The sequence below is a fragment of the Pan troglodytes genome, chromosome 17 (assembly GCF_028858775.2).
Source record: "Pan troglodytes isolate AG18354 chromosome 17, NHGRI_mPanTro3-v2.0_pri, whole genome shotgun sequence".
NCBI classification, from domain to species: domain Eukaryota; kingdom Metazoa; phylum Chordata; class Mammalia; order Primates; family Hominidae; genus Pan; species Pan troglodytes.
In genome coordinates this window covers 37,791,990-38,080,347 of record NC_072415.2, presented here as the reverse complement: position 1 = coordinate 38,080,347, position 288,358 = coordinate 37,791,990, and the positions used below count along the sequence as shown (strand labels likewise).

Sequence of the window (288,358 nt, the reverse complement as noted above, 5' to 3'; positions counted from 1 at the left end):
CATATCAAGATAGTAACAGCTAAAGTTAAATCAACAAAAGTCTGCAATTTGTATCAAGGGCACTGATAATAGCAGTCTTAGCTTCCAAATGAAGTCTTCTAGAAAGTAAGAAATCTAGAAAGATTACTCATCCCTTATCACGCATTATCCACATTTAAAAGATCAGCCTTGACAGCCACTCAATCACTGAGAGCAATTTTATTTAATTTGTAGTAATAAAGAGCATTAACTGATGAAGACACTAAACAATTGATCTAATAGGAATATATGATTCTAGCAACTAAAATTAAATTTGCATAAAATATTTTATTACTGTATAAAATGAAGTCTCATTGTATTAAATGATAACAACCTGACTCAAAGCAATTGATGACAGCAGTAGGAATAATACCTACATTTATCTGGTCATTGTTATGGGCCGAGCACTATGGTACGTATGTTATCTGATTTATTTTTTAAAGTAGCCCTACTCTTATGAGGAAAATAATGCTCAAAGAAGTTAAACAACTTTGCCAAAGTCACATGTCTGTTAAATGATGACTGAAATAGATGAATGCATGTAAAATTGGGACAGTTCTGCAGAAACTGGGATATGGTGGTTGTCCTAGGAAAAAGGCCACATAACAAATTTTCTTTCCAAGGGATAGTGTGAGAAATCAAATTATACCAACTTAGGCCCTTTGACTTTTTATAACCAATAAGATTTTAAGAAAACAAAAGATTACTAAAATGATAGGGGTTTTTTTGCTCAACAAAGTCATTATATATGATCACCGTAAGTCTAACACTTTAATTGGCTTACAATGATACAGAAAATTCTTTCTTAAAAGACCACAAAACCTTCAATGACTGCTACTGTGTCTGGGTCCATTCCTTTCCCAAACACCTGCAACAGCCTCAGCCCACAACATCTACCCACCATTGTCCCCTCTTCTCCTTCCTTAACTTCCACCTACAGGCATGTCTGATAGCCTTTTCTCACCAACAGGAAAATGAATAACCAAAGAAAGAATAGGACTCATAGCATGTTATATCCCCAGAGACCCAAAATAGTAAATCCTTAATAAATAAGTTTTAAAGACAACCAAAAGAAAAAGTAATGCAAAGAGAAATAAGTGAGATGGGAAGAAGATTGAGAAGGAAAGAAAGAGGGAAGGAAAGAAAGAGGGAAGGAAGGAAAAAAGGCAAGCACTACATTTTCCATTAAAAATAAAAACGCATCTTAAATTGTTAAAACAGCTCTTTAAGGTAACTTTTCTATGCATATTTCTAAGGGCAAATATCAATAAAATCAATTCATATCTAAAGTTAATAAATAATAAAAATATTAATTTGTAACATAGTTTATATTATAAAGATTTCATTCAAAATCTAAAGAAATGTAAAGATTTAATGCAGAATGCAGAATGACATCAAATCTAATGGGAGATATTATAATATTTGTAAAAAAAAATTGTGGTTTTTTTCGTGGTTTTTTTTTTTTTTTTTTTTAGACAGAGCCTCGCTCTGTAGCCCAGGCTGGAGTGCAGTGGCGCGATCTCGGCTCACTGCTACCTTCACCTCCCAGGTCCCGGTTCAAGCAATTGTCCTGCCTCAACCTCCCAAGTAGCTGGGATTACAGGCATGCACCGCCATGCCTAGCTAATTTTATTTTATTTTATTTTTTAGTAGAGACAGGGTTTCACCATGTTGGCCAGCCTGCTCTTGACTGACCTCGTGATCCAACTGCTTCGGCCTCCCAAAGTGCTGGGATTATAGGCATGAGCCACCATGCCTGGCCTTGTTTTGTAATTTTAAACTGATTTGTGTGACCTTGGCAGCTTTGACTAAATATATTCTCATTTGAATTAACAATTGTCTTTTAATGATATGTGGAACTTTACATAGTATTAAAAGATTCTTTAAAAGTGAGTCTTTGTGTATCTGGTTTTAGCTTGATAGCATGCAAAACATGAAATACAATGATCGATCTTTATAACAAGGAGTTATAAATAGAAAACTGTTCTTAATTAGCATGTAAAATTTGATTAAATTTAAATTAAAATTTAATGTTTAAATTATACACAGCCATTCTGCTTAGATTATGAATTATACGAACTTAATAAAGACAATATTATATTAGGTTGGTGCAAACATAATTGCGGTTTTTGCATTGTTGAAATTTGCCATTTGGTATTGGAATACATTCTTAAATAAATGTGGTTATATTATACATCATTTTAATACATATTTCTCACTTTATGGCTTTTTTGATAATGACTTGTTATTTGCTATTTATTTTGTGTTTATTTTACACTATGGAAATAATGTTAGACAAAAAGCAAATTCGAGTGATTGGTGTTCAAAATGGGTCATAAAGCAGCGGAGACAACTCACAATATCAACAACGTGTTTGGCCCAGGAACTGCTAATGAATGTACAGTGCAGTGGTTATTCAAGAAGTTTTGCAAAGGAGACAAAAGCCTTGAAGATGAGGAGCATAATAGCCAGCCATCGGAAGTTGACAACGACCAATTGAGAGCAATCATCAAAGCTGATCCTCTTACAACTACATGAGCAGTTGCCGAAGAAGTCAATGTTGACCATTCCACAGTAGTTCGCCATTTGAAGCAAATTGGAAAGGTGAAAAAGCTCAATAAGTGGGTGCCTTATGAGCTGAGGGAAAATCCAAAAAAATCTTCTTTTTGAAGTGTCGTCTTCTCTTATTCTATGCAACAATAATGAACCATTTCTCAATTGGATTGTGACATGCCATGAAAAGTGGATTTTATATGACAACCCGCTCAGTTGTTAGACCAAGAAGAAGCTCCAAAGCCCTTCCCAAAGCCAAACTTGCATCAAAAAAAAAGTCACAGTCACTTTTTGGTAGTCTGCTGCTAGTCTGATCCACTACAGCTTTCTGAATCCTGGAGAAACTATTACATCTGAGAAGTATGCTCAGCAAATCAATGAGATGCACTGAAAACTGCAATGCCTGCAGCTGGCATTGGTCAACAGAAAGGGCCCAATTCTTCACAAAGCCTGACCACATGTCAAGCAACCAATGCTTCAAAAGTTGAATGAATTGGGCTACGAAGTTTTGCCTCATTTGCCATATCCACCTAACCTCTTGCCAACTAACTACCACTTCTTCAAGCATCTCGACAACTTTTTGCAGGGCAAACACTTCCACAACGAGCAGGATACAGAAAATGCTTTCTGAGTATTCGTCGAATCCTGAGGCACAGATTTTTACCCTACCGGGATAAAGAAACTTATTTCTTGTTGGCAAAAATGTGTTGATTGTAATGGCTCCTATTTTGATTTTGATTAATAAAGATGTGTTTCAGCCTAGTTATAATGATTTAAAATTCACAGTCCAAAACTGCAATTACTTTTGCACCAACCTAATATGTTTAATTTTAACAGTTTTATCATAGAATAATAAATACCATAAAAGACTACATGTCTAAAGTACACAATTTTATAAGCTTTGACCTATGTATACAGCCATAAAATCATCACCATAATCAAATAAATGAATATATGTATCATACCCCAAAGTTTCCACACTTTCCTTGAAATCCCTCTTTCCCACCACTCTTCTTTATCCCCTCATTATCATTGATCTGCTATCATCATAGATTTTTTTGCATTTTCTGGAGTTTTATATAAATGAAATCATACAATAAGGGCTTTTTTCCTAGCATTTTTCATTCAGCTTAATCAATGTGAAGTGTGTCCATGTTATTGCACATCAATAGTTCACCTTTCAAATTGCTAAATATTATTTCATTGTATGGATATGCCACAATTTGCTTATGCATCCACTTGTTGATAAACATTTTGTTTCTAATTTTAGTGTAATAAAAATAAAGCTGCTATGAGCATCCTTGTACAAACCCTTATGTTCATATGCGTTTTTTAAAAACTTTGGTTACTACATAGCAAAGACATGGCAAAAACATATGAAAGGTGCATGATTAACTTCTTAAGAAACTGCAAAGCCTTTTTCCAAAATGCTTGTACCATTGTACACTCCCACCAGCAGTGTATGAGAGATCCAATTGCTCTAACATCATCACTAACATTTGGTATGGTGAATCCTTAGAGATTCTAATAGGGATGTAATGTCATCTCATTGTGGTTTTCGTTTGCAATCCCCTAATGGCTAATGAGCATCTCTTTATGCCATCCCTTTATGTGTTTGTCTGCCACCCATTGTCTTCTTTGTGTCTGAATAAAGTTCTACCCATCTTTCCTTATTATTGAGTTTTAAGAGTTATTTATATATTCTTTATAGAAACCCTTTGTCAGTTATATGTCTTGCAAATATTTTCTGCCAATCTGTGGCTTTTCTTTTCATCTTAAGTGTCTTTAAAAAACAGATATTTTTAGTTTTAATGAAGCCTAGTTTATCAATTTTGTTTTCTTTCACAGCTTGCACTTTTGGTGTTATAGCTAGAAATTTTTAGTTTATTTTGTAATAAAAAAAGATTGAAGTTCATTTTTTGCATTCTTTCAACATCATTTGTTGATATCTTTAATGTATTTCATATTACAGATCATTATGATGAGTTCAGGTTAATAAGGAAAACTTCTAGCAATTTTTTAAATTAAATATAGATATACACACATATATATACACACACACACACACACATATATATACACACATAGCTACAGAATAACATTTACCTGGTATTTTTTCTCTTATTCCATATATTCTTCCCTGAAAGTTCATTTGAAAATAGACAGTAATAAAGTAATAAAGTTAGATAAATGTTTTATGTAAATATATCCCAAAATATTTAAATAATTATATAGCTCATTATTTTATGGCCCAGATTTAATTATTAAAAGTAACGTATTAAGTCCAGAGTGTACAAATTAGAAAAGTTAAGAATCAATTGTTGACTTTTTAATAGTGCAAACCAACTTGGCCAACTTTCAGGGCATATTTCTATTTCAAAGTTGCTCTTTCCTTTTACCCTTTCTGATGGCAAACAGAGAAATGGAAACTACATGCAGGGATGGGTTCCTGGGTGATCTTAAGGGGCAGAGCTCCCTATCTGCTTTCATGCCCTCCTGTGCATGAACCAGTACGTAAGATAAATATTTGTCCCATCTCATTTGAGACCTTTAATCTCTATTAGAGCATCTTGCTCTATTCTCCATCATGAAAATTGATACTGGATATTTGGCACTTCCCTAAATAAAACAAAATATATGGCAACAGTGTAATAGTGTGGGCAGGAAGCTGGTTACTTCATTATGGTCATGCTATAATGAAAATTTGCAAAACTACTACATTGAAAACTTAGAAGATAGGCCTGATACACTAAGGCCATAGCCCTAGCAACATAGTTTAACAATGTCTGGGTATTGGTGCATGCTGTTCACTGTCTATGCCATGTAACAAGTGCTGAAAAAGAGAGAAGTAGATAATAACAGCTTCACATTTCCCAAGCAGAGAACCAAAGAAAGGAACTTTGGCTAGGGGGAGTTCTCTGTCAATTTGCTGAGTGGTTTCAAATGTGAGCCAGTCAGGGGCAAAAGCAGTTTAAGAGTTGTCTGCTCACCAATGCCTAAAGTTTCAAATGTCCTCAAAGTAGCGAGGGTTAAATTAAGGAAAACAGAGATGGTCAAGAACAGCAACCGATGAATAAATGAGAGTCTATATACCAAGAAACCTAGATAGGAAGAATTTTTGACCATGTTATTCTCAAATTAAACTAACTGGAAGCACTTCACTAAAAGCCTGTATGTTGGAGACAAGTCAGTACTAAAGAGCATGTCTTTCTGGGCCCAAGTCAGTATCACAGCCTGCTTCCCTAGGGGCAGAGGCTAGAAGCCCTGGTGAATGACTTAGGGGTCAATAAATCACCCCCTAACACTTTGGCCACACATGCTTGTGGCTTCTCTTCTTTAGCAATGAAAGTACCTCAAAATCTTGGTAAGAAAAATCTCCCAAAAACAAACCTGGGAGTCAAAGAGAATAATAAACAAGGCAATTCCTCAGAGAGTGGATCCAGGGTAAGAACAAGGAATTTTCTTTTTTTTTTAAATTTTATTATTATTATACTTTAAGTTTTAGGGTACATGTGCACAATGTGCAGGTTAGATACATATGTATACATGTGCCATGCTGGTGTGCTGCACCCATTAACTCGTCATTTAGCATTAGGTATATCTCCTAAAGCTATCCCTCCCCCCTCCCCCCTCCTCCCACCCCACAACAGTCCCCAGAGTGTGATGTTCCCCTTCCTGTGTCCATGTGTTCTCATTAGAACAAGGAATTTTCTACATGGTCACAACAAAATCTTTACAATGTCTGACCTACAGAACTCCACTATTGCAATAGACCAGTGTATTAATCCATTCTCACACTGCTATAAAGAACTGCCCAAGACTGGATAATTTATAAATAAAATAGGTTTAATTAACTCACAGCCCCACATGGCTGGTGAGGCCTCAGGAAACTTACAATCATGGTGAAAGGGGAACAGGCACATCTTTCTTACATGGCAGCAGGTGAGAGAGAGTGAGTGTGTGAAGGAGGAGCAATCAGACATTTATAAAAACATCATATCTCATGAGAACTCACTTAATATTACAAGAACAGCATGGGGGACACCGCCTTCATCATCTCATCACCTCCCACCTGTCTCTCAACAAGTGGGGAAGATGAGATTTGGTTGGAAACACAAAGCCTAACAATATCAACCAGCGACTTCTGTGTCTTTCCCCATCTTCCATTTGCCAAATAAAAAAATTTATTGAGACTATTTTGATCATATTTGACTGTTCTTTATGTGATGTGGCCCAAGAGGTCAAAAAATGATTTTCTTATAGATCACTGGACATCAAGGACCCACTTGTGAACATGGTGGAATGCACAGCACATGACTCACAGATCCTGCACTTTGGGTCGGATACAGTAACTCCATGGGACTTTGGTCTTTCTTGCTTGGGGTTCAGGTTAGTGTGTCTTCTGTGAGAAGAAGGATGCACAACACAGATTGGGCCACAGCTGTGGACTTGGGCAACAGCAGTTGTTTGTTAAATTCTATTCTTCTTTTCTTCCTTTAACAGAACTATCCCTTGAGTTGTAGTTGGGCAAGTGGCTGGATTTTCCAGCCTAACTTATATCAATTTCCTTTATTCCTATAAATGTCAAGTTTATTTATTGCACTTAAATAAACATTAAGATACCATTCTCAAAGGACCACCAAAGCAGAAATGGTTGATATATGAAGCTGTTTGCCAGTATGGTAGAATGAAAAGTAGAAAAATTATTTGGGTCAGGCTGAAATAATAACATGTAAAAAAAGACAACTGTTTATCTGACAGTATTCAACAAATAATTCTCCATTTAATTTCTCTTTGAAACAATCACCTTAATAATATTATTGCATTGGCCTTGATAAGTGTGAGCACTGGTCGTATTTGTGTAAATAATGGTCACTTAGAGATCTGAAAAAATGTGGCTTTCCCAACATATCTAAATATATGTTAGATCTGGTTTAATGTGTGTATATGTATGCATATATATATATTAGAGTTATATACATTAAAAGTGGGTATGTATACTAGAGTTGGAATTGTTGTTTGAAAACTAACAAAATTTTAACTAGAAAAAGATAGTTAATATCTAATCATAGTTGACATGTCAATTAAAATAAGTAGTTATTATGAAAGTGGAAAAAGGTGATTTCAAGTTGATTCATAAGAACTTGCCCAGCAACTAAGATTGTATGATTTCCTCTTTTGAAAAAACATTGAGGTTCCAAGATGGCCGAATAGGAACAGCTCTGGTCTGCAGCTCCCAGCGTGATCGACACAGAAGACAGGTGACTTCTGCATTTCCAGCCTGGTTCATCTCATTGGGACTGGTTGGACAGTAGGTGCAGCCCACAGAGGGTGAGCTGAAGCAGGGTGGGGCATCACCTCACTAGGAAGCACAAGGGGTCGGGGGATTTCCCTTTCCTAGCCAAGGGGACCCGTGACAGACCGTACCTGGAAAAACAGGGCACTCCCGCCCAAATACAGTGCTTTTCTAATGGACTTAGCAAATGGCACACCAGGAGATTATATCCCACACATGGCTCGCTGGGTCCCAGGCCCACAGAGCCTTACTCACTGCTAGCGTAGCCATCTGAGATCGACCTTAGAGGCAGCAGCCTGGCGGGGGAGGGGCGTCTGCCATTGCTGAGGCATGAGTAGGTAAACAAAGTGGACAGGGATGCTCGAACTGGGCAGAGCCCAAAGCAGCTCAGCAAAGCCTGCTGCCTCTGTAGACTCCACCTCTGGGGGCATGGCATAGCTGAAAAAAAGGCAGCAGAAACTTCTGCAGACTTAAACGTCCCTGTCTGACAGCTCTGAAGAGAGCATTGATTCTCCCAGCATGGTGTTTGAGCTTGGAGAATGGACAGACTGCCTCCTCAAGTGGGTCCCTGACCCCCATGTAGCCTAACTGGGAGACACCTCCCAGTAGGGGCCAACTGACAACTCATACAGGTGGGTGCCTCTCTAAGACGAAGGATACAGAGGAATGATCAGGCAGCAATATTTGCTGTTCTGCAATATTTGCTGTTCTGCAGCCTCCACTGGTGATACCCAGGCAAACAGCATCTGGAGTGGACCTCCAGCAAATTCCAACCGACCTGCAGCTGAGGGACCTGACTGCTAGAAGGAAAACTAACAAACAGAAAGGAGTAGCATCAACATTGCTGGTCTGCAATATTTGCTGTTCTGCAGCCTCCACTAAAAACCTTGAAAAAAGATTAGATGAATGGCTAACTAAAATAAACAGTGTAGAGAAGACCTTAAATGACTTGATGGAGCTGAAAACCATAGCACGAGAACTACGTGACACATGCACAAGCTTCAATAGCTGATTCAATCAAGTGAAATAAAGGGTATCAGTGACTGAAGATCAAACTAATGAAATAAAGCAAGAAGGCAAGTTTAGAGAAAAAAGAGTAAAAGGAAATGAACAAAGCCTCCAAGAAATATGGGACTATGTGAAAAGACCAAATCTACATTTGATTGAAGTACCTGAAAGTGACAGGGAGAATGGAATCAAGTTAGAAAACACTCTTCAGGATATTATCCAGGAGAACTTCCCCAATCTAGGAAGGCAGTCCAACATTCAAATTCAGGAAATACGAAGAACACCACAAAGATACTCCTCACGAAGAGCAACCCCAATACACATAATTGTCAGATCCACCAAGGTTGAAATGAAGGAAAAAATGTTAAGGGCAGCCAGAGAGAAAGGTCAGGTTACCCACAAAGGGAAGCCCATCGGACTAACAGCACATCTCTCAACAGAAACTCTACAAGCCAGAAGAGAGTGGGGGCCAATATTCAACATTCTTAAAGAAAAGAATTTTCAACCCAGAATTTCATATCCAGCCAAACTAAGTTTCATAAATGAAGGAGAAATAAAATCCTTTACAGACAAGCAAATGCTAAGAGATTTTGCCACCACCAAGCCTGCCTTACAGGAGCTCCTGAAGGAAGCACTAAACATGGAAAGGAACAACTGGTACCAGCCACTGCAAAAACATGCCAAATTGTAAAGAACATCGATGCTAGAAAGAAACTGCATCAACTAATGGGCAAAATAACCAGCTAAAATCATATTGACAGGATCAAATTCACACATAACAATATTAACCTTAAATGTAAATGGGCTAAATGCCCCAATTAAAATACATCAACTGGATGAACACTCAAGACCCATCAGTGTCCTGTATTCAGGAGACCCATCTCATGTGCAGAAACACACATAGGCTCAAAACAAAGGGATGGAGGAAGATCTACCAAGCAAGTGGAAAGAAAAAAAAGCAGGGGTTGTAATCCTAGTCTCTGATAAAACAGAATTTAAAGCAACAAAGATCAAAAGAGACAAAGAAAGTCATTACATAATGGTAAAGGGATCAATTCAACAAGAAGAGCTAACTATCCTAAATATATATGCACCCAATACAGGAGCACTTAGATTCATAAAGCAAGTCCTTAGAGACCTACAAAGAGACTTAGACTCCCACACAACAATAATGGGAGATTTAACACCCTACTGTCAATATTAAACAGATGAAAGAGACAGAAGGTTAACAAGTACATCCAGGACTTGAAGTCAGCTCTGCACCAAGCAGACCTCATCAACATCTACAGACCTCTCCACCCGAAATCAACAGAATATATATTCTTGTCAGCAACACATTGCACTTATTCCAAAATTGACCACTCAGTTAGAAGTAAAGCACTCCTCAGCAAATGTAAAAGAACAGAAATCACAACAAACTGTCCCTCAGACAGACCACAGTGCAATCAAATTAGAACTCAGGATTAAAAAACTCACTCAAAACTGCACAACTACATGGAAACTGAACAATCTGCTCCTGAAAGACTAACTGGATAAATAATGAAATGAAGGCACAAATAAAGATGTTCTTTGAAACCATTGAGAACAAAGACATACGTACCAGAATCTCTGGGACACATTTAAAGCAGTGTGTAGAGGGAAATTTATATCACTAAATGCCCACAAGAAAAATTAATAAATGGTACTGGGAAAACTGGCTAGCCATATGTAGAAAGCTGAAACTGGATCCCTTCCTTACACCTTATACAAAAATCAATTCAAGATGGATTAAAGACTTAAACTTTAGACCTAAAACCATAAAATCCCTAGAAGAAAACCTAGGCATCACCATTCAGGACATAGGCATGGGCAAGGACTTCATGTCTAAAACACCAAAAGCAATGGCAACAAAAGCCAAAATTGACAAACGGGATCTAATTAAACTAAAGAGCTTCTGCACAGCAAAAGAAACTACCATCAGAGTGAACAGGCAACCTACAAAATGGGAGAAAATTTTTGCAACCTACTCATCTGACAAAAGGGCTAATATCCAGAATCTACAATGAATTCAAACAAATTTACAAGAAAAAAAAAACAACCCCATCGAAAAGTGGGCGAAGGACATGAACAGACACTTCTCAAAAGAAGACATTTATGCAGCCAAAAAACACATGAAAAAATGCTCATCATCACTGGCCATCAGAGAAATGCAAATCGAAACCACAATGAGATACCATCTCACACCAGTTAGAATGGCGATCATTAAAAAGTCAGGAAACGACAGGTGCTGGAGAGGATGTGGAGAAATAGGAACACTTTTACACTGTTGGTGGGACTGTAAACTAGTGCAACCATTGTGGAAATCAGTGTGGCGATTCCTCAGGGATCTAGAACTAGAAATACCATTTGACCCAGCAATCCCATTACTGGGTATATACCCAAAGGACTATTAATCATGCTTCTATAAAGACACATGCACACGTATGTTTATTGCGGCACTATTCACAATAGCAAAGACTTGGAACCAACCCAAATGTCCAACAATGATAGACTGGATTAAGAAAATGTGGCACATATACACCATGGAATACTATGCAGCCATAAAAATTGATGAGTTCATGTCCTTTGTAGGGACATGGATGAAATTGGAAATCATCATTCTCAGTAAACTATTGCAAGAACAAAAAACCAAACACAGCATATTCTCACTCATAGGTGGGAATTGAACAATGAGAACACATGGACACAGGAAGGGGAACATCACACTCTGTGGACTGTTGTGGGGTGGGGGGAGGGGGGAGAGATAGCATTAGGAGATATACCTAATGCTAAATGACGAATTAACGGGTGCAGCACACCAGCATGGCACATGTATACATATGTAACTAACCTGCACATTGTGCACATGTACCCTAAAACTTAAAGTATAATAATAATAAAATTTAAAAAAAGCAGGAAAGATCTAAAATGAACACCCTAACATCACAATTAAAAGAACTAGAGAAGCAAGAGCAAACAAATTCAAAAGCTAGCAGAAGGTAAGAAATGACTAAGATCAGAGCAGAACTGAAGGAGATAGAGACACAAAAAAACCCTTAAAAAATCAATGAATCCAGGAGCTGGTTTTCTGAAAAGATCAACAAAATTGATAGACTACTAGCAAAACTAATAAAGAAGAAAAGAGAGAAGAATGAAACAGACATAATAAGAAATGATAAAGGGGATATCACCACCGATCCCACAGAAATACAAACTACCATCAGGGAATACTAAAAACACCTCTATGCAAATAAACTAGAAAATCTAGAAGAAATGGATAAATTCCTCAACACATACACCCTCCCAAGACTAAACCAGGAAGAAGTTGAATCTCTGAATAGACCAATAACAGGCCCTGAAACTGAGGCACTAATTAATAGCCTACCAACCAAAAAAAGTCCAGAATCAGATGGATTCACAGCCGAATTCTACCAGAGGTACAAAGAGGAGCTGGTACCATTCCTTCTGAAACTATTCCAATCAATAGAAAAAGAAGGAATTCTCCCTAACTCAATTTATGAGGCCAGCATCATGCTGATACCAAAGCCTGGCACAGGCACAACAAAAAAATAACATTTTATACCAATATCCATGATGAACATCTACGCAAAAATCCTCAGTAAGTAATGGCAAACCGAATCCAGCAGCACATCAAAAAGCTTATCCACCATGATCAAGTTGACTTCATCCCTGGGTTACAAGGCTGGTTCAACACATGCAAATCAATAAACATAATCTCTCACATAAACAGGACCAATGACAAAAACCACATGATTATCTCAATAGATGCAGAAATGGCCTTCGACAAAATTCAACAGCCCTTCATCCTAAAAACTCTCAATAAACTAGGTATTCATGGAATGTATCTCAAAATAATAAGAGCTATTTATGACAAATCCACACCAGTATCATACCAAATGGGCAAAAATTGGAAGCATTCCCTTTGAAAACTGGCACAAGACAGGGATGCCCTCTCTCACCACTTCCACTCAACATAGTGTTGGAAGTTCTGGCCAGGGCAGTCAGACAGGAGAAAGAAATAAAGGGTATTCAATTAGGAAAAGAGGAAGTCAAATTGTCTCTCTTTGCAGATGGCATGATTGTATATTTAGAAAACCCCATCGTCTCAGCCTCAAATCTCCTTAAGCTGATAAGCAACTTCAGCAAAGTCTCAGGATACAAAATCAATGTGCAAAAATTACAAGCTTTTCTATACACCAATAACAGACAAACAGAGAGCCAAATCATGGGTGAACTCCCATTCACAATTGCTACAAGGAGAAGAAAATACCTAGGAATCCAACTTACAAGGGATGTGAAGGACCTCTTCAAGGAGAACTTCAAACCACTGCTCAATGAAAAGAGTACACAAACAAATGGAAGAACATTCCATGCTCATGGATAGGAAGAATCAATATCATGAAAATGGCCATACTGCCCAAGGCAATTTATAGATTCAATGCCATCCCCATCAAGCTACCAATGACTTTCTTCACAGAATTGGAAAAAAATACTTTAAATTTCATATGGAACCAAAAAAGAGCCCGCATTGCCAAGACAATCCTAAGCAAAAAGAACAAAGCTGGAGGCATCATGCTACCTTACTTCAAACTATACTACAAGGCTACAGTAACCAAAACAGCATGGTACTGGTAACAAAACAGAGATATAGACCAATGGAACAGAACAGAGCCCTCAGAAATAACACCACACATCTACAACCCTCTGATCTTTGACAAACCTGATAAAAACAAGAAATGGGGAATGGATTCCCTATTTAATAAATGGTGCTGGGAAAACTGACTAGCCATATGTAGAAAGCTGAAACTGGATCCCTTCCTTACACCTTATACAAAAATTAATTCAAGATGGATTAAAGACTTAAATATTAGACCTAAAACCATAAGAACCCTAGAAGACAACCTAGGCAATACCATTTAGGACATAGGCATGGACAAGGACTTCATGACTAACACACCAAAAGCATGGCAACAAAAGCTAAAATAGACAAATGAGATGTAGTTAAACTAAAGGGCTTCTGCACAGCAAAAGAAACTACCATCAGAGTGAAAAGGCAACCTACAGAATGGGAGAAAAATTTTGTAATCTACCCATCTGACAAAGGGATAATATCCAGAATCTACCATTTACTGAAACAAATTAACAAGAAAAAAACAACCCCATCAAAAATTGGGCAAAGAATATGAACAGACACTTCTCAAAAGAAGACATTTATGCAGCCAACAGACACATGAAAAAATGCTCATCATCACTGATCATCAGAGAAATGCAAGTCAAAACCACAATGAAATACCATCTCACACCAGTTAGAATGGCGATCATTAAAAAGTCAGGAAACAACAGGTGCTGGAGAGGATGTGGAGAAATAGGAATGCTTTTACCCTGTTGGTCGGAGTATAAATTAGTTCAACCATTGTGGAAGACAGTGTGGCGATTCCTCAGATCTAGAACTAGAAATATCATTTGACCCAGCCATCCCATTACTGAGTATATACCCAAAGGGTTATAAATCATGCTACTATAAAGACACATGCACACATGTTTATTGTGGCACTATTCACAATAGCAAAGACTTGGAACCAACCCAAATGTCCATCAATGATAGACTGGATTAAGAAAATGTGGCACATATACACCATGGAATACTATGCAGCCATAAAAAAGGATGAGTTCGTGTCCTTTGCAGGGACATGGATGCAATTGGAAACCGTCATTCTGAGCAAATTATCGCAAGGCCAGAAAACCAAACACCACATGTTCTCACTTATAGGTAGGAATTGAACAATGAGAACACTTGGACACAGAGCAGGGAACATCACACCGCGGGGCCTGTTGTGGGGTGTGGGGCAGGGGGAGGGATAGCATTAGGAGAAATACCTAATGTAAATGATGACTTCATGGGTGCAGCAAACCAACACGGCACATGTATACCTATGTAACAAACCTGCACATTGTGCACATGTACCCTAGAACTTAAAGTATAATAATAATAAAAAAGAAACATTGAGTGGATATGTGTCATGTCACAATTAAATACAGAAATTAAAACTAACAATTGATGTTACCATTAAAGCAACATTAAATAGTTTGAGGGGAGAATAAAGAAGCTAAGAAGATGGCATCTGCACAGTTAAGATGCTCATGTAATTTGATGTATTTAAACTGCAGAGTAGCCTGAAACCCATGCCTGCACAATGCTGAAAGAGCTAACCAGTGTTATATATTCAGTCTTAGATGAAATTATGCATTTATTTTTTAAACACTGGTGTGCATTGTTTTAAAAATGTATAAAATAACAGTTAAGAATTTAAGAATCATAAGAATGAGGCTAAATAGGAAAAAAATTTGCAATGCCATAACTTTTATGATGAAACAAATATATTTTTATCATATTTTATGCATAATATGTACTAATACTTTTTGAATTAAATGAAATGTGGAAGAGTTTTGTGATTCTGATCTTACTAAAGCAATTGTTTCATAAACAAATAAAACAATTCAGGATTGCAAAGATGGTAAACTATTAAAAAGGTCTGTCGTTTAAAGTTTCATTTTATTAAATATCACATTATATTTATTTCTTTCAAGAAATTCTAGATAGGGTATGAGGGACATTTCTAATACTGATTGGGTATTAAATAATTCAACACCCAAGAGTTGTGATCAAACAGATCTGTAGGCATATGTAAGTACCACTGAGATGAAAGTGCCAACCAAAGCAATTAGATTGAAAATTAATGTCTGGAGGTAATCAATGGAAGAAGTGGCTGTGGACCTTCCCATCTGCATCATCTTTGTTTATTGCTGTAGCTGGGTATCACAGAAAAACCAACTCATTTCTCAAAGACAAACAAAGGATGCTTCCTTCAATGTAGGCATTTCTAAATTAAATTGGAATCTATAAGAAGTAATTCCATGCTCAGATCTTAAGCTGATTTTTATTAATGTTGCTGGCCAGTAATGAAGATAAACAGTAGGCACATCCACTGAAGCCAGGAACTGCAAATGCAAGGTTGGGAGACTTGGGAGTGGTTAATTATAGTCTCTCTGCAAGGGTTCAAGGGGGTCTGGGGTTACCTTTTTCTCTAATGATGTCCTTTACTCTGACATTAGCATCATTGATGTAGGATTTGGATATTTGACACTCTTTTTTTTTTTTTTTTGAAATGGAGTCTCGCTTTGATGCCCAAGCTGGAGTGCAATGGTGAGATCTCGACTCACTGCAATCTCTGCCTCCTGGGTTCAAGCGATTTTCCTTCGTCAGCCTCCTGAGTAGCTGGGATTACAGGTGCGCACCACAATGCCTGGCTAAATTTTTTGTATTTTTAGTAGAGATGGGGTTTCACTGTGTTGGCCAGGCTGGTCTTGAACTCCTGACCTCAGGTGATCTACTTTCTCTTAAGTGTCCAATTGTGACTTAGAGGCATCATAATAAATGCTTCAAGGTGAGCCCATCTTGGGCATGTTCTTTACATTTTACAATGTATACTATACCAGCTAATACAAATCTCAACAGGACCCATTTTAGATGGTATTTTATGTAAGGGAACCTCTGGTAACTTCTCATAAATAGAATTTTCTGGATAACTGGTAATTTAAGTAGAAAAAAATTGTTTTGTTTCAACCTAAGTGGCTGGAAAAGATCTTTGCAAAATGTATTAGTCCACTTCACAGCCTTGCTAAGTACAGTATACTAAAGCTAATTTAATATTTCTTTTATGATTGATGACTCTGCAGTGCTTCAGGGCCACTATGAATTGTTGTTGAGGTAATAAGCTGTAGTATATTGAACACTGAATCTAAACTGACCAGATATTGGCTTATTTCATTGTGCCTTGATTCTTTCTCTCTAAAGCAGAGAACAGAAAAGAAATTTACTGGTGTTATGGTCCCAGTTAGAGCTGTTACTGTGTATGTGTGTCATACATTGTGGTTCTTAGGACAAGTGTGGGATGTAAAACATCAAAAGTTTTCAATGGTCCTGACACATAGTCTTTGATGGACACTTCCACAAACCTGTTCCTGAATGCGATCAACCGCTACCAGCCCCAGTCAATTTACAGGTACCCCAGTGCTTACACGTCTTCTGAAGTTGCCATGATACCAATCAGTAAAGAAATAAGCACAAAAGTAATTGGACTGTCAGTATTGCTAACTGCTTCATGGTGAAATTGGCAGGCATGACACTTGTGCTCTGAATCCTGATCTTTTAATAAAGAGAAAATAATAAAAATTTATTTTTTTTTTACAAATTACACCATCACTATAAAATTACATTCCATATAACTTGCCTACATGCAAGTCTACAGAACTTCACAAGATTTCTCATTCTATTTGTGGAATATTATAGAAACACAGCACCCAGGACTTTTCCTAGAACTTCTCTTCAGGAGGTTAAGGGAATCTGGCCCCATCACTCTGTTTCTGTTTTTGTTTTAGGATCTTTTCACTTTGTTCAGACAAAGAAACCATAATTCTGAAACACCCTTGGGTAACAAATATAGAAACTGTGTAATGGGATAAGACTCTTCGGGAATACTATTTGTAAGAGCTGAAAGACTAGGTCTTGCTGTACCATTGAAAATATAAGACTGGAGATGCCCATGGGAAATTAAAGAATACTGCATGGTAATGGTGATGGGAGATGGGTGAAGGTTATTCCCAATGTCCCCATAAGTTTTCTAACCTAAAGACCCAAAATCCTTAAGTTTCATTTTGCTAAAGTTTCCACAACAGCACAACACACTCAAGAACTGGAGAACTTTTGGAAATATCTCTTTTGAAAGAACAAGGAAATTGCTCCTTTGTTATATCAAGGAATGAGATGTAAAAAAAAGGGTGGGAGGAATAAAGGATAAAATCATTTATGGAGCACCTACACTGTGAAGATGCTTACGTAAGAGCTTCATATATATAATTTAATCCACTTTTTACTCATATGCATAAATCAATGTTGGTCCCATTTATAGATGGAAAAATTGAGATGTAATGCTATTAAATAATGGGCCACAGGAATAATAACATTTACAATGGCAACAATAATAATTACCAATAGTTAATACTTATGGAAAGTCTAGTATATCTCAGGCATTGTTCTAGATTTTTTACATACATTAAGTAACTTAATTTTCACCAAAACCACATACAGTAAGTGTTACTTACTTTTTGCAGAAGCAGAAATGGGGGCTCAAAGAGTACCAACTGACTCCCAATGTCAAAGTAAAAGGCAGTTGGGATTTAAATTTAGGCCTGTCTGGGTCCAAAACCTATGTTCTTTCCACTATACCCAACTTAAATAGGGAGATCAATGCACCCTGCTTCCCACACTTATTGGGTAATGGTTACAGATCCAATTAGGGTGGGCACAAATGGGAAGTTTGTTCATCAACTAAACAAATGAGATTTTCAGAATATGTAAGGCAAAATTTTAGGCATTAAAAGGGTTTCTAAAATGCAAACAATATAATCTGTCTTCTAGGAATTTATAATCTGTAAAATACCCAAAAAAGAAACTAAAATGGCAGTTTATGATATATATCAAGTGGCTTCTAATAATGGCAAATATTTATGAGCACTGAGGTGCCAGACATTTATTATAAGCTTCATATGTATTAGCAACTTTGTCTTATAAGTGATACATGTAGGTAATATCATTACCTCCCATTTTATATAAGAGGAAACCTTACAACATAACCTATAAAGATATCCTAAGGAAGAGAGATCAGTTTCTCCTGGAGGCATTGGTAAATATTTTTTAGAAGCCATAAAGGAGATGGGTAGGGCTCTGTTAAGGTTTCAAAATGGATACTGTTTTACACAGCAATAAAAATTGCATTGATTTTAATATCTTGTTAAGCCCTTCAGTAACAGTGGGGATTTACATAATGGAATATTTCTGATATCTTTATATAGAAATGGACAATAACAAGGAAGCAACAAGAATAGACAGTTTATATTTTAATCACTCAAACTTCTACATATATATTTATGTAAAGAACATAGACAAAAAATGTTCCATTTTTATTTCAATTTTAAAGGAATTATGGAAAAAGCCTTAATAAAAAAAGACTGAACTTTTGGTTAACTGAAAAAAAGGTAGGAGGAAGGGAATATAAATAACTTGAGATCATAATAAAATTAACATCATTTAAAAATTATCCAAAGGCAGATTTAAAGAAGAAATAGAAATGTTATTGTTAGAACTGGGCCATGGGGGAGGGTAAGGAATGACAGTGGCAATGGGAGATGGAACTCCCAAACACCACCCTGCTTTAAATAGAGTACCTATTCCCATCCCAGTTTGTTAGATAGCCTGGAGCAAAGCTAGGAATGAACAGGATTACTCTGCTTTGCCTAATTTTACAGAGTTTCACTGAAGAGCCAAGAACCACATTTCATCTAATATAAAAAGCCATCCATTGAAAACACATCATTAGTTTAAACGTCATGAAGAAAGAAAAATTAAACTATCATAATCAACCTATGACAAATACTTTCTTATCATTCATTATAAGACAATCTTCATTTCAAAGATGTTAAATGTGAACAAATGAGTATAATATAATCAATGAAATATTACACAATCCAATTCTCAGATTTTAACCTTAGTATACAAATCTATTCTGGATGAGTAAAAATCTGATTCTATGACTAGGCATAAATTAAGGCTGGAAAAGTTGAATTGATAATCTACTTTTAAGGCATAATATAACTGGAAAGAAATAGCAAATTGTTATAGAAAGCTCATGGGTTTTTAAATTAAGGATACTTGAGTTTTAACCCTGTCTCCATGCCATAGATATATATCATGAGAAAAAAATATTTAATCTTTAATCTTCAATTGTCTAGTCTATACAGGGGATAACATCTCCTGGGTGTTCTTGTGAGGGTTAAATAAGGGTGTGTGTGTGTGTAACACATACTACAATTTCAGGCACAGGGAACAATTCACTGAACAGACCTTCAGCTGAATAAGTGATTTGTAGGCTATTGAATCACACAACCAGGTGTGTTATTAATATTAATATTAAAGGCACAAGATTCTTTTCAATCTCATGAGTAAATTCACTGCCTCTTCCTTTCTCACTGATATTATCATATATTTCTCTAGTAATAACCTACCAAGATATGGAATCAATGGAAATAAACATTGAACAAGATAATAAATTAATTTTAAGCTAATTTCTAGATTGACTTCTTTAAATGTATGTATTATAACACAAATGAAAGCAAAACTGGGGTGTAAAATATTATTATAATTGATTAAATGAATCAAAGTTTCATTGATAATATGTGGTGTCACATTCAAGGGGAAAGGGAATATCGGTGGCCACAAATTTTAACGTATTGGTTTTTCTAAGGAATAATTTGTTGTAAAAATGGATTTTGTTTGTTTTCTAGTTTTAATTTTTTCTTTATGTCTCTTACGTTATAATTATCTTTAGACTTAGATTTTGTTTCTCCCTAAGGTTATGATAAATTAAACTTTCCTATACTGTGGCTGATTACATTTCCCTACATTAAACTCATCTGATCTCTGTTGTATGTGGTTGTAGCTTAGAAATGCTCTAGTGGACTTAGTTTTTTTCCCTTTTTCCTTCAGTAATATGTGCTTCTATTGACTTGTAGCCACTGTGAAGAATAAGTTCAGAAAAATCAGACCAATAACATTCTGGGTTGTCTAAAGGACATTAATCAAGCAAATTTCCTCTCAAAGAAAAAGATTTTTTGAGAATTTGTTGAAACCAGGATTAAAAAAAAAAACAGCCCTGACAATTTTAAAGAAATGCCTTATTTTCAATTATACCATTGAAGCAAGAGTCAAGAATAATATTTTATATCATTAAAATTAACAGCTAGCTAGAAATCTGAATATATATTTAAGGTTCTAATATTCACAGGGAAAAGCTTACATTGCCGTGTTTAGAAATCTTAATAGTAATTTTGTTTGCATAAAGTGAGATCAGGGCTAGGCATAATGGCTATCTCAAGTTCCTATTTAAACCAGACAATTAATTAAAACCAAGTCAATCTAAGCCAAGTAAAGTAGATTACTTAAACTAGCAGGCAGTATGATCTAAATAGCAATTCTTTATAGCCACATCCAGAGCCTTTGCAAGAAGTGTATGAATTAAAATTAAGGTAACTACAATCAGGCAGAAATCACCAAAGGATTTCATTGCTTATGGTTTTTATTGCAATCATTAAATATTTGACATGTGTAAATAAAACCGATTTAAGATCATGATTAAACTCTGAATTTTGGATGTGATATGTTGATCAAAGCAGTGCTTTTGAAAGGAACAAAGAAACGTCATAAAACCACAGAGAAAATTCCAGTCCAAGCCCTTGTAGGCCAAATGTGTGTATATGAGCTTCGTGCCCACAGGTACATGAGGAAATGAAGATCAGTTAGTGAAGATCTCTTAAACAAGAGGTAACATGAGTTTCTGTGAGAGGATTCTTAAGGACTTTGAGGAAATATAGTACACAGTTTCTTACTTTATTTTTCAAAGTTCCTCCATGATTGAAAATTATCAAGCAAGGAGGTTGCCTCTCCCTTCTCTGTTGCGGGATGTAGCCACGAGATTTTGCTGGAATTACTACCTGGAATGGGCCTGGAACTAGTCTTCCCAATTAGGATAATCTGTATCTCTCACAGCCATATGGATGGGTGAATATGTGTCCTAAAATTGTCCCTGTTAGGTATTTTCTTCTATGGACATGATCAAGGAAACCTATAGCCTTCGTTGGTGCTAGCGGTGCTATCATTCATGATAAAAGCCACCTGAGGACAAAGCCAACTCACAGCCAAAGAAAGATCTAAAAGTGTCAGAGAGAAGTAAGAACATGCTTGAATTCTCTTCCATCCCTGAACGTTTTAGTTACATGGCTCAATAAATCCTCTTTATTATTTAAGCCAATGCACTTTCAATCAATGCATCCTAACTGAAGCAGTGAAATGGGCTGATCTGTTCATGCAGAACCTGGCTAGAGTCAGTGGACATATTTTCTATTTCCCAAGAGATAAGAATTAGTGACCCAGAATGTGTTGTGCCTTGACAGAAGCAAACATTCTGGTTTGTCGTTCTACTAGAAAATGTAGACAACAGCTACCTATTTGTGTCCTCCCAGCTTCAGTCGCCTAAGCAGACATCAGCTTTAGGTTGTCCCATAAAGCTATGGCAGTAAACCAATGTCCCTTCATATCTGAACAAATCAAGATATGTTGCATATTGGAGTTTTAAATTTTATGTGAGATAATGACATTATAGTTTCAGACTTGGGTAATTGAGAGGCACTTGAAGACTTTTTTTTTTTTTTTAACCTAAAAGCAATCAAAAACCCTATGGAAATGACCAAGTTTCCAATTGGAACACTGGGGAGGTAAAAACTTCCCTTTCTGAATACAACTTTAAAAGGGATAATGGAGGCCAATATAAAGTTATTTAATAATTTCATTAAATTGGTTATCGAGGACTTTAAAATATATTCACATGACGAGATCCTTGCAAACAGGAAAGATTTTTCTGTTGGGAACATCTTGGCAATACAAAGAGGTGATGAAGTAATAGAGAAAAGGCACTTGGAAGGGAAAGGTTGTTCTTTATCTGATGGGTAAAAAAGCTTCCCACTCTGGAACAGAGAAATCATTCTTAGAGGAGACAGTACAATCTGTATATGGGCGGGATGCAAAGATCCGGAAGCTTTGTTGAATACATGAACGGTCTTTTATGTATAATGTCCATGCCTTTGAAATTTGTTATAGCCTAAATGTTTCCTAATAGTAGTATAATTGGATATAGTTAACAGTGAAACCTCACTAATGTATAAAGGAAATGTGTGTTTGTTTACTACTAAAAAATCCAATATTTTTATCAATATTCATTGTAACTCTATAGCTCATGTTTCCTCCAAAGAACTCAAACCAAAGCAATTACCTCAGGTGCCTCTGTGACATAGCCAAGATAGCTCATTATTGTGATGATTTTCCCAAATTCCCACAATGAAATGACCCATGGCAGCTAAAACTAACTGCCTTTATATTGATTTCTAGTTCAGCGTTCAAGAGCATTAGCATGACTGCTTACGATTTTCTTGTTAAAATCTTAAAAATCAAATCAAATCACAATGAGATACCATCTCACACCAGTTAGAATGGTGACCATTAAAAAGTCAGGAAACAACAGATACTGGAGAGGATGTGAAGAAATAGGAATGCTTTTACACTGTTGGTGGGAGTGTAAACTAGTTCAACCACTGTGGAAGACAGTGGTGATTCCTCAAGGATCTAGAACTAGAAATACCATTTGACCCAGCAATCCCATTACTGGGTATATACCCAAAGGATTATAAATCATTCTATTATAAAGACACATGCACACATATGTTTATTGTGGCACTGTTCACAATAGCAAAGACTTGGAACCAACCCACATGCTCATCAATGATAGACTGGATTAAGAAAATGTGGCACATATACACCATGGAATACTATGCAGCCATAAAAAAGGATGAGTTCATGTCCATTGCAGGGACATGGATGAAGCTGGAAACCATCATTCTCAGCAAACTAACACAAGAACAGAAAACCATACACTGCATGTTCTCACTCATAAGTGGGAGTTGAACAATGAGAACACATGGACACAGGGAGGGGAACATCAGACACTGGGGCCTGTCGGGGTGGGGGCTACAGGAGGGATAGCATTAGGAGAAATACCTAATGTAGATGATGGGTTGATGGGTGCAGCAAACCACCATGGCACATGTATACCTATGTAACAAACCTGCACGTTCTGCACATGTACCCCTGAACTTAAAGTATAATAAAAATAAATAAATAAATAAATAAATAAAGGATAGTCTGAATTTGTATTCATTAAGTCAACAAATATTTATTTGGTACCTACTTTTCCAGATGTCACACAGTTTTAATTATTATAAACTGGCAAAACAGCCATATATACTAGGAATATTAATAATTATGAAAGATATAAGTAAGTGATTTAATTTTGTTACTAACACAAATATTTCAATTTTGCTTTTCCTAGCAAAGGAAAAAGAAAAAATTTAGTCATCCAAGATTTTGACTGAGTCACTTTCAAGTTACATCCAGCCAACAGAGACTTTATCTCACTAATTGGAAACAACAACAACAACAACAACAACAAAAATTTTATTTTGGATATTAAGGGCTTATTCTGTTTTCAAATATTCAAATATTTAATTCTTCATTTACTTGTTACTTTTGCTTTTTGTTATTGTTTGTAATACACTATTCTTTTTTTTTTTGTATTACTGTAAGAAGCCAAGATATGACTCTTTCTATGCTTTTTTTTTCTTACCACAAAAGTATGTTAGCAAAAATCAGTCTTAGAATGGATGCATGCAGGTTCTGGTGGCTCTTGTTCGGCATTAGTTGAAACAGAAACTTTTTATCAACATCTACTGTGTAGCTTATCAATAAAGATATAAATACATAAATATCTGTTGTTCTTATAGAAGTACAGAATAGAACACTGGTTATCAGAGATGAGAGGAATGGTGAGAGATTGATCAATGGGTACAAAGCTAGTGAGATAGGAAGAATAAATTCTGGTGTTCTATTGCACAGTAGTTTGCCTAGAGTTAGCAATATTATATTGCATATTTTGAAATAGTTAAAAGAGGCTTCTGAGCACTCTCATTATAAAGAAATGACAAATGTTTAAGATAATGGATATGCTAATCACTCTGATTTGATTATTGCACAATGTATATATGTATTGAAATACCACATTGAAACCTATAAATACATATGCTAATTATGTCAATTATAAATAAAAATAAATAAAAACATAAATACCTACAATCATTCCCTTTTATACCAAGCCATTTAAAAAATCAAATCAAATCAAATTCACAATCTATGTTAGATTCCCAAAACCTCTTTGCCTTTACGTGAGAAAACACTGACACCCACCTTTCACATCAGCTCACCTGGTGCCTCAAGGTTTCAGAGACAGCCCCCACCTTTTTGGGCAGGCCCTTGCTCATGACCTCTGTACCTTATCCCTAAAACCGTCCACTCTCCTTTAATATGTTACTGATCTGCTCCTGTGTAGCCCCTCTCAAAGAGACTGCAACCTCCATACTATCTCTCTTTTAAACTTCTTGGCAGAACAGGGGTACCGGGTCTCCCCTAAGAAAGCACAAATATGCACCCCCTCAGTCACCTATCTAGGCCTAGCTCTTACCTCGTGAACCTGAGGGCTCACAACCAACCGCATATCCCTCCTCCTGTACCTCCTGCCTCCGCAAACTAAGAAAGAAGTTCTCTCTTTTCTAGGACTAGCAAGATATTTTAGGCTCTATGTTCCCTCCTTCGCTCTACTTGCCAAACCGTTATACCAAACCACAAAAGGCCCTCTCCATGAGCCTTTAAACCCTGCACAGCTGATTACCCAACCTTTCTGTCTACTCCAGAAGGCTCTCACCTCAGCCCCTGACCTCACTCTCCCAGACCTCACCAAACCTTACTCCCTCCATACCAAGGAACGGCATAGAGTTACACTAGGTGTTCTACCCAGTCTAAGGGACCCACCTTCCGGGTTGTTGCCTACCTCTCTAAACAGCTTGAAGCCACAGTTCTCAGATGGCCTGCCTGCCTCCGAGCATTGGTGGCAGCTGCTGTCCTCACCCTTGAAAGTCTAAAACTATGTCTCCATGCCAACTTAACAGTTTATTCAACCCATAACATCAAAGACATGCTAGCTCACCACAGTGTACTAAGTCTCATCTCTGCCCCATGGCTCCTCCAACTGTATGCTCTATTCATAGAAACTCCCCACATCATCATGCTAACCAGCTCCCGTCTGAACCTGGCCATGCGCTTACCTGAAGCTACAACCGCCCAAGACCCTACATATTTCAGTGTGAACACTGTTCAAACCTTTCTTATACCTTTTCCAAACCTAACAGACCAACCCCTTCCAGACAATACCTATCCTCCAAAGTCTCCATAATTCTTTCCGTGCCAGTTACAAACCTCTCTTATAACTTCTCTGCCCTGTTCTCACTTGTCCTCACCTTTCCAGCTGTGCTCGAGAAATCACCCAGTCTTGCTCTATCTGCCACTCAGTGTCACCCCAGGGCTCCTTCCGGCCGCTGCCTTTTCCTTCCCACCAAGCCTGGGGCCAGGTACCTGGGCAAGATTGGCAAGTAGACTTCACTCACATGCCGCCTGATAAATGGCTCTGCTATCTTCTAGTCTTTGTCTGTACTTTCCCCAGGTGGGTAGAAGCATTCCCAACCACTTCAGAAGGTGCAAATGTCATCACACAAACTCTCATCATGCATATAATTCCCCATTTCGGACTCCCAACATCCATCCAGTCCAATAACAGGCCCACCTTCATCAGCTAAATTAACCAAGGCATCTCTACATCCTTAGGTATAAAATGGGTTCTCCACACACCCTACAGGCCTCAATCTTCAGGCAAAGTTGAAAAAATTAACTCTGTCCTTAAAGCCCAACTCACGAAGCACACTCTAGAAACCCACCAGTCGTGGACAAAAAGTCTCCCTTTTGCCCTCATAAGACTCCGCACAACACCAAGCACCCTCTTTTTACAGTCCCTTCGAAAACATGTATGGCCGAACTTTTGTCTTAGGGCCTCCACCCTTACCAGTCTCTGAGCCACTTGGGAATTACCTCCCCTCCTTAATCCAGACAGTCTTTCATTCTTGAAACAGCAAATGAGGCCATGCCCCTCCCTGTCAACACCTCCTTGTCCTCTCAACATAACTGTCTTGCAGACACAGACATGTTTATCTGCCAACTCAACCCTCACAAAAACCTATAACCAAAGCAAACAGGCCCCTACACTGTGATACTAAGCATGCCAACTGCAGTGAGAGTCCAAGGACTCCCCCATTGGATCCATCGCACCAGGGTCAAGCTCACCCCCAAGGCTACTCCTTCCTCCAAAACTTTAACAGCAGGCAACACCCTCAGAGTCCCTGTATATAATAACCTAAACAACAACAAATAAACGATCCTTAAAGGTAGGAAGAAGGCAAAGATGGCCACAGGACAATGGCCTCTGCAACAGATCATCAAATATTACGGTCCTGCCACTTGGGCTGAGGATGGTTCATGGGGTTATTGCACTCCCATATATACGCTAAATAGAGTAATTAGACTACAGGCGATTCTAGAGATAATCACTAACCAAACCGCCTCAGCCCTGGAAATGCTCACCCAACAACAAAACCAAATGCGTGCGGCAATTTATCAAAACAGGCTAGCGCTAAACTACTTATTAGCAGAAAAAGGTGGGGTCTGTGAAAAGTGTAATATCTCTAATTGCTGTCTTAACATAGATGATAACGGAAAGGTGGTTCTAGAAATCGCTTCAAACATCAGTACCAGCCCATGTACCAGTCCAAACCTGGAAGGGATGGGACCCAACAAACCTTCTAGGAGGGTAGTTCTCTAATTTAGGAGGATTTAAAATGCTGTTAGGGAATGTAATCTTCATCAGTGGGTTCATCCTGTTTCTCCCTTGTATTATCCCACTAATAATAAAAGCCATTAAAACTCTTGTTGAAACTACAGTTAGCCACCAGACAATCGAGACGATGCTCCTGCTCCAATGACAGGATGAATACCAACCCATCTCTCAAGAATACCCCAAAAATTAAGTTTTTCTTTTTCCAAGGTGCCCACTCCACCCCCTATGTCATACCTGAAGTAGTTGTTGAGAAAGTCATCCCTTTTCCCTTTTTATGACCAAATAGACAGGAATGAAAGATTCTCCCCGCTGCCCGAAAGCTTAAGGGAATGAATTACTCCTCCCTTCTCAGGCCCAGTCCCAAGGTGCAAGACCACTTGTGCCAGCAGCGTGTGTCAGTAAGATAGCAGAAGCAGGAAGAGAGCTGGCTGGAAGACACACACCCCCTGAAGACCGAAAGAGAGGCTGTCTGGGTACACATAGCAGTTACATCAGACTGAGACACCTCCTGTTTACAGGAGACTATAAAACCCCTGCCCCATTCTCATTTGGTGCTGATGCCATTTAGGGCCTCAGCCCGCCTGCACCCAGGTGTTCATTAAAACAGCATGTTGCTCCACACTTCCTCGTGTTGTTTGTTGGCACGCTCTCAGGGTTCGAAGCGATACAAGAGCCTTGCAGGTGCAACAGCCAGCATTTACCCATGCAAGCTTCCAGCTTGCTTGTCTGTCTGCAGCTCAATTTTACAGTCTGCTCTTTGTTAGAAAACCAAATGATTTGGGGGCTATTTTTCATTAAAAGGAAAACCTTACTGAGGACTTCCTTACCCTCACTACCTGCCTAAATAATTCCTTTTTAACTCCTATATCAATAACAAGAGTGACTTTTGCTCCAGTTCCCAATAACTTTCTCATTTCCATCTGAAATCTTGTTGGCCTGACTTTCACTGTCCTTATTTGTCCTGCATTTTGGTCACAACCACTCAACAAGTCTCTAAGAATATCCAAATCCCCCGTCTTCCTGTCTTCTTCTAAGAACTCCAACCTCTGCCTATTACTCAGTTCCAAAACCACTTCCACTTTTTCAGATGTCTTGACAGCAATGTCCCCACTCCTCAGTACCAATTTTCTGCACTAGGCCATTTTTGTGTTGCTATAAAGAAGTACCTGAGACTGGATAGTGTATAAGGAAAAGAGGTTTAATTGATTCACAGTTCTGCAGTATGTGGCATCGCACCAACATGTTCTTGGCTTCTGATAAAGGCCTCAGGAAGGTTACAATCATAGTGGAAGGCAAAAGAGAGCAGGCACTCTACATGGTGAGGCACTCTACATGGGAGCCAGAGAGAGAGAGAGAGAAGGGGGAGGTCCTAGACTCTTTTAGACAACCAGATCTTGCATAAACTGAGCAAGAACTCACTCGTCACCCAGGGGATAGTACTGAGCCATTCATGAGGGGTCTGCTCCCATGATCTAATCATCTCCCACCAGGCTCCATGTCCAACATTGGGAACCACATTTCAACATAAGATTAAGAGGGGACAAATATCCAAACTATATCAATCACCTACTTTTGTTCTGTAGATAGTTGTGATCACTACCGGTAGCTTTCTGTGGCTTTAGAAATTCCCTGCCCTAAAGACAAGAAATAACAAAAATCAGAGCTGAACTGAAGGAGACACAAAAAATCATTCAAAAGATCAAAGAAATAGGAGTTTGCTTTTTGAAAGAATTAATAAAATAGACTGCTAGCTAGACTAATAAAGAAGAAAAGAGAGAAAATCCAAATAAACACAGAAACAATAAGGGGGATGTTACCACTGACCCCACAGAAATACAAGTAACCATCAGGTAATATTATGAACACCTCTATGCCCACAGGCTAGAAAATCTAAAAGAGATAGATAAATTCCTGGACACACAGACCCTCCCAAGACTGATCCAGGAAGAAATTGAATCCTTGAACAGACCAATAGCAGCTCTAAAATTGACTCAGTAATAGCTTATCAACCAAAAAAAAAAAAAAAAGATTATTACCAGATGGATTCACAGCAAAATTCTACCAGATCTACAAAGAAGAACTGGTACTGTTCCTACTGAAACTATTCCAAAAAATTGAGGAAGAGGGACTCCTGTATAACTCACTCTATGAGGCCAGCAAGAATTTGTAAACAAATTTACAAGAAAAAAATAAATGACTTCATTAAAAAGTGGGCAAAGGACATGAACAGACACTTTTCAAAAGAAGACACACATGTAGTCAATAAGCACATGAAAAAAAGCTCAACATCACTGATCATTAGAGAAATGCCAATCAAAACAACAATGAGATACCATCTCACACCTGTCAGAATGGCTAATATTGGCTATTACTAAAAAGTCAAAAAAAAAAAAAACAGATGCTGGTGAGGTTGCAGACAAAAGGAAACACTTACACACTGTTGGTGGGAGTGTAAATTAGTTCAAGCATTGTGGAAAACATTGTGGCAATTCCTCAAAGACTTTAAAACATAACCTACCATTCAACCTAGCAATCTCATTATGGGGTACATATCCAGAGAGATATATCATTCTGTCATAAAGACACATGCACGCATATGTTCATTGGACCACTATTCAGAATAGCAAAGACATGGAATAAACCTAAATGCCCATCAATGGCAGACTGGATAAAGAAACTGTGATACATATACACCATAGAATTCTATGCATCCATAAAAAAGAACGAGATCATGTCGTTTGCAAGAACAAGGATGGAACTGGAGGCCATCATCTTTAGCAAACAGGAACAGAAAATCAAATGCAACATGTTCTCACTTATAAGTGGGAGCTAAATGATGAGAACACATGGACACAGAAAGGAGAACAACAGACACTGGGGCTTATCAGAGGGTGGAGAGTGGGAAGAGGGAGAGGATCAGGAAAAAATAACCAGTGGGTACTAGGCTTAACACCTGGGTGATGAAATAATCTGTACAGCACATGCCCATGACACAAGTTTAACAAACCTGCACGTGTACCTATGAACTTAAGATAAAAGAAAAAAGAAATTTCCTACCCCTTAGTAAGATAGTGGTAAATTTAAGAGTTAACAGAGATCTTCAATGAATGACCTTTGCTTCTCCGGGCATTCTAGAAATGAAGAAAGAATCTAATACCTTCTATTAAGTCATCTCCTGTCTGATAAGCAGTTGTGCTTATCCAGGTACGATTTTCTGAGCAAGTATTTGGCACTAAATGTGGTCCTAAGAAACAGTTTTTGAAAATGAGGAGGATCTGGGGTAGATTATCTGCTTAGTTAAGATTAGAGATGGCCGGGCATGGTGGCTCCTGCCTGTAATCCCAGCACTTTGGGAGGCCAAGGCAGGTGTATCACCTGAGATCAGGAGTTTGAGACCAGCCTGCAGCCTGGCCAACATGGTGAAACCCCATCTGTACTAAAAATACAAAAATTAGCTGGGCATGATGGTGGGTGCCTGTAATCCCAGCTACTTGGGAGGCTGAGGGAGGAGAATTGCTTGAACTTGGGAGGTGGAGGTTACAGTGAGCTGAGATCATGCCATTGCACTCCAGCCTGGGCGACAGAGCAAGACTCCATCTCAAAAAAAAAAAAAAAAAAAGATTGAGATAAAAGATTAATATCAGTACCAGTAAAGAATGGAATATCCATATACCTGCGACGTTCAAAGATTTTTTAAAAATATTTAATTATTAATGTAAATACATAATTTAATACAATTATTAAATAACCTATTAAAGACAAGGATTTGGGAAATAAAGAGGCTGCTATATTAAAACATTCTATTATAAATAACCACGAGGACTTTGAGGTAGACTATTTCTAACTGCACCACTTCTTTCTAATAAAGACAACTTAAAGAGCTCAGGATTCTAAATGTTGAGCTCAAGACATGATAAGAAAGCAAAAGAGCTTCTTAAAATGTAACTTACTTTCATAGCCAAATATGAGACAAATGTATTTGAAAACTAGACTCAAAGTCTGATGCTTCATATTGCAGAATTACAAAACTTGGTATCTCACGTAAAAGTTGAGGCATTTATTGAGAGAGTGGGGACTTTTCGGTGGATCCTGATGGATCCGAACCTCCAAATTTCACTGAACCTCCTTGTAAGTAGAAGAAACCTTTCCTAATCCATCTGAAGCAGCTGTAAGGGCCATACTTCAGGCATTTACCTTCCTTGGTGTTACTGATTCTCCACAAGATTTGCCCCATCACCTTGTCTTGCTTCCAGACCCATTCCTAGAATCAAATTACAGGAGGACGGGTACAAAGGCCGACTTGGGAGGAGATAGTTTACACATGGAAAGAATTGAAAGGTTTTGCTAGTTTATATTGGCAGAAACTTGGCAAGGAATGGTAGGAATGGATTTTAGGGACCTAGACCAGGGAGAAAAAAAAAGAGAGGCTTGTGTTAAGACACATTTATTAATGTAATTGCACTTTTCAGATATTCTGGATTCAAAATGTATGATACTTGAGTATACGCTTGTGGCTCACCAGATTAGGTGTTCAGTAGACTGAAACCTGGACTCCATGGTGGTCAAGGCTAAATGAAATTGAGGTGTCAGAACTTCCAGGAAATAATGTAGAGGAAGGTACACGAAAAAAGACAGAAGTCTAGTGTTGATGTATCATGTGTGACCTGCTTTATATCCCCTCACTATGTTATCTGGGAAGGCCCAGAGGACCTCCCTTCACCAAAGCACTAGGAAGTAACACTGAGGTGGTAACTACAGGTAGTTACCCCCATTGAAATGGGCTTTCAAAATTCAGTGAGGATAATGGGATCGTGGAGAGTGGCAGAAACCAAGTGACTGCACTTTAGTGTGAAAGCCAGAAACAAGGTGGGTATCATTCCCAATGTGGGCAGCAGGTTAAAGCAGGGATCAAAATGGCTTACACCTCAGGAGTCATTGGTGATGGCTAATAGATCATAGCATCCCCTGTACTGAAAGGAACTGCTGCCTATTAGCTACTTGGTTTTCATAATTTAAAACATCATAGGTCTCATTATTAGAGTTTTGGCACAATAAAGAATTACGGCCTCTTACTAATCTCCAGATTCAGAGCCCTGGAATGAAAAGTATGCTAGATTCCTTTGAGGAAGTGCCTTGGGTCTTTGCCAAAATAATAAATTCTAAATAACCCTAGAGATTCTGCAAAGGAACCTGCGGTCATTGACCAGGGTGACTGTGCATTTTATAAAATGAGGTGATTTCCTCACTTTTTGAATGTACACGGTGGGCAAAAATATACTCTGCTGATGCCAGAATACCCATATTAGTTCTTAAACCCATGAGATATTAGGAAGGGATGCTTCTTAGCCCTTTGAATTGCCTTTTTCCTTCAAATAGTGAACTGAATTGGGAATGACACAAATTAGTGCCACCAAAAAAAGACTAGAGGTGTGCAGATGTAAGATTCTTCTCATATCCACATTTAACTAATTATTTAACCAGGCTGAGAATAGATGGCCTTAAAGAAAGATGGTGGATTATTACAAACATAATCAGGAAGTAAGTCTAATTGCAGCCACTTTGCAGATGTGGTTTCTTGTTTTGAAACTAGTCAACATATCTCTGAGGTCTGTTATATAGATATTGATCAGAGGCCGGGCTCAGTGGCTCACACCTGTAATCTCATCATTTTGGGAGGCTGAGGCGGGAGGTTCACCTGAGGTCGGGAGTTCGAGACCAGCCTGACCAACATGGAGAAACCCTGTCTCTACTAAAAATACAAAATTAGCCGGGCGTGGTGGCACATGCCTGTAATCCCAGCTACTCAGGAGGCTGAGGCAGGAGAATCACTTGAACCCAAGAGGCAGAGGTTGTGGTGAGCTGAGATTGCACCATTGCACTCCAGCTTGGGCAACAAGAGCAAAACTTCATCTCAAAAAAAAAAAGATATTGATCAGGCAAATGCTTTTTCTATATGCTATTAGGAAAAAAATAATACAGTAAAGATCTTTGATTTCCCCTTATGAGGACAACAGTATATCTTCACTTTACTTCACCTCAGGACTGGGTCAACTGTCTGCCCCTCTGTCATAATCTAATCCACAGGGATTGATTATTTAGCCATCTCATAGGATATTTTGCTGATCTGCTGCATTGATGACTGTGGCAGATTTCATTTTCCAAGATGGATGATGGTCTGCGTAGGTTTCTTTTAATCTGTGATGAATCCTATCCAAGACATGTGTCTCTTTTGTTTGAGAAAACACTGAAATGGGACTTTTCGATATGAAACATAAGGTGCTGAGTATTAAGAGGAGACAAAGTAAGCTAAATTATTCTGGTCCTTTAAAAATCAATTTCCCATTTTATTTTGGTAGCTCAAGGGAGAAAAGTTGTAGAAAAGTCCCTCGACTTGGAGGAAAGAGATGCCAGAGAAAGACCTCAATAGAGACAGTGAGAGCAGGAGTCAATCCCAAGGCACAAAGCTAGGCCCTCAGAAGACAGGCAGTTCCCATGAAGGGAATCTCCGTGGCTCAGAAATCATGACATCTGATACTGACAGGCAGGAGCAAGTGGCTTATTGCTTCCAGCTGCAACCCTAGTTCATTAGTCCCCTACGTTTTAGAAAACCTCCATACACTGTAGAAATTACAACAGTAAACTAAGCTGATTTTTTTCAGTGCTGTTTTGTAAAACTTCAGCTGCCACATATTAGTGCTCAATAGGAAAACAAATGGATAAATTGAATGGGTTAATAATGGTTTTAAAAATGTCTACAAGATGTTCTGTCTGTGCTTTGAATGAAGTGTGAGGAGTACACAATGGTAGTGCACAGATAAAACAACAACATGTGTGTGGGGGCTGTGAGTTGGAGTTCAGAGTAAGAAGTGTGGACAATACCACGTATTAGGCATATATACTCTGCACCCACTGAAGAATCCCTAGAATAGTGAGGAAGTCATTGGTTTTCCATCAGTTACTCGGAATGGAGGCTCATGTATCAAAGAAACAGTTGACTTCAAGAGGCTGAAAGATGTGGGGACATTAGATAACACATAATAGATTCATTTCAGCTAAATCTCATAAATGTGCACTCAGCTTTGGTGAGAGTTATAAATTACTGACATAGATCTTGTCAGCATAGAGAAAATGCAAAAAGCAAAGATGCACAATTCAATTTTGGGCCAAACCAGTGCAAAACTGAAGAGCCAAACCCTACCAGCTGTCTAAGTAAAGATGCCATCTGACGGGCTCTTACTTTTTACACTGGACCCTTGAAAAGAGAGAATCCCACTTCACTGGAGACTGAACATTGTTATTTGCTGTTGGTGCGTGAGGCCCCTGAGCAAATCATAAAAGGGGCACCAAGTCTGTTCGTGCAGGGGCCCAGATGGAGAACTGGGAATGTGGGAGTAGTGTTCCAAGCACACAGATGTTCTGCCTTCTCATAGTTCTCAGAAGGGCTATCCACTCAGACATAGCTCCTGTTTTCTCTGTTCTTTGAAGAGGCCCAGAGGATGAGTAGTATAATGGTGGTGCTGCGGCTATAGAAACATCTTTTACTTCTAGGCAGGTTAAAAAGCACAATGCTGCCAGGTGCATTGGCTCACGTCTGTAATCCCAGCACTTTGAGAGGCTGAGGTGGGAGGATCTCTTGAGGCCAGAAGTTCGAAACCAGTCTGAGCAACACAGCAGGACCCTGTCTCTACAAAAAACTAAAAAGTTCAAACTATTTAGAAGAAAGATTTAGTGTAACAAAGCACAAAAACATCCTTTCAGGATGTTTCCTTTCCCGGAGTCCTAAACTTGTATTTAAAATTTAGTTCAGCATTTGTTCTAATATTGAGTACAAACTGTGCTAAATTTAGTACAGACTGGATACTAATTTTCATAGTAATAAATTAGACTTAGGTGCGCACCTGGTCAATTTCTTTCTCTTCAACTGGACTGAATTTAGCCCTCAAGCCCTAATTTCTGCTGTTGGTAAATTTTTGTGGCAGTCAAGGTTCCTTCACTCAAACTGGTGATTACTTAGCACTTTTGGGTGTAAACACCGTCTATTTTGGGTGACTTCTCAGGCTATCAGGATGTGTTTTCTCTTCCTCTCTCACTTCTCCCCAGGGGCCATTTAAGTTCTGGGTATGTGTGCAGAAGGGTGGCAAGCAGGGTGTGGGTACCATCTTAGACTATTTGGTCTAGGACAGTGCTTTTCAAAGTGAGGTCCGTGGCCAGCAACGTCAGAACTGCCCAAGAAATTGTTAGAAATGCAAATCCTCAGGCTCCACCCCAGACCCACTGAATCAGAAACTCTGGCTGAGGGGCCGAGTCATCTGTGCTTTAACAAGGCCTCCAGGTGATTATGCCTTTGAGAAGCACTGGTCTGAAGGCATCAGCAACCACCCACCTTGGTTTCTGAGGAGATGTACTGGCATTACTGAGCTTTGGTTTTGTGGCTCCCAACTCATCCTGTCCATGGCTGGAATGTCTTCTCCTGCTCACCAGCCATCTCTGTGGTCATCCTGCTCCCTCCTTAGCCTGACCACAGTGCCTGGTTTCCCACCCTCTTGTGCCTGCTCAGAGCTTGGGATACTCTGGATGCTCTTTTCTAGCCACTTCAACTTTACTGCCTACGTTCCACGGCCAACACAGTTTCCCTAAAGGCTTGGATTCTTTCTACTATTGACTGGAACCTGGGTAATGCATCTTTTCTCTCAATTCCCCCCAACTACATGGAGTTTCAATTATCTTTACTTACCAGAAATTCATCTTAGGAGTGGACAGGGTGGTAGGTCAAGTTTTCAGGCCCCTGAGCCATTACTTATTACACATAGACTTTTTTTTGAGATAGAGTTCTTGCTCTGTCGCCCAGGCTGGAGTGCAGTGGCACGACCTCAGCTCACTGCCACCTCTGCCTCCCGAGTTCAAGTGATTCGCCTGCCTCAGCCTCCGTAGTATCTGGGATTACAGGTGCCTGCCACCATGCCCAGCTAATTTTTGTATTTTTAGTAGAGATGTGGTTTCACCATGTTAATCAGGCTGGTCTCGAACTCCTGAGCTCAAGTGATCCACCTGCCTCAGTTTCCCAAAGTGCTGAAATTATAGGCGTGAGCCACCACACCTGGCCTACACATAGACTTCTAAACCTACCATTTTTGAAAAGACCCCTGCTTTTTTGTACAAATTATTTTTTTCTCTAAGAATGACCATGCTTGTCATTAAAGCCCCCTTAACTTGCAAGACTATTGACTCTTAACAAGTTTCAAAATCTGTTTTACATCTCAAAAACTTAACATTTATGGTTCTTTGCAAACCTGCCTTAGTCATTCTCATTTTCCTTAAAACCTCTGACTGAATAGAGGAAAATGAAGTAGAAGGATGTGTAGAAAAGCAAACACAGTTAAAATTTCAAGATATTATCATGCCACACCTGAATTGGAAACACTGTAACAGTTTCCCAAGTGTACTCCGATTCTAATCACCAAAATCATTCTACTACTAAAAAATTCTCATAAACTGTCCCTCTAACATGATTTTCCTCTTTGGGTTCTTTCAATAGGTGTCTCTTTTCAACTTCACGTGTAGATAATTCTTTAAAATTCGCATTTTCATACACATGTAAAATGCTTGAAAATGAATGAATGAATTCCAAACCATCCCTGACCTGGTCTTGCCTCTTGTATTAAATCTTATTTCTAACATATTACTTACTCCACTTACACTCAGCCTAACTGACATCATAAAGAGACACATATTAAAACTGTAGAACATTTGTTATAGAATTCCATCTTCTGGCGATGTATTCCCATTGGATCCCCATTTGTGGGCTCAGCCAGGCTCCAGGATCTAGCATCAATTTTCTCTTTGACAAGGAATATTTAAGCAACATCAGATCAAATGTCTGGACTCAGAACCAAATTACCCTGTGTCTCACCTGGCCCTGTTATAAATAAGGTTTCGACTTTACTCCCAGGAATCGCCCCTTGCCATATTCTCAGTTATTACTTGTTTAGTTTTCTTTTTAACTGAAATTTAACAGATAACAGTACATATTTTAAACTGTCTTAATTCATTGAGATTGTTTTCATTTTCATGGGTTCTATGAAAGGATTTCCATTGCCATTTGCAAAATCAAAACTTCCTTCCACTTACTGCAGTATTACTACTATGCTATGACTCAGAATGTATTCCATTCATGAGGATTTCACAGGCCTGAAAGATTGAGCCTGCTTTAATAATTTATTCTGACACATTGGATTCAATAAAATAGTCATATCTAAATTCAGAGTAACTAATAATAATTTATGCACTTGTATAATGTAATATTTGGCTGAAAGGTTTTTTTCATTAAATGTGATATATAAAAGTTGAAATGACAGTTTCTACTTTATATTTCTAGTCTTATATTTCTAATATTTCATATTTCACTGTGACGTGAATATCTGAAACATAATGAAGGGAGCTATAATAATTCTTTAAATATTCCTCACCAGCAGACATAGTCATACTTCCTACAGCTTTGGTGTTCTGTTTGAAGACAAAATCATTTCCAACTCTTTTCCCAGGTATTATAGAGTATTTTATTGCAATGATGTGTCCTCTCTGCTCCATATCACCACCTCTCAATGCACTTCTGTAAGGAGATTGTGGCAATACAGAAGTGCTTCGTGATTATTTTGTGGTTCTCTATGACTCCTTTTGAAACCCTCTTTTTCTCACTCCCTCTTTGTCCTGGCAGCCTTTCAGGTTGGAGAAAGATCCACTTGTTCAAAATTACCCATATAGCCATGCGTTGAATTAGTTATAGAGAAAGGATCTCTGTTAAAATTGAAGGGCTCCATGATAGCCACATTCTGGTCTCCCAGAGAGCTGCGTAGAAAACGAAAGACACAGACTTGCCAGGATTCTTTTAAAATAAAATTTATGAAATGCACATTCAACTATGCTTACCTAATATATTTCTATTATGGGCACCTAATTCTACTGAGTTGTTTTTTTAAAATTTGAAATAAAAATATTACAATATCTAAAATATAAACAACTCAGATTTCATGTCGCAGAATAACTATTTTGAGTGTACATATTATTGAGTATTTGTATCATTGGATTTTGAAAAGAATCAAGTCTTTTTTAAAGTATGTAAAATATTATACCTATAGGGAAGCTAATGTGAGTCCATTTTTAACCTACAATGATTTTTACAGCCAAATAATAGAGCTTTGAATAACAGAACTACTATAATTAACTCAGTTGTCAATGAAGGCAGTTTTTCCAGGGCGTCCATTCATAGTTTTAAATATTTCTAAATACTCTAGACTTTTGTCATTACTATAGCATTATAGAAAAGAACACTTGCCTAGGCCTGAATCTTTTTGTTAATCCTCCATTTAAAAAACAATTAAAATTGTTTCTCTGATGGGTTTTAAGAAAATAGCAACATGTAACTAATATCGTGACAAGAACTTCTGGAGAAATTGGTGGCTCTTTATTTGCAAAACCAAAGCAAAATTATAACTCTTCTATGTCAACAAAAACCATTTCATTGTGTAGCATAAATTGCTGTCTGAGTCAGAGCAGCGTCTGACCCAAAGGCCTTTATATTTATTATTTCTGCTTTAAGAAAAAAAAATACTACAGCAAAATAATTTACTTAAATTTAAAAGCAGCAATCACCACATTCAGTAGATTCACCAGTTCTAGAAAAACTCATTTAATCTTGTTAATTATAAATTACACTACACACAGGATTATTTGATAAGTCTTAGACTAATAGATTGATTTAATAAAAATGTCTGTATAAGGTAGACAAATACATCTTTCCCTTTCTTAGTTATTTTCTTTAATTGTCTTGAAAAAGCAAATTGAGGTATTTATAGAAGTAAAGGGAAATATAAAAGTACAAAAGTATACAGATGCTCCTTGACTTATGGTGGGGTTACATCCCAATAAACCCATTCTAAGTAGAAAATATTGTAAGTCAAAAATGCACTTATTACATCTAACCTTTTGAACATCATAACTTATCCTAGCCTACCTTAAAAGTGTTCAGAACACTTACATTAGTGAGCGGTTGGATAAAATCATCTAACACAAAGCTAATTTATTATAAAATAACATTGAATACTTTATGTAATTTATTAAATACTGTACTGAAAGTGAAAAACAGGATGATTGTGTGGATATTGGAAGTATGGTTTCTACTAAATGCATATCACTTTTGCACCATTGTAAAGTCAAGAAACATCTAAGTCAAACTATCCTAAACCAGGGACTGTCTGTATTCTAAAAAGATTGTGATAATTTATATGAAAACTACCTAAGTCTTCAAGTCTTCTTCTTTTTTTTTCTTGCTATGTTGCCCAGGCTGGCCTTGAATTCTTGGGCTCAAGCGATCCTCCTGCCTGAGCCTCCCAAAGTGCTGGAATTACAGGCATGAGCCACAGTGCTAGGCCTCAAGCCCACAAAGAAAACAAACAAAACAAAACCTAGCAGGCCTTGGTAAGATAAAGCCTTCTTCAGACTCTGCTGGCGAGAAAAACCTTGGCTGTTTTTAGCCTTACATTGCTCAGAAATGGAGCCGGAAAGGATTAGGTAAGGGAGATCCCAAAGTAAGAATGTGCAGAAGGGGCCGGATGCAGTGGCTAACACCTGTAATCCCAGCATTTCGGGAGGCTGAGGCGGGTGGATCACGAGGTCAGGAGATCGAGACCATCCTGGCTAACACGGTGAAACCCCGTCTCTACTAAAAATACAAAAAATTAGCCGGGCGTGGTCGTGGGTGCCTGTAGTCCCAGCTGCTTAGGAGGCTGAGGCAGGAGAATGTCGTGAACCCGGGAGGCAAAGCTTGCAGTGAGCAGAGATCATGCCACTGCACTCCAGCCTGGGCAACAGAGCGAGACTCCATCTCAAAAAAAAAAAAAAAAAAAAAAAGAATGTGCAGAGGGCAGAGCAGGAGCTTAGGATGCTAGTGCTGTGCCTCCTGACATACCACAACTCCGCTGTTTGACTCACAATACTGGGGAAGAGATCTGGTGACCACAGAATTGGTGGAAACCTGGGACAGGTGAGGAGAGCTTTCCAGGGAAGCTTCAGCAGGAGCCAGGAAAGCAGGAATGCACTCCCGACAAGGCAGAGAAGGTGGTGCTAAATGGAACAATACCACGAGCCTCTAATGGGGAAATAAGCAAGCAATTCAAAACAAAGCAAGCAGTCCAGACTTCAAAAATAAATCTCTGCACACCAACTAAAAAAGCATTTCTGTTAAGTGAATGCAAGAAAGTTTCACTTCACCCCAAATGTTTAGCGTCTTGTGAAAATCTGTTGATCAAAGGTCATGATCAGAAAAGAGCATGTAGTTTGGGTTCAGTATGTTCTTGAAAGAGAGAAAAGAGTCTGGTTCAAAGATTTGACCCTCAAAATTTTCCCCTTTCCTCTGATGTATGTGAATAGCAGGCTAAACAATGGTGGAAATAATTAGGTTGGTGGCAATTTTTCCATCTTTATGTTCTTAAAGGGCACATCAAATCTTTTTGATCATACTAGACTTAAAAATATATTATTTTCTAACCAAATTCAAGGGTCACTGATCCTCATTTAATCTTTAAAGGACATGCTTACCACCATGAGGTCTTGTCTTTACTGCAAAGAGATTTTATGAAAAAAGACTGCATGGGGAGATTAATATTACTCCCTAAAGACCCCTGACAATTTTGCTATACTGATTTCTACCACATTATGAAGTCTATGTCTTCTGTGCAAGTTAGCTATGTAGCAGAATTTCCCAGATGTCAGATGGCAAATGAGTTCCCTTTGTGGCAAATTTTTACTAATTCACAAAATGTGCATTTCTGAAAAAGGCTTCGGCCGAAATCAACTGGTGCAAACTTGTGAGTCCCCTGCCAGTGGCCCCAAAAGCCCTAGTGGTCTTGCAATAAGATCCAGATCTCTGGCACCAAAGACTCAGGGCGCTGCCCCTCCCCACTACCACTCCCTCCCTCCTCAACAACCATTCCTCCTCCTGTCTGCCTAAGATTTCCAGGAGCCTCATTCAACATGGATGGTCTAATTTCTGTGCTTTAAGTTTATCCAATATTGGTCACAGGCTTATTCTGAGCCAGTTACTGCCCAAGGCACTAAGAGTCTCAAAGTAAGTAAGAAACCAGCTCTGCTCTCGAAGAACTTAGGGTAAATAGAGGTAGTCAAACACTAACAGATGAGGGAAAGCTCTTCACAGGCAGGAAGGTGCCATGCAGCTCCAGAGCTTGTAGCTTCACCTAAGGATTCAATCAAGGCTTCCTGGTAGGGATGACCCTTCAACTAGTCTTGACAGATGAAGGCAAGTTGTCTATTTAAGGAAAAGTGGGAAGGGCTTTTCGGCCTAGGTTATAGTATGAATGAAGTCCTCAAGGGTTATAGCACTGCAATGTATGCCTCCAAAATTCCCATGTTGAAGCCTAAATCCCAATGTGACTGTATTTGGACACAGTGTTTTTAGGGGGTAAGTATTTGTAAATTAGGTCATAAGGGTGGAGTCCTAATCCAATAGAATTTTAACTTTATAAGAAGAGACAGAGATCTACACCAATATATCATGATAAGGCCATGGAAGCACACAGAACAAAGGTCGCCATCTGTAAGCCAGCAGGAGGGCCCCCACCAGAACTCCATCGTGCTGGCACCCCATTCTCAGACTTCTAGCCTTCAGAACTGTGAGAAAAGAAATTTCTGTTGTTTAAGTCACCCAGTCAATGACAGTTTGCTCTGGCAGCCCATGAAGACTTAGATAAGTATCCTCATGCATTTTGGGTTACTTTAAAAACTACACTTGTTAGACTGTAAAGTTTGAGGCCTGCGGTGGGTAAAACAGTACTGGAGATTCAAGGAAGTAGGATAGGGGAAAAGAAGGGAACAGGGAATAGAAACATACACCGCTCCCAATAGAAGCTTTGGATAAGGGGAAAAGAAAAGCTTATTCCTAGGATTCTTGGAAGTATGTCATGAATTTCACATTTGCAGAGCCTGGGAGGTCAAGCCTGCAGTGAGCAGTGATCCTGCCACTGCACTTCAGCCTGGGCAACAGAAAGAGACCCTTTTAGCCATTCTTTTTTTTTTTTTTTTTTGAGAGGGAGTCTCACTCTGTCGCCCAGGCTGGAGTGCGGAGTGCAGTGGTACAATCTCAGCTCCCTGCAACATCCACCTCCCAGGCTCAAGGGATTCTCCTATTCTCCTGCCTCAACCTCCTGAGTAGCTGTGATTACAGGCATGTGCCACAACACCTGGCTAATTTTTGTATTTTTATTAGAGATGGGGTTTCGCCACGTTGGCCAGGCTGGTCTCGAACCCCTGACCTCAAGTGATCCACTGACCTTGGCCTCCCAAAGTGCTGGGATTACAGGTGTGAGCCACTGCACTCAGCCCTTTTTCCTCATCATTCTGCCTACTGTGTATGGAGGGGTTAATTTTACTCCCTTTGGCTGGCTGCCCACATTTAGTGGAATTCTGATTCACTTCTACCTTAGCTCTAAAGCACAAAGAAACGAGAATTTAGGAACAATTCTCTTGGCCTTCAACTTGTGACAGTAGTGTTCCTACAGCCACTGCAAACAATGACTACAGAGAACAAAACTAATGCTGAAAACTCAAAATAATTGGCATTATTAGGGTAATACAAATGCAACCACTTAAAAACTCCAATTTCTTGAAAAGAGAAATATGTATAGATGTATTAATGACAAAGTTTATGTAACCAGATTAATTATTAAAGACTAAGAGATGGTAAAGGAAGTACAATTAATAAACAGGAGTCTTCTTATTGCTATTTTGATTAATAAACAAATAGTTATGAATATATCTTAATAATTATGAGATAACCACAAACAGAATTAAACACTGGATGTCTGTGTTCTGAAGTAATGAGAAGACAAAGTAAACAAAACAGCCTACGGAAGAGAGGCCAAATGGTGAGCAAACAAAAAAGCAGACAACAGGCTGGGCACGGTGGCTCATGGCTGTAATCCCAGCACTTTGAGAGGCTGAGGTAGGTGAATAGATCGAGCCGAGGAGTTCAAGCCTAGCTTCAGCACCATGGCAAAACCCTGTCTCTACAAAGAATACAAAAATTAACCAGGCATGGTGGTGCCCACTTGTAGTCCCACCTACTCAGGAAGCTGAGGTGGGAGGATTGCTTAAGCCTGGGAGGTCAAGGCTGCAGTGAGCAGTGATCCTGCCACTGCACTTCAGCCTGGGCAACAGAAAGAGACCCTGTCTCAAAAAAAAAAAAAAAAAAGATATGTCAGGCCAACATAATTAATGAATATATTTCATACTCTTCTATTAAAAAGGTGAAATGGGCTGGGCGTGGTGGCTCACGCCTGTAATCCCAGCACTTTGGGAGGCCGAGTCGGGCGGATCACGAGGTCAGGAGTTCAAGGCCAGCCTGATCAATATGGTGAAACCCCATCTCTACTAAAAATACAAAAATTAGCTGGGTGTGGTGGTGCACATCTGTAGTCCCAGTTACTGGGGAGGCTGAGGCAGGAGAATAGCTTGAACTCAGGAGGCGAAGGTCACAGTGAGCCAAGATCGCACCACTCTACTCCAGCCTGGGCAACAAAGTGAGACTCCGTCTCAAAAAAAAAAAAAAAAAAAGTGAAATGTATCAGATTGAATGAAAATAATCCAATAATTTATATTTTTAAGAAACAGATTTAAATAACAATAAACAGATGTGAAAATTTACACAAATGGGACTAAAAAGGGTTATTATATATTGACACAATTATATAAACAGTAAAAGAAATAATACTGAATTTCTAAAGTTGAATAGTTTAAAATACATAAAATTATTAAGAACATAGGGAATAACATTTTAAACCTATAACCTTATCATTTATCTATCATCTGTCTATCATCTATATATACTGTTAAACATAGCAACATTCTCTGTATCTATAGAGATAGCTAGATGGAGACAGAGATAAAGAGATAGTTACACATGGCAAACATCTCTGTTTCTACATCTATGGCTATACTGAGTTGACAAAAACAATTTTGAAGAATTTGATCAAGGTAGAACTAATATAGATAAAAATTTATCCTCTACTCATATCTCAGGAGAAAATTATCCATGGGTGTCTTGCATTTCTGCACATCTTGCAAATACAGCCAATAGATGCCCTTGTTCCAGAATGTATTTTCTAGGATGTTTGTATAGACAATTACCTTGGAGTAAAGAGATAATGTGTCCCTCTGAAGGAAAGAGCTGGTTTGCTTATAGTCCAGGAAGATGGAGAGAGTGTCTCCCTCCAAAGCAAAGGTCAGACATGCTTGCAGCCCAGCACAATGAAGATATCTCCTTCCAGGAAAAAAGGGAGGCATGCCTACTGCCTTTTATAAAAGAATCAGATGCCCTAAGTTTAGGATTCCTCTCTTGTAATGCATCCATTCTGTGTGTTGGTGTCATCTCGCCCTCTTCACCCATCCTGTGTGAGTTGGGGTATGGGGAACTGACACAAAAATGATGATACTCTAGGTACTGCTATTACTGTGAATAATAAAATACATTGTCTCTGACAATGTATTGTTTGTCTTCCATACAACCATGAAAGGTAACTTTTTAAGTAGGGTAAAATATCAATCTGTCATAGTTCTTGACATAACCAGTAACTTCCTTCATGTAAAATATGCAAGAAGCATGAATGAAAATTGGTATCAGACCCAAAACAGTCAGTAATCCAAATAAACTGAAATCATACACCATATTAACTGACAACAATTGAATGTAAAATATAAAGTTTTCTGTCACTGGAAACAAGACTTTACCACCTGAGAATGAAAACAAACCTGTTAAAGTGACTATTGGACTAAGGAAGAGATAAAAATAAACAAAACCATCAAAGCAAAATTGGTGCATAAAAGTTAATTCATAAGTACAAATATTTTTCTATATGTTTTAAAGAATGCAAACATACTAAATTTTAGAAAAAGAAAGTAAGACCCACATGGATTAAAAGAAGAATTAGATAACAAAATTAGTTAATAGGAAATTGTTTAAATTACCAAGTATTTAAAAAAGTAGAATAAAAGCAAATGTCTAATAACATTATTAGCAAATATGAAATAAAAATATGTGATAAATACAATTAACAAGGCTTTTAGAAATAGATGAAATGACAAATTCTTCCAAGGATATCAATTTTTTAAAAATGCCAACTCATTTCCAAACGATTTTTTTATATAGTGCTAAGCTCTATTTGTAAGATTTCCTTTGTGATTTTAAACATTTATATTCATCAAGTAGGATTTATTTCAGGAATGCAGAAAGAATCAATATTATATAGTTTATTATTATAATACCTTAAATTATTAGGTTAATTAAGAAAACATGATCATAATTTTTGAAATAAAGCCATCAGATAAAATTCAACAGTCACAATTTTGGGAAATACCAGTGGGTACAGAATCAACATGATTAAATTATTATTAATAATCAAGTTATTAATAATTAAAACATTTATTATTGATAATTAAAATATTTATTCACAATTACTTAAAATCAATATGATTTTAAAAATTCCTAATGATAAAACCCATGAGACCCTACCATTAAGTCTAGAAAAAGCTATTGCTTTTTCTAAATAGCATTTAACGTTCTTTTTCTGTTTTTTTTTTTTTTTTTTTTTTTTTGAGACGGAGTCTCGCTCAGTCGCCCAGGCTGGAGTGCAGTGGCGCGATCTCGGCTCACTGCAAGCTCCGCCTCCCGGGTTCACGCCATTCTCCTGCCTCAGCCTCCCGAGTAGCTGGGACTACAGGCGCCCGCTACCACGCCCGGCTAATTTTTTGTATTTTTAGTAGAGACGGGGTTTCACCGTGTTAGCCAGGATGGTCTCGATCTCCTGACCTTGTGATCCGCCCGCCTCGGCCTCCCAAAGTGCTGGGATTACAGGCGTGAGCCACCGCGCCCGGCCATTCTGTTGTTTTTTTTGAGATGAGTTCTCACTCTGGCACCCAAGCAGTGGCACGATCTCGGCTCAATGCAACCTCTGCTTCCTGGGTTCAAGCAATTCTTCTGCCTCACTCTCCCAAGTAGCTGGGATTGCAGGTGTGCACCACGCTAATTTTTGTATTTTTAGTTGAAATGGGTTTTCACCATGTTGGCCAGGCTGGTCTCGATCTCCTGACCTCAAGTGATCCACCCACCTCAGCCTCCCAAAGTGCTGGGATTACAGGCTCAAGCCACCATGCCCAGCCTCTAACATTCTTACTAGAAGGTTTTAGCCAATGTTTTAAGACATACAGAACTAACAGATATAAATACAAGACGAAAAATAGTAACTCATTTAGAGAAAATGCAAAATGTCATCCTATGGAAAATGCATACAATTATTTTATTTTTTACAAGAGGAAGATACAAAAGCAGTAGCATACTCATATGCAGATACTATAGCAAATGTGAAAATAAAATTATGTAAAAAACTCTTAGGGGTTATAACAAAATATAACATTCCAAGGATAAATTTTTATAAAAACACATTTAAGATGAATAAAATTACAAATATGTTGGATAGAAAATATTTAGATGAGAAGACTCAATGTTATTAATTATTATAGAATTAATTTGTAGTTTCATGCCATTTAAATAAAATCAAATGTCATTTGTGATAATTTAACAAAATAATGCTAAACTTTTCCTGGAAGAATAATCAGGTGAGAATTACAAAATTTTTTAAAAAACATATCAGTAAGAGGAAAAAGAGGAAGTAAGTGAAAGTCTTCTCATACAGTAAATGCATCATGAAGCTGTAACAATTAAAATAGCTTGGAAGTGATACAAACACAGAAAGACTGATCCATGACAGAAAAAGATGTTCCAAAATAGAGACTTAGTACATGACCACATCACAAATCAATGGCTAAGGGGAGAAATATTCAATGATTTTCCTTGGGACTCTTTGCTAGTAATTAACGGTGGGGTTGGAGGCAGAATTGACATTTAATCTTCACTTCACATCTTTCATTATTAATAAACTGAGATTGACAGGTAGTGTGTGTAAGAATGAAACCTTTGTCAGAGTTTTAGGGAGTTTTTTTGGCACAGCATAATTTAGCTTATATGAACTGATAATCATATTCCAATAAGACTTTTCTAGTGAAATTTAACTTAATTCATAAAATAAAAGTACAGATTTCAAATATCTTTATTTTAGATAGGTAACAAAGGGCTTCAGTGTCTTATGGAACTAGGGTGCAAAATCCTGTCCTGCCAGTAGGTGTCATCATCAACATTATGCAGTGCACGCCTAATGCCTCTCTTAAGTCCTAGCAAATGCTTGGACTTAAGACATTATGAGTTGGGTGCCAAAGAAATGAAAAGAAATAAGATAAGCGTTCCCATTTGCTAGGAGTTGACTCCAAGTAATAATAATTATTTTAAAGTTAGGCCAGGTGCAGCGGCTCACGCTGTAATCCCAGCACTTTGGGAGGCCGAGGTGGGTGGATCATTTAAGGTCAGGAGTTTGCAACCAATCTGATCAACATGGTGAAACCCCGTCTCTACTGAAAATAGAAAAACATTAGCCGAGCGTAGTGGCACATGCCTGTAGTCCCAGCTACTCGGGAGGCTGAGGCAGGAGAATCGTTTGAACCCGGGTGGCAGAGGTTGCAGTGAGCCGAGATTGCACCACTGCACTCCAGCCTGGGCGACAAAGCAAGACTCCGTCTCAAAAAATAAATAAAATAAAATAAAATAAAGTTTGCTTCCTGTTTTCTCAGGCATATAATTTTGAAATTTTGTGCATTGATTTCCTTTAATATGGAAAATTTTAAATTAAAATTTAATGTCAATATTTGATTGTCACACTGAACTTGATAAATGACACAAGATTATGGAAGCCATCATTAAATCAGTTAAGTAATTCATGCATAGCATTTCATGCTTGTACTATCTGTACAAACACCTATAACCCCTTAACAATAACTTCTATTATAAATAAGTAGGCTAACATTGTTTACTCTCCTCCAAACAGTGCTTTAGGGGCCAATGAAAACCCACCAAAAGATGGCGCATACTTGTCCTTCAGCCTTCTTTGCTCCAAACATATCCACACTTGTGCCAAAGGCTCGTCAAGTTGCCAATCTGGGTCTGTTGTAGCAAATAAAAAGCAATAATGGTAAAACAAAAATGAAAAAGTAACGGTGTGAATGTGTCTATAACAAACAGCTGTGAGAGTGGGGCGTGGTGACACGAGCCTGTAATCTCAGCTACTCAGAATGCCTGAGGCAGGAGAATCACTTGAACCTGGGAGGCGAAGGTTGCAGTGAGCCGAGATAGCGCCACTGCACTCCAGCCTCGGTGACAGAGCAAGGCTGCGTCTCAAAAAAAAATAAAAGAAAAGAAAGTACACTCTACCCTGTAGGCATATTTCAGAATACAAATATGCCCTTTACTTTACAAAATTAGATATAGCCCTTGGAAACATTTACTGAAGACCACTGCCTTACACCAGTTAATATCAACCATTTCTCTCTGAAAGCAAAATAGCCAAGAAGGCTTTCCTTCTCAAATACATGTTTTTCTTTTAACCTGATGTGGTTGTCTGAGGGCCTATTGGTGTTCTGTGGTGATAGATGCCATAAAACATTTGTTTTTTGGACTAATTGGATGACTTTGGTTCCCAGAGCTGTCAGCTACACAATTTTTACAAGTGGTATGTTCAAGTGAAAGAAAATTTCTAAAATTAAAGTTCTACAGAACAGAAAAACTAGACAAGTCTTAAAGGTCTGAAGAGTTTGTTCTAAACTGTGAGCACCTCCTAATGGCTGGTTCAAAGAGCAGGATTCCACCATACCCCCTTTAAGATTAGACATTTAAACAAAGCATAGAAAAAATCAACAGTTCATAACTGAATTTTTTTTGTTTCTTCCTCCCCTCTACTCCCTCATTTTTTCTTTCCTTGCTTATTTTTAAGACATTGTAAGCTGACTCAAAATAAATAGACCTTTTAAAAACTGCACCAAGTAAAGAGAACTAAGAAATTATATTAGCTAAGGGTTTCAAATCAAAGGAGGACAAAGATGAAAACTGTTTAGTGAAGAAGATTGTGGTCAAAAGCAAATATTTCTAAATGAAAACAGAAGTTAAGAAAATAATAGCTAGGGATACAAAGTATTTTTATGTTCAAAACTTTGTATAAAGATTTAAGTATTTCTGGAAAAAATATTAATTATGATATTGGTTATTTAAACACATGTGGGGGCACATATGTATTTTATTACCTAGATGGTAAAGATAATTAAACTTGTATTTTTAAAATATTAGCTTTTAAAAACTAAAAAACAGCAAATATATTATTTTGCCTTTGGTAATAATCCAATTATGCTGTATTGATTATAGGAGATGCTGTCAGTAATCCAAACTGCAGAACTTAGAGGGTGCAAAGGGATCTCTTAGAGGTTTGCAATGTGCAAGGAACTGGATTGACTTTGTGATTCTTAGAAATAAACAAACAAAAACATGTTCTACCAGGGAACATCTTTAAGATTTTAGTCGGCATCTTGAGTTAACTTTTCTAGGATCTTCTGAACCAAATGAAGGATTTTTTGTTTATTGAGATCTTAGGATGTTGCTTTTCTTCAAGGAGAAGATTAACATCTCTTCACTGCTAGCGTTTGCCGGACACACAGAGTTTAAGAATCTCATTGGAGCCTTCATGTGTCCAAGCTCCTGCTCACTATAGTGCTCCTTCCCTTCCACACTGTTGGTGACCCCATCGTTTCTTTTCTCATGCACTCTGTAGTCTGTGCCATAGCTGTGCTAAAACCAGCTTGTCCTCCGTATGGCTAAGGGTGAAAGAAAAAGATAGGCAGTATTGGTCTTGTACTTTTTTGTTATTCTCAGGTAAGTTCTCTAATTTGGACACAATCTTTAAAAAGTTACCTCTTTTTAAGAGAAGGTATTTGCTATGTAAATAAAAGTAGGCTTTTTTCCTCTGGTATGTTTACAAATGTGTTACTAGTAGGTGGTCAGCCTACCCAATTTTACTGTAAGGCAAAACTGGATATTCTAAGCAGTAGAGATGCATTTAATAAAACTAAGTATTTGGATGTAACTTCGGGTGAAATGGTGACTGATTTCTATGCATCTGTTCAATAGACCCTAATATCCTAATCTATTGAGTGAATCGTAGTATTTCAACTCCAAGCTTGAGAGCATCATGTGAATAAAATCTTCACAAATACCTATAAGGTGAAGTGATGGCACACCACTGAATAGCAAGATAACATTCAACCTCATGAGACTTCAAATGAATACAGAAGATTTATACTAAATGAGTGAAGAGCAATTAAATATTAAATTGCGATTTTCAACAGGAGGAGTGTTAGCAGGAAAAGTAGCAATGACCTTCCCTAAGAGGAACATGTCACAATATTTGGGATAAAGTATAATAAAAGCACTTATTGATCAACGTATATTTATAAAGTACACCTTCCAAATGAAAGATGCTATTTCTAGGACATGTTAGCAAATACATTATGACAACAACAACAACAAAATTGAAGATAATTCTACTAAATGCTTTAGTTACTGACGTGTTTCTATCCTATTTACTATAAATAGCAGGGTTGCACTACCAATATTATAAATTTATATTTCTTATTGTCTATTGAACACATACATTTTTTCATATTATGGAAATGGCTACTTCACTCTGGATAGATTCCGTTAGTGTGAATGGAGTGAACGCATTAGGGTGAAGGTACCTCCATGGACTGCTTCCACATAAAACCTTGGAAATCTGGTTTCACATAACTGGTTTTTTTTTCTTTTTTTTTTTGAGATGGAGACTTGCTCTGTCGCCAGACCGGAGTGCAGTGGCATGATCTCGGCTCACTGCAACCTTTGCCTCTTGGGTTCAAGCGATTCTCGCGCCTCAGCCTCTCGAGTAGCTGGCATTACAGGCACGCACAACCACACCCAGCGAATTTGTGTATTTTTAGTAGAGACGGGGTTTCACCATGTTGGCCAGGATGGTCCTGATCTCCTGACCTCGTGATCCACCCATCTCGGTCTCCCAAAGTGCTGGGATTACAGGCATGAGCCACCGTGCCCAGCCCATGTAACTGTTATTATGTTATGCTGAGGATAAAGCATTTAGAATTTTTTTTTAAGCTGAAAACTATAGGGGCCCATACAAATAATTTGGGGTGAAGTAATTTGTGGAGACGACACTACTTCTCACAGGACATGAAGCACGGGAGGCCCATCATTAACTTCAGAAAGGGCCATGTCACAAAAGGAGTCCTAAGCTGAAAGCCTCTGATGATACTGATGTGTATCTCATCCTTGGGAAGAGGTAGATGACCAACTCAGACAAGAGAAAAGCGTTAGCAATCATGCAGAAAATAATTTAGGGCTCCTGCTTCCCTTTTTATCAAGGAATAAATCACAGGTGACATCTTGTCACAGATAAGGTCAAGCCCCCCGCGGAGCACAGTGTGACTTGAGCCAGTCTCACCTGGGGAGGTTCTTTAAACACCTTTACAGGACAGGAACTAGTCCCATGGTGCAGATGGGAATGAGGCATCTGGTGTAAGTGAGGGAGTAACAACCCCTGTTTCCTCAGAATGGGAGGAGACAGTGGTTAGAAGAAGTGTGGAGGAGAAGGTTCCTGGGAAGAAGCCTTAGGGACAATCTGTGACCTCTTGCTTCAAGCAAAAATGAGGCAGGGTAGGGTGCCTCATTAAAACCTGGTAGGAGTAGGGCCGGGAGCGGTGGCTCACGCCTGTAATCCCAGCACTTCGGGAGGCCGAGGCGGGCCGATCACGAGGTCAGGAGGCTGAGGCCACGGTGAAACCCCGTCTCTACTAAAAATACAAAAAAATTAGCTGGGCACGGTGGTGGGCACCTGTAGTCCCAGCTACTTGGGAGGCTGAGGCAGGAGAATGGCGTGAACCCGGAAAGGGGAGCTTGCAGTGAGCCGAGATCGCGCCACTGCACTCCAGCCTGGGCGACAGAGCGAGACTCCTTTTCGAAAATAAAATAAAATAAAAATAAATAAATAAATAAAACCTGGTAGGACTAAATGAAATTCTGCATACTAAATAATATCCTCAAGAAAATCTCAAACATGAGACAAAAACAAACACTGCAAAAAAAAAAAAAAAAAAAAAAGAGAGAGAAAGAGAAGAAACTCAGATAAAGCAGAAGCAGAAGAAAACTTTGAACAATATGTAGAGTTAGGAGAAGCTCTTACATTTATTAAATGAGAGCAAAGTTCTATAAAAAATAAATCAGAGAACATTAAAACCTCTTGGAAATCAAAAATATCATCTCAACAGAAAGGTAGGAAAAAAAGGTAAAGAAACTCTCCAATTTTTTTTTATTTTAGAGAAAAAGGGAAAGAGAGGGAGAAAGGGAGAGAAGAAGAGAAAGAGGGAGGAAGAGAAAAAAGAAAGAGAGATCAAAAAATTAAAAATCAATACTCCGGAAAGTTCTGCATCCAAAAAAACGGGTTCAGAAAATGAGGCAATAAAATTAAGAAAGCCAACTTACATCTTCTTCAGTTAAAGCTTATACTATCCCATTTATTTTCAGTCAAATAGTGCTTATTTTTGACTGAAAAAGACTGTAAAGTACAAAAACCATTTCATATCATTTCCATCCTTATAAAAACAAGTTGAGAAGTATAAATAGGTATTTCTCATTTGTTGAAGTAGCAATTTTAGAACTGAGGATAACCCCACACATCCCCAGCAAGTATCTCATGAGAAGCCGCTCTCCCTCATCAAGAACTGTGCAAATCTAGGGACAGTACAGGGTGAACTGGCCTGGATGAACTGTTACATATCAGGTACTCCCTTTGTGTGGAGCTTCCTATCAGTTCTGGATACCGAAAGACTTGTCCCCATCCTCCTGTCCAAATCCATGTCCTATTTTCCTGTATGACTCACTCCTAAATCTGGGCAAGTATTTATTGAGCAATTGCTACGATTATGACCTTCCCCAGATCCTATCGTTTGACCATAGTCCACACTGTATCCACATCATGAGCCCCTTCTGCTGACAGAATACAAACCTCAAGTGCTTTAGTCCTTCCTGATGTCCACTTGTGACCTTTATCCCTGCCTCTCACCTCCTTTCCCTCACAGCACTGACCAGCAGGCTCCTCAAAGCCCTCTTCCCTCAATTTGAGACAGCCTGTGTCCTGGCCTGCAAGACTTGGAAATTTCACATGGCTTGGATAAATTGGTCTTGGAATGCAAATGCACTTTTATTATTGGCTCTAGTAACTACTTTAGAAATGAGACTATCCCCATCTCTTGCAGACAGGTCTTTAAAAACCATTCTCAAGGATGAGTCAAAATAATAGACCTCCCAGAGATCATGCTTATCTGTGATAATCACTCAGCTCTTTTTAGTTACTATGTAAAAAATGGGTCAGAGTGACATACATTGTAAATTCTGTAATAAATAGGAATATTGTTGATATTTTACATTCCCTGTTTAAAAGGAAAACTCAGACCATATCTGCCCAGCTGGTACTGGAATATAAGGATGGGTAAGCATAATCTATGAATGTTTATGATGCATTTAACAATATAATTTTCTCAAATATCTGTGAATATTGCCTTCGTAATGAGAAAGATAACTTATTTTTAAAATTTATGAATAAGTGGGAAAAAGGAGAAAAAATTAATAAGCACTTAGCTTGTTGATTATACCACATCATTAAAATGTGACTTAACATTAGACACCAATCATTCCTCTTACAGTTGAATCCACAGCCTTAAAGAATAACATGTACTTATGTAGAACCTCTCTATGAAGAACTAAGTGGATTTTACTGACATTGTTTTCTTAGTCCTCTCAGCATTCTTATGAGAATAGTGACATTATTTCTGTTCTATGGATTAGAAAACATTTAGAGAAATTAAGTGTCACACGTAAGATTATTCAGCCAGCCATAGACCTGGGAAGAGAAAACTGGTCTCCTGAACCCAAGCCAATACTTTATCCACTGCCTCAATTTTCACTGGAGGAAAGGGCACAATCAAATACAAGTTCAGATAGTAAATATGTTTTGCTATCCTCTAAATACTGACAGTTGTGTTTCAGAACTTTCCTGAAGACAGATCGTTGCTTTTAAAAGGACATGAAGGCAAAAGTGTGGCACCACTAAGAGTTACCAAAGTCTTCAGCATGATTTGTTTTATTTTCTCAAGATTTGTTTATCTTGTGAAATAGGCTTTCTGTCTTTTAAGTGATCCAAAGTGCTGGTATTCCCCTGTAAGTATCCATGCTTCTGGTGCAGAAGGTAGATTTCTTGGATATCATGGAAATCTTATTTTCTCAAATATAGCTGATCTTTAAACAAGACTCATGAAATCAACTATGCAAACCCGACTCTGGGAGCACACAGGCAGAAAGCATTCAAGAAACCATAAAAGCCAGGTTAGCAAAAGAAAGGTCCTAAGCAAAATGGAGTTTTAGCCCTGGTCTCGGTATTATCAATTTATGAGTTAATTCAAATATGAATTCATTCTCCTATACCAAATCAATACATTAATACTGATTATATTGTTTCCTGTGAATACTTTGTCTAGACTTATTTTTCTGCACATTACAAAGCCACCAAATTTTTCTTTCTTTTACCAGTCTGTAGATTATTTACTTAGCCATTGCTTTTTTACATTAGAGGTTTTGTGTTGTTTTGTAAAATTTGAACCTCCCAAATAAAATTTTGATTAAAAGCACTTTTTTAAATTGCAGACAGCAACTGGGAGAGGTGAAAGGGTGTTCACTCAGATTCTTAAGTAACTGTGCTCTGAATCCTCTGTGGAAATCAGCATACCTAATACACTATAGATAAAATGCTAAGGCCCTACTGTGCTCTATTGTGTTCCCATCAGACTTTACAAAGAAATACTGCATTTTCGACATAAAAGAGCCTCAGACATGTTAAGAAATTTACTCAAGGTCACAGAGCTAGGTCTACTTGAATTTATAGCCATATCTGTTTATTATACTATACCCCTCTACATTCCAGAGTCAGAATGGGATTCTTTTTCTGTTTGTTTGTTTGGTGGGGTTCCTTGTAATTCAGGGCCTGCTTATGAATTACTCCCCTCTGTTGAGTTGCTCATCTGGCAACTTTATAACTGACTTATGTGACCATACATACTTCAAGTTACTTCTTTGGTTATATTTTCCATGAAAATGTTGATTTTGATTTTCAAATACTGAAAAACAATAGGTAAATAATATCTTCAAACAAGAGTAGATTTTTTTAAAATAACCAGATTTTTCTTGTAATATTGGATCAGATCACTACTTCTCTGAGCACCAGATGAATGGCTATCTTGTGTTTAGCAGCCAGGTTGTATCAAATATATGGATCTTTAAATGCCAAAATCATAATAAATAACACAAGATAATCACACTAAGAAAAGCATATGAAAACTGAGAGCAGTGAAGAGTTATGTCCTCAATTTCACACATACTTTGAAGAACAAAAAACTTGAGAAAAATAGTAGACGAATCCCTAGCATCATTATATTTTCTTCTTTAAAAAGAAAAATCTCCCTTTCATCCCATATAGTTGAATTTTTCAATGTTAAAGGAACTTCCCAGAATAAGATAGAGAGCATAGGTAAGAGTGGGAGTAAGGGGACCTGGGTCCCATTCTGCATTCCCTACTTTCCAGCTAGTGGCCTTGTGTACCTTTTTAAGTCTCAGGGTGTCCCATCTGTAAAATGAAGGGGTTGCAGAGATCATCTTTAATGTTTCATTTAGAACATTCTATGACTCTATGAAAGGGATATTACCCAGGGAAAGTCAGCTTTAATGTACACTAAAGCTAATTATGGAGAAAATGTAATTTGAGGGGTACTTTCTAAGGGAGAGGGACAATCCTAGTTTGCTCTGAAGACGGGGAGAGAAGGAGGAAGAGCGGAGAAGGGGGTCTTCATTCAACATTGGGAAGGACACTGCGCTAGGTGTCAGAGACAAAGACAAGTGTGGGGCCTGTCTTCGAGGTGTGTATCTATAGGGGGTAGGGAAGGGGAGGTGGGGGAGAGGAGGCTCCAGATTAGACTACTACTGTTGAGCATTTATGTCCAAAGCAAGAACCCTTGTACACAAACACCCACATGGTGAATTTGTACATTTAGCATCTCCTGTCTGACAAAACACACCAGAACAAAAATTATTACGATTTTCGAAATGAATGCTTAGAAACAAATCATGATCTCTACACACATATAAAAACTACACATATATAAAAATGAATGCTTAGAAATGAATCATTGTGACCTCTACATATATATAAAAACGGGCCATGTGTTCAGAGCACATCATTTAATCAGATTTCCATAACGGTTTGCAGACCTCTTATAGTCAACAGGCATCACTCCATAGGTCAGAAATGAAGGATTAGGTTGATTTTTGATGTGTGAATGCAGTCATGTTTTATATTATTCTATATTTTTTTTCTTGTCTCCGTCCATCCAACCCCTAATAACACCTGGTTGTTTCTCTGGGTCACTGACAATCCCCTACAACCCTGGAGTTCTACAGGCTGATGGAAAACCAGTCTTCAGACAAGTAATGCTTTGAGCAGGGGCTAAAAATCTGCGAGTTTGGTCATCACTTGCCCAGGACAGTGAATGGCCCCGTTAGCTAATCTTAGGTATGGTATTACTGAGGTAAAGCTGTGTTTGGATATCATAGTCAACACCAGATCTACTTTCATTAACATCAAATGGATGCACAAAGTCTCCAACAGCATGATTTTAGACTAGACTATTCCTTCTTGTAATCAGAGGCCTATTATTATTAGCAAGATTTGGCTGACCAGGTGATCAACTTAAAGTGAGGCAAGATTCTAAAACAATTCGCAACCACTGAAGAGTGAGAGGCACGCAAATTGGACTTTTAAAAAATGCTGCAAGTGCTTACTTAAAGGATCAAAAACTGTTGGAATCAGAGAATTCCTTGACTGACAGCCATTCCAAAGATTTTGAAATCATAAGTGTTTAATTTATAAAGGACATGATGTTTAAAGCTTCAAGTAAATACTACTAACAAGAAATAGAGTTATTCATGTTGAAATCTGTTCCACCTTTAAATTAATCAGAATGGCAATAAACATCAATGGGTACTGCTAGGAGTGATGAGGATACAGTCGAAACCCCACGTCGAGGGTCGAACCTTAAATCTTAGCCATGGAGATGAGATCTCTATATCTCACTTTGGAATACAACAAACATATCCCCATATCTCAACTGAATTTTTACTATTATTTTGCATGACTCCCAGAAAGCATAATTTATAAATACTCTATTGCAAAGATAACTTTTAGGCGGACTAGCAATAGTGTGACAATAATATCTAGCAAAAAAAGAAGAGAAAGGGTAAGAACAAGCACTTCTGATTACTATATTAAGTGTTTCATCTCATCTTTTAAATTTAATTAACATAACCTTTCTTATTCTTTTGAAAAGAAAGAAAATCCAGGAAAAATTTTGTTTCATAAAAAGCTTACAATATTATGTTTTAATTAAAATTGAATAAGCCTCCCTATGAATATTAAATTTTTAAAAGCCTAGCCAGCAACAGTACATTATTAAAAGCTGTATCAGTTATGTCAAGAAATTAGTAGCTGGTTTTTAAAGGTTCATCATCAGATTCTTAAATGATCGTTATCTTGAAACTCAAATAATGTTAATATTTCAGTCACCCAAAGCAGAAAAGCAAGCAATAAAGGCAGAAAATATTCATTAACTGCAATGAAGTTCACCGATCTCCCAAGTGTTGAAAAGCTTACATAAAACGGATATTTCTATTTACTTGTAAACCTTTTTAAAAAAAAAGGTTCCGGAAAATTTATTACCTCACCAGAATTAGAAAAAACAAAAACTGCTCCCCACCCCCTGCTCCATTCCACAAATGCTTGTGACTCAAACTTGTAAAGTCTCTCACTGTGTTGCACTTGAAGTTCATGCCTTAAAGGAAGCCAGCAGAAATCCTTTACATGGTGAGAATTCTGTATCAGTCATTTTATCTTTTATATAATCCTATTTTCACAAGTTCCAGCTTTTAGTTTCTCTCTTTTTTAAAAATTGTTGTTAGGGGTGGTAGGAGAGGGTAAAAGTACCCTGAAACTGTTGACCCCAAACGTGAGCAGTACCACTAACGGGTAGTAATAGAAATAGAAAACGGGAGATTTCAAATAAAATAACAAACATGCACTCTCAAACTCCCAGAGGGGACAAAAGAAAACAAAACAAGAACACAAAAACTTGGGCTGTTCCAGTACATCCGCAAGGGTGGGAGCTGAAGGTGCGAGCTCCAGAGAGGAGCCGCGGCCTCCGCCCTCCCCCGCCCGCAGGTGGCTCCCGGCGAGCGCCTCAGACAACAATAGCTAGGATGAGCTTGGTCTGCGTCCTTAGTTTGCTGTGTCTGCCCCTGCCAGGAAAGATTACCCATCTCCAAAGAATGACAAAATAAAGAAGCGTACGTTAGGCTCCCAAGGAGACACCGCCCCCCCCTTCCCCACCATTCTTCATCTCCATTAGATTCCCTACCGCGGACCAAAGATGAACCTGCTACCAATCAAGTTCCTGCCCAAGTTATTTTATTTCCCGCAGCCCCTCCACCTGCCGGGGCGGTGCTCGGCGCACTCTAGGCTTCCCTCCGGCGACCCCCCGCGGGCTGCAGCAAAATACGGGGTGCTTCGGCGGGGCGGGGGCGGGCGGCTGCCGCGGATCCGGCCGGCTACAGCCGCAGCTTGGTGGCCTCCGATTGGCCACGACGCGGGCGGGGAGGGTCGGCGGAGGAGGGAGGCGGGGGCGAGGGCGGCGGCGGCGGCGGCGGCGGCGGGAGGAATAGGAGAGGGGAGCGGGCCGCGCAGCCAGGCAGCGCGTGGGGCGAGCGCGGGGAGAGCGGCGGCGGCTCGCCCAGGTCGCGCAGCGGAGGCCGAGCGGGGTGCGCGGTCGGCGACGGAGGGCGGCGCGCGCGAGTGAGCGGCGCAGGGCGAGGACCGGCGGGCGGGTGCCGGTGCGCGGGCAGCAGGGGCGGCTGCGGCAGCAGCTGCGCGGGACGGAGCAGCGGCGAGAGAGACCGCGCCGGCCCCTCGCCTCACCCCCTTGCGGCCGAGGCCGGAGAACAGTCTCCAACTCGCCGGGGGACCGGAAAGAGGAGCCGAGAAGCGCCCCTCGGCCCCCACGCAGCGGAGGCGCGGGGTGGCGGGACTGCTGCTCTTTGTGGGTGCAGCACGCACGACCCGGAGCGCCCTCCCCGCGGCGCTGTCCCCGGCGTCTTCGTCGCGCCGAGCGGCCCTGGAGCGGGGACCCGGAGGAAGCAAAACCACGAGCCCGAAACCTCGCGTGGCGGAGCTCTTGGGGAGCGCCATCCGCTCCACTTCCACCTCCACATCCTCCACCGGCCAAGGTCCCCGCCGCTGCATCCCTCGCGGCTTCCGCTGCGCTCCGGGCCGGAGCCGAGCCGCCTGCGCTGCCACAGCAGCCGCCTCCACACACTCGCAGACGCTCACACGCTCTCCCGCCCTGTTCCCCCGCCCTGTTCCCCCGCCCCCTCCCCAGCTCCTTGATCTCTGGGTCTGTTTTATTACTCCTGGTGCGAGTCCCGCGGACTCCGCGGCCCGCTATTTGTCATCAGCTCGCTCTCCATTGGCGGGGAGCGGAGAGCAGCGAAGAAGGGGGTGGGGAGGGGAGGGGAAGGGAAGGGGGTGGAAACTGCCTGGAGCCGTTTCTCCGCGCCGCTGTTGGTGCTGCCGCTGCCTCCTCCTCCTCCTCCTCCGCCGCCGCCGCCGCCGCCGCCTCCGGCTCTTCGCTCGGCCCCTCTCCGCCTCCATGTGCCGGATAGCGGGAGCGCTGCGGACCCTGCTGCCGCTGCTGGCGGCCCTGTTTCAGGTACGCGGCGGTCCCCGCGGGCCGGGCCACGGGCGGGGTGGGGCGGGCGGCGCCGGGTGCCTTTGTTCCCCGCGCCGCTGCGGGGCCGGGCTGCGCACCCGGGAAGGGAGGTGCCACGCCGCGCCGCGCCGCGCGGCCGGGAGCTGCGCAGGCATCAGGCTCCGTCCGGGCGCCGGGGCAGGGCTGCCGGAGCCAGCAGGTCTCTCGCGCCTTTCCTGGCGGGGCTCTAGGGGCCGGATTGCGGGTCCCCTCTGCTCCTTCTTCGGGGCCGAGCAAGCTCGCGGGGGGTGTCCCCAGGCAGCAAGAGGGTGAGGCAGGATAACTCCCAGGTTTTGCAGTTTTCTGTGCCTTTCGCCCCTCGCATAGTACTTTGCTCCAATTTTTTTGTTTATTTCTGCAGGAATGGGTCGCGAGTTTACAGTAGGAATTCTCACTCTGGTGTCTTAGTTACGGGACTTGCCTCCACCTTACCCCCACCCTGCACCCGTGCGCCTCCCGGTGCTCAAGGGCTCCACTGTCCTATTGTCTTTATCCCAGTCTGGAGTTGCCTCCTTTTCTTCTTCTCTTGCCCTCACAATATTCTGTGTTGGTCCCACCTGGAAAGAAAATCTGGCCCTCTTGCCCGGAGGAGTCTCTGCCGGTCAGCGCCTGCCTGTAGAACGAGTCTGGCCTCTCACGCCCAGTATCTCCCCCGGGCGAGAAGTTCCGTTACGCGGCTGCTCCTCTCTCTGTCCGGCTGCCTGTGCCCTATATGCGCCCCGGGGGCGCCTTTGCCTGGAGCCTTCCGTACTTTTCATACTCTCGGGAGAGCGCCAGCGAGCCTTTTCATTTAATCTCTACTAAGAGGCTCCTCCGCGGCAGGAAGCACCTGCTCCAGTCCGGGCGCAGGTTCCCTCGCCACTGCACGCAGCGGGTTCCCAGCCCGGGGGCAGCCCAACTTTCCGCCGCTTCCAACCCGAGGATGCCCCCAGGCTCCTCCCGACCAGCCAGCCCAGGCCTGGAGGCCACTTCACACAGCCTCGGCCGGGACCCTCTAGCTGGGCGGGTGCAGTGCCCTGGTCCCAAGTCGGTCTCCGCCTGCCGTGGGGTCCCTCGAAGGTTGCGGGAAAGGGGCGTGCCCACCCTCGCCGCGGGGCAGGAAAATCCACGGAGGGTCCCCCTGCGTGTCGCCCTCGGGGCAGGGGGAGAGGTGCTCTACTGCCAGCTGGCAGCCCCGAAAAGTGCGGACGCAGCTCGGAAGTGCCTGCTCCGGGGGTGGAGACAGGTGGTGTGGATTACCCCGCTCCGTGGTCTTCACGGGTCAGGGCCTGGCGCGCTCCGGCCCGCGGGGGGGTGAGTGCTGCTGGGGCGGGGGCAGGGGCTGGACGGGGCTGGCCTCCGCAGTCTCTCGCGCTTTCTCCCGCAACCCCGTAGACGGGTGTGGGCCGCCGCCGCGCGGAGCCCTGTCCATGGTGCGCCATGGTGCGGCACGCCTGTCCCTGCCGGGCTCCACGCTCTCCTCCCGGGTCGTGCTCTCTCACTTTGTCTCTCCCCACCCCTGCCTCCCAGGCCAGGGTCCCAGCGTTCCTTTTCCCTTTCTTGGATTTCTTCTTTTGTTCTTTAGTCTCCTACCGGTCTTTCTCCCCTTCCCCCACTCGCCATCCCCCACTCGGCTCTCTCCTGACTCGGGGATTTCAGAACTATTAGACTAGACATTTTTGGCCTTTGCAGTTTTGGAGAGTGGATGGAATTCCTTCTAACTTGGGGGAGGAGACCTGCCAGTCACTTGCTAACAAAAGTACCTCCTGTTATAAAACCGCCCTTTATTCTCCCAGCGCACACTCCTCATTCTTTGACCTCCTGTCACTTCATTTATTGTTTCTTCTTTAAAAATGGGGTTTATTAAAGAGGTTAGGCTGAAGGAGGAAGAAGGAAAAAAGTCCTGCTTCTAAAGTATTTGAAGTTAAATGGAAGGCAAGACAAACTTAAAGACTCCTGTGTATTAGGATTTTTTTTTTTTAACAAAGGAGATGTGATACATTTTTTACAAATCTTACTTTAAAAACACTAATTTTTGGACAGCATTGGGTCGTCTTATTTACAGACAGTAAATCCTCAGTGTGAATCCAGCAGCAGATGGTTATTTTCACAAACTTTTTCATCTAAAAGTGAGTTTTAATTGAATACTGTGCAGCGAAGTTAGGACACGAAGAGACATTTGTTGGTCATGAATACTGTGGGAAATCTATGTGTGTTACAAGTGGAGCACTCTCATTTTCTGTTTTAGTCATCTGCCTTGAAGTCAGGTGTGAATTTTCTGTCAGTTTTTTCTTAAGCGTTTCAAAAAATATCGTTTATAAGCATTAAATAATGTGCTTTTCCATTGTATTTTCTTTCTCAGTTTCTTCTATACCAATGTTGACTTTTTTAAACCTTCAGGAAAGGAGAAATTATAACTTTCTCATCAAGTTATTTGGCAGTCCTCTAATTCATGAGTACAAGTCAAGCAGTAACATTGAATGATTTGAAAGGTCATTAGGAGTGGAAGCAGAGCAGTTTACGCAACATGAGTTTTAGGGTTAAGTGCACCATGTGGATTGTACAACTGAGATTAGAAATGACTTTGTGCTAATGGTCTGCTTTACACGCCCGAACAACAAAGCTCTATCTGCAAGGTGAAAGTGGCTGCTCTGCAGTCAGCCGCTATTAACAGTCTAGGTTTTTTTTTTCTTTTATTTTTTAAATTCCAGACTAAGCAGCCGATAGTTTTAGAAAAGAGAATATGTAGCTTATTAGTGCAGATACGGAGCACCCTTGTTTTTTTTACAAGCTAAATATAATTGAATATTCAAAGGACTCTGTGCCTTGAATTGTTAACTGAAGTGTCTGTGTACCTTATTTTACTTAGAGAAATTACTAGTTTAGTTAGTCTTGTTATGTAGATTTACATAATTCTAGTCAATCTTGCATATTATGATGTTCAACATCAAGATTTTCTTTAGTCTTTCTCATTTTAAGATGTTAGCCTTTTTTATATTAAAAAATCCGAATTTGAGCATTCAGCTTACCTGATAAAAGTATAAAATATTATATCACAGTTATAACTAGCTTTCCTTTTAAATAATACAAGTGACTTTCAAATCTTTACATAGGTTTATTGTTAAGAAAAAAATCAATGTTGCTTTTACCATTGACCTAGTTAATTAATATATTAGAAACCTGTGTTGTTTTTCTAGTTCACATCTTAATTGCATAACCCCATTGTTCTAATTTAAATACGTTTGTATGGGTTATGGGGCATCTAGGACAGTATTTTAATGTTCATAGAAATTCAGTTCTAAGACTTAACAGATCCTGGTTTCAACCCTGCGTGAGGACCTTGGAAAAAAGATGGATAAACCTTATGTGTTTTTCACCTATTAGGTACAGATTTTAAAGAGATTAATATTCAACATATGAAGTATACATAAAAAGAAGCAGCTTTGTTCTAGAATGTGGCAAGGATTCAGCAGTGATTTTAAGTGTAAATCGTGTTTATTCTCAGTATTTATTTGATTTTCATGTGCTTCTGAAACATAAGTTCTTGTGAAAATAAGAGTTAACTTGGTGTTCAGAGTTTACTTACTAGACACAGTTATGTATATTTCTTTGCTTTTCTTAACTTGAGGCATGCGGTCATTACTAATAGGTGGAAGGTGACAAACATACTAGGTGTAATTTGAAAAACAGTATTTTATGTATCCTCACTTGTTTTTAAAACACTATATAGTAAACCTTAGGTACTTTCTGACTTTTATACTTTCATCAAAATCTGCCCTAACCTTCTAGAAGTTCAGACTGAGATTTTACAAGGAAATACTTTTTAGATATTTCTTGCTTTTTACATGTAGAGACTAAAATCTTTCTGGAGCAGATTATTTTCATGATGGTATAGAGCACCAAACTGTCCTTAATTTTCTTTTTCATTAACAATTTCAATTCTTAAATCTGTTGTGCCTCATTAAGCTTTAGGGTTATTAATAGGGAAATGTCAAGACTTAAAGCAACAGTTAATCTTGCTTTAAATCCTATTTTTTTTAATCCTAAGTGATTAAAATCCCCATCTTGTTTTCAGGGGGTTGTTTTGAAGTTAGAAGAGTGATTTTTAAAAATCAGAGCTGTTATTTAAGAAGTGTTGTGTTCGTATATACACTACCATTTTTCCCAGGTTAACATTCAGATTTGTTCTTTTGGCTCAAATACAAAAAAGTAACCAAGTTTAGGCACTGCTTAGATTTGGTGGTGGGTTTTGTCAGCCATTTAAAAATGTGATAGATTTTTAAATTTGGATTTTGTCATCTGAATAAGTATTTCGCTCTGACAGCAGTATACTTGCTAGAACCTAAGTATTTTCAAGTTAAGAGTTTTAAGTTGAAACATAATTGGTACCAACAAATCACTGTGTCTCACATTTCTGTTTTTTTCTACTAAAATTTTATTTTTATTTTAATTTTTCAGAAAAAGACATCAGTTAATTTGAGCAGATGCTAGTCTTTGTATTTAACTAAATACATGTAAGTTTTAATTAAACAACCTTATCCATGCCAAGGAAGAGGTATATACATATTAATGTTTTAGTAAGAGCTATATCTTCTGCATGTATGAAGTGATAGGTCTAAAGTAGGCAGAACAAGGTGAATTCACAAGCTAAATGGGACTTTTTGAAAGATGTAGATTTAAACATTATGATTTATGTTATAATAGTCTCTTTAAGGAAAATTTAGATTAAATTCTGCTTAGATTTTTATTCCTTGTCGCTCACTCTTTGGTACTCAGTGCGCTTCCTCATCTGCTTCCAACTGTACTTACAGCACCCAAGCCCTTGGATTGCATACACACACACGCGCGCGCACACACACACACACACACCCCAAATGTATGTTGAGGACTGCTATATACATATGAGTCTCCTGCAACACTGAGTACAGTCTGATATGAAGTGTCAATCAATAATTGATTGATTACTTTATGTCATGAAAGGTGGTTTAGGCACCAACAGTATAATAACTGATCTGTGCAAGTGAATGCCCTTGTGTAGTGTCAAGGGCAAGAGCTAGTGTCCAGGGCAGGAAGCATGGGGTTCTGATTTCGTCCAGATGTAGTCTACTCTCTTTAACTCCCGTGACCTCATTTTCCTCAACAATAAAATCTTGGGCCTAGTTGGATTAGTTGATCTCTAAGAGACTGTCCAGTTGCATGATTCCTGGGGCTACTTAAAAAATATCTCAAACACATCTCCTTTTCGAAGGTTGTGGACAGGCTTTTTTCAGCCTAAAATGTAAGAATTTTCAGATACTTGGAGTGATAGAATGTGAGTTTTGAAGATTTATTAACCGTAGTTTATCGTGATAGGTTTGAAGTCATCTATATTTTTTTGTATGCCTGAATTTTAAACTTAAAATTTTCTTCATTGGCTGTGCTACCTTTGCCAGTAAAAGTAAACAATTTTGGGGAGGGGTTTAGGCTTAAAGGAAGGTAAGTGTAATATTACTGAGAATAAAAATTATTTTTAGGCTTAAAATGAAGGTAAGTGTAATATTACTGAGAAAATTTTTTTTATTTTATGAGCTCATGTTTCTTTGAGAGAAGATAGCCTTCAGGAGAGCCATTGAATTGAGTGATAGGGGGTCAACATTAAAAATATAAGTGGGTCAGCATTAAAAATACAGCCCTAGCCCTTTGTCAAGTTTTCCTCTAGCTTTTTTTTTTTTTTTTAAAGACAAAGTCTCGCTCTGTCAGGCTGGAGTGCAGTGGCACAGTCTTGGCTCAACTACATCCTCCGTCTCCTGGGCTCAAGGAATTCTCCTGCCTCAGCCTCCTGTGTAGCTGGGATTACGTGTGCCACCATGCCCAGCTAATTTTTGTATATTTAGTAGAGATGAGGTTTCACCATGTTGGCAAGGCTGGTCTCGACTCGGAACTCCTGACCTCAGGGAATCCGCCTGCCTCGGCCTCCCAAAGTGCTCGGATTACAGACACGAGCCACTGCTCCTGGCCTCCTCTAGTTTTTTTTTTTTTTTTTGGTACAGGTATGCATGTATTTATGACAAACACATGGTATAGATACATATACGAAGATATTTATTGAAGCATTGCTTATGATTATGAAAGATTGGATTATTTGATCTCTAAAAGTCCATGAGTAAGAAATGATTTGAGAAATTATGGCATAATGTTAAGCTAAATTTAATAACCCCTGCTGTAGGGAACAAAACATTTTCTACTAGTTCAGGTTCAAGAAAGCGATTGTTAAGCCACCTCATGTTTTGGGAATAGTCATGAACCTAAAAAAGCTACAGAGGGCCAGGCATGGTGGCTGATGCCTGTAATCCCAGCACTTTGGGAGGCCCAGGCGGGTGGTCACGAGGTTAGGAGATCAAGACCATCCTGCCTAACACGGTGAAACCCTGTCTCTACTAAAAATACAAAAAATTAGCTGGGCGTGATGGTAGGCACCCGTAATCTCAGGTGCTTGGAAGGCTGAGGCAGGAGAATCACTTGAACCCGGGAGGCGGAGGTTGCAGTGAGCCGAGATCATGCCACTGCACTCCAGCCTGGGCAACAGAGCGAGACTCCATCTCAAAATAAAATTTAAAAAAGCTACAGAGAAGGACAACCAAAATAAATGAGGATTTCAGGCTTCTGAATGAGGATTAATTTGACACAGACCACAATATAAGCTATAACTGAGAAATATACAATCAAACAGTAGATTTAAGAATGAAGATAACCTAAACTAACACTAGGACAATCCAAGTTAGGTTTAGAACAACCTATAGCAGCCTGAGCTATAAGTAGATCCAAAGGAAGATTGGCTGAATTAATGGATAGCTAAATAATGGATACGTTTCCATGCTGACATCATGGAATAACCACTTTATGCTGAGTTCTCAGTGCCTGAGAGATTATAATAGTTGGGTAAACCGTGGTAATATTTCACATTCTCCTGACTGATTGAATGTTTAACTTTTGATCTGTTCCAATAGTGGAAGTGTAATTGAAAGTGGACCTTACTAGTATCTGGAACTGGAGATACAGAAGAACATTTAGTATATGAATGAGAGTTCTAGTGTACCCACTGCCTTGATTAAGCAGTTTAACTTGGGTTTTTCAAAGTAGCATTGGGAGAATTAGTTGTATAGTGCTTTAAAGCAGCTTGAGCTATTTAAAAAGAGTTGCTATTATAAATATGGTATGGGAATTATAATGCAGAGATGTTTGATCCATGATCTGTTCTTAGATTTTCTTTCATAAAATATACCTAGCTATAATTTAAAAATTAGATAGTGTACTTACCTACTCCCATATATTGTAGTTTTAATTTTAATACTGATTTTTGTGTAATTAAAAACATTAATTGGCCATTATAATTTAAAACATGTATGCCCAGATTTTCTTTCCATTCTGATATGTTGCTTAATGTTTGGGTGGATTAAATAATTAGTTTTAAAAAGTAAATTAAAAGGTGCATAGTTTGGAGTTTTTATTATTCCAGAAATCACTGGCACTAAAAATGTAAAATGACTCTTTTCTCCCTTCATTACTAAAATACACTTTGAGTTTTCTTAACTTTCTTCTGTTGCACTAAATATTGGACTTTGATGTTACTGCTTTCGTTAAAGGTTGTAAGGATTGCCCTTTTAGTTTTTTCCCACATCTGCAGTTTTAAGACATTCCTCAATTTATTTTATATTTGGTAATTGTCAGTACGTCATTCACAGAACTCAGTAGAGCAGATACAGCAGAGAAAACCCTTGAAACTAGGTATTTGCTGCTGCCTCTTTAAAGAGTTTTTCAAGCCAATGTCTGGTAGTATTAAACCTCAGAAATTAAGTATTTTTAATTTCAGGGAAGGAAACTATTATGTTTCAGTTCATTGTTTCTGTAACTCTATGAGATAGGTGGTTTTGCTCTCATTTTAGAGATGGTAAAACTGGAACTCAAACATTCTGAATATGAGAATCCAGAATAAAACCATATTTGTCATATTCAAGTTGGGCTTGACTACAAAGCATACGGGTTTCTCCCTTTATCAGACTGCAGCCCTTTTTGTATAATACCCAGAGAATGACTGTCACAATAAAGAAGAGTTTCAGTTTCTCTCTACTTAGTTGATTTTTTTTCTTTAAATAATTAACTTTTGAATTACACTCTCTGTTTAATCTTGGCCTTGAATATTTTGCTTTCTTTTGGCATCTGAAGCCAAAACATAATGCTTGGTTAAGATTTTCATTCATTTTTCATGTGGTCTTTAGGAGAGAAAAAACATTTTAGAAGCATTCATAATCAGTTTTTAAAAGTTCTTCTAATTGTTTTGATCAACAAATAATATGCTGATAAGTACTCAAAAATAATTTTTTTTAATGAATCTTGGAACTTAAAATACTTTCTGAAAGCCTATAAACTCTCAGGCCACAAGACTACACATTTTTTTTTGAAACTCTTTTTTCCATATTCTTCAGGGTGAAAGTAAATGCAAGATATTCCACCACCAATTTTTGAAAAGTTTTAATGTTTAATGTTCAAACATTTTCCATATTTGAACACTTTGCATTACTTTTTCGCACACTAATAATGTTATTTGGCATATTTTAATATACATGTCCACATCTTGAAATGACCCACTGCAGACAAGTTCCGGTGAATATTCTGTAGAGTAACTGAGTACAGATACTGATTTGTTTGCTGCTGGGAAAAACCTAGAACTATTTTACTTGTAACTTGACCTGTTGTTGGTGGGTGGATACACTTGGCTTGACTGTAATCTTGCACAAAATGTCTTGTTTGTTGGTTGGGAAACTATTAAGTGGAACCTGAAATAAAGGACTAAAAAAAATTACATTTACTAAATTGAAAGGGGATGTAATCCCCCCGCTCCCGCTTAACATAAATCTTTAATAAACTCGAAACTGTGACCACTTTGTTATTATTTTTCCTTTTGTTGTCTTAATTGGTTAACACAGACATTCAAAGTCTGAAGTTCATTCTTTATGGCTCTCGGGTTGAGTAAATAAAGAAAAGTCTGTTTTTGCAGCGAAAATATTGGCCTTTGGCACCCACTCTCTTGGTAAAGTCTATTTGGTGTCAACACCTTTACGATTGAGTTCTAATATCCTGCTACCTGATATGATATTTTAGAGAACTCAAAATTCAGATTATGTACATATAATACACACATATACATTTACTTTATGGAAGTGTCAAATGCATACAGGAAAATATACATAGAAGTGGACAGCCTGCTAAATGTTCCTAAATGGAACATACTAGTTAATCAGCACTGAATCAAGACAGAGTTTTACCAGTACCTCCTTCCAATTTTAACCGTCCCTCAGTGGTAACTATTTATTTGACTTCCAACAGCATGATTTTTTTGCTCATTTATACTTTGTGAAACCATATTCTCTTTTGTGTCTGGCATCTTCCACTCAGTACGCAGAATCTTTCTTATATTTATATCGTATGTATTTGTAATTGTCACAAAATTAGGAAAGACGGACACTATAGAAATATATTGGAGGTAAGGAGGGTGAAATTGGTTTAAAATGGAAAGATTAATCGTTTTTTGCAGCTAAAGGCCACTCACACATTTATGGTGTCAAGCCACTAAATACCTTTTGTGGGTTTTCTTACAGTATCTTTTGCCATAGTTCTGGTAGTTTGGCAATATCACTTCAGCCAAATGCCAAATACATTTGGAATTCTGTTAAGTTATAGTCTCTCTTGTCCTTCCTTTTATTAGAATGAGAGTGGAGACAAAGAACTAAATATCTTTCTGACCTGAAGTTTTTAATCAGAAGATTTAGGTGTTAACAGACTCTAATCTTTTCAGCGATGCTTCTTAATACCTTCTCTGAGCTTACTAGTGACCCAGTTTTCAACAAGGCTTTACCCAGTTTTTTTGTTTTTAATTTTGGAAAGGTTACATTGAGGGGTTTCTACTTCCACACACTGTGTGTATCCGGGTACCATTTACATTTTTTTATATTTGTATATCTTTTTTAAAGATCTGAGAGTCTGCCAGGAGGGATGCAGATTGTCCACATTTGTCCCAGCATCTTTCTTTCTGGAGGCCTTTTCTGTTTATAATGGTTTAGTAGCTCTAGATTGTTGGTAGAGGCTTCCATGCATAATGATGAAGACTTAAGGAATCAAATTCCATAGGTAATTGCCCACCAAGGATTTGTTGGCTTCAAAGCTTCTCTTATTTATCTTCTTACACTTGTGGACTTAATTTTACCATATTTTAAAGATTGTGCTTTTGGTGTGGCCTTAGCTTATTGATAGGTAATTTGTATTTCACTTGCTTTTGCCTCTACACATTGTTTTGCTGCCATAAAAGTAATTGTGTACATACCATGTTTGTGTTTGAGGACTTCACTTCTTATTCACAGTTCTGTCTTTTTTTGTTTGACAGATAAGAACATTTGGGGAGAATATCATAACCATTGATTTAATTTACAAATTGATTTAGAATTAAGTACCTTGTAAATGTAACTGAGTTAAATTCATGATTTGGTTTATGATCCTTCTCTTTATTTGAGGCCTTCTTGGTGAAGCTGTGTTTTAAAGGGAGATAGTGGTGTACTCAAACGTCGATAACAGTGGATTATTTTGCAGATTGCTTATAACATTTTAGGGTGCAAAATAAAGCATTTGGAAAGACAGGTTACTTTTTTTAGTATTTGCATATATAATAGATACTGTCAAGATTGTGATTCCTTATTTTCATAAGTCTTGGTTCTTCATAATTAAAATACAGACATATATATATATATATATATATATATATATATATGAGTGTGTCTGAATTACTTCTCTTTGGTAGGTAAGCAGTCATATAAATTGAGACCTGTCCACCTCCAAAGACAGCTTCCTCAAACCTCACACTATGTCAGATATTACTTATCTGTTTGTGTTTTCACATATAGATATTTTACTTACCTGAAATTTACTTTTCTATGTGTTTTGTGGAAAGAGGTCTTGCTTTATTTTGTCCCCTGGATTTTGTATATGTGGTGACATATATACACACAATAATACATTTGGCATTTGTTAAAGTTTCTGTTTTTCTGAACTGAAATGCTTCTTTTTTCAAGTACATCATTTCTGTAGATTTCTAAATCTTTTTCTTTCTTTTCTCTTACGTTACACTGACTTAGTAGCCTGAAGAAGCAGTGTGACACAGTGGTTAAGATTGGGGACTCTGAAAAAAATAAAAAAGAAAAAAAAAAAAGACTGGGGACTCTGAAGCCAGATTTGCATTGGTTCCCTGGCTCTCACACTTGTTTTTTGTGTGGACTTGGACAACACATTTGATATTTCTCTCTCAGTATGCCCATCTGTAAAATAGGGATAATAAATAGTATCTATCATAAGGTTGTTATGAAGAATAAATGGGTTAGTGTGTGTTTGTGCGTGTGCATATATAAATCACTTAGAAAAGTGCTTTCAGGCTGAGTGTGATGGCTCACAGTTGTAATTCCAATACTTTGGGAGGCTGAGGCCAGAGGACAGCTTGACCCCAGGACTTTGAGAACAACCTGGGCAACACAGTGAGACCTCCCTCTCTACAAAAAATAACTAGCTGGGTTTGGTAGCTGGGTGTGGGAGCACACACCTATAGTCCCAGCTATTCCAGAGGCTGAGGCAGGAGGATCACTTGAGTTCAGTAGTTCAAGGTTACAGTGAGCTATGATCACACCACTGCACTCCAGCCTGGGCAACAGAGCAAGAGTGTGTCTCTAATAATAGTAATAATAATAGAAAGAGAAGTGCTTTCATATAGTGAGCAAGATGTTGGATATTTATTTGAAGATTTTGGGACCTGGTCATTACCATTGTTTTACACAAACACAATCAATGGATAATGTAATTGTTTGAATAAGTTTGAGCACTTAATGCATGCAAGACTTTGTTCTATATTCAGTGTGACAACCAGATAAATTATAGCTCAGCAGGGACTACCTACCACCAGTGTTCCATCGACCACACTTGGAAACCACAATTGAAGGGCAAATATTTTAACAATCCTCCTTAAATTTTAACAGATGTTATCTAGGCTGATATAATTCCACTGTCTTTATAATTAGGGGAAGGAATTAGTGTATGTAGAGTGTTAATTCTGCCAGTGATTTGATTTGGAAACAACGGGTATATCAGATAGGAGCTTTTCTGTTGTCTCCTCCTAGATCTGTCTCTTGCTTCTGTAATTTAATTGTTTCATATGCTAGTAAGGACCCATGTGTGTGCACATGTGGGAGTATGTGTGTGTGTGTGTCTGTGTGTGTGTGTTTTGAGACTAGGCTAGAATCAAACTTACTCAGCCTCTGAATGCTTTTAACATGATGATGACAACCCTGTAGAGGAGAGGGTTGAGTGTAATGGTACCATATTGGTTGACGCCAGCACAGCATCTGGGAAAACAGGGAAGGTGGATTCATAGTTCTCATAGGTGCTGATGGTTTATTGACGATTAGATGCAGGAAGTGTTGCCTTTAACTTAGTATCTTTCTATTCTAATAGTAGCTTTTCATTTTTTAGTAATTACTATGTACCACACGTGATTCAAAGCACTTTACATGTATTAACTCATTAAATTCCTCCCCAAATATACCCAATTTACATATTAGGACACCAAAGCATGGTGAGGTTATCTGAGCTGCACAAGGTTATTTTGTTAAATGTTGGAGCTGGGGTTTAAATGCAAGTAGCCTGATGTCAGGGCCTGTGTATCTAGGTTTGATATGTATTTGAATCTAGGCAGAAAAACACCGAAAGCAGATTGACATCCATTTGTATTTTATATATATATGAAGGTCACTTTTGAAAAATAATTTTTTATTGTGAAATGTGATATGATAGAGGAGTCTATAAAGTGTATGTGTACTATTTAAAGGACAATTAAAGCATATAAAGTACATCCATGTAACTACCAGCCTGGTTAGGAAAACAGAATATTCCTACTTCCTTGGACATCCCCAGAGTACTGCATCCATTCCCCTCTCTCCACCCAGAGTTAACTACTATCTGGCAGAGATAACTACTATCTGGGTTTTTCTAACATTTATTCATTGCTTTCCTTTGTAGTTTTATCATCTATATAGACATTTTTATATATGCATATACATCATGCATAGATGTATACATGTATCATGCATGTGTATATATAATGTATTTTTCTGTGATTTGCTTTTTCTACTCAGCATTATGTTTATAAGATTCAGCTGAGTTGTATAGCTGTAATTTATTCATTTTCACTGCTGTAGAGCATTGCATGCTATGAATATGGTACAATTTACTTATTTGGTTTATTGTTGATGGACTTGCATGTGTGGTTTCAGTTTTTTGCTGCTGTCAACATTCTTATGCATGCCACCTGGGTATAAATGCCAGGGATACTCTAGGGCTGTGTTCCCCAAACTTTATATGAGAATCACCAGAAAGCTTGTTTAAATGTGGATCCCTGGCCCTAGCCCTGATAGTCTGATTCAGTAAGCCTACAGTAGAGCCTGAGAATTTGCCTGTCTGGCAGACTCCCAGGTGATGGAACACTGTTCTGCTCTTGGATGTGTACCAAGGAGTAGAATTGCTAGATTGCAAGGTATGCATGTTTTCATCATTACCAGCTAATGCAAGATTGTGTTTTCCATACTGGTCTGCCAGCAGTATGTGCATAGTTTCTCCCTAATTTTAGGATACTTGTTGTAGTCAAACCTCAACATTTAAAAAAATCTGGTGGACTGCATAATAATGTCTCATTTTGGCTTAAATTTGAAATCTGGTTTCTGATGAGAGTTTTTCTATGTATTTTGACCTTTTGGTTTGCCTTGAAGTGTCTGTATGAACACTAGCCTGTTGGATGAAGTTTGTAACTTGTCTGTAGCTTGGCCTTGCTGTGTGTTTCTCATTCTCTTCACCTAACATTTTCAGTCATGGCTTGTGTAGGTGTGTTTTGAAGCACTGAGAACCTTCTAGATAGCCGACACAGGGGATTAATATTTACTGAGTGCTTACTATGAGCCAGGCCAAGCACTTGACCTGCATTTTCATATAATCCTCACATCAATCCTCTGCAATAGGTAGACGTTATTATCATTATCCATCTTACAGATGTCTGAACAGAGATTGGCTGAAACCACTCACCTGAAGGCACACTGTTGTGAGGTGGCTGGCCAGGGCTTTAACAGTGCTTTACTTTCCTGATAACAACTCGGCCAGTTCCTTGAAAGTCTGCAAAAGAATGGACCCAGTGGGAGCAAGATTAGTCTATTCTGGACTTTGAAGGATTGTTGCCTAAAGGAGGATTTGGACTTTAGAATGAGAATTTAAAAGATCTCAGTTTCATGGAGCAAACTCGGCTTAAGAATGGGAAAATCTAACAGATTGAGCCAGATGCAGGATAGGCTACCAAAGAAGCAGGCAGTTTCTGCCGCTGGCCATGCAGCTTCTTGGTGGTGACTCGGAGATGCAAGTGTCTCATGAGCTGTTGATAGTTCCTTCTGTGAATCACTCTCTTTCTCCTGACCTCACCCCACCTTGGCCCAGTTCTGTACTCACCCAGCAATCTAAGGGCACATGTGGCTTTCTGTTCCAAGCATTTGTGCTCCCCTAAGTACATGAGGGGTCTTGGTTGAGTGCCTCAAACTCAGCACAGAGACATCCTAGTGGGCCTGAGGCCCTGCTGGCACTTCAACAATGTTATTTGGACCAACTTCTTTTTGATCGTTTAGCCTTGGCCTTTGAGTATTCAGTAAGATTGAGACTTTGTAGATAATTTTGTTGTCTTTGAAGGGACCTAAGCAATAATGCTCCTTATCTATTTCAGTTCTGGACAAATAAGACAAAAGAATCAGTACATAGAGAACCAAAATTACAACATTTATTACTGATAAAGACAAGGTTAGAGAATGTGGCTTTAATCTTTCACATCTCAGATTTAGTTACCCTTGGCGTCCCATCTTTGACAGTGCTCCCATCTGTTGAAGCTTACGGACCTATAGCTTAACAATATTTGCATGACATAGGTGGCGTGGCTCTGACAGGAAGAAAAGGTGATGAAGAGCCTGGGTTCTGTATGCCCACTCGTTTTATCTAAGTTGGCCAAAGGTCAAGAATGTTATTACTAGTGCAGCTCCCACTACATGGAAGTAGAGGATGAGGGTTACACTCTGACGGTCCCCAAATTTTGGATTGACTGTTGAGCTCATGTTCTTAGTCATCAAGTGTGTGCTTATTCCAAAATGTGGCAACTCCCCTCAGAGGGCGAGATGGCCATCTGTCAGGACAGACTTATTCCCAACTTCTTGAAGTCTTGGAAGATCTATAACTTTGCTTTTTTTTTTTTTTTTTTTTTTTTTTCCGAGACAGGGTTTCACTCTGTCACCCAGGCTGGAGTGCAGTGATGCAGTCTCGGCTCACTGCATTCTCCTCCTCCCGGGTTCAAGCTATTTTCCTGCCTCAGCCTCCCAAGTAGCTGGGACTACAGGTGTGCGCCAACATGCCCAGCTAATTTTTGTATTTTTTGGTAGAGATGGGGTTTCACTGTGTTGGCCAGGCTGGTCTCAAACTCCTGACCTTAGGTGATATGCCCGCCTTGGCCTACCAAAGTGCTGGGATTACAGGCGTGACCACTGTGCCCGGCCAGCTTTACTTTTTAAAGAGTTCCCAAACCAAATGATGACCACAGCAACAGTCTTAACAGTTTTCAAAGTTAGAAAGCAAACCAGGCTCTGCTCTGGAAGAGTCATCCAGGTGAAATTGTTTCTCAGTGTTCCAAAGAGCACAGTAGAGAGCTCGTGGTATGTGAGGGATGGACTGATAGTGGGCAGAGAAAACATTCTTCATTTTAACCTTTCCTGGATGCTGGTCAGTCTAAGCCTCTTGTCTGTAATCTGCAAGCTTTGAACTAAACAAAGTTGAAAGGGGGAAGTGGAAACATAAAGATACTGAATATGCTAGATGAGAAAAAAGGCATCTCAAGAAGGACAAGGACCATTGGACATTTCTGAACCTTGTGCTAGGTGACAGTATCTTAGATGCCAGCTTTCTGAAAGAAAACCCGGTATGCATGAGGTACCCCAAATGGTAAATAGGAAGTGCTAAACAACCTCCCACTGGGAGCCTCTCCCCAGTTGGGTTTTGGTTTGCAGTCAGCCTGTTCAAACCTCCTTTCCCTTTGAGACTTTCCCTTCATCTCCCTTGGATCTGACAGCCCAGTGTTATCACCATGTTGGGTTCGGTCTGGTGGTTGACTGGTGGAACAGGTGTTTTCAGTCTCGGGCCCCACTGGCTCTTTCTCTGCCATTTACTATGGAGTTGCTTTGGCCAAAGACGGCTGCCTCAAGGGAAGATTTCTTGTTCACTTGTAAAGGCCATCCAGACCACTTGGTGGAGGCTGACCCTTGAGCCAGTGGTCAAGCTGTCAGAATCCATGCTGTCCCCACCTTGCCCAAGTGAGACCCTTGCTAGTGTTCTTGAACTCAGTGTTATTAAAAAATAACAAACACTGCTCATTGACTAGTCTTTAGGCAGTAGATGTTGAAATAATCCTCTTTTTATGCCCCTCAGCACGTTCAAGCTGAGGCCCCTCAGCACTTCCAGAGTCCTGAGCTACCTTAGACCATTGCCAAGGCCAAATTGCGGCAGCTTTCACCCAGATTGTGGCATCCCTCACCCAAATTGTTCACCACTGGGCTAAGGTCGCTGTGCATCCTGCCTCTTTTCTATTCTAGGATCCTTGGCCTATAGTCTTTCCTGAGGTCCTGCTGGTTTTTTTTTATTTTTTTCTCGAGGCGCTACCTCTTAAACAGCTATCATTTTCCTGGAGATAAGCTACCCTAAGTGGTGGTCAAGCATCAAGGTCAAAATACTCTGTGGTTTAGAAATTTAAGCCTTTTGATGTTAAAAGCCACCTCTCCAACTATAAAAACCAGCCACCCTACACAATCAAGGCTATAAACCACCAAGTTAAAAAAAAGTGCCGGGGGCCAGGCGCGGTGGCTCACGCCTGTAATCCCAGCACTTTGGGAGGCTGAGGTGGGTGGATCACCAGAGGTCAGGAGTTCGAGACCAGCCTGGCCAACATGGCGAAACCCTGTCTCTACTAAAAATACAAAAATTAGCTGGGCGTGGTATAGGACACATGTAGTCCCAGCTATTCAGGAGGCTGAGGCAGGAGAATTGCTTGAGCTGGGGAGGCGAAGGTTGCAGTGAGCTGAGATTACGCCACTTCACTCCAGCCTGGGTGACAGAGTGAGACTCCCTTTCAAAAAAAAAAAAAAAAATTGCAGATCCTGAGTAAAGCACCCTTTTCCCACTGCCAGAAGCCCAAGTTCCTCCATGAGTACTTTCTTCCCCTACATTGGACTCCTTTTTTATTTCTCAAGATCCCCAGATAGTTCACCAAGTGCTGAAGTCTTTGAAAGGGCCCAGTAAATAGGACCTGTCCTCCCTGTCTTGAATTCTGAACCGAGGGAAATGTAAGCCATCAGAATCAGAAAATACGAAAGGAAAATATCACCGTAGTCCTGATAAGCACTAGGCTGGCAGGCATGGCCTTCATCTATTGGCAAGTCCCCCTTACACTGAATCCCAGAATCCCAGCATTTCAAAGACATGCCCACTTCCTTCCACTGCCAGATTGCTGCAGGGAATCTGTGAACTCCCAGCATGGAAAATGAGATCACCAAGCTTCTTTTCTGTGGACCTGTGACTCCCAGATGGGCGGAGTAGGGGACAGGGTTGGGCACCAGCTGCTCAGATTATTCTTTCAAATGCAGGCTTCAGGTAAGTTTGGTCCATCCCTCTTTGTTTAGCATAACACTTTACAAACTTTTTAGTCTCAGGACTCTTTTACGTGCTTAAAAAATTATTGAGTTCTTCAGTGAGCTTTTCTATTGTAGATAATATCTATTGCTGTTTACCATAGAGAATTTAAACTGAAAAAATTATATATTCAATTCACTTAAAATATTAAACCAGTTGTATGCGTAACATAAATAACAATTTGTATGAAAAATTACTATATTTTCCAAAAGAGAAAAACAAGATTAGTGGGAAGAGTAGCATTGTGCCTTTACATTTTGCAGTGTCTTTAATGTCTGGCTTAATAAGAAGATAGCTGGCTTTTCATATCTCCTTCTGAATTTTCTCTGTTAAGGTATCACACATAACATAGCCTCTGGAAAACTTTACTTTACACTTGTGAGATAATGAGAGTGAAAAGGGCAAATATGTTGTAATATTATGGAAGTGGCTTTGATTTTGTAGATTCCCTGAGAGGGTCATGGGAACTCCTAGGAGTCCACTCCTCGGACCATACTTTAAGAATTGCCATTCAGGGTAAGACTGACTGGGCAGTGGAAAGCACTGGGACAGTGAGAGTTAGCAGAGCGCCTTCCCATGGAATGAAGCATCAGGAAGGGAAGAAGCATTTCCTCTATGGGTTACACTGTGAAACTATCCAGATGCCAAACATCAGTCACCCAAGATATCCATGGGTGGACAATGCTTGTCCTTCACCCTTGAGTTGAAACTGGAACTGACGATATTAGCTCTGCAACCTCTCAGCCTGCAGGGCTTGGAGATTTATGTCTTTATTGCTTGATCTATTAGAACACCACTGGATGGGGTGCTGCTTCCAGAATAAGTTCAGGAAAGGCTTTGAACTCTGGCGTTATGCCTCCTTTCGCTGCAATGCATTTCTGGAAGCTGTGCCTTGAATGTTGTTTTCTCACAAGAATAATGCTATAATTGGGTTGTGTTTATCTTATCAGGGACTCAGAATTACATAAATCATCACTATGGCCAGCTACTCAAATTAAATCAGAGTTACGGGGACTGTAAACATCTGTAACCATTTTTAAAAAGTGAAACCATGCTCCAGGTTTTATGAAATGGGCCTAATTGTACATGAATACAGGGGACTCCAGAGCAAATAAAGTGTATAAAGAGTTCATTATAGACTATAATTATTCCTTCATCAGTATCACCTCTGAAAATTAACATACTAGCCATGATAGCTATTGACTGATAACTTTCCATGTATACTTTTAGAAGAGTTTGGGCTGGGGGGGGGTGTGAGGCTTTGATTTGGAGGAGTTAAAACAAAATGTTTAAAAAAGTTTTACCTGAAGTCTTTTTTTTCCTAATTTTTTCCGTAGTGAACAGAAACATTGAAATTGTTTTATTAGCATATATCACATATGATATGTGAGAATCATATTTTAGGAGAAAGTTTATTATGGCAGCAGGCAGATTTTTCACTTAGTCTCAATTCATATAGGACAATTTCCAGCCCTTAGCCAGTTAGGTACTATGTGTCAATGTATGTGAATGCTTCCTAATGGAAGTTGTAGTGGTTGGGTTAAGGGTAATCCCTAAGGCCTTTTGATGCCGGTTTGAGTAGTGTCCCTAAATTGACTAACTAGATGACTTAGGGCAGTTTTTTTTAAGTTAGTTTCCTTGCCTGCAAATTGGCGGTACTAACAGCATCTACCTCATAGGGTTATTGTGAGGACTATTTAAGATATATTGCATGGAAAGCATTGTAGCATGCTTTTTGGCACATATTAAGCACTCAGTAAATATTTGCAGTCACTGATATTGAGTGTCTTTAGTTGAATGAATTTCCAAGTTCATTATAAACAGTCTAATGCCAAGTGCTATACTATTTGATAACATTTTGAGTATAAACGTGTTGCAGTCTCTGCTGAGTGTAATGAGTTGACAGGACAGAATCAATCTGAGCCATGATTGGCCATCTCTCCTGGAATGCCACGGGTACTTCTGGAACTTTTTCTGACTGTTTAATTGCACAGCTGCCTGGGCCATTATCTAATGATAGTATTAGCCTTTTACCTGCCAATTAAATCTGTAAGTACATTGTTACTACCTGTTACATTAAGCATCCACTTCATGGTAAGCTCCTGTCTATCTTTTGAGACTTTACTCAAGGAAGCCTGGAAGCCTAGGAAGCCTCTTCTCACTTTGGCAGAGGAGATTTGGGATTGCACAGAGGTCTATGTGGATGTCACTCGATGTATGTTTTCATATTGTCCTAAGCCTTGATAGGTTCTACTCCTGGGAAGGTGACATTCTATACCACATTTTGTATGCAGACCCAGATTTTGACCCAGATTTTTGTCCATCAAACTCTTGTATTGTGGTGCTGCCTTTTAGCTAAGAGTTCAGTTTCAACAGTTTGCAGTTTCCTGTGCCAGCATCAATGCTATTTTTGCCTATTCTCTTTGTCCTTACTTGATTAAAAGAAATGACAATGAGAAAACTAAAAGTACTGATACTAGAGATACTCAAGGACACATCCTAATAAGATAATTAAAATAAAGATGAAAATTACTAGGCGGTCAGATGGGGCAAATGTGTGGCCTCAGTGTGGTATTCATTGAACCTAAGCTGGTCTAGATCACATCATGAAGGCAAGAAAGAGTTAAAAAACCCATGCAAGACACGATAATCTCCTTCCAGGATGGTACTTGACAAAACAAAAATATTGCAGCTGTTCAGGGTTAAACTTCTGCACGTTTTAAGCATTTTTGCAGGGATGTGAAATTCAAAGTGCCATCGGTGGCATTACTGACACAGAGAAAATCTTGAAGAGTGGCAGTAGCTCTTGAATAGTCTTCTTAACATAGCCTCCAACATCATGGATGGAATCCTGTGAGATGTCGAGAATCTGGCAACTGTAATTGTATGGTGAGAAATTGGATTAAAAAATAAAAAAATTAGTCATGCCGAATGTTCTCGAACAGTTTCATTACTCTATCACCATGTACTCAACTAACCACGTTAACAGTGTCTTCATTAACTGTTTATGTTCGCTTATGTCATTTGGAAGACATAACCGCATAATAAAAGTATTACCATAGTTGTCACCCTCCCTGTACTGCGGCTCCATCCCCCAACCCACAAATCACGTATCATGAAGGGAATTCCACTTGTGCGTCTTTTGTCCTTGTTTGTGAGTGAATTTCCGTTTTTTTGCAGGCTTGATTTCTTTAAGGTATTGCTTCTTCACAAAATAATTTTAAAATATTTCTCAGTTACTTACAGAACAAAGAGATAAAAGTCTCCACAATCAAAACAATACCAGCATCATAATAGTTAACCCTTGTCCTGTGGTGAATCACGTATTGTTTTTTAAGCCCTTTGTATTCTTCACAACAATCCTAAAGACCTGTACTTTAGCTATTATTATTATTATTATTACAGAGGAGGAAGCTGAAGCACAGATGAGGTTACATGGCTTGCCAAGGTCACACAGGTAGTAGATGGTGGAGGCTGGATTTAAACCTGAGCAGGTTTGCTGCAGAGTTCTCAGTCTTAACCCAGTCCTACCCATTATTGCCCTTATTTCCACAAGGAATCAGGGGAGCAAACATAATGCAAAAGAAGGCCTCAGCTTTGTTGACTGCATTTGGTAATCTCCCAAACAATAATGTAATTGTTACAAGATTGTGACCATGGAATCTCTGATAGGGAAAAAGTAAGAGATCAGTGTTTTAATCCGACATCCAATGGATTACATTTAAGAGTTTATGATAACTAACTTAGTCTAGGTTTTGGTTAGGCAGTCTTCAGAGCCAGAAAGAAAAGTTATGATTTCCTTAGGTTTAGGCTGCTTTCAGAGGTGAAATTTTTAGCCAATAATCATAAATGATCTTAATGAGGAAGAGAGTGAGGAGACAAGGCAACTGAAGTCTGTCCATGGTGATTCCACATGGAATATTTAAGAGCTTGGATTTAGGAGTGACTTGGAGGAAATTGGAAAGCAGATTGAGTGACCAAGGATGACTATGAAAAAGAATAATGAGAACGGGAACCGAAAAGAGTAGTGGACTCGGCTTTAAAGCTCACAGCATTGAGACCGTGGAAAAATTTGAACAAGAACAAAAACAATGTCCCTGCGAGTGCAGAACCAGAACAGAGAGACTGATACTCACAGGCAAGCAGAACTACTCAACTCCTATTACACTTCTGTCCTCTCTAGACAAGGAGGTCGATCTTCAGCCTGGGAAGAGTAGAGTAAATACTTGTAAGAGGAAATTGAAACTCAAGATAGGTGAGCTGATTGTGCGAGAGCACAGAGCGGCACTAAATGAGTTCAGATCCTCTGACCAGCGTGAATTTCACGCTGGTGGGCCGAGAGGGCTTGTTGACTGCTTGTCATCCTTGAGGAATTGTGCAGACGAGGAGAATTGCTAAAGGACTGGAGATGGGGTAATGCTCTGTTCAAAGCAAAAGAAATTCAAAATCAAGAAGGTGTAGTTTTCAGAATAAAGAGAGCATGGGATTAAGAACAGAAAAACCATGGTTTCTGTATTCCTTTTTGTTGTTGCTAAGCTATTGGGTTTGAAGACTAGGGTCAAAAGGTAGCTGTGCTGTTTTGAGAACGTTCAGAAAGGTTTCCAGAGGTAAAGATAAGGGCTGGATGTGTGGCCACCACTTGCAGCACAGGCACTTGTTAAATACATAGATTTATCCATCATGCCTCTTGAGAGTCTGTTTTAATGAGTCTTGGGCTAGGACCCAAGAATCTGTATTTTAAACAAATGTCCCAGATTGCTTGCTGTGTTGAGTAAGTTTGAGACCTACCGGCCTGTATGGCAGATGTACCATGAGTTGGATTCGTGTTGCCCCAATAGTATTAATACTGTGATGACAAATAGCTAAGACATTGAATAACCATGTGCCAGACACTATCCTAAGTGCTTTACACATATTAACTCATTTAATCCTCTCATCTGCCCTATGAGTTGGTGCTATCTTTAGTACTCTTGTTATACAGATGGGGAACTGTTTCTTCTCAGAGGTCTGGCAGATAGTATCCATGGGACTGGGATTTAAAGCCAGGCAGTCTGACCTGTTGGAAGTTCATGCTGCAGTCACTCTGCTCTTCTTAAGAGCCCAGGGCTTAGGGCCCCGGGGGGTTGGGGGGTGTTGCCCCTGGGCAAATTTCCCCAAACCATGTCTGGGCATGTGACGTACCCTGTTTTTAGCATCTAAGTAGCATCTACATGAAGACTTTGGGGTATCTCATTAGACTTTCTTGATACATAAAGCTGGAAGGAATGACTAAAGCCAGCTGGAATTATTAATTTATTGAGACCAAATTTTGGAGGGTTAAATATAAATTGCTCCCCCTAAGGACCCAAAATCAGCAGCAAAGATAATAGAGGAGGAAGCCATAACTTAACAGTTGCCTGGAAAAAAAAAAGATCAGGATGGTTTTGGTGGACTACAAGCTCAACATAAATCACCAGGGGCTTTGTTCTGCTGTACCTTTTGCCTGGAATGCCCTTTTCCACTTCCCCCTCTTTCTCCTGGCAAATTTTTAATCATCTTTAAAGTCAGAGCCTAAATGTCACTTCAGCTATGGAGTCTTCCTTGACTTCCACGGACAGATTTATCATCCCATTCTTTCTGCTTCTTTAGCACTTTGTTCCTGACATTATAGTTTTGCAATTATTTTTCCTACTTGCGGCACCCGTGTTCACAGCCACTCAGCTGGAAACCTGAGGGAAGGCATCATTTCCTCCCTCCCTCCCCCAGTGAGTCCCTGCCTCAGAAGGCCCTATCGATCTTAACTATCTTGGTATTGACAAAATCTGCCCCTTTTTCATTCCTTGCAGCCCCTGCCCTGACTCAGGTCTGTGTCCTAGCTTGTCTCCCAGTTGTCACTTGTCATCCCCTATCACACACACACTTTCCCACAAAACTCAGAGAATTCTCTGTCAGATGCATTCGGTCTGTGCTTAAAATCTGTCCCTGGCTGCCCCAGCCAACAGGATAACCCCAAGCCCCCAACCATTTGTGATCTAACCCTGTCTAACTCTCCAGCCTCAACTTTTGACATCCTGCCTTGCTTCTTGGACTCCAGCGACACTGAACTCATTGTTATTCCCCAGGCACTATGCTGTTTCTTGCTGCCTTGTTTTAGTTCAAGCAGTGACTGCCTAGGATGGCTTTCCTGCCACTCTCTAGCGCCTTGCTACTCCAGCTCTCTGCTTGGGAAGCCCCCAGATTCCCTGCCCTGGGCTTTGCTCATATCCTCTGCATATCTTAACCTCCCACATTAAATCTTGAGCTCCTTAAAGGCAGGGGCTATATCTTGTTTTCTGTTTCTAGTGGCAAATGAACACTCAGTACATGTTTCTTGAAAGATTGTATTGTAATTATTTGTTGTACTTGGAAAGACTACAGAGTTTGAATCCTGCCTCTTTCTCTCTTGGATGTGAGGTCTTGGGTATTTCACTGTACCTCTGTGTGAGAATCTATTTGCTCATTAGCAAAATGCAGATAGTTTAACCCCCTCTTAAGGGGCCTATTGTAAGAATGAAGTGAGATAACAATGTGATACGAAACTTAACACACTATTCGAGGGATCTGCAAACTACACTCCTGCTGCCATTATTTTTGTCTGGCCAAGAATATTTTTTACATTTTCAAATGCTTTTAAGCAAGAAAAAGAAGAAGAATATCTTTCAAGACTTGAAAATGGAATGAAATTCAAATTTCAGGGTACATGAAGTTTTATTAGAATGAACACAGCCATGTTCATTCATATACTGATTGTCTATGACTGCTTTTGCACAACAGCAGCAGATTGAGTAGTTTCAGCAGAGATCCTATGGACTACAAAGCCTGAAATACTTAGTTTACCCTTTACAGAAAAAGCTTGCCAACCCATGCACCATTCAAATATTAGGGAAATGTATGTTATTCACAACCTCCTCCTCATACCCACAGATAACTTGTTGAGGGTAGGATGCCTCTTTCTCCTCTTGGAAGTTCCAGAATTTCATCCTAGGCCTGGCAGAGTGATGACTTTATGTGGGAGTAAGCCTCAGGGGCTGGGTTTTGGCTTTCTGGGATGCAGGATGTTCCAAGAGTGATGAGGCTACTTGAGCAGACAGTGATCCTGATACCGATAGCAGTGTTAATGGGTAGGTAGATACCTCTTTTTCATGTGTTGCTGTAGAACAGGTTTTCTTAACCTTGGCTCTGTTGACATTTTGAGCTTGGCACTCCTTTGTTAGGGATGCTGTGCTGTGTGTTGTATAATGGTTAGCAAATTCCCTGCTCTACGTATTTTATAATGAAAAAGAGAAAATACCAGAAACCAACTGAGAGCCAGTAGCCACTAGTAGCCAGTAGCACCCCCTCGCAGTTGTGACAGCTAAAAATGTGTCTGCACATTGACAGATGTCCCCTGGGGAGCAAAACTGTCCCTGATTGAGAGCTACTGTTGTAGAACATTCAGGCATTAGCTATGGGTTAGACCAGAGAACCTCCAATGCCCAACAAGGATTACCACCACAGTGCAGTCAGCCCCCCAAGGGGATTCTGCTCATCAGCTCTTGGTCTCCTGCAGTCTCATACCTGGTATCAGCCACAGCCTTGTAGGGTTGCAGGGAGAATTGAATGAGATACTGATTTACCAACACAGTGCTTGGTGCAAAGTAAGCCTCCACTATGTCCAGCTGGGAGCTTGTATTCATTTGAGTGCTTCCTGTTTGTTTTTTGAACTTGGTAACTTTGCTATTTTTTGACTGAAAGTTCAGAGAGGAAATAAATAGGGAGAATATATATTTTAACAATTTTATGGAGATTGTTTTTAAGAAAATACATTATAGATTAGTATTGTGGATCCAGGATTATATTATTTTGTGGATCCGTTTTGTCTTGAGGAAGAAGAATTTAGGAAAGTTTCAGCTATTTAAGATGAATATGAAATTATTCAAAGTATGACATGACTTCCATGGATATTTAATATTAGTAGTCAGTATTCATTAGAGATGTGCTTTAAGAGCATTTTTTCAATAATTCTCATGGCCAACCTGGCTGGTTGGTACCCTTTTTTACATGAGGAAAATGAGCATGGAGAGGTTTAGTAAGGGGCAGCACATTGAGGACAGAAGGTCCCTTTTCTGAAATAAGGCAGAGAACAAAACACAGAGGTGAACATTCACTGTCTTCCTGACAGCTTCGACATGGCCCTGAAGTCCTATTTCTGTGGGTTTGGACCAGGAACTTGGTGCCGCTGATTCTCCTGCCTTAGGGCAGATCCACTGGGAAACAAGATTGAATAAAAGCTTACGGTTTTCCTCTAGTCTTGAGACTTTCTTGATCTCTGAGTTCTTACCCACAAACCCGCATACTCTACTACCCTGAACGCCCCCATTTGAAACGTGACCCCCATCTGCTCCGTGCCTTCCATCGCTGGCTTCTGGCCACTGCGTTTCTGGGCTCCAGCCTGACCTGTCCTGGGCTAGCACCTGCCATGCTTCACTGCTCTTAGAAGCCTGGGCTAGAAGGGTGAAGAGGCAGACTCGTAACATGTTGGTGGGACACAGGTTTACAACACATTTGTCCATTTTATATGGCAAACTGGGGAGTTCCCTGTGTTCGTTTGGGTTAGCTAAAAGCAAAAGCTTTCCTTCACTCAGTGCCTGCACTGTGCCAGGCATGGACAGTACCTGGATGTTTACACGTGTCAAGTATCAGACTGTCTCCCAGTGTCCCAAATTTGATGGGTGTTGGAAGCCTCACTTCTTATTTCTCAATTGGTTTCTGATATTTTCTCTTTTTCATTATGAAATATGTAGAGCAGATAGTTTGTGAGGTGAATACTGTAATTTGTACCTATGTGTCTATGCAGATCTTTACATTTTACCTGGTTTCCTTCAGTCTTTTTGAAAGAAAGTAATTATTACAGATAAAATTGAAGCCACTTGTACAATCTTTCCTGATGCCTTTCCTAGTTTTCCTTCCCTTGGGGTAACCATTATCCTAAATTTCATGTTTATCACTATGTTGTTTTCCTTTTCTTCTTACGTAAGTATGTGTTCAAAACATTATGTTAACTTTTGTGTTTAAATTTTATATAAGCGGAATCATCAGTCATGATTTCTACTTTTTTTTGCAAGATTTCATACTGCAGTGTGCCTTGTCTTCAGTCTGAATTTGGGATGTCGCACAAATGGGTTTCTGAACTTACTAAATAGTCATCTGTAGGTTGATTTATAATTAAATTTATATCTTAATCATACGTGGAACTTAAAGAAACTGACTTTTTGTTTTGTTTTAGTTTGCCTCTGAGATGTAGCCATTTGGATAAATGTAGTTCCAGTTCTTTCATTTTAATGTTGTTTTCTTCTTTTGGCTTTGTGATGATGTATTAGTCCATTCTCCTTCTGATGGACATGTACAGAATCTCTGCTATTACAGTCATGTTTCAGTGGACATTCCTGCACATGTCAACTGGAGCACTCATGTGGGGTAATATTTCCGTAGGAATATGGAGGATATATCCACATTCATCTTTACTAGAGTTTGCCAAAATATATGCCAAGGTAACTGTACCAGCTTCCACTCACACCTTTTTAGGGGACTGGTTCTTCTTTATTCTTCACTTGATACAGCCCTTTCTTGCATATAACAGACTTAAAACTACTTACTCATTCGACGGGCCTGAACTAGTATCTCACTGTTGCTCCTAAAAATTTTTTGAGAATAAATACTGTGATATTTAATACTGTTCAAATTTAATTTATTTCTTATTTTCTTGGATTTGAAAAGAACAGTTTATTAGATTGGTCTAGATTTTTGCAACATTAGTATTTGCAAAATTTCACATGCATAATTCAGGTAGTCATTTAATTATGAAGCTGCCCTGCATTGCTTCATCCAGACAGTTGTTCTGAGATCTCTCTGTTTCTGGGACTTCCCTTCTCCTTCCTCTCAATTTCTGGTTCTCTCTAGGGTGGACTGTCCCTAATGCTGTCCCTATGGCCACTGGAATCCCTTCATTGGGTAGCCTCATTCTACTCGTCCTTCCTCTGTATTTGAATCCCCATTAGTAGATGGTAGAGTTTCCTATAATTAATGCAGATGCTACAGGAGCTCTGCTGAGGGCTGACTGTCCTCCAATTGTGTCAGTAGGGCTGAAAGAAGTAGGGCAACTAACTTGGAGGGTTAGCTAGACAGTAGTAGGTATGACTGAGTTTTAAGCACACTGAGTAAATTAACTGTGCATATGATGATATAGAAAATGACAGATACTTGGTTACTTTCTAATTTTAAGTGTAAAAAACATAGTTGTATTAATCTTTACTTAAATTTTTAATGTATCACTGTCCTTCAAATTATAGAAATAAATATATAGTTTTGATTGGTTTTACTTGGTATAAAATATTATCTGTCCCACTGTTGTAAGTATATTATAATTTTATTTTTAAATGAACGTGGCATCTTGAAACCAGTTTTATAGAAAATTAGCTAAAAATATAAAAATCTGTGTACTTGAATGTATACATTTTTCATGAAAACTTAAGTTACTGATGGTGATTTGTGGAGCCCAAAGACTATTTGGCTGTCCCCCAAACCCCACGCCCACTTGGTGGTTCTTCAGTCACAATGAGCATTTTAATGGAAATGTTCAGTCCTTAGAAGAACCTAGAATGTGTATTATTTCGCTTTTACTGGACTAGACAAGTGGGATTTGTTTCTTCTACTCCAGTTATCAAAATGATTAACCCTTTGCCCTCTACATTCTAATTGTAAGCACTTGGAAACAAAGGGGTTGTTTGTACAAGATAGTTGAAAAAATGAGGCTTTATGCCAAGTGGAATGTTTCTCAGTTGAAGGAGGTAGCAATCATTGCACACTTTTTTTTTTTTCTTGTGTTGCAGGCGTCTGTAGAGGCTTCTGGTGAAATCGCATTATGCAAGACTGGATTTCCTGAAGATGTTTACAGTGCAGTCTTATCGAAGGATGTGCATGAAGGACAGCCTCTTCTCAATGGTACTATCTCAAAAGATATATTTGTACATGCAGTGTCCATGCTCATGAAACAAATCAGCCGTTAAAAAAGCCTAAATCATTTCTACTGTATAACAAGTATGAATTTTTCACAATCACTATGATGAGACTGTAGGGACTTTATTTTAGGATTACAGAAGAGCTCATGAATCTCTTAGATACATAATTAGAAGGCTCCTGATCTCTTGAAATCGTCAGATTTCTTCCATTTTTAATTTACAGAGAAACCGTTATGTAACTGATTATTACCATTTTTGTGTATACATTTTATTTAAAGAATAATATTTTGAAGAATATGAAACGTCTAGTTCTAATGGCTTTAAAATTTATTTACAGCAAAAAATTACTTAGTATTTTGAATTAAAGAAAGGAAATTATTATAATATTTTATTAGATAAAACGTGAAGCTTTAATATATAGCTGAATTACATTGAATGGATTTAACATGTAAAGTCTCAGTGCAAGAGTATGAAATTCATATTTTTGTTATGACATTGTTTATAGCAATTACTAGAAAGCTAATTTAGTTGTAGCATATGTGAATTTTAAATATAGTCTCATTTCCCATTTAAATATGGATCAAGTTCATTATAGTTATCATATGGAAACTCTTGCCAATAAGTCTAGATAAAATCTGAAATAAAACCTAAGTATCAAAAGGAAAACTGAAAGCCCTTTCCTTTAGCTCTAATTGAAAGCAAATAAAATTTTGGTTAGTAGTATTTTCATGGACTTATTTATTATTACGCAAAATGTCATTGAAATGTGAAAGCAAGAAGAATTGATTAGTAAGTTGTATTTAAATTTTAATTCCCCACAAATCTTGCATATCTCTGAGGCTGTTTTAGAGAGCTGCTTTTAGAAAATCTGTGTAACCTCAACTAATTAATTTACACAGAGCTCTACCACACAGCCTTAATTGAAGTGTCTCCACAGTACCGACAAACCTTAGTGGTATAGTACTTAAGAATACCATAGACAGAGGACTTTGAAATGTAAATGGCCTCTTAGCTACTATCGTTCTTGGGTGCAGGTTACATTTTATTTTAATTTCTATTTAAATTAGGATTTGCTCTCACCTATGCTGTCTTTCTGAAGTTGATTTTTAATTTTTTTAAGGCATTCTCTTGCCCCTGCCTCATTACATGGTATTTTAATGGGTGAATGTTTGAGTTAGTCTGTCTCAACACTGAATTGCTATCTCATCTGGTGGGTAATGGAGGTTTAATTTAAATCCGTGTACAGCCTTTCTTTAACTTAATATGACTTTTGGAGTTCTTCTGTGTGTATCCCATTTTCTTTAAATCTTTAAATTATTACTTGGCACCCTAGAACTTGTATGACCTGTAAATGTGTATAAAATATATTGATATGATTCTGTAGAATAATTCAGACAGATAATAAAAAGTGGAATTTGTTGCATTTCTGCAGCATATTTTTGAGATTCATTTTTAAATGGGTAATTTCATTTTCTAAAAGCTTGTAATTTGTTGTTTAAAGTAAACACATGGTGTGTCACTAGCAGCCATTGATTTAAGATTAATTACTTTGGCGCGTTGAATAGTTTTGAAAATGATAGCTTGTTTTCACATTATTAGATAATGCTGGTGACAGGAGAAATTGGACATAGCTTTTTGCCAGTGTCTTTTTAGGATAACTAGAAACAGGATTTTTGCTAAAGTTGTAAATGTGAAAGATTGAAAATATTTTTTACTTTGTGCTCTAGCCATCAGTGAGAAAAGTATGTATAATGGTCTCTGGTAGATTTTTACAGTTTTGGTATATCCACTTGTTCCCAATTTTAGGTTGTAGCCATTTTTTTTAAACAGTTTTTCACATGACACCATTACTTTTTTCTTTATCATTCTCAGAATATGTTAAAGGATACCAGCATCTTAAAGCTTGAAACATACTGTTTAAAATATTGATTAGTAGAAAAAAACAACTTTTTGGAAGGAAGAAAATTTACACAGGCTTTTGTGGAACATCAGCATTTCTATTCAACACAAGCATGTTATCTCCAGTTAATGTTTCTTCTGGAGAATTGCTACTTAGGATAATTCTGGGTTTTTACCTTTTACATCTTTTTGGAGTTTTTATTAGAAGGATAATCCAATGCTATAGCTATACACTGAAGCCAAATACCACACCATAATTATATCTATGAATTCTGTGTACTGCAGTAAATCCATGTACTGTATATTTGCCACAGCTGAAAGGGATATATTACGAGGCCAACCAGAGTGATGACTTTTGCCATGATTTTGTCGCCTATAGTGTTTAAGGAAAGCAGTAATTGTACATAAGAGGTATGTGACAGTTTTCTAAGGCATTCACCTCATAGCATGTTCTACCATATATTGGCTGACTTTAGAGTCCAAGACCCTGTTGGAATCGTAACTCCTAACTCTGGATGCTTCCTTTAATTTCCCGTTGATGGCATCTGGGGACAGGATGACAATGGCTCACCAGTATGTACAATATACATTCTTAGGATACATCTGACACACTAGACTTTGTATAAAAGTTTAATATGTTGGTGTATTGGTACCATGAACGCTGATGATTTTTCCAACAATTAACATAATCTTTGCAAAAATGCTTGAGGAACATTGAATGTAAGGTAGAGACATAAGTTGGTATTTGTCATGTTAGAAAATTATATAGAAGAAGCATGAAATGTACAAACTGGACTGTGGTTTAAAGAGCATTCTTTCCTCCCCATTTCCCTTTATTTTTTGCTAGTGTAATGAATTTTATCAAAATAACAAACTCAAAGAACTAACTGTACAGCTTCCATTTATCTTCTAGTTTTTAACCGTGTGTTTTTTGTGAAATCATAAAAAGGGTGTTCTGTGATCAACCTTAACATTTTATGTAATATCACATGAATACATCCACTCTTTGAAGATAGTTCTGTATTTTAAAAAATGGCTATATAGGCCTTTGTCCCATTTTGTTAGCAAAACCAGATTCTGCTTAACTGTGCCTCTATTTTTGAACATACAGGTTGTTTCTAATTTTCCTCTCTTATATGTAGTGCTGCTATGGAGATTGTTTTTAGAGATCTTTGATTTTTCTTTAGGGATTTTTTTGGGGGAATTTGTGTTCAAAAATAGAATTACTAGGTCAAAGGGAATGTAGAGTTTGACAGTATCTTTTTTCTTTGCATTTTGTAGCATGCTTCATTACAAGGCTTGTGTGTTAGTTCTTTTCAATATCCTCATCACCATTTAATTTCATAATATATTGTCATTTTGCTCTTTCCCCTCTGGTGAAAATCATTCCTTTTTTATCCCGTGGCATATATATGGTTGCCTTTATAAATTAGGATCAATTTTTGTATGTTTAGGCAGTCATTTTTACTTTGCGTTTTTCTATTCTGTTTTAAAAGCATTTATGGCCAAACTCTTCATTTTAAAAATAAGCAAATTAGAGCTCAGAGATCATAGGCTTTTCCCGTGATTATATAGCTCTTTTTTTTTTTTAATTTTACTTTAAGTTCTGGGACACATGTGCAGAACGTGCAGGTTTGTTACATAGGTATACATGTGCCATGGTGGTTTGCTGCATCTATCAACCTGTCATCTATGTTTTAAGTCCTGTATGCATAAGGTATTTGTCGTAATACTCTCCCTCCCCTTGCCCTCCACCCGCCGACAGTTCCTGGTGTGTGTTATTCCCCTCCCTGTGTCCATGTGTTCTCATATTTCAACTCCCATTTATGAGTGACGACATTCAGTGTTTGGTTTTCTTTTCCTGTGTTAGTTTGCTGAGAATAATGGCTTCCAGCTTCACCCATGTCCCTGCAAAGGAAATGATCTCATTCTTTTTTTATGGCTGCATAGTATTTCATGGTGTATATGTGATTATATAGTTCTTTAGATTGTTAGCAGCAGATCTGGAATTAGAACCCAGGTTTCCTGATTTCTAATTTAGTTCTGATGATGGTGATGATAAAAAACTATTATGGTATAACACAGAGAAAGGATCCAGCCTAAATATCCAGGTGTCTTGTGGCCACTTTATTTTAGAGCAGGTCTTTATTCCCCATTTACCACCATGACTTGTGTGTTAACTAGATATGTTTGCGAATTGGGGAATATGTTAAGCAACTCCTTATAATTAAAAAGCATCTTTCAATTATTGTCACTGTTAGTATTTTGTACACACCTGTTTACAAGCAGAAGAACCTGGGGCTTTTGAAGATAATATGTAGTCCTTAATATAACTTAACACTCCACTGACTAGGAAAAAAAATCTCTTGTGGTAGCATATTTCTTGAAAATAAAATAACTGCAATCATAAATTTTCATTTTGTCACTAACAGTGTATCTAACACTATGAAATAACAACCACACTGTGACATTGCAGAGAGGATCCTGGGCTGTTTTTAGTGTGGATGTCAGGAGTGATATTCTGTGTGTTTTGCATTGGTGGTCTGCATGCTTAGATATTTCTCTAAGTAAACTCCTCTGAATCTGGTCAACAGAAATAGCAACCTGCAATTACCATGAATATTTTCAGTAATCCATTCATGCTCACCATCTCTGGGCAGCACATGATGATTATTTTCAACTAGATGGAATTTGATTTAGATTAGTGTGCTTACTGATTGAGGCTTGTCTACATTAACATGGTCAGAAGAAGCTGCGGTATGGTATCTTAAGATAACAGAACTGAAGTACTTTTTATTAGTTTAGTAGGACTATACAATTGTACAACTCTTCTATTTTTTAATAATATGAGTACTTTTGTATGATGTATTACTAAATTGGGAAAGAGACTTGAATTATCTGTTAATGAGTGCATGGCTTTTGTTTTTATGTATATTTTTATTTTGATACATCTTTTTATCAAATGTGTAAATGTTTTAAAATATTCGTAAGGCAGGTTTATAAACATCTTGTTAATAAAGCCAGCCAGGCCCTTGCACTTTACGATTTCCAACTGATTGTGGAAAATGGTTCCAAGACAGAGATTGTTCTCTGATATTGATGATTAAGGAGGAAAAAATGAAATGTCATCCTGTACATTCTCAGGGGCGGAGGACATTTTTTTAAACCTTGGGGTATTTTTTGTTTGTTTTTAAAAAATAATTGAATATATGATAAGATCAATAAAAGAACCAAGAACTTTCCATCCTTCTTGTTTTTTTTTTTTCTATTTCAATCCTTATTTTCATAGCAATCATTTAGGCTTATTTAATACTTGGAATTTTTTATATCCCTTTCGATGTATTTTAGGTCTAGTTTTCTTAATGCAGTGCAGCAAACTAAGATAAGCCAGTTTGGGTGGTCACTTTTCTATAAAGTCCTTTTGTAGTTCTTCATAGCCTTCAGTAATTTGGACTAGCTGAGATCTCTTCCCTCACAAACTTAGAACGAGGAGATATGTGTTAAAGAAAGCAAGTCACAACTCCACATCTATCATGCATGCATACAGACATATTAGCAAGCAGACACCCAAATGGTTTAAAACCTGTCCTTTTAAGATCACAGAGGCCGTTACTCTTTATCCTTTTAGGCTTTCTCTAGTAAACGTCTAGTAGGAAGTAGAAAAGAAACTCAATAAATAAGTAAAATATACTGAATGATAGATGGTGATAAATGCTATGGAGAAAAATAAAGCAGAGAAGGGAAATAGGGAGAATGTGTGCCTTTGCATTTAAATAGGATGGTCTGAGCAAATGTCATTGCATAGCATACCATTGAGTAAGAACTGATGTTGGTGATGGTTCAAGGATGTTGGTGATGGTTCAAGGGCCTTACATATTAAGGGGAGAAGCATTACAAAGAGAGCTAACAGCAAATGCAAGAGTCCTGAGGCAGAAGTGTGTCTGAGGTCAGATGAGGTCAGATAAGTCATGGGCCACTTTGTGTGGGGCTTTGACTATGAGGAGCTAATGATCTATTGGAAGGCTTTCAGTAGAGGTAAAACATGATCTGACTTTCAAAACAGGATCATTCTGGCTGTTGTGTTGAGGAAAGAGCAAAATGACAAGAGGGGAAGGGGAGACCAGGTAGGAGGCTAGTAATAATCTGATGAGAGAAGGTGGTGTGGATCAAAGTGGTAGTGGTGGAATTAGAAGAAGGGATTAGATTCTGAACTTTAAAAAATAATAATTTATTGAAGTGAAATTCAGGTAACATAAAAATAACCATTTTAATATGAACAGTATAGTGGCACTTAGTACATTCACAGTGTTGAGCAACCATACCTCTATCTAGTTCTAAAATGCTTCCATCACTTCAAAGTAAAGAGAAAACACTCTAGTCATTAAGCATTTTCCTTCTGATTTCCCATCCCTGTAGCCTCATACACCTTTTGCGACTGACTTCTTTCATTTAGCATAATATTTTGGAGTTTGTTCATATACTAGCTTGTATTATTACCCTGTTCTTTTGCACTGCTAAATGTATTCCATTGTGTATATATCTGTATACTTTTCTGAGTTCCTGTTTTCTTTGGAGTATATACCTGGGAGTAGAATTGAGGGATTGTATATTAATTTTTTCTTTAACTTTTTGAGCAGCTGTCAAATTGTTTTCCACAGCAGGTGAACCATTTTGCATTCCCACTAGCAGTGTACAAGGATTCCAATTTCTCCACATACTCATCAACACTTGTTATCTTATTTTACATTTATTTTGATTGTATCCTAGTAGGTGTGAAATGGTACCTCATTGTGGTTTGATTTGCATTAATGACTAACGATGTTTCATACCTATATATATATAGGTATATATATATATATATCTTGTTTCGAGAAATGTCTATTCAAATTGTTTGTTAGCTTTTTAAATTGAGTTGTTTACCTTTGTGTTTTTGAGTCGTAAGACTTCTTTGTATATTCTGGATACTAGATCGTTGTCAGATATATGATTTACAAATATTTTCTCCCATTTCACAGGTGATTGTTTTAGTCTTTTTGAACTACTATAACAAAATCCATAAATTGGGTAGCTTATAAACAATAGAAACTTATTTCTCACAGTTCTACAGGCTGAGGAATCCAAGATCAGAGTGCTTGCAGATTCAGTGTCTGGTGAGGGCCTGCTTCCTTATAGATGGCCATGTTCACATTGTAACCTCACATGGTAGAAGAGGCAAGGAATGTCTCTGGGTCCTCTTCTGTAAGGGCACTAATCTCATTCATAAGCACAGAGCCATCATGACCTAATCACCTCCCACAAATTCCACCTCCTAATACTATCACATTGTTGATGAGGATTTCAACATGTGAAATTTAGGGGGATACAACCATTCAGACCATTGTACTTGTCTCTTCACTTTCTTGGTAATTTCCTTTGATGCACAAATGTTTTTAATTTTAATGAAGTTCAACCTACCTGTTTTTTGTCTGGTTACTCTTGCTTTTGATATTGTATCTAAGAATCCATTGCAAAATCCAAGGTCATGAAGATTTACCCCTATATTTTTTTCTAAGAGTTGTATGGTTTTAAAACACTCATATTTAGATAATTGATCTATTTTTAAAATTGTTGTATATAGTGTTAGGAAGAGGCCTAATTTCATTCTCTGAATATGTTTGAAGATAGAGTTGACAGGATATGATGGACTGAATGTGTACATGGGAGAGAGGAAGGGTTCAGGGATGACTACATGTGGTGTTTGAGCACTGCGAAGGATGTGACTGACTGTGATAGAGAAGATCAGGAGCTTGGTTTGAATCTGTTGAGATGAAGATCAGAGATGTCAAGAAGACATTTGGATATGAGTCTGGGGTTCTGTGGAAAGGGCTTGGCTACAGAGTTGGGAGTACTCAGGTGTACAAACAGTAAGTAAAACCTTGACACAGGGTAATAAAATCACTGTGGAGCTGAATGTGAGGACGAGAAGCCTAAGAAAGAAAAAACAGTTTAAATATCAAGCCTTTGAGAACTGTAGTGTTAGGAAGTTAGAGTTAAGGGGAGAAATGGAGACTGAGTAAGAGTGATCAGTGAGGTAAGAGAGGACTCAGTAGGCTGTGATGTCTTAGAAGGTAAGTGAGGGAGTGTTTCAAAGGAAAGGAGTGATCATCTGTGCCAAATGCTATGGAAGAGTCCACTCAGATGAGGACTGAGAAGTCACCATTGGATTTAGCAACATGGAGGCAACTGGTGTTTTAGATAAAAACTCTTCAGGACAAGGATCAGAAGCTTGATTTGAGTGTGTTCAACAGTCAGGTGGAGTCTGGAAACTCAGTTTGGATACAGATTGAGTTCTTCATTAAAAGAAAAAGAAGAAATTGGGTGGTTGTTGGTAAGAGAAGTGGGGTCAACTGAGGCCATTTGTTTTTGAAGATGGGAGTTACAATATGTTTGTGTAATGAGGTCAAAGAATCCAGTGGGGAGGGAAAAAGTGATGGTGCAGAAGAGGGGAGACAGTTGCTAAGACAATATCAGCGACTAGGCTAGAGAAATAAGATCAAGGAGGTTTTAAAAATCTGCGTTTTTTAACACATCCTGCAGATGTTTTTATGTACCTGCATTTTTAGAACCACTCTAACACATTTTGTTGAGTCACTCCTAAAATGGTTAAAAACTCTTCATTTTGTCTTGATGATTTTATGTCAGCAGAAGGTTTTCTTCACAGAAATGGCAGAGAGGATAAAAATGAAAGCCTTGTGGTGTTCAATGATGTAAACAGCATTTTCATTGCTGTAGCATCCTTGACAGATGGTTTTCCAGTTTCTGCAAGAATACTACTGTCACTCCCTTCCCCCAAATGAGGAGGAGATCACTCTCTTACCAAGTCTTCCCCATCTTTGGAGCGCTCTCACCGTTAAAAAGTGATTCAAGTTTAACTGAAGCATAACGTTTCTAAAATTTTTACCCACTGGTGACTTTGGCGTCAGTCACACAGAGCAAGTATATCCTTTTTTGCTCGGAGGGCATTCATTTTATTATTTCTTCATTTGACAAGTCATGTTGAACGGTGATCATGTGCCAGGCCTTTCTCAAGGAACTGCGCAATAGTGGTCAACAGACAAGCAAAATCCCTGTAGTAGGAACTTATGTTCTAGAGATTCTTCAAATACCTGAACATAATCACCTTGGCTCCTTAAATCTCCTCTGCTGCAGGCTAAACATCAAACAATTTCTTCAGTGATGTTTGAGGATTCTTGTTTACTCTTCTCTTTCAAATAGGGGAAACTGAGGTTCCCTCCACAACTGAGCTCAATACTTCGTGGGTCTCGATACATGGTACTGAGGCATTCTTCTTGCCTTTGATGTAGATGTGGGACTTCTAGTACAGCCCAGAATGGATTTGGCATTATTTATGGCTGCATCATTCTGTTGGCTCCTGTTAAGTCTGTGGTTAACTAAAACTCCTGGGTGTTTTTTTCAGACAAACTGCTTACCATCTTACACTTGTAAAATTGATTTTTGAACATAAATGTTAGACCTTTTGGTTGATTTTTTTTAAGGTCCTAGCTTCAACGTTATCTGGAGACCCCACTGACAACCCAATCACGTAATGGCCCAAGGAATTAATGCCAGTACTTATTTTAAATCCTCTTTTGAAGAAAGGGGTATACAATAAAATCGACAAGTTTTAGATGACATAAGCTGTCAAATTGATGGAGTAAAACCTTCACACACACACACATCCAGACACACACACATTCTTTAAATAATTAAATGAACAAAAATTAGTCCATGAATTTCAGCCTACAGCAACTTTAAGACACATGTTAAGACTATATTTTAATTCTTGGCCTGTGATTTTCTTAAAATAGAATTCTTAATGCCAGGCAATGGAAAAAAGGCCTACTGCAGATATATGAAAGTAACGGGATTTAGATCATTCCAGTTATGACTGCTTTAGATCTCTCCTGAAAAAAGCATCTTATTCTTTTTAACAAAAAAATAAAAATTATATATTTCTAAGAATGTATTTATCTTATTAAAGAACATCTATAGTTGTTAAGGAGTGTCCATTTCATCTTGAGGACTTTTATATCAATAAAGGGTTGTCTCCTAAACTTATAGAACATAGAACAAAGATCCCTTATGGTGTTCGGACATTTGAGCACAGTTTTTTGTTTTTGTTTTTTTTGTTTTGTTTTTTTTTTTTTTGCCTTTAATACCTTCATGTTTTGAACTGTGTCTCTGCAAGAGTCTAAAGTTTGCTTTTTTAATTGTTCATTGTTAAATCTTTTATAGATCACTCTGGTTGGGATTTGCTCACTTATAAGGAGAAAGTCACCAACAGCTTGATCTATTATTTTTCCCTCTTCAATGTGGATTAAGGTCTTTTTATGGATGCTTTCCTGTCATTGAAAAATATATATCCTTTAGACTTCTTTCCAAATGGAATCATCTTTGATGCTAATATTCATACTCTGTGTTGTATGAAGAATAAAACTAAGAGCCCCAGCCACTTTTGAAGATGTGTGTCTTTACACCAGGGCCAGTCTCTGCTGCGCCTCCCTGAGAGCCAGTCATTCTTTGTAACAATGCATTATTTCACCTGAATTGAAGGTTTTCATTAGTGTGAGGAAGTAGCGCTTCAACATATGGACTCATCAGATTTTAATTGTACTAACTTTTAAATTGACTCCTACCTTATTCTGTGCTGTTTATATGCCTTTATTTTTCCAGTTCAACTTTTTTTTCTAGTGTTCTGTATTAAAAAGTGTAGGAAATAACTCAAAGTCCTCATGTTTTAACTCTTCTAACCCAATAGCATTGGTTTTCAAATTTTAGATTTCTTAAGAGTTATTCTGGGGAAGCTTGTTAAAATGCAGATTCCTGGGCCCCAATCCAGAGTTTGAGATCTGGGTCCTAAGAAATGTATTTTCTCAAGTGAATTCTGAGTGATTCTGGTAGATTATTTTCTACTATACTTAGATATTTGGCCTTAGCTTGTATTTCCACAACAGAAATACAGATTATCTTCAGTTATGTTCACTCTGTTTTTAGATAGTCTAGATGGATTTTTGGAGGTGTTGTACTTTGGAGGTTATAAATTAAGTCTTCTTTCTTGTCTTTTATATAGAAGTCTACTTTATGTCCTTGGGTAGACATTACCATCATCTAAAACAGATACTGAAGAAACCTTTATTCATGTTAACAATTGATCAGAACATGTCTGTATACATTATTAGTACATTTTTGTTTGTTTTTAAATATTTGAATATTTATTTCACCAGATGCTCAAATAAGGAGATGAGTAAACTCTGATAAATGTGTTTAATGACAAATTGTGACGAAGATTCTTCATTTTACTTGATGGTAAAAAAAAAAAAAAAAAAGATTACAGCAAAGAACGTGGCCCATAAACTACTTCTCAGTTCATTCCTAGACCTGAAAGCTCCTCCTTCCTTCCTAACCACTTCATTAAACTGCTGATGTTATCATCTGACCACAGACATTTTTGGCAAAGAGGAAACACCTGATAATACTGCCTTTGATTTTCTTCTGACATCAGCTGGCCTTCCTGATGTTCTTGACTTTAGTTAGCAACTTGTTGGATTATATTTTGAAACCCTATAAGTCAGGGCCAGTTCATTATTACTTTGTCTTTCATTTCAGAAGTTAACTTTAAATTAAGTATTCTCAGATTTGGCATGTATTGTGCATTTGAGAAAATGTTGATAAGGAAATTCTCAGGTTCTGGGAAGTCTTTATATTCTGTACATTCATTCAACAGATACTTGTTTTATGTTTTGTGTAAGGAAGTCACTATGTATTACCTTGGAAAATGCCAGTGCCCAGCTAACAATTACTAGTTGTGGTAGTGGAAAAATATGCATAATTTGTGGCAATCATTTAAATTTAAATGTCTCTTTGTAGAATTTCTGCATGGTTTGCAAGGCTTAAAAAATAATGGACCACCTTAATGAAATGACCAGAGAAAAATCTCAACACAGATGAATATTTGTCCTCCTAATTTCTTTGTGAGATTAAATCTTTCAGATTTTCACCTTATGCATATATGCAATTATTCCTTCAGTTCAGTCACTGAGATCTGGTATGGCATCTTTGTTGACTTGTCATCTATATTCTATTGACGCAGAAGACAAATTTATTAAAGCATCTCTTTGCATTTATATTGTAGGAAAATTGTCCCTTATGGGATAATCTCACACTAACTACTCAAACTGATAAACCTAAGGTATGGTATTTTCACTCCACTAATGATTAACAGATTAGTAGAGAGTGTGAATTCTCAATCATATTGGTACCCCATTGTCCAAGTTTCAGTAGTTTTATATTTAAATGTCCTAAGGGTTTAACCCATCTCAAACAAGAATTATAATTTATTATTTCCTAAGCAATAATTAAAAAATAGGAAATGAAGAAAAGATTCTTCATTTGGCTGCCTATTGGTAGATCATCTGTCTGGTCACATGTGGACATTTCAGCAATGATACACTGATATTTGTAAGACACACTTTACCTTTGCCATTTAGATTGGTTATTTATAAATGTATTACATTTGCATAGCATTTTTTACTTCTTGAGCAATTTCATAAATTCTATTTAGCTGTCCCACACCATATGAGTCAGGTAGAACAGGGGGCATTTCTATTTTCACATAATGCTGAGTCCACGGAGCTGAAGTGATTCACTTAGAATCATGAGATGAATACGTATCTGTACGCAGTCTGGATTATTGTGTTCTCACTTCTGTCCACTGTGGAGGGCCCTTTCCCTCCAGCCCATGACGTCAGTGCTTCTCAGAACGGCTGCTTCTGATTGAGCCTTTTGAGCACCTTCCACTTTCCCATCCCCTACATGCCAGTACTCACTTGCTTATCTGGGTTTTTAAAGTCCATGTTGCTAGTCAGGGTACACATCAATTTTCCCATCCTCTTTTCAAGAATGATCACACAGCTTTGCTTGGTTTCTCTGAGGTGTCAGTAAGTGCACACAGGATTCTTCTCAAGTTTTGGTTGTGCTGCTGAACATTTTGTTTGTTTGTTTTTTTGAGACAAGATTTTGCTCTGTTCCCCAAGCTGCAGTGCAGTGGTACAATCATGGCTTACTGCAACCTGAACCTCTTGGGCTCATTCCGTTCTCTCATCTCAGCCTCCCAAGTTTGCTGGGACTACAGGCATGCACCACCATGCCCAGCTAATTTTTTAATTTTTTGTAGAGACAGGGTTTATGCCATGTTGCCCAGATTGGTCTTGAACTCCTGAGCTGAGCAATCTTCCCACCTTGGCCTCCCAAAGTGCGGGGATTACAGGCGTGAGACAACTAGTCTAGCTGCTCAACATTTTTTTTTAACCCTGACGGGTTCTGAGCAATTTTTAGTTCTTTTTTGTGGGGGAAAGGCTGGGGGAAGGGGACAGGTAGTTGGTATCATCAACCATCTTCCCAGCATACTTTAAGCCACGAATGTCTTCTGTTTAAGAAATATAAATTCTTTTTATCTTTTTTCTGATCTGTCACTGCTGGAGTGCAGTGGCACAGTCTTGGCTCACTGAAACCTCCGCCTCCTGGGTTCAAGTGATTCTTCCGCCTCAGCCTCCCAAGTCTTTTTTTTTTTTTTTTTTTTTTTGTAAATTTAGTCAGAACTGTAGTAACACCATTATTGTTCATGGCAGCCTCAAGCTGAAGGGATTCTTTTACTTTAGCTGCCTGAGTAGCTGGGACTATAGGCGTGACTCACCATGCCTTGCTAATTTTTAAATATTTGTTTTAGAGATGAGGTCTTGCTATGTTGCCCAGGCTGGTCTCAAACTGCTGGGCCCCAGCCATCCTCCTGCTTCGGCCTCCCAGAGTGTTGGGATTACAGACGTGAACCACTGTGCCTGGCCCAGAAATACATTCCTATGGATGGTGATAGAAGACAAATGTAGCCATCATGAAGCAGCATCACGGTTTTGCAGTTTACAGTGGCCAGCAGTTGATTAGGCACAAATACAGATATAAAGATATAAATCTTCTTGTTTGCCCCAGAATACTTGTTGTTAAGAGCTAGCATATGAAAGCACTGGAAAGCAACAAAAACTGCATGCAAACAAGAGATTTCATGGCTCTGTAATGACAATAGATTTTATTTATTAAGCAACTTATATATGCCAAGTTCTTTTTTTTTTTTTTTTTTTGAGACGGAGTCTCGCTCTGTCACCTAGGCTGGAGTGCAGTGGCGCAATCTCGGCTCACTGCAACCTCTGCCTCCCAGGTTCAAGCGATTCTCCTGCCTCAGCCTCCTGAGTAGCTGGGACCGCAGGCACCCACCACCACACCCGGCTAATTTTTTGTATTTTTAGTAGAGACGGAGTTTCACTGTGTTAGCCAGGATGGTCTCGATCTCCTGACCTCACGATCCACCCGCCTCGGCCTCCCAAAGTGCTCGGATTACAGGCATGAGCCATCACGCCCGGCCGGCCAAGTTCTTTCTATAAATTTTCTTTAGTTTTTAGCCCTGCAAAAGTGGTAATCCTGTGTTACAGATATGGAAATTCAGATGTAAACAGTTTTAAAGTGATTTACTGAAAGCATATCATTAGCAAATGGCCTGTGGGATTTCCTCTTGTGTTCTTTTTGTGACATACCATGCTATCTCCATAGGATTTGCCTGAAAAGTCAAAGTAAGTGAGGAACCAAATCAGACAGGTATTGCTGATTTCAAGAAGGGCAGTTTGAATGGATAAGGAAGAGATATAGATAAGGAGAATGTGTGTGAGATTGGTTTGACATGGGAGGAAGATTTTAATTGGAGAATACTCCCCCCAAATCTGTACTATTTGGTGAGACTAAGTCTTGAGGATGCTTGAGTTGAGTGCCAGAGGGAGAATTAGGATTGGCTGATAGGGTGCGAGTCATCTAGACCTATGCAGGAGAATTAAGCAGTTATGGACTTGGGAGAGGACGATAAGGATGAAGCTGACTGTAAAGGCCATAAGCAGTCTGTGAATAACATTTTGTGTGAAATCAGTTGCATAGGGGACACTATGGTGGCCTCCCCTGAGATTCGTTTTTTAAATTAATGTTTGGGTATCTGCTCCCTGCTGCTCCTGTGCCATCCATAGCTTTAGGAGGGGTTAAGTCCACCTCTGGTTCTAGGGATGAAGCATCAAAGTCCTGTTCCTCTGACTGCAGTGGAACCCCTTTGGATCAGTGAGATCACATTTAGGGAATAGTTGCTCCCTCCCACCCTTTGCCTCTGTCTTTTACCCCCTTCCGTCCTTCTCTCCTCACCTCCTTCCCTTTCCCTCAGTGGTTCTCTCCCTCCTTGACTGGAGAAAGGGAAGCCAGTAATCTCAAGAATCCCTGTCAATCATCCACTTCCAGGCAGAGTGGAGAGAAGGAAAGAAACTGGCCCTTAATGAAATCATTGAGCTGCTGAATTAATATAATCCAGAAGCTTTTCCTATCCCTGGGCCTCCAGTCACGTTAGCTGATAAGCACCATTGATTGTGTAAGGCAGTGTGAGATGAGTTTCTGTTCCGTGCAGTGAGTTGCATCCTAACTGATAGTGGGTTTCACTGAAGGTCTCAGCAAGGATGTGAGTGCAGACTGCATAACTTTGGGGGAATGAGAGGCTGGTGTACATGGCGAAGGCCAGAAAGGGGAAGTATCACCTTAGAGAGAAATAAAAGGTGTTTCTTTTTGATCAAGGGGTCCATACTGCTGTGCTTTTTCACTGAGCCTGAGAGGAGGTCACCTTTGTAAGGCAGGGACCTTGTCACATTTGCCCGGTATTCCCAATGCCTAGCACAATGCCTGACGAGTCCTGGCCTTTTGATACTCATTGATAGATTAAATGAGTGTGAACACAAGTTTGGATGTTTATTGAGAAATAAGAAAATAAGGTGAAGGGGAGTAATATCTATTGCAGAGAATAGTATGGAAATATTTTTAATGACATCGTTAAGTAATTTAGAAAGATGGAAATGGGATGCTAGCTTGCAGATTAGTGGAAAATAGTAGGTAAGATGAAATTTTAACTGAGCTGTAGGATCACACTATTTCAGGCCACACACACACACACACACACACACACACACACACACACACACACCACAATGCTTTTTGAACAGTATCTTCTCTCTTTTATCCTTAATTTTCTCCCTCTCTCAAAATGGACCAATTTTCTTCTAAATGTCTTCCATAATATTTTGGTTTTCTCATAAAAACATAAGATGGAGAGTACAGGAAAAAAATCAAGGGCTTTTTCTAGGTCAGATCTTAATATAAAATCACCACTGCAGTGATTGATGTTCTGTGTGCAGATTCTGTCAAATGTTCTGTAACTTGCCCAGATGTGAGGGAAGGTGGTGTCAATTAAAACCCATGATGAGCTTGCACTGAGATCTCGCTACCTCTTTACTCCTGTGGCCTCTTTTTCCCACAAAGTTGGGGTATAACAATTACTCAGAGTGTTAGATTATTGAAAACTGACAGAATATTTACTATCTGAGAATTTTTTTTTAGTTCCTAGCAGTTGTATGTTTTAGTATTTTTGAAAAAAAAACAAGATGATATAATTCTAAATTTGTGAATAGACCAGATGAAACTTCTAAGGGAATTATAACTTTCAAATACTGAAGAACTTAAAATATCTTTTTTGTCCTTTTTGGTGTAAGTTATTTTACGAACAAATTATGTGGTATTTATTGGTCCTACATGGCATTTACTCTCTGGGATTTTTGGAACTGTTTATTGGTTATGTCTGGTTAGCCGAGGAAACGGTGTAAGGAGCTGTTTTTATTAATAAAAATAAAGATTCCATTGAATGGATTAGCGTGCGTGTCCATGCATGTGGTGTCTGATTCTAAATTTTTAATTAACTTTTGCTTTTTCAAGGGTACCTCATCAAAACTTGGGATTGCCAAAACTTAATAAGTCTCACCCTCCTATAGAAATTTAGTCATTTTACTATTCTAGACCACTTTGAAAGAGGGTTTATTGCTCTCACAGTCTAATTCCACTTCAGAAAGTCTTGGCAGCATTACAGCCCTCTGTGCCCCTAAGGAGGTAACACAATTTTCAACTTCAGTCACTGGGGACAGAGCCCAAATCCTCTCCCGCAGGGCTCCCTGGAAGAGGCCTGCTCAGCAGCCATGCGCACATCTGGATGCGCTCCATTTTCTCAGGACTTGTGCCAGTGAATTCTGTCTTCTACATCTCAGCTAGGCTTGGTGCCATGGTTTCACAGGTGTCTCTGATTTGGAGTAGATATATACCTATGTCTTTCAGAGCAGTAGTTGTCAGAATGTTATGTCGGAAATACATTTTACATCACGATACTGCACTTACATGTGTATTTCACAAGATGTGAGACTTACTTTTGACTGTGATATACTCCGTTTTCCGTTCCATTCCTTTCTAAATTATAGCAATAATGCGTTGCTGTCTGCACTTTGAAAAGCATTTCCTCCTCCTTGCTTTCTTGGGTGGAGGGAGTACTTAGCCCCTGAGTCTCTCAGAAGTGTTTCTGTCTTTCCTGCAGCAGTGTGGACATCTGATGACCAGCCAGAACTTGCTCATGCCTACAGTCCTTCAGTTAGTCCTGAGCCAACTACAAAATGATCACGATGCTTCTGACTAATATTTATTGAAACCTGTATCCTAGACATGAAAATGTTTTACGTGAATTAGTTTCTTTATGCTCTACAATCATCTGTGAGGTACAGGCATGGTGATTGTGTATCTGTTTTACAAATGGAAACGGAAGACAAGAGAGGTTCATTATTCTGCTAAGGAAGTAGCAGAGCAGGGACACTGTGCTTAATGTCACATTATTGCAACAATTCTGCTTTGGTGGCCTAATAACGCTTTTCTTATGTAGTTCTAGATGTCCTAAAAATGAATAATAAGAAAGATCTATAAATTATGTTTACTGGGACATAGACAGTAGAGTCATTTAGTTTTTTAAAATTTAATTTATTAATTAATTGATTTTTGGAGATAAATGTACGATCCCAGCTCACTGCAGCTGCAGCCTCCTGAGCTCAAGTGATCTTCCTGCTTCAGCCTCCTGAGTAGCTGAGACTACAGACATGCAACCACCACACCCAACTAATTTTTTAATTTTTTGTAGAGACAGAAGCTCACTATGTTGTCCAGGCTGTTCTCAAACTCCTGGCCTCGAGCAATCCTCCCACCTTGGCCTGCCAGAGTTCTTGGATTACCAGTGTGAGCCACACAGACCCAATTTTTATAAGTTATTTATTTGTATTTTCCAAGTTGTAGCTAGGCCTAGAGTCTAACTGATATTCATCTGTTTTGGAAATCGTAAGCTGGGCTTTCATTAAGGAAAATAAAGTTTTGATATTTTGGTTCATGTTTACCTAATATATCAAGGCAAACTCCTTTCAAATATTTTTTAACAGCACAATTAAAGTGTGATGGCTTATATTATAGATAGGTTTTTATATGCAGGTGGTTATGTTTTGTGAGTTTAAAATTTTACAGCTGTGATTTAAAAATACCAGAATGATGGAAGTAAATTTTTTCAGAGAAAAATAATTTAGCATTAGCAATGCATCACCTTTTGACTCAATGGTATTTTGAAAGACAGATTATAATTTTCAGTGGAGTAGCTATTAACCAGAAGATCACACAAAGCAATTCTAAGGCCTGTTTGCATATATCAGGGGTAAAAATTACTTAACGTACGATGCCTAATTCTTTTGAGTGGACTGGGATATATCTGAAAACTATATAGGAAGGTTTGATGTACTTAGATCTTATGGGTGTGGCCTGTTGTTGGTTGCATCTGAAAGTAGTTTACATATTGACTTTCAAATGTAAGCAAAAAAGCAATTCAAATAGGCCTTTGGTTTGTACCACTGGCATATCTACCAGAAAAGAATAAATAGGATGCCTGTTGCCTGTGTGGCCGAGTGCATCCTGTTTGTGTTTTTTGTGTCCTGTGGAAGGTAGCCTCATTAATCATGGGGTTAATGCTAAACCCAGCATTCACTTAGCTCCTTAATTCATGAATGCCACTGAAGCACGTTGAAACAAAACTTTAGGTATTACAGTTGAATAGTCAGACTTTTTTTTTTTTTTTTTTGAGACGGGGTCGTGCCCTGTTTCCCAGGCTGGAGTGCAATGGCATGATCACGGCTGTCTGCAGCCTTGACCTTCTGAGCTCAATCAGCTCTCCTATCTCAGCCTCCCAAGTAGCTGGGACTACAGGCATGCCCAGCTAATTGTTTGTTTGTTATTTGTTTTTTTGTAGAGACAGGGTTTCGCCATGTTGTGCAGATTGGTCTTGAACTTCTGAGATCCGCCTGCTGAGGCTTCCCAAGTGCTGGGATTAAGGTGTGAGTCACCGTGCCCTGTCAGCAGTCACTAGTTTTTGAACAGTAGCCACATCATTAGAAATAAATACACGTACATCTGATATTTTAGGTGCACAGACAATATTATATTGTACACCTAGAGTTATTGATGCAGAATCTGTGACTTTATGTAAGTGATGAGATTATGAGACTTAGCCAAATTGAAAAAGTTTTTCAGAACATAATTATGTATTCTGATGTGACCTATTTCACTTTTACTACACACTTGAAAAACTGACAGGGAGTTTTATGATACACTTTTAAAAAGTGTGATCATGAGTTGCCTTAGACTCCATTTTGTTGTTAGTGGTATACTGACCATATTTTAACCACTTCCTTTAATCAAATGTCCTGGGAATGTGGGAGGTGTCCCAGGATGACAGCCAACCTGTCATGATCAATGGATCATCTGTTTATCTTTTTATTGTTATCTAAACTGTTTGCCACTGAGCATTCTTTTAGGATTTCTGGTTAATATTTGATAGGTTAGCTTTGCAAAATATTTGACCACTGCCATTCTTGGCCAGTATTACCCATGTACTTTGATACCTGCGCACATAAAGCTTCACAATATGTTAACCATACAATTAGCCGAGTTTATGTGTGTATATAAAATGCAAGAAATGTCACACATTTGTGTCCCTTTATGAAAGAGTTTTCTATTTGAATTCGTCTTGAAATAGCCTTGAAGGACTTGTAGGCACCCGTACCTCCAGCTGTAATAAACTCTGTTTTTTTCTGATGTAGTTGTATTCATAAGTATTTGCAGGTTTTTTTTGGTCATGGCTTAAATTGCTATATTGTAATCAGCCTTGGTGCTCAGTTAATAGATTTTCTTGTTAAAAAGTGAAATGAGCATTATTTTAGGAACATTAAATAAAATCTTAAATGTATTTTTGCCTAGGAAAATTGGCTTGACCATTGCGCCACGATAAGGAAAGTATTTTCCCTTTGCCGCAGGGCCTTGCGCTTATGGCTGCGTCCCAATTTCAGATAGGGCTGGAACAGCCTGTCACTATGGCTAACAGAATTGGAAAATTTGCTATTATTAGGGGGAAGCTTATAAATTCCCAAGCCACTCAGAAGTTGAATCCATCCACTGAATCCGTAACTGCTCCTGTGGGAACTAGGAGAAAAGCCAGGTAGATTTTAGTATTATTTCCCCTATATCAGGTTGGTGGATAGGATGATTTGACAATTAGTTTTTTTTTCTACAAAAGAAAGTGATTTCATAAATAACACAATACTCATCATTTTTAAAAATTAATACAGTTTTCCTCCAAGCTGTCTTCCATTTGGTTTCTTTATACACAGCAGGTAGCATGTCTTTCTCCTGCTGAAGAACTCATGCGTGGGTCCACAGTGCCTTGAGGAGGAAGTCCACCTGCCTGGCCAAGTGGGACCTTTGGGTCTGGCTCTGGAGCACCCCTCCAGCATCTCTGCCTCATCATCCCTCTGGACATTCTAGGGTCACATGGAACGCTTCCTTATTGATGCGTCCCGGCTGCACCATGTGATCACATTGTCATATCTTTTCATGTTCCGATCTGTTTCTCTGGAGACTACTTGTCCCCTCTGTCCACCTTTCAATTTTAGGAAGTCACTTTTCCCCACCAGACTGCTAGTTCTGCCAGGATGGCCTATGTCTCAGTCACATCTCTATCTTCTGTGTCAAGCACAGCACCCTCAATGAATGTTTGAAACAAAAAACGGATAGCAGGCACTCATTCTCTTTATTTAATAGAAAATTGGAGCAATTTACCCCAATTATTTTTTTCAAAGTTAATTATTTGTAGATGAGAGATTAGAAGCCCCCAACCTTATTTTATTATACTTATGTAAGTATATCAAATTTGCATGAATTCCAGATAATGTCTCGGGGTTTTAGATGTATTACTTAGCTTAATTAGCATCACAGCCAGTTGGAGTGGATTTTATGTATATTTTAAAGGGATTCAGTAAACAGATTGAGAAAAGCTAGGGAGTTTGCGCAAGCACCCAATGAGTAAATAGAAGATTATGTATTTTTTCAAAGGCCATATGCCATCTTTCTTAAGCTAGGTTATGTTATGTGCTATGTTTTAAATAAATAGTTCACTTTGATTTTTGGAAGTTTTATGATGTAGCCATATTAACTGTCCCCCACCCTGCCCCATTAATCTGTTTAAGTGTTATTCCATATATCCATTTGGTAATAATATATAGCGAACAGTCATGCATATCTGTAGTTCATTTTTCTCATAATGATAGCAGTCTTCAAAATAAGAACATTTGATTTTAAAGCATATACATCTGGATATTTCCTATAGAATAAATAATCTATAAACTTTTAACAATCTCATTTTTATTAAATATCATGTTTTTCTTTAAATGTGAACCCTTGTCCAGCAGTTCAAAGTATTAGATAATGCAATTGACCATAGACTCTTTTCCTGTAAAAATACTATACTTGAGGTAAGCTTTCATATTTCTAAATTTTTATACTATTTTCAGTTCAAAATTAAGGAAAATGATGAAACCACCTTGTGTATTTTCTACACCCTAAAATATTTCTTAAATGTAAACTTAACGCATTTTGTAATCAGGAGTACTGATCTCTGGATTGTAAATGAAACCTGAGATTAACCCCTTCAGTTTCTTTATTGAAAACTGAGGGTACTAATGCTGACTGTCTTACGTGCCTGTTAGAGTGCATACATGAATTAATATTATAAAGTGCTTAGAACAAGCTCAGCACATAGTAAATGCTAAGTAAATGCTCAGTAAATGCTCATTATGATGATTTAGGGGTTTTTAACCCAATTTTTTCAAAATGAAGCATTTTCTTAAATCAAGTGAATTTACACTTAATGTTTACATGTAAAACATGAATATGTTAGGGTGGATAAGTCCATTCTCATAGAACACATTTTTTGGATTAGGTTTGCCATTTTTTCCCTCCCCAATACATTTCCACTTCATCCTGGCTTCCTTTTTTAAAAGAAAGTGAATTTTGAAAAAAAAAGTTTTTTTTACTCCATTCCATCTCCTATCTGCCTTTGGAATCACTGCCAGCAGATATTAGTTTTTACATTAGGTGTTGCTGTATTAAGCAGCAACATTGCTTAATGTATTATTCATCCTAGTTACTTTGTAAATATTGGGTAAGTTATTTAATGACTGTGTAATAATGTACAGGCAGTCCTGGCTTACAATGGTTCAATTTACAGTTCTTGACTTTACAGTGAGTTTCATTGGAATGTAATCTCACCAGAAGTTGAGGACCATCTGTCATGAGTTTCTGTCTTCTTGACCTTTAGAGGAAGGAGCTTAAAAGTTTTCTAATGTCTCACATACTGGAACGTAAATTGTAAAGTAGAAGTCTCTCCCCTTTCCCTGCTCAACTAAAAAGTACGTAAGGTCTTTGTGACAGCTGTAGTCTTCTCTGATAAAGTGGACATAAAGATGTTAGCATTTAAATCCCACACAGTTTAAAAAATAACTCATACTTGTGTCTAATGCTGTTTTCAAATAATTATCGTAAAATGTGAGAACCAACCCAGTGAACAGGCAGCATGTACTCCATATCTTGAAGCTGAGAGGCATAGCAACTTGCTGAAGATACCACACTGTACAGCTATTTAGTGGCCAAACCCGTATTTGGATTGCATTCAAGCTTGAATTCAGTTCCTGGGCTAGAGTTTTCTCCCTCTTGACTGGAAACAATTACTTTATTTGTTTTAAGTTGAAAAGAGTTAAGAAATAGAAAAATTAATGCAGTGGTTGAATACAAAATCATTGTTTTCTTCTCTTTTAAATACCAAGATATCGAAGTAGTAGATCAGAGTACTTAAGTCCTTGAATGTGAAAGACTAGGTGGAAAGCCTTTTGGGAGATGTTCCAGTGGCCAATATTTAGAAAAAACAACTAGGCTTTCTTTTTGTTTGTTTTAAAATTGAGAACGCTTTGAATGTGTAAAGATGGGTGCTAACAGAAATTGGGAAACACATGCTTGGCCTGTGTTCTGAAAACCAGGATAAAGGGGTGTGGTTTTCCTTTTTCTGAGATAAAAGCCTGCTGTAAATTTTGGCAGCAATATTTTATTATAATAAGATCAATTCGCAGCACATTCAGGCTTATTTTGAATGAGAATTGAGTTTGACTAAAGAAAATAATGTCCTTCCAAATGAAAATGAAAATGAGCAGATGTACAAAATGAACCTTAAAATTAATCTTGGATTTACCCCTCCCTGTATGCATCATTTAGCAGTCAGTGAAAGTGATGAGGGTGGGGAAGAAACTGCTGTGTAGCCTCAAAAAAAAAAAATCACTACAGGCATATTTTCGGGGTTTGAAGGAAACAACTGTATTAGAGACTGAGTTGCTTTTCTGCTTAGAAACATGCAAATAAAATATTCCTCTTTTAAAGATAGTTTTACCTTTCACTTGTTACTACATCATTCTTAAAATTGAGAAATCTTTGAATTTAACATAAGTTTTATCTCCCCCACCTCCCGCCATCCTGTAACTGAATGCTGTCTATTATTTTAATCATGTTAATCTACTACTTAGTGTAAATTGCTGCTCTGTGGCTGCCTGAGAACAAAAGTGCTTTCAGTTCTTCCTTCTTCAGTGAACCAGGGCTTCACATCATGCATGGTCTTGCAAACAGTTAGGGGTTTAGTCTGAGCTGATCAATAAATTCAGAACCCTTTATTTAGTGAGATCGATACAGTGTAATGAAGCCTGTGCTTCAATTCCCTTCCAAGCATCACTGCCAGGGTAGGAAGATGTCTGTTTTTCTTTCTAAAGCACGATCAAAATTATGTTTGAGGTTTTTTCTTATTAGCCAGGATGGAGCAATGCATTTGAACCCCCTCCAAACAAGCCTGAAAAGAGCTTGCTCCTGGGTTCATCCAAAAACCTATCCTCTCTCTAGTAATGAAGAATGAGTGAACAGAAATCATTTGATTCAAGAAAGAAAAATTGAGTATTAGCAAAATAATGCTTCAGTTAATATCTGTGACTTAATCACATAAGATGATTGCTGCTAAATGATTTTGAATAAAATTCTTCATTTTATGAAACTATGCCTGCAGGTTAGCAGCATGCTTATCAAAAATATATGGATCATCATAGCATCTGAGAGGTGATCTGTCAACTCTTATTTTACTACAGATACATTTGTATGCAGCATGAATAAAACACTTTGGAATATATTGTACTCTCTTTCTGAATTGTTATGCTTAGTTCAGGATTTGCTTTTAGTGAGACTTTTAAGCAGTTTTTATCTTTAAAAATATTTATATATTTGGAGTAGTATTTTAGACTATTTGGGATGTCAGCTTTCTAACACTTGTATCAAGATAGGCAGAACTGAGGCCTGAAAATTGATCTCTTATATAAAAAGTGTTAAAACACAATTTGTCACCTTGTTGGCTACCATATCTTAACATTTTTCACAAACTTTCATCATGATCTAAAATTGTCTCGAGATTGTTTTTTACTAAAAACATCTATCTTGATAAAGGTTGTCCTATTAATTAGAAATTACTCATTTTAAATACATGACTGTTAAATAATTCATATGAGGCCCACTGGAGAATTTCTTTTAGTTACTAAGTGTTTTAAGAAAATGTTTATAGTCATAGGCAATAAGTGTTTATATTCTTAGGCATTAAGAGTGAAGCACCTCTAGTCTGCTAAAAGAGTTGTGTTTAAGAAAGTTTGATGGAATCACCTTATAAGGTCGTGATTTAAAGAGTTTATTTCTTAGTGTTTTATAATTAGAAATCTTCGTGCTAACTTGTTTTTCCGTTAACCATATTTTGTATGATCAAAGACTAATAGAATTCTAGACTTGGAAGGAATTTTTCAGATTACATAGCACCACCCCACTCTTTACCATGGAGTCCAATAATTGATAAAATGAAAAACCCAACTTAGCTAACTTAATTTATGTTGACTTTGCTAATAGCGTAAAATGAGATTTTTGAAATACCGAAGATTACAAAAGCCAGTATGTAATAATGAGTAGGGAAAACAAAAAGAAAACTCCTAGGAGAAAAAAGGCAGCACCTGCTGTGCACAAATACCATAGTACAACACTGAATAGAAATAGTCTTGCTTTCCATAAGCTTTTCATTAAAAAGGGGGGTTGTTTGATACAAATACAGACAATATTAGTAGATCCTTGAAAGAGTGACTACTTTTTGCTGTGGTGGAGGTTGAAAAAGGTTTCCTGGAGACATGGCATCTGAGCTAAGCCTTAAAACATAGGTATAAATTAGATGAAGCCAATTGAGATGTTTTGCTTGGCATTTTTTTGGGCATATGGTACCAGGAAGAGAAAGGAGCCTAAAACTTTCAAGGTTTTGAATATAAGTAATTAGAAGAATGCGAGTACCACCAAATGAAATCCAGAGGCACCAACACCATGTGTCAAGAGGGAGAAGGGAAGACCACCCTCATTTTCTATCACCTTTAGTTCTTTCTCTACCGGAGGAAATCATTGCAGTTCCCAAACTCTCTGGGCTGTACAGCTTTGTATGAATCATTTACTCATCTCACCTCCACCCTCCCGTTCTGCCCTGCTCACTTCACTGCTTGGGATTTTTACAAAACCCAGGCAAAGTATCACAGCTTTGTGCACAGCCACTGAGACAGGTGCTTCTATGCTACTGGTTCAGACTTTTATCATCTATCGCACCAATGTGAGTGTGGTTTTAGTTTATGGGACTACAGTGTCTGTTTTTTTTGGTAACCCTAATCCCCAGCACACAGTCAATACTTAGTAGATGAGTGTTGAATTGATGAAAGTGATAAAGAATTTGAATTGTTGGAAAGGTAGCTACAGGAAGGACATCCAGAGCTGGAGATTGGGCCTAGCTTTGTGGAAGAAGTTAGGGAATCTAATGCATGAGAGTTGGTGCAGAATATAGAGAAGAGTAAAGAAAGCTGAGGCCTGAATTGTGGGACCCAAATGTAGAGGTTAGGGGAGAAGTCAGTACCACATAAGCTAAAGACAAAGAAAATTCCAAGAATTAAGGAATGACCAAGGGGTTAGAATACTGCAGGGAGGCCAAGAAAAATGAGACATAATGAAAAGGTTGCATTCAGTGAATGGGCAGTTTTGAGGCCCTTTGAGAGTAGTTTAAATAGAGTGGTTGTGATGAAAATGCGTGTTCCTTTAAGAAAACAATCACATGTTTTCTCATGTCATTTGTAATGATCTCTTGGACAATTTAGTTTATTTAGGTGTTTTCTATTGACCCTAAACCCCTGGGTAACCAGAAGGTTGAGGATTTCTTGTGGTCATTTTTAGTTGATTGAAAGCTGGTTACTGGGTAAAACATATTCTAAGCACTGGATACTTAATGTAAAACCGCACAGAATAACATTAGTGTTTCACTGTGGTTTCCATGGATTTCTGTATTTGTCCTTGACTTGGAAGGAGCCTATCAAATATCAGCTTTTACAGTGCCTGTGAGTAGAGTCAGATTCCCTAAGTAAAATCTTACACCTATGGCCAAAGGGGCTTTCTCTTGAGTAGGGCTGAAACCCTTACCTAAGAGTTTAAGATCATTTTCAAAGGAAATAAAAACAAACAACTTAATAGTGTGGGTGATATCTGTGTCTAGGGGTGACCCATGTGTGTTGTGACTGAGTATTTCTTCAATACTGTTCTTTCATTCATAGGTTTACAATGTAGAATAGGATAGATGGGGTCGATGAAGTTCCATAGGTTTTCTCTCTGACTTGGGCGTAAATCATGCCTCCCTTTTATATCTGTGTGTTTTATAGTACTGTTCATCTGTCTTCTTTATTATAGGTATGACATATCTTCTAAATGCATACAGCCTGTTCGGCCATGTACCATTACAGGAAATATCAATTCTGGTCATGAATAGACATATATTTGTTTTATATCTATGACTATGTAATAGCAAAGTTTTTGGAGAAAACTAAGTGATGTATATATTTTATATATCAAAATATATGGATATATTATTGAACATCCTGTGATTTCTTTAGTCAAGTTCTCAGTTGGTCATATTTTAAAACATCTGGTTGAATGACTTGAGAGGAAGTTGAGGAAGTATCTTGGACCTATCAGCATGATGAAATGATATGCCATCTGAAAATGGGGCCTATATGCATACATACAAAATATATATATGACACACATTATGACCCATATGAGTGTGCCTGTGTGTATAGTTTCAGTCATGATGTGTGTATGTGTGTATGATAGAATTTAGTCAGAGTACTTAGGGATAATTTAGACATAGTGGTTTTTGTTCACTTGGTTTATTATGAGTTAGGCAAAATGCAGTTTTGGCTGTGTGAAACAGGAAATAGAAAAAACAATAACTTAAACAAGGAAGACGTTTATTTCTCTCACATGTAACCATTTGGAAGCTGGCATTCCAGGAAAGATACGATGACTTTGTTCCATGAAGTCATCCAGGGATCCAGGCTCCTTCATTGTCATTATAGTATTGCCCTCATTTGCAGTCTGAGATGGCCAACAGTCAAGTTCACTGTCCAAGCAGCAGGCAGGCAGAGAATGCCCTCTTCTTTTTAAAGGCATGACCTGGAAGGTACACATATCACTTACCCATGTATCCCATTGGTCAGAGGTTTCTTAAAAGGCACAGCAACCTCATGGGAGACAGAGAAATGCACTTTTTATTGTGAGTGGCAGTATGCCCAGCTAAAACATCTATTACTGTGGAAGAAGATGAGAATGAATATTGGGTTACAGTTTCAGTCCTAGGGCACAATAGAGGTGGCGTATATAAATAGCAGACATATATTTTCTATATTTGCATTATTATTGATCAGTTGTAGAATGTCCACTCAATATTGCTCAATATTAAGGCATTATTGAATGCTTTATAAATTATGCATAAAACATCTTCTAAATTTGCAAAACCTGATGATCTCAAATTCTAGAATTTTAATCTTTAAGGATCTGATTGTGTGTAGATGACAATTACTGATGGAGATCTGTTTGTTTTCTAGCAGGTTGTGGTGGTCTGTGTCTGATTGCTTCTTGAACATTATTCTATTCACGCATTCATTTTGGCTCTTTATTAAGCTCCCCATATGGTGGTCCTTTGCCAGGCTGTGCATGGGATATACCTGAATGGGACACAGGCCCTAGCATTAAGGCATTTACAGTTATGTTTACATGCCTATGAAAAGCAGTCCTGACAGTAGTGGCTGTACCTGGTCCGAGTCACAGGAAAAGTTTCCCAAAGGATTCTTCCTCCCTGTTCAAGAGTCTGCTTTGCACCATTTTCCCTGAACATAACCCACTTTGGACTTGGTTGCTGCTGTGGGGAGCATTTTTTGAAGATTCAAGTTCTTTATGTTCCCTGGATTGTTCTTTTGGTTTTGAACTTTCCAATGGATTATATAGTAACCTTTTCTGTGGTATATAGGACATGTCAGGGAGCAAGGAAAATAACTTTATTTATATCTATTTAATTAGAGATTTTTCAGGATTTGGAAAGTTATTTTTTAACATAACAAAGTATACTTTTGGCTAGTAATTATATATGTTGTTTCCTTTCATAAGCAATTCAGAGTTCATATTTTCCCATTTAATTAGACTGTAATTTTGGGACTTTTTAGAATGAACAATCTTAATAAAAGGCTGGTTTTGATATAAAATTAGTGGAATATATCAATAACTACTGAGGTATATGGCCTAAGTCTTCCTTCCTTAGGTGCACTGTTTTGTTTTTATTCTTAAAATCCAAAACAGTAAATTTTGCTATGATTCCCATACTGCTCACAACCTAAAGTCAGCACACACACACACACACACACACACACACACACTGAACTAAATTTAAAAACAGACTAATTAAACTGTAAATGCATTATAAAACAACAACAACAACAAAGAACACTTGGCTCACCCAGTTTTGTCTTGCTTTGTGTCATTCTTTTTAATGAGAACTGTGGAATTTGTTCTTTTTAACAGTATTCTTTGAAAATAGGTTGATTATTTTCTTTGATTATTTAATTACATTAAAATAGTGAGGATCAATATTGATGTTACTAAAAGTCATACATAATAGAAGATGGAGCACTTTGGCTGTAAATGTGCAGCAGTGCATTTGTGGCAAAATCAGCATTTGTTCCTAATTCCTTTTTTCCTGTTGCATTTCTGTCCCCTCACTTCTTACTCTTCTTTCCATCTCAAACTGCTCTCTGTTCTTTAACACAGGTGTATGTGAATATTAATTATCATAGAGACAACTTTTGAAGGATTCGGTTTTATTGTATGGATAGAACATCATTGGGGATATATTTAAAAAAAAAAAAACAGAACTCAGCAGAAAAAAAGGAAAGTGTGTGTGTTGCCCTAAACTTGATGGGAGGGTAGATAATATTTAAATAAGGATGCAGATGGAACATCACTGCTCTTTGCTTTTATTTTTAATAAATTAAGTCAGATGAAGCCCTTAAGTTCTGATATATGAAAACTCTTAATATTTTTCCCAGGGTGGTGCATGTCATTTAGATGACAGGTGGCCTAACATAGTAGAAAGAGTAATAGTCTAGGAGTCAGGCAACTCGGGATTGGGGTTTGGCTCAGCTACTAACTTAATTGTAAACTTACCTGGTGTGTACGACCTCTGGGTGTCATTTTCTCGTCTGTAAATTGCAGGCTTTGCACTATGTGGTTACTGAAATTACTCTTAGATCTGTGATTATCATTTTACTGGACACTTTTGTCTTAAAACCAATATAAAATAAAACAAAAAATGAGCTTTTTTCAAAAGCCGCCTTCTGCAAAGTGGGATTTGTGCACACATCTGTATAATTCATCTTCCTTTGAGGCTATGAACTTTTCTTGATAGTTTAAACTCTTCGTGAATCTATTGTGTGACCTAGTGATCCTAGGCTCTGGTGTCTGTGGTACAGCATGGAGCCTCTTTCTACTGTATTGTAGGAGCACTTAAAATCTCTGAACCAGCTCACAAGTGAAGCTGTTGGTGTGTGCTTGGTGTAAGCAGCCCTAACCCTAGTGTATATGCCACAGCGTGGGCCAGGTGGCCAGCCTGGAAGGGATATCTGTGTCCTGCTAGTTGTGAACATTTATCCAAGTCATATATTTTTCCTTTAGCCATATTCCCCTGCAATCACATGTCTGGCCATATGGATTTAGTTTATTTAATTTGAGATTGGTATATCCAGTCTCAGTTAATCTTATTTAGAACAATTTGTTTTTTTACAAGTATGTGAGTGGATGCCTTTTTGTGTGCCATTGCATCCCCTTTTTGTGGCAGCAATTTTAATTTAAAGAGAATATTAAATAGCAGCATAAAAATGAGTAAGATAAAGCAAGCCACTTCTCAAACTTCAAAAATTAGAAGATTTATCTCAAATACATTGTAATTTGTGAGGGAGGAAGAGTACAAAAATCAGATTGTGGGCACATCTGTAGGAGATGAGGCTGCTTAATGAACCCTACTCCGCCTACAAAATTTGAGTAATCTAGTTTTTTAAAAGATAAAATACTGATTCTTCTCCCTTCATTTCTGAGACAGGTACTTATTACATAAACAAGCAGCTGTTCCTTTAGAGTATGCCAGTGTTAATTCTTTCAGGTAGCACCGGTATCTTTAGTAAAGCTGGGTCAGTTCTCTAAGTCAGGAGTTCACACTTTGAGGCACTCAGACCTTGAGCATTCATTGTATTACACTGATTCTGTGCTCAAGATCAAAGACAAACAGGGAAATGACAATCATTAACTGGTTTTATATAAAAACCTTGAATGTCAGTGACCTTTGGTATCATCTGGCTTAGTCTACCCTTTTGGGAGTTGTTTCTAAAATAGGCACATCCATGGTCATTCACTCTCCACTGAAAATCTTGCAGTGATAACTGACTTCCTATTGAAATAGTGATTTCCTCAAGAAACTTTGCTTTGTTCTAAGCTAAAATTCATGTGGCTTGACTCAACATAGTTTATAAAAGGACACTCAAAATAATACCTAGAGTCTGATGAGAAAATGTGCTAAAACAGTAAAATTTAAAACATGATTCAAAAATATCACATTATTATTTTCGTTGTTATAGATGCTTGGGTTTCAAAGCCCAGAAATTGTTTGATTATTAAACTATCTTACCTAGTGGTCTCTCCCTAACAAGTTGCCTTTTTTATATGCCAGGCCGTATGGATTGAAAAGTAAAATTTCAAAAAAAAAATACACCTACCGAAGACATTAAGCCAGGGTTTTTCAACCTCAGCACTATTGGCATTTTGAACCAGATAATTCTTTGATGTATAGGGTTGTTCTGTGAATTATAGATTGTTTAGCAGCATTCCTGACCTCTACCCATTAGAATTCACAGGTGTGACAACCGAAGTTTCTCCAAAGATTGCCAGATTTTACCAGAAGCCAAAATCACCCCTGGTTGAGAACCACTTCATTAAATAAACAAACGATTATTATCACTATTTAACAGAAAAATGTTTGAATGAATGCTTTTCCAAGAAAGAATAACGTGGCAAACTTCAGGTGACCTAATAAAAATGCAGTGTAAAAACTTCATGAGATTTACTGAATTTACTTGTTTTCTTGATAGCTGTTTGAAAAATTCAGAACAGCATGAGATGAAGTAGAGTGCGGATATCCCACGTGTTCTGTCACTTAAAAAAAAGTGTTGTAAAATTCACATAGACATGTTTGTATAAATGGAAGTCATCATTTTAATTCAGTTTCCTGACTTTGGAATAATCTTGGAAAATTGGAAAGCTGGCCCATAATAAATTGGTTGTGGTGGTTCCTGTGTGGTTCTGGATGAGGGCCGCAGCCATCTTCTGTCTATCCTCAGGATTGTGTAGCTGGGGGCCCTGGTATCAGGAATTTCTCTGAGCAAGATACCAGGAACCAGTGGAAGCTTTGTCACCAGCCAGTAGGAGACAGTTGCCCTGGCCCATGTTTGATAATCCTTAGGGTTGACTGGTTTCACTTCTGCTAAGTCACTGGTGGATGTTGTGGTGGTCAGCACCAGGACAGCACAGTGATTCACACTGGGATATTCCTGCATCTTCCAGTTTGGAGGGTCTGGAGAACAGGGGAGTAACTAAAACAGTATGACTCATGCCCCCCTTCCCACAAGGCATTTTTTGTGGAAGTAATTGCTATGGGCAATCCCCTGTGGGCAGAGGAATCTTTGTCAGGAATCTCTTTCATAAAAAGCTGCAGCCTCAACACCTACCCCAGGAGCTAGCGCTCTGAGTAACGCCAGGTCTTTCCGGATATCAGTTTGTTTCCCAGGCTTAAAGGACAGGTTGAAGACTCCTGGCACTCCAAGGTTCTCAGCCCACTGAATTTCTGTAGGCAAGAAACGTTCTCCTCCCCCTTGGAGATCACTGGAACATAACTTAGGAACCCCTGTTACACTTAGCTGGACTGGGCAAGAAAACGGTTGAGAACAACAAGGAACCTAACAATTTTTGACAAACTGAATTTAAACCTTAAAGCTATTCATTGTAAGACTTTTTTTATAATTTTTTTTTTTTGCATTCTGTAGGCAGCCTACAATTTAGATGGAGAAGAATACATTCATTTTTTTTTAAGAAGATGGACAGGTTGAGTCTAAGGTTGTAGTGTGCCTAAGGTCATGGCATATTAATAACAGATTCTGGATGTGAAAATTTAGAAGCCCTATAACTAAAATCTCTCATGACTTAGTAACTTAAGTATTTTACTGACACCGGGTCCAGACAACGTCAACTTTGAACTACAGCTTGATATGTGAGTCATTATTAAAAACCACCTTTGACTGCTCCATCGCAAAGGAATTTAAAGGAGAAGAACATAATTTAAATGAAACTAAAGCCCATTTTATTGCTCATCAATTGTCAGGCCAATTTAGGAAAAATTCAAGTATAAGTTTAAGTAATCCAGATATAAAATATTGAATCACTTTTTTTTTCCGATTGGATATATGTTTCTGTTTACATACTGTTTATATGAGGACCAATAGAAAAAATAGTGTACTGTGTGCATAGAGGCTTGGAATCAATTGGAAGTACTTTAAGATCCAGTTCTCTTGCCCCATCTAACATCTTTTTTCTTTGACCAATAATGGTTGTACATATTCATGGGCTACATAGAGATATTTCTATACATATAACGTATATTGATCAGATCAAAGTAATTAGCATATTCATTAGCACAAACATTTGTCATTTGTTTTGTTGGGAATGTTCAGTGTCTTCTAGCTATTTGAAACTATGAAATATTGTTAGTGTCACTAGAATTTATTCCTCCTATATAGTGGTAATTTTGTATCCTTTAACAAATCTCTCTCTATCCCTCCCTCCCCAGCCTCTAGTATCCTCTCCCACCTAACATCTTACTTGTTGGAGGATGCCACTACTAAATACTATGAAATCTGATTTCATTCCAAATGACTGCTCTTGTTTTAGATAGTCTTTTTCCTTTTTCTTTCTCCAGATACTGTCATTTTTCCTTCACGATTTTTAAAAGGAAAATGCATATTTTCATTGTGCCTCTTGGGAGTTTGTATAAATTACTCAGTCTTTTATAAATTACTCAGCCTTTTATGGAGTGTAACTTTATATACATTAAGAGTCATCTTTAAAAGCTCGAAGGAATTTATAGCAGTATTGAATATTCCCTGTCTTTTTTTCAGAGCTAATTCTGTTATTTTTTTAAACTATGTGTATTTTATACAGTATTCCAAGGAAGAGGATTCTATAAAAATGCCCATAGTAGTAGAAATGTTTTGGTCCCATCTCATCGGCTATGAAGCTATCTAAATCCAAATCATTCTTATTTTAGTTATGCTAAATCTACCTCGCCTTCCCTTCTTAGGCAGTGGAGAATATTTGTGCCACGTCTTTGGTAAACATATTTCTTTTTTTCATCATCTTTTTTTTTTTCCTTTTGCTGGCTTACCTCAGTATATTGACACTTCTGCATTCCAGATGATTAACTATGTAGGTATTTAAATGTTCTGTTCAATATGGTAGCCAGTAGCCATATGTAACTATTGATCATTTTTAATGTGGTTGCTCTGGATTTTGAAGACCAAGTACCAAAAAAAGAATATAAAATGTCTCCTTTTAAAATATTGATTATATATTGAAATGATAATATTTTGGATATATTGGGTTAAATAAAATATGCTATTAAAATCCATTCACCTGTTTCTTTTTACCTTTTTAATCTGGCTGCTGGAAACTTTCAAATTACACGTGCAGTTTACCTCATACTTCCACTGTCCTAATTCCTATATAGATGCTTTGCACTATAGTATCCACATTCAGTGTTTTATTCAAGGTCTGATAAATATCAGTTGTATTGAAAGGAGATTTATTATCATCATAGTCCACACATACTTCCCAGTACATTTACCTACCCCCCTGGCATTCTTAAATTTTAGCAAAGTTGATTTATTTTTTCTTATTGTTTTGAGTCCACAGATTTGGCCTCTTTGATTCCTTTTTCTGTGTCGTCTCTGCTGTTGACTTTTCTTCAGTAAGAGAATTAGGATACACTCTTGCAAAGCCTGTATGCCTTGTTTGCTTGCCAGCCTGTGGAAATAAGGGGCCTTAGAGTGTGGCTTTGATCTCCACTTTGAAGTAGGTAAATCTGCTACTCTGAATGTGGGCAGGGATCCTTGGGAAGTTGTTGTTGTTTTTCTCTTTTCCTGTAAAACAAGGTTTGAATGACTAATTAGAAGATATTTATAAGAGCCTACATACTTCATGGTAGTAAAGGTTATTGGCTTATTAAAAAGATGATCATGAGAACTATAATGTAGTTTTAAGAAACTTTCTTTTAGAAAACCTGCCTGTTAACTTTTATTTTAAGCGTGTTTGAAGTTATGAGTGAAATTTTACATAAACTTCACAACCTTTTGCTGAATCCACCACCTCGGTGCCTCCTTCAAAGGAATTTGAGTCGGCCTCTTTACTGGCCATTTGGTATCATCTCTGCTGTGAGCCAGACAGAATCTTTTTCCACTCATTCAGATCATGGTGTGGAATTCTGTGGGCAAGACATCACTAACCCATTTTAGGACAGTGAAAACAGCAAGTCAGAAGGTTTTATTTTGGTTCAGTGAATTTGCCTGTGACCGTGGAGCTAAAATATGAAACAAACCAGCTCTGGAGACACAGAGTCTTGCATTTATAGTGGGGGTGATTAGATAAGTGGTCTGCTGGTGACATGGACGTGATTCATGCTCTATCTGCTGATGACTAAACTTTCCAAATACTTTCAGTGTACTGATAGTACATTTCTTAAATGCTAAATATATCTAACTGTTAACAGCTAATTGTCTGTCGGGCTCATTGTCTGTTACCCTTAAATGCTAAGGTCAGACTGTCCTTCTAGTTTTGTAGATAGAAGAATATGTGTGGCAGAGGCCAGGGAAGAAAATCTATAAAAAATGAGGGTATACTTGTAAAAGTTTGTTAGTTTAAAATTTTGAAAGTAATTATTTTAACTGCAGTTTAAACTGTTTACATTTTTTTCTTGTTATTTATTCTTATTCAGTTCAGAACAGAATCATAGAACTTTACATCTGAGAAAAAAAACTTGAAAGATCATGTGTTTCAAGCTCTTAATCTTTCCCATTGCATATTAGTATACTGGGTTTAAACAGGTGAATGACATTTTCAATCTTTATGCTAATTGATAGCATGGGTTAACGCAAAATTTGGCACTCTGACATTGAGGTTTAGTGTTCTTTCTGCCAGGGTTTGACTTCACTCAAAAGTTTCAGGTTGATCAAGACATCTGGGAACTCAGTGTTTTGAATTTCAGAGAGCCAGCACCTGCCTCTCTGATTCTCAGTTCATTTATAAAATGCTAGGTCTTGGATAGATCGTTTCTAAGATTATCGTTTTGCTCCCACAAATTATAGGACAGAGTGCTTTCCTCCTTTTTCTTTGATGTGGACAACATTCTTACCTCGAATACATGTTTTCAGTCTTTTAAAAAGCCACTTCTGTTCCAAAGTTATGCTAACTAATATTGAAAATCCAGATGAAATTTCATTGCTTGGGGGTTTGGGGTTGGGGTCACGTATGCATGTGCTACACCCATGCCTCAAAATATCTCTGTCTAGGTCAGCAAGTGGGCTCCGGGACAGAGGAGGAGGCTGTGAGGCTAAGCTGCAGAGGCTTTGAGGTTTGATAATAGAAGTCCTCCTCTGTTGTTTTCTTCCCTGGCAGCATTTGATTTGCCTCTTTCCAATGCCTGTAAGTAGGCCAGGGGCGCCACTGCAGACTGGGCTTGGGAGTCGATAGGAGAGCTGATAAGAACTCTCTTTTTGCAACACTGAGCAAGAAGGCCCATCTTCCATGACTCTGCACAGACCGATGGCTGGATGGGCATTTTCTTTCTTTTTCAGCCTCTTTCCTTTCTCATGCTAACCTCATTTAGCTTGATGTACTCCGAGTCCTGCTTGATCTAGAAGTGGACCCCGGAGAGAGTGTGGCTTGGCGAAGAGAACCAACAATTTAGAGAATAGTGGTTTGGGTTCTATAGCCATCTTTGTCCTGTGCAGCTGGATACCTTTGGCCACATCTTACCACCTCTCTTTGGCCTCCATTGCAGCCTATATAGATATAGGCATCTTTTTCATTTGAATTCTTGTTGCAGTAAATAACATATTCACTTTAGCAATTACAGTATGCATTGATTTCACGATCATTAGTTTCTTTCTTTTAGTGGCAAAAAGAAATCCTCAGTCTACTTTTAGTTTCCCAAAAGCATGTATATTCATGATCCCACTTCTCATGACTCCTGCTATTGCTTAGGTGGATTGGCCCAGTAGCTTGCAGAACAGAGTCGTTATTTCAGGCATGAGGAACAAAAGCAAAGGCTTTTGCAATGAGAATTGACCATTGCTGTGTGCATTTGGCCACAGTCAACTGACTTCTTTTCTTGGTCTGTCTGCATTACTCCCTTTTTCCTAAATTTGATTCTGACTGAATTCCTGGCTGAAGTGGCTGCAGCAGTCTCTTACTCCTGGCCTTAACTCAGCATCTCACAAAGGGCCCAGGTTCATTCTCAAGAAATAATTTATGCAGTGAAAGCATGTGGCTGACAGAGGGTCCCATGTAGGGAGACACTGTTTTGTTATGTTAGTCTTTGGCTGCAACTAAAGCAAAGCAGAATTAACTACGGGATAATGCTAAACAGCGGAGATAACAGCAGAGGTCCCTGTATGTAATTAGTACAGCATGAGTGTGTTCTCATTTCATGTGTTTACATGGGCAACACCAAGTTCTTAATTCAGAAAGGGAATAAACTCCTAAGTGTGTTGGGTTATTGCCTCTTACCTCAGGAAAGGACACCATATGGCCTTGTATTTGTATGCTCTTGCCATGACAATTCCTTCTGTCAAAAGTGATTTTCTCCAAAAGTATGGTATGTACATTCTTGGGCAGTCATTCAAAAAAGGAAAGGAATAGCCTTTGTTAACCCGCATTTTTGAAAGTACTATTTTGGCATATGAAAGAGGAATCAATAACACTTTATACATGCTGACACTATGTGCTTTTTGTTATTGTAAGAATCTGTAATTTCATAAACTGTAAGAAAAGCTTTCTTCTTGATCTTCAGATTACCTGGACGTGGAATTTTTAAAAAAGAGTTTCATATACTTAAGTGTTAGAGAAAAGTGTCAAGAGATTTTTGACACCAGTTATTTGTGAATTCACCTGGAAGCTAAGACTTGGTTTTGTCTTGAATGATACTGAAATTTGCAATAATAAATAATTCTCCAGTTTTTGAGAATAACAGTGCAGAGTTTCTTATTTGTATGGTTATTCCCTATCCAGCTCCTCCTATTGTCTTGTTTCTATGTATTACTATAATAATGTAACAGAGGTGTGGCCAAAGAATTCAGCTGTAAGTTTTCATTATGTTCAGTGAATCTTCCTCTTTAAATACCGCATGAACTGTGTAAGGAGGAGAAAAACTTTACTGTTTACTTCCAACAGTGTAGGGATATAGGAATTCCTCCACTTAAAATTGGAGGGCATTTCATGTTTTGCCACTTCTTTGCAAATTAGTAAAACATTTTCTGACATAACAGTGTTAAACATTTGTTTTGAACAGAAAAAGGTTACTTGTGGTCACAGGCCAGTCTACTAAAATACATTTATTTTGCAGCATAGATACCTTGTTTCTATGGAAAATATTCTTAATTTGATTGGCCATTTTAAGCGTGAATATTCTCTCTTATTTCTTACTAGCTCCAGTAATAGGAGTTTGTAGATACAGTATTTAGGTCATTAGCAGCCTAATTATTCTCCCATGGCATGGTGGCTGTGGTTCAGATGCTGGTTTAATAAGATTAATCATGCTGCTTTTAGCACTGGAGAAGGCGCTGTTGTGTTGTCAAAGTATTTAATGTTCAACAGGAACACAGCCTGTTGAGGTATGACTAAACTTGAGTTTTATGATTCTGCCTTTCATGATTTGCCAGGTAAATGGAATTCTGCAGAGTAGGAGGGAAGAGAGGGGAAGTTTTTTTATTTATTTAGACACCCTTGCTTCTACGTGAGGTTAAGAAAATTTGGGGAAAGCTGTTTCTGTCTTTTTTTTTTTTTTTAAGTACATCTATGTTTTTTGCAAAGCACAGTTTACATCTTTAGGAAATGGCTAGTAACACCTGATAAAGCTCTGCTTAATGCAAAATAGTATCACAGAATAAACTTGAATTTGTATTTTTGTAATTGAAATTTACATATATTGAGCATGCGCAAATGCATTTTGGAGACTTAGAATAAACTTGATTTTATGAAATTCCTCATAAATTGGATGGGTTCTGTTACAGGGACACAAATGTGTCTTTGAGCAGCTGCTTGATTAAAAGCTGAGCCCCAGTCTGTCAGGGTGAGTTAGACTTGGCCAGGACTCAAGTGTATGTGATTGCATTTCATCTATTTGCTATCTCAACAAATGGATCTTTTCCTTGAGTATTTGTAGTTTGTCCTTCAGCAATGACTAGATATACCAATGACTGTAGATTCCAGTGACCAGAAAGAGTTAATGATGCTTTTCTGTAGAATGTTTCTCATAGTAGTTTAAACATTTATAGATCCAATAAGCAACTGAGAGTTTTCCACACTTTTTCAGATCTTTGGAAGTTGTCTCCAAATCCTGATCCAAAGAAAATGAGGCCATTTATCTTTCCAGGGGTTTCCATGCCCTCTCAACACCTATCTGTTAATGGGATAAGTAAGGGTAGTTTTTACTTCTTGAAACCTGCAGGCTATCAAATAGAGAGGAAAAAAAAATGGGAAGGTTACTGTTTCCTCTGTCTACCAGGTTTTATTATGGAAACTGTTCACCAGATAATTGGGTTTAATTTGTAACAGGGGAAGATTTGTATTGTAAACAAGAAAGTTCTTTGAAGATAAATCTCATCAGTAGCTGTTGGAAGGATACTGGAGGAAACTGTGAATGTTTTTTAATGGCCTAGAATGGGAGGGTGTTTTTCTTTTTTCTTTTTTCCTTTTCTTTTCCGCTAGACTACAAAGTGTTAGCGGGGCTAGAAGGTGATAATTGGTAGTCTTCACCTGATTCCTTTTTTTTTTAAATGGCTAACTAAAATGCATAAAACCTTCCACTTTTTTGTCCCCAAAGGAAAACATACTATTTTTGACATCTGCCTTTTTTGACCTGCTGCACTCTTTCCTGGTATGCTCTGTGTTTTATTGACTGCTTCTTTATACAGTTGAGAAGAGCTCTAATACGCTTATTTGTAACTTTTAAATATTAGGAGAATAAGTCCTACTTGTAAATGTAAGGTATATACCAGTATTTATCAGTGTTATGGCATACATATTATACTCCTATTAAGTCATTTATTTGGTTCTCATATTTTCTACATTGGACTTTTTATTATTTAGTTTTGCATCATTTTAAGTGTCCTCAGGTATACAGTTTTCTATATTACAATATATCATGGATTCAACAGTTTCCATTTTAATATGCATACCGTCATACACTCCATATTCTGTGGTCACACCAACTAATTTTTTCAGCATTTTAAACACAGTATTGGTAGGTTTTGAGTTTGGAGTATTTTAGTTTCACTACAGTACTACAGACTTCACTTTAAAGCTGTAGGTGTCTTCTTTCTTTACATAACAATAATATATTATTTATATTATATGTATATTGTTTCATAAAGGAAAAGAAATTTATTAGATCTTTGAAATGATTAACGTTGATTTTGTAGTCTGAAATGGTGCGAGAATTTCCAGAAATATTGCTGCAGTAAATGGACTATAGTAGTATATTTTAGTTTTGCCTGATTTTAATTGTCAAACTTGTGGAGTTTTTCAGCTTCACTGTTTTCAAGTTTCTCATCATCTCACAAAATATTCACGGAATTGGTAATGAATGCCCAGTTGTGTGTGTGAGCATGTATTTAATCAGTGCCAGATTAGGTTGTCCCTTTGTATATAATTTTGACTTTCCTTGCTTATATCTATAATAATTTTCACTAAACATTTGTGTAACTAGGTAAACTGTAAAATAATTATCTCATGATATCTGTGACATAAATAATACAATTAGAGATGCTAAACTGAAATTATAAATTATACATTATTTTAAAGACTTGAATTTGATTTCTTTTAAATGCTCATACGTATTTACCATCATATAGTAAAAAGGTTTTAAAGAATAGTTAAGACAGAAACAAGGTCTATTAAATGGGACAGAAGTGCTGAAATTTACAAACAGAAAAGTAGCTCATCTTGTGGTCTTCCTCACTGTTCAGTGGTTACATGTGACATCATATTTTTAAATCATACCTAGAAATTTTTAACTGTACTGGATAATGTTTGTCTTCTTTGATGATAAAGACAAACCATCCATCTGGGAAGAAACAAAAAAAAAAACTCTGGTAAGTTGATGTCCATAACATAGATATAACACTTTTTTTTTTCTTTCTTTCTTTCTTGAAATGCAATCTCACTCTGGCACCCAGGCTGGAGTGCAGTAGCGCCATCTCGGCTCACTGCAACCGCCGCCTCCCAGGTTCGAGCGATTCTCCTGCCTCAGCCTCCTGAGTAGCTGGGACTACAGGTGCACACCACCATGCCCTGATAATTTTTGTATTTTTAGGAAAGACAGGTTTTTGCCATGTTGGCCAGGCTGGTCTTGAACTCCTGACCTCAGATGATCCACCAGCCTTGGGCTCCCCAAGTGCTGGGATTATAGGTGTAAGCCACTGCGCCCGGCCAGATATAACACTTTCTTATCCCACATTTGCTAATGGTGACTGACTACTGGCAGGATATTAAAATTTTCAAGAATCTCACATTAACTGCCTGAGCAGAGAACTTGTGAATAAGCACTGTGAGTTAAGTAACATCTTGAGGATATTAAAGAGAATGAATTCTACTCAATTCGTATCTATTACAACTTCTGGTTATTGCTTTTACAATAAATCCTCAATTAACTAATCTGCATAGTAGAGAGGTTTTTGTCTGGTAAATTAAGTCATGTAGGAGTTTACCAGAAACCTATTTTAATGTGAAGCTTTAATTTCAAACATCTTTGTAAGACGTATTAGGATACTTTGGTTATTAAGATTCTATTAATGAATGTAATTATATTTTAAATTAAGAACTATACATTGATGTGGGTGGATATTTTTCTGAATTTGAATTTTTATTTTTGAGTTTAAGGTCCATGACCCACAAGTTAGAGGTGTGTGAGAAAGGTTTACTGAATGACTGATATAAATTTGTTGTCAGTTTGAACTTTCCTTCTAGGTTTGGAGAAAAAATAATAATAATTTTTTAATTTATGTGTAATTGATATGTTCTGTTTAATTGAGACTGTATTTTTTTTCTCATGAAAAGCTTATTTTGAAAATGATAGCAGGAATTTGGAAGTATTCCAGAACTCTGTAAAATTCATAGTTAATAATTTGTTTCATTCAGATTTATTTTGATTGGCATGTGATCCCTATGTTGTGTTCTGAATTATCTGAAATCACAACATCTTGATAGAGTTTGCTCTATTTCTGAATTGTTTTAAATAGTAACTTTAAAATTTGCATTAATTGAAAGGTACCTTGTCACAACATTTGCTTTGCGTCATGGAAGGTTATCTATATTTGGAAGTAACATTTTGGTAAAAGGAAGATTATGGAATATTTATGAACTTTCTCTCTCACAGATTCATAGATTTTTAGAACAGGATGGAACTTTAGAGCTTTTCAACCACAACCTTCTCAATTTACAGTTGAAGGAAATGAGTTCCGGAAAGATTAAATGACTTGCCCAAGGACACACAGCTAGAATAGTATAAGAAGGGTTGTGACCCAAGAAATCTGGCTCTAGATCAAGTGTTTTACCATTGAAATTTTTCTTCAATAAACATGATATAACATTTCTAAAAAAAAAATCATGGTATCAAGCTAGACAGGAGTGAACTTTTACATATATTTTACATGTATTTCATTATGGTGAGTATCTATCTATCTACAAGTAAAATTATCATCCAAGATAATCATCTTCATTCACATAATTAATTCACAAACAGAATTAAGCATAATTCAGTAGGCGAAAAAGCATTTGATTACCTAAACATACATATAGATGGAACATATATCTATCTAGATAGAAGATAGATATATATTACAGATAGATAGATAGATAGATAATGTATTTGCATCTATATGTATGTTTAGGTAATCAAATGTTTTTTTGTCTATTGAATTACATTTAATTCTGTTTGTGAATTAATCATGAGAATGAAGATGATTATCTTGGATAAAGATAATTTTACTTACACTTCTCACCCATTTTTAGGACTATTACTCCTTAATAAGAACAGCTCCATAAAATAATGGAAAAGCATAAGAATTCTATGTAAAACAGTTAGTTTGAATTCTTGGATTGCTTCATGGTTTTTAAAAAATATTTGAAGAAGGAGAAAAATTAAATATTATCTGTTTGTTATCCTTGATTTCAAGATATCAACAGTTACAACAATCTCCATTTTCCTGTTATCAAATTTTATGATAAAGAACAAATACCTGTGCACTTTTAAATCATTTTGATTTAGTCAGTTTCTTCAGAAGAAAAGACTTTAGGGTTCTTTTAATGAATATATGGTAAATATTTTTATGGACATAATATATGTTAGAGAACCTAAAGAAATTTTTGATAAGAGTGTTTATAGTAGTTCTTCATCATAAGTCTGTTTTAGTAACAAAAATCAATAATACAACCTGCTGGAATTAACACTGATTGTTTTCTTGGATAGGCAGACAGGAAAAAGTCATAGCCAGCTGGCATCAGGAATTACTGCAAGAGCTCAATGCCACTGGCCACAGCTGGCAGACTTCGCCAGAAAAAGTGGTGCCCCAACTTCTCCTGGGCCAGTGGTATTCATACTGTGTCACCTATTTTTCTATTGTAGAACCAAAAAAAATTAATAGTATTTAAAATTTCTGGTGATTTTTTTTATGTGTATATAAATATATAATACACCATGGAATACTATGCAGCCATATAAAAGTATGAGTTCATATCCTTTGCAGGGACATGGATGAAGCTGGAAACCATCATTCTGAGCAAACTAACACATGAACAGAAAACTAGCTACCGCATGTTCTCACTCATAAGTGGGAATTGAATAATGAGAACACATGTATGCAGGGAGGGGAACATCACACACTGGGGCCTCTCAGGGGATGGGGGCTAGGGGGATGGATAGCATTAGGAGAAATACCTAATGTAGATGACGGGTTGATGGGTGCAGCAAACCACCATGGCATGTGTATACCTATGTAACAAACCTGCACGTTCTGCAGTGTATCCCAGAACTTAAAGTATATGTGTGTGTGTGTATGTATGTGTGTGTGTGTGTATATATATATACATACTTTATGTGTATATATTTATAAACATACTTTATATATGTATACTTTATATATATACATACTTTATATATATGTACTTTATATATACATACTTTATATGTATTTTATATATATACTTTATATATATATAAAGGAGTTTTTATATATATACTTTATATATATAAAGGAGTTTTTATATATATACTTTATATATATAAAGGAGTTTTTATATATATACTTTATATATATATAAAGGAGTTTATATATATATATATAAGGAGTTTATTAGTTGGGCATAAGTGTTTTATTTACATTACTTCATTTGTTTCTTCACTGACAGTTTACTGAGTATCAGCCTACTCTGAGTACCTAGTGTTAAGTAACTAGTGAAAACAGAGTATTTTTTATAGGCAAATAATAGGCTTTGATTATTTAAATCAGCACAGATATATGTAAGAAGTACTTCACCTGACTTCAAATTTACCCCCTAATTTTTTTTTTCATAATCTGAAACCAGTTTTAATTGCAGTGTTAGGGATTCCTAGATATTTAGCATTGCTCACCATAAACTGTAGCCTATTTTTATGCTTTATATTTTCTTCCAATTTCCATTTCAGTTTCTCAGATAAGTACTTTGAACCACTACTGCCCACCCCTTGCCACCTTTCCTCCCACAAATAAGTCAAGTAAATAAGGCCTCTCAATAGCAATAATTTGCTCCAAGCCACAAGATAAGTTTTAGGATTTTGTATATTTAATTTACATTAAGTGGCTCAACTCTTGACTTAAAAAGGCAAGGGAATAATTTGCATATTCATTATAAAATAAATAATCTGCTCTGCAATTGCTCTTTCCCAAGGCACCAACTACTGTCAGTCACTACTGGATAGTCAGTGTGAAAATAAACCTCTTTTCTTGCACGTAGTCCATAGCTTTGCTCACAGGGCTGGATATATAGAATCAGAAAGTAAGGATATGGATAAGGATTGCCTTCTGTGTTTCCAGTTAAAAAACACCAGAACATTTCAAGAAATGATTCTGCAGAGATGGATCAGAATACCCTGACTGTGCTTGAAATTTTCATTTCTTATTAACAATTCTTTAGGCAGTTTGTAGTCAATCAATTCCAAATACTTGGGATTTCATTTCTCCATTTAATATAATGAAAAAAAATAAGATTTTTTCTACTAAAATTAACTCATGATTTTTGGGTTTACGGAGAATGTAATACTTTGTCCCAAAGAGAGGGAGGAACCAGTTATTTTTGCTCTGTCTTCTAACTGGAAAAGTAGGACACAGGCAAATTTCTAGGAGACGAAGTTTCTGCTCCATGATTAAGGTGAGTAGATACGACTTGGGCATTTCTTTATGGATGGCTGTGGGAAATAGGAACATGCTTTAACTTCTCAACCAGCACATTCATCGTTTTTTTTCTCTTGAGCAATTTGAGAAATAGGAAGAGATATAGGTAGAGATGGAAAGGGCAGAGAAAAACTGAAACAGGTGCACAAGTGGTTAATTTTGCCTTTGGTAGGATATTCACTGTGACCAAAGTGGGGTGTGTTTGTAGGGTGAAGTGGTTTTTTTCTTTCTTATATTTGGAATTCTTAAGCAATCAAGGAAATTAGAAGCCCTTTCATGCTTAGGGTAGATTCTTTTTAATCTATTGTGTACCTCAAACTATGCAACTTAGTTTCCTGGATGGCAGAAAAGTTTATGCTTGTACTTCAATCAATCCTTTTTCTTTTTTAAAACGGATCCACAAGAACAGCTATTTCAGCAAACATAGCATTTTGCTCAAATTAAATTGCACATAGGTATGAAATAAGCTTGGTGAGATTAAATTCTGAAATGTGTGACGATGTAGTTGTTTATAAATCACAGGTGTAGTTACAGTCAAGTCCCCAGGTGGCTTTTGGAGAAATAAGTCAATAAGGTGCTGTTAAATAAATGAATACAGGTGCAGATGACTTTGAAAGGCAGGAGAATTCACCACTAACTTCATTATGGCAGATGAAAATTAAGTTGTGTTTAGTCAGGAGAGTCATATAAATAGCTACAGGGGTCGTATGACTGATACTGCTAGGGAGGTAGAGTTTTTGTGTATACTTTAACATTTGAGGGCATAGGAAGGTCTGAAATACTATGCTCTTGAACAAAAGTTAAGATACATAAAATACTAAGTGGGAAGCAAACTGCTAAGGTGTTCTAGAGCCAATGCAACTAGAAAGTTATTTAAGCCATTAACATCAATTCTAGTCATTAGCAGTATCTGTGTTAAAGGTAAAATTTTATGTTTTATGTGTTTAAATCATCGTGTATACTGGATGGTCAGTTCTCCACTGGGGTGTTCTAGAAAGTGTGTGTTGAGAACAAATATGAAGGGTCACAAGTTATATAATACTGATAATTGTTTAAAAGTTTTGCAGAACTTCACATTTTAAAAGCATATGTCAGAGTGAATTCTAACTCACTCTTTTTTATGGTATTAGCTATTCAGTGGGATAGCAAGATGTGATGTTTCAGCTAGTGAGTTGGGCAGTGTACACATTGCATTGATGTGGCCCATAGTGAGTTGGTTTTTTATATTTACACTAATAACTGTGAAGATTCTATTAATTCCCTTTCTTTAAGTTCCAACAAAAAGTTTTTAGGTTTCATTAGAAATTTCTTCCAACTTTGGGAATGCAATGTGTATGTGAATAACATAGGATTTTCATGGTTGAAAAATCTGCGAAGCTAGACTGAAGACCACAGGTAAACTGTGCCATACACGAGGTTTGGAGAAACTCAGGACTCCTCTGACATGCTCATGTATCCTGGTAGCCCAGCATGGTGTACTAGCCAAGGTTCTCCAGAGAAATCGAGCCATAGGATTTTCTTTCTAAGGAATTAGCTCATGGGATTATGGAATCTGACAAGATCCAAGATCTGCAGGTTGAGTCAGCAAGCTGGACACCCAAGAGAGCTGATGGTGTAGTCCAATCTGAAGGGTGGCTGGCTTGACACTTGGCAAGAGCCATTGTTTCAGTTTGAGTCTGATGGCAGAAAAGAGCTGATGTCCGAGTTCAAAGGCAGTCAGGTAGGAGTTCTCTCTTACTCAGAATAGGGTCTGCTTTTGTTCAACTGATTGGTTCAACTGGTCTTCAGCTGATTGGATGAACCTCACCCACGTTAAAGAGAGCAATCTGTTTTATTCAGTCTACTGATTTAACTGTTAATTTCATCCCAAAACACACTCATAGAAACACCTAGAATAAAGTTTGGCCAAATACCCAGGCACCCCATGGCGCAGCCACATTGACCCATAAAATTAACCGTCACATGTGGTGTTTATCCAGTGCCCCAAACAGTACTTTGTAAACATCAGTACTCAGTAAATATTGGATGGATGGGTGGATGGATGGATGAATGCTCATCATAGAAATTAAACAAACTTAAGTTTTCATATCATAGATTAAAAAAAAAACTTCTGTTTTTGCTGGTTAAAAATGTATAACTTCACAGATGTTTGTCTGAAATATAGTAGTATTTGATCATCGTATTTAATATTTAGGCCACTCTAAAGGTGATACCTACCTTTGAAAGTAAGATTTTCAAAAGAGATCAAATATTTTTCTATCTGAAATTGCACATGCTTTCACATGCTATTTGCTTTCTCTAATATCACACTGTCTCTCAATTTTTCTTATACTTCTATGGCCTTGTTTTCTTATCAAGGTGTATTTAATATTTATATTTAATTTTTTATCTTTATATGTAGTGGTTATCTGCTCTTCTCCCTAACTCCTTTTGGGTTTGGTTGGTTTTGCCCTTACTAAACTTCTTTCTAGTGGTTTCTTGCCAATTGTCATTTTTACTGTGTAGTTATAACATTTTATATTTTAATTGATGTGGAAGTGTTCAGTGAAGTCTTGCAACTGGTTAGCAGCCATATTAATGTGACTACAAACATAAAATGTAAGATATGACATCATTGTTTTGGAAATGAATTGTATCAGCTATAAATAACTTGAGTCCATTTTCTCTTCATGTAGTATTATCACCACAGAAAGTTAAAGTCCTCTTGACCTGCATTCTTTTTAACTCCTTAAAATTAGATACTGCCAATGGTTAAGGTAAATGGTTAATGGCAAATAACTCTCAGTATCACAAACTATTTAACAGTGTAAGATAGTTCTTAAAATATAATGTAAACACCAAAATTGTAAAGGATTTTGTTAGTGTTAGTTTTCTTCCTATAATTCAAAAGTTAGTAAATATTTGCAGTAGATAATTAGAATAGGTAATCAGATATGTCATTTTTATAAGTAATTGATGCATGATAAATTTACCTTGAAACAGCAGATGAGCAAAAAGAAAATAAGTATTACCTGTAACACACTTACTTAGTTACTCCATGGAGAGACTTCTGTTTATAGATTACTTCAATCCATCCAGTTTTTCCCCTATGTATATATACAGTCACTCTTCCTTATTTGTGAAGTCCATATCTGAAAATTCACCTATTCCCTGAGACTTATTTGTAACCCCCAATTAATATACATAGCACTGTCTTGGTCGTTGGCAGACACATGAAGAGTAGCAAAAAATTTGAGTCAGCCAGCACACACTTTCCCACCTGAGAATGAACAAGTAGATTCTCTGCCTTACTATTTCAGTCCTCAGACTCTAAACAAATGTCCTGTTTGCAGCCTACTTAATATCATGTTTCCTCATTTGTGTGCTTTTTGTTGGTGATTTCACTGTTTAAAATGGCCCCCATGTGTAGGACTGAAGTGCTGTCTAGTGTTCCTAAGCACAGGAAGGCTGGATGTGCCTCACCGAGAAAATACATGTAGTCAATAAGTTTTGTTCAGGCATGAGTTATAGTGCTATCGGCCATGTGGTCAATATTAACAAATCAACAGCCAATGTTAAATAAGGTGTCTTTAAACAGAAATGCACATAAAACAAGGTATTGATCAGTTGATGAAAATCTTGTGACCAGAGGCTCATAGGAACCTAACTTTGCATTTATTCTAGGAGCAGTGGTTCAGCCTTTACAAATTCAGTGTTTTTGGCAACTTTATGGATCATAACTACTGCAAATGATAAGAATAACTCCAGTTATTTTATTTTTTCAAAAATTGAGTTTCCTCTTTAATGCATTTTTCCTAAATGATATATTTTAAGTTATTTTTCCTGATCACTAGATCTTCTTCAATGTAATTGTCATATCTGTGTAGCAATACAGCATACAGATGTGCTATTAGTATATTTACTAAAAGCTCTTTTATAGACCATTTACAACTTCCCATTCCCCAACATTTTGCTATTATATAAAATTCTGGAATAAACATCCTTGGCACTTAATCTTTATCAGAACTATGATTATTTCCTTAGGATAAATTTTCTGCAGTGAAATTTTGGGACACAGGATATACAAATTGAAACCTTTGCTATTTGCAAGAGTCCTCTATAGTCTTTCAAATATGCTGTTTCTTTTTCTGAACAAAAGGAAATTAACAAAAAAACTCCATTTTATCAAAAATTGAAAATCTTTTTAGGAACATGAAAAAATTATAAAACTTATTTTTAGCTCTTATTTCAATGGCCATTTATAGTACATTTTTAAATAATGCATTTAAATAGCAATGCATAGTACAGATGTCCCTCGGTATTCTCAGAGGATTGGTTCCAGGAACCCCTTTGGATACCAAAATCTGCAGATGCTCAAATCTCTGATAAAAAAATGGCATAGTATTTGTATATAAGCTATGTGCATCCTCCTGTATACTTTATCTCTAGATTACTTGTAATACACACTATGTAAATACTGTACTTTTTGCAATATTGTTAGTTTTCATTTTTTTCAAATATTTTTTGTTAGCAGTTGTTGAATCTGTGGATGCAGAATCCATGGGTACTGTGGGTCAACTGTACTTTAGAAATGGACAGAAATGCAGATTAGATATGAATGCACTTGCAAGAACAAAATGCTGGGATTATAGACATTAGCCACTGCACCCGGCTGTGAGTTCCTTTTTTTTTTTTTTTTAAAAAAAGAACAAAACTCCATAGCTGTATTTCCTTTGGAATATTGTAACCATAGGTGTGTAGGAGGACTCAGACTGTGCATCTCCATTTTCAATCCCTTTTTGGTCTCTTTTTTCTAGCTTTGAAACACAGGTATCTAAATTTAAGAAACACAAATACACATTGATTCCTTGTAGACACAGATGCAGAAGTAAAGAAAGGATACTACTTTCTTTTATCCTGCACGTCAGAGCAGGTACACCGTCAGCTACAAGGGAGACCCTGATAATGCCTCAGGGGGACTCTAAGCAGAGTGTACTGGAAATACAGAGGTAGGAGAAAATATTACTTGCGGCTGTGAGAATTGGATGGCTGAATGAGGTGGCATGTGTGCTAGACATTGAAAGATGGCTTAAAATTATCATGGGAGAAATTATCTACTGCTAAACATTTGCATATTTTCACTACATTGGCAGATTTTTAATTTTGATCTTTCTCAAGTAGGGAGCATGCTTAGCTTGTCATTATTTTAAGCATTGCTGCTACAGAAGAGCAAATGTTGATTTATGCTATTTAAGTCTTATTTACAAAGTGCACGTGGCATTTCACATTTTTTACATATCCTCATAACAAATTTTTGTTTTGTTTATGCAGTGCCTTCATGATCATAAACTATTGAGTACATGATATTAGATTGTGTCGATACACTTTAGTTTGTTAACATTCTTCCCTGATTTGATAATTTTGGATTTTGCTTCACTTTTTGATTTTTACAGATAATGCCAAATAAACAACTTAATGCTTATAGCTTTTTTATTTCTTGTGGTGTATTTTTGGAGAATGTGTTCTTAAGACTGGAATTACATGAAACTACTTTTTTTGTTGTTATGTATTTTCATATTGCGTTCCAGAAATGTGTTACTAATTAATAGTATTCTCTACCATAGTTACTTCATCATTGTGTGTTATGTTAAAAAAAAAAAAAAGAACTTGCTTCCTTGGCAGCCATAAAATGGCATCTCAAGGTTGCTTTAATGTATACATCTTTGATTACTAGCATGGACCAATCTTTTTCTAATATTATTTACTATTGGAATTTTGACTTGTAAAAAATTGTTCATAATTTTTGCCCAAATACTTGCCTGGTAAAGCCTTTCCTTTGTCACAGTAAAGGTCATTCCATTCTTTTAGGAATCATTCCAAGTTATATATGTTTTTATGTTTGTAAAATTTAAAGTCTGTAATATGTACCTTTACATACCCAGTGGTATTGAGGGAATAGCACCTCATACTGTTGGGTTTCCACTTGGATCCAGACACGTTAAGGCATAAAAGCATGTCTGAATCACCCTCACAATGACCTATAAAGGAAACAGAACTAGTTTAAACTGCATAATTCCCAAATAGTTTGTTTTCTGATGTTAGGATGCACCATAATTCATGCTGTAACCTTTATGCCTCTCTCCAGTTTTTTCAGGCCCTTTCTGTGTTGCTATTGTACCTTGTATGTATTCTCCATTTCCATTGAGGAACTTAGTCATTAGTATGTGGTAATTATCTTTTCTTTCTTTCTTTCTTTCTTTTTTTTTTTTTGATGGAGTTGCATCCTATTGCCCAGGCTGGAGTACAGTCACATGATCTCAGCTCACTGCAGTCTCCACCTAATGTGTTCAAGTGATTCTCCTGCCTCAGCCTCCAGAGCAGCTGGGACCACTAGCGTGTGCCATCATGCACAGCTGATTTTTAGTGGCGATGGGGTTTTACCGTGTTGCCAAGGCTGATTTCGAACTCCTGACCTCAGGTGATCTGCCCGCCTTGGCCTCCCAAAGTGCTGGGATTACAGGCATAAGCCACCACACCCAGCCTGTAATTAATTATTTTTTACCTGCCTGTGTCCCCTTTTCTGGATGCATCCTGAGCAGTGGAACCCTGTAGTTAGATTCTTTTTTTTTCAACTTTTAATTTATTTTTTATTTTTATTTTATAGAGATGGGATCTCACTATGTTGCCCAGGCTTGTCTTGAACATCTGACCTCAAGCAATTCTCCAACCTTGTCCTCCTAAAGTTCTGGGATCATAGGCATGAGCCATTGCACCCGACCCTTTTTTTTCTTTTAAATTCCACATGCCTAACTCACAGCAGTGCAGTCACTCCTTGGCTTGTTCGTTCATCTAGCAAGCATTTATTAGATGTCTGAATACTCTCCGAAGCTTTATTGGACATGGAGCATATACAGATGAAAAAGCCCTGGTACCTGAAGCCTGGCCATTTACAAGGAGGAAAAACTTGAGTCTCTAGTTAACTGACAGAGTGTGAAAACTGATTTTAGAGCTTAGAAGGATCTTAAGGCACTAAAAAATATGAGTCAAGACACCTTATTAAAGCAGCAATGAACAGAAATTGTTGGAAAACATATGTTATAACATGTCATATAACATGTTATAAATTCTTTAACATTTATTTCCCCCCAATTTATAGGTTTTGAGTTAAATTGGCCTGGCCCACTGAATCCTTGCTTTCATTTTTTAAAAATGTGAAGTCTCAGAAAGGTAGCATTTAGAGTGGGGAGGAACTATAGCAGTAATTTTTTTTTTTTTTTTTTTTTAGACAGAGTCTCACTCTGTCGCCCAGACTGGAGTGCAGTGGTGCGATCTCGGCTCACTGCGAGCTCCGCTTCCCGGGTTCACGCCATTCTCCTGCCTCAGCCTCCTGAGTAGCTGGGACTACAGGCGCCCGCCACCACACCTGGCTAATTTTTTGTGTTTTTAGTAGAGAAAGGGTTTCACCATGTTAGCCAGGATGGTCTCGATCTCCTGACCTTGTGATCCGCCCGCCTCAGCCTCTTAAAGTGCTGGGATTACAGGCGTGAGCCACCGCACCTGGCTTTTTTTGTTTTGTTTTGTTTTTTTAAGGACAGAGTCTAACTCTGTCTCCCAGGCTGTAGTGCAGTGGTGTGAACTTGGCTTTCTACAAACTCTGCCTCCCAAGTTCAAGTAATTCTCGTGCCTCAGCCTCTGTAGTAGCTGGGACTACAGACTTGCACCACCATGCCTGGCTAATTTTTGTATTTTTTTGTAGAAACAGAGTTTCACCATGATGGCCAGGCTGGTCTCGAACTCCTGGCTTCAAGTAATCCGCCCACCTTAGCCTCCCAAAGTTTTGGGATTATAGGTGTGAGCCACTACACCTGGCCACAATCATCTCTTTTAACTCCTCATTTTTATAGTTGAGAAACTCCAAAACAGTTGCAACATCCACTAGGCTAACTGGGGTTTCTTTTAAAGGGAGATTATTTCAAAATTGTAGAAGGATATATTTTCTCCTAAATGTGATGAGGAAGTTTATTCACATATTTGCTCATTTGAGTCTAAGTTTTTAATGTGCTCCAAGAATAATTTAGATTCATTGGTGTGTGGGCTATGGGACGTGTCCAGTTGAATTTGAGGATCACCTCTGCTCAGGCACCCCGCTGTTTCCCGTCATTCTGTGTAGACCTCCAAACATGCCTCAGGGAGCTGAGAACTGTGATATTATATGTGTATGCTCTTCACTTTTTAAAAAGTAAAAGTGAAATTTACTTTTGAGGTTTAGTTATGATTCTCTTTGTGACAAAGACATGTACAAGTTACTACTAGGTTTCAAGTTTTAGTTTTTCAGTATAATGTACAAAAGAATGAAATAGAATATGTCGAGGAAAATGTATTAATCATTTAACTGGCTGGCAGTGATGGTGATTTTTCACAATGTTTTATCTGAACCTTATAGCTAAATTTTTTGTTGGTTTTGAGAACATCCTAATGTGTTTTGTTTTGTTTTCTTTTTTTTTTTTTAACTTTGCTTAGACTTTAAAAGATAAAGACATTCATATCTTAATCATACCAGACAAAGCTAAATAGTATCTTCCATATGGGAGTCGAATGATGTAAAGAGTAGAAAGAAACCTTTGAAAATCTATATTATTGATTCCCAGAATTTTAAAAACAAGTTAGGACTCCCATCTTATTCCTTTATTACATGGAAACAGTCTTTTAGTTGAGATGAGGGATCAGGAAGAGGAGACTTTACCCAGTATCTTCTAACTTGGGCTTTGTTTTTATTTATCTGATTCAGAGGTTTAAATATTATAATACTTATTGGGGGATATTGTCAACTCTCTGAAATGCCAGATTTTGTGTGTGTATATATCCATCTATCTGTATAGCTATATATGATTTTTTTCTTGGAGAAAAGCTTCACATAGTCGTCAATTGTATTTTAAAAGGTGTTCTTTGAGCAAAAATATGAGTAGTAGCATTGTTTCAATCTTTTATGCAGTACCTACTAGATCGTGATGACTTATGAAATGTCCAACTGCTCTGTTGCCACTATCCTTTTTAATAAGTCCTTTGGAGGGACAGATGTGACAACTCGGTGTTACCTACATTTGTGATTTGCTCAATAATAGAAAAATATTCAAAATCATTGTTTGCCTTTGAAAGAGCACAAAATGTAAATGTAGGGGGTGGCATAGGCTGGAATATTGGTGGATTCCATTTGGTTGTTAAGAAAGTAATTTCTTAATGGACCTCATCCCTCACTGTTAAAATAGGGGGACAGATGTGAAGACTTCTACAATTCTGTTGTTTTCCTATAATCTCATTTATTTTAAGAAAGGTAAATAAAATTAGAAATATAGTAATGTCATTTGATACCACCTCTGAATTAGGGACTTTTTCTTGCTGTGGTTTCTTCAAAGATTTTGCAGTACAAAATAATATTATTTAAAATAATAGTATATGTTAATATTTTCAACTGCAGAGTTTTTATGGGGCTTTTACAATTTTAGATTCTTTTCATCCTTTTGTTTTTTTTTCTCTCTTCTAATCAGTATTTCATTCCTATTCCTTGAAATAGGGTAGCAGACGGAATTTTGATAATTGGATTGAGCAATTTATTACAATAGTCTTCTGAGGGTGACAAACAAAATTATGTGTGCTACTTTTCCTCTGACTTATTTGTTTCATTTCATAAATAAGCATTTTATATTTATACATGAAGGTAATCATTTCTTTAGTAAAGGCTAAGGTGAGACCTGTATTAGTACTAACTATTGTTGATTTGGCATCATGGTCAGTAATTTCTCCGCCTTCTGAAGGTCTGCCTTTCTTGGCCTTTAAAAAGCAAGACTGTCATTACATGTTAGACTGAGAGAAGGAGACATTATAGAGCCACTTGGAAATGAAGAGTTAATTTTTGGTTCGTAGGTGTGTTACAGGCTGAATTGTGTTCCCTTTAAATTCATATGTCGAAATCCTAAACTGCAGTATGTGATGGTATTTGGAGAGAGGATCTTCATCAGGTGGGCCCTAGTCCAGTATCATTGGTGTTCTTAGGACACAGGCATACCCAGAGGGAAGACCACGTAAAGAGACAGGGAGAAGATTGTCTACAAGCCAAGCAGAAAGGCCTGCGAAGAAGCCAACTCTGTTAACACCTTAATCTCAGACTTGTAGTTTCTAGAATTGTGAGAATACACATTTCTATTGTTTAAGCCAGGCAGTCTGTAATGGCAGCCCTAGCAAACTAATGGCGGTGGTGGGGTGGGGGGATGTTGCTTAAACAGTGATTAAAATAGCTCAGTTAATCAAATGAAAAGATAAGTTTACCATTTTCTTTGGAAACAAAATTTGTATTAATGTCATTTTCAAATAACTCCTATGAGAATGTCCCAAAGCCATTGGTATTTTAATTAATTTTCCAGTGGTAGCTTCTTCAAATAGTAAATCAGTAAGTTGTCTTTAAAGTATCATTTTCTGTGAAGCTTCAGGAAACGTATACTCTAAAAAATAATTTGAGTTAATCATTTAGAATTAACTGCTTTATTCCCATCAAAATATTGTCTTTGTCTTCTTTGATGGTAAGAGAAATGAATAAGGTTTTCTTTTTCCACTACTTTACAAAAACATACAGAGAGAATTGTGAAATATTTACCAGACAGACTGAAGGACAAAGTCTACTAGCTAACTGAACTAAAGGGAATTAAATCCAATTCGTTACAGAGTAGGTGAAAGGTATTTAAGTGTCAGGGGGTGTTTTCATTTTCTTCCCATTTCTGAAAGTAATTTAAGAACAGAGGGGGGAAATGAGGGATTGAGGAGAAAGTACAGTTTTATCACCTTTGCTCTCAAGTTGGTTTGTGATCCCCAGTGTCAATTTCTAGTAGGAAAAAAACAAAACAAAACTTTTTGCAATCATATAGTTATTACAGAAACCAGTGCTCTTAAGTTTACTTTCTTCTTTTGGCTTCATAGCAGAGTACATCTAGATCCTTTCATTTTGACAACTTTGTCCTGGAAAATATGAGAAAATCAGCCTATGCAATTAAATGCAAAATCAATGTAAACTGCCCGGAGGACTAGCATATTAGGTATTATCTTGTAGAGACAAATGCTTTTTCAGTCCTCTTGTGATTCAACCACTATTGGATATAGAAATTTAAGGCTTAATCTCTATTATCTCAATGTTCTACTTGTAGGCAGAGTGAAAAGGAATAAAAGGATTATTTTTTCTTCCCCAAACCAGTAAGATACATGTTGTATTAGAAATATTATACTGGCTTCTGGGTATTTGTAGGCTATGATGGATACAACATTCTTCAGTACAATAAAAGAAAATTTGTCTTTTGCCCTGAAGTTATATTTTAGCTTTCATTGAGTTCTTATCTACCATAAGGTTGGAAAGGGAGAGCATTTATAGCATTGCCACCAGTTTGCTGGAATACAGTACAAGCTACTCTAATAAACATACACAGAGATGACTTCTGAATTTTGTAGCTAAAGGAGAATTGTCCTCTGTGGAGGGAAGGTTATGGGTAACACCTGAGCAGATGCTTGTGGACGCTACCTGGGGGGAAGAAGCTGTAGTCCTCAGTGTTCTCGCTAGCCAGTGGTATGACCTTGGAAGATAGTGCAGTCATTTCTGGCCTTCATTTGTGCTGCAATGAGGACATGAAGGAGATGGATGAGATTTTTGCCTTTATTGCCTTTTAAAGGCCCTTGGAATTATTGTCCAATACACAAATCCATACATCAGCCAATGCCACACATTTGTCACTGTAAGACAAATTAATTTAGATGTTATTGAGATTACTGTAATAGACATGTATTTAAAAGCACAGTGAATTCAAAGTAGTTTATAGGCATTGTCTTAGTCAACAGATGCAAAAAAGAACAATTACTAATATGTGGGGTCCACATAGCTCTGTGTTTGTGTATAATTCTGTTTTGTTTATAAATTAAAAATTGATACTTATATTCAGAAAGGAAAGGAACCACCAGACTAATTGATCTCCAAGTTCTTTGACATCTGTGGCATCCAATAATTTTTTGTAGTTATGGTAACTACACTTTAGTTTCTCATCACTGAAACCTGATATATTTACTAAGGATGTAATAAAATAGTTTATAAGAGCATAATTCACGTGGATATGGAAGATTCTGTCAGGTGAATATGGATCTGAAGTGTGGAGAGCTCTATCAGGACAGGAATCGGGCTCTGTCCTGTTTACCTCTGTATTCCTGGCACTGTTCACATACCCAGGGTAGCAGGTGTCCATTAAATATTTATTGCTAAATGCATCTCTTGGAATAAGACCTGGTAAAGAGTACTAATTATGAATTTGGCTAACCTTACTTTCTTTAATCTTGTTTTAAGAAAACCAGTTACAGATTGGACCAATTAGGAAATGCATAAATTAGATATAACCATTTGCTTTAGAAAAGATTATTGGACTTGAACAAAATTGCAATTGAAATTGCTTTAAATTACTTAAATAATTCAAGGACATTTAAAATGTAACTCTATTTACAGACTATCAATTTATATGCAATTTTTTGTTAAAAAAATGATTATGGAAACTAGATAACCCGTATGTATAGTAAGGCATAATAACCCTTTAAAAATTTCCTTCTAGGAAACGCTACTGACTGTAATGATTAAAATGTGAAGATTTTATAATTATAATGTGAAGAAATATATGTGATTGGTTATTATAAGTTGTGACTGAATATTGTTGTTTGATTTTTCTGTTGTAGTTATTATATAGAAGGAATTTCATTGTATTTATCACTCTTTTATTTGAGGTCCTAAAATCTTTTTTCTAGAAAATTATCATTTGATGGTGTCCTCATCTGGTAGAGAGTCAAAGATCTAGGTTTGGCATTTAGGTTTTTCTGAAGTTTCTGTATATTGGTTCTTTATTATAAGCAGGCTTTTCCAGTGTGCTAGAGTTGAATGACATGTAAAGGAGATGTACTCTTGATGAGCTCTGTTCCTCCTCTCTTTTCTGTTATACTTCTGTTCAGTTATGAGAAAGAGCAAATGAATGAAACTAAGTCACAGTGTGTAGGCTTTTGTTTCCAAAGCTCTTTAAGAGTGGCTATTTTGTAAATTATACTAAAGTGTAATAATCTAGATATTAATATTTTTTCAAGTCAGATTTGTTTCCCCTTGAATTGGCACTGTAGTCTTTTTGTGACAGCCAGCGTAGAATTTGTATTTTCTCTCCTGATATGCAATATCTGCCTCCACTCATTTCACACTTTGGCTTCTTTGTATGGTGGCTATCTTTTGCTATGCATAGAAGGCCCCCAGTTTAGCAACACTTGACTTGCTGGGAAGGTGGCTGTCAGGGAACATGCCCGCCCCCTTAGGAACCCTTTAAAACCCCTGCAGGTGCTGTGCTAGAAACCCTCTTCCTCTGTCCACCTCCTTTGGGAGGTGCCTAGCTCACCAGATGCCTCTGGGACAGACTTACATAGGCCCCAGGACATTTCCTCCCCATCAGCTTCAGGGTCTGAAAGCCTTCAAGCACATGAGGCTGAAAGGCAAGATTGCAAGATTCCTTGTGCTGTTAATTCACTCTGCTCTAATTTAGAAAGGGTATCTGAGCTAACTTGGAGACATCCAAATGATTTTCAATTTAATTCGAATGAAAAAATTATGGTTCAAGTGTCAGATTGATAAATTAACATTAAAACTCATTTGCGTGTTCAGGGCTTACGTATGTTTTATTTCTCACATTAGATTTTGAGTATCAAGGGGCAAAGACTATGTCTACAGTGATTTTTGTTTATATCTTCAAAATGTAGTTGACTTTATGAGTATCAATATATTCCTTCCCCAAGAAAAGTAGAAAAAGAAAAATAAATTATACTTTAATCTGATGTGAAACAGCCTCCTTTTTCTTTAACCTATTTTTGTCAATGTAGTGTTATAAATTAGTTGCTTCTCACCCATTAAGCCTGATTAATCAAGGTAGTATTTAATTTTCTCTGACTTACTGTCTGGTTTAATATTTTCACCAAGCAGCCTAGTTACTGAAGGGTCATCTTTCCATTTGACAAATCAAGTGTATCTATTGAGGAGCTTGTCTGTGTAAATTTCACATTCACTCCCTCTTTGAGGGGGAGAAAAAAAATGAGGCGGGAGAGAGTAAAAAACTGAGTATCTGTAGTGTGGTTTGCCTGTCCTTTATAATACAGCTATAATTTCTTGGTCCCAGGGCTCCCATCATGAAAGTTTGGTCAGCCTTATTTTTTGTTTTGTTTTGTTTTGTTTTGTTTTTTATTTTCATTCATTCTTTTTTTGTTTTGTTTTGTTTTTCTTTTGAGTGGCTGAGCCTGTGAAATTTGGAGCATTGGTGAATATGTGTGTCAGTAGAACATGATGACAAGTGATATTGCCACAGTATTTTTAATATAACAATATCCTATCAAAGGAATACACATTTGGATTTTGAAGTGTAGAGACAAGGGTTATTTTTTTTCTTCTTAACCCAATGTAATAAAAAGCTTGGTTGAAGACTGTCCCAGGAGTAAAAACCCAGTTTATCTAACTGGTGTCATTTCAGGACGGCATGATGCCAGTGGAGTTCAGCCTCTGCAGTTTGTTTGTGTTGGCATGCCGTCACGTATAGAGGGCATTTTAAAATGCTCTGGCATAAGAGAGGAAGAAGATGCTTCAAGTATTTTAACCTGGTTACTGCTCCCGTTAGAACATGTGCTTTTGCTTTCTTTAGGCGGGCTTGTTGTGTTTACATCTTTGTCCCTCATCATGGTGTGGGGAGAACCGCTTTATGCTTTATCATGCTTCTCTTCACACAGATGCACAGCCCTTTGTGTGTTTTGCATCAAACTTGTCTTTCATCCTGCCTTTTGTATCTTTCTCAAGGAAATTGATCTCATAAAGAATGCTATCAAATTCATCAACAGGCAAAAGATAGCATTTCAAAGTATAAGTAAGAGACATGAAAAGGATGCAAGTATAAGTAAGAGACATGAAAAGGATGCAGTCGTAAGCTTGGCTGTCTCAACAGAGCTGCTTAGCAGAAAATATTAAATTCAGCCTGCCTGCCTGCCATTCAGTCACTCTGGGCATAACTAGCCAAAGAATTTCACAATGTGGATAACCTCCAGCCCTCTGACTGTATGCAAAGTAGGAGGCCTGAATGAGAGCATTGTGTTATAAAACCTTAAACTGGAGCAAGACTAAAAAGCCCAATCTCTCTGGTTATTTTGGACATTCAAATGCTGTCTAAGAGAAAAGAACTCATTATGACTCAGTTCCGTTAATTAGACGTAAATTACCATCTTTTGTCTGATACAAAAGAAGGTAAAGGGAACTCTGCAAGACCAGAGGATACTGAAATTCTAATGAGATGAGAGCATAGGCTGGAAACTGAGTGAAAACAAGAAGCCATTCAACTAGAGGCAAGCCCCTGGTGTGTCTTGTGTGTGAGCAAAAAGCAAAAACATACATTTGTAATTGTCCAGATTCATATACTATTTAGAACCATGGTCAGTGTCCCCAGAGAGCTCATAGGGTCCTGATTTTTGACAGGATATGATGCTGACCCACACAGAAGGAAATAGTCTCTTTTCCCGAGTACACTCTGAAGATTTTTGTTAGGTACACAGTCTTTCTCAGTGGGAGACCATAGTGTGATTGAATGATAAATAAATGGACCTTTTACTTAAAAACAATGGAGGCTTAATAAATAAAGGAAATTAGCAAAGTTTGACCAAGAGATTTACGGAACTATACAGTAGTAGAGGAAATGTTTAAGCATAACAATAACTGAATAACTATAGAGTTCTAATGTTGGAAAGGACTATAGGGTGGTTATAACACTGGAAAGCCACTTCTTTAGGATAATAAAATAGTATAATAATCCTGTTAATCCCTTCTTTAGAACAGTATAAACACATTTTCTTAATTGTATCAACTTCTCAATTGCAAACTAGGTTGTTCCAGAGTGAATTTAGCTGTACTGTTGCTGCTTGCTAGAAGGTTGATGTTCTCCCTTGTGTTAGGCGAAAATTAACATGGTCTCAAAGGTCTTGTATTCTGGTCACTAAATGTCATTCCTTTTAAAAACAAGTTTATAATACAGTGGTGAGCATAATTCCAGATGGATAATATTTTTATTCTCCTTTAGAGAAGATGGGTACAGTGGTAGTTAATAACCTGTGTCCTGTGGCGTTGACTATCATGTGATTAGTTCACATGACCTAAATACTAATTTTGTAGGAAATTATAATATTGAAAGTAATTAATCATTTCATTCATTCAGCACATTAAGTACTTACTAAGTCCCAAACACAGTGTTTTGCACTAGGGATTCAAGGATTACCGTGACTCTAGGGTTGAGAATAGGAACCAGATTGAGAACACAGTTGAAGATTTCCATCGGATGTGTGACTTTGAGATGCTTATGGACATGACAATGTCAGTCAGTACGAAGTAGGTATTTAAACATGATTTTCTGAAGATGGAGGTTAAATCTTGGCTAGAAGGTGCAGATGTAGCAGTCAACAGTGGGGAGTTGTTTGTTGATACTATGTGGTAGTGGTTGCAACCGTACAAGGTGAATGAGAAGAGCCATGATATGGGAATGATGCCTTGGACAGTTAAGATTTGAGGGGCAGGATGGAAATGAGGATACTGAGGTGGAAAATCACGCGTGTGCAGAGGAGCAGGTGAACAAGTAGAATGCAGTGCTTGCGGTCCTGTGCTTGCTAGCTAGGGAAGTGTCTTTTCTCAATATATTTGAGTTGGAGGGGATAGAGAGAGTGTGTGTTTGTGTAAGTGTAAGAGAAAAGAGACGGAGAAAGAGACTGCTAAGTAGAGCTGCGAACACTAAGATAAGGCCGGTGGTGGGAGGAATGACCCATTTTTTAAGTTTATGGCTGTGTACAAGGAAAGCTTAAAGAGAAAAATTGAAAAAAGGAAAGGACTGAGGATAATCTGTCTCTCTAGAGGAAGTCAGGGTCAAGAACTCAATTGGGAAGTAAGTCTCCAACAGGAGGAGGAGTTCAGAGTTAGGGATGGGTGTGGCTGTCTATACGTATAATATATTTTAGATAGAAGAGTAGAGTGGGGAATTCAGCTTTGACCAGGGCTGGTGGCCTTCATCTTTTCAGGAGAGCAGGAGATAAATCACCTGTGAGTTGGTCCAGAGCCTAGTGATGATCTAGAATAGTCTCTGAGGGAATTGAGAAAGAGCTGTACCAAGGATAGCTAAAAAAGTTCATTGTTACTGGTTACCAGATTAGGATTTAAGTCATGGATTGGAGGAGAAGCACAGCACAATTTTCCCCCAGAAGTTTTCAGCTTCCTGCATCTGAATGAGAGATCGTGCTTTGCTGTATTGATCCCAAGTTTAGGGTTTTGCTGGGTGGATGAAGTTGAAGGAACAGGTCAAAGTGGAAGAAACAGTTGTTTAGCTGGCCCATAAGCTGGTAAGAGCAGTCTGGTACTTTTGATATTTTATGCTGTGTGTGTGTGTGTGTGTGTGTATCCTTTTTTTTTTAATTTTGCACTGCATGTTACTTCCAAGTACTATTCCCTTTCTTTGAAACAGTGTTAAAACTGGCTTTCTGGCCGGGCGCGGTGGCTCACGCCTGTAATCCCAGCACTTTGGGAGGCCGAGGCGGGCGGATCACGAGGTCAGGAGATCGAGACCATCCTGGCTAACACGGTGAAACCCCGTCTCTACTAAAAATACAAAAATTAGCCGGGCGTGGTAGCGGGCGCCTGTAGTCCCAGCTACTCGGGAGGCTGAGGCAGGAGAATGGCGTGAACCCGGGAGGCGGAGCTTGCAGTGAGCTGAGATCGCGCCACTGCACTCCAGCCTGGGCGACAGAGCGAGACTCCGTCTCAAAAAAAAAAAACAAAAAAAAAAAAACTGGCTTTCTTCTGCTATGTGACTTGGAGAAACCAGGTAAAGAGGAAGATTCTCTGGCCATTTTTCAGAAGCTTGACCACAGATGAAGACAAATAAGCAACTCCTGAAATGGTGGTGACTCTTAACTATTTTTGTTATTTTGTACTATTTTGTACTGTTGTATCTTCTTATAAAAACAAAATAGCAAAGAAACAATAACATGAAATAAGGAAATCCCTTCCCTGCTGTGTTAGAGTTCAGTGACATTTTTGGAGGCTCTGCCCAGTTGGATTTTTCCTCAGTATTGCTTGCGAGTTCTCAGGCAAAATAAAAGTGATAGGCACTGCCTGAGTGATTATTTCTAAAAGCTCAGAGGCTAATAGGTATACGGAGAATTAAATAAATCAGATTCATGTATGCCAGCTCCTGTCACCAAGTGTTGTATTGTTGTTGTTTGTTCATTTGAATTTGTCAGACAAAAGTCTTCATGGCTGATTTGCTTACTGGCTACCCAGGACAGACTTCAGATTATATGTGAACCAAGTTAGACACAGCTCTCTAAATGTGGCAAAATTGCTGTCCACTGAGCTCAGAGAGAGGTAGAACTCATTAAACCAAAATACTTACCCTCCCACCCTCATGTGAAAATGTGAATGTGAGGAGTTGCTCACAAGCCACCATAGTGTTTTCTCAAAATACTGGATTAGAACAGTGATTGTCAGCCCTGGCCTGGTGCTAACTAGTCTTATGTCCATTTGCCTCAGCAGAAAAACATGAATTCAGTCAACTATAGGGTGTATATTTGTATTTTCAATCGACCTTAAAATCCATCATACCTTTTATGATCGAAAGAGCATATTCACATCAAACTTAAGTAAGGTATAGGGAACTAGTGTACTAAATCTTGGCCTGAATATAAATAAGAAAAATCTGTAGGCTAGTTCTTATTCAGCAAGTTCTTATTCACAAAGCAAACTAGCTTTGTGACCTTAGAAAAGTCACGTACCTCTGGGATGTTAGTTTCCTTAATCATAAAATGATCTCTAAGGTCTTTTTCAAATTTTAATAATTAATTAAATTGTACTTTAAAGATTTTTAAAACAATTTCTTTCTTGATGTTTTCTACTCAGTCCAGTGTGGTCCAGGTTTTTCCTGGCACAACAGTGCTATGATCAGTCTAGCTATCCATGTTTCTATTGGATCAAAGCCTTTCATTTTCTTCTTAGTTCTGTTTTCCAAGTGATTTTTGGCTATTTGTCTATTAGTATCTTCAGCATAGGGTGGACTGGGACAATAAAATACAAAATTCAGGCAAGGCACTACTGCAGTCTTGGTCTGGTGCTGAAAATGAGTTTCTTGGGGGGTATTATCTTTAGTTATTTAATTATACTATCTGTGTCTCCAGTAGCTAATTGAAAGAATAGCTCTGCAACCAGATCAACAGCAACAAGCATGTTTTACCAAGTCTCTCCCCTAGGAAGTCCATAGGCAGGAAATTGAATATCAACATTCTTTTTTGCTCAGTTGGCATCAACTGTTACTTGCTTTTAGGGTAATCTAAAGGTATTTTTAAACTCTGCTACTTTCGTTGACTGTGAAGAACAGCAAACCCTAACCCTGTTGTCACAGGAGGGTGGGAAAGAACCTTCTAGTTCGTACAATCCAGCCTTCCACCAGTGCTGAAATACTTTTCTTAAGAGATGATATTAACTCTTGTCTGTGGATATTGACAGCATTTTCCTGTTCTTTTTCCATGTCTCCCAAATAAGGCATTTTTTGCAAGTATATTTTCATTATATTCAAGAAACCACATCTCAAGTTCAATTAAGGCAGCAACTATTTAAGGAACAGCTGTGTGGTCATAAAACAACATGTATAATGCACCATTTTATGATCTAATATAAAATAGGATTAATGAAATGATAAGAATTGCTTTGTGTATCTTTGAGCAGTTTGTAGGAAAAAAATGTAAATTAATTTTTGAATGGGGGGTACCTATTAAAATCTCTGATTGGCAAAAATACTCAAGAACTTGATCTACTTTTGTTAGGCTGGCCAATCTTTGTTATGATGTCTCTAGTGAAGGAATGTAACCATGCCTATAAGTATTATGTTCCCTATTATTTATTTATTTAGAGTCTTGCTCTGTTGGCCAGGCTGAAGTACAGTTGTGTGATCATAGCTCACTGCAGCCTCAGTCTCCGGGGCTCAAGTGATCCTCCCACCTCAGCCTCCAGAGTAACTGGGAATGTAAGTGTGAGCCACTACACTCAGCTAATCGTTTAATTTTTTTTTTAGAGACAAGAGTCTCCATATATTTCCCAGGCTGGTCTCTAACTCCTGGGCTCAAGCAGTCCTCCTGCCTCTGCTTCCCAGAATGGTGGGAGTACAGGCTGATGTCAATTTAAACACTTTTTAGAAATCCTAAATTGACTGTGATCCTTACAACAAGAAAATATTAGATCAGTCATTTTTTCACAAAAAGATTCTCAGTAGTTTATAGCAAGATTTTACAAGGCTATGAACTTAAGCTTGGACTTATTATGTGACTTGAAGAGCTGACACTGAAAAAGATGGTATTCAAAAGATGACGAGGAAAATGCTATACTCCTTCCTTCCTTGCCGGCTTATGTTATATAATTTGATCAGATGAAATACCCTGTTCTAAAATGTGTAACCTTTGATAAGCATTATTCACATATATTTTATTACCTTAATGCTAACTTATATATGAAGTTCAGCGGCCTCTGGGCTAACCGTTAAACCATTGTCAACTTATGATAATGCTGCAGCATAAGAAAGGGTCAGTTTTATAAATGCAACATCATCATTATTCAGGGAAGTCTTATGGACAGTCCTGAAGCCAGATGGTATTTTATCCATCAAGCATTGTTACACATAAGTGGAATAATACAAGTAATTATGTGTTTGATTTATATATGGCAAAAATTTACTTTTGTTGGATGTCCAAGAAATAGATTTATAATATCATGACTTGCTAAATATTTTCAGATAAAATATTACAGCTAGTTTATAAAAGACTTTTAAATTAGCCTGTTTGTAGGGGAATTTCTTATAATTTTAAAACATTTTCTTAAAGTTGCTCTTACTGTCTAGCTATCAGTCTGTTTTTTTTAAAAATGGATTTTCTCAGGCTTTCAAGGATAAATGAATTAATGGTCAGTTATTTTGACTAGTGCTTTAGGAAGTGCTTCAGTGTATATGATGGGATCTGCCCTAAATGGTATGAAGTACAGCTAGGGAGAATCACTAACATAAGTAAACAATTTCAAAAAGCAGTGATACGCTAAACTCTTAAGAGTTAAAGGAATCCAGAAAAGGAGAGCTTACCCTGACCTAGATGAATGCATCATCACATCTTGGGCTGGATCTTGAATGATGAGACTCTGTGTAACTAATTCCTGTGGTGTACAGGAAGTCAGGCAAGGTCCTTTGCATATGGTTGAGCCTCACAGGTGCCTCTTCTCAGATGAGGAAGCCAAGACCGAGAGTTTAATCATTTACTCTTGATCCCATAGCTAGGGGCTCAGTGGGCTGCTTGCTTCTGGGCAGAGAAGACTTTCAAGATGGAAGGAAAGGTGCTGACTCAGGCACAACTATGCTTTCCAGTAGTTAATAGGTGCTAAGTTTATAGGAAATCTGTATATCACAGGAAATCTGGTGTAAGCAGAGGCATGGGCCTTTTTCAGTTTTGTTAAATATTTTTCTTTGTATTACAAGCCGTTCACAAGATTGTATATGAAGGTGGAATGTTACTGAGGATCCACGGTGCTCAGTAATATTAGCTGATTGAGTGAAGGAGTATTGCATCTTTCCCAATTTACTGTATAATTCTTAGTTTGGTCATTTGTTTAAATCTTAGCATGAGCATGATTTCACAAATAAGCTGTAAGCATTATACAAACAAAATAAATTTAAACTCTGTTAAGATTTATGGTAATTTATTTCAGCATTTTTTGATAATCAAAGGTTTCCAGGTTTTTTTAAGTATTTCTTTTTCTGTTGTCTTATGCTTTGTTAATTTTTGAAAGACCTAGTTATTAAATTTGGGTGCTGTCATCTCACAACCTAAAAATTTAGAAAGCGAGGCAGCTTTATGGCAGAAACCCATTGGAACTGTAAACTTGTGTTTTAACATAATTTCTGTGGAATTTTAATTTCTTTTTGAATGGGAATAGAGGTTCTTTCCAATTGCCTTATTAAATAGGAAGTGAAAACATAGATTTTTGAATTCTGGTGTTATTCGTGGTTTTCAGATCATTGCTGTGAGGCTTCGGGCTTGTGTTGGATTTCACAGGTAGTGACCTTCCTCTTTATTGCTAATTCTCTCTTTGCCCTTAAAGCCAGTGTCATTTTAGTTTTTGCTTTGCCCTCAGGGTCTTGTCTTTCCTCCACCTTCAGGTAAATTAATTACCAGCACATTCCTGTTTCTCTTTTGAATATCAGCACTGTGTCTTCTTCCTGAGGAACCTCTCATTAGTCACTGAAAGCTCCTCAGGGTCTCTGGATCATACTCTAGTAATGCTGTTCTGGAGAATTTCAATTCATGTGTTAAATGTAAGAAGGTGTTTCTCTGGCCTCATGTTTCCACTTGCTAAAATTATATTTTGCTGCTTTAAAAAATTGCTCATAAAATAATGGGCCATTTCTAAAAAAATCAGTTAAGTCCCTATGGTCACATGACACATGTTTTCTGAGGGGAGGTGGAATTTACCTTTAAAAAGCAGTGACCCACTACACATGCTAGAACAAAGTGTCCATCATAGGGCATTACCGTGATGATGCAGTTCCGTGGTTTTAGGACAGTGTCCTGCTTAACAGGGCTCTCCCCTTCTCAGGGGCTTGTTGACTTGCCTCTGATTTGATAGCAGAACTGGAATTGAGAATCTTTACCCCTTAAACCATTAACTGTAACATCAATTTTTGTTTTGCCTTGGTTTTGTTTTAAAATAAATTTATCCTGCAAAGGAAAAAAATTTCATTCAGTGGGATTATGAAACAAAACTGTGATCTCTTAAAAAGCAGAATAATTTGCATCAAGGGAAGACACTTAGCTATAGAATAACAAATAATTGGAGAGATCCAAATACAGCTGCATATGTATTCTGATTCTTTATAGACAGGACTAAGACCCACACAGGATTGAAAGTCATGTAAACTTTACACTGTGCTCTATTGTAAAATATTACCTTCTGCATGTATTACATCCTAAAAATTAATAGAGAAATTAAAGAAAGCAATAGAAAAAATGTTTAGAGAGCAAGGGTTTTTGTAATCTGAAGGGAGGATGAGAAAAAACACTTATCCCATTCATGGATGATGATGAGGGGAATTATGTTTTACCACAGCTTTATCTTGAGAAATGATGATAAGCATAGGTTGGATTTGTAGACAATTTAGATAGCTAAATGTTAGACGATTTTACTATTTTATTGAGCAAATATTTGTTGAGGATTTACTAAGTTGCTAGGTACAGAGTTAAATGAGAAACATTCCTGAAGACTTAAGGAACCAAAAGCCCATTAGTAAAACAAGATAAGCAGATAATGACAGTTGAAAGTAGGCTCTACTCTGATTAGTGTGTGGAGGAATGAGGTTATTATTAATGTCCAGAGGAAAAATCCCTTTCTAAGTTAGCACGAATTTGATTGTTCAACCAAATGTGAAATAAGCATGCTCACAGTGGAAGAGTGAGCAGCACACTTTGTCTGCATAAATGACTGGGATTAAACTGCTGGGGCGAAGAGTATAGAAAACTGTTATTGTGTGGACATGTTAGGGTCTTAAAAGGTAAGTAGAAGTTTTTCAGCTAGAGAAGGGTATTTCATGCAAAAAAAAAAAATCAATGTACAAATGCCTGGGTGCTTGGAGGAGCACTGTATTGGAAGGGAGAATTTAGTATAGCTGGAATATCAAATATGAGGGAGTTGAGGCAGGCAGGCAAGGTCAGGAAGAGCCGACACTGCCACTGTTAGGAGTTGGTACTTTGTCCTGAAGTCAGAAATAGCGTCATTGCCCTCCATCGCCTCAGTATCCTAATGAGTCACCAACTATGGTCTCTGCTGTCTTAATCTATCTTTAGTTAAGTTCCTCCCCAACACTCTACCTTTCCCATTGCTGAAGTTCAGATACCCTATTATTTTTATCAAGACATTGAGGTTAATGAATCTCCATTTTCGTTTATATGTGTACATCACTACTTTGCTTATATATATTAAATCATATAGTGTTTGCACAGTTCCAGGAGGTCAACAGCTGATCGGGGTTCTCTCAGCGCTGGAGAATCCTGTCAGTTAACCTAGAGAGTTCAACCTAGAGAGTTCTGAGGCACAGAATGTATCTTGAGAAGCATACTCTAAAATTTTAACTTAGAACTTCATTTTCATGACAAGCAGAAATGCAAAAGGAATGTAATCTGTCCTGCATGAAGGACATTTTACAAATAGAATATATTCTGTGGGAGGGATGTCTTTTGATACAAAGTTTATGTCCAACTTTGATGTTGATAAAGCTGTGGTAAAAACACGTCCTTGCAATAGCCACCGATTTGATTTGGTATCCAGAATTTTGCAAAGCTTAAATGTTAATGATGTTCACTTTTCCTTTTCTTTCTTTCTTTTTTTTTTTGAGACAGGGTCTCACTCTGTCGCCCAGGCTGAAGTGCAGTGGCGCAATCTCAGCTCAGTGCAACCTCCACCTCCCGGGTTCAAGCAATTCTCCTGCCTCAGCCTCCCAGCCTCCTGAGTAGCTGGGACTGTAGGCACACGCTGCCACACCCGCCTAATTTTTGTATTTTTGGCAGTGACAGGGTTTCACCATGTTGGCCAGGCTGGTCTCGAAATCCTGACCTCAAGTGTTCCGCCCGCCTCAGCCTCCCAAACTGGTGGGATTACAGGCGTAAGCCACTGTGCCCGGCCCTCACTATTTCTTTTCTTTGGGAATAGGATACATGTTTTGCAATTTGTTTTCATTTTTTCTGCTTAATCCTCTATTTTGGAGGACTTCTAGAGTTAAAAAATGATGACATTTCTGGGATTTCAGACCACACCGACAGATGCCTTGGTCTAACATATGCAGGAATGTTGAATGTTCTTGCACTGATGATTTTTCTTATTAAAGGATTTCATTCAGTCTTATTTTAATTTCTGATCCGATAACATCTTCCTTTGTAAATTTTCATGTTGTTCGTTTAGGAGATTCTGTGAATCTTTGATGTAATTCATTATTTGTTTACTCCAAAGATTATGATTTCTGCGTATAACCTTCTGATTGTAAACAAGCAGAATACTATGCCATTACTCAGTAGTTGGCTTTTACTAGTTTTAGTAGGCTTAAAACAGCAAGCAGTGTGGCCAGTGTTCCAGACAACAGTAACTATTTAAAATAGGAAAGGCAAAATTAACATTTATTACCAATTTGGCTATTTGATGAAAATTGTTTAGTACCCACTTTTCCTTCCCTGGTACTAAAGTAGAAGATGAATAGGTGCTTCCATAGTTGATGATGACTAATGATTAAGATAATTATGCTAATGATAAAGGCAAATTTTTATCAAGGCCAGTGATAGCTACTGTATAGAGTACTTCCTATGCATTATAGCATTTAATTTTCATACTCTTTTGCTTTTCCATCTATCAGATTTGCAGAGTTATTTTATTTGGTTATAATTTTGTGAGAGATCTGATAAATTAATCCACACATTTCCTGAAAACAATGTTTCTCAAGCTTGATAAATGAAAAGGGCCTCCTCATTGTTCAATTGAACAGTGAGAACACTTGGACACAGGAAGGATGAACATCACACACCGGGGCCTGTCGTCGGGTGGGGGGAGGGGGGAGGGGGGAGGGAAAGCATTAGGAGATATACCTAATGTAAATGATGAGTTAATGGGTGCAGCACATGAAAATGGCACATGTATACATATGTAACAAACCTGCACATTGTGCACATGTACCCTAGAACTTAAAGTATAATTTTAAAAAAGGAAAAAAAACTGTATCTAAAATGTTTAAAAAATTATTGAGCAATTATCATATGCAAGTCACTGTGCTAAAACCTTTATATGAATTAAATCATATAATCATCACAGTGATTATAAGGGGCATATATTATTTCCCCCAGATGTGAGTCTCTATCTAACAGATTAGAATATAAGTCTCAGTGAAGTAAAGTGCCTTGCTCAAGTACATCCAGCTAGCAAATAGTAAGGCCAGGATAAGAAAACAATCTGACTTTAAAGATTGTGCAACAAACAAGACATCAGCAGGTAACAAAATGTTAGTCTAGAAAAATAAAATAAAATAGTAATTGGTCTGGGAGGAAGCCTGAACTTGAAAGTGACATCTACCCTTGGTTCTGCTGTATGAATTTGAACAAATCATATCACTTATCTAAACTTGCTACATAAAGAAGGCTGGATTTTTGTGAGTCTATGAAAGGTACCTCATTCCATTTTAAAGCTGTGATGCTAGGGGCAGAATGGATTGCTAAAGAAGATGGTGTGATCTGGCTGCTAGTAATATCACAAATAACAGCAGCTCGTATGATGAAATGATATTTGGAATTAACCACTGTGTTCAATTCTTATTACCCTCTCTCCCTTGGTAGGGTAAATAAGAAGAATTACCATTCTTTCTGTATTCCTCATCCCAAAGCAAGTTTTTAGATCAGAACCAGAGTACCGTATGAGAAATTCTTTGTTGTTCAATTTAAAGATCTGTGGTCAAGGTGTTAAGAGCAAGAGATCTGGTCCTTCCCTTGACTATCTGAAGGTTCCACAGTAAAGCAGATAGGCAGAGATAGAGTCTACAAAGGGAGAATGCTGACTCATTGGGAGCAAATGTCCTGCAGCTGCTGGTGCCAGGGAGCAGCACAAAGCCATGGAAGGGCTTTCTGGGATACCAGCCTTTTCTGTTTGAGAAAGCACTGTGCATCGCTTGGAAAATTAGATGACCCTTCTCACTGTAGCCTGATGAGGATGACCTGCTGACAATATCTAGATCATTGCCCATTGCCCAGCAACATGTCAGTTCCCTGTTTGTTCATCCCATGGAGACCTTTTCCACCCATTTTCAATAGTTCAGAGCACTCTTAAGCCTCTGGAATCTGGTGTGTGGCCCTGGAAATAGAAGGATGAGTCTTGCTAGGGCACAGGAGAACTGGACCAGAGAAACTGAAGCTCTATTAGGAGCTCAGACACGGGTGGGACACACCTCCCACACTCCTCCTATCTAGCACTCTGTGCACTCATATTGTATGCATCCCTTGAGATGTATGTGATCCCATATGGACTCTGGACATACCTCTATCGCAGCACTTTTTACTTTATGTGCTTTCTTCCCATAGAATGTGGGCTACTTCAGAGAACTATTTGTGTCTTACTTCATGTTGTATCTGTAGAACTCAGTATAGTCACTAGAATAAAGAAGGTGCTGAAAGAAAATGACAAAACTATAGAATGAGTGAATAAACTCTATTAATAGGATACTCTGTTAACAGATGAGGAAATTGAAGCCCAAAGAAGATGTGAATTGCCCCACAGTGGCTAATTTGAGTCAAAGAATGTCCAGAATCTCAAATATATGATTCCCTTTCCAATACTCATTTTTTGACACACTGTTAACTCAGTGTGTTAACAGTGAGGTCAGTTAAATTGTTCTAATTTATACTCTTATTTTTACTTCACAAGTTTCTCAATTCTGAAATATGGCAGAATTTGACAAGATTTTTTTTTAATGATTAGGCTGAACCCCATAATTTTTAGACAAGAATTCTCGAAACCAGATGGAGAAAGCTGTTCAACAATGATGAATAAAAAGATTTAAATAGTTAAAAAAAAAAAAAAGAAAAGGGCCTCCTTTAGTTAGGAGTTAAATTGTATTATGATAATTATAAACATGTAAAATATAAAACTAGTTAAACCTTTACTATAATATATGGCTCATAAGTTTTAAAAGCAAAATAATTTTAAACACACCCAAAAGAACTAAAGACCCTTCCGGGCATGGTGGCTCATGCCTGTAATCCTAGCACTTTGGGAGGCCTATGCGGGTGGATCACTTGAGGTCAGGAGTTGAAAACCAGCCTGACCAACATGGTGAAACCCATCTCTACTAAAAATACAAAACAAAAACTAAAGATCCATTAAAACTGGAATCAGAGAGTTAATTTAATGTCGTGGATAGTAATGTTTTATTAAAAATAACATTGCACAGTTATGCTGGTGGCTTCAGCATTCTCATGTATGCATGTGTCATGACAGCTGAGTTCCTCACTGCTTTCCTTATTCAAACTAGCTGAGGCCTTCATACAGCAAGGAATGGCCTCATTTGATCTTTGCTTGAGAAATGAGTGTCATCCACATATTAAGTTCACCTTTACATGACTACTTTGTACCTCTTTGTTCATGTAAATACAAGTTGTCATTAAGTATTTTTGTAAACTTCAAAAATTATATGAATAAAAACCAAAAATTAATTTTAAAAATTCTTGCAGAGAATTTGTAGTCTCTCAGAATTTTTTGGGCAAATCTTCCTGCTTCCCACCACCTCTGACATGCTAATGATATTAATACAATGTAAATAACAAGATAGTGAATGGCTAAACACTGTGCTGAGCCCTTTGTATGCATTATCTCATCGAATCTTGCAGCAACTCCAGGAGCAAGGTTGTCTGGTTAACACTTTTTTGCAGATAAGGCTAGTGGACCTCGGGCATATTAAGTAAATGCCTCCCAAGGTCACATGGCTAGTAGAATATCAAACTGATTTTGAACACAGATATTCTCACTCCAGAGCCTGTAACACCCCCACTAGTAGCTTGATTACTTTGTCAGTTCAATAAATATGTTTAACGTATCTGTTTACCAGGTACCAGTCCAAATGCTTCTCATACATCATCATCTTTACAATAATCTCATCAGAGTAGATTCTATCATCTGCCTTTAGTAAGCTAAGAGGGCTCAAGGTCACCCTTTTAGTAACACTATCCCCCCACCTTAAGAGATGTAAAAATGTAAAGACTCATTGTAAGGGACAGTTTTAAAAGCAGAATTTAATATAGTATCTTTATTTTCTGTATCTTCAAGGTTTGATTTACAATTTGCAAGGAAAAAACAATCAACTAAGAGATCCTATCTTTATATTGATTTTTTAAAAATAGAAACTCAAAAAATGTCATTAGAACTTGAACCCGTTTAAGCTTTTTAAAGGCCCTCATTGTATCTGAACCTTGACAATGGATATGAAATAAATACCTTGTGAAATGAACTTCTCTACATTGAAAACATGTTGGGCCAGTAAATTTTTCGGCAAATTTATCGAAGTAGTAAATATTTCATTTACTAATAGGGCTATTTGGAAGAAGATTTGTTTACACTAGAGAACTGAAGGAAATGTAATCCAAATTACTGGCATGATGATTCTCATTGGTATTCTTGCAGTATCCTCTGTATTATGTGCATCTATAAAATGATTATATTTTGAAAAAAAACATTCTGTGCCACCGTCTATGTAATTTATGTGACGTTATTGACAATTGGTATTCTGACAGCTAAGACAGTAATAGGGATGCTGGATGAGTATGTATGTGTGAGTATATATGTGTGTATATAGATCTACACATACAATAAAGGTGTGTGTGTAACCCATGACTCCAACTAGGGTTTATATACTTTTGAACATTGATAGATTTTTATTTTGAACATATGTTGTCGCTTTTATGTTCAAATACTACTCTTTGCGTAAAGCAGAAATTATTGCTTTGTGTATAAACAACTATTTAAGGTTATTTTGTTGATTACTTTTGTTTGAAAAATAAAGCATTGGAATAGTAAGTACATCATAAAGCTCAGAAAGCCTTCCTGTGTTTTATGTAAAAGTTGTATGGAAAATTGTTAGTTGGTTTTTAGTCTCTATTATTTGGACATGATGTTCTAACCTACTTTATTATTCAGAACTCTTAGTTGGTTACTTGCTGCATTGTAGAGGATACAAGTGTTTAACAGAGTCCATGACCTGAAGGAACTAGTGGGACAGATAGTTAACAAGTGCATGATTACAGATGGTGGTAAGGAAAAGGACAGAGAACAACTATGCCAGGTGGGATCTTCCGGGTTGAGTAGGCCTGTCGAAGGGGATAGGAGGCACTGAAGAGGAAAGACAGAGCCACATGAATACAGGCGCTCCAGTGCAGGACAAGCACAGCACTGCTTAGAAGCTGGAAGGCATGTGGTATGGCGGTCACATAAGGCTAGTGTTGTGGACAGGTAGGTGATTAGGAAAGGGCTTTTTATGGCATATAAAGAAAATTCATCCAGGGCGCCTAGGAACACACCCATACCCAAGAGAGAGGTAGAAGAGACTGATAAGGAAAAGGCACGAAAATGGGAGAGGAGAAGGAGAGAATGAGAACCTGATAGTTGGGGACAAGGTGCATGGGGAGAGGGAGTTTCAAGGCAGAAAGAATAAGTGATTCTCTGTCAAACATTGCTATGTTTTGACAAGAATTCTATAGAATCATTGACTTTAGTAATTAGGCTTAAGCTGTCATTGGTGACCTTATCAAGAGCAATGTCATTATCTCTATTGTAACTTGAGTTCCTAGGATCTTCGAAGAGTAATTGTATCATTAAAAGTCGCACAAACCTCGTCATTTTTTTCTGATGGAACTATCCTAGGCATATTATTGCTACCTTTAGGGTTAATAGTGTAATCCCTAAGTGTGAAAAGAAACCAAACTTGGGTTAGAAGGAAGCTCGAAGGGAGAGAAAGCATTACTCAAGCTACTACAAGGAAACGGATAGTGGACATAGGCTCATCTAGAATACTTAAGTGACAGTATTTATCTTAAGTAGCTTAGAAACAAAATTACTGGGTTGCTGATTAAGAAAATGCATGCCAACTTGTCAGAATGCCAGTGGTTTGTTAATTATTTAGCAATAAAATAGGTTTAATTCTTTCCTGCTTTCTGGCTAATGGGGAGATGAGAAATGGAGGAAGGGAGAAAAGGTCTGACTTGTGCAGTCCTGGGAAGGCAACGATCAGCCTTCTGTCCTCAGTGCTCTGATGACGGTGTGACAGTTACGGACAGAATGTCCCTCCCACTAGCCTTCTCTACTCCCTGCATTCACTTACCCTTTTCCTGCTTGACTTCCTGCTTCATCTCCAAGGAGCAGAGAGTGACCTTCTGACTAGTACACACCTGCATTTTTGCTCAGCAGCACTTATTAGTCTGTCCCTTTAGGAACCGGCACATATGTATTTTCCCAACTCTTCCTCTTACTCAAAAGAAGGGGAAAAAGAGAGAGAGAAAGGGAGGGAGCAAAAATTGGCAGAAAACCGTGAAAGAAAATGAGTTTGACAGATTTTTCAGTTCTGGATGTCTGTCTTCCTGTTTCCTAAATCTGTCAGAAAAGCTAAGACCCTGCCCCAACAAAGAATAAAATCCCCAAGGCCACTCTCTGAAAAGAGGGGAGATACACATCATTCTTTCCCCAAATTATCAGAAGGAGATCCATGCAGGCAGAACCGAGACACAAATCATTATCTCCAAATTATTGGTATGAAATCATATCAATGCTTGGGGCTTTAAAATGGGTGGGCTGATGTGGAGAAGAAAAAAATTGAAAAACAGAATGTCTCCTGAATAATAAATAAGTAAAATCGAATTGTAATTTAATTCGAATCCTACCACTGATGGATTGCTCATGATTCGTGGTGTGACATGATGTGTTGTTTACCATTTCCTGACATGCTGCCTTACTACCTCTTTGTCTCCCCTACATTTATCTTGTGACATTTAACTACTTGTTTACACTTTGTTGTCCCCAGTTACACCATGAGCTCTGTGAGGGCTGGGAGTGGGCATACTGCCTTCACAGTGCCCAACTCACAGTAGGTATTCCAGAAGGCTTTGTTGTCTGGTTTAGTGAAGCGTCCAGCCCAGGAATGGAGGACAGGCTAGTTGTATGTATTCCCTTCTCAGATGCATTAGCTTGGCAGTTTGGTCGGCATCCTCTCCCTGTCTCCTTTTTGTGTTGGTCGATTATAGTCTCATGCTACAGGAGACAACCTGGTGCCATAGAATGAGAGCATCTGATTTGGAATCAGTGACATACCAGTGCAAATCCCACCTCTGCTCCTTAGCAACTACTTTCTCAAGCTTTAGCAGCTAAAACAGGGATAATTATACCTATCTCATAGGGTTGTAATATGGTTCAGATGAGATAATTGTGAAAGCACTTTACAAATTATAAAGGTGGTAGTTGTAGTTGAACTTGTAAGGTGGAATAACAGTAGTTGAAAATACTATACTTTCTATGCAACTTTTTACTCTTGGCAAACTTCCTTATGTAGACAGGGTGGTATAACTATCAGTTTAGCATATGTTTTCTTGACCTACAGAATTCCAGCTCTCTTCTAAGCCGTGTTCCCAAATCACATCCCAATTTTCACCCTATCTATGATTCTGTGAAGATTGGATTAACTGTCTGGTTAGTTGCCGTGTTTACTAGTCTATTGATTCGCCTCTGCCTACTAGGCTTCTTATGGAGGTCAATACACTGGAGGCCTTAAAGTGGACTTTAACTTTATCACGTTATTTTGGTTGAGGGTTGGGAGGAGCCTACTTGCATTACATTTTTATGGCATTCTCAGGGAAATGGTACCTTGAGGGGAGTTTCTGATGGGGTGGAAGTTTAGACAACCAGTTCCCAAGATGCCTCCAGAAAAGTTGCAATGTCAGCTCTGAATGCAGCTCAGGGTCATTATGGTGGTGACTCCATCTCCCACATAAAATATGGTAGATGCCTTAATGTGTCCCGCATTCTGGTGGGGCAGCTAATTCTCTCAGTGTGTGCTTATAACACAGGTATCAAACAAGTCTGGGAGAGCCCAAGGACTGCATCCTGATAATATATAGATGAGATAGTAAATGTTCTCTTTTATTTTTAAGATCTGAGGGAGGAATGTTTAAGGTAATCCACCTGAAAAAGGCTAAGATACCCTGGAAAGCAATGTTAATGTGAATTGGTTGTCACCAAGTCTGTTGGTTCTGGGTACTTGAAAGTTGGAATGAAACAAAACATGGGATTACTATTATAGAAAGACTTCAAAATGAGGAGGGTAGTTCCTCTGGAAGATAGAAATTTGTCATCCTTTGAGCCAGAGTGATAATGGCAAGTTCAGAATAAAATTGATTATTTTTTCCACTTACAGAATAATCATATAGACCTTTTTAGATTGTTGCCTCAAACAAATTTTGAAGAACCATGTCAAATTCTACATAAACAAACCAAGGAAAGGTTGGCATTACTGTGATCACATTTCCAAAACTGAAAATACTGTCATATAAAGATAGGTGTAAAACTTTGTGCACAAGTTGTGAAATAATATGCATCTTTACTTTGTCAAGTTTACTATAATTTTCAAAGTGGTTGAGATGAATTAATTTTCATATTCCACTTCATAGAGTAAACAGAAATACCTTTCATTCCTTGTTATGTTTAGTCTGGAATTAAGGGGGAACTCCAGGAATATGGCCCCTGTATAATATGTGACAACATTGTGTTTTTCTGTTTTCCAAAAATAGCAAAAGAGAAAGAATAAAGATGGTTTATTATGTGGTAGAGACTTGTCCTCTATGTAATCTAAGGTTTTTATGTTATTAAATAGATTGAAGATTGAATAGCTTTTCAAATGCACACTCCCTATCAGGTTGTATCTAAAATAGCATGGGATCTAATTCACCTTAATGAGTTAGTTCTTGACTCTGTATATCTTCTTCAGCAAGAAGGGATTTCTTGTCAACCTTCTTAAAACCAAGTGTACTCTTAAATCTGCTAGCACTGCGTGATGGTCGCTAATGTTATTATTTTTATATGTGAACATCAAGTGTCAATAGTCTCGAACAAGGCTCAGTGAAGCTCTTTTGGTCATACTGTTAATACATCTTCCACTTTTAATACAGAATATCTGCATTATAAGCTGTATGAGTAAATTCAGTTTATTTTTAATTTGTTGATGTTTTGTACTAGCTAGGAACATTTATTCATGTATTCCATCTCAGAATGTTCAAAGTAGTGTTGATAGTGACATGAGTGTTTGTGTGTGTGTTTGTTAACTTAACCTTTGAGCTTCAGCAGTGCGTACTGACAAGTTCTTAGATTTAGACTGTTTGGCACCTTTGTATTTATATTTATAGATAGCCATTGTTCATGCTAATAATGTTGAGACCTTATAACTAGCAGCTCTGACATTTTTATTTCTTCTTTTACTGTTCACTTTCCAAGTCTGAAAAGCTGTTTGAAATGGTTTGGGGATCGGGGATCTTCTCTTTGCTCTTTCGCATCTACTCCTTGCTTCAGGAGGCTGATTTGTATGGACTCAGCAGTGGGATTCTCCCTTGTGTTTCGGAAGGATTTGCCAGTGAGAGCCTTGGCAGAATTGGAGGGAGGGAAGAGGGGAGGATCAGGATATTTATTATTCTGTTTTTCTCCCTATGGAGTGGTTTTACACTGGTGTCACTACATTTGGAGTTTTATTCAGCTTTATTTTGATAATTCTTACATTGCATTATAAGCATCAGTTTCTAAATAGTTAAAACTTCACACTCAGAAATAGTCTTGTCTCATTATAACTAGATAATTTATCATTATAGAAATGAGAAAATTTGAGGCCCACATAAGATGATATACCTTACTTAAGAATATTAAAACTTGACCCTAAGGGACATTCAATACTTTTGACCATGGTCTTGAACACAAAGTAAATTATTTTACTTTGAGGAGATGGTGCTTTATATGCCTTGATTGGATGAATATTTTTAGTCAACAAAGTAAAACAAAATAAGAGATACTGTTTAAAAAAATGAATCAATTGGAAACAACCCAAATGCCCATCAGCTAATGAATGGATACATAAAATGCAGTATATCCATCTAATGGAATATTACTTAGTCATGAACAGGAATGAAGTACTGATACATCTACTACATGGATGAAACTTGAAAACACTGTGCTAAGTGAAAGAAGCTAATCACAAAGGACCACATATTGTATGATTCCATTTGTATGAAATGTTTAGGTAAATCTTATAGAGACAGAAGGTAGATTAGTAGTTGCCTAAGGTTGGGTGGTAGGGGATTGGGATTGGGGAGAGGGGTGAGTGGAATGGGAGGTGATGGCTGTGAGGGGCAGAGTTTCTTTTCGGGTAAAGAAAACATTCTAAAATTGGTTGTGGTAATAGATGTACAGCTGTGAATATACTAAAAGCCATTGAATTATATACTTTAAATGAGTGAATTGTATATGTGAATTATCTGAATAAAGCTGTTAGTCAGTAACACTAGAAAATAAACCAAAAGTAAACAAAACCCAAAACACAAAAATATATATTTCATAATCTATATGAGCATGCAGATATTTACTTTAAGATTTTGTGAAGGTTTTTTTATAAGCTGCTAATTACCAGGAAGTATATAAATCCCTGCAGTCTATTTGTTAGTACATTTATAGAGTTTGTTTTCCCCTGTACGTTATGAAGTTTTGTTTTTATAGGTTTGTTTGTGAGGAGAAAGACCCAAATAGAAAACTAAATTTCTATATGTTCTTATTTTAGGGTTTTATTTTGAGTTTTACTTAAAATTTACTTTCGGTTTTTATCTTTTGTGAGTTTTGCCAATTCTTTCACATTGGAGGAGTATATACATAAATGATGCAAGAGTTGAGTCTAGTAAGTACTAAATGTGCTCATATTGTGGATTTCAAATTGTGACAATAACCTTTTTTTTTTTTGTAATTTACAGATTAATTTTTTTCCATCTAATCCAGTGGTAAAACTTACCCTTTGTACAATTCAGATTCAGCTTGACTATAATAGAAATCATTATTCCAACAGTAGAGTTGTAGCAGCTTTTCAGTGGCACCTAAACTAAAAAGAGAATTAGTAAAATGGTTTTAATTACATGCTTGTCTGCTTGATAGGCAGTAAGAAAAGGAGAGTTTTGCCTTTGAAAAGTGAAAAGGGGTCTATTTGGAGAAGGGGGTTGTCAATACAATTCCATGCATTCCTATCAAGAATTATTCTGAAAATTCTTAATGCATTAAACATAAGAGCCTTTGTTCGAACTCTTGTGCTAAAGGTGGCAACCTTAAAATCTAAAAATACTCTGATTAGACACCCAAGTTTTACTTTAATAATGTAAAATCAGTGTTTCTCTTTATGAAATATCTGCATTTTGAAGTTTATATGTAATTAATTTTGAAGGTACAATTATTTTATATTTAGTAAGTGTCTGCTTTGGCTAGTTTTTTTCTTCTTCCTGTGTGCAATTGAAATATTGTTTATTATTGTTTAGTTCAGTCCATTGTAATTTCAAATGCATGTTTTGAACTTACCAACAACTTTTCAAATGGTTATTATCAGAGAGCATTGTGATACAAATGAACACGCAAGTCCTAGAATGTGGCCAGCTCTTGAATATTTGATGCACAAATAGGGAGAATGACAGAATGCAGCCAGAAACCTGTCATCCCCCTAGCTCCACCTCCACTAGAAAGCTCCAGGATGCTTTCTTTGTCAGAATTGGTACATATCTGGGTGGATAATCCTCAAAGCCCAGGGAGAGTGCAATTTAATGTTGTGGTCTTCTTAGAACCTCTAGCATTTAAGTTTGGTGTTGCCGATAAGAAAGAAAGGGTGGTGTATCACCTCATACCTAAGGGACTACTGAGATCTTCGTATACTTCTCAGATATCATTGGTTATGTTCTCCTGCAGAATTTAATATTGGAGAATTAGACAGGATGATAATGATGATAAAGATGACAATGACAGAGGAAAAAAGGGATGATGTAACATTTCTTACAAAGTCAGGACTCTGGGCAAACAAGAAACCAATTCTACCGCTAGTTACCATGGATTTCCTTGAAGGTTGACAATGACTGGATTATCAGTGTAGCATTCCTGGCACTTGAGTTAGTGTCTGGGAATGTAGAAGAGTAATCCCTCTTCCATATTAGGAGATGGAAGCATATATTGTTGAAAAAGCAGTCCTTTTGAAAAATCTTTTTATTACAGTTGCTATAGAAGGGATTCTTGTTAACATGTAGTGACCCAAGTGCCGTTTTTGTTAATTACTTCTTTGGTAATTAAAATTCTGTTTTGGATACTCGTCCATCACCCTACCACTTGTATCCTGATATACGAGTGTTATGTTGTATAGGTTATCAGCTGTGATGCCTGATAGAGTTGGGACCCTAGCTTAGATCCTGGCTTAGATCTTGTCACATCTCTTAACAATGAAATGTCAACAGGGGATAAAAACCCTTGGTGAATGAGTTTCTGGCTCAGTTCCCAAGAGTTGCCCTTTATCAGAAGGACTGAAGAGTATTACAGTGAGCTACAAACTGGGATAGTTACTGTGAATCTAGAGTTTTTTAGTAGCCACTGAGCATGGCACTTGACTTGTACCACAGCTTCATTTGTGACTTCCTTGGGCATGAGAAATCTTATGATGGTAAGCAGCTTTGGGGAAGGAAAGGGAAAATTTATGGTCCTTGGAAAGGACAAGCTGAGAGAGGCAGGCTTATCATGAAGCTAGGGAAGTTCAAGGTTCAGGACCCTCACTTTCAGGCCCTGAGTAATGGGGTTTGCTGGAAATTATTTTAAGTGTCCTAGGAGGAGAGTAGAAGCAAGGTTGCAATTTGAAAACATTTCTGGTAAATTTTCTCAAGAGATCTCCGAAGAAGGGGACCCTATTCTCTCAAGGCTCCAGTAACGTTGGTGATTTATTTTCTCATTTTAAGTGACTGTTCACTTTATAGTTCATACTTTTGTTAAATAGGGCTCCAGTTGTTTTTTTTTTTAATTGGGGCTTTTTTGTTCGCATTTCTTTAAACCACCTCAGAACTGGGGGTAGGTGGCCAGTTCCATTCATCCCCATCATTCTGTTTTAGTCTCTATACCTATTTTATTTTTTATTTTTTCTTATTTTGCCACTCTTGTATTTCCTTTCTCCCCACTGGCTGGTATGACCCTATAGGCTTTGGCTGATGCCTCATGGAAAAATGAAGTTCAGGAAGCCAGTGAAAGAAAAGGGGATGCCAGGTGTGGTGGTACACACCTGTAGTCCTAGCTGCTTGGGAGGGTGAGGCAAGAGGGGATTGCTTGAGCCCAGGAGTTTCAGGGTGAGAGACTGCCTGGGCATCTAGCCTGGGTGACAGAGTGAGACCCTATCTCTTAAAAAAATAAACTGTTAATAAAATTTTTAAAAAGAGATGAGAAAAATTTCCCAATCCCCAGGGATTGCCTCCATACAGATACCATGTTTAGAGATGGGAGTCATTTTGAGACAGAAGAGAGAAAAATCTCTTTCCATCCCCCCCACCCCACCCTCTTTTGAGGAATTCATAGTTTTAAGAGATTTCCAGATGTTTCTCATCCAGACATGTCTGGAGAAATAAATGAAGGACAGCATATATTTTAACTTGTTTTGGTTGTTAACGCCTTGCAGGCAGGCAATAAATATTCTATTACCTTTTCCTGTGTCTAAGTCGATCTTAAAGGTAGAATAAATTGGGGCTGGTTATTATTTGCAATATACTGTGCTGCTGGTGATTTTTGAAGATTACAGAATATAGACAGTAGCCAATAATATTTTGAAGTGGCTTGAAGGAGAAAATATAGAAAAGCCTGTTCATAACTTTCTGAAGCATGAAAGAGGATACTTTTGTCTACAAATCCCAGCATATGTAGTTTAAATGGTATGAAGTTTTACACACACAGTTATGCTGTCAGATCTGTCCTAACCAAGAAAATTTGTCTCTGCAGACACCCTGCTGTAGATCATTACCGGGTTCAAACTTCACTTTATGGCTTCCTGAAGCTATAGGCCTCCTGCTGACATTTAGTTTTGCATGTTGATGAGAAAGGGAGCCCCTGTGAAAAGTTTTTATTAGGATGTGTTAATGATGCTTTAGTGCTCTACACAATGGCTGACAGAGATGGGCTGAAGTTGTGGGTGTGTGCCACTATAAATAACCTGCCAGAATTCCCTATTTTTCTTTGCTCCAGCTGAGAAAGACTTCCATAGCCTTCACAGAACAATTCCTCAAAGGAACCGTCTCTTCTCATTCCCTGAAACAGTGTGTTATTCTTCTGCCTTTAGTTAATCTCCTTCCTGCATTGTTGGTTGTTGACTCCTCTACCCACTTTGTTTTGTTTTTAAACACCAATTGGTGAATATGTTCCAGTAGTAATGTGAAATGTTCAGTAAAATGGTTAAGCTTCAAGATACAAAAAAAGCAGTATAAGCATTTCTTTTGTCCCATAATAATTTTGTTTTTTTTCCCAAATAGTTTTTAATGAAACAAATAGGATTTTACAAAGCTATATACTTTTATTATAAAAAAATCACCATAACAAAGACTTACGAGGACATACAGTGCTACTTATATCTAATGTTTAAGTAGCTACGTTTAAAGTACTGCTTTTTAAAAATGCTATTATAATATAGTTTTAACAGTTTGGGAGCATATTAGGCTTTTATGAAATGTGTGTTTCTGAGACAGAGTCATGATCTTTCACCCAGGCGGGAGTGCAGTGGCGTGATCTCGGCTCTCTGCAACCTCCTCCTCCCAGGTGCAAGCGATTCTCCTGCCTCAGCCTCCCGAGTAGCTGGGACTCCAAGCATGTGCCACGACTCCCAGCTAATTTTTATAGTTTTGGTAGAGAAGGGGTTTCACCATGTTGGCAGGCTGGTCTCAAACTCCTGACCTCAAGTCATCCGCTCGCCTTGGACTTCTAAAGTGCTGGGATTACAGGCATGAGCCACCACGCCTAGCCTGGATGGTGTATTTCTCAACTGGTGATAGTTCATTCCATTTTTCTTAATGTTGCATCATTAAAATTTGGAAAGTTTTAATATATGCAGTTGCCTGATTTTATGTTAGTGTGGTGAATATTTGCATCATGAACTCAGTTGCACAGCGTGGATTACTTGACTCACAGAATAAGGGCTGTTATAAAAATAGTTTTATTGTTTTAAAAACACTTGGAAATAACAGTTTTCATCTATAGTATGCTATAAAAATAATGAAGACAGGACAGGCAAAACTCTATTATTGACTCCAGCTGAATATATTGGATTATAAATTCTACTTAATTAGTTGAAGAAGTTATATGTTTTCTGTTGGAAAATTGACAGATTGTTTCATTTATTGGACAAATTAATAAATATTTACCAGTAGTCTTTCCTATTGCATTATATTCTCTTTCTTTTGAAATAATTTTAGCCACTTTTCAATTTCTAAAAAGAGATAAATGGCTAGAAAAATATTAAATACCTCAAAAATTTATTGCAAAAAATAAGGCTGTTCATTGTATCTGTAAAATTTAAAGACTGGAGCAAACCAAATGATTATGAACCAGGAATTGCTTGAATAGATTATGGTATATGTGGTACATCCATCTAAGGAAGTACTATGTGGCTGTCAAAAGGAATGAGGGCTGTGTACAAACTGCTGTGGAGAGATCTCTAGGTGATACGGTTTGGCCGTGTCCCTGCCCAAATCTCATCTTGAATTGTAGTTCCCATAACCCCCATGTGTCATGGGAGGGACCAGGTGGGAGGTAATTGAATCATGGGGCAGGTTTTTCCCTTGATATTCTCATGATAGTAAGTCTCATGAGATCTGATGGTTTTATAAAGGGGAGTTCCCCTGTGCACATGCTATCTTGCCTGCCGCCATGTAAGACATTCCTTCGCCTTCTGCCATGATTGTGAGTCCTCCCCAGCCATGTTGAACTGTGAGTCAATTAAACCTCTTCCCTTTAGACATTATCCAATTTTGAGTATGTTTTTATTAGCAGTGTGAGAACAGACTCATGTGCTAGGATAAAGTATTTGTTTGCTTTTGGGTTTTTTGAGACGGAGTCGTGCTCTGTCTCCCAGACTGGAGTGCAGTGGCACAATCTTGGCTCACTGCAACCACTCCCGAGTAGCTGAGGTTATAGGCACATGCCACCACGCTCGGCTGATTTTTGTATTACTTTAGTAAAGATGGGGTTTCATTGTGTTGGCTAGGCTGGTCTCAAACTCCTGACCCCAAGTTGTCTTTCTGTCTCGGCCTCCCAAAGTGCTTGATTTCAGGCATGAGCCACCATGCCCAGCCTAGGATAAAGTTTTAAGTGAAAACAGCACAGAAGAGGGAAGTACACTTAATAAACAATGCTTCCTGTTTGTGGAAAGGAGGGTGTTTTGTGGACTTGACTGTGGAAATGTGTACAAATTTTGCTTTAAGTTTAAAACAAAACCAAGATAATGAAGACAACTAGTAAAAGTACAATATATAAGTCCCAATGTAAATCATGTTGCTGGTATACATGGCCACACTGAGAAGAACCATTTTAAATGATGTTATGTCACAGAAATTTTAACTATATAGTACAACCTTAGTGGGATATACATTGAAGTTCAAAAAAAGGCAAAAGAAAGTTTAACTTGTCTCACAGTCATTTTTAGTGTTAGTGCTAGTTTTGGAAGAAACACAGAGGTGTGAGATTGGTATGATTAAGTAAAAAAATGAATTTGCATGAGAAGTAGCAAAATGATTTATTTTTTAAAAATGCTGATTTTGTTGATTTATCCTTTGGAAATGCCCGAAAACAATGAGTATCCAATAGCAGTGAATACCCTGAGGGTCCATACTGAGGTTCACCAGAAGGAGCCAGGGTTCTTTAAAGAAATGGCTGGTTCCATGTCCAAGGCACGAAGTATATGAGATGACCTGGAATATCATGTTATCTTACAAGATTACTAGTCTTACCAAATGGTCTCCCAAAACTAAGCCAACTTAGTTACTAACAAGGTTACTAATTGAAGATGAGGAACAAAACCTATCCCATTTTGTTTATGGTTTTGAAAAAGATAAATAGAATCAAGTGCTTGTTTTGCTTTTTCTAGAATGACTGTACTTTAGGGTAACTATATTAGATAGGCAGGTTCTTCTGTAAAGAAATACTGCAGTTAATAAGTAAAGAAGGGGCTAGGCGCAGTGGCTCATGCCTGTAATCTCAGGACTTTGGGAGGCTGAGCCAGGCAGATCATTTGAGTTCAGGAGCTCGAGACCAGCCTGACCAACATGGTGAAACCTCGTCTCTACTAAAAATATGAAAAATTAGCTGGGTATGGTAGCACGCGCCTGTAGTCCCAGCTACACGGAAGCTGAGGCAGGAGAATTGCTTGAACCTGGGAGGCAGAGAGTGCAGTGAACCAAGATTGTGCCACTACACTCCAGATTGGGCAAAAGAGTGAGACTCTGTCTCAAAAATAATAATAATGATGATGATAAGTAAAGGAGGAATTATAGAAACTGATCATCACAATTTTGCATCTCTTATTGAAATAGTGGATCTAAGTGATGATCATCAGTGACTAAAAGGAAGACTATCTGTTATGCGTTGTTATGTACTCCTGATAGGAACTTGTTTGCCAAAAAAAAAAACCAGGGTCTGATCAAACTTCTAGATGTGCCAGCTTCTAAGTAATATAGAGTGCAGAGGATCATATTACATGAAATTACAGAATTTGAAACTGCAAAATCTAGATCGCAGGGGAAAATGTAGGACAAATGATCCAGTTTCTTCCACAAAAAAGTTTGAGAGGAAAAAGAGGATGAAGAATACATAGATTAAAGAAGAGACCTATCAACCAATCTCATTGGAATCTGATTCAAACAAATGTGTATGTGTGTGTTCAGATATATAATATACATACATTTACACATATATGAAACATACATAAATATGCATGCATATCTGCATACCTATGTGTATGTGTCAAAAGATAAAATCACAACAAATTTTATTCAAAGATCTTAACTGGCTTTTATTCACAATTCTAGAGTTGGGCAGCCCTCAGAACCAGAACAGGTTCAGAGAACTCTGGGGCTGCAACTTGGTCAGACAGTATTTATGGATAGAAAATGGAAGTTAGTTATAGAGTTTAATTGGTTATAATCTTATTTGAATTAGTTGGCTGCCTATGATTAACTAAAGCTCGGGGGCTGTTAACTATCTGAAACCCAGCTACTTGTCTCATGATTATACTCCTAAGTTAATTAGTTTCCTTCAGCATGAATGACTCCATATTAGTTTGGTCTGTTGGACTAAGTACAGGAGCCTAGTCCAAATCAATGGTATTTCCCCCTTTTTGGTCAGGCTGTCACTTAGGTAAGAGTATGACCACAACTTAGGTCATCAGTGCTACTCTCAATTCTTATCATTTTACATTTCCAGTCTTAACCTGTTATTCATAAGTTACAGTGTCATCATGATCATGCATTTCCTTGGGTTTTTGTCATTCCAGCCAAAGAGACCATTTGGTGTTTGATGGTTGGTTATAGGCAAACATTTAAAACTTTTGAGAAAGTACAGCATACCCAGGGAGATTGCCATTATGACTCTCAGGAGGATAATACCAAGAGTTTGGAGTTAGTGCCTTAGCAAGGGCCCCCATAAATCAAACCAACTAAAATCAAATAGATAAGCTACATGAGGAGTTCACCTGTTTTAACCAAATAGCCTGTTTCTTTTAATTGTTTTGTAACCAAGTGTCTACAATACTTAAGATATTTATGCACAACAAAAAATACTAGCAACTGCACAGACTCCTACTTAGCCAATAAGCAATCTAGCGTTCCATGACTGGGCCAAATCAAAGCAGGAAGTGAAAACAAGTGGGTCTAGAAGTCCAAATCTATAAAACAGAACACTAAGAAAATTTAAATAAACAGTCGGATTAGGGATGTTGCTAATATTAACACTAAGTATACTAAGGAATCTCTGAGATCATAACAGATCCGACATTTCATACTGGTTATAAAGCTCTAAGTTCCAAGTGAAAAAAGTAGGCATAAACAAGGAAAAATTAAGAGGGATAAAAGTCACATTTTGATGAAGAGTTTTGTTCTGATTTCTTAGAAAACACCATCCAGGCTAAAATGTCATCTGTTCCTAGGGAAACTTTTCCCTAATCAGCTTTACCTTAAAGTCTTCAATAGGTATACAGTTGCATGAGCCTGGAGGGGCCATTTTAACCTTGAACCAAGGCAAGGTCCTAAGCTTTACTGCAATATACGGGGAGAAGAACTCTATGGTCCCTCCCACTGGGATTCAAGAGCAGTCTCTCTCTCTGTCTCTCTCTGTCATGTCTTGTCCAAAAGATCCAGTCTTTGGGTTCCAGATCACCAAAGGTCAGATTGTCATCAATGGATTATGAAAGGCTTGTTTTAGCTATAAAAATATGCCTTGGTATCAAAGTTTATAAGAATGGGTGATACATGAGGTTTTACTGTTATTGTATTGGCTTTCCTGAATGTACTGCTTTGATCCAACCAGAGAACACTGTTACAAGAACATATTTACATCCCATTGAAATGGTAACTGAATGAAATACATGTGTAAATGGTCCATCAGATAGCAGAATTATATGACTTGAAGTTTTGATTATCTTCCCAAGATGATGGGTTTGAAAAACCAAACAGGGGTCACAAACCACCTTAGCAATTCTAGAACAATCACCAAACCAATATTTTTTCCATGACTTGTATTATTTTGTCTACTCCATGATGAGTGATGAAGTGTAGAACTTTTAATAATGGAAACTTTAAGAACTCAAGACCAGGCGACTGTTCAGGTTCTTCATGAGCCTACACTTAATACTGGATTTATATCCTCTTAAATACCAATTTCGATTGTCCAATTCAGGTGCATTCGACTGCTTACTATTAATAAATAAGTTATCATAGGTAATTTGACCTTGATCAATCTAACAGTTTATTCAAATTTTTTTTTTTTTTTGAGACGGAGTCTTGCCCTGTCACCCAGGCTGCAGTGCGGCAGCATGATCTTGGCTCACTGCAACTGCTGCCTCCCGCGTTCAAGCGATTCTCCTGCCTCGACTACCCAGTAGCTGGGATTACAGGTGCACACCACCATGCCCAGCTGATTTTTGTATTGCTTTAGTAGTGACAGGATTTCACCACATTGGCCAGGCTGGTCTCAAACTTCTGACCCTGAGTGATCCGCCCACCTCAGCCTCCCGAAGTGTTGGGATTACAGGCGTGAGCCACCTTGCCTGGCCTCAAATTTCATTTCTTAGCAATTTCAGTACTTTTTTAGCATGAAATTTCAGTAATTTTAGCATGAAAGTCTGCCAAAACATTTCCTTGGTATTTAAATAATTCTTGTTCTGCTTGATGTTCATTTAGCAGTTTTATAAAACAAATCAGTTTCTTCATTAGATTTCTGAGAATTCTTACCCAGTCCAATGATAGGTTCTTAAAATTATCAGAAACTTGTACTTGTCAGAGTTCTTTCCATGAACCTCCTTGAAGATGAAATATTTATACTTGCTCAGAAATGTACCAGAGTACATAACCATCTGTGAATGACAAGACTTCAAATGGTCCTGGTTAAAGATCTGATTAGAGTTCCTTACAATAATGATGCCGTTGACAAGGAAATTTGGTTATTTCTGTGTCATACAATAATTCAACACAATAACCAAAATTATGGCTAACATCGGATTTCTAAGAATTTTATACAGTTTCTGGAACATACCAATAACATATCCATGCAAATATAATTCAAGGTTTAGAATCACTTTTATTTGACAGTGCTTCCCATATAACTTAATATATCAAATAACCTTAATTAGTTGAGTATATCTCTTTTACAAGAGGAGAGACACATTTTTGGAGGGTTTCAGGGACTCAATAGGAAAATTCCAGAGTTAATTCTAAGGCAAAAAGTCTTAATTTAGAATTTCCTTTTGGGAAGTTTGTTAGAATTTCCTTTTGGGAAGTTTGATCAAAGGTTTAAAACACGTGATCAAAATGGGATCACAGGTCACTGTGAAATAATAGTCGTTTATTTAGCCAGAGTGATCATTAAAGGCTTCAAAGACAAATAAAGTTACATAATTGTAGGAAAAGTCTTATTTTTAATAGAGAGGACCCAGTTTTCTTACATAATCAAAGACCTAAGAAAGACAAAATGAAGTGCAAGGATTCATCGTGATAAAACATAGAATCTTTGTTTCCTAGGCCAATTACCTAAAAGATAAAGAAAAGTCTTTTACCATTTCCTGTTAAGAGCAAATAAATACTTCAAGAAAACCTATTTGTTTTGACAGAAAGGACCAAGTTCTAGTTTTGCATCACTGTAGTTTTGATAGTAAAGTTCAATTTTTAGAAAGCCTTACAAATAATTCCATTCTAATCTTAGCCAGCTTGGTCATACCTAAAATTCCCTTCACAAAATCCATGTTCTACAAATCCTCCACAACCTTCTAATATCCTTTTCATCATTGGCCTTATACTTCTTTCTCATTTTGAAACAACCAGTCCTTTTAGGACAAAAATTACTCTTTTTCTCTTAAAAAAAAAAATCTTTTATACCTCATAGCTTCACTTACCAAAAACATGTTTACTTTCCCTGAATATGGAGTCATTTGCCCTACTATTTCCAGTTTCAGTTACCATATAGTCATTAGAATATTTAACTCTTAGTAATCTTAATTTCTACTAAAAACCTAGGAAGTAAAGTAAAGCAGTTTTGAACTTTCTGTCATATAGTAACACTTTCTGTATACACATTTCAGAGTTTCTAACAACATATGGGGCTTCCCCATAGAAAAATATTTTTTCAACTAATAGACCCAAATATAATATATGTAGCTTCTTTGCACCATACAAAAACAGGATGCTGAAGTATATATATAGCAGTTAGTTTCAGTGTTTAAACATATTTAAAATTACTCAGACATTTCATAAATACTAATTAACATAGATTTAAATGTTTAAATTACTTTTTAAAGCCAATTAAAGCTCTTTATAAATTTTAGAAAAATATCACACATATATAACATACAGACATATATAGATATACACAGCCATACAGACAGAAACGTATCCTAGAAATATCATTAAGATTTTTCATTTGCCAGTCTCCAAATAACTCTTCTTCACCCTTTACACTATCACTCTTTCAATTACCTGTTTCATTGCCCTAAGCAGTTGTTAGCTAGGTTGCTCACTGTAGTCAAATTTCAAGCCTAAATACCATTATTTTCTGAGACAAAGGCATAATAAGCCTAGTGATATGGATTGGCTGTGTCCCCACCCAAATCTCATCTTGAATTGTAGCTCCCATAATTCCCGCATGTTGTGGGAGGGGCCTGGTGGGAGATAATTGAATTATGGAGGCAGTTTCCCCACACTGTTCTCATGGTGGTTAGTAAGTCTCGTGACATCTGATGGTTTTGTAAGGGGAAACCCCTTTTGCTTGGCTCTCATTCTTGTCTGCCCCCGATTTAAGACATGTCTTTTGCCTTTCACCATGATTTTGAGGCCTCCTCAGCCAAGTGGAACTGTGAGTCCAGTAAATAAAATGGTCCTAAGTGAGGCATGTTATATAAATTTAAGCGTTTGGCTTCTCCATTGTAAAAGTTTCTAGTGACTTAGCTCTCTCTGTCTTCTCAGTATAGAGAGGGAGACACACTTACAAATTGAGATTTCTTTATAGATATAAATTTTTCTTACAGAAGGGTCTTGAAATAACCAGCTGAAAATAATCCTTATGCCATAAATGCATTTTCTTGACCAAGAAAAAATTCAGGAGTATAGCAAAGATTATGACAAGAAAGAAGTGGCAACAAAGGTTTGAGAGGAGGGATTTCAGTCAGCTGAAAGTTTCCCATTATACAGGATCAAACAGGAAAAAACAAACAGAGTGCTAATTTGATGATTATTATCCTGGAAGTAAAGTCTTTCGGGGCTTCCATTAGTAGGGAAACAGTCCAGGTCATAGATAATACATTCATCAAGTGGCTGGTGTAAAAGTGGACAATATCCTTTCTAATGGCCTGGCTGTTTACAATAAAGGCAGACATCTTGGGCACAGAGTTTTTTAGTTTGGAACATCATGGTTTTGGTTTAAAATGTGTGCAAGGAAGTTCTTTTGATTTCTGTAAGTGTTGTAGCTGTCAAGACATGCCCGTTTGCCTTTGGTAAGGAGGCAGTTTTTGATTTGTTTAATCTTTTAGCCTCTGTGTTCCAAACAAAAAATGCATGTCATTGTTCCTGTGGGGTTCTGATCTTTTCTTTCCTAAGGAGCCCTACAAGTGAACAATTTTATCTAGGTTAGAACTTCACTGTGGGCAGTCTAACTATTTTTGGTAAGGTTTACCCATTTTGCTTAAAAATAAAAAAGGCACAGCTTCTGAGTCCATGGTTCTTATGCATGAAATTGGCTGGAGTTCTAGACTCCTTGGATCCAGATGATCCCAGGATTCCTTGTATTTTAGTAAACTTACCTATCTGTGGAAGCCAGTCCACTTTTAATCTGACTCAGACACCTGACTCCTCCCTACAGGATCCAGTCCTGTTTTTGTCAAGACTTTCAAAGTTTGTGTGCTCTCTCACAGCACAGACTCACCCTTGGTACCTGACCCCAGGTTATGCAGCCTCCCATGGCACAAACTAACCCTGGATTCAGAAACCTAAAAGGTTAGGGGCTCGATGCAAAAAGAGCAGAGTCCAACCCAAGAGGAACTTAAAATTCTCGGGAGCCCATAAGAAAGAAAGAGGACTTCAAAAAAGATTCAGTGGTACCTCTCCTGCATTCCTCAAGGGATGTTTGGATTCACCATCAATGTCCTTCCGGTGCCACACTGGGCACCAATAGTCTTAAAAGACAAAAGACCAATAGTCTTAAAAAACAAATTTAGTATAAAGATGTTAATTAGTTTATATTTATGAATCTTGAAACGGGCAGCCCTCAGAACCAGAACGAACTCTGGGGCTGCAGCCTGTTCAGACAGTATTTACAGAAAGAAAACAGAAGTGAGGTATAGGACTTAATTGGTTATTTGAATCAGTTGGCTGCTTCCAGTGACTAGCTAAAGCTCAGCTGCTGTAACTAACCAAAACTCAGCGAGTTGTTACATGAGTGTACTCCTAAGTTCATTACTTTCATTTAGCATGAATAACCCCATCTTGGTTTGGTCTGTTGGGCCCTACAAATTTTATTTAACATGTGACAGGTAAATTACTCACTGGATGTTTGATTATATGAATTATAGTTATCTTAATGAATTATAGTTATCTTCTTAAGCATAATAGGTTTTATAATCTTTAAAAGATATCTTTAAAAATGTCTAATACTTATTAAAAAATTAAGGTTTTACTAACTTGCCTGGTTATCTAAGAAGTCAGTGAATAATTTGCAGAGTTTGACGATTTTCAAACTCTACAATTACATGGTGGAATGGCTTGCTTGGGCTGACATAACACAATACCACAGGCTGCATGGCTTAAACAACAGAAATTTATTTCTCATAGTTCTAAAGGCTGGAAGTCTGAGATCAAGGTGCCAGGAGGTTTAGTTTCTTTGAAGGCTTCTTCTCCCCGATTGCCTTCTAGCTGTGTCCTCACATGGTCCTCCCTCTGTGCACATGCATGTCTGTGTCCAAAATTCCTCTTTTTATATGGACACTAGGCATATTGGATTAGGACCCACCCATATGACCTCATTTTACCTTAATTACCTCTTTAAATGACTTATCTCCAAATATAGTCAGATTCTAAGGTACTGAGGAGTTAAGATTTTAATGCATGAATTTTAAGGGGACGCATTCAGCCCATTACCCACGGAATATAATTTTCTAGTGATTTGAAGAGGGAGAGATTAATTTTTAAACTGTATAAAACAAGGCATCTCGTTTCAGTGAACTGTTTCGTGATGTTGAGCAGGTAGGCACACCTGAGAATGTCTGGCCACTTTGTCATGGCCTACATTTTCACTTCCAGTCCTTCGGTGGTTTGTATTTTGTTCCAATACTGTTTTCCTTTTAATTTTCCCCAATATTGATACTTGTGATGCACGTACCCATGTAACACTGAAGTTAAAGTACTATTTAATGATTTTCAAATACTTCTTTGCTGTCTTTGAAATTTCTCTACCTTTCCAAACAAATACACATAAGACCTTATAGAGAGGCGAACCATAAAATATAGTAGCTTTTCATTTCAGAGTTTTCTTCTGTATACTCTTCAATGACAAAGGACACTGAGAAGTTAAAATTTATTTTTTCATTTGCTGTTACTACGGTTTAAATATAAACTAAAATTCAAGTAATAATTTCTTTTTCTTCATCTGTTTAATTATAAGTTTGATACAGATATTGATACCATGTCTTCTTTCAGTTATACTTCCCTTACACAAATTACTTCCCATGTGGAATAAGTTGAAAATTGAAATTATGACTCTTCTAATTATTTTTCATTTCTTAATTTTTTGGAGGAAATGTACTCTAGAGCTGGGAAATACAAAGAATTGTCTTTGTAAAATATACTATGGTGGTAAAAAAGCTTGCTTTAACTTCATATATCAGATATCTCATAACAGTTATTCATTACGTTTGGGCTATAATGACATCGTTGTTGTTTTACAAAAGTGTCTGCATTTGTAGAGATGCATACAAATGGGATCTGGTATTTGCTTTAAAGTACTTATGCAACTGCAATAAAATGGATATATAAAACATGCATGGCAGAATTCTGATAGCTATCCAACCTGGATGATTGGTATGAGTTTTTTGTACTTTTCTCTCTTTTTGTGTATTTTGCAATCATTCCCAGTAAAAATTAGTGCTATGACATAATTATCATTATTACATAGTGATTTCGTAGTAAAAGATATAACAGTACACTTTAGCACATTCAGGAGTTTGATTCATGTAGTTTCCCTGTAGATTTAGAGGCATTCTTAGCAGTCCTCGTAGGATGTAGGTTGGAAAACTACTCATAAACACTCCAGGGCAAGACAGTTCTATAGTTGGTAAGAGACATATTTTGAGTAAGGTTAATTTACAGAAAAGGTTCTATTGTCTTTAATAAAAATGTTTGACATTTAATATCTTAATTTTTAAAAGTTCAGCACTCCTGATAGAAATAAGAATGATTCTGACAAGGAGTCTGTCATCTTACATGGAAATCACTTTCTCTTACTTTATACACTGCATTTCCCAGGACAAGCAGACATTTTTAGTTGCAAGTCTAGTATTACAGACTGTGGAGATAACACCATCCTATTAATTATGCAGGGATTAGTTTGAAATGTATTTAGTATTTTCCCAAGGTCATTGTTACTTCTAATCATTGTATCTATTTTGTGGTATTACACTGTCTTCAGGTTTTGAATGATTTTTGCCTAGTATCATGTTAGCTATACTTTAGTTTCCACTACTATAAAATAGAGAAATCCCGACTACCCTGAGGTACTAGGAAATATATCTGATAAAAGTGTAACAGAAATATTAACAATAATATAATACCTGGAAGGATTTAATCTCTTCATCAGTATCTTCTAAAAGCTACCTCAAGGAAAATGTTCATAGTTACCTATTTTTTACAATATGCATATGGATTAGAATTGAGAAGGAAAAATTGTTTGAGAGAATTAAATATTTTCTTTTCAGTTGGTAACATGGATTAGTTAGGAATATGCCTGGTTAAGGAAATACATATTTTTAAAAATAAAAGTCTGATTTTTCCTTTGTATAGTCCTTATCAAGACTGAATTATCTTAATGATCATGGATTAAAAGAAATAAGCTTTTTAAAAAGAATCTTCTTGAGCTAAAACTTATGACTATCTTAGGAATTTTCTAGGCTGTACTTCTCCTGTGCAAGAAGAGAGCTTTCAGGCATCCCCAGAGGCCTCTCCTTGTCAAGTGGACCATCTGGGGGTGGGAATGGGAGAGCTATTTCAGTGCTAGATGAGTCCCTACAGAGCAACAAAAGTGAAAAAGGCATTATATCTCCTCTATGCAGCCTGCTGGTTTCCCCTTTAAACATTTTTAAATAGAAAAAAATCTTACTCTGAAATATGGTAAGTATTAAGGAAGCACCTTCTTGAAACCTAGAACTGCAGCCCATTAGCTGTGGGATCTGATAAACTGCCTAAACTCTGTGAGTCTTAATTTCCTCATCAGGAAGGGAGGATAATATTTACATTACAGGAATTGTTTTAAGAATGAAATGAATAGAAAGTGACTGCTCTAGTGCCTGAGACATAGTATTTATTAAATGGCAGCAGCTACTTATGTGGGTGTAGAAGAGTCAGAAGGGGGTAAAACTAAAAGAAGGTCCAATTGTATAATACTAAGGCTTATAACTATATGCTATCAGCAATACTGCAATGTCTGTATTTTAATTTTACCCTATACCATTTAATTAAAAATGGGCTCTATTTATGATGATGTGTTGTTGATATTGTTCTCAGTTAGCATTTGCCACAATGATGCTGCATAACAAACCACCTCGGAACTCAGTGGCTTAAAACGACAATTTCTTGCTCCTGCATTTGTGAGCCAAGTGGGGCTCAGCTGATCCAGGCTGGGCTTAGATCCACGCTGCAGATTTGGTCTAGATCTGCTCCACATGCCTTCATCCTTAATTTGGTGGGTAGGCAGAACATGTTCTTTTGCATGGTGGTAGCATACTCCAAGAAGGCAGGCACATTTCAAGCATTTACTGATGTTATATCCACCAACATCCCAGTGGCCAAAGCAAGACATCTCACCACACTAAACATCAATGAAATGGGAAAGTATATTCTGCCAATAGTGGCAGTAAGAGGGTAGTGACTATTTGCTATGCAGTAATCTAAACTATTTAAATGATTATCATCATAATAATTATTAGTTGCATACGGGTTAAATTGCACCAAACATTTCTAACAGCAGTGACTAGGTCTGCAGGATGTGGCTGAGATTGTTGTTGTGGAGGTTGGTTGTCTTTTGACACGTAATGTGCATGTGGCCTTGCCATAGATACTATTCAGTGGTGAGTTAATCCATTTGCTTTGTTTCCTTATGATCAATATGCCGTTCATGATGTACAAATACATATAAGAATTATAAAGCACATTGTTGCTTCTCTGGTATCATTAATAATCTAGTCTAGCCGAGGATGTTTTCCACCCGTGTTACCAATCTGCTTTATTCGGTCTAAATTTCCTTTTAGTACTACCACAGTGTATATTTGTCCTGTTCATTTCGTCTCTGTGTGAAAGTTTCCTCTCTCGCAGAAGGTAGTGTTTCAGGAGCGTGTTTAGCATTGTAACACATGAATTGGAAATAGCCATATAGCAACCATCGGCAGTTATTTTGGCGCACATAGTACATGCCCATAGCACGTTTTTGTGTAGTCATCACAGAGGAAGCTTTTGAAATGCACTCACCTTTGCTGGTTGGATTTGCCATTTGCCACTTGTAAGTGCTTATTTTTTTTAACTTTTTCTTTTACCTCCACATGACCCCAAGCAAATCAATCAGAAGCCCTCTGCTTGAAAAGTTTTCCAATAGATGTCGTGACACAGCCAGAATCTTTAAAAAATAAAATCACTGTGTATTCCTCCAAATGTACAATAACTGGGAGTATCAGTTAGGTTCACGGAATGAAACAGAGCCTAAAGAGGAGTTTGTGGCTGCTCTAGGTTCATGCTGGAGTGCAGCAAATAGACCCACAAGGTTTGTCCTCCTGCTTGCATGCAGATGGTATTATCAGTTTTCTTTTCTTTTCTTTTTTCATGCAGAAGTGGGTGGAGAGGGCTGTTTCAGCTGCCATTGATGAAAATCAAACTCCCAATGTCTGATGGCAGGCTGCTATTTCACGCTCTGCTGTTTCTGTTTCAACAGAAATTTCGTTTGTTGTTTTTGCTGGCAGTGTTTGCCTGTTCTGAAGTAAAGGCACTGCTGCATTTAGTTAGGGGATCAGCATTCTTTGTTTACATTCAAATTTGTGTCATGGTTATGGTGCTTCAGATTTATTGAAAAGAAACACCTTCATGAAAGCCGGGGAATAGCATTTTGAATAGCATTGTAGTCCTGAAGAAATGCCAAAACTTTAATGCCAGTCTCTCCGTGCCCACTTTGTATGCTTTGGGAGCATTTGACCCATATCAAAAGCGTATCGAATACAGTTATTCTTTATAACAACCAGAATCATTATTTATCGCCCTTGTGAGGTACATTTTTGCAGAGTTGTTTCTGTATACACATTTAATATAGTAAGATCTCTGCCTATAATTTCAAATGAAAAGCAGATAGTTGAAGCAAAACTGTAATGGAAAAGTTTACTGTAGCTCCCCTCCCTTTTAATATTTAGCATTAAACACTAAATGGAGGTAAAAACATACCACAATTCAAACGTACCAATAAACCTAGAACTGCAGCCCATTAGCTGTGGGATCTGATAAATTGCTTAACCTCTGTGAGGCTTAATTTCCTCATCAGGAAAGGAGGATAATATTTATATTACAGGAATTGTTTTAAGAATCAAATGAATAGAAAGTGACTGCTCTAGTGCCTGAGACATTGTATTTATTAAATGGCAGCAGATCCCTGCTAATAAGATCTCTGCCCATAATTTCAAATGAAAAGCAGATAGATGAAGCAAAACTGTAATGAAGTTTACTGTAGCTCCCCTCCCTTTTAATATTTAGCATTAAATATTAAAACATTAAATAGAGGCAAAAACATATCACAATTCAAACTTACCAAGGTTTCATTCTTTTTTTTTTTTTTTTTGAGACAGAGTCTCCCTCTGTTATTCAGGCTGGAGTGCAGTGGCACGATCTCGGCTCACTGCAAGCTCCGCCTCCCGGGTTCACGCCATTCTCCTGCCTGAGCCTCCCGAGTAGCTGGGACTACAGGCACCCGCCACCACGCCCGGCTAATTTTTTTGTATGTTTAGTAGAGAAGGGGTTTCACCGTGTTAGCCAGGATGGTCTCGATCTCCTGATCTCGTGATCCACCCACCTCGGCCCCCCAAAGTGCCGGGATTACAGGCGTGAGCCACCGCGCCCGGCCGGTTTCATTCTTTATATGGAAGCAGTCTCTTTATGTCAGTCTCAAATCTTACGAGATCAGAACTTGAAAGATCAAATGAACACTCTGTTTTTTCCTGTTCTGATACCTACTGAACTGAAATCTAGCACAGCTTTATAGGGCAGGTTGCTTCCTTTGTTTTAAAAGGATAAAATCGTTAAGTATGGCCGTCTGTTGGCTGAGTGCTTGACAGGCGAAACATAACCTCTGTCCTTAAGATATCTTCAGATGTAAAATGAAGAGTATTTTGATATTTTTTCTTGCTTAGCCTTGAATATTGAGGGCCAAGACTATGATAGATATCTAATTTTAATCAGTATCTCATTTCTTTTTGGCTTCTAGCAAGCTTCTAGGTATTTAAATCTCTTGGTGCTTTTTTGTAACTTAGTTGCTTCTCTACAGCTAAAAATCTGCTTCCTATGGAAGTGACGGTAATTTGTTTGTGAACTGCCTGGAGCCTGGCAGATTACAAAGCTGTAGAAGATCTGAAGTGTAAAGGAATCCCTCTAGGAATCACATCAAATACATCCATTTGGTTTTCAGCACAGTCCAGTAATGTATAATTCTTGAAATTCATAGAATCTCTATTTTCCAACTCTCCACTAGATTTCACAAAGGTAATATTGCATACCTGCCTTAAGGCTGCTTTAGAGGAAGAAATTTACTTCCAGTTAATCAGTCATGGCTTCTGTCACTTTTATCCATTACTCCAATTGAACATCAGTGAAATCTGAAAAGCAAAATTATGTTTTTGCTCAGAGCAAAGTTCATTAGAAAGTCCCCCACATTTTTTAAAGGACTATTTATAAAAGTTAAGTAGCACTTCTAAATGTCTATAAAATGGTCACTGATTCCATTTACTTATTTAATTGACTAGGCTGAATCTTGACAACTTACATAGATTTTATTCAGGTCTGTGACAAAATTTCATAGAAGACTTGTTACACAGGATGCATTCTATAAATTTGCAGAGCATTTTTCTCAGCACTGAGTCTTGTAACTTAATTTGATTCAGTAATATATGATTTTTCTCTAAATTATGACTTTTGTTTATATTCTTTCCCACCCAAAGCATCACTTTATGCCAAAAAATTCTTACTTTTTGGGTTTCTGACCACATCTTTGCATTTATTCTTAAGTTTTTATTATAGCATAACTATCAACATTTTTAAAGAAATAATTCTCTGTTTTAATGAGCTTGTTAAAATATTCTTCCAATATATTTTTATCCTCCAGATTTTTTCTAAAAGTTTAGTTACCTACTAAGGAAGTCATGTGTAAATGTATTGAAGTGCCTACATTTCCTAATAATAAAGGAGAAGATCACAAAGTACTAGATAACAATAGCTTTTTTTCTGGTGCTGCTCTGTAATGCACCGTATTTAAATTATTTAGCCTGTGAAGCCTTTCTGTTTCTCAAATTGTCATTTAAGGGTCAATCGCCATCTTATAGAAAGGAATGCTTGACTCAGCCCCTTTTGGAATGATGCATCAGCTTTATCACATACTTGACTACCTTAAATAAGGCATCCTGCACAACTCTGATGGAGTGTTTTCTTAATGAGCAGAAATCATAAAGATGAACAGTTGTATTCAGTATCATTGTCGGTCCAGTGATAGTCCCTGAGCTGAATGTCTACAGACTCCAGAAAATAACCTGAACTTTACTGTTAATTATTCAGTTCTCTCAATTGTCTTTTTCTGCTTTCTACCTTTATTCATTCAGCGGGCAGATCTCAAGAGCCTGTTTTGTGCCAGGCTCTGAGCTGAGCACCAGAGCTTCTAAAGGAAGCTTCGGTTTGGGAAAATATGTAAACAAGCATGTGAAATTCAGCTTTGAGTGCTGTGATGGAAGCATTTAAAGACTACAGTTGAAGCACACATGTGGGGGAGGGCTTTGTCTGCTGGGGCGTCATAAAGGAAATGACCCTTAAAAGATGAGTAGCCACTGGCCGAGGTGCTTAAGTAAGAGTGTTCCACTCAGATGGGCTAGCATGAGCAAGGCAGAAGCCTGAAACAGTTGGATGTGTTCCAGAAACTGTAAGCAATTGAATACAATGGAAATGAAGTTCATTAACAAGACCATGATGAGAGAATTGACTTTTAGGCTGTGGCCACATTGTTGAAGGACGTGTAACAGTCAAAGGAGTAGGTCTTTCTTTTCTAATCAATGGAGAGCTATTTATAAGTTTAAACCTGATAAGCTTTGGGTTTTACAAGGACTTTTGTTGGGAGGGTAAATTTGGTGAGTACAACAAGGACAAACTAGCTCAGTTAGGAAGCTATTACTAGAGGCCTCATAAGAGGTTTAGAGAATCTATGTGCCTGGGAGAAGTGGAGAGAATATAACCTTTATCCTTAGGGGTAAAGTCTAGAGGGCTTGAAGACCAGTTGGATGAGGAGGAACTATAAGATTATCATACTTACGGCTGAGGTACTAGTAGATGGTGAGCGGTGTAGGAGAACCCAGGCTCAGAGGAATGTGGATGTTAATTTTTCTTTTTGAATTTGGAATTTGAGGTCTATCTACATGAAAATTTCATGTAGGTACTTAGATCTATTGCTCTGAATAGCAAGAAAGTTCTGGGATAGAGATAATGAATTTAAGTCATAATGAAATATAATGAATCTCATTTATAGAAAACATTCTATGTGCCAGGACCTGTTTACACACACACACACACACACACACACACACACACACACGATGTTATATATTATCTTTTTAAAATCTTCAGTATAATTCTAGGAACAAGATATTATCTTCATTTTTTTTGACAAGTAACTAAGGCTTAGAGAAGTTGAAAACATGTGCAAGCTTCCACATCTAATAATTAGCAGGCCCATCATTGAACCATTGAACCCAAACATACTGTTAAAATAATGTTCACTGTGTTTTCCATTATTATTTTTAATAGTGTTTTAGAATGGGAAGCAAGGCTATGTATGCACTTTGCATGACATTGAATAGACAGGCCTGGATTTGAAAGCCTATAGAAGTGTCATAACAGAGAATATTGGAATATTTATAGTCTTAATTTTATCTTATTGACAGTAGGAAGCATTGAAAGTTTTTAGCAAGATGAATAGAAAAGGGGAATGGATCAGTGGGAGGGGGTGTGATAGTATTCTTTTGGATGGAAGTAACAGAACCCAGTTTAAGCAAAAGGAATTGTTTACTGGAAGAATATACCAGGAAAACCTTGGAGAAACAATGTAAGGGGTTAACAGGCAAAATGTGAACAGTTTCTAGAATTCCACCTCCAGGGTACAGCCAGCAAATTAGCGCAGCTGCCAACTGGTTCTTGTCTTTACTTACCTCTGTTCAAATGTCCAAGAGGCTAGCAGGGCGTGGTGGCCCATGCCTGTAATCCTGACACTCTGGGAGGCTGAGGCGGGTGGATCACTTGAGATCAGGAGTTAAAGACCAGCCTGGCCAACATGGTGAAAACCCATCTCTACTAAAAATATAAAAATCATCTGGGCGTGGTGGCAGGTGCCTGTAATCCCAGCTACTCAGGAGGCTGAGGCAGGAGAATCGCTTGAACCTGGGAGGCGGAGGTTGCAGTGAGCTGAGATCATGCCACTGCACTGTAGTCTGAGTGACAGAGCAAGAGAAGTACTCTGTCTCAAAAAAAAAAAAAAAAAAAATCCGAGATTCTGAGAAAGATGAGACTGAGATGAGTGGCCCAGCCTGAGGATGGCCACTCACAGCTAAAGCAGTCTGCTGTGATCATTCACTTGTAACACAACATCTCCAGCTCCTTTAGGTCTTTTGTTCAACTCTTGACCTTAGAAAATCATTTTCTTCTTTCTTTACTTGTTAACTCAGAATGAGACTTTTCAAAGAGGATGATAATAAGAATAGTGCTGGTGGGGAATTTATTTCAAGAGGAAAAACCATAAAGTTTGGAGTGAAATTAGATGTAATGGAAGAAAACTCAGTGCCATCAGCCACTAGGGGTCTAGTTTAAGTGTCCTTAAAGCTCATAAGTCCCCATCAACTACTTCAAATCAAACCTGTATATATATATATATTTATTTCAGTACTTTTTAGGGTACAGGTGGTTTTTGGTTATATGGATAAGTTCTTTAGTAGTGATTTCTGAGATTTTGGTGTACCTGTCACCCAATCAGTGTACACTGTACTCAATGTGTAACCTTTTATCCTTCACCCGTCTCCCACCCTTCCCCGTGAGTCCCCAAAGTCCATTATATTAATATTATTGTTATGCCTTTGTATCCTCATAGCTTAGCTCCCGCTTATAAGTGAGAACATATGATATTTGGTTTTCTATTCCTGAGTTACCTCACTTAGAATAATGGCCTCCAGCTCCATCCAAGTTGCTGCAAAGGCCATTATTTTGTTCCGTTTTATGACTGAGTAGTATTCCATGGTGTATATATATATCACAGCCAACAAATAGTTGATTTCTTTTTAACTATATGCTGATGATAATTCTTGCTTTAATATTGGCAACAACTGACTGGCAGTGCCAGAAACAGAAGCAAATCTCTTCTTGACTGATTGAATACAAATAAAATTTGCAAATAGTTTTTATTATGATCCATATCTTCAATTTTCAAATATCAACATTATGTTTCCTTAGTAGGAAGGAGCTTTGTTATTCCTTCCATTCCTGTATGAGGCCTAGTTTCCAGCTAGAAGCATTTACTCTGATTTTTATTATTCTTTTTCTTTGAAAAGACAAGATCCTAAATTTATAGACTTCAAACAGAAGGAATGCTAACATTGTACTTTTAAATCCTTAATTTCCTGTAGTAACTTGTTCTTATCGATGCAAATCTTGCTTTAATTTTTCATAAACTTGTGTGTGTGTATATTTTTATGGTTTCTGTTTTGTTCACTGCAGTATCCCTAGGGCCCCTAACAGTGCCTGGAACATAATAGGTACCCAGTAAGTGCTTGTTGAATGAATGAATAATTTTATAAGATATGTTAAAGTGAGACAACTTGTCTCCTTGTTTTCAACATGAAAATTAGAACAGAATTAATCAAACTTCAAAATTTGTAAATATTTTGGGAGTATAATACCAAGACCATCACTGTATATGCACCAGCCATAATACCATTCTGTAAAGAGTGGATTTAAACATCAGACAGATCACCTTAAATGTCATCTGAGTCAGGTTGATAATGGAATTACCAAAGAACTTTTAAACTGGAATGCTACTAAAGTAATAAAACATTATTTCCCTAATTCCAGTGCTATCTTATTGGGTATTTTAAAAGTAGAAAAACTTGTCTATGAATAAGCAAAATAAATGGTTCTAGTTATATAATAATACTAACAATTTTAAGTTTCTTACATTTATATTAAAATTAAGACTAGAATGTACTAGTAAAATAGAAAAAATACATAGTGTAAATGAAAAGTGCTTATTAGCAGTTCGGCATTTCAGATGTACCAATTACAACTTTCATACTTGCTGTTTTTATGGTGATGATTACCCTCTTAATATATGACTGTTTCTCAGTGGTGTCTACAGTGGGCATAGTAAAAATTAAGGACTGCTATTTAAGGGGCTGGGCATTAATTTGTTTCTTTAATACATAAATTATATTTAAGTGAAATCAGGTAGTAATTGGAATTATTTATTGTAATGGTATACTTTCACATGTTTATGTTATTGTAGACTGTAAAGTTGTTTATAAGGTACAAGAAAATATTGATACTGTAGGAATGTTGAATAGTGGCAGCACTTAGGTAGAACATAAGTCCTCTAAGAATTCAGGAATAGGTATAAAAACGATGTTGAGGTAGGCCCATACTGCCTGCACTGCTTCTTAATTCTGTTAAGAATGATTCGTCTGAAAGAAGGAAGGAATCACTAGGCTAATTCTACCCTAATCTCTTTGAGTCTGCTAACAGTGTTGCGTGCACTGCTGTGGCATTTTTTCCTGTTGTCATGGACACTTATCCGTTAAAAACACAGTTGCCTGCTGACTGTTCATCTTTGCACATTGCCTGGTGAGGCTTGAGTGTGATTTTGGGCTTTGATTAAAGTAGAAAGTATTCAGTAGAAATCCATTCTTTTTATTTTATATAAAATGCTGTATGTGATTACAATGAGAAAATAATTGAATTCTGTTTGTTTTGTGCTTGTTTTCAGCAAAGTCAAAAACATTTATGTAGCCCTGGTCCCCATGTATACCTTATTTCTAAGTAAAATGTTTTTCACTTCAGAAAACCAGTTTTGTAAACATGCCAATTAAAAGTGATTGTTTGAAGAATGTATCAAATGATAAAGATTTCATTATTTTCTAAATTTATAATCTAGTGCTGCTCCTAAGGAAAATACATTTTTTTCATAAAGTTACTAATTCATGGTTTATGTTTTTCTCTCAATGTATACTCATTGTGGACCCCTCCCCAGTAACTGAAAGCCAGTGTGATTTTTTGAAGAACCATACCAGGATTTGGAATCACACAGTGATGTTCAAACATTCCTAGTTCCACCACTGTGTCACCTGGGTCTGGTACTTTATCTCCTTATGACTCAGGAATTTTTTTATTTCTAAAGTAACATCTCCCTTTTAGAGTTCTTAGGATAAAATGAGATGATCTGTGGAGTGTGTCTGGCATAAACATCCAGTCAGTGGATCAAAGATCTTTCCATGTGAGAATAATAAACTAGAATACTTGGTATTTGTTGTGCTCTCACTACACTGTGAGTCTACAGTAAGCTGGGATGGGAGTCACCCATTTGGTATTCTGTGTATAATATTTTTGTTGCACTTAGTAGGGCAATATTTGCTATATAAGGGTTTGTAGAATTCTACATGGAAGCTTGGCTGGAATGTGTTTTTTCAGCATCTACTTTATATTGTTTGCTCTGCTCTCTGCATCTGTTATTTTTCCAGCAGTTGCCATTTTTGCTGCCTGTGGTTAATTTTGCTCTGAACATTTCTGTTAACAGGAGGTAAACCTAAAGGTTTTTGTGTTGACTGCAGATTGTTGGAACATAATTTTTATCAGGATGCTGACCTAAGAAAATTAACATTGTCTGTTCATGGAATTTTACCTACTTGGAAGTGACTTAATTACTTTGCTGATGTGATGGAACTCGCTCCACTGGCATACAGTTTTTGGAGTACTGCCACGTCAGGAATTATAATTGGCCTTCTGCTTATATGAAGGCAGTTTTGCATCATTTAACGTGCTTCATAGCTATAAGTTAGGAGTACTGTTACTATCTTGATCATACAAGAATTCTGGGGTGGTTCTCTTTAATAAGAGTAGTATTTTGGCTGTAAAGTGAGTGGTTAGGACCCCAGCATGCCACACACTTGTTTGGATTCGCTCTGAGGCCCTGTGCACAAATGCTCAATCAACTTTTAGTAAGCGTCATTGCCTCTAACTAAACAAATAGTTATTCATTCGTCAGTAGCACCATTTTAAGATATGATCATAATACAAACTATTTGCTAATTTTATTTGTGTTCAGTTAGTCAAAATGAGATGTGCTTCTGATTTTGGCATTGCTGGTCAGTTGTTGCCAATATTAAAGCATGCATTGTCATCAGCATATAGTTAAAAGGAAATAACTATTTGTTGGTTATGTAATACTCTCTTTTTCTTGAGCCATAAATGTTGACCAACCTTTGCTTTCTTGTGTTTATACTAATCACTGTAAAATATCAAGATCTGTTTTATAAACCACACAGAACTCCAAATTGTGTGGAATTGCCTAACCCTACAACTTTTAAAATTGGAGGAAAAGTATCCTTACAAATTAGTGGTAAGGAGAATTTGACAAAAAAACACACGATACAGACTGTGAAATCCTGACTTGGCACTGATAGAGCAGAAAATAGGTAATTATAACAACCCATAAAGTAAGTGTGAGCTAGAAACCTATCATTATTTATAGTTCATTTGGTCCCTAATAATGGCAGTTTATTCTGTCTGACAGTTGTGGGACCTAGGGGCAAGTTGCTTAATCTCCCTGAGCCATAATTAATTCATTTATAAAATGGAAATGTGAGTTGCTGCCTACTCAGCCTGGAGTTCCAAGGATCAGATATGATCATGTATGCGAAATCAGTGAAATATCAATACCAGTCTCCCAAGTCCAAGAGAAGACTGGAACTAGCATGGAAGGAATGCAGCCAGCCAATCAGAGTTCCTGTGTAGCACCCTGCCCTGACCTCAAACACAGGACGTCCTGTGAGTCATGTATCCTTGCCCTTCCCTATGCCGTGCAATCCTGAGACATCAGAAATGTGGATTCATGCAAGGAGCTAAGCAGTAGGTTATGGACTTGCTAGCTTCCAATAGCTGTGGAAAGGAGAGAAATGAAGGGACTTTGCATGACATTAGACCCAGTCTGGTGGCAGGGCATTAAACAAGGAACTAAGAGTATGAAGGAAGACACATAAAGTTCACTATCCTGTGTACAATCCCAGAGATGAGATGTGGATCCTTCAATTATCATTAATACATTCAAAGATTTTTAAGTCCACAAGAAATTGCCAGATCTTCACAGGAGTTCCAGAAGCTGTAAAGTATTTTGCATTCAGTAGGTACTCAAATGTTGTGATGACAGTAATTTGCACCAGCAGTTGTGCTCTTAAAAAATTTAGTTTTGTGAGTTTTACGTTTGAAAAAGGTGGTAGCAAATTAGAATGTGGTGCAGAGGAAACACACAAATTATCAAAGATCCATGAGTAAAGAAACTAATAAATTCAATAAGGAGAAAACACGAAACAAGGCTGACATCAGTACATTTTGTAAAATACCTTTTTGAAGAGATGTCTGCATACAAGATGGCTATCAGATGTTTTCTGTCAATAAGACAAGTAAACAAGATAATCTGTGACTTTCTACCTGAGAGATTTCACTTGATTCCTGGGACTTCAACTGCACAAAAAATGCATGCATTGGTTCCTATAATTGGACTGGGGAAGCTCCTGCAGAGTAAGGCCTTTGGGGTAGTTTATGAGTCCTTTATACCTAGTACTCAGAACAGGCACATTTCATACACACACATAGACACACACACACACACACACACACACACACACACACACACACAGAGACAAGGTCTCACTGTCACCCAGGCTGGAGTGCAGTGATGCAATCACAGCTCACTGTAGCCTCCACCTCCCAGGCTAAAGCAATCCTCCCACTTCAGCCTCCTGAGTAGCTGGGACTACAGGTGTGCGCCACCATGCCTGGCTAATTTTTGTATTTTTGGTAGATACGGAGTTTTGCCATATTGCCCAGGCTGGTCTCGAACTCCTGGGCTCAAGTAATTGCCTGCTTTGGCCTCCCAAATTTCTGGGACTATAGGTCTGAGCCACTGTACCCAGCCCTCATATATATTTTTAATGCTAAATTAAATCAGCAGTTCTGAAAAACAGTCTTTCATAAAACTATTTCCTCCTTGAGATTTAACCTGTTTCTATTCTTTTCCCAAGTCAACAAGATTCAAAACATTGGCATCCTTTTTTGACTCCTTACTTCCCTTCAATTACCATTTTCTATGCCCACATCCTATTAGCTACCCATTCCTATGGATTCTGTCTTCATCATCTTTTTTTATATGTTTCTTCTTTTGAGATTCCCATTCCCATTACTCTGGCTAGATCTCTAGTTCATGTTCAAACAATAACCTCTTGAGAGCTTTGCTAGCCTTTAGGTTTTCATTTGTAATTTCAGCCTGTATATTTAAGTTGAGTCGTTTGTCCCAAAACATTACTTCTCCCTCTCAAAAATGTTTGACACTTGTCTACCAAGTTTTTGTAAGTTTGCCCATATCCAATTTACAGATTTTTTTTCTTGTATGAATTCCATATTTTAAGCAGTGGTTAGCTTTGCTTTCCCTTGGAGGTGTCATTGCCTCCTTTCTTCTACTCTGGGTTATTTCTGCAACTTACTGGAACTCGCTTCTTCCCAGTCTCACCTCTCAGAATCCTAAGGTTCAGCGTTGTCTCGAAGTATTTCTCTAAGTTTTCTCGCTGCTTCCCACAATATTCTTATGCTGTATCAAACACCTTAGCATATGGTGTGAACTAGAAAGTTGATTGTTAAAAGGGGGATGTTTAAAAACAAGACATCTGACAATCCATTGTTAAAAGTAGCTCTGCCTTCGTGCTGGCAACCTATCTGAATCCTCAAAAAGTTTCATGGTGTGTAAAAATCTGGGAGAAGAAGCACTCTTTGGGAATCTTGTATCTACCCATTAGCAAAATTATTTATAGGCATGGTTTGCACTTAGAGCATCTTTCATTTTACATAAAATGCATTTCTTTATTTATGAGATTTTGTATTTTAACAAGTACTCCCAGATACACTTTTTTTTGACATTTAATCTTGGATTCATACCCAATTTAGGATATGAAACCAACTCCTTACAAATCTTAATTATGTTATAAGCACTTTGAGTGCTACTGAGTATGCAAAGCATATATATTATTGACTTTTCACCCAAGTTCCTTCTTTAGAGAAAGCTGGGACAGCTATAGATGTTTTTACTTAACAGATTGCTAAATGACAAGTGATGGATTGTTACTAGCTGAAAACACTAGATAGAAAATGCATCTAAGACAACCAAAAGGGAAAGATTTTTCCAAACACAGAAGTGCTGTTTTACCCCCTTAAAGTTTATTCTTACGTTGTATTTTGTTATGCAAACAGACAAAAGGACCAGTAGAGCTCAGGAAGGTTTTGTGTTGTGCCCAAGGTTGGGGGCAAGAATTTGAAAGGGATCAGTGAATCAGATGTAATAAGGGCTCTGTTTGAGCCACCCAATCTCTGTTTTGCTGACGGTCAGTATTCCAGTTATAAAAAGCTGCATCGGCATTTCCGTCAGCTCAAAAGAACTTTATCCCTGCTTTCATTCTGACATACCTATTATGACTTTGTTCACTAAGCAGAAGGAATTATGGGAAATGGAAACTTGATGGCATGTTTTTATTAAGGCGTTATGTGTGTATCTTCACTGAGAAATTAAAGAACCAAGCAGAATTGTATGTTTTCCTTTCAGGTAACAAAAATTGCCTTATTCATTCCATATCATGGTGATTTAGATAACTTGGAAAACAAAGTAGCATAAAATGAGAAGACTTATGTACAAAGTACATTTTATATTTTAAACAAGGAATTTAATGCTTATGTGAATTTCTGTTAACCTAAAATCAAACTAAAACATAATCACAGAAAACTGCAAATGTATTTTATGGGGGTGGGATGGTGATGATTTAAAAAAACGAATGTTACAAAAGCTGTATTTCACTCTTGTCTTCTCTAGAGTTGTAGGCTTAGAGAGTTGTACATTTGTATTTCAAAACAAGGGATACATTTTCAAATCTAGCTGATAATACTTAACAACAAACTGTATTTGCACCTTTTATTATAGCAGACATTCTTCTGCAAACTGCAGGCAAATTAACATTTACAAGCCAAATATTTTTTGTGGTAAAGTTTATACTTTCTGTGATACTCTATTTAATTATGTTATATAAATGTCAACTTCAGCTTTTAAATTTCTTAACCTAATTTCCCTAATCCCCACTAAGTAGATCTTCATCTTAATTCATATAATTTACTAGAGAAATTCTTAGGTACAGGTGTGTCTTCCTTGCTGGTGAAATACATGCCCAATTCACTTTTATATTTTCAACTCGCTCACAGTGCCTGCCTTGTAATGAGACATACATATTCAGGCATGGAATGGAAAAAGACAAGAGACTCTCATGCAGCTATGATAAGGAACTTTATACAATGAAAAACATTATTAATATCTCTTTAAATTTTAATGCAGAGGTTTTTATTTTCATAAGTCTCTCATTTATTATAAGTGGAATTAACCTGTATTTAGTTGTCTAATAAATGTCATTTGTGTTACATACGTCTCCTTTTTTGTACCTATGCAGAGCTTAGTAAATTTTCCTAAAAATAAAGTTAAACAAGATGAATATGAGTCATCCTTAAATGAGAGGTCTCTGTTAACATAAAGTAACTTTGAAAGTCTGAAAAATGAAGGTTAACCTCATTAATTTTGTAAAAATTCGCCAAACATCAAGGGGTTTGAAAACACCGAGAGAAACAATAAGATATTCAGCAAAGTTGCTTGTTTTAAATTCTAAACTGTAGTCCGTGAAAAGAATTATCAAAAGGTAGTATGTGCATGTAAAATAGGCTATTAAAGCAAATGACTCTGAACCTGAGAGAAGGAATGCTGCTCATTAGAAACCAAAACTTGGAGTGGAATGTCTGTGTATGGCCATTATGATAAGAAAACTGAATAAAGAATTAGTTTATTTTATTAGAAACTTTCAAAAAGAAAGTATGTCATGTAAAGTTAAAGAAGAGCCTTTTCTGGTTTTCTTGCCACGTATCTCCTAAGGAACTTTGTAGGTCTTCAGTTAATCTTTCCTGAGGAGCATTTATCCTACCAAAATGATAAACTCGAGAGAAATAATGGATTGTGTCCTTAGTTGTCTTGAAAGCTTAATTTTCTTTTCCAGAGTTACACCTGTTTTGTATTCCTTATTAGGTAGTTCCAAAAAACTATTTTAAATAATTGTACTCTAAAGAGTTTTCCCATTACCATTTGACATCCATTACTTTTAGAGGGGATGAGATATAGAATTTGGAACTTGAAGTACGGGTAGTATTGTTTGAACTTCAAGGATTTATACTCATTGTGACACCTTAGTTTTGAAATGACTGAAATCTGTTTCATGCAAAAAAAGGTGACTGGTCTATTCTAGGGAGTTGTGTTTCAAAAGCTTGAGTTGTTTTTTTTTTTTTTTTTTTTATTGTGGTGGTTGTTTTCTTTTTGTGATGACATACAAACTTTAGCAAAAGAAAAGCACCTAGATTATAAATTAAAATTCATTAAGGCCTATGTAATTTTTTAACGTATTGGAAGGAAGAATGACAACTGAATAATTGCTATGATTTTTATCTGCAGCAATTGCTGCTCTTTCATCTGTAGTTCCTGGAATGTGATATTTGGATTTTAACTTTGCTTTGGGATATATAGCTGTTTAAAAACCAGAAAAAAATGTATTTAAAATAATTTTATCCCTGTAGGTTTTCTCCTTTGCTTTTTGTCTTAGAAAAACCATTGTATTTTTCATAATGACTGCTCAGCATGAACAAAAGCAAACAGAACTTGAGCACAGCTTTCACTGGTGATATTCACTCGGGTACTTGTTAAGATATCAAATCTGAGACTATAGCGTATGCATGGTTTTAGTGCTGTACGAGATATTAGCAGAGTAGTCATCTAGTGAGAGTCCCTCATACTACAGCTGAAGAAATGAAGATCCAAAGCTGTTGAGAGATTATTATCAGCGCAACCACGACCATAACTCGGTTTACTGGCTTTTAGTTCATTGCTCTTTTTATTTTTTTTCACCAAACCAGAAAGAATTGATAAAAAAATGATTATCAATGTAATTTCTTCCAATTTAAAGAAAAGTATAGTATATCAGACTAATCGAGAGTATGGCTCAATTGAGTATAAAATGATAGTGGCTTATTGAAGATTACTTGTAAAATACATAAGACTACCATTGGCCTTTTTAATACAAGCATTTTTTTTAGTATCTTTTAGCATTTATTAATAATTCATCTCATTAGATAGTGAGGTTACTTCTGTACTGTACTCCAAATTAAAGTGCATATTTAGTGCCCCTGTTGGCTGGACTATAATTTATACAAGGCATGACTGTAACAGAATGAATCTGATTTTTCTGTGTGACTTGTGGAATGAATCCTATTTCTTTATAATCACATCTTGTATATTATATTGTGTATTTTTGAATGATGCCTGTGTTTCAAAAGTGCCACTAATGGTCTTCCTCATATTAATATGTCAAACCAATGGGATCAGAAAATGGGGAAATTCTAAGCCTTTGTACAAAACCTACAATGGAATTTAAATTTTAACACTTAATCCTGCTGTCAGATACATCTGTTACACACACACATACATACACATACACACACACAGAGCCCCTAAATTCAGTGAACCAATTCGTGTGCATCAGTAATTAGATCTTTAGTTTGTGCCTCTGTTGACATTTCTCCCTCCAGACTAATGGATTTCAGTCTACCTAGAGACTATTTTTCTCAATAAAAGACATTAGTCCATAAAAATCCCTCCCTACAAAAATAATACATCCTAAAACCTTGCCGAACAAATTTGCCCTTGAAAAAATACTTCCCAAATACTAATCATTGACAAAGGCATTGAGGGAAGAACTGCTGTGCTGATCCAGACACCACCCTTTCTCTACATATTGATACCTCTGTGAATGTACCATCACTGCCTGGCGTCCATGCCCCTGTTTATTCCGAAGCTGCCATCTTTTGTCTATACCCTACTGGGATTATGTTTATTCTTTGGTGCTCAGATCACAAGCCACCTGCCATTTCCATTGAATTTTCAGTTATTTCCCTTTCTCCCTTGAAATGTAATTATTAAGCACTTTAGTTTTGCCCGTTATGTTACTTATTTTTAAGCCCTTTCCCCCTAAATTTAAACTCTTAGAGATCAGGGACCTTGCCATGTCTATCTCTATACTCACTGTAAATGGTAGATTAGGAATCATGTAGTTCATTTTCATTGAGTGTGGGGCAGTTCAACAAGAAATGGAAATTTCCCTTGGTGCTAAAATGGAATGGGTGCTTCCCAGGATGCCCCAAAGAGCTTTGGGCATCAGTACCACCCACCACTTTCAATGTGACCAGGAAACTTACACTCTGTGACCTTTTGTTTTGCTACTTGTAAAGGTGGGAAACCATTGTCTAAACAGCAAATAAATTTTTTAAAAGTACTTAAAGGATTTGAATCATTATAGATGATATCCAAATGAGATATTTTATCACAAACATTCTGAACTCATGACTTAGAAACAGTAGTAATGAGAGTAATATTTGATTACTTATCCTGTTCAGAGTATAGCACTGTATGCTACACTTTTATATTTAGATAGATGAATTCACACATATGTAAAAAACACGTTAATGTAATATTGTTCCCAGTGCTGTTGGATATGAGGAAGTGGGTGCAATCTTTACCTTTGTCTTTGTTTTCTTATGTTATGAATCATTCAACACACATTCTCGTTGAAGCAGGGTTATAATTGATGGTTCAGATGCTGAGCCCACAAATTTCTTTGTGCCTAGTCCCCAGTTTTGAGAGGATGTAATACATATATGAATGAACCGTGGCTCAACACCAGACTGTTGTTGTTGGCCTTGTATGTTATTACTGAGAAGCTAGTTGGAATTTGTTCATTCTTTGTGCAAGAAATTCCAGCGCTGTTTGAGAGGGAGTGTGATACACAGTCAGAGCTCAGACTATAGGTGATCTGGGGCATCTTGGCCATAGCTACATGTTATGGTTAGTAGACCAATAACTACACTGCAACATCAAAACACTTTTATCTGCCACTTCTCCACTTTTTTAGATTTTATTGAAGAGAGTACTATACTACACCCCTCCCCTAAGCAGTTTGTGATTCACATCACTCATTTCTAGTAAAACCAGCTGAAAAATAAAACAAGGTCTCATGTTCCTTTTATTCATTATCTGATTTGACTGGACAAGTCAGCTCTGATCACCCATTGAACAGCAGTGTCACTTAAAGAAAAAGGAAGAAAGTTAGAAAAACTAAGGAAAAATAGCTTTAGCTATAAAATCTATAAAAGACAAAAATGAGCCTAATCTCTTATTTTTAACATGGATTTCGTCTCCTGCCTGGCTTTCCAAGTTCTTGTGATTCCCCTTTTCCTCTGTTCTTTCCTCTTCCTTCTCGTCCATTGTCCAGTATTTCAAATATACAAACAAGGCCCTGAAGCAGGACCCAATTTAGCTTGTTGGAGGAATCACAAGAAAACATATGTAACTGTAGAGACCCAGTGAGCTAGGAGAAGAAGAAAGAAGGATGAGGTTAAAGGGCCAGGGGCTTTGTTAAGGATTTTGTTCTGTGTGTAGTAGGAACCTTTTGAACATGATCCAGTTTGTTTTTCAAAGGCCACCGTAGATGTTGTGAAGAGTGGAAGTAGGAGATCAGTTAGAGTCTTCTATCTATGACTTATGCTGGATAATGACTGATGGTAAGATGTTAGCTGTGGAGGTGATGAGAATTGGTCCTCTTGAGGATATATTTTGGAAGTGGAGCTCTTAGAACTTGCAGATAGATTACATTTAGGTAAGACAAGAGTTAAGCTCAACTCCTAGACTTGTAGTCTGAGCATTTGGGTGGAGGGTGAAACTACAGTGGAGTTGGTTGTACAGGAGGAGGGTGAACCCAGAGTTGGCTTTCACATCTCTGTAGTTTGAGTTGCTTATTAGATTTCCAAGTGGAGATGGCAAGCAGGCAGTTAGATGTAGGATACTAGATCTCAGTGGAGTGGTCATGGTTTAGACATATATATTCAAGATTCATCTTGGTACAGGTGGTTTTTAAAACCTTAAGATTGGTTAAAATTACCTAGGATGAAAATATGGATCAGGGAAGGTCATGAGCTAAGCCTTAAGGCACTAAAGGAGATGGAGAGGGAGTCATCAATGGGATGGGGGAAACCAGAAGAGTACCCAAGGGAATTAATTTCCTTTGCAGTGTGTTAGGTTCTGGTTATTGATTTTTTTGTTGTCTTTCTTAAGCACTAGATTTTTTTATCTGTAATAATTTGGGAATTTCAGGCTCACTATGAATAAGATGTTTGTTTTCATCTCTCTTTCATTCTGCTTTTGCTCAAGCCCAGCCTCAGCCCCAGCCCGAGCCCCATTCTTTGGAGTCAAGTGGCATCCTAGCTGCTGTACCAGCTTCCTGTCACCTTCATGTTCCTTTACCGTCCAAAGGCTGAACTTCCACCTGTCCTCCACTTGTTCCCTATCCAGGCAGCAGTTTATACTGGTTCATTTATGGTCCACTATCTTGTTTTTGATCCTGGCCAGGTTTTTTCTTTTGTTGTTGTTGTTTGTTTGCTTTTACTTTTACATCTGATTATTAATGCTGTGTATTTGAACAAGGTGATAGTTCCGCAGTGTGAACCTATTGTGCCATGCCATGCTCTCCAGAAGTCTTCATACCTCATTTCTATATGTCCTTGGTTTTATATCCCTACATTTTTTTTAAAAAGTCATTTTTTTTAGACAAAAAATTTACACTTAATACTTTTTCATTATTCCTGTTTAGGTGTGTGTTTTTTTCTGTCATTGTCCCAATTATCCACATCTGTTGTTTTTCTTCACTGTTATGCTTATGGAAGTCAAATGTCTACTGTAAGTTAGTTTTCCAAAAAAATAGGATTTTTAATATATTATCCTGAAACATTAATAATGCCAGGGCTTTTAGGCAAAGGATGTAATTCAGACTAGTCTGCTTATTGCATCTATTTATCAGGACAGGATAAGGATATTATTTTAGCCTAACTCGATTTGTTTTAGCTAATACATACAGATTGAGAAATGTAAATGGGGAGCAAATAATACGTGCACAGGATGCTTGCCTGGACATCATCTTAGTTAATGTAATGGAAATCCTTTAATACATGTTTATATATTTACACAGGGAGAATTAAATGTGAAAATTCTTTACCTCTGAAAAATTTAAAGATACCTTGACCCTTTACAAGTACACCTAACAGCTGGACTAAGAGTGTGTAGCAGTATTTGGGAGGGGTCTGTGTGGAATTCTCCTAGGCAGAACCCTAGAGCAGCCGTGCACCTAAGATGTTTTCCAGATAAAACACGTGATGTGGAGCTGGAGCATACCTGAGATGGCCATCCTGTTACAGTGTATGGCAATTAATCCTGTTCACTTTGGTGTAATTAATGAGAATGGTGAAATAGAAGTGTAATCATTTCTGCAAGAGGAAATGTCAGCCCATTAATGAGAATAAGGATTATTATTGTCAGTTGAAGCAGTAACTATTCAGATTGCTGAGCTGGTGTGTTCACATAGGTAGATGTTCATTTCAGGGTATAACAAAGAGAGGGAACATTTTTCAAGAGGATTAAAAAAAGAAAACCAATGATGGCATTTTGACATGACTGCAGTTGTGGACACTAATAAAAATTTAGTAAGCATAAAATGTAATTTCTAAATAAAAATAACTGGCATTTTAAGAGTCTTACCCAAAGTCAGACATTTTTACATGTATATAAAATTAAGTAACCTTTAAGTTGCCTTTTATTATTGTTATGTTACTACATTAAAAATGGAATCCATTTCTTATTATGTGCCATAGACTACTTGTGCTTGTTTTCTTTGTGGCTCTGTATGTTAGACCTGAGTGAGTTGAACTGAGTCTGAGAAATACTACCTATCCCTTTAGATTGTTGGAAGAATATCTTCCCTACTAGAGCAGTTTTCTAGGGTTTATGCAATAATTCTTTGAAAAGTTGGAAAGTAGTGAACTGAGATAATCATAAAAAGATGCATTGGGAAGCCATGATTTTTTCCTGGTTACATGATAATATTTCACAAATAATAAGGCATCAGTGAACTTATATTAGAATTTATTGATTGTTTTTAGTACTTAAATTCTATTGGCACCTTAAAGATTTCATGTCATTGCTTTGAATATCTTCATTGCCTTTGTGAAAGCATAGGATTACTGCTGAAATTTTCATGGAATTCTGTATATGTTAAACACTTAATACATATCAGGTTGCTAATGTTCAGAAAATGTAGGTAGCCTTTAGAAATAATGGGGTTTGGATATTTCTTTTGTTAAATTCTTATAGTTTACTTGAATAGTACAGCTTTTCAGCTTACAAAGTTCTTTCCAGCAGCTAGTGATCTTTTTGTTCAATTTGCAGTAAATATTGGGAATTCACATTTTAAACTATCAGTTATGTGTTATGATGGTAAATTTTCAAGACCTGTTTTTTATATATATTATTTCTTCATGTATGATCCTGACCTTTTTCTCCTAAAGAATAAGCACTTCTTAAATTGTATTAAGTATTTAGGATGAAATCTTATCCTTTTGTTTGTTCCGTAACTTTACTGTCAGCAAATGATTTGGGGTTTAGTAGTTTAATAGCCCAGTGGACTTTAATTTTAGTTAGTGTGATATCACATCATACCAGTGGGGCTAGTGTGCTTAATGCACATCATGTTCTATGAACCTCTTTTTTTAAATTCAAGTTTCACAAAACAGTAACGTCCTTTTGTTCCTTGGGCTACCTGTATCTTAGTAAGTTGGTTACTCAGGGGACACATTTGTTCTAAATGGTTTCTGTAGCACATTTTGAGGCCACATTGTGGAAATTCATTGAGAAACAGGTTTAATTGAGTTTAGGTTTTTTTTTTCTTTTAGAGTGTTATCTTTGAAAATGCCAATTAGCAAAATTTCTGAGTAAAATTTATGTTGAAACTCTTCTTTTTCTTTCAAAGTTAACAAAAACCTGTTTTAAAAATTAGGAATTAGATTTCTTTCTTTGTTGACATAAGTAGCCAGAAATATGGAGCTAACTAAATTACATCAAATTTCAGAGACTAATAATGATACAGTTGGGAAAAGGGAGCTTCTACGCCACCTGTACTCTGAAAGACTAATTTAATTAGAGGTAGTGATATTTCAGTGTAATTTGTTAATGGGTACATTCTGCAAAAAAAAAAAAAAAAAAAAAAAAAAAAAAACCTGCCTAAGCACTGATAATTTTATATATTTTTAGCTGGATTCTGTCAAAAGAAAGAGTTTTCATTGAATTTCATAGCATAGAGATGCCTGGAGGAAGAATATCAATGAAGTGAAGAACAGCTTAAAAACTTTGGAGTTATTAGAATGTATACAAGGGAGAACACAATAATCTTGCTGCTTTCCCAGTAGTTTCATATATAAAATTGTATGCATAGCATTACTAGACTACTGAAAGCTAAATTTTATATTTTTGATATCATAATCATTCTTCTATATCATCCCTACTGCTGTTTTGATTTTTTTTCAGTTTTGTATTAAAGAAGAATAATATAGCACGTTAGTTCTTTCTTTTATTTGTGGCAACTTGTATACGTTAGTTAAATATGACATGACTTTTCCTGGAAAGGAAATGAAATAGCAGCTCCTAATAGACTTTGTAATATTTTGGGGAACATTATAATAAAAACTTTTTGGTAGGGAAATATCAATACTTGTAGTAATTTGAAAAAGTTTTTTTTTTTGAACTTCACCTGCAACAAGTTTGATTCTGATTTATTTCATTTTTATAGACCTTTTGTCCTAATTTTACTGTTTTGTTGTAGGTCACTCAAGTTGAGGCCTTATTAGACATGATGGGCTAGGATGTGCCACACTAACAGTTACCACCAGTTTTCTGTGTTTAACACAAAAACCGATATTCATGCTAAGTCCATTGTAGGTATGGATGACTCTCAGGGCAGTTCTCCATGGGGGTGGTTCACTCATCCTGTGGGCTTGATCTTGTATTACCTCCAGCTGGCCCGTTCTTTCATAATTACCAGAAAGAATGACCACTGCAGGGGAGGAGGGCATCAACTTTTAAATGCTTCTGCTGTAAAGTGATATGTGTCCCTTCTACCTGCTGATTCTGTTGACCATGTCGTCATGCTTAATGTCAAGGGAGATGAGAAGTGTAATCTTTCTGAATATCTAGGAAGGGGAGAAAAACTGAAGATATTTCTGAGCATCACTAATGCTTACATTTGTCTTAATATTTAGCAACATGGCAAGTAGATCCATGTTTCTGAGCTAGAATGCCATGAATGGAATACAGGTATGCTACAGATACTCACTGCAACTGTTTTTTAGTTTTCAATGTGGCTGCTAGAATTGATGAAATAACATACATGGCTGACATTGTTTTTCTGTTGGACAGCATTTGCCCTCCAGGCCATCAGCAGGTAGCTCCTTGGGCTGAGGAAGAATAATTTCCAGGTATCAAGAGGATGATCTCTAGGAGAGTGGTGGTGATGTCAGGCTATGGTTGTTCTAGCAAGGACTTGGCCTGCCTACCCTTGATACCTCTGTCATTCTGGTGTGATCCCTGGAAGGCTGTCTATAATTATACCTACTCCCCACGTCTGCTACCATGTTCAAAAGACATTAACCAAGATTTCTCAGCCTGTTCAAGCCACCATCATGTTTTGATCCAAATAGCCTTTACATTATTGATAGACTAGAAGGAAAGTTTGGTAATGGAGAGTAAAAGGACAATAGCGGGAAAAGATTTTGGCTAGAACTTCAGTGGTCTCATTTGATGGGCAAATCAGTGCCTTAGTTTTATCACCTGGCCTCCCAGGGGGAAGTAGAAGAATCAAAAGAAAATGACATTATTTTGTTGAAATGCTACATGGCACAAACAAAGCATGGCTGAAGACTAGACCAGGGCTACATGAATTTGGCCTCTTCTCTATGATTTAAAGTTTCACAGACAAATTCTGGTTTCTAGCTTTTCATAAAGCGTTGACTGGCGCACAATACTTATTGGTGACTTCATAGCCACTAGAATCCATGCCCCCCATGAATGATTAAGATATTAATTAGGTAATATAATAATGATCCCATCAAATTAGAATTCATGTGCTCTTGGGCTTTTTTATAGTGTTAAAAATGTGAAGACTTTTTACAATAAAATAGATAAAAATTAATTCACAACAGTTAATATTTGAAGGGATAATATTCAAAATCGTATATGCACTACTAAATATATAGTACATTGTTATTTGCCATAGCTACCCTATGTTATAATAGAACCACGAAACTCATTCTTCCTAACTCATAAATATTTAAAGTGATGGCTATGGTAATTACCCTGATTTGATCACTGTAGTACATGTACATGTATCAAAACACCACACTGTACCCTATAAGTATGTATAATTATATGTCAATTAAAATTAATAAAAATAATAATATTTAAATACTCTTATGGCTTGCTCTGAAAACTTCCTGCAATTGCAAACGCTTATTATTTTTATTATTATTATTATTTTTTTCTGGAGACTGAGTCTCGCTCTGTCACCCAGGTTGGAGTTCAGTGGTGTGATCTCGGCTCACTGCAACCTCCACCTCCCAGGTTCAAGCAATTCTCCTGCCTCAGCCTCCCGAGTAGCTGGGACTACAGGTGTACACCGCCACGCCTGGCTAATTTTTTGTATTTTAGTAGAAACTGGGTTTCACCATATTGCCCAGGCTGGTCTCGAACTCCTGAGTTCAGGCAACCCTCCTGCCTCAGCCTCCCAAAGTGCTAGGATTAAAGGCGTGAGCCACTGCGCCCAGCCTATTATTTTCTGTTATTTTTCTGAATAAGGCTTGTGTAGACCCATTGCAAGAGAGGTCTCCTGCATAACACTTCCCCAGATCATCTTCCTGACCAAGACCTCACTCATGGAGCAAACACCACAAAATTTCCCAACTTTCCCACCAAAATTCTTCAGTTAATCTCATCACAATTTTAATACCAATGTGTTTATCCTCAGTGAAGATTTTATGCAAGTATTTGTTTTTCACTATTCTAAAATAGAAGTTATATAAATTTTATCATTTACTGTTTTAGTGTGGTATCAGAAAATTATTAATTTTGTAAATTTTCTTAATTGCTTATTCTGTCTTCCCTCCCTTTTTCTTTTTACTCTTTCTTTGCTTTCATTTCTTTTTTCCTTCTGATTGGATTTCAAGGTTAACAATTAGTCAAAAGTCTTATTATTGATGGAAATCAATAATTAATTTTGTGTGTTTTAGAATTAAAGTGTTTATATTATGTTTAAGATACACATTTTTAGAAAAAAACTCCTTTCAGTTAAATTAGTTGATTTCTCTGGACACTAAATTACTAAAGAGAACAGTAAGTTCCAGAAACTGATGGTTTTCAAAATATATTTTGGTTATCTAGGAATGTAGAAAATGATTATATTGTATATATTTTTAACTTTTAATTACTAAATTAAATTCTAATTTAGATCGCTGTATGTTTAATTTTGAAGCTTTTTATTCGCTTTATTTTAAAGCATTTAAAATGCAGATAGTCTTAACTATATATTTTAAATACATATATTTACTTTATATTATTTATATATATACTTTATATTATTAACAAATAGATTTTCTAGATTTGTACATGCCTACAATCTGTTTTGTCTTAAGATTTCATTTCTACATATGTTTATTTTCCCAACACAAAGGATATTTTGAGAATAAATGCTGAAAACCGCTGAGCATCACTAGAATCCACCCCTCAAATTATTAAGATAATTGGGCAATATAATGATGATTCTCTTAAATTGGAATTCATGTGCCATTATAATTATTCTTACACATGGAGTAAACATTTCATTTGCATGCAAAAGTGATGAAGTGAAGCTACTTGCATGACACATTTTTGTGGCAGTCTGCCCCAAAACAGCCATGTTAGACGTAAGTAGTTTTGAATTCTCTTACACAAAAAGTAAGAATCCTTCTTTATGAGATTATATTCAGCACTATATGATCAAGTTTTAAAAGCCATCTTTTACAAGGTTTCACATATAATACTTTAAGCCAAAGTGCTTCCCTGTTATATGGAATTTCTTATTTTACCAGCCTATATGTTCACTATCAGTAGTAGACTGGAAACGAATGAAGCAGAAGAAATAGAAAAGGAGCCGTGTTAGCATAATGCTATCAGAACAGGCAGTGAGGGCATGTCACACATCGTAGTGACAGCGTTAATCAAATAGATTATTAAATTTAAAAAGTTATTGTATATTGATGACGTTAAGACATTAATATATTTGCTAATTAATAGACTTTTTAGAATCCTTGAAGATCATTATTTATTCTGAACAAATCAAAACAAACTTCTGTAGATTATGTATGCAGGGAGGCAAATAAATATTCATATTTCATGTTTTAAAATAGTCATATTGGCCAGGTGCAGTTGGTCTGTAATCCCAACACTTTGGGAGGCCAAGGCAGGTGGATCACTTGATCCCAGGAGTTTGAGACCACCCTGGCCAACATGGTAAAACCCTGTCTCTACTAAAAAATAACAAAAATTAGCTGGGCATGGTGGTGCACGCCTGTACTCCCAGCTACTTGGGAGGCTGAAGCAAGAGAATCACTTGAGCCTGGCAGGCAAAGGTTGCAGTGAGCCAAGATCACCCCACTGCATTCCAGCCTGGGTGACAAAGCAAGACCCTGTCTCAAAATGAAATAAAATAATTCATATTCATACATGAGGCTGGTGCTCTGGCCCTAGTGGCATGAAGCTATAAAGGCTATAGATGATATGAAGGTGTAAACATCAAGAGTTTCATCTGAGATGAGTTTTACTCACATAGCAGCTCTTGTACATAAAAGTTTGCTTATAAATCGTGATTCCATATAAGGTCATATATGAAAATATGAATCTAAATAAATCGCTACAGCTTTATTCAAAGATAAGGGATTAGATTATCACATTTACTGATATTTGCCAATGTGTACACAAGCTGTCCAAAAAGATACCTTTTTTCAAGAGTTAATTAAAAAAATACATTGTGTGTTTAAATGTTACTCTCTTTAGATTTGTTGAAGGAGAGTTATTCACTTGAAAAAGATAGCTTGCTTACCAGACATTTTGGAGCACCTGAATGAACTTAATTGAAAATTGCAAAGGCCATATAAAAATATTACACACACAGAGTTTATAGATATAAAGCAAAAGTTAAACTTTCAAAAAAGTATAAAAATGATTCACTTGTGTTATTGGTGTTATATTGAAAACCTAAAAAAAGTATTAAAACTATTAGAGCAATCCCTGTGAATGTTTGAAATTCATTATTTTGAAGTACTTAATAGGAAAAATTTTGAAAAACATTTGCATTTCCAAAGGACTTTCCACATTACATTTGTCTTTGTAAGTAAAGGAAGGACCATGAACTTTAATAAATTTAGCCCTCATGGCTCATGACAAGAAAGAACTTTCTATTATTTGGAGAAAAAGTGGTAAATACTATACTGCCCTTTACTCCCACTAACTCTTGTTAATAAAGTTTTCGTTGATAGTAATTAAGAATTTGATATTTCAATCAGGAGACATACAAAGATATTTTGTGAACACAAGGTCAAATTTATCATTAAAGATTTAAAAAATATTTCAGTTGGAAATTTTATGCATATTAGTTTATATATTCCCTAATACTCTGTATTTGTTTTCTTATCATAATTATATGCTATAAAGAAAATGGAATGACTTTTTTCACCAAGCTCTGTATAGACGTTCTCAACCTGTCTGTAAAACTGTCCCGTTGTACATGTGTGGAAAGGATTGGTAAGCCCTGACATGGCAACTAAATTATTCTAGGAAAAAAAATCATTCCTGTATGATATTTAGAAAGGAACTATTGTGGCAAAATGATACCTAAGCAGATTTTTTTTCAGATTTATGAGCAAATTCTTTATGTGGTAACCATTCTCCGTTGGAATATATATGTAAAAACACTGTGAAATACTTACTGTTGAGGCAGTTTCTCCCTACCTTCCTCCCTCCTAATGCCTTCATTAATTGAAATCTCATTCATTAATAAATACTGCTCTGTGGCTGTGGAAAAGAAACTTTTGTTAACGCTGTGAAACTATTTCTGTTTTCTCAATGCCTTTGAAAATAGCAATTAGTATGGAAAAAAATAAAAAGTCAAAGATACTTAGACATGAAAATATTTGAGTGTTCTCATATAATTGTTTCTAAATATGGTATAATGTTTACTTGAGCAAAAATTATAAACCATATGTGAGTATTTCCACATTTTCATTCATTTGGTTTATGTAGTGCTATTAACTGCTAATACATTTAATATATAAGATCTGTGGTTTCTTGTTAATATTTTATAAGGATATTATGGTTTTATGGTTAACATCATTTTGAGGTATTACCTTCAGAGCAAAAAAATTCTTTAAAATAATTATTTCCCTAGTGATTAATTTTATGTTCATCATGTTCACACAGTTTTATGTGGGCATTACCTTCAGAGCAAAAAATTTCTTTAAAATAATTATTTCCCTGGTGATTAATTTTATGTTAATCATGTTCACACAGTTTTATGTGGGCTAGAACACAGTAACTACATCTGATATATGTAAACTATGCAATATCTCTAATAATAAATTTGTTGTTTAATAGTATGATTTTTTTGCCATAATCATTTAATCGTGTATAGACTTAATTAATCCAGAGGATCAAGCCTGTTCTTTCAGTTGTCTAAGGAAGCGTATTTTCTTTTTTCCCATGTTATGATATTCTGGAGTTTCTACTTGAGATTATCTGAGCATAAGAAAATTTAATGTTGATGGAAGGAAGGTTGTTCTCTCAGGAAAAGATGTTCAAGCCAAATTTTAAAATCATTTTTGAAATAAAATTTTAACTGTTTACATGTGTCTGTTAAAATAGCATAACTTTCATTAAATATCAACTCAGTATATTCATACTTAGGATAATTACATAAAGGTATTGATTCGATTATATTATCCAACTCTGACTAATACCAGCTTGAGGCAATTCAATGGAAGCCATGTTTGTGAGAGATTGGGGATATTGACAACGAGACAACCATCCATTCCTTTAAGATATATCTGATAATTAGCATGTTTGACCATCATCTGTAAGAAATCTTATACTTTTTTAACTTAATAGACTTTACTTCTTGGACCAGTTTTATGTTAGCAGAAATACAGAGTTTCATATATCTCTCCCAGTACTTGGTTTCTCTGTTGGTAACATCCTGCATTAGTGTGGTATATTTGTTACAATTGACAAATAAATGACGATGCATTATTATTAACTAAAGTTTCTAGTCTGCAATAGGGTTCATTCTTTGTGTTACACAGCTCTATGGATTTTGCCAAAAACGTGGTGTTATGTATCTACCATCATAGCATCATACAGAATAGTTTCACTCCTAAACGTGTATTTTAAGATAAATTTGTCATCATCTCTTCTTGAAAGCCCATATATTAAAAATAATGAAACTGCTTCATATTTTGAAAAATAAAAGTTGAAAATCTTGTTCATTATGTTACTCAGAGTTCTGTACCTGCCATTCATAAGGAAAATGTTTTAATAACAGAAATAGGTTGGCTTCAGTGGACTATGTATTTCTCCTTACAGCAGTCAAATGTCCATGATATTAGCCTTATTTTCATCATCAAAGTTTAATTTTTGAAGCTAATTTAAATAAATTAAAGCACATCCCTTGTATATCTTCTCCCTTTCACATTGTTTCTATGTACTATTTTTATTTTTAAGCCTTAAAGTCTTTTTGAAAGGCTATGAACTAAAAAATATATAACTTATAAATTAAGTATATATTACTGGTATACCTAAGATTCTGTAACTTAACAGTTTTCCACTTTTTTCCTATTAACTTTTAAGCTTGTGTAAAATAAACAACTTGAGTAAGTTTTAGTGTTTGTTCCTAGAGCAGAGGTGAATCTTGTCAAATTCAAGAAGATATTCCTAGCTGCATCTAAGTCATAGGTGAACCAGACAACAGGCAATAAACCTTGACCAGTGGATGATAAATGGAATTCACATGTTATCCATTGAAATTTGAAAGCCTTTTAATTTGTGTGACTTGCAAATAATAAAATATGATTCACATGGAAGAAGCATATAATCATGAGCCAGGTACCATACATGGATTTCTCCAAAACCACAGGATCAAGTCAGGACTAATATTTCATCAAGGAGAACTTTTTCAGTTGACTTAGTTTTATCTAAGATATTGACCCAACTGATTAAATATACAAAGGGAATTATGTAATACACCACATTCCATAGAGCCTGAATAATGCCAAAAGATTTTGTGTATTTTAATATTTGAGCAAATGAGAATTAGCACCTGTTTTTAAAACCCTGAAAATTGTAATAACAGATATATAGGTTAGGGGCAGAGGTGATAGAAAAACCAATTGACTTTAAATGACTGACCTTTATACAATTTCTTCTAAAGTGTTTTCTCTAGTGTCAGACTCTCTTAGGTCAACCTCTTCTCATTCATAGGATGTGCAGTAAGTGACTTTTTGCAAATGCATTTTTTGCAAAGGCCTCCTTCTTTCCTCCCTCAAGCACTGTGACACCTGAATCCAAATAAGTAACAGTACAACATTAATAGAACAAGTGCCAGTGACTATGAAATCCCTGCTTCTGTCTGTCACACCCTTATCCCACCTTTGTTTCTCTTTTTCTTTTCTTTTCTTTTCTCTTTCTTTCCTTCCTTCCTTCCTTCCTTCCCTCCTTCCTTCCTTCCTTCTTTCTTCATTTCTTGTTTTCTTTCTTTTCAAAAAATTACAATAGGTTTTTGGGGGAACAGGTGGTGTTTGGTTACATGAATAAGTTCTTTAGTGGTGATTTCTGAGATTTGGTTGCACCCATCACCCGAGCAGTGTACAAGGTACCCAGTGTGTAGTCTTTCATTCCTCACCCTGCTCCCACCCTTTGCCTGAGTCTCCAAAGTGCATTGCATCATTTACACCTTTGCATTCTCACAGCTTAGCTCCCACTTATGAGCGAGAACGTAGGGTTTAGTTTTCCATTCCTGAAGTTACATCACTTCGAATAATGGTCTCCAGTTCCACCCAGGTTGCTGCAGATGTCATTAGTTTGTTCCTTTTTATGGCTGGGTAGTATCCCGTGGTGTGCATATAAATATATAAAAAAAAATATATATATATATACACACACACATATATATATGTATACACACACACATATATATGTACATATATATATATATATATATAAACGTGTGTGCAAGTATCTTTTTCATATAATGACTTCTTTTCCTCTGGGTAGATACTCAGAAGTGGATTTGCTGGATCACATAGTAGATCTACTTTTAGTTTTTAAAGGAATTACCACACTCCTTTTCATAGTCATTATACTAGTTTCCATTCCCACCAACAGTGTAAAAGCGTTCCCTTTTCACCACATCCATGCCGACATCTATTATTTTTTTTTATTATGGCCATTCTTGCAGAGTGAGGTGGTATTACATTGTGATTTTGACTTACCTTTCCCTGATAATTAGTGATGTTGAGCATTTTTTCATACATTTCTGTTCCATTGGTCTATATGCCTATTTTAATACCAGTCATGCTTTTTTGGTGACTGTGGACTTATAGTATAGTTTGACGTCAAGTAATGTAATACCTCCAGATTTGTTCATTTTGCTTAGTCTTGCTTTGGCTATGTAGGCTCTTTTTTGGTCCCATGTGAATTTTAGGATTGGTTTTTCCAGTTCTGTGAAGAATAATGGTGGCATTTTGATGGGAATTGCATTGAATTTGTAGATTGCTTTTAGCAGTATGGTCATTGGTCATTTTCACAATATTGATTCTGCCCATCCATGAGTATGGTATGTGTTTCCATTTGTTTGTGTCATCTGTGATTTTTTTCAGCAGTGTTTTGTAGTTTTCCTTATAGAAATCTGTTGCCTCCTTTTTTTTTTTTTTGTAGCTATTGTAAAAGGGGTTGAGTTCTTGATTTGATTCTCAGCTTGGTCGCTGTTGGTGTATAGCAGAACTATTGATTTGTGTACATCAATTTTGTATCGTGAAACATTGCTGAATTTACTAGTTCTAGGAGCTTTTGGGATGAGTTAGAGTTTTCTAGGTACAATCATGTCTTCAGCAAACAGCGACAGTTTGACTTCCTCTTTATCAATTTGGATGGCCTTTATTTCTTTCTCTTGTCTGATTGCTCTGGCTAGGACTTCCAGTACTGTGTTGAATAGAAGTGGTGAAAGTGAGCATCCTTGTCTTGTTCCAGTGTTCAGGGGGAATGCTTTCAACTTTTCCCCATTCAGTATAACGTTAGTGTGGGTTTGTCATAGATGGCTTTTATTACCTTAAGATATGTCCCTTCTATGCCAATTTTGCTGAGGGTTTTAATCATAAAGGAATGCCGGATTTTTAAGGTCACACCTTAAGGAACTAGAGAAACAAGAACAAACCAAACACAAACCCAGCAGAAGAAAAGAAATAACCAAGGTCAGAGCACAACTATATGCAGTTGAAACCAAAAAAGATACAAAAGATAAATGAAACAAAAAGCTGGTTATTTGAAAGATAAGTAAAACTGATAGACCGTTAACGAGATTAACCAAGAAAAGAAGAGAGAATATCCAAATAAGCTCAATTAGAAACGAAACGGGAGATATTACCACCAATACCACAGAAGTACAAAAGATCATTCAAGACTACTATGAACACCTTTACATGCTTAAACAACGAAATATACAGGAGATGGATAAATTCCTGGAAGTGTACAACCCTCCTAGGTTAAACCAGGAAGAAATAGAAACTCTGAACAGACCAATAACAAACAGCAAGATTGGAGTAGTAATTTAAAAGTTGCCAAGAAAAAAAATTCAAGGACAAGACAGATTCACAGTTGAATTTTATCAGACATTCAAAGAATTGGTACCAACCCTATTGACACTATTCCACAAGATAGAGAAAGAGAGAATTCTTCCTAAATCATTCTGTGAAGCTGGTATCACCCTAACCAGGAAGGGACATAAGAACAACAACAAAAAACTACAACAGACCAATGATGAACATAGATGCAAAAATCATCAATAAAATACTAGCTATAACAGAATACAATAGCATATCAAAAAGATAATCCACCATGATCAAGTGGGTTTCATATCAGGAATGCAGGAATGGTTTAACATCTGCAAATCAATAAATGTGATACACCATATAAACAGAATTAAAAACAAAAAATAACATGATCATCTCAATAGACACAGAAAAAGATTTCTTTTTAATGCGCTATTTACTGTGGTACTCTCAGAGGTCTAAATTTGGCATTATTCTCTTCATATGATTTTTCAGATCTTTTTGTTAATTTTATTGTTTTATATTAAAGCTTTAGATATGAGTGACTTATGTAATGAGTTTAGATTCTTTTGCACTTTTGTATGGGAGTAAACCTCTGGAAATCAAACAGCCGTGTGCATAGATGACTTGAAGTTTTCATCCTCATCTGCAGAACAGAAACAATGATTCCCACCTCAGGAGTCATTTTTAAGGTTAACATATGTGACATAATCTGAAGTGTCTTTTTCAGTGCCTCGCATTCCATAAGTATTAATTCATTTTCTTCTACTACCAACAACCTAATAAAAAGTAGAATTTCTTGAAGTCCCTGGGTTTTGTTTGTTCATTTGTTTGTGTTGCTAGATGTTACTATAGTAGGCTGTGTGTACTTCTAAGGTTCCCATCTGTTTCCTACTTTTTGAAAAAGTTGTAAGATATTAATGGATATTTAATGAGCACTTATACTGTTCCTGTGACCATCAAGTGTCATAAGAAACAAAAGAAGCAATACTTAACTCTCATGAAGCCAAAGTGAGTTTATAGTCTGCTTAGGGAGAGAAGATCCACTCATATGAAATTATTAATAGCCATCATTATAACTATTATTATTATAAACATAAAGTATCAGTGTGTTTCAGTGGACAGGAAATACAAATAAAAAATTTAGAGCAGTTCCAAATGAGGGCATAGGCCGAAATCTTGTGAAAGGCATCATGGTCGACTCTTCCCCCATAGTGATGGCCTGGCTCTAGGGCTTTGGTATGGAAAATGGGAGAGTGTCCCAGATAAGAATTTGAGCCTCTGGGGTGGAGCAGCACGAGGTAGGGGATGACTGCAGCCTCTCTCACCGGGCAATATATGTTTTAGAAAGTGGTGTAAGTAAAACTGAAGAGACCAGGTGACCCAAGAATTAAGAGAGCATTGTACTCTAGGTTAAAGATCTGACATATAATGTTACAGATTTTAAGCAGGGAGGAGAAAATCACAGCAGGTGTCTAGTCTAGCAATGGGCGTGCCATGACCAGGAACTGGGAAGACTACCCAGGAGGCTTATGTAACAGTCCAGGTGTTTATGGATGACAATTAATAATACTAGAGTGATCAGTTAACAAAAAAGTGTGCAGAAGAGTATGTAATTTTTCTAATCCAGATTATGTTTTTAAGGACCATGAATCCCTCTTGTAATATAAAAAAGTACTTTTTATACAAAAATATGGCAAAAGTCTCGTTTTGATTTCTCAGCAGGGTTCCAAAAAACAATTTTACATTTCATTTTTTGTCTTTAATGAAAGATGAGCAGTAGATGGCATTGTTCTGTAGAAAAGATTCCCATTTTTCACTTTTAAATCATGGGGCATGGAAGATGGAGTAATTAAATATCTTTTGGGATACTTCTACTCCAAAGACAAACATTTTGACTTAACATCATTTAGTTTGAGATATAACTTTTATTTTCGCTTTGAAATGATTGAAATATGAAAGATAATATAGATGGCATTATGTGGAAAATAATATATTCAGTAGTTAAAGTATTTTATGACTTCTATCAAGGATTTTATGGTTACTAAGGGAAATAAGCATGCCTGTTATTTAGATGTGGCTGTGTGCACGTCTCAGTGAATTTATTCTAATGACAGCAAAAGAACTGTCAGCAGCTTATATGTGCAGTGGGAAGGTTCATAAACACTTTACTTAGATCCTTGAGAAATGCACAAGGTGTATTTGATTATATTTTGTAATATGTCCCTATTAATTACATTCCAAAGAGTATCCTATGTAATTATAGCCAGAACATAACATCAGACGTTTACAGAAATAAAAAAATCATTTTTTATTTGATCCCTTTACTTGCTATTCCCATAGAATTTTTCTTCAGAAAGAACAATTAAGGACTTTAAAGGAATAATCTTCCTTAGAGAATATTTTTGTTTTCATTATTTTATTACATCTTGAATTTGTCTAGTTCTACACAAGTTCATGGTTTAATTTTTGTTTTATTACCTGTTGAGACAAGCTGTCATAGCATTTAAGACAGCAGTAGTTGTTGTTTTTTAAGTGTGAAGTCATTGCATGTATGATAGAGATAAGACACATTTTTGAATTCTTCTACTCTTGTCATCATTTTTTAAATTTAAAATTTCTTTTGGGATACACCTTTATTTTTATTTGTTTAAAATTTTTTAAATATGTTACTGCTTAATGGAAGTACTGTAAGCACTAAGAGGAATAGAAATTTGTAAATTATTTACCTGTTAATTACCATAAGATCTTACAATTCTAGAGCATAGTGAACATTCAACATTAATAAATGCATTGCTTTCTTCCTGTAAGCATTTGTTCCGAAATTATGTATTAAGACTGTGTGCCAGAAAGTATGCAGGGTATGCAGGATAACTAAGAACATTTGCCCCAAACTGCCTCTTCCAAGCAGTGTCAGACATTACTAAGAAACTGAGGTAGCAGAGCTCAGATCACTACATGAAGACTGAGAAAAAGGGGGTTTGTTCTACTTTGAGTGACTTTAGACCTGGGACTGAAGAGTGAGTGGAAGTTTGTAATAGGGTGGGAGGAAATACCAGTGAAAGATGTCAGGGTGAAAAGCAGGTGCACCTGAGGACCCAGTGTCCAGGAAGTATGAAAAGAAGGGGAAAGCTTTGGAAGAAGGAAATGCTAGGGCACAGCTCAGAACTACCATCTGGCATTTCATAGTATGAAAATGCTTTTGATATAATAAAATAAAAATAAAACTTCTGTGTTTCATGCTACTGTATTTTTATCCTTTAACCTAAGCAGGATGTAGGTTTAAGTATTAGGGGTTTTTTTTTGCCTTTTTGGTATAATTATAATAACTGACCTATTTCTTATCTTTTACAGTGAAGTTTAGCAACTGCAATGGAAAAAGAAAAGTACAATATGAGAGCAGTGAGCCTGCAGATTTTAAGGTGGATGAAGATGGCATGGTGTATGCCGTGAGAAGCTTTCCACTCTCTTCTGAGCATGCCAAGTTCCTGATATATGCCCAAGACAAAGAGACCCAGGAAAAGTGGCAAGTGGCAGTAAAATTGAGCCTGAAGCCAACCTTAACTGAGGAGTCAGTGAAGGTATAGTATCCAAATATGGCTTTAGGGCTGGTTAAAAATCAGATTTATACAGTTTGAACTAAATATATGCTTTGCTTCAGATCACATTAATGGATGGCCACTATTTGCATTTGTATCAACTTTGGTCATTTTAATAATATTTTGTTGTGTTTGTAATCTCTTAAGATACGTAGACTAAATATATTTTAAGCAACTAGAAATTGTGTTTTAAAGATTTGTTTATACTTTGAGATTTATAATTTAAGTTAGAAGCAGTTTGTTTTAAATTTCTTAGAAGTTTTACAAGCTGTTAAATAAAACCACAAAATAAACAATTCTTTACAAGATGTCATCAGTCAGATTTATTAGATGAGAAGTACAGATTTAAAGTAGTAACAGGAAAACATTTCTGGCAATGAGTATTGGGTTTTTGTCTTGTCCCTTAATAATCCAATTGGGGAGTATGAATTATTTATACTACCAACATGACTTTTTAGGAATGATATACTCCCTCTGGTGGAAGCTGCTGTGAGCCAAGATAAAATAAATGAGGTACATTTCCAACAGAGTGCCATTCAGTTCAATTCAACAAATATTTATTGAGCACTTAATTTGTATAAGTCATTGTTCGGAATTTTAAATAAAATACAGTAACTTCAGTAACGTTATGATAATATTTTCTGAATATTTTAGTTTTTTGAGTTAATTCAAAACAAATATGATGGGACACACCCATATATTCTGAAGTCCATGAACTATGGAACTATGACTACTACTTTTTTTATACTTATTTTACTGTGAGAGATAAAAACAGACACATTCATTTCTGGTATTTAATTATAAATGTGATATACATACCCACAATCAAACATGAATAATATATCAGAGGAAAATATATCATTTTTCTCTTATTTCAGTGTTGTGGTTTTATTATGTGAAATTTAATTTGTTAATCTATTAACTGTTGAGGGAAGTCATGTCATTGGGTAATATAAAGTGAAAACCCAGTAACTAATGGAGTGAAAAGATGCTTTTGTTGTTGATTTGCTGTGTTCCAGCAAACTAGCTTGGATATTTGTACTGAAGCAGCAAGGGCTAATGGCTAAAATGTCTACAGATAGAGGAAGAAACAGAAGAAAATGTTGACATCCAGCAGAGATTAATACCTAATGTGCAAAGTGGGTCATCTGCAGCATCCATCATGGCTGACATAGGTTTAGAATAATTACAGCATTAATTCTGTGGGATATAATAGGGTCATAAATATTTGAGACATTCCTTAGCAGTATGTATTAAACTTCTCTTGGAATTCAAATTATATTTTAGCATATCAAGATCTAAATTTAATGTACAGTAGCACATTACCTGAACTGTGGTTTAAACTAATGAGAAATATATAAAAGGGTACTATTAAATTTTGCTCAATATTAACTGCTATCTAAAAAGGTTTATAGAAACTGCAAATAGTTTACACAGCTGTGCCATATAATAAATTGTTTAGAATTCAATTTTTCAGATACACAGTATAACCCAAAAATTTTATGGTATTTTTCTGTTATTTTAATAGGGGGCCAGGGAAAAGGGCCTCCAGACTTATTTTTTGTTCATAATAAACTGTGATTCCTATGCTTTCAGGTATTCAATAATATTGATGTACTTTCAGAAAATGTGTTTCCTAGTACTCAGGAATGTCTTCTATTTTAATGTAAAGGAGTCAGCAGAAGTTGAAGAAATAGTATTCCCAAGACAATTCAGTAAGCACAGTGGCCACCTACAAAGGCAGAAGAGAGACTGGGTCATCCCTCCAATCAACTTGCCAGAAAACTCCAGGGGACCTTTTCCTCAAGAGCTTGTCAGGGTAAGGTGGCACAATTTTAACTGTTTTCATACCACAAGACAAATGTATGTTAAAAATATTTCTGTCTATTTTTTTTACAAAGTAGAATTTATGACATGTATATACTAAAAGTGTTTTTCTATAAAGATAGAATTTCTGTAGTGTTGTAGAAAGCCTGTTCTCATTTTCTTTGTTACCTTTTGGATTATTTATAAGTAGAGCTCACTTGTAGGTCCTGCACACTGTGGATTAGAAAGCTTGTTCAGTTTGTGACTACACAAGCCCTAAAGCCAACACATATTCCCAACCATACCATTTCCACTCTCATAACACACACACCCCTAAACTTCTCTGTCTGAAAGCTGGGCTCTCTGTGATGATCTTTGCCCTTTACAGATGGTTTTTGGGCCACAGAAAAAATAAAGGGCAATCATTGTTAAAAATGCCAGCACCAAATGCATTTGAGAGTTTTTTAAAGAAAAGAATGACCTCTGATACCATTAACAGAATCCCCAGGGCAATGTAAAATCATAGGCTTTCAAATCTGGGAGTAAGTTTTGTTTTTTTTTTTTTATTTACTCTAGATACATACCATCAGCTACAGAAAAAAAATGCAGATATTTTTGCATTTTAATAAACTTAACCCATTATTTATTACAAAAGTATAGTAAGACAAGGCTGCTGTATTCCCACTTATTAAAATGTAAATGTTTCTGTATATGATTATTTTAGCATTCTAACACATACTTACTGAAAGCCTTTTTTTTTAAATAAGCCACTTTAAAATATGTTGTATATTCTGTCCTAATGTACATTATAATTCACTTTAACAATGAATGTAACTCTAAATTAAGATACTGTCTCTTTTTCTACTTTAATGAAGTTTGAGAGAAAAGAGAATTTTGCTTTAACTTAAAAAAAAAAAACAGGCAGGGCACCTGTAATCCCAGCACTTTGGAAGGCTGAGGTGGGCAGATCACGAGGTCAGGAGATCAAGACCATCCTGACTAACACGGTGAAACCCCGTCTGTACTAAAATACAAAAAAAAATAGCTGGGCGTGGTGCTACTCGGGAGGCTGAGGCAGGAGAATGGCATGAACCCGGGAGGTGGAGCTTGCAGTGAGCCGAGATCATGCTACTGCACTCCAGCCTGGATGACAGATTGAGACTCCTTCCCCCCCCCCCCCAAAAAAAAAAAACCTAGATTTTATTGATGGATTAAGTATAAGTACCTAATACATAAGGATCTCTTATTTTTTCTCTGTACCTGCCTCCCTTCGTCCCCTTCCATAGCCTGTTCTGTCTCCTGTGACTGCTCATACATTGACTTAATTTTCTTGAGAGTAGTTGTATTTGGAGAAGGCAGTGAGCCTATAAATGATATAATGTTTGCGAGCATAAAAATATATTTTAAAATGCTTTCTTTTGTGCTTTATTATTAATGAAAATTTCAGGTGTCACTTAAAATGATACGGAAATCTTTGGTGTATTGAACAGTGTTAGTACAATGCAAGTACAGAAGTCTGACATTCAGGGTCAACCATAACTGTATTAGAGTTCCATTTGAGTATATTTCACACTATGGATAGACAATTAATTCTTGTTGTTACTGATGCAAAAAGGTAAATAATGTTTATTTTAATGAAATTGGACAGCTCTTACTATGTTAAATCGTCTAACCTAGAAACTCCCAGGACAGAGTTTGATTGTTTAAAAACTCTCACTTGTAGATTTGGAATTTTTGCACTGCTCCTAGTGAGTTTTCTTTTAGATGTTAATGTTGCCTCCAGTCTTTCTGGTGATAGATGACATCTCTTTTGAAGCCTGTCACCGAGAAGCAGAGGAAGAACAGGCACTAGGAGAGTTTCAGTGATTTTCTGGGGAGAGATGGTATAAGTTTGTAGCTGAAAAAGGGCATGAAGTGTGATGTGTCCCATCTCTGATAATGAGCTCATTTAGTCTCTCACTTAATGTCATTGTTTTCTTGATCCTCAGATTAGGTCTGATAGAGATAAAAACCTTTCACTGCGGTACAGTGTAACTGGGCCAGGAGCTGACCAGCCTCCAACTGGTATCTTCATCATCAACCCCATCTCGGGTCAGCTGTCGGTGACAAAGCCCCTGGATCGCGAGCAGATAGCCCGGTTTCATGTAAGATTCCAACCAGCTGATAATTCTGTGTATTAACAGTTCTAAATGTCTGCAGAGTTTACCATTGCCTCTTATATCAGTCTGAAAGCCTCAATACTGAGAGTTTTAAGAATTGTATCTGTAGTCTTTTGGTTTATTTTAATAATGTTATTGTTTTTATAGAATTGATAAATGCCCTGATAGAAAAACAAATAGTGCCCACAACAAAGAAAGAAGGAAGTGAAATTGCCTAAAATCTCATTACTCTTTACATATTGATACTTGCTTTCAGATATGTGGTTAAGAACCTATAAGAACAAATTTATATGAATGGAGTCAAATCTGTTAGATGTAAAATATATAGAGGTCACAGCATTGTTAATGAATGCATAGTATTCTAATCAAAGTGAATCCCCTATTCCTTTCTTATTTTGAATTTTCTTTGGGATTTCTTATTGCTAAGAACCTTTTGTCTAATTAGGAATGTTAGTGCTTGGTTTGTCCTACATTTTCTCCTTTTGTTTATTTCTAACATTGTCAATAATTTTCCCATAGTATAACATCATTTTTACACTGCAAAATTCATTTTTAAAAATTTTATCATACATTCTGTCTTTCCAGAGATGTTGATAAAGGCCTTCCCTACTCCAGGATGCCAGTCTCCCCAGTTTTACTCCAGGATACCAATCTCCCCAGTTCCCCAAATTTTTGTTGTATTTACTTTTTACATTTGAATTTTTAACCTCTGCAGAGTTATTTTAATAAAAGGAGAGACCCACTTTGTTTTTCCTTTATGACTAACTACTTGTCCCAACAGCATATATTGAATTAGTTTCCCCATTGATCCATCATCTACACTTAATCACTAAAACTTTCATCCCACATGTGCATGGATGTGTTTCCAGACTCTTATTTTGCCCACTGATACATTTGTTGAATTCTTGTACTTTTACCAACTTTTAAAATTACTGAAGTTTTTTCTTTTTTTTTTTATATTATACTTTAAGTTCTAGGGTACATGTGCACAACGTGCAGGTTTGTCACATGTATACATGTGCCATGTTGGTGTGCTGCACCCATCAACTCATCATTTACATTAGATATTTCTCCTAATGCTATCCTTCCCCCCTCATCCCACCCCACGACAGGCCCCAGTGTGTGATGTTCTCCACCCTGTGTCTAAGTGTTCTCATTGTTCAGTTCCCACCTATGAGTGAGAACAGTTATTGAAGTTTTTAAACTTCAATAGATTCACCTAGATCTAACAGACAAATAAGCATATGAGAAATTTAAAATGTCGTATGCACTGAGTATTGCTCTATACTTTCTCTTCCCAAAGACCTTGATTTCTTCATCATTCCATTTTTTAATATCATTGGAGGAATAGGTTATTCTAATGCTTTCCATATAGTTCTGAAACATAGGAAAAGAAGTAAAACTTCCAAACGTCTCACAAAGACAACATAGCATTAATAAGGAAACTTATTTTTAGATAGCACACAATATACCTGCCTCTGCTTAGACTAGTTTCTAATTTATGAATATAAATAAGATCAATTTAAAATTCTTAAGGATCTCTTCTTATAGGAATTCTCACTTTCTGAATTCCTGTGGTTAAAACTCAGGAAATGAGTATATTCAGGTCAATTTTGGGGTAAATTATTGCTAAGTGCTTGCTACTTGCACATTAAAAGAGCAATACCAGTCGGGTGTGGTGGCTCACGCCCGGAATCCTAGCAATTTGGGAGGCCAAGGCTGGTGGCTCACTTGAGGTCAGGAGTTCCAGACCAGCCTGGCCAACATGGTGAAACCCTGTCTATACTAAAAATAAAAAATAAAATTATCTGCCTGCGGTAGTGCACGCCTGTAATCCCAGCTACTCAAGAGGCTGAGGTGGGAGAATCACTTGAACCTGGGAGGCAGAGGTTGCAATTAAGCCGAGATCGTGCCAATGCACTCTTACCCTCCAGCCTGGGTGACAGAGCAAGACTGCATCTCACAAAAAAAAACAAAAACAAAAAAACCCATAACAGAACAGAATTAATTGTAGAATTGAAAGTATTAAGGTTCAGTATTCAGATTCAATATATAAGTATAATTGTTTTAGTATTAAGAATCTATTAATGTAATGTAAGATATTAAATAAGCCAAGGGAAAAAAAAGAATGATCTCTATAGGTATTGAATGGCAGTATTAAAATTTACATTGTTTTTATGTGTTTAAATAACCTCTGAATTTAAAAAAGGATATGTTGAAGCTTTTTTTAATTTGATAGAGTGTATCCAGCAGCAACCAATGGCAAGCATCAGACTTAACATGAAAACTGGAAGCATTCCAGTCCAAAAGAAACAATTAAAGGAGCACTAAACAGCCATTGGAAAGAATGAAATGAATCTATTCTAGAGGAAAGGATTTTGATATTCTGCCAAGTGTAGCCGAATGAATATTTTTGTTTAAAAAGAAAAATAAGATAAAGTTTCTAGAAGAATACCTATAAAACTGAGAACTGGGCTGGGGAGAGGAACAGCTATCGTATATACTCGTATATATATATATATATATATATTTTTTTTTGATGGAGTCTCACTCTGTTGCCCAGGCTGGAGTGCAGTGGCATGATCTCAGCTCACCGCAGCCGCCGCCTCCCAGGTTCAAGCAATTCTCCTGCCTCAGCCTCTGAGTAGCTGGGATTACAGGCACCCAGCTAATTTTTTGTATTTTTAGTAGAGACAGGTTTTCACCATGTTGGCCAGGCTGATCTCGAATTCCTGACCTCAAGTGATTCACCTGCTTCAGCCTCCCAAAGTTCTGAGATTACAGGCATGAGCTACTCACAGTGCCCAGCCATATACTAGTATATTTTTAATGTTTGTGAATGACTTTTACAATTAAGGAAAAGAAAAAAACTAGTGTCAATTTCCTATGTACACTTCTTTCTAGATTATTTTCTGTTGCCTTGATCTCTATCACTACTTTGTGCTACTTCCACTTCTTTTTTTTTTTTTTTTTTTGAGACAGAGTCCCACTCTGTCACCCAGGCTGGAGTGCACTGGCACAATCTCGGCTCCCTGCAACCTCGGGTTCAAGTGATTCTCTTGCCTCAGCCTCCCAAGTAGCTGGGCTTACCGACATATGCCACCAGGCCCGGCTAATTTTTTTTTTTTTTTGTATTTTTAGTAGAGACAGGGTTTCGCCATGTTGGCCAGGCTGGTCTCAAACTCCTGACCTCAGGTGATCCGCCCTCCTTGGCCTCCCAATGTGCTGGGATTACAGGCGTAAGCCACCATGCCTGGCCTACTTTCACATTTTTAATTACCTTAAGTCTGTCTTCTCTACTGGTTTAGGGAAGGGATTTTGGAGCTGGACACAACTGGTTTTGGATCTAAGTCCTGTCAGCAGAGACAGCAGTGACCTTCATAAATTTCCTAGTCTTTCTGAGGCTCAATTTCATCTTCAAATGCTGACAATTTCTGCCTCACTCTTTTGTACATGAATTAAAGGAGTTAAAATCCATTGTGCTCTGAGAACAATGCCTAGCATATAGTAAATGATGGCTTTTTGCTACTATATCTATCCTAATTATATGGACTTGGTGTAACTTAAATTTTGATGGGAAGAACCGCTTTTGTTTTTCAGCTGTGAGTTTATTCTTGCTATTTTAGTAGCCTTATGATGATGTATTTATCTTCTCACAGACATAAATCTGTTAAATAGTTGTTTTCTAATTACTTTTGCAGTTGAGGGCACATGCAGTAGATATTAATGGAAATCAAGTGGAGAACCCCATTGACATTGTCATCAATGTTATTGACATGAATGACAACAGACCTGAGTTCTTACACCAGGTTTGGAATGGGACAGTTCCTGAGGGATCAAAGCCTGGTAAGTTTAAAGATAATAATTTGAAGATGACTTGAGGAAAGTATGGTGTAACCAGCCCTGTTATATGAGCAAGAAATGGAGAAATCATATGAGGCTTTTTGGATCCTTTTCTTTCATTCATAATGCTTTTGGGAAAGAAGGAAGGTAACTTAGGGAAAAACCAATTGAAGAGAGAAAAACAAAAAAAAAAATTCTTCTTATTACTCATACTGATTTTTCCCACCTTTGAAAAAATATGCACTACAGTATTTGATTCTGTCCTGTGGAATACATAGGATCCTTTCATTCTGTTTTAGTTGATACAGCCAATGCATCTTGAAAGTGAGCCCCAGAAGACGAGAGGCTTTCTGTTTATCAAGTACAGATGTGACTGTATGAGACGTAGCAACAATTTAACACAGTGAGAAAGCCTTAAAGATACTTGACGTTCCTGGGACTAGGTGGCGAAGTCATAGCGAAAGCATGGAAGGGGCTTAGTGACATCTGTGATTGCTGCCCTTTAGCTCCACAGGACAGTTATTTTCAGGGTGGCCAGCGTGTCCCCTGCAGTCCTATCCCTTCAACCAGCAAAATGGAAAATGCCCTGGCCTAGAAATAGCACTTGTGGAAAGCCACTCATGATTGTAAAGTGGTATTTGACTAAGATTTTAGATTTTCGTATTAAAAATATGACACACTTCAGTCACAGTAGAAAAGCCAGGCAGCTAGAAAACCAGTGGACAAGACAATCAGTTGGTATAGGGATGGTAAAAGTAAGTGTTTGACCAGGCTTCCTGAGATGGCGTGGTGTTCAGAGAGTTTTAATTAGCTATTGTATTTTTGTTTTGTATTTTTAAAAGCCTCAGCATTTAAAATTGTGCTGCATAATACCTTTGTCATTGACACCAGTTTATGCAACTCCCTTATGCATAAGTCAGTTTATAGATATAACCAACTATGCCTCAAACACATACATTTTCTTGGTCCAAGTGCATATCTCTGCCTCTTCAGAAAAGATGTAGGGGTAGGGTGGGGGCAGCTGGAGGGAGACCAGGGGCTGTGCAGGAAGTTCAGCCATCTGTGACTCCTTCTAAGTCACATCGTCAGAGTAGCGTTCTTCAGTATTTTAAAATACAGTAAAATTAAAGCAAATTCAGCATTTCCTTACTAAAACACAAGTCTTAGACAAATCTTCCAAAGAAAACAAACATTGGGCTTTTGGGACTGTGGAAATTTTTTTATATTATTTTCTTTTTTTCTCTATTATTTCAAACTTTACAAGAATAGTTTCACAAAAATTGTTTAAAATGTGCCACTAAAGCTATATTTATGATGTATTTTACCATGAATTTCCATATGAGCCACCCATAAATAAAAGACTCTCAGCTATTGCTAGAAGTAGACATATTGTGAGTATATTTCTTGTGGTTCTTCTATAAGTTTGAAAACATCCTTCTAGGCAAGATTTGTGATGAATTTTGAGCTAAACTGCGTTGTGATCTATATTTTGGCTCACACTTCTGAAACATACCTTTTTATTCTGATGATTTATTCATTCATTCAGCAAATGTTTATAAAGCATATGCTGTGTGGTAAGCCTTGTTCTGACACTGTGGATACAGTGGTGACAAGCTAGTTCCTGCCCTGTTGGAGCTTAAATTGTAGTAGGGGAGAGAAATAAAAAACATGCAAACAAGGAAGTACACACTGAAGGTTTTGAAAAAATAAGGGTGTAGGGATGACACATAATCAAAATAGGTAAATCATTTAAAGGGACAAGTTCTGAAATGAGATTTGAATAATATTACCAAAGCACAGTTAGTTCAGAACCCAAGGTATACCATGGAGAGAGAATACCCAATGTAAACAGGCTGTAAGGTAGAACTGAACTTGAGTATTCAAAAGGAAGGTAGACTGGAGATAAACATTTCATAATTCAGTTCTTAAATGGATCCCACAGAACAAACCATTCTAAACAGTAACTACTTCTCACTCTACTTCTAAATTACAGTTTGTCTAGCTAGTTTGAACTAATTCGATACAAAGGCTTTGAAGATTTCTTTTCCAAAATATCTAATAAATTGAAGTCTCTAAGTTGGTTCCAGTGTTCTTTTAATCACTGAGGAAATAATGAACCACGATGCCAAATCTCTATGCAATGTACCAAAACAGCAGTGCATGAAATGGTTCCTTATGACCTGAGGAAATGGAGTGTGCTGCGTTCTGCACAGAGCCTACATTCGGAAAGTGACTCAGGCACTGGGGAGAATCATACTCAGCATGTTATTTTAGACATCATTGCATAACGGAAGAAAAGATGACAGAGGGAAGAATCAGCGGCAATAAATTACTTTTCTAATGGTATCTGTATTACCCATTATTTGCATTTTATATAAATTAAGGTCTAAAATGAACCTTTTTGGAATCATAAAGTGAATTTATCTTCTAAGTTATGGAAAAATTGAGTTTTTATAAATATGTATGTTGTATAATTTTTCATTCAAAGATCCAGACCAGGTTTTATCTTTTTTGAAATAAGTACTGTTCTTATGAGTAGCATTTTTAATCAAGTCTAAATGACTTTAAATATTTGTTTTTAAAAAGTGAAAATAAGACATATCAAAACAATAAATATACCTTCTCTTTTGGGGTCCCTGGAATGAAGGGTAACCATTCATTTTCCATGTACACTGTCTCTAGGAACATATGTGATGACCGTAACAGCAATTGATGCTGACGATCCCAATGCCCTCAATGGGATGTTGAGGTACAGAATCGTGTCTCAGGCTCCAAGCACCCCTTCACCCAACATGTTTACAATCAACAATGAGACTGGTGACATCATCACAGTGGCAGCTGGACTTGATCGAGAAGTAAGCCAACCAAAAACTCTATTTGTGTTTGCTTTTAATCTTAAAGGTGCACAATATCATATCACATACATTTTATCTCCACATCACAATATACTCACAGTGTTATTCAAATGCTAATCGTTTTCATTAAGTAATCTGTTGTATATTTTTCTGCAGAGCTTCAAATTGGTTAAATGATGTATATATACTGGATAAATCAATGCTAGCCTATGTCGTTTTTAATGTGACACTGACTAAGCAAAATTCTCTGGTATCTAATTTTTAAAATTTTTAACATTTCCTCATTTTCCTTTATAGCCAAAGGTTTTTGTGAGGAATTAAAAATCACAGCCAAATAATTTGCACACAAACTTAGGATAATCGTTAACACTTGTGTTATTAAAAGGCTGCAAATAACATGTATGTGATTTGGTTTTTTGTAGCCCTTGTGAATAGGCTGACATAGTATATAGTAGATTATCTTCTTTATTAGAACTAGCCCCTTAACTCTATGATTAATTTACTTAAAAGATTTAAGCAGTAGTAACTGCATTAATTCTACCCACAAGTATTTAAAGTTAGAAATACAGAGAAACACATTTCTGAAATAACATTTAGTTGAAAATGTATGCAATGTTGAAGCCATTGAAATACTATGCGGTATCACAGTCTGAGATGGAATGGGTACTTCTGTTAATTCCCAGTGGGCCATCTCAGTGTTACAGGCCTCGACCCACTGTGCTCCTACATACCCCTGTGTTTTTGTACATGTGATCCTCTTGGCCAGGCATGCCTTGCACCTTTATCTTGATCTTGGATCTTCTAGTTCTTCCGGTTCTGATTCAAGCACTGCTCATATTCTTTCCTGAAAACCCCACTCCTAGTGAAACTTTTTCATCCTTTCTCGATTCTGTCCTGACTATTTTCTTACAGACTCTCAAGGTCATTATTTTGACCATATGTAATCATTGTTTGAGTGAAATATCAAAGCGCCAACTCATAGGGAGATCTGTGCTTTGTAGATTTCTGGCTGAGCCAGTTTTTACTGTAATGAGACTTAGATTATGTATGTCAAAAGGAGACATTATACCCACTGCAATAAAATATCATTGACAAGGATTTTAGAAGTTTGTGTTTTTGACACTTTATTTGCCGTAGAAGCATTCATTTGAATTGAATAGAAGAAAACATTACTATTGCAATTGTTTACACAAAATAGTGCTAGAGGCACTACAATAAAGTAATATGAGCCAATAAAGATTAGTTTATTCTGAGCTGAGAGCCTTACTTAGGAGTTAGTGTATGCCTATGACATTGTACCTATTGACTTGTAGGCATCAACAGTTCTTTTTCTAGAAATGATTTGCATCAGAGATTGTTGAATTCAGTTTAGTTTCGTAAGTAGTACTTTTAGTTCAGTAACATGTATATATTTTCACCTCTTCATTGCTATGTGAAATACTATTTTATATGCTGATAAACTCAGCATGAATGCCATAATTTATTAGAGAATGTGGGGTAATTTTCAGTATTCTTTCTTCAGTGCCAGGTTGCTCATATACCAAGTAGATTTAGTTCATTTCATAATCCTAATATTTCTCTTTCATTCACATTGTCATTGTGAGATACAGAAATGAGACTTCATCCTGTTTTCATACAGTAATATTCCTATCTCATTTAGACTGGATGTTTTATGGAAAGAAAGAGGCATGGAAAATGAAAGATACTTTTTACTAAAACAGACCAACCATGTTTAAAAATGAGACTGTATTTCGTTTAGAGGATGAAAGCCTGACATGAGGCCATAATTGTCATTAAGTTTATCTTCCAGTGAATAGAGAAGCTGTTCACTACCCCTTGATGAAACTAATGTGGAAATGGATTTGAAACTATAGAATTATGGGTTAGATACAGTATGAGAAATAGCTTCTTGACAGTGAAATTATTAAACACAACAATGAGTTACTAGGGAAAATTATGGAAAACCTTCCTTTTCTGAAAGTCATTTAACATAGAAAAAATGCATCTATCTCGGATGGTTTATGATAATTCTTCCTGAGGCCAGGGATAAATTACTTTGAATTTTTCAGGCCTCGTGCAGACTTGAAATTCTTTTATTTCTATTAGAATTCACAGTTTCCTTTCTGTCAAAAGTAATGTGTGTTCTCGTGCTCTCAGGATGTATGACACCTTTAAGTGATTGAACTCCTAATCATTGAAATGCTTAGTGAGATTCAGCGTTTTATTTTTGTTTAATCTTCAGGTTTTAAAAATTTAGTTTTAATTCTTCAGCTTCTCCAGACCTAAAGGTGTATTTGCCACATTACCCAGTCTTCAGCATTTATTCCCATCTGTCCTCTTGTGACATTACTTGCTGGTAGTATTCCTGGCCTTTCCATTTCATGTCCATTTTCTGCCCTTTTTGTGCAGGACTGCCAAAGACTCACCCCTGCTCCCCCCAGGTTTGAACTCTGGCTCTGCTTATTATGGGCTGTTTGACTTTCAGCATATTAACCTGAAACCTCAGCTCCTGCATCCATAAATGGGGATAATAGTATTACCTACCTCATGGGACAGTTTTAAGAATTATCTAACATGACACATAAAGCATTCAGGCCAGGCATGGTGGCTCATACCTGTAATCACAGCATTTTGGGAGGTTGAGGTGGGTGGATGGCTTGAGCCCAGAAGTTCAAGACCTGCCTGGACAACATGGCGAAACCCCATCTCTACAAAAAATACAAAAATTAGCTGGGCATGGTGGTGTGCACCTGTAGTCCCAGCCACTTGGGAGGCTGAGCGGGAGAATCACCTGAGCCTGGGAGGTCAAGGCTGCAGTGAGCCGTGATTGCACCACTGCACTGCAGCCTGAGTGGCAGAGTGAGACCCTCTGTATTAGTCTGTTCTCACACTGCTATAAAGAAATACCTGAGACTGGATAATTTATAAAGAAAAGAGGTTTAATTGGCTCACAGTTCCGCATGGCTGGGGAGGCCTCAGGAAGCCTACAATCATGGCAGAAGGCACCTCTTCACGGGGCGGAAGGAGAGAAATGAAGAGTGCAAGCAGGGGAAATGCCAGACGCTTATAAAACCATCAGATCTTGTGAGGCTCATGCATTTATCATGAGAACAGTATGGGGGAAACTGCCCCCATGATTCAGTTACCTCTACCCGGTTCCGACCTTGACACATGGGTATAATGAGGATTACAATTCAAGGTGAGATTTGGGTGGGGACACAGAGCCAAACCATATCACCCTGTCTCCAAAAAAATGTATATATATATACACACACACACACACACATACATACATATATATATACACACACACATATATACATATATATGTATATATATATAAATTTAAAAGCGTTTTAAAAGGCATTCAGCACAGTGCCTAATAAATCTGAGCTATTGTTTTCCCCACTGCCATCATGAATAGCAACAGCAGCATCTCCTGGTTGAGCACTATCTGTCACCTTTACTCCTCTTCATAAGATGAAAGAAATACTTCCTGTTTTCCAAACCTAATAATCTTTCTGTTTGTGCCTTCAACTCCTAGTTCCATCCTGAAGGGGTGTTCTCCTGTTTTCTGTTGTCTTCAATCTTCCTTTCTCTACAGGTTGCTTCATAATCTACAAACCTGCTGGGTCTCCACTGTGGTAACATAGCTCTCCATGCCCTATAGGATGAAGTTAGAGCTTTTTAATAGTGCATTCTAGACCCTCTGTGACCTTGGCCCCAAAACCCTCCTTAACCTAACCCCCCAGAATTACTTGCCTTTCACATACAAATGATGCCCAACCACTCACTGAACCACACACAGTCCTTGTGCAAATAGGAAGGTTTCTATTCTTCTGTTCCCGTTTCCTCTGCCTAAATATTCTTCTCCTACATAACAGGCTAATCCTTACCCTCTGAGAGCCAGTTCTCAATCCCTTCTCTGATCACCCACAGTAGTCTCTGCATACCTCTATATAGACTGTGTTACACAGAAAGTATATCTAGATTCCCATTCTCAACATCCAGTGGGGCAGATATTCCTTGTCTCATTACCCTGAACATGAATTGTAAAGAAATGTTTAAGTTACTACACTTTACCTGAGTTCCACACCAGTCTTCTCCAAGGGGCAGCCAGCCCTCAAGGCAGGGGGATCAGTTGAGCCTAGGAGTTTGAGACCAGCCTGGGCCACATGGCGAAACCCTGTCTCTACTAAAAATACAAAAAATTAGCCAGGCGTGGTGGTGCATGCCTGTAATCCCAGCTATTCAGGAGGCTAAGGTAAGAGGATCACCTGTCACCTGAGTCTGGGTGGTCAAGCCTGCAGTGAGCCATAATCGCGCCACTGCAGTCCAGCCTGTGTGACAGAATGAGACCCTGTCTCAAGAACAAACAAGCAAAAAATACTTCCACTCCTTCCTCGTCCACTTGAAGTCCGGCTTTCCACCTGCTTCCCCCGCTTGACCTGTGCACATGCTGCATGTGTGCAGTAGTCTTACCATCTTAGAGGGCACTCACGTAGTGGATTGATTAATGGTACAGATTCTTGACTCATACCTGAGTTCAAGTCTATTCTCTGCCTCTTATGGCTGGGTGTCCATGGCAAGCTCCCTTACCTTCCTAAGCCCATTTCCTCATCTGTAAAATGGGGTTTCAAAACCCCACCTGCCTCATAGGATTATTGTGAGGACTAACTGAAATAATGCATAGTGCATAGCACTGTGCTGGGCACATAGTGCTCAAACTCAATAAAAGTTGTTTTTTGTTTTTAAATCAAGGCCCTTGGAACAGTGCCAGCATGTAGTATGTATACAAAAGAAAGACCACATTTATAAGGTAGATGGTACTTTTAGTCCCATTTCACAGATGAGGGAACTGGGGCTTAGCAGTTAAGAATTTGAACAGAGTTGGCCAGGAGTGGTGGCTCACACCTGTAATCCCAGCACTTTGGGAGGCCAAGGTGGGCGGATCACGAAGTCAGGAGATCGAGACCATCCTGGCTAACACGGTGAAACCCCATCTCTACTAAAAATACAAAAAATTAGCCAGGCGTGGTGACGGGCACCTGTAGTCCCAGCTACTCGGGAGGCTGAGGCAGGAGAATGGCATGAACCCGGGAGGCTGAGCTTGCAGTGAGCCGAGATTGTGCCACTGCACTCCAGCCTGGGCGACAGAGTGAGACTCAGTCTCAAAAAAAAAAAAGAATTTGAACAGAGTCACAAATCTATACATCCCTCCTAAGTTTCAGTGACATTATTATTCAACTCTCTGTCCCCAGCCCAATTTATCTAGAGGCAAATCTGTCATCTCCTGAAACCCGTGATTTATGATGAATTTCCTATTTCACATGACCAGGACCTTCTCCTCAGTCTCCCAAGGTCATCGTTTAATTGCCTTTCCCATGCCCTGCTGTCCCTCTACCTGCAATCTGTTTAGTCATCAAGTTCTTCTCTTTTTACTCAAAGTAATGACATTAAAAGTAATTGCCATTAAAAGTAATGGCAAAAACTGCAGTTACTTTTGCACCAACCTGATAGTTGGTATGCACTATTGAAGGTTCTTCATATTACTTCTTCCTACCATTTCTAGACTTGCACTCATGCATTTGGTGGCTCTATATGGTCCTGTGATCCGTTACTCTCTGCCTCCATCACTTAGTGAAAGCAAGGCTGTATCTCGTTTTGGTCACTGTTTTACCCAAGTAAATACTCCATTGCCTGGCATTTAGAAGACATTTCATTAAATGTCTGCTGTATGAATGACTGAATGTTCTCACCTCCTCATTCACTGATGTCACTCTAGTTCAGTGTTTCAAAATTGTGCTGCACGTGCATAAGATTTTAATTGGTAAATGCTGAGAAGCCTCTAGGACAGCAAGCAGACACAGCCTTTCACGTGCTACTTCATCAAGTAGAGACTGCCAGAATCCAAGAATTTCATCATGTTTATTTTTTACTGTCATATTTATGATAAGTGATGCTAGCTTTCCATTTATGGGACTTTTACAATAAATTAAGCTTTAAAAAGGGAAATTAATGTCAATATAAATAGGAAGTGACTCATAGTATGAGGAAATGTTAGAATTGGGACTATTGTATATGAATCACTGTGGTTTTGGGAAAAGGTGAGCTAGTTTATGCTCCCAGTATGGGTTTTAAGAAGTAAATTATAGCTATCCATGTGAATAGAAGATGGTTTTTTCTTTACCTGAGATAAGATCATGCAAAACCCAAGGTTTCTTATGCATTCACCCATCCATCCACCAAGTCAGAAGCATTTGTGGAATTCTTACTCTGAGTCAGGCACTGTGCCATATGCCAGTGGCACAAGCATCAACAAAGCAAGGGCCCTTGGGACACCTGTGTGTGTGTGTGTGTATCTCTGTATGCACACACATGCACAGTGAGGCAGATACAGACACACGACTGATAACAGCCATATAAACTATAAACAGTGATGGGGTGTGTTGTAAGGGCTCTGTCCTGAGGACACAAACAGCTCTTCCTCAAGAACTTTCAGAAGTCGTCTCCAAAGTGACTTTTAAGCTGATGTTAGCCAGGCTTGGAGTGAAGGGAATGGTATTCTAGGCAAGGGTTTCTCAGCCAGGACACTGTGACATTTTTACTTGGTGTTGAGGCCTGTCTCGTGCATCATAGGCTGTTTAGCAGCATCCTTGGCCTCTACCCATTAGATGTCGGTACTGAGTTTGGTTGTCACAACTAAGGAGTGCTTAGTTGTAACAACCCAAAATGTTCACTCTGGGTAACATCCACTTGTCTAGGCAGAGGAGAATGCCAAATGCAATGACACAGGATCATGACAGGGCATTTGAAGATAAATGCAAAACAGCTCCAGGTGTGGGGTAAGCGAATGGGAGGAATCACTTTTGTAAAATAGGCGAGTTTCGGAGAGGGAAGGATTGACAGCAAGCAGATGAGTTTGGATTTTATTCCATATAGAGCAGGAAGGGAGGAGAAGTTTTCAAGCAGAATCCCCTTGATCAGCTGAGGTACTATGACAGTGGGAAGTCGAACACTTAACGGAATCTAAATGTCAGTCATTGACAGCCAGATGCCCAGTGACCAAATTAGGCAAGCAGCTCTAAGCAGTTCAGTTGTCTAAAACACAGGCTATCAAGCCTTCCTTACTAAATATAAGAATGTTTTAGCAATCAGGCATTTGAAAATGGAGATGACATTATTTACTATTTAGCAAGTGGAATTTTTTTTTTATTTGAAGAGATATTGTACTTTGGAAATAACAAGTGTCCTTTTGTAATTTAAAATTTCCAGACTAGCTTGCAGCAATAAGAAATTTCAAGTATTAGCTACTAATTCCAATATTGCAGATCAATGGAAAATTATTGGATGTATTATGCTTACATAATTCTAAAGATTTTTGTAGACTAGACATTAGGAAATAACTATACTTTCATGTAATACCTATGTGAGTTAACTTCTTAAGAAATAAGCTTCCTTTTTTTCTCTCTTTTTGAGAATGTTCATCTGTTTCTGCAAATAGCAGCTAACAAAACTGACATTTCAAAAGTCATAAAAGTTTTTATTTTCATGGTTTTCAGCTGGGAGGCTGAACTGAATGTCCCGCGAAATTCTCTCACTAACCATGAAAGCATTAAGCTGAAGTGACACTTCTAATTGGGGAAGGAAAGCAACTGAAGAAGTATTATAGCCTGTGTTAACATTTTTTTTTTTTTTTTTTTTTTTGAGATGGAGTCTCATTCTGTCGCCCAGGCTGGAGCACAGTGGCACGATCTCGGCTCACTGCAACCTCCGCCTCCAGGGTTCACGCGATTTTCCTGCCTCAGCTTCCCGAGTAGATAGGATTACAGGCTCCCACCACCACACCTGGCTAATTTTTTGTGTATTTTTAATAGAGACGGGGTTTCACTATGTTGGGCAGACTAGTCTCGAACTCCTGACCTCATGATCCACCTGCCTCGGCCTCCCAAAGTGCTGAGATTACAGGCGTGAGCCACCGCACCTAGCCCTTAGCCTATGTTAACATTATAGTGAGGTACTGTGGGTTAAGAAAAAAATTAAATGACTCAATCAACATTATTTCTTATTGCGTGTGTGTTTTTTAATTCAAAATAGTGTAACATTTTCTCTTTTAGGAAGACAAAAAATAACTGAAATAAATAACTGCTAGAGATTGGCATTTGGGTGGACAGACAGAGACTTAGAATCTAATGTGGGCGGTTTGGCTTTCCTTCCTACTCCTTTCTTTTCTTTGCCCCTCCCCCTGACAACTAAATCAAAAGCTACAATTTGTGTGTGTTCTATCTAAGCTCCAGAAATCCCTTAAGAATGGCCATTCATAATGTTAGCTATATTTAGAAACAGGGAAAACTGCACTTTGCAGTGACAGTTTATTTTTGTATGTAGTGGATTTTGTTGTTCAGAATGTTTTAACATTTATGAAAATGATCACTGTTTTTGATCTATCTGTGCAAATTTCCACAGAGATTCCAAATGATTTTAGATATTGTTTAAAGTTAGGTTTTCCTAATATAAAACTTACTCAGCAAATGCCTGACTTCTCAATCTCAGCATTTTCTCTTAGATATATTATAGCTTAATGTGGCTCTTTTAGAACAGTCAACCTGGAATTTGAAAATAGTGGATGCCTGTCTAATAATAATCATCTACATGTAAATGTATCAATATTTATATCCATTGTAGGTCTGTGCTTAAAGCAGTGGACACAATGAGTGTTATACCCAAATCCTAATCCATTGAATATGCAATTATCAAATATATGCCCTGTTAGAAGACTATGGAAATAAACGTAAACCCTTCAAGTTTTGACTTTGTTTAAGAATACTGTATATCTCTTCTATATGGTTTTCAATCATATGTATTAATGGAATTTAAGGGGAAATATTGCATCTACCCTGTAATAATAGAATATATGTAAGAACATATAAAAGGAAAGCTTATATACTTTGTGAATTATGTATGTGTTCTTCTCCCTGTCTTGAGATTCTTCATTGTTTTTAGTATCCTAAACTGGGTAGAAATTAACATACAAGAAAGTAAATACGAACCAAATGACTTGAATGCTTGATCACAATCTCGTGAAGTGAAGAAAGGCAAAAGTTGGAACCAGATGGAGGTTTCAGCTTAGCTGTGAATTTCACACATCTGTAGTGCATTCCTTTCTGCCAGTAGAGGTGAATATACACAGTTAAATCTCTCTAGACAAGGACCAGACCTGTGCTTCATAAGTTAAAGGAAACTCCACTTGCAAAATTTCAAGTCATGTTAATCAGAATGAATGATGCCATGCTCTCCTTGCATTATAAAGAGCCGTTTACAGAACAACTGTTATGTCTTCTTGAGGAATTAGTTTCATTTAAGTTGTTATCTTTATGTCTTTTTAGAAAGTGCAACAGTATACGTTAATAATTCAAGCTACAGACATGGAAGGCAATCCCACATATGGCCTTTCAAACACAGCCACGGCCATCATCACAGTGACAGATGTCAATGACAATCCTCCAGAGTTTACTGCCATGACGGTGAGTACAGCCTGTCACTCACACAACTTTGGGTCTGTAGTTCGTTACTGAGAAGGTTGGTCATGAATAATAAATGTGTTAAATAGAGGTGGAACTTGCTTCACCTAATAGTAGCATGGCTGCTAACTCGGACATTTCTGTCATCAGGGCCTTACATGAGGCATCCAAGTAATTTGTTTCTTCGTAGTCTTCAAGTCCACTGTTAAAGTTGTTAAAATAAGCTGCCTGGAAAACACGTCCTAAAAAGACTGTGCTGTTACAACAAAATGCTTATGAATATTTTCAGGTGCATGAGCTGCATGACTGATTTATGCTACTTTGTCAGCATATAATTATCCATATCTGGAGTAAAATCATTTTGCACAGACAAGTTCTTTCCCCCACCCCACCATAATCACCCAGAGACTCACAAATGGATGCTGATTTTAATATTAATGAAACTGTAAGGTAATTTGGAAAAAAATTGGACTACTGAAAAATGTTACAGTATTTTTAAAGTCAGACATAAATGCTGTGATTACCTGCATTATCAGTCTCCTCATTTAGTGTAGATAATAAAAATCTAATGGGGCAGTAAAATCGGACGGTGTGGTCATCAAGACAAGTTGTCCTTCAGTGGTCCATGCTCCTCCTCTGACTGAGGTTTGTCTTTCTCGCAGTTTTATGGTGAAGTTCCTGAGAACAGGGTAGACATCATAGTAGCTAATCTAACTGTGACTGATAAGGATCAACCCCATACACCAGCCTGGAACGCAGTGTACAGAATCAGTGGCGGAGATCCTACTGGACGGTTCGCCATCCAGACCGACCCAAACAGCAACGACGGGTTAGTCACCGTGGTCAAAGTAAGTGTTCCTCGGGCCACTGATCTCTCCAACAGCTGCTCAGCAAGGACCAATATATGTCCCCCACTCATTGTTTTGCAATGGAAACTTAGGACGTTTTTCTTGCAGACATCTCCAGATGTGGGTCTGACATATATGTGGGAGGTTATATCTTACTGTTTAATTTATGCTGAGGCTAAGGCCAACATCAGTACTCTCACATCATCACTGATGTGAGGGTTTTTGAACGAGTTTTGTGATGAGAGTTTTGTGAGAGTTTTTGAATGAGAGTTTTGAGTGAGAGTTTTGATGATTGTTTTTGAATCAGTTTGGACAGTTTTTACCAATCTGAGGATAGGACTGGCCTGAACAACATTAACTGTTAGTGTAGTTGATATATGCATGATATATCACATTCTGAAATTTTGATCACCATTGATAGCTATTAAGAATGATGCCTCACAGCTGCTATTTTCATGTCTACAGCTATTAGAATATTGGCAGATAGTGAACAAACCAGAAAAGCCATAGAAGTAAAATGTAATGAGTAGGCAAGAAGAAAGCCTGCATTTTAGAAAGCTCTTGCATTTGCATGGCTGTTTTTAAATGCTATTTCCGAGACGTTAAGAAATGTATTCTTCTGATCTTATGGCCAAAAAGGAACCAAACAAAACAGTTGCATGCTAGAAGCCAAGGGGATGTTCTTCAAGAATAATAAATACGTAGCTATAATGGAAAAGCCTGTTAAAGTGAACATCCCTTCCTTTTAGCCACCCAGTAAAGAGATTTACTTCTTTGCCTCCCACCTAAGCACTCTTGATTTGTAAGTGAACCTAAATGTTGACCTTACATAGAAAGATGTGCTAAAATGCCAGTTGCCAATAATTATGCAGATGCGGGAGTAGAATGGAATGGGAATGGAAACTCTCAGAAGGAACATAGTGATCAAAAGCACCAACTTGAGTCTGCTGTCTGTGTGAGTCCCGGCTCTGCTCCTGATATCTGTGTGATCATGGCCAGCTATTTAACCACTGTAAATTCTAGGTTTCTTATGCAGAAAGGGGCTGATAACAGTATGTTAGTCATAGTGTTCTGAGAGATAAATGAGCTTCATACACATTAAAGGACTTTGAACTGTGCGTATACCCCTTAGCATAAATGTTACATCAGGGGAAGGTTTCGTGTGGCTAGTGAAATCACTCTAAATATTGCAGTCTTAACTTTCTGGCTTTTTTTCTGTCTTGCTTAAAATACTAGAGAAAGGAATGTTGAATTGGGGATTTAGAGAGAAAAAAAGATGTGTTTGAAGATTTTTAAAAGGTGGTCTAGGGTACGAAACTGGTGCAGTTTCTGCTGATAATGAAGCTTTCTTATGAGCGTCACCTCTTGATCATTCTTAGGCTACCAATTACGAGCCTAAGAGATCTTAATGCTCTTGTTTTTCCTGTTATTACTGCACAGTAATGCTTATTTGCACATCCATTTGCAGGTGAACAAGGAAAATTAAGAGTGAATGTCCAGTCTAGTCATTTGACTCCTGGTAACATTTCTAGTGACAGCAGGATTCAGTGAACTTTGGAAGTTAGTATTTACATGAAGGGTTATTTGTGCATTGCATTTATCTAGAGTGTTTTTCTTAAATTTGGGGGTTTTACAGACCAATAAAATACCCAGAAATATTCCAGAAGACAGCAGAGTTTTAGTTTGCTAAGAGGAAAAGAAAAATATCTTCCACCTACCGACAGTATTATTTTTAAAAGGTGTGTTTGCGATTATGTATACATGTTTGTACTGCAAAATGTGTACTTCAAATTATGAAAGGTACTTTTAAATCAAATAGGTTTAGCTGTATTTAAAAATTACATTTTCTGATTTTTGGTTTGTTTTCTTCAATTCATCATAGACTGGTGAAAGCTTTCCTGGGTGAGAAGTGATCTTTGTCCTAATGTTTGAGAGTATACATTTAGACCATCATGTTCTCACTTGACTTTATATTATTTAGTATTTTTAGTCAACAATGCTATTCTTAAGAATAATCAAGTTTTTAGATTATTCTTGCAGTAATCATGTGCACTGTTTTGTGAACATAAATCTTTTAAGTACTCAAGATTTATAATTAGGTTAAATTGGGATAAATATTTTGATAAGTGACCATGCTAATGCATGTTTTCCAGAAACTTGAGAGGAACCTTGTTATGTAGTGAATGAAGAAATTAATTTTTTGGAAATGGAGTTGATAGAGGAATAAACTGCAGAATGCAAGCATTCTTATTTCCTGCAAAAATATGGCTTCCCTTTTATTTTCCAGCCAATCGACTTTGAAACAAATAGGATGTTTGTCCTTACTGTTGCTGCAGAAAATCAAGTGCCATTAGCCAAGGGAATTCAGCACCCGCCTCAGTCAACTGCAACCGTGTCTGTTACAGTTATTGACGTAAATGAAAACCCTTATTTTACCCCCAATCCTAAGATCATTCGCCAAGAAGAAGGGCTTCATGCCGGTACCATGTTGACAACATTCACTGCTCAGGACCCAGATCGATATATGCAGCAAAATATTAGGTATGAAATGCTGTTTGTAGTGTTTTTGTAGCTTACTTATGTTCTATGCTGTGCATAAAATTTATCTAATTCACTATTTGAGTAGAAATTTTCATTGCAATCAAAACTACTTATTAAAAGATAATTTAAAATTCTTTGAATTTTCTTCTCAGTAAGTCAATGACTATATTAGATATAAATAGATATCTGTATCCACATTAAAATGGATTTACTATTTGAAGAAAAAGCTGTTCTTGTTTCTCTGTATCTGCCATTTTTACTTAAAAAATACTTTAAAATTATTTAGCCTGTGCCTTTATGCCAAACATCACAAAAAGGTTCCACAGGGAACTTTCAGAGGCTTATAATATTTATCTCTCCTCCATGCATCATGAAGGAAAGAAAGCTTATGCCAAAACCAGGATCTAAGAGTTAATTATTTTCATTCCTTACCTGTACAGTAGTTATTGGACTTATGAAACCTATCTGTAAAGATTTCCAAACTCAGCAAAATCTAATTTATCCTTTCTGATGAGGGAGTGGATGGTTGCCAGAGCACACCCCATGCGACTGTTCTCCAAAGCTGGTGATGATCATTTTTAAAATGAACTTATATTTCATTAAACTTCTTACAGAACTGCTGCTAAAAGATAGCTTTCTATTGTTATCTTTTATTAAATGTTAAATGTTCTCCATTTCTCTATTCACTGAAATCAAGATAACTATTAATAAATAGCCAGTTAATAGATGTATTGAAATCCTACAACTTTTACCTCTCCAAACATAGCATACCTTTTCCAATCCAACTGGTTATCTAATCTTTAAAAGTTAATCCCCACTCCAAATTTTAAAAAGGAATTTAAGCTGATAAATCTGCCAATTCAGACTCAAGACTGTAGGACTTTCTTTGCAAAGGTATAGATCTGAGGCTTGGCCCAGTGTGAAAGATTCAAGTAGGAATGGGATTATGGTGGTCTCTCCAGTGTGGCTTCATGTTGGCCATGATAAAGTGTTAAAATGTTTTAGGAGTGTTCTGTGATGCAGTATTCAATTTCTATTATAATTTCTCTTAACTCCTGTACATTGAGACTACTCCTTATCTAGAAACTATATGCAAGCTATTTTACCTGAACCATTGATATCTGTTGAAGTGGACAAGAACCTAAAATGATACCTTTCCAATCTGCTTTAGCCCACATTAGGGAGACTGTGCTCCTAGTCTTGTCCCTCAGACACCTGTAGAATGTTTCCTACATGCCTGACCAAACACAACCTTTATGTGCCTCCCAATACCACTGTTGCAAAAATACTTTTTCCTGTTAAAGCTGTATGTCCAGCCATCATCTGCAGAAATGCAAGTTAATGAGCCAGTTGCATTTGGAACTAAACCTGTAAAATACGCTTTTTTTAAAGTTTCATAAAAAGAAATTAAACTTACTTCACTTTCATTTTGTAGATACACTAAATTATCTGATCCTGCCAATTGGCTAAAAATAGATCCTGTGAATGGACAAATAACTACAATTGCTGTTTTGGACCGAGAATCACCAAATGTGAAAAACAATATATATAATGCTACTTTCCTTGCTTCTGACAATGGTATGTTCGCTGTTTTTTCTTGTATGTTGATGAAAGACAGTAGATCCTCATCATGCATGCTCAGGAATTAAAGTTTTCTACAAAACTCAATTGCCTGGAAAACTGACTTTTATAATTCCGAGGTCCAGCTTTTACTTATCATTTCAGACAGGTGTTCTGGAACATCCTTCACTGTCTTTGCAATGACTGTTCTCGATGTCCATCCATCGTTCATGTAGACATACCTTTGTTATCTTATTGTCCTGTCACATGTTGATGCCTTAAGTCCATCCTCAGTGGCCCTAGACACTGGGTTTTTTGAGTGGCTCTTTTTATAAGTCTTCTAGTCACTCTGTTGCCTTTCATATATGCATCTCTATCAGTCTTCCTTTTTATAATTCTCTGCCTCTGTCTGCCATGGGTTAGGAAACTTAATTTTGTGCATAAATTGAGATAAGTGAGTAGTGAGCTTCAGGGTATGGGTTTTAGAATACATATGTAGCACCTTTTTTTCCTTTCTGAGTCTCTGCTGGTTTCTAATTGGTTAAGATTAATAGATAAGGACTTTTTTCAGATATGTAATATAAAGGGGACTTTTGTAAACCTGATGAGGGGCTTATTTTGCTTCGTTAGCTCTCAGTATGATGTGTGTTTCAGACTTCAAGCTCTGGAGTTCTACAGGACCCCCAGGTGCAGACTCTGGCTTTCCCACTTTGAATCTGTGGGATTACCATGAGGTTTTAAATATATCTGTTTCCTTTTTTTGTTAAATAGATATGTATCAGCACCTAACTCAGTGTTTTAACTAAAATATAATGACTTCTACATATATATGAAGCATTTGAAACAGTGGCTGACATGAACTAACCACTCATCTAAGTATTCCTATTGTGTATTAATAGTTTCAAAACTGAACCACAACTATATTTTAAAATATTTTCAGTATTAAACTATGAATATGAATGTTGGTACTTAATAAAAAATAGCAGGCTTCAATTTGGTGGTTGAAGTTGGTGTTTGCAATTTTCAAATTGTAAAATATTTTGCATTACTAAAATAAGACATATCAATACTTTAAGAATAATGTCAGTGAACCTTTCTAAATCTGTATACTAAGATTTAATGAGATTACTATCTGTAGAAAATCTATGTAGTGACCAACCAAAGAAATATTTCTTATCCTTTTTAATATGGGACCTCTTGTTTAAATATTTAGTGTTGGAACTTTGTAGGAATAGCTTTTGCCATTGTACATCAAAGCATGTCATTAGTACCTGTTTTATGCTTTTTTGCCATAAACCGTGGCTGTACTGAAAGTAATGCATCTTGAATCATTATGTTAAGATCTAAAGAGCCATAAAATTATATGTATGTATGTATGTATGTATATTGGTTGTGAGTTACAACCAGATTTCTCATTCACCAAGAAGGATTGTTTTCTAATTGAAAGGGCTTTTGATAAGAGAGAGAAGTGACCTGTTATAATGTATGTAGCTGTGATGCTTTGCAATTGCACTTTACTTTAAGTCACAAGGCTAGACTTGGAGCCCCAGCTCTGTTCGTTAATGATTAGTCAAGCTCTTATACTCTGTATGCCTTAGTTTCATTATTGATAAATTGTTTCACTACCTACATATTCTATATAGTTGTTATAAAAGTATAGTAATATTAAATGTGATAGTAAATTTCAAAGTCCCTCAAACTGTTGAGTATCATAATGGTCATGGTGGTGTTGGAATATTGTAACAGCCACTATACCCTTCCAGTTCAACTCTCCCTGCTCTTAGAACCATCATATTCCTCATAGAAGTTGGTAAACATTCCTCCTTATTCCCTCCCCAGGATTGTGTATGTATGTGCACCTTCCTAGTTGCATGACCTTTGGCAGGTCGCTTAAGTCTCTGGTCTTCAGTGTACAGCATTATTTATAAAATATTCATAAACTTATTATATATTTGTGTGTGTGTGAATATCTACAATGTAGCAGAAGCAAATCACCAGATTAAATTATCACATGAAGTGGTGGAGACAACATTTTATTATAGTGGAATGAGAATGGGTTTGAGGTCAGGCTGACCAATATTTAGTAGCAACTCCACCACTTACAAGAGTGTGTGGCCATGAGCAGTTTACAGACTCAGGTTCATCTGTGTAAACCTGTGTCATAGGATTACAATCAAAGAGTGTACATAGAGCAGCCTAATATGATCTCAAGCAGGTAGTTGGTTGGTTAGTAAATATCATTTCTCTTCTGCATGATGTTCCTTCCTGAGTTGAGGTCTGTGGTTCTGTATCACTTGTCTGTAGACTGTTGCGTTAAGTCAAAGCTGTGTTAGAGCGTTAAAAGCATTCTTATGTTCTTTCATGCATATGTCTTGGTTCTCCATAAAAAGAATAGTGTCCACAGGATCACGAGCCCTGTGTTTGCATCTCCAACACTCCTCACAGTGCCTGGAGGAGCATGGTCTACGCAAGCCCTGAATAATGGGCAGGAGGGGCAGGGAAGGTACGGGATTCCATCGCAGGGGCATTCTTCGTCACCTTGCTCAGCTCCTGCAGAGCAGCAGTGGCAGCTCAGGGTCATTCTAGCAGGGAAGCAAGAAGGGGCTTTGTTCTGGAAACGGTCTGCCCAGATGCCATAGCAACTATGTTTTTCCAAGGTTACACAGTTAAAAGGGCCAGAAGGTTAGAAGCTTTGAGAATTTCACCATAACTGAGGCTCATTGGAGAGAACTGTTCAGCATCATTTGTGATTTTTCTCTCTTTTCAGGAATTCCTCCTATGAGTGGAACAGGAACGCTGCAGATCTATTTACTTGATATTAATGACAATGCCCCTCAAGTGTTACCTCAAGAGGCAGAGACTTGCGAAACTCCAGACCCCAATTCAATTAATATTACAGCACTTGATTATGACATTGATCCAAATGCTGGACCATTTGCTTTTGATCTTCCTTTATCTCCAGTGACTATTAAGAGAAATTGGACCATCACTCGGCTTAATGGTAAGAACAGGTTAATTATTTGAATATATGTGCAGTTGAGAGATTTTGAAGCCTGGCATGAAAAGTTAATTTTATGTGCTTCATAATCTTCTCATTATACATATTTTAAAAGCTACTTAAAGTTTAAGTAAGATATTAAAGGCCTTTATGGCCAAAAAAGTATTTAGAATGCAGCATAGTTGTAATCCACTTTATGTGTACTATTAGGTGGTAAATACATCCTGAACAATGCTATGTGTTTTTTTATCGCTTTAAGTATTACCTATCAAACTATGTTTTTCCTTTTTCATATAGGTGATTTTGCTCAGCTTAATTTAAAGATAAAATTTCTTGAAGCTGGTATCTATGAAGTTCCCATCATAATCACAGATTCGGGTAATCCTCCCAAATCAAATATTTCCATCCTGCGCGTGAAGGTTTGCCAGTGTGACTCCAACGGGGACTGCACAGATGTGGACAGGATTGTGGGTGCAGGGCTTGGCACCGGTGCCATCATTGCCATCCTGCTCTGCATCATCATCCTGCTTAGTGAGTACTTTTATTGTCTTTTAGATTTCAGTTCTCTTGGCTTCTAGGATGTTCAGCAAAGTCATGTGTTGCTATTGCCTGGCAAAGTAGTCTAACAACCCTTTGACCTTTCAGCATTTCCTCGCCAATCATATATGGGTCGACCAAGTCCACTTTAGAATGAAGAAACCCCAGAGCATTGTTTCAAGCACTTGAAGTTTGCAACAAGCCGCCTCAGCATGCCTCTTCCTTGCCCTCTTACCCTTTCTCATGCTTATTGCTTAGGGAGCTGTAGTAAATGCTTTTTACAGAAAAACGTTAAACAATCCCAAGTTTGAGCACTTTTCTTATGATTTGAGTATGAATTTATGGCACGTAGTTGATGATTTAGGAAAATAAGTATATTGCTTTCCTTCACCTTCCTTCATATAAAGCACAGTCAGCAACGTGCTCCAGTCATGCGAGGATCAAGGTATTTGTTTCTGAAGGGCTGTGTAGAAGAGTGAGAGATTGTACTTCACATACAGCACGTTTGATAATAGAAATGATTACACAGCTCAATAGATTGTCTGTCTTTAGAGTAAGTGTAGATTAAGGAATTGCTTCTTTTTAAGGTACTTTGCAATCTTTGGTTCAATGGAATGCAAAAAATTAACCACTGGAAAGTACTTTAGGAACCACTTCTAAGCATGCAGGTTAAAAGAATAAATTGCCTGGGCCCTGTGTTTTATTGTGAATAGCAGCAGGACTTAGTTTATTGTGCGATCATGCTATGCACCAATCACTTTCTTGAAAATGTTGGCCATTTCTTTTATGTTTTCTCCATTTACAAGTGTTCTGGTAATTTAGAATTCTGTCCCTTTATTCTAAGCAATTACTATAGAAGTCTAAGCATTTTTTACTTCCTGTGTGGAGACTACTTTGGCTATAATTTGAAACCTGCATGCTATACTAATAATCCACTTGCTAGATTTAGCCCTGGAACAATAGCAAATGAGATCATGTTATCTGGCTTTAAAAGGAGGATATTTACTTTTATGGCCAATAATAAAAATGTGCTCCAATAGGAGTCATTAAATCTTTTGCTTCAGGATGTAAACTGATACCCCCAGATTTTAGATAGAATTTGTTCCTAGATGTGCACCTAGGGATATGTTTCCATTTCAACTGAAATGTGGCATAGATGCCAATGTTATCAAGAAAGACTTAGGCATGATGGATTATGGCAATGAAGAAGTAACTGACATTTTGAAGGAAACTGAATTGGTGCTGATTTTAACATCAACTCACTGGAAAATTTATGGTTCTAGACCTGGCGCAAAGTGTAAAACATGAAAGTCTAATATTATTTCAGTGTTCAAAGGAATCCCCTAGCTTTCTTAGCTGAAACATGCACCGGCCTCTGGGAGTCAAAACCTCAAGATCTGATTCCTGACTTAGTTCCAATTTACTACCCAGGTCATCTGGGCAAGCTTTTTCCTCCTGGATAAGTGTTTTCTTCTGTGAATTTCGGAGTGTAATGATGACTGACCAACCTAAATAACACAGCAAGTAACACCTTACTGCTGTTTTGTGTCTCTAGAATTTACAAGGCCCTATGAAGGGCAACTATCCTCTAGCAAGCCAAAGGGAAGATAGAAAAAGTTACTGTCCCCATATGTGGATGGTAAAACTGAGAACAAGGATGATCCCCTCTCAAGTGAGTTTGCAGAGGGCACCAGGGATGGGAGCCCAGGCCTTCATACTCTAAACCCAGTGCTTTAGCTTGCTTTGTCTTGTCTCTCTTAATGTGAGGCCAGAAATAGATAGTAGAGTGAAAGACGCATTTCAGGCCTTCAGTTCATATAAGTATAAATTATTAGTACTGAATACTGTGACTAAATAGGCCAGGCTTTAAAAATGACAATATTATGTATTTTTACTATTTTTCTACCTAGTCCTTGTGCTGATGTTTGTGGTATGGATGAAACGCCGGGATAAAGAACGCCAGGCCAAACAACTTTTAATTGATCCAGAAGATGATGTAAGAGATAATATTTTAAAATATGACGAAGAAGGTGGAGGAGAAGAAGACCAGGTGAGCAGTGCTTTAAATCTTTAAAAAGAAATTTTATGATTGTATAAATTTAATAGTGGGAAGTGTTAATACATCAGTAAGAAAATGGTATCAGGTTTCCCTCCTGTTATCAGTCATTTGGTGAATTGTTTCCTATGTGTGTTGAATATTTCTCAAATTTTTTTTCAAAGTACCAAATGTCATTATATTTATTTTGTAAAAAAAAAAAAAACCTTGTTTCAAAGACTTTAAACCCAATTCTAGTTATATCTGTGTAATGATAAATATACTTTACAGTTTCTCTTCACTGGATATCCAAAATATATTAAAAGCATCTTCTACTTTGGGATCTGGATAATTATATGTATGGTAGAAAAACCACTAAGACTATTTATTCCCCAAGTATTTACCAAGGAAATCCAATATTTCAGGCACTATTTTAATCCCTGAAGATACCTCCATGGGCAGAGTTAACAAATATCTATCCTTAAGAGTCTTACATTCTTGTGAAATATTTGAAGTTAGAGTTAACATCTAGTTCATCTTTGTATTTATAGTGTCTGTCATAGTTCCTGGCTCGAAGTGGTTATTCAATAGATGTCAGAATCCCCTTCTGGCCATTAACTAATGTGAACCTATATCACTATGTGCATATGGGATTGCATACCTCTTCAAGGATGAGAATGACCATAAATGGAAAACAAAAACCTCCATCTGCTCTGAAGCAACATTTTCAATGTTATCATAGCAAACATCTGTAAGCTCTATACTACATGTCAGGCATTCTGTTAAGTACATTAGGTGCTGCTCTCTCTTAAATCCTTGAAACTTGTGATACTAGCACTGTGAACATCTCCACTTTTGTGGTATAAAACCAAGTTAAGGACGGTTAGATTCTACAAAATCATGCACTTAGGAAGTAATAGATGCAGAGTTTGCATTCAGGTTTCTCTGAATTCACAGCCTAAACTATTCTGATACAGTTTCTCTTGAAATTATATGGGCGATATTAATGTAATCCATGAGAAATCACTATGACAGGTAATTCTTAGATACATTTGATAGTCATCTGATTTCTACTGGCTAATGCAAATGTCGGGGATAACAGTCTGAAAGAGAACCCAGGATTCTTTGGTTTTGCATCAGTATCAGTAAGTTAAAATGTACTCTCTTAAGTATATATGCAGATATTATTGATAAGGCTGCTAATTGAATAAAAGCAAATTTTCATGAACATATTTTTCCCTTGCTTCACTCCTTTGAGGAAATGATATATCACTTTTCATTTTACAAAGCACATTTACATCCATTATTGTATAATCTTTGTGGCAGCCCCTTAGAGTTTTCCATTTTACATTTGAAAAAAGTTGCATGATTTACTTTCAGAGTTTGTAACCCACAGAGCCAGGACTCAAGGCCTCATATTCTGATTCCAGGTTCCATGCTTGGTTTACAATACCCCAGCTCTCTCATTTAGAAGAGATGCATATTTAAAGTACGTTGAAAACTTGACTCATGTGTAAAGCTGTTTTGAATACTGCCTAATTAAAGTGGCTCTATAAATATACCTTAGGGTGTTTTGCTTATAAATGTCTCTGAATATTAAAATTCATGTTTGGCTTAATTCTTTAATTAATCTATCCTTTCACTTTCCTAGGCTATTTTCAAGATCAGCAAACATATTGATCACATTCTCTCATAAATCGTCTACTTCCAGTATTTTATTTTTTGTGTAATTTTGCATACTTTACAAAGGGATAAACCTAAAACCCAGCTCAATTAGGCTTCAGTAAAAGTAGTAATAACTGTAAGACCACCGGTAGTAACTGGATGCTGCCCAAAATTGGAGGCTCAGAGGCAAGAACCAAGAAAATTCTCGTATAGGGACTGGACCGTGGGGTATTTAATGTCACCTAATCTGAATCTTCCTCTCCTTTCCCCACCAGTCCAATAAATTGTTTAATATGGCCGTATTGTTATAGTTATATTAGGAAAGACTTATTTTATTTGTTGACTTTATCCACTTAGATTGATGCTTGAGATTAAGTGGTAAAACTCATCTATTGTAAGATTTGTTAAAATAATTATCATAAATCTACAACTTCCTCTTTACCTAATCTCTGAAGCTTGTTGGCTTTTGGGGTTTTTTTTTTTTTTTTTTTGACCCCAGCCAAACTCTTGGACATAAATGTGTTGCTTCATATCTACTTCCCCACAAGTCCAAAGATTTTTCTGGAATTCTATCTGTCTCATACTCTGGGGCTAATTTTTTTAATTTGGTACCAATCTTCCTGTGGTGTCTTTTTGTAGCCTCTGGGTTCTTTGATAGCATATTAGTCTAGACCAAGAGCTTCCATGATTTCTCCATGCAGTTCTCATTCTAGACAGTTGTGACAAAATTATATAATGGGGTTTTTATGCATCTAATTTTTAACCTCATAACAGAATAAAATATGTGATGTAGGAGTGCCACACCAAGGCTCTTTCTCCTCTATCTCTAAACTGGTTCATGAAATGCATTCACTTATCCTCATTTCCAAGGCCTCTACCTTCACTTACCTCCATCCTACAACAGATTCCTAAACGGTGTCTTGTCTGTGCTTTAACATCCCAATCTACCTTTTGGAACTTCTTCCTTAGCATGACAGCTCTTCAGCGCTGCACCCAACCTTTGGTTTACCCCCTCATACACTAGGTAAAGGCCCATGAGAAAGCGTCAGTGGTGGGTGCAGACTCCCTGAGGATGTGAATTCATCCAGCCTGTTGACTCACGGTGACTTAAGTTTCCTTCAAAGTTTGGGTGATTTATCCTTATGTTTTTTAAAGGCAGAGTTCTATCTTCCTCCTCTCACTCTTCCTTCAGGGATAAAAGCAGCTGTGGATCTTCTCCTAGAAAGGGCTTGTCTGATTCTATATTTTCATTCAGTTAGGCTTTATTTTGTTCTCTGCTATCTTATGGTTTCAAAAAGCTTTGATTGGGAACTTAGCTGGTTTGTTCTTGGCATTAGAGTTTGAATAATGGTCTCATGACTTTATCCCAACCAGAAGCAGATGCTTTCTGTAGGGTTAAGAGTGTAACTACAACTCACACCAACAAAGAACATTTCCAGCACCCTAGAAGCTTCCCTTATACCCACAAACAGGTGGTTTGCCCTCTGTCCAAAGTAACCACTCTTTTTTATTTCTGTCACCATAGATTAGCATCCCCTGTTTTTGACTTTTATGTAAATGGATATCAAACAGTCGGCACTCTGTGCATCTGGCTTCTATTACTCAACATTGTACCTGTGAGATTCATGTGTAGAAGTCGTTCATTTTTGTCACTGCTGAATAGTATTCTGTTGGAAGAATTAACTACATTTTATGTATCCATCCTACTTCACTTGGGCAATTGAGGTTTTCCAGTTGGGTTATTATGAATAAAACTGTTATGAACATTTGTGTGCATATGTTCTAGTGCATTTTCTGGTGTGTGCACAGGAGTTGAATGTCTGAGCCACGGAGTGTGCATATTTGCAGCTCAACTACAGTCCTGTACGTTTTCCAAAGTGATCATACATTGACACCTCCCTTCCCCACTGTGGTACATCAAAGTCCCAATTGCTCCACATCCTCTTCCTCAGTTAGCACTTGGATTTTTTTCAGTCTTTTAAAATTTAGGCCATATTGATGATGTATGTCTCATTATTTAATTGGGATATTCCTGCCTACGGTTTTACCCTTTTGATATGTTATTTCATGATGTTTGTTTAGCCTGTTTGTCTACTTTTCTATTGGGTTGCCTGTCTTTTTCTTACTGACTTGTAGGAGGTCCTTATAGATGATAGATATGTGTTCCTTGTTAGATAAATATATTGTAAATATATTCTCTCATTCTATAGCTCTTTTATTCTCTTAATGGGTCTTTAGGCGAACAGAAGTTTTTTTATTATTTTTTATGTTGTCCAGTTTATCATTTTTTTTCCATTATGGTTAGTGCTCATGTTTCTATTTAAAAACTTTGAGTGGGGCACAGTGGTTCATACCTATAATCCCAGGACTTTGGGAGGCTAAAGCAGGAGGATTACTTAAGCCTAGGAGTTCAAGACCAGCCTGGGCAACATAGTAAGACCACATCTCTTAAAAAAAAAAATTTGTTAATTAACCAGGCATGGTAGCTCATACCTGTAGTCCCAGCTACTTGGGAGGCTGAGGTAGGAGGACTGCTTGAGCCTGGGAGGTCGAGGCTGCAGTGATCTGTGATTACGTCACTGCACTCCAGAGCCTGGGCCACAGAGACCCTGACTCAGAAAAACAATAATAATGAGAAAATAAAATGTCTACCCCAAGGTAATGAATCCCCCCCAACTACATATATTATTTTCTTGAAGCTATATTGTTTTACCTATCATATTAAGTCAATAATTTATCTGTAATTGATTTTTCATTTGGTTAAGACATGGGTCAGGACTTCTTCATGTTCTTTATGAATATCCAGCACCCGTTGGTAAAAAGATGATGTTTACCACTGCATTGCGGTGCTACATTGCCATAAAGCAGGTGATATGTGTGTGCGGCTTTGTGGGTTAGCTTCCTGCTGTTCTATGCAATACTACCTGTTCTGTCTGTTCTTGAGTCAATCCCATGTTGTTTTGATTCCTGTAGCTTTCGAAGTGTCTTGAAACCAATAGGGTAAGTTTTCTGACTATATTCTGCAAAGTTTGTTTGTTTTTAGATTTTTGGTGGATTCTGTTTTACTTTTTCTTTAAGAAAAATAAGCCATTTATCTTATTTTTTAAGTGTACTTACTACAAGTACTCCACTTTCTAAATAGATGTTCTTACTTTAAATCTTAAAATCATGGTCAGTTCCTGAGAAGTTCAGCGGTATGAAATACACTGGGTTCTATTTTCCGTAATTTACATGTGGCTGCCTGTTAGAAATTCTGTTTCTTTGTAGTGTGAAGTAAGAATTTTTGGCAATGGAATCTAATTCATAATTTTTATTATTTTTTTGAAGATACTCTCTTTCTACAATAATAGGCCTTGGAAATGGGACTGGTGCCATGCTGTGTTCTGGACAAGTTTTCATCGATCTTTATTATCCATTGCTGTTTTTTTATGGAGCCTGTGTGTACCTTCAGGTGTGAATGGCTGGTGATGACGAGCTGCTGGTCTGATCTGCTTCATGTCTTAGCTGGACAGTCTTAAAGAATAATTTTTGCTGTTTCTGAATAGTATTCCATTGTAAACTGAACCACATGTTGTTTATTGAGCTTTAAAAGTTGTGTAGATCTCAGAGATCAGTTTAAGTATTTGCTGGATGCCAGGTAATGACTGTGTTTACAGCAAGGCAGGTCTGTACAGCAGTCTCCAGAAAATTAGCCTGAAACTGGCTCAGCTAAGATTCCTGTTCTTCCTGCCAAGACAAAGTATCCAGACCAGCAGCTAAATGATTACAAAGAAAACAAAGCAAAATAGTCTTTTACAAGGGTAGTTCTTATCTTACCTGTCTTTGATTGGAGTCTCTGTCTGTATAAGTTCTATGTCAAGGTACAGGTTGCTAATTTCTTTAACAAAATAACTAAGAGGGGCCTAAGGGGGTAAAATGGGAAAAAAAAAAAAAAAAACAACTACTCCGATATCTTTTTTCTTACCTTGTGTATAACAGAGATTTATTAGAGTTTGTGGATCTTCTGCTGTGGCTTAGATTGTCAGGAGGCTAGGTTGGGCCCATATTTGAAACTAGCATTAGATGTGTTCTGTTGAGAGTGTTATCTCCACACAGGGCTGTTAGCAGTTGAACAGACACTTTTAGTATCATATCTAGTCTCTTTTCAGAGAGTGAAGTTCTTTCTTTATCTGTTTCACTGCTATAGTCAGCAGGGCTTTTTTTGCTGGTTAGTAAGGCATGCTTAATTACCCTCATTAGTAAATGGTCCTTCAGTGCCCTTTTGGCCAATGGGGTTGGTTGCAGATACGGTATCGCTTTCAATGATCTTCGTATCAAGTTCTTTCCGTATCAGCGTCACTAATAAAATCAGGGTGAATGTACAATATAGCCGATATCTCACTTTCCCTGGGACCATCCCCTTTCAGCCCCAGGATAGGAAAGAGAAACTGTTAGCCTTCTGCTTTTTAAGGCTTAGACTTAATTACAAACATTTATCAAGTGTGTATAAATGGTGCTCAGTCACTGGTGCTCACTTCAAACCTCTCCCTACATCACCTAACACAATGCAGTTTCATTCTCTATACTAATAGCAAAAGCTGTTATTTGGTGTACCTTGTGTTAGGCACTGTACTAAGTACATTATTTTGTTATTGAAATATACATTAGTTCATTTGTCCTTCACAATAGTCCAGTAAAATAGGCGTATATTGTTAGAAAGTAGCAGAGTGAAGATTAAATCTTTGTCTGCCTCAGTGCAAAGAAAATGGTGTCTATCATATCTTATACCATCCTTGACAAAGCTCATGTTCAACCAGCCAACTAAAATACTGCCTTTTGGAATGCCATGCGAATTTGTCAGAAGGCTCTCCCATCCTTGAAGCAGAACTAGAACATCCAGCAGCTTCCTGTGCTTTCAGAATTTGACTTGAAACATTAACCATTCCCAAGGCCTTGGGCTGCTGTGGGAACTCATAATCTATGAAAAGAGGTACTGCTATTCATCTTGGCTGGGGTCACAAATGATAATTGATAGAAACTGGAACCCTTCACACCATGAGTTCTGGTTCAAGGAGCAATGCCAGCCTCAAGGTGATAAAGGCAGGAGGCAGAGAAACTCTAGGCAGACAGGGACGGGTCCTTGTCAAAGCCCCACCTTAAAGCTGAAACGCCTGGAACCTATGGCCCAAAGTGAGTACTTCTGTCCCTGTTTGCCTGCTCTCTCATGATTGGTTCCTTCTGAATAATGTCTTTTTACCAATCAAATGTTACCTTTTCCAAAACTACCTATGGCCTGCCCTGCCCCCCATTCTGTCCCTATAAGGACCCCAGACTCAGCCGGTAGAAGAGAGAAGCAGCTGGATGTCAGAGAGAGGCATTTGATTGCAGAGGAGAGGGGCAGAGAGGTGACTTGACTTCAGGGGAGAGCGACCTGCCCTTCCCATCCCCTTTCCAGCTCCCCTCTCTGCTGAGAGCTGCTTTCATCGCTCAATAAAATTCTCCACATTCACCATCCTTCAGTTTGTCCACATGACCTCATTCTTCTTGGGTACCAGACAAGAATTCAAGACCCACCAAGTGTGGGTACCCAAAAGGCTGTCACACGGACCTCTTGCCCACACTGGCAGGGGGCAGCCACCCCACGCAACAAGGCAAATGGCCCACTGAGCTGATAACACACTGCTGTCTGCGGACAGCAGAGCTACGAGAGCGTTGTAACACGCCCTCTGGAGCCTTGGGGTGGCAGGCACCCCACCTAGACGCCACCACAGGGCCTGCACGGAGCTTGCTTCTGCCAGTGCCAAAGTGGCCGGCTGGTTCCCGTGCTCACTCACCTGTGCGCTCCCTCCCACAAGGAATTGGCTCAGCAGGCTGAGTAAATGGGGCACCCCTGTCACCAGTCCCACAAAGAGGTCAAGAAAATGTCCTGCATCAAAGGGATGAGGACTTTTCTGTCAGGCAGAGTTAACTTGTGAGAGACTGAAGCTGATGCTGGGCAAAGGAGGTTGTGACAGTAAGGCTACGTGGCTGTGGAAAGATTCCACATCAGTTTTCTCTTGATCACTCTTGGGTTCTTGGCCCTTGTGATCCACCATGTCTCAGATCTTTCTTCTCATACTCAAGTCTGTTGCTGACTAGAGCATGACAATTGGCTCCGTTTTCTTCTCAGTCTCTCCAGGTAAGGCCCAGCACCCCTTAGGCTCAGAGAACACTATGTAGGTTTCCCATTCCAGGACTGAGAACACTCTGCCTGAATTCTGAAATGTGTTTTTTTAAGTTTTAAAGACTGACTGGCACCTGGTTCATTGGGGTGTTTTTTTGTTTGTTTGTTTTTTGTTTGATCTGAGATGGTTCTGAAATCACAAAGAAAGTAGTTCAGTCTGTTCAGGCTGCTATAACAAAATTCCATAAACTGTGTAGCTTATAAACAAGACAAATTTATTTCTTACAGTTCTAGATCCTGGGAAGTCCAAGATCAAGGCACCAGCAGATCAGTGTCTGGTGAGAGCTTACTCTGTGCTTCATATAAGGCGCCTTTCTTGCTGTGTCCTCATACAGTGAAAGGAGCAGACAACCTCCCTTGGTATTCTTTATAACGGCACTAATCCCACTCATGAAGTGTCCACCCTCATGACCTAATCACTTCCTAAAGGCCCCACTTCTTAATACTATTGTATTGGGAATTCAGGTTCAGCATGTGAATTTAGTGGGGGACACAGACATTCAGAGCGTAGCAATACCTCATACCAGCCCCTGTGTTTTGGGGGACACGTCTGGAAGATGGATTCTGTGTCACTTTAAAGTAGCATTTTATAAACTGAGAATCTGTTCACACATAGTCCATGACTATGTTTTCTTGAGCTTGCAGAATTAAGAATGGAAAATATTCACATAAAATTCTTGTTTCCTAATCCTTTCAAAAAGCGGAAAGATCTGGAAACATGGCCTGCATTCTGACATGACAATTGTTGGGAACTAAACAGAGATTTTCCCTCTTTAAGCAGGACAAGCATGTTCCAGTATTTTTTTTTCTTTGTACCAGACCAGCTTTATTGATATATGTTATCAGCCCATTCTTCATAGATACTTATTTTGCAGACCCTGATTGAATTATACAATAATAAGTAAGTCTTAGATTAACAAAAACAGGTTTATACAAAGAGGAGGTGATTTTCTAAGACAGTTTTATATTGCTTAAATAAGAGAGAAAAAAAGAGAGAGAGAAGTAGCCACACAAATATGTTTAGCCAAAGGTATTAGTTAAAATAGGCTAGCCGCTGTAACAGACTCTAAAATTTCAGTGACCTAAGTCTAGTTGAAAATGCATTTATTGGTTTCTTAACATTAACTGGGTTTCAGGTCGTGGGCATTTGGGATGGAGAAAGGAGGTCTGCTTCTCTCTACACAGTCATTCAGGGACCTAAGTGCCAAAGACTCTCCCATCTTTCACATGTGACTTCTAGGATCACCCTAGCCTTAAATCCATGCAATCACTACATGACAACAGGGCATGGAGGATGATTTTTGGGAGATTTTTATGGGCCAGGCCTAGAAGTGGCACACATCCCTTCCACTCCTAATTCCCTGGGAAATAACCTTCAGTGTGTCTAGAAAGAAAAATAAATGGTTTAAGTGATCAGCTGGAAGTCTTAACAAACCCAGGTTAGGTACTTGAATTTAGAGAATGTTTTTGGAGATTGTATGAGAACCCTTTTTACCTCACCCACAATGGGTTGCACTGTTCTGACCAATCCAGGTATGTCATAGGGAAGTAGGTCCCTTGGCACAGAGGAGATACAGTAGGCACAGCTCATGAAATACAACACTGTATAGGCATGAGAAACGGAATGTAAGGTTCACCAAAAACAAGGGAAAGCAGCTTTCCTTTATCTGAAGAAAGCTTCTAGTACTTTCTGTGATACTAAAGTCTTCTAGATCAGGATCCAGCACTGGCACATGTAAGAAATCACATACAATTTCATGATAAAGGGAATTATAATAGAAGTGCCTCTTAGTGGCCTAGGTTTTCAGAACCCAGAAGACCTAGATATAATTACCATATGAGTGTCCACTGACTTTTTTTCAATGAAGTTGATTTTTTTATGTGAGTTGTGGAAATTAGTTTCAATATTGATGTAGATGAGATCCCTAGAGTCTTGGTGACACAGAAAGCACATTCCGCCAAGTCCAAGTGCCTGAGATGGGGTAAGAACCCACAGTTCCTATGACCTGGGGTTTGGCTTTTAGGATTGCGAACTTCAAAGGTTGACAATTCAGTTTGTTCTCTCATTACCCCTCCACTTTGCATTTTGAACTGCCTATACTTGAACACCTGTACCACACTCTCACACTTTTTTAACGTAGTCCATTTCTTCACTTAATTCTGTTTAGCCATCAAGATTCATCTCAAGACATCTTGTCTTAGAGTCCCAGGCTGAATCAAGTTTCTCTGCTCTGTGCCCCCACAGCATTCCCTGTCTACCTCTATTTTGAGCTTTTATGTCCACTCTTGGTCCTGACCTTAAGCTCTGTAAGGCAAGGACTTGTCATACTTATTTTTTATTTCAGTATCTAGGACAGTTGGCACCTGGCAACACTCATAGAATGTTAGTTGAACTGCTGTGGGCCCTCTTCCTGAATTTCTAACTTAGTTTGCAACTCTATCTGTGGCTTAATTGAACCAGTATACTCCCGATAACTTCACTGTCATCCTTAGAGATCTCTGATGTCTTCAGGAAATGATGATAGCTTTCATAAATGCTAGCATTGTTGCATATTTGTTCTGTGTCAGGCACTGTGCTACTCTCTTAGTTTGCATGTCCTTTATAATGTTCCTGATGACTCCATGAAATGGACACTGCTGTTAGTCCGGTTTTCAAACCTAGGTCTGTGTGACTCGAGAGTTCAAGCTCTCATGCACTGTGATAGAGGTCATATGATAGATATTTTATTTAGTCTCACTGGTCTGTAGCAGGCAGGAGGTGTTACTGGCTTGGACCAGTATGGCTAGGCTCATAGCCACAGCTTATTAGATGACCACTGGTAATATGACTTTAGAAGACATAAGGGTAATCAATTGATTAAGCTTGCAGAATTGGACCCATTTTGACATTAACAAAGTTAAAACCTGGAGAAGCAATCCAAGCAGCCAAGTTATTAAAAAAAAATCTGAGTATACAGTCTGGAGCTAAATCTAAAGTCCAGGCAAGATGCCTAGACAGAAGGATGGGGGCACAGGTACAAGAAAGCCACTTGAGAACAAACCCGCCACTTTTCTGAGTCAAGAAATCTCTTCTTGAGCCAGGGGATCTCTGTGGACTTCTGCCAGTCTCGGGAACCAGACCTAATGTGGGCAATCAAGCCCAACTATCGGACTTTAAATGTTAGAGAATGAAGCTGTATAATCTAACTATGGTATATTTGATTGCTTGAAATAATCGCTTTATAAATTTATTCTGCTTTGTAAGCAAACTTAACAGATGGCTGAATCTGGACATAACTGTGGAGACCACTTTCAACACTTTTATTGTTGGCTAAAGCATGCTTTGTTAATGATGTTCCCAAGTTATTCATTCATTTTTACCAACCTGCAAACACTGTTATATATTAGTTATTGAAAGATTCTGATTTCACAAAAGGAAAGTTTCACTAGGGATTGGGTTAGCACATTGTCATTCCCTTTTTGCATGCTATTCTCAAAACACTCATGGCCAGGGTACACATTAGTGGGCTGTAAAAGCATGTGTTCTGAACTGGTCAGTGCCCATCCCCTCCCAGTTATTAAATACTTTCACTGTGCATATGATTTGCATATGACTTTTCCTTCATCATTCCTGTCACTTCATGCAAGTGACACAGTATTTTAGATAAGTCATTTTAATATTTATTCTTCCTGGCTGATTACAAATTTTCTATATTTCGTTTTAGGGCAATGGAAAGTTATTGATATTCTACTAATAACAATGATAAAGATTTGAATACCAAGTATGTATTAGTACTATGCAAAAAAAAAAAAAAAAGAACTAACATGCAAAAATGCTATAGGCCAGTGTTCTAGCAGCTACCAAATCCACCAGCTACCTATTTTTTTTTTTTTTGAGATGGAGTCTTGCTCTGTTGCCCAGGCTGGAGTGCCGTGGTGCGATCTTGGCTCACTGCAACCTCTGCCTCCCAGGTTCAAGCAATTCTCCTGCCTCAGCCTCTTGAGTAGCTGGGATTACAGGTGTGTGCCATGACGCCCAGCTAATTTTTGTATTTTTAGTAGAGACGGGGTTCACCATGTTGGTCAGGCTGGTCTGGAACTCCTGACCTTGTGATCCATCCTCCTCGGCCTCCCAAAGTACTGGGATTACAGGCATAAGCCACCGCACCCAGCCTACACATAGACTTCTGCCTCAGCCTCCCACCTATTTTTATAAATAAAGTTTACTGGAGCATGGCCATGCACCATGCCCATTGATGCCCATTTTTTATGTATTATCTATGACTACTTTTATGCTGCAGCAACAGCAGAGTTGAAACATCGTGACATGGACTATCTGGCCCCAAAATCCAAACATATTAATATTTACTATCTAGACCCTACAGGAAAAGATTGTTGAACATTGTTATAGACGGATTTAATCAATGGAATTCTCATTGGCTTTTTTGTCTAAAAGTTGAATACTATTAAGGTTAGCATGGGAAGTTTATGTAATCTGCTCAAGGTCACACAGTTAAAATATGATGGAGCCAGGATTTGAATCAAGGATTTTAAAAAATCAAATACTTGGCTCCCTTTGCAGTATTTACTTTATGTGTACATTTATCCTAAAACAAATAATATTCTTTAGGACGTTTCAAAATGATGTGTCATAAACTAGGGAAGGATTTTGATGCTCTGCCACCATATTCTCAACCAAATTACCTATTTTTATGTTTTCTGTGAGATGAATTAATAGGTCATGCTGAGATAGAGTGGCTTTGATCTTTATCCAAGTGGTCACATTTTTTGTTTTTTGCAAGAAGAAATTGGAACTCGAGGTGAAAACATGGAACCCAACATGCATTTAGATGGCTATACTTTTGTCTTCCAAGACAGACAGTGGCTTGGAAGGGTTAAGAAATGTGTTTCTCTTTATAGGAATGTAACTGGATTGCATCAAAACAATGGGAAATTATTTCATATTTCAAGTGCTCCATCTTTCTGAAGCCCTGTTCCTCTGCATATCTGCATCCTCCCTTCTTCCAACAGTACTTCCTTCATAGCTTCTGACACCTTCACTTTCCATATTTTTTGTAACTTTAAATATTATATTTTCATTATTTTAATTTTTTTTATAGTTATTTTGTTGAGACGGAATTTCACTGTTGTCGCCCAGGCTGGAGTGCAATGGCACGATCTTGGCTCACTGCAACCTCTGCCTCCCAGGTTCTAGCGATTCTCCTGCCTCAGCCTCCTGAGTAGCTGGGACTACAGGCACCTAATTTTTGTATTTTTAGTAGAGACAGGGTTGCACCATATTGGCCAGCTGGTCTCCAACTCCTGACCTCAAGTGATCCACCCGCCTCGGCCTCCCAAAGAGCTGGGATTACAGGCGTGAGCCGCCGCACCCGGCCAAGCTGAGCCGCCGTACCTGGCCAAACTTTCATTATTTTAAAATATGTCCTTTTAAAAGACATTTGAGTAAAGGCTCAGTGTTGTTAGTAACCGAGTCTGTTTCCCGAGACTCCTCTTATGAAAGAATTTGTGGAATCAAGTCTAATTGAAGTGTGTATATGCCACATTTTCCTAAAAGAATAAGCCATAATTTTGTAACGGGAAATAAGTTGTGATAGGATTTCAACAGCCACAGTTTCTAAAATAGAAGTGTAATTTTACATCAAAGAGTGAACCTATAGCTCATTCATAATTCTGAAAACAGGTAGCATGTTAAAGGAAACTGACATGTCAGCATTAACTAAGCCACAGGGGCAGAAACAATGACTGTTCCCTTTTGGTGGGGACTCAGTCCTCTCCCTTGTGGGAAGTAGAAAACTGGCTACCAGTAAGATTAAAATGTATATGAAGAGAGAGAACAGAGATCCTTCATCTGTATACCGAAAGTCCCCAAGTTATTTTATTTGTATTAGGTTTATGGTTCAATCCAGAAAAAGCTTTTAGCAAATTTTTTGTTGGTGGGGGGGCTTTGATAATCCATGGAATCTACTTAGTTTTCCACATCGTTTCACCTGTGAAGATAGTTACCGTCATAACGATATTTCACTGGGGAAGAAAATCAGGTCGTAATGTAATTTACATAAAGCTTGCACGGGTATATTTGACTGACTTGTCAGCAGTTGTTTGGTAATATGTTGACACCTTATCACTATTTTATTCAATTATTTTAATGCCGGGAGCTATAGAGGGTGAGATAATAGTGTTCTTCTCTCCCACCTTCCATTTCTTTTTGTGTCTGAAGTTTCTTGCCTGTGCCACAGTCAGCTTTTTTCCAGATATTTTTTTTCCTTCAGAATTTTGTCCAATTACTTCCATGTGAGTATTTTAATTTCTCTCAGTCACTCAGTCTTGAAACATTTTTAATGTTTACCTTATCTATATGGGGATTTTAAAGTCATTTGCCTTTGCAGCTATAAAAGGAAAATGTTCCACTTGAACCAGCCCATGCCTAAGAGATAGCAAAACTGTTGTGTTTCATCACTGGTTCTAACCAGTGGAGGCTGATAAAGGCCCGTGAACTTTAAGTGTCCACCCCTCTCCTCCATGTGTCAGACTCTTATTTGACCTAAGTGAGGATTCCTTCCTGCCTAAACAACTGTTAGTCTTATTTTAACCAACTGTGCACAGACCGAAGAACTCATTTGTTCTATGCAGAGTGCTAGTGCCCAGTGACTGATTAGTGGAACCATCTTAAACTCCCCCCTCCAGCACTTCAAACCCCAGATGTTTTCCCCCTCAGTAAACTCTTCCGTGCATTTCTTCACTGGCAAGTGACAAAAAGACGCAGCTTTTTGGTTATTTTGCTTGCCCTGGTGGGCTCTGTGTTATCTTTTGACGTGCTTAAGTGAGTCTGTGACCTTGGTCAAATCATTAACCTCCCTGAGCTGTGGTAATCAATAGAGTGGGAACAATAACACCCACTTAGAAGGGTTTTTGTTTGTATTAATGCAATACCACATGAGAAAGCACCTAATGTAATTCTTGACAGATGAAGAGCACCAGATAAAGGTTGCTTGCTTGCTTTCTTGCTCTCAGACCTGAAAATGGCATCTGGCACCCAGTAGGCATTCCATAAATACCGGTGGAATGGTAAATGAGTGAGTGTTTGCATTACTCCCTGAAATGGGTTGACTATACAATTCTGTAGATTCTACATGCAATGTAGTTTTTGGAAATATTTGCCTGGGATTCCAGAATTTCAATTTATACTCATGCAACATTTTATTTTATTGTAGCATAACCAAATGCTCTGAGTTAAACTCGCTGTATCATTTTCCAAACTAATTATAAATCATTGCAAGTCATGCTAACTTCTTACTAACTCCCCCAGAACTATATCGCCCTTAAGACATTTTAAATCATAGACCAAAAAAAATTTTAAGTTACTTGCAGTGTTAATATTCTCAAAACCCAAATTCCATGCCTACTTTTAATGATGATTGCCGATTAACACATATTCCAAACATTAAAATGAAGTAAAAAAGAGATTTTCCTTGGCCTTTGTTTGAAAATTGAATTTCTTTGGGAAGTTAACGTTGTAAAGGTTGGCAATCATAAGAGAATTTTCAGACCCACTCTTTGAGTTTTAGGAGCCAAATAAAGATGTCTTTTTGGATTGTTTATAATCTTCAGGAGTAAGGCCATGAACCCAATGACGTTGAGAAGATTTTTGGTCTTTGTAATTCTCTTTATAATTCTCATCCTACATGTTGTCATTTGTGTGTTTATGTACATCATTATGGGATTGTAAAGATGTATAATTAGGGAGCGTTTTTTATCAAAAGGTCTAAAATTAGACTCTCAGGTCAGGACTTTTGCCATACAACACAGATAGACGTCAACAGAAGAGCCCACCCTGTGACCGGAGGATACTTCCGCACGCTGCCTGCCATCATTAGATTTTTATGTCCCATATTTGCAGTAGATAAGGAGAAGCCATCACAGAGACACTCTGAGCCATGTATTTTAACCTTGTGTCTAACTTCCTGTAAACCAGTGATTTTTTTGCCTCTTTTTGGACACCATCACCATGGAGGAATTTAACATGTTTCCATCATTATGGGGTGATTCACCATGGCAATGATTCTCAGCAATGGGACCAGGAGGTCTTTCTCTCCCGTCTCATCATAAATTATTACTATAGTGTATAATGTGATCCAAGTCACATTTCTTGAATTAGCTGCTCCTTTGATATCTGGCATAAGTATCATCACTGAGATTATGTTCAACACTTTTTTTTTAGTGGGAACTTTCTATAAGCCTGAAACATTGATGGTCCAAAGGTCTAAGCAAGACCACCGAAGTTTTAAGACTCTTCCTGCTCTCTGGTTCTTAAGATAGTAGGAAAAAGCTATCAAAAGAAAGATAAAGAACTGTAAATTATTTTCTATTATGTAAGTATGTTACATACACATTCATCTAAGAAGCAGGTTAGGAGGCTATCCTTTCCTTATCCAGAGGGGACAACTGCTCTCAGCTGTAGCAAATTGTTGTCAGAATGTAAGATCTCTTTTGCCAGATCTTGTTATTCTCAGGTGAGATACACCTGTGTCTAAATGTTGGTGACCTATTTGAATATATTTAAAAGTCTGCTAGCCAATCAAAATGCAATTTTATTTGCAGCCTCTGGATACAGTTGGAGTTATAGAAGAAGTCAGAGTAGAATGGCTCTTCCCAGATAGGGAGTAGCATGAGCAAAGCCCACATGCCTCTTTTATCTTCAGTTATATGAAAGAAATTCCTCTACATTCTTATATTTGTCACCCTGAGCTATTATGTAATATATCCAGGAGTATCAAAGAATATGTCACCAGGTAAAAGACAGTGCTTAAACATAAGATTCAGTTACCTTTTTGTGTGTAATTTAGACTTCTAATAAAACATTTTTCACCCTTAGGGTAAAAACATTTATTCACTGTCATCAATATACTTGACATCTATTTTCCCCCATTTTACGGACAGCTTTGGTAATTGAATAAGAATGCACACTTATTCATAGTTCACCCCACTCTGTTGTGCTTGGTAGTTATACAATTAAACATGGCCTGGAAAAAACATATTTTTTAGTGTGAAAGCATTAAAATTTCTCTGAATAAATCTTTTTTTTTTTTTTTTTTCCTTTTAGACAGAGTCTCTCTGTCGCCCGGGCTGGAGTACAGTGATGCGATCTTGGCTCACTGCAACTTTCACCTCCCGGGTTCAAGCGATTCTCCTGCCTCAGCCTCCCAAATATCTGGGACTACAGGCACCCACCACCACATCTGGCTGATTTTTGTATTTTTTAGTAGAGATGAGGTTTCACCATATTGGCCAGGCTGGTCTTGAACTCCTGACCTTATGATCTACCCGCCTTGGCCTCCCAAAGTGCAGGGGAATAAATCCCTCTTTTTGTCGTGTATAGCATTTTAACATTTCAAGGGCTTTCACATCTGTTACATCATTGAGGGCCTTTTCTGAGATATTCCGTAAATAACAACTCAAATTCTATAAAATTGAAAATGGAGCACATTTGTGCAAGATCAAGGTGTTTTTTTCTCAAGTTTTGTATGGATGATTTGAAATACTCCATCTTGACAAGAGAAAGCAGCATTCTGATGCCTTTGCTCCTGCTGTGGACTCTCCCAAAATGGCGCTTTGTCGCCAGCCCATAGATGGTTCAGAGCTAAAGCTGATTTCCCCCTGAACATTTTATAGTTTGTGATACACCAAATGTACATCCCACTCTGGCGGGTTCAAAGTCTCTATACCTACCTCGCTTTCTGCATCACATTGCACACACCTAAGAGGAGGAGCTTTTCCTTCAGCGTATGTGAGTGCCTTCACCTGCCAGCTGAAGTTCTTGATAAGGAAATATTCAGGGACAGTGTTGCCAGGATCAGAGTATCTCAATTAGCATAAATTTTAAATCAGGTGCTATGAAGTCAGACACTTATGGTTTTGATTCTCATTTTAGTCATATACTAGCTGTGTGACCTTGGGCAAGTTACTCAACCTGTTTCTCCACCTAAAGAGATGATGATAAAACATTTTTCATGGGTTTCTTAGGCACCATTGATAGTGAGAAAACACTTTTCAAGAGTCTGGTATAGTGCCTGACCCACAGTGAGTATGAAGTTACTGACCTTTTCCTTCCCTTTGTCTCCTTGTTATTTTAAGCATTCCTCACATTCCTGTCCCTCCAAGCTCGTTTATCTAGTTCCTTACCTTTAAATCCAACCTTGTAACTCAGTCTTGATTTACTCATAGATGATTGTGAAGAGATCCAGGCTTTGGAATCTAATACACTTGGAGTCAGAATCCTTTTCTTAATAGATCTGGGACCATATGCGACTTACTTGGGTTATTTGAAACTCAGTTTTCTCATCTCTTAAGTGGGGATAATAAAACTTAGTATCACATGTACTAAGAGGATCAAATGAGTGAACATATGTAAGACACCTAGACCATTGCCAAAACATGGTAAACGTTCAACAACTGTCGAATAAATCAAAATCACTCTAGAGATAACTGCAAAAGGTTTTAAAAGCTAGTTTCAGACAGAGAGATGAAGCCTGAACTAAGAAAAGCATAACTACATCTATGCTTGCTGCAAATGTCAGTTTTGAATTGAAAGAATGTTGGGTAAGCTGGGGATATGATATTTTGTATCGCCAGAATTCAGAGGTTTGAATACTACCAACTATTTGCCCAAACCTTAAATGTGGATTATTTCCACATTGTAGTCTCTTTCTTTATACATTGCTGTCCAGATGTCTGAGCTAAAAATAGTTCTGAGGGCCCAACCTATGGCCAGAGCATCCTTCTTCACAAGTTGTACTTTGCCTCTCTGAAAGCGGACAGATTGTTTTTCCAGGACGTTCCCACAGGGCAGCATTGGAAGAAAATCCACCCTCTCTCTGGTCTACCACCACTAAACCAGAGGTCAGCAAACTTTTCCTCAGTAGGGCCAGATAGTAAATAATTTAGGTTTTGTGGGCCACATATATTCCCTGTAGCACATTTTTCTTTGTCGTTTGTATTTTAAGTAACTTTTTAAAAATGTAAAAGCTAGTCTTAGAGAAAAATAGGCCATAGGTCACACTGGGCCCAGAGATCATAGTTTTCTGACCTCTGCTCTAGAGTTTAGAAGGGAGAGAGAGAAGGAAGAAGGGTGACTTGAAACCTTCATGAACTAATGCCTTCCTTTAGGGAAAAGGAAAAATAACCACCCTCGTTTTAAAAAAATATTAAAGACATGAAGTTAGCACCTTTGCTTGTATGGTACAACTATATTGTCTAGTCGGTTTTTTAGTTGTTTTATAGTGAGACCTCATCACACTGCTGTTTTTCATTGGAAACTGATGAGGAACATTGTAAAGCAGATGGAGCACAGACTGTAGAAATGAAAAGCACAGAAGAAAGAGCTGTGTGAAAGAAATATTTAATCATAACATGAAAAACTCATAGTGGCAACTTTTCCATTATGTTAAATTTTCCTCATTTCTATGTGTTCTGAGTATGTGCTTAAAAAGCAAGGTTGTAATTTTCTATCTTTGTGCCCATCTCCCATCGGTTTTTGATTTTGTCTTTTTGCAGGACTATGACTTGAGCCAGCTGCAGCAGCCTGACACTGTGGAGCCTGATGCCATCAAGCCTGTGGGAATCCGACGAATGGATGAAAGACCCATCCACGCCGAGCCCCAGTATCCGGTCCGATCTGCAGCCCCACACCCTGGAGACATTGGGGACTTCATTAATGAGGTACAGAGAGACACTCGTTTTCTCTATAAGAGTTTTCATTTCATGCTAATGGTTAGATCTCTGTAGGCCACAAATTGGAATACATTATATAGCTTGGAATACAGCTATATAGTTCACTAAAACATACTTGTGTTTCTGAAGTTTATCTTTGTGTGAAAGCAAATGTGGCTTCATTAACAAAGAACAAATGTAATTGCTTTGATCAACCAAAAAGAGATCTATCAATTAAGATTCTGCATTTGTAAAATGACATACATCATATATTATCAGAATTAGTCACACTGTCTCTGAGGATTTTTTTTCCTAGATTACAAGTAATAAATAGACTAACAATATTATAGTGCATTCTAATTTCATTTATTAGCATTAATAAATGTAGCAGTAGTTCACTTTAATTTTCCTCACACTGTACCCTTTGAATCCCACAAATCGTGAGAATTCAGTGCCTGCCCAACGACTCCATCAAAAGAGATTAGTTGGAAGAGCTAAATTAAATATTATGTAAGTTATTTAAGTACTTGTCTAGTTGAGGAGTTTTAAGAGCTTCTGTAAAAGGAAGCTATTTCTCTGTTGCATATAACAGATATGATTTTCACTGTCAAAATTATTATGACATTCTTTATTACTGACCAAGAATTCTGTTACATTTAATATTTAAGTTTTGAAGTTCAATGATTTGTGCTGCTTCTTCTGATCATGTCTGTAGTCTTACTGTAATTCTTTTGAATTTGTATTGTGAATGTAAGAGAACACTACATATTGATGTTGACTGTGAATATATGGCAGAACTCCTGTTTTCTGGTCATATCATTGGTGTCTCCAAGATCAGAATAGGTCTCAGTGCATTACAAAGTGGAATGCATCTGTTGGATATGGCCTTCAGTCATAGGCTGATAAGACTCTTGTATCCTGGGCTTCCTCAAAATTCATATAATATTAAACATAATCTACATTAGGTTTTTAGATATACTTATTGCTTGTAGAAAAAGTTTTAAAACAAAATTGGAATAGTTGCCTGTCTCTATAACTATCCATTACTGTCTGTTCCTAAAATATATGCTGCCTTTCTGAACATATGTATTCATTTCTGCTAAATAGGTAATAAGGTTAATTTGTAGTTGACATGATTTAAAAACACATGGAAAGCAAAAACAACAGAATGCCAGTAACTCCCTTTATCCACAGAAATATGTCCTGACTTTGCCAGCTCTTAGTTATATATAGACCCAGTTAGGAGAATTTGCAGAAATTTATACATATATGCCTAGATCTTTTAGAAAAATGTAAGAGTGCCTAATGATTTTATTTCTAATTTCATGTTTGTCATAAGAAATTGTTGAGTTATTCTGATGGTTGTCAATTCAAGATATAGTGAATCTTTTGACTGTAGGTTTAGGAACTGGACTTTAAAATTTTTTTTTAATTTTTATTTTTGTAGAGACAGGGTCTCACCAGCCTGTTTCCCAGGCTGGTCTTGAATTCTTGGGCTCAAATGATCCTCCTGCCTCAGACTCCCAATGTGCTGGGATTACAGGCCTGAGCCACTGTGCCCAGCTGGAACCATACTTTTTTGAAGCCAGAATTCTAGCTTAAGTATAATTTAACAAATCCTTACTAAATATTTCTGCCTGTCCCTGAAGTACCAGTGTTCTGTGGATTTCATTCCATCCCTGATACTCTTCTTTTCTCAGTGCTAAAGATCAAACAAACAGTAAGGTTTATTTATAAGGCTATTCCTCATCTGATTCCTGCCTTCTTCTACCCCTCACGTCCCCACATTCCCTTTCTGTGCTGCAGCCCCACTGAACTATTTGCAGTTCCTCAAAAGCATCAACACTTTTGAATATACTGTAACTTCGGCAAAGCCCTTACCTAATTGTCCATCTGCAGGACTGCCACTTCGCCTTCAGGATTCAGCCAAAACATTTCTCTGTGAGGCCTTCCTTGATGCCTGTGGGAAGGGATAACAAGTTGCCCCTCGGGTCATAGCCCTCACCAGCTGGGGTGTAACTGTCAGTATTTCTTTCTCCCACTCAGTATGTGAGTTCTCTCCAGGACAAGCGCTATTTCTTGTTCATGTTTTTATAACTTAAACATCTAGTATGTTACCTAGCTCTTAGATTTTTGTCATTTTTCAGGCATTCGAGTATGCACCCTGGCAAATGTGTAGGGCATGATGCTGTGGGCACCACCCACTTTACATCTGATTGAGATTCAATGGATACTGAGTCTAGAGCCTTTCATCCTACTTGTCAGATTACATTCAAATTCTGAGTTTATGTTTGAGTGTGTGTTTGTTTGTGTGTGTGTGTCTATGTCTATGGTCATTGATTTTTTTTGTTGTTGTTCTTTTTTTAACAATGACTATCTCTTCTTCAGTAGACATCTAGTCAATAAGTTTCACTTACCCAACCCTTCTCGGCCACAGTAGGAGTTACAGTAGGAATTTCCATTTGGAATTTTCTTTCTCCTAAACAGTGCTCAGGTACACAGTTTATTATGGCTGGAGACCATTAACAAACAGGTGTGATTGCTTATATGAAAAACCGTCTTCCAAACAACTGACTGCAAATTGACTTCCAGAATACAATCTATTCCTAATTTGAAGATTATCTGCATATGTGAAAAATGTCTCATTGTGAAACCATCTTGAGCTCAATGTAAGATTATCCATTCAGCAAATCACTATTGAACATCCATATGTGTAACATAACTGTGCAAGTAATATATAGATAAAAGCATAAATTAGACATCGATTCTCTTTGTGTGTATACCCTACTTTGTTGCTAGCACGATATTTGTGCACTGCAAATGTGCCAGTATCTGAAGCCTTATTTGCCAGGCATAGGAGGCCATTTGTGTCTGGTTCTTATTTGGCTTTCCAACTTCATCTCAAGGCCCTCACCACCCAGCATCTTGCAGGCTATCTACAGAGAACTCTACTTGTCATTTACAATCTCAGCTTACAATTTCATGCTGGTGCCCATCTACAAGATGTTCTTCCTGTCTAGAATTCCTTCCCCATTTTTCTAGCGTTGGGTGAAATTCATTAAGTATTTACCAACCCAGGAAGGGTCAGGCATACAGAGTATGGGTTAGACACCATCCACTGGCATCCCATGGTACCCAGAACTCACCTCCCTCAGATCACAGATCCCATGGTTCCATCCTGCCTCCCCCTGATCCATGTTCCAGGGGAGGGGAGACAGGCTTCTCCCTGGAGGGGCCAGTATGGGGCACAGTGATTTGGTGAACAAGTGAATGGATGAAAGGATCCAATTTGGAAATTATTCCGAAAATGGCAACTAAATCCATGAGTGTGTGTGTGTGTGTGTTTTAAGAGACAGGGTCTCTTTCTGTTGCTCAGGCTGGAGTGCAGTGGCACAATCATAACAAACTGCAGCCTCAGCCTCCTGGGGTCAAGCTATCCTCCATCCTCAACCTTCCAAAGCTGGGATTACAGGTGTGAGCCACCACACCTGGCCTAAATCCATGAATTCGAATATAATTACAAGATAGAGAAATGTGAAGGAGAGGAGCAATCAAATATCTTCAGCTAGAAATGCCCCTAGAGTTGGAGACAGAAAATCTAAGGAGGTAGGTATAATAGAAAACAATCAAAACGATAGTTTTAAGGAGATGATGGTCAGTTCTGTGGGACTTTTAAGGGAGATGAAAGTCTAATGTAAGTCAGAAGGCCTAAGCCAGTAATAACTCTCCAAAATACCATCTAGACTCTTTCATCCAAGATAACTGTTAAGACTTGTTCAGTGTCTTCATTTACTGGACAGACAAAAATGAATACTTACTTGTAGAGTTTTAAAACAGTTGAAAACACCTAGAAAGAAAGAAAAGCACATTTTATAAAAATATTTAAAAGGCACACAAATTTATTTATCTGCAGGTCTTATTTGATTTAGCAGAGCACCAAATGTTCCAAAGGAAGAATAATATAGTGGTGATTATAATTGGAGTGCTTTTATAGATGTAAGGAATAAGAAAGCTCATGAGAACATTTTCTAGTTTGTTTATTTAAATAAGGAATGAATGTTGCCTTGAATCTCAAAAATGATAACTTATTTCCAGTCTGGTAGGCAGAGTAAAATAAGTCACATGTTTTTGAATTTCAACTGCAGAGTTTCATTCTGTTTTGAATTTTTAAACATGACCTTCAGAGAGTGAAAAGTTCAAACAAATTCATTTAATCTCAGCCCAACAGTTAGATATTAATATACCTCCAATAATTTTACTAATACTAATCCTGTATATTTCTTTGTAAAAAGAAATAAACTTCTTTATATATATACGTGTATTTTTCTGTTTTCACGCTGCTATGAAAAACTGCCAAGCCTGAGTAATTTACAAAGGAAAGAGGTTTAATCAACTCACATTTCCACAGGGCTGGGAAAGCCTCAGGAAACTTACAATCTTGCCAGAAGGGAAGGCAAACACATTCTTCTTCACATGGCAGCAGGAGAGAGAAGTACTGAACAAAGGGAGAAAAGCCCCTTACAAAACCATCAGATCTCAAGATCTCATGAGAACGCACTATCGTGAGAGCGGCAGCATGGGGGTAACCGCCCCCATGATTCAATTACCTCCCACCGGGTCCCTCTCACAACCTGTGGAGATTATGGGAAATATGGAACTACAATTCAAGATGAGATTTGGGTGGGGACAAAGTCAAACCGTATCATTGTGTGTGCACACACGCACATATACACATATACACATATATACATATATAAATATACACGTATTTATATATGTGTATATACAAATATAAATATACACGTATTTATATGTGTATATACAAATATACACATATATACATATATAAATATGTATATTTGTAGATACAAACATACATATACATATATAAACATATATAAAGAGATTTTTATTACGTGTGTATATATGTATTCATTAGTATATGAAGTATATTTCTCTACTCAAAAGTATAAAAACCAAGTGAATAATACTGTTAAAAGACCACCTTTTCATTAATATTGTTTAAAACTTATGGAAGCTTCTTACAACTTGCTTGAAACTACTAAAGTTTAAAATGCTTGTCTTTTTCTCCTATTAATTAAATTTAATTTCTGTTTTTTAAAATATCTCATTCTGATCTTATAGAAGTTGGGCATTTGTGTAAGTTCAAATCTAGCCATCCCACCTAACAGCTCTGTTACCTTGTTACAAGGTCAAGATCCTTGCCTTTAACCTTTTCAGTTTTCTTATTTGTAAAATGGGAATAGTAATAGAACCTCCTTTTAAGATTGCGTGAGAACTAAACGAGATTATCTTTGTAATGTGCTTCATATAGTGCTTGTCACATAGTAAAAATCTCTTAATTATTATTGGTGTCATATTAGTAACTATTACAGGTAAATTACCTTTTAGGAGTAAAAGATTTTCTGCTGTTCTCTAATTGTAAGAAAAGAATTAAAATCCACTCCTTCTGCATCAAAAATTGCTTGAAGTAAAATGAAATTCCCAGAAAGAGGGGTAGTAATGTTGGCCTTGATATGTTCAGTTCTACTGTAATGTAAGTATGGTGTACGTTTATATCCACATATGTCTTAAATCTAGATTCTAGCTGTTTCTGAAAGAAATGGATATAAATATGAAGAGGATGCTGAGCAGGAAAAACTACACCCAGGACAACAATGCATAGTTACCTTATAGAATACCTGTTGAATGTCAGGCAGTGTGTTGGACAGCGAGATGTGAATACAAAACAGCCTCTGTAGAAAGGGATGTCACAATCTAGTGTCATCCAAACAAGATGATAAAAGTAGATGAGGCCGGGCACAGTAGCTCACACCTGTAATCCCAGCACTTTGGGAGGCTCAGGCAGGCAGATCGCTTGAGCCTAGGAGTTTGAGACCCACTTCAGCAACCTGACAAAAAACCCTCTATACGAAAAAAAACAAAAATTAGCCGAGCATGGTGGCATGCATCTGTAGTCCTAGCTACTCAGGAGGCTGAGGTGGGAGGATCACCTGAGCCCGGGAAGGTCAAGGCTGCAGTGAGCCATGATTGTGCCACTGCACTACAGTCTGGAGTACAGAGTGAGACACTGTCTCTAAAAATAAAAAAGTAGAAGGGACCAGAGAGACCACAGGAATGACTCCTAGTCATGGTTGGGGAAAAAAGATCTGTGCAGTCGAAGTGATATTTTTAATGAGCTTTTGGATGGATGGATGGATGGATGGATGGATGGATGGATGGATGGATGGATGGATATTAATCAGATAAAAAATATAAGAAGTATAATTCTAAAAAAATGAATAAACAACATAGAAGTGCACAAGAACATGATGCTTTGGGGTTTGGGGGGATTCCCTTTGGGGGTGCATAATTCAGTCATGGTTGCTGGAGCTGAGAATAGCTGAAACAGAAAAGGTGGGTAAACAGTCTTGGTTCACTGAATGCTTTCTAAAGAGTTTTACTGTATGCTGTAGGTTACCCAACAGCAGGCATTTGAGTTAACACCTTCCAGTTTTTTCCCTCTCTGTGTACTTCTTGTTATTTTCTTAAACTGTTCATCAATTTTTAAGTTAATTTTCTTAAATAATTGTTTTAAAGTGTTCATGCACCAATTAAAAATCATTTTGCCCATTGTCGGGGGAACTCTTTCATTTGGAAGGAGTCATAGAGAGCATTCAGAGGTCTTACTTGCGGGAGTGATATCAAATAACGTTTAAGACAGAAACCAATAGTTTGTAGGAAAGAAGCTGGAATAGTGCTGGAGACAGGCGAAGACCAGTTAGGCAGGCTTTTTCTCTGGTCCAGGCAGGATATAATGATGACCTCCACTAAAGCAGTGGCACTAGGACTGTAGAAGACAGAATGTAAAGGAAACAGTAAGACCTCTTTTCTTTTACATCCCTCATGTGTTCCTCGCTGGATAATGTGGGTTTTTATCCTCATAAAAGCATGTCTCCGCCCATAAAGCCTGGGATCAGAAGTCTATAAATACAAGCTCAGCAAGAATTCAGCCGGAGCCAAGCTCTCTCACTCTGCAGAGAAGCGTCAGTCTTTAGAAGACAGTTCAGCTTTATCCAGAATTCAAGATCTACCTCTCCAGGAAAGGTGGAACAAGAGGATACTTTGCTAAATTTAGTCAAACCTAGAGAAACACAGGCGGTTAGTTTGTAAATTTGGTAACAGTACATCCTGTGAAATAATGTTCATATCCAAGAATAAAGGAATCCCATAAGGGAGAACCAGAAGGTTCTGTTGCCCACTGGATTTCTTCTGTACATTCACTCAGATTTCGTGCCTGTTACTGTCAGTTTCTTAGGACTTCAGTGCGATCTTTTTAGAATTACCAAAATATTACCAAGAGTTTATATAATACCTCGTTCAGAAGAGTCATATTTTATTCTCAGATAAAAATCAGTGCTATCCAAATGGAAGGGATTTAAAGTACTTAACCTGCATAGAAAGCTGGCTTGCCTAAGAACTCTTGAAAAGTTCAGTGATTTTGCCCTTTTGTAATTATTAAAACATAAGGCAATGTGCCGTGCTCTAGCATTAGCACAGTGGTCTCTCTCTAATGGATTTTATGGCCTTAACCGCTTTAAATAAAAAACAAAACAAAAACAGAAATAAAGAAAACAGAGATTTGTAAACTACCAGGATGATCAGAAAGCCAGTGCAGGAGCTAAAAAATAAAGAAAATAATATTTTTTAGACTCTCAATAAGGGATATGGGAGTGGATTATCACAAGCATTATATTTATTTTAAGGAATTGAATTAGGTGGCTTAGTCATTTGATGAAGAGTCCTGGGGTCCATGAACACACCAGGGAAGACCAGACCACTTCTTGTGTTTATTCCCTGGACATAGTAAACACAGGCCATCCCTTTTTTCTCCTCCAAATCCAGACACACTTGAGGCCTTGCCATTGACTCTTTCAGGCTAATTTGAGTCTTTTTTTTTTTTAACTTGTCATTCTTTTTTTTCTTCTTTTTTTTTTTTTAACTATTATAAGTTCTGAGATACATGTGCAGAATGTGCAGGTTTATTACATAGGTATACACATGCCATGGTGGTTTGCTGCATCCATCAACCCATCATCTACATTAGGTATTTCTCCTAATGCTATCCCTAATTTGAGTCTTGACCTCTCCATATTTCCAGTTTGGTGTTGACATCATAAGGATTGGGCCAGGGCCCTGTGTGTATTTTCACTTAATAATTAAATTGTGGTAAAGCAGATGACCTGAACAAAGTGATCTTAGCCATTGTCTCTGTTGTCTGTATTATAAAGGAATTGTCATAATGAAAATTTAATATTTGTTTTCAGGGACCCATTCTCCTTATCAGGAATTTCCCTGATTTTTCTTCAGATCCTTCTTGGGCCTACTTGTATGACCCCAAGTCAGACAATGCTGAACTAAGGGAATCCGCTGTTGGTTAAATTTGCAGTTGCTAGATCTTGTAGGGAAGAGGAGTGTAGGCTAATATGTGAATATTAACTCCACGAGGGCAGCCATTGGATCTGGCTCATTAGTAGCTGTGTCTCTACCAGTTAGCAGAATACATTGCAATAATATTAATAGATAATCAACAAATACATCTTGAATCTAATGAATAAACACAAACAAAATGAATGAAGGTGCATTCTTCAGCTTTTGTTAGCTAAGGTACCAATCACTGACCACTCCAAAATATTGCTGCTTATAATAATGAAGGTTTACTTCTTACTTAAGTTGTAAGTCAGCTGTAGTCTGTCAGTGACTCAGTTCCTGATCCATATGTCTTCTTCGTTTCAGGATCCAGGCAGATAAACTTCCCATCTGGAGCAGGCCATTCTCCTGGCAGAGGGGGAAAGGGGGATTAGTGGAAGGGTGGAAACACATTAGATAGAGTTCTTGAAGCGGCTACTTTTCACAGCTACTTACATTGCATTGGCCAAAGCCAGTCAGACAGCCAAGCCTTGCAGTGTGGTTGGGAAAGTAAACCCTGACCCCAGAGAGGCACTGTGGGAGTGTGGGTGTGTGTTCTGCCTTCAGAAAAAGAGCAGTGAATCACTGAGGGCAGTAACACAATCTACCACAGAAGGGAGTTACAAGTTTTGAGAAATTGTAGGTTGTGGTTCTCAGTCTTAGCAGAATTGCCTTGTAGCTTAGTCTAAAAATAAGATAAAATCCTATCTAAAGTTATTTATGTTGTATATATCAAAGTATTTTGCTGAAACCTGCTTTATTTTATTTTACACAGGCTTTTCTGGAGTATAAACAGTATAAAATGACATGACGAAAAGTAGTAAAGTACTGCTAAATTTCATGGATTGTTAGTAAAGAGGTACCTGGAGATGAGAAAACTGGTCATGTGTACTTTTTTCTCTGATTTTTGACGTGAGTCAAGCAGCTGCCATTTTGTTTCTTAAAATATATCTTCACTGTTTCTTATTTTTTCAAATCCCAAGGCAGGACATTTTTCTCAAAACTTAAATTTTTAAAAAATACTAACTAATATTCATTGAGCTCTGCATATGCCAGTCACTGTGGTGAGCCCTTGGGTCCCTTTATTGCATTTGGTCTTTATAATAGTCCTATTATTATGATTACAGTTGTAGATGAGGTTATGCGGAGGTCCCACAGCTAGTACTGGGGAGAGCTAAGGTGTCATCTCACAGTCTGATCTCTTAACCACTACACCATACTGATTCTGACCTTAATTTTTTTGCTCTTCTTCCCTGTTTCTCCTTTGTAACCTTGAAAGGATAGATGAACACATGCTCATAAAAACCCATGTATGCGCTCGTAAAATGCATGTGTATTGGCAGGCTTGATCTCTCAAAGGTAGGACTGTCTGTGACACGTCTTAGATAGGTGAGGCCATATAAGCCAACTAGCATTTGACAAGTAGAGTGTGGAAAAAGCAAACGATTGTTTGGAGACTAATGTTAGTAATGTTAGTATATCTAGGAGTACTAGAATGCAATTGGGAAAAAAATTAGAAAATATACCAGAGGACCTAATACTAAATCCTTAGAAGTTTTGCAGAGCATAGAGACTCTAATTGTATATTAAAAAGCATCTGCTTACAAAAGTTACAAATATAGATAGTAGTTATTTCCTTGTTTCTTTTTTCTTAAAATTCTTTATAAGAACCAGATAACGCATGTTATTTTAGATTGACAGGAGTCCTCCTCTTTTCAATATTTATACCGTGTACAGATATTGGATTATGACATTTCTAGGATTTTTTGGAAGTTAGAAGTTACCCTATTTTTAAAAATACCAGTTTACAATTAATCAATTAATTCCACATTTTATGCTATGTTAGTCACATAAATGATTTTCTGAGTACCTCCCTTTATGTAGTAATCACATCTGACCTGTCTTCAGTCTTCCTTTGATGTCCTTCCAAAATGAGGTCAAATACAATGCTACTTTCTCTTTGAACTCCTAGCTCTTAATGCTGATGTGAATTTTTTTCCCCCACAACCTGATGGCTTTTGCTTTGACTTCATAGTTTTGTCACTTGTCATTTGCTTCACACAGTAGTAATACCTGTTATGCTAGACTGTAAGCCTGTGGAGGGACATGGACCACATGGTACTCATTTGTATGTCTTGTATTTCAGTGAGGTGCTTTTTTTTTTTAATTTAATCTAGCAATGCTGCTCTATATATTATGTTATTTAAGATTCTTTCTTCTCTGCCTCAAGCAGGGCCATTCATTTCTGCCACCTGTCCAACTTATTACCCAGTTAACCCCCTCCCTTCATAAGTCTTGGCCTCCCTGAGCTTGACTGCTTAGGGTTGTTTCTTTGCACCGGAAAGATATAAGTTAATTTTTGTCCAACTTTCAAATGGTTATATCCCCCTTTTCCATGTGTTGAAAATATGGTATGTAAATGGAAATTTACAAACAAGTGTTTGTTTGATCCCGTGAATTCATTAGGATCTGCTTGTGGTTTTGTAAAGTGTAACCCTCTCTTAATTCTTTCATTCTTTGTGTTTCCAAATTGCAGGGCCTTAAAGCGGCTGACAATGACCCGACAGCTCCACCATATGACTCCCTGTTAGTGTTTGACTATGAAGGCAGTGGCTCCACTGCTGGGTCCTTGAGCTCCCTTAATTCCTCAAGTAGTGGTGGTGAGCAGGACTATGATTACCTGAACGACTGGGGGCCACGGTTCAAGAAACTTGCTGACATGTATGGTGGAGGTGATGACTGAACTTCAGGGTGAACTTGGTTTTTGGACAAGTACAAACAATTTCAACTGATATTCCCAAAAAGCATTCAGAAGCTAGGCTTTAACTTTGTAGTCTACTAGCACAGTGCTTGCTGGAGGCTTTGGCATAGGCTGCAAACCAATTTGGGCTCAGAGGGAATATCAGTGATCCATACTGTTTGGAAAAACACTGAGCTCAGTTACACTTGAATTTTACAGTACAGAAGCACTGGGATTTTATGTGCCTTTTTGTACCTTTTTCAGATTGGAATTAGTTTTCTGTTTAAGGCTTTAATGGTACTGATTTCTGAAACGATAAGTAAAAGACAAAATATTTTGCGGTGGGAGCAGTAAGTTAAACCATGATATGCTTCAACACGCTTTTGTTACATTGCATTTGCTTTTATTAAAATACAAAATTAAACAAACAAAAAAACTCATGGAGCGATTTTATTATCTTGGGGGATGAGACCATGAGATTGGAAAATGTACATTACTTCTAGTTTTAGACTTTAGTTTTTTTTTTTTTCACTAAAATCTTAAAACTTACTCAGCTGGTTGCAAATAAAGGGAGTTTTCATATCACCAATTTGTAGCAAAATTGAATTTTTTCATAAACTAGAATGTTAGACACATTTTGGTCTTAATCCATGTACACTTTTTTATTTCTGTATTTTTCCACTTCACTGTAAAAATAGTATGTGTACATAATGTTTTATTGGCATAGTCTATGGAGAAGTGCAGAAACTTCAGAACATGTGTATGTATTATTTGGACTATGGATTCAGGTTTTTTGCATGTTTATATCTTTCGTTATGGATAAAGTATTTACAAAACAGTGACATTTGATTCAATTGTTGAGCTGTAGTTAGAATACTCAATTTTTAATTTTTTTAATTTTTTTATTTTTTATTTTCTTTTTGGTTTGGGGAGGGAGAAAAGTTCTTAGCACAAATGTTTTACATAATTTGTACCAAAAAAAAAAAAAAAAGGAAAGAAAAGAAAGGGGTGGCCTGACATTGGTGGCACTACTAAGTGTGTGTTTTTTTTAAAAAAATGGAAAAAAAAAAAAAGCTTTTAAACTGGAGAGACTTCTGACAACAGCTTTGCCTCTGTATTGTGTACCAGAATATAAATGATACACCTCTGACCCCAGCGTTCTGAATAAAATGCTAATTTTGGATCTGGTGACTGGTTTGAACTTTTTCTTTTCTACTTGAGCTGCTTTGAATGTTGCAAAAATCCCAAGTACTGGAGAACAACAGTACAAAAAGTATGTATTTGTTCTTGCACTATTCACCATTGAAACGCGTAGCATGGCAACCATGTACGGTGTGCAGCAGAGAGAATCATTTTGGACCTTCCCATCATCATAGAAGAAAAACATCAAGTGATTCAGGAATAGACCCTACTGGTGGTGATAGAAAAATCACATCCTTTACCTTCAGTGAACTTCAGTGTTAATTCTTAATATAACTCATGTTTTAATTTGTTTCTGCTCAAGTTAATTGTTCTGTTGACTGACAGGCCTTTCCCATTAGAGTCACCACCATAAGGGAAACTTCAGTAAAGTGGGTTATAGGACTGAAACTGGAAACTGCAGTGGACACCTGGAATTCTTGTGCAATTCATTGAAGCCATCGTTTTATGTACTTAGTGAAACACACTTAGATTTGACTGGTCTTTATCCATTGACTTGATCATTTGCTTCAGTTTGATATAGTAATGGTTGCAGAGGGCAACAAAAGGAAACAATCTTGCTACATTTTGTAAAATTGTTTATGTATCTTACTATGATTCATTCTGAATTTTAAGAGGCAAAGGAATTCTCCACTTGTATTTATCTGTTTGTTTCTTAATCATCACACCATATAGTCTTATACTGTACACATTGAAAACACTGATATAATATACCTCCTCTAACTATATTTTTTGCTTAACATAAAGGTTATTTTATATTAGACAGTGAAATTTACTTTTCTATTGATTCACTTTGTAGGCAATACTTTCTTGTTACTTTTCTAATCATTAAATGCCAGAGCTTGCCTCTGGGAATTTCCATAATGAAACTTACTAAATTTGCTAATTGGAATAGTCTTTTCTAAAATTGATTCTTAGACTGTGCCTCCATGCTGTTGTACATCCAAATGAAACTATATTTTCAGATTCACACATCATAACACTTAATGTTTACACCATTTAGATAAACACTGTTTAAATGATTTTCTTATGGTTGATGTACAATTCACAGGCCATATCTAGTGTGTATATATATAAACTTTAAGTGTTTGTAAGGTTTTATATATACACAATAAATATAAATATTAATTTTTGTAGGCATAACTATTTTCTTTGTAAAAACATTCTTTTTATATTAAAAAAACTAGGAAACTAATAAAAAATGGAAACCCGCTGCCATGCTACAGAAGGAACTTCTGTTTAGCTGGTTGATCTAGTTTCTAGTCCTTCCAAAAAGCATTTTTACACACACATGTCCATAATGATTTTCTTTTGTTTTTATGAAAATGAGATTGTACATTATGTATTATTCTGTAAGTTGCCTTTTTTTCACTAAGAGTGTATCTTGGTAATTTTTCCATATTAGTATATATGTACACCTACCTCTTTCTTTTTAACTGCTACATATTATTCCATAATATGAACATAAGTTTTATTGAACCATTTCCTAATTAATTTGTTGTTCCCAATTTTTTTGCTATTAAAAACAATGCCACAGTAAACATCCTTGTGCATGTCTCTTTGCATGGGAATATTTCTCTAGTACTAGTAGAGTCTTGGAGATGGAATTGCTGGATTAAAGAATGGGAGATAAGTTAATTAAATATGGCTGAAATTATAAATGTTTTAGCATGCTTAAAAGTGCCTTTTAGCTGAAAGAAGACAAGGCTTTCTAAAAGCCAGTAACTTCCTCCTCTGGCAAAAGGATTTTGTGCAGCTCAAAATAGTAACCACAAAATGTAAGACAATCTAGCCAGGGCCGCCTTCTTTTTTCTTTGGAAGTTAGCTTTTGAGTCAGGCCACAATACTAGTTTTAAGTATTCTGTAAAATGACTGTAACCATGTGACGTACTAAAACCTGAAAACTATACATTTATCAACATGGTTTATGGATCCCATCCAGAAACATGTTTTTCTAGGCCATTCCTGGTAATTTGGATCTCTTCTGCAATATTGCTAATAAAAAAACATGCATACAGAGTGTTAGTACCCCTTTGAAATGGTTATTTTCAATGATAAAAGTATGTGTAGTTTAAATTTTAGTAAGACGTTGCCAAATTTCTCTAAAAACTATGCCAATGTACACTCCTACCAGCCTGTGTACAAAAATATATTTACACTCATCCTCAACAGTCCTGGACATCACACACATTTAAAAGTTTTGCCATTATGATAGGCAACAAAAGATACC

General features: G+C 37.5%; 1 protein-coding gene across 2 annotated transcripts; it reads left to right on the top strand.

Annotated features, from left to right (window-relative positions):
• The first annotated feature begins 59,652 nt into the window (after nt 1–59,652).
• CDH2 (cadherin 2) lies at nt 59,653–286,116 on the top strand. 2 transcript variants are annotated; one of them, XM_523898.8, is made up of 16 exons: nt 59,653–60,315; nt 89,046–89,157; nt 223,199–223,425; nt 225,116–225,262; nt 227,238–227,393; nt 231,110–231,254; nt 233,934–234,106; nt 243,493–243,630; nt 244,290–244,475; nt 246,763–247,016; nt 248,452–248,594; nt 251,344–251,577; nt 251,872–252,105; nt 254,022–254,161; nt 273,564–273,728; nt 284,725–286,116. In XM_523898.8, exons 1-16 carry the CDS (start codon nt 60,256–60,258, stop codon nt 284,929–284,931), a joined length of 2,721 nt encoding a protein of 906 aa, XP_523898.3. In that variant the 5' UTR covers nt 59,653–60,255; the 3' UTR covers nt 284,932–286,116. The 2 variants fall into 2 exon arrangements, with proteins under 2 accessions (XP_523898.3, XP_016788973.1); XM_016933484.4 differs by lacking the exons at nt 59,653–60,315; nt 89,046–89,157 and adding an exon at nt 200,313–200,534.
• The last annotated feature ends 2,242 nt before the right edge of the window (nt 286,117–288,358 follow it).

Coding starts and splice junctions, on each gene's coding strand:
- CDH2 (XM_523898.8), top strand. CDS start 60,256: ATGTGCCGGATAGCGGGAGCGCTGCGGACCCTGCTGCCGCTGCTGGCG. Junction 89,158..223,198: donor AGGACAGCCTCTTCTCAATG/GTACTATCTCAA, acceptor TATCTTTTACAG/TGAAGTTTAGCAACTGCAAT. Junction 273,729..284,724: donor TTGGGGACTTCATTAATGAG/GTACAGAGAGAC, acceptor TCCAAATTGCAG/GGCCTTAAAGCGGCTGACAA.